Consider the following 272,819-nt stretch of genomic DNA (forward strand, 5'->3'; position numbering starts at 1 on the left):
CTGAATGTTTACTATGTAGTGTACTGGGCAATCACAGATGAGTGGCAGATATGGAAAGGTAAAAGTTACAGTCGTTAGAATAGTGGGTTGCAGAAGGACAGCATCGGGCTTTTAATTAATAAAAAGCAACAAGATTTGGTGATATAGGATAGTGAGATGAAAAGGGATATAGAAAGATGAGAAGTGGGTACTTTGCAGAAAAAAACAAGTGGTAATCCTAAGAAAGAAACTAGAGAACAAAGGATAAAACAAATTAGGGGGTAGATAATTTGCTGAACCAAAGGATAAAATGGATGAAACCATTATGAGCTGTGCTTGCTCTTCTGTTCTTTATGGATATTCACGTTCAGACCCCTTAGGGCCTTTTCCTCTGGACACCTACGGAACTGGTGTCTTCTGTATTTAAGGTATGATTCCCCAGAGATCTTTCTGCGAGGAAGTCTGGTCCTGCGAGAGTTCTTTCCACGAGGGGAGAGCGTTAGGTTCGAGCTCTCCAGTCCAGGTTTCTCCGACTTTATCTCTGTTTTAACCGGCTTGCCGGGTTTTCCAGCATTCCCAGAGCTACGACTCTAATCCGGGCTCCGTGTGATCGCGTATTCCGAGACCCAGGATTTGGCTCTTTCATCCAGGTTCCGGGTTTCCACGGCGCACTCCCGCTCCAGACTCCACAGCAGCCCGGAGTCCAGATCCGAGGGCCCGGTAGTCCAGTTTCCGGGTCTTCGGGGCGGCCCTGGTTGTCCCGGATCGCGGCGGCGGCGGCGGCGGTGGCGGCGGCTGAGGGACCCGCGGCCCCGGACACAGCGGCACCGGCCGGGCGGGGCGGAGCGGCGCGGGGAGGGGGCGGAGAGCCGGAGCTGAGGCGGGGTGGGGTGGGGGGGGGGGGCCGGGGGGACGGGTGGGGGGCGGGGTGAAGTTCAAAGCGTGGCCGGGGTCGGTTCAACCTCAGGGTAGGGGCGCCCAAGAGAGGATTAGGGTCAGACCAGGTTGTGGGGACAGGCCAGAGAGTTTCAGTGACGAGTCTGGGTATCTCGAGGGGGCCTAAGGCGGCTGGGGCTAGTCAGGGAGTTAGGGGGGTTCAGGGGTAAGGGTTGGGAGCAGGACGTGTGCGCGGCCCTGGGGTGGGGGGGGCAAGGTGGCCCGGAGTGTGCAGTAAGTAGGTTGTGGGTGTGTGCTCCTTCCAGTCTTCAGGTCACATTTACTCCTGTCCTTTCTTCAAGATGGAGGGATCCCTGGGCCTGGCCCTTAACTGCTCTCCTTGTACCCCCGGGAGGATTTGTGACCCTGTCCTGTTTGGAAAAACCCATGCTGCCCTCTTTTCCCTTTATGTGTAATTACGGTTGGATCATCTCTGTGCTTTGCTCAGATTCTCCTTCCTCCCTCTGGGGTTGAGGAGGAGGAGACACATCTGACCAATTAATGTGTGTTTGTGAAACAGGCAGCAGCAAACAGTCATTTCAGCTTCTAGGAATTAGGCTCACACAGGGTGGAGAGATCAGAGCCCTTCAGGGGGAATATTTCTGAACAAATCACAGATGATTAAATTCTCTAAGAAGCAGCTTCCTACCTAAATGAGAGTGGGAAAGATGGGGGAGAAAACCTGTCTGTTCTAGCCATGTGTCCAGAGCCCCAGGGGTTGAGGAGAGTCCCCAATCCCCCACAGGCCTCTCTTTTCTGTACTAGGCTTTGCTCTGCAGCCTTGAGTTAATTTCACCCCTGCTGCTTTGTCTTGGGGGAGGGAGTGCTGGTTTAGGCTGTTGTGAGGAGATGACTGTTCTGCTGCCACACACAATAGTCTGTGTCATTTTATCGGGAGTGCTACCCCAGGGCTGAGAACTGCTGCTGCAGAGATAAACCGGTCCCTCTCACCCGCCTATTGTGTACACAGTGAAGGTCATAGGTTCAAGTCTTGTCTGAGAGCTTTGGATATGCTCCATCTCCCAGGCTCCTCAGTGCCATTTTCTTCCTTTTCCAGACTGGGGCTTGCCATTGGAGGAGGCCAGACAGAAAGGCTCTTCTTTTTGAGTGAGGAACAATGCAGAGCTCATTGGCACACATTTTTCAGAAGAATAGGGAATGCCAGCCATGTTGTGCCTGCCTCTTTGGCTAGCCTGTACTAAGTTGTGGAGGAATCGTGTCTGGGAGACTCAATCCGATGTTTGTGTCAGACCTTTAAGGAAGAAGACTCCAAGGGGAGGTTTCCACTCATGTTTGAACCATCATATTTCTTTTTAAACAGATTGGATACTCAACAGTGATTTTTGTTTGTTTAGGAATACCAAGTACCTTTTTAATGGTGACTTCCTGGTCAGTAATAATTGCACAACAAAAAAGCCACAGAATTTGCCTATCTGGACAAGGGCTATGGAAACAAAACAACTTTCTTTTTAATCTTTATTTTAATTCTGATGAAAAGAGATGACTTACCATTGTGCATAAAGGCCATCTCTGCCTTTGTATTAGGGAGAAATTTGTCAAAGTGATGAACGTAAAAATCATTTGAGGTCTTGGGGTTTATTAATGAGAGAAGGATGAGAATAAGCTAGAAGAAATGCTATCCTTGTAAATATCTCATAGAAGTGTCCAGATAGTATTTAGGTACTATTACTTGGGTAAAAAATTATTTGGGATTAGAAATGAGGTTTCCATTTAGTGTATTAAGGAAAACTTTTAAGAAGAGATTAGAAATCAGACTCATTGTGAGAGGGCAATTGCACACAATGCACTGTGTACACAATAGCCAACCATAGCCTATAGGGTATTGTTGAATAGGAATTTTAGCCTTTGGTTTTGGTAGAGGTCTTGTTCTGAGGTGCTGAGTCTATGTGCCTCCCTCATCCCTTTATTTCAGTGAGTTTCTTAAAATGATGACTTGCTTAGGTGTTGGGCTTTGTTGGGAGGGAACATGTTCTTGATGACAGAACTATCTTAAAGTCTTTCTAGAAGTGTTGTCTGTCTTTAGAGTATTTCCAACTTACCTGTCCAAGGTCTCTGGGTGAAGCCTCACCTAAATTGAGTCCAAAGCATTTTGTCCTTGGGTTGTAGGCATTCATTCTGAATCCTGTCAGGTCACAACAAAGGCAAAAGCCTCCTATGAAGTTTGCCCTGATTAGAATTAGTGGTTTCAGAGTTGGGCCCTTGCCACAGGGAGTCTTCTGAGTCTTCTGATTATGACCATCTTTCAGAGAGCACTTTGGTTTTCTTGGTAGAAAATGTTTTCTTGTGAGAGGTCTAGATAGCTGGGCAGATTAGTGCTTATTTTGTGTGAGGATATAGGAGCATAATTTTGGCTCCTGGTAGTAATTATGTTGCAGTTAGCATATAGCAACTAAAGGACTGGAACAGGATAATTCGTTGAGGGATTTAGCATTGCTCTGGCGATTAGAAGGGCTGCTCCTTATTTATTTGACTCCGAACACTACTGCCATGGGCTCAACCATGGAGACTTCAGAAGTTCTTCCCCCCCCTCATTCCTGCCAGGTACCATAGCACTTTGCAACTGCCACTTTCTTCTGCTACATAGGTAGCTGAGCAATTGTTATTTTCCCTTGTGGAAAACCAGTCATGAATGGGAATACTGCCAGACAGATGGGGCCATTCTGAGATAAGGCAGCCTTATGTTGTGTGGCAAGTTTTCTTTTCAGCAGTTGAATTTTCACTTCTACTTGATTTTTAAAAATCCGTTTCCTTTAAAAAACAACAGCAACAAGAACAAACCCCACAAAATACAAAATCACATAGTGTGCTGAATATGCCATCACGATATCTCTCATAAAAGTTGGCTGTGACAGACAAAATGAAGATCGGTGATGCTGATTGGCAGGATCTGGGCCCACTAAGTGTCAGTGAAGGACTCTTTTCACTAGGGAACAGGTAATTCACCAAAGCACCTGCCTAGCTGGGCATGTGGAATTGGCAGCAGCTGTGCAGCTGAAGAGGGATTATTGAGCAGGTGGTTAAAGAATCACATGCCACAGTGACAAGAAAATACTGGGTCTTCCGTGGTTTAGGTTCAGTTTGTATGTGTGAAATTGCTCTTTGTTTCACATTTCCTGATGTCTGATACAGGTTTGTTAGTAAGATGATAATGGAGTAGAAAAAAGAGATTTTTCTTTCTCTGTGTTTCTTGTAGAATACTGAGCAACATGCCTTAGACGTAGTCCTAGCTGGCCTTATTGTAGTTCTGTGATTTCTGGCTTTATGCCCTATGAATGGGAAGGAAATGGTGGTAATTCAGTTTTCTAGTGCTTGTTTATTAGAGGGAAATGGGAAGGAGAAAATTCTTTGCTTTCAGTGTGGTGAAATAGATTTAACCCACTGGGAGACTACCCAGCAGGTTTTATGCAAAAGATATAATTGACTTTTTGTGTAGGTCTACCTGACATGCCTCCCTCAAGAAATTTGCATGTGTTTTTATTTTATGAATGTAAATCTCCATATGAAGTTTGCATCTCTTCAGATGTCCTGTTCCATTTTTAGTTTCTCCTAGCACCTTTATAACTCTTTTCTCTGGCATTGAGATTAACATCACTTGTTAGAATCAAATCATCTCAAGCCAAATCATGTTAAGAAAATAATACCTCAACTATATATTTATCTTAGAAACAAGTATACTCTTTCCTATAACTTGGAGGAGAACTTTCTATTTTTAGGTTTTTTGCAAATTCCCAGGTTTTTCTTGTAGGTTACCATCATCATCTTCTGTTAATATATTATTTTTCTTTCACGTGTTCATGCCACTATAGTAGGCAGTGCCATAGAGCCAAAAATGTATGAACAAGTAACTTGGGCGTTTATTTTCTGATTTTTTTTAGGGCCCTCTAGTCATTTTCTGTGTTAGGTCAACACAACAGGCTATGTGCTGCCCCCCTCATTGAATTCACTGGGTACTAATTAACAGTTGATTGAAGGGAAGTAAGTGATATTAACTGTTTAGAGTTCAGAAAACCCTTTTCCAAGTGGAGTGAAGGCTCTCTAAGGGATAGAGAGAGCTTTAGATACATAGATTGATTGATTGATTGATTGATTAGGGGAAAGGGAGGCAACGGTATAAGGCCAGGGCCAGTAGACCACTGCAAAGACAGGAACATTTGCAGTTATCTGCTTAAACCTGGTTCATAACCTAGCTTTAAGTGGGAGCCTCACAGTTATTTGTATAGTATTAACTTCTCGGAAAGAATATAACGTTCTTTATTTACCCATATGAAGCCATCATAGTTGTTTGTTTGTTTTAAACTGTTCACAAACCACAATATACTTTCCTAGCATTTTCAGTAGTTTGCTTCCTCATGCTTTTTCCCCTCCCCCATCTCTCATCCTAGTTCCCTGATCTGAAGACTTCTCCAGCAGCTTGGAAACACTCTAATTACTGTAGCTATTATAGTCACAACCCAGATCTTCCACCTCCTTCCCACTCACCCCTTTCTATCTTCCTTCCCCCTCCCCTTGCTCTAGCAGCAGGAGTTGAACTGCAGTCTCATGAGCACAGTCAGATCTATGAATGAGCTTTATATCTTGTCAAGGCAGAACTCCAGATCCAACAGGGCTGATTTTTCATGGTCCTCTTGCTGTTTGTTCTTGGATCAGAGTCCCAGAAATAAGAGATGGCAAATACCTATTAGGTCATATCTAGTCCATCACTCAGGAGCAAACCTCCAATCTTTCTCTTGTCTCTGTGAGAATTTTTTCCTTCTTTCTTTTGCAGGTGAAAGCTGTCTGATGCCAGGCAAGCTCTGAAACTGGCTTCTTTTTATTGTGCTCTCTGGTCATTAGTGTATGACCAACTTTGCTCTCTTGGATTTTTATTCTTAGACCGTTTTCATGATTACTTGCTCCCAGCAATATCTCTACCCCCTTCAAGTTCAGTCCTTTTTGATTATTGGCACCACATTTGTGGGTTCCTTTAGTACCGTCAGTTATCTATACCAGAAGTTATCATTTTTCAAACCTTTGCCACTAGGGTCATTGTGGCCTCATCTTAAGGAGATATATTTCACAAACACCCAGGACACACACCCTGGCATGTAGTAACTAATAAAATGGTTCAGAAAATATGTGCGAGGTTGTGCCCTTAAGAAACCCCTGGATTGGATATACAAATGCTGCTGCTTTCTGTTTAATTTGGAGTAACTTCCTGTTCTAACCCTTTGTTCTCCTTATGTGGATGGATTTTATTTTTGTGTGGCTTAGTTACAGTTACTGTTAAGTTATTGTTTGATTTAAGAGTATTTTCTTTGCTAATACAGCTTTTCAAAGAATAGAATAGGGTATCATAAAACCTCATCACTATTATGCTTCTGACCAGCTGTGTGACCTTGTGCTAGTCACTCCACTGTTTTCACTTTCCTTATTTGTAAAATGAGTACATTAAACAAAATCATCTCTCAAGGTTCCATTTAGTTGTGGAATTTTATGATGCTAAGATTGTGGTGGAAGAACAGGCAACTTATTGATAGAAGTTTTTTATTACTGAGTCAAAAATATAGTCAGTATACAGGAAGGCTAATGAGTAAAGCCTGGGTTCTCTGGGATTTGATCCTTACTCCTCTTTGATATGTTTGTAAAGCTTTTTACTGTGCATTTTCTACTAGGCCATCTTCTTTTAGAGGCTCTTATACCCTTATTGTGCAGGTTCACCAGCTTGTCAAATATATTTTTTTCTAGTCTGCTCAAGCCATAGAAGTGGGAATCAGAAAGCTGTAGAAAAAGCACCTCAGATTGTGAGAAGGAAATTGTACCTTGAAAGATTTGCCAGAAGCAAATTTGTGTGTTAAGTCAGCAATCTAAGATTTTTAAATCTCTTTTATCTGAAATCTTTGAGTCAAATGGGTCTGATCGTGGAGGTGGGTTAGGTACTTTTCCATTTTTGACCAATTATTAGAAAACTTGCTTTGAATTAACTTCTTGGGATTAAATATGATTGCCCACTCTGTTTTGCTTGGAAAGTAAAATTATGTGATTTAATGCCAAAAAATGCCAAATTGATGACATTTGGTAAAGTGTGACTAACAGGGAAGATCCCTGAAATGCCCTGTAAAGGGACTGAGGGATAGAAAGGTGGTAGGTGTTTGTAGAAACTGTGGAATTGACAATAATGTTAAGAAATCTTTGCTTTCAAGCAGTTTAAATGAATAAAATTACATAACCAGGTTAATTCCCCAAGTTAGGATTTTTTTTTTTTAAGATTTTATTTATTTATTTGACAGAGATCCCAAGTAGGCAGAGAGGCAGGCAGAGAGAGAGGAAAGGAAGCAGGCTCCCTACTGAGCAGAGAGCCTGATGCGGGGCTCGATCCCAGGACCCTGGGAACATGACCTGAGCCAAAGGCAGAGGCTTTAATCCACTGAGCCACCCAGGTGCCCTCAAGTTAGGATTTTTATCAGCATTTCCTAGTTAATTCTTGGAGTGGGGACTTCCAGTAGCCGCTATTTATTGATTGTTAAGATGGTGGTCTTTTGGGCGCCTGGGTGGCTCAGTGGGTTAAGCCGCTGCCTTCGGCTCAGGTCATGATCTCAGGGTCCTGGGATCGAGTCCCGCATCGGGCTCTCTGCTCAGCAGGGAGCCTGCTTCCCTCTCTCTCTCTCTGCCTGCCTCTCTGTCTACTTGTGATCTCTCTGTCGAATAAATAAATAAAATCTTAAAAAAAAAAAAAAAAAGATGGTGGTCTTTTAGTCTTTTTTTCTTTCTTTGTTAATATAGCAAAAATCACATGTTTAATCTACCTTTGAACATTGGAAGAAGCATTCACTGTTTTAAAATTTGCATTTATTTCTTTATTTTTTAAAAAAAGATTTATTTGTTTGTCAGAGAGAGAAGGAGTGCACAAGCAGGGGGAATGGCAGGCAGAGGGAGAAGCAGGCTCCCTGCAGAGCAAGGAGCCTGATATGGGACTCCATCCCAGGACCTTGGGATCATGACCTGAGCTGGAGGCAGACCCTTAACCGACTGAGCCACCCAGGATAAATTTCCATTTAAAACATCCATCAGTCTGTAATAGAAAAATCTGGTGGATGGAACTATTGTTTATTTTGGACTCATAAAAAGTCCTGAGCTTTTGTTTCCAGCCATCTTCAGCATATTACTAATTTTGGGGTAATCTAAAGGTTAGTTTGAGAAGTGCTCTACTTGAATATGACATTTTAGAAAGATTTACATTAGAAATACAAGTAGTTTTTATTTTTATTTTTAAATTATTTTTATTAACATACAATGCATTATTTGCCCCAGGGGTACAAGTCTGTGACAAGTAGTTTTTATAGATGGGTTTTGTTTTGTTTTTTTTAGGTGTCAAGTGATGCATAGGGTATTGAATTGGAAAGTGGCCAGAGTAGATGCCATGCAACTTTTGGAAATCAAACCATACCATGAATGAAATCCAGATCCTGGCAATTAGGTCACATTGCGTGCTTGGTACCATATTGCATACTTGTATCTGTAGTTTCTTAGGCTGTAGTTGAGTATTTGTTGGGGAATGCAGCAGTGTCTGCTCTATTATGTGTATAAAGTACAGCTAGTGGGCTTTTGGCATATTACCAGCAACGTTTCTAGCAATACTTCTAGGTGGACACTTTAGGTTTTGTTAGGATGAACTTTCATTTATGTGAGCAGAAGTGGATGTTCAAGAATGTACCTTCTAAATTTCAGTGACAGATTCTGAAGTTTGGTTTGATTTTTTTTTTTTTTTTTTTTTTTTTTTAGAAAGAGTGAGCAAGCATTCATACTAGAGGGTGGGAGTGGGGCGGCAAAGGGAGAGGTAGAGAGAGAATCCTAAGCAGGCTTCACGTGCAGCACAGAGCTCAATGCCAGGCTCGAGATCTCACGACCCGAGATCATGACCTAAGCCAAAATCACGAGTTAACGTTTAACCAACTGAGCCACCCAGGTGCCCCTTAAGATTTTTTTTAAAGTAATCTCTATATCCAATGTGGGGCTCTAACTCACAACCCACAGATCAACAGTTGCATGCTCTGCCGGCGAAGCCAACTAGGTGTCCCCCAGTATAGATTTTTAAAAATATAGTTCTTATCATTTCACTTCTTGCTGAAAAACCTTAAAGGGCTCCTTATTCCCTGCATAGGCCAGCACTCAACATCCTCTATAATCTGACCAACCTCGGCCCTCCTCAGCCCCCATTTCATTTCTTTCTCTCTTTTTGCAGCCCTTTCTTCAGCTTACCCTACATTTTTCATTCTCAACACCTTTTTTTTTTTCTTTTCTTTTCTGTTGGAATGGCCCTCCCTGCTCCAAAGCATTCATCTCCAAATCTTACCCTTCAGCCTAGCAAAAAATTTCATCTCCTTCCCAAAGCCTTTCTTAACCCTTTTCTTCCCACCCAGCTATCTCCAAAATTGATTTCATCTTCCTCTGTATCTCTCTTTGCTCTATTATAGCACTTTCTCACAAGTTGTCTTTAATTAATTATTTGTGAATATATTTTTTTCCTCCCTCATTTTGAACTGCCTGTGAGACATCTCTGTCTCCTCTGTTCCTCATGGCTTCTCGGCCAATGCCTTAAATATTACTTTATGCTTAATTAATATTTGCTGAATTGAATTAGAATTTGATTTTTGAAAACAGAAACTTGTAATTTTTTTTCAGGCCTCTTTTTTTTTTTAAGATTTTATTTATTTATTTGACAGAGAGATCACAAGTAGGTAGAGCAGCAGGCAGAGGTAGAGGGGGGAAGCAGGCTTCCTGCTGAGCAGAGAGCCCTATGTGGGCCTCAATCCCAGGACCCTGAGATCATGACCGGAGCCAAAGGCAGAGGCTCAACCCACTGAGCCAGCCAGGCACCCCTTCAGGCCTCCTTTTATGTTAAGGTAATTTCCATTCAACACATTTTATCCCAAACTGAATAACCTAGGACTATAAAAGTGTTCAGAAATCCTCCAGAATCAAGGACAAGCATTTGTTGCTTTTACTGCCTGCAGCAGTACTGTGGTACCATATATCCTAGCTGATGGAAGATTTTGGGGAGGGAGAGGAGTAGTACATGGAAAGTGGAGGCAATGTAGGTCAGACATGGGAACCAGACTGGTTCTGTTAGAGGAATATAGGCACTGTTGGGCCCTCTGGGTATTGTTGACCTCTGGGAGGTCTTTTTAGTTTTTCTTATTTACTTCTTTCATTCTATAAATATTTATTGCATTCCTGTTATTTGTGAGGCCCTAGTCTAGCTGCTTAAAATCTATCAGTGAACAAAATAGACCAAAAACAACCAACCAAACAAACAAAAAAATGAAAAAAAATCCCCCAACCTCATGAATCTTATCTTTAAACAGAAGGACATAGAAATAAGCATAATGAATAATTATGTATTATTGTGAGGCCAATAAATGGTGTGAGAAAAGTAGAACATTGTAAGGGGGATTAGGTGTGTGGAGGAGGTATAGGTGAGAGAGGTGGGAAGGCTGTAGCTTTAAATAAGATGGTCAGGGCACCTGGGTGGTGCAGTAGGTTAAGCATCCGACTCTTGGTTTAGGCTCAGGTCTGATCTCAGGGTCATGAGATTGAGCCCCATGTTGGGTCTTGGGCTGAGCTTGTAGCCTGCTTCAGATTCTCTCCTCCCCTCACTCCTCATCCTGCTGTGTCTGTCTGTCTCAAATAAATCTTTAAAAAAAATAAGACAGAGTTGGCATACTTGAGAAGCGTGTTACTGGTTGTTAGGCACTTTGCTGAGGTTATTGAATGCTGCCTAGCAGAGAGAAAGAGGCAGTGTCTACAGTTGTTCCAAAGAGTCCAGCTGACATAGAGGGGGAAACAGCTACTCCTTATGTTCTTTTCTCCTGGCTGCTCCTCTGGTTGGCATTCCTGGAAGTTAATCATGGTGAAAATTGCAGTCACTCATGTCTGGAAGACACCAGGGGTAGAACTGGAGGCCCTGTAGCCAGTTCCCTGAGGGGTGGGATTTACTCTTCTGTTACTGGGTCTTGGATACCTAGAGTAAAGGGTGAGGTAGGCCCCTGAGTTGTCTCATGACTCAAGGGGAAATGTTCAATATGACCTTCGTGGTGAGGCCTCACCAACTTTGGGGTAGCTCTTTAAAAATAAGCTTTGAAGGAGTACGCACTCTGCTCCCAGCTTAAAAATTGAATTTTCAGGTTTCTGGTATTTTACACATAGCTAGCTGTGTTCTGGAAGTCTCAGTACCTAATGTATTAGCCTGAGGATGAAGATGTCTCATGATGTTTGGATGCTCTCTTGCTCGACTTGTGTATTTTAAATTTTCTTACAATTTCCTTGCTTGCCCTTTCCTTACCCCCTCTATTTCTTCATTATTTTTCCTGGTCCTCATTCCTTTTTTGCTTACATGAAGCTGATAGGAAACAGAAATCCCTTAGGCCAGACTGCCACTTTGGTAATTGGCTGGAAGCTAAAATTCCTACCTAATATACAAGAAATGGCATGTCTTATTTCTGTCCTTGGGTTATATAGAATGCAGCTTGTGGACATCAAGCTCTCAGCTGGTTGTACGTTATGTTCTTCAAGGTAGCTGAGGTAGGTAGTACCTGAACACTATTTTTAGTTATTTATACATCAACTTGTGCATTTGCCTTGCATAAGGAGACCTATTTGCCATTCCATAAAAATATGCTGTTTTTGATATGTAATTTTATAATAAAGTTTCTTTCTTTCTTTCTTTCTTTCTTTCTTTCTTTCTTTCTTTCTTTCTTATCTTATCTTATCTTATCTTATCTTATCTTATTTATTTGACAGAGATACAGCAAGAGGGAACACACAAGCAGGGGGAGCCAGAGAGGGAGAAGCAGGCTTCCTGCTGAGCAGGGAGCCCGATGTGAGACTCTATCCCAGGACCCTGGGATGACCTGAGCCAAAGGCAGATGCTTAATGACTGAGCCACCCAGGTGTCCCTGTAATAAACGTTCTTAGGGGCACCTGGCTGTCTCAGTCCGTGGAGCTTGGGACTCATGATCTCAGGTGGCTTAAGAACAAAATCTTAAAAAAAAAAAAAAAAAAAGTCTTCAATTCTAGAATAAAGATTCTTTTTTTTTTTTTAAGATTTTATTTATTTATTTGGCAGAGATAGAGAAGGAACACAAGTGGGGGTGGGAGGAGCAGAGGAGGAGGGAGAAGCAGGCTTCCCACTGAGCAGGGAGCCCCACATCGGGCTCCATCCCAGGACCCTGGGATCACCACCCAAGCCAAAGGCAGACGCTTACCAACTGAGCCACCCAGGCTTCCCTAGAATAAAGGTTCTTAATGAACTCAGGTCCATGCTAAGAAGAATTTGTTTTATTTAGGCAGATGATTGTAATGTTAGGTGGGCTTCCAAGCAAATTTCACATGGCTTTTCTCTAAATTTGCCATATATCAAACTTGAAGTCATAGGTTCTCACTACATGTGCTTAACTGGTACAGTCATACATTACTGATACTGTGAACTTTTAAGGCCAGCAGCTGTTAATTTAAGCATATGTTGTTTTTTTATTTTAGTGGTTTGAAAGGATCTCCGTTTAATTGACCAAGGTGTATTGCTTTATTAGTAAAAATGCTTTGACATAGCTTAGTTTGCTAGTGAAAACTGTTTTTTCAGTAGTAATGTTTCTGTGGTTTGTATTAGTTGGCCCTTCCTGTCCTAGTGGAGCTGGAAATCTTGGCAATGTGGATTTCAGATGAGTTCCATAACACTGTTTGACAAAGAGAAAAGTGTAGGGCAGTGTTTGGCAATATTCTTTTTCTTGAGCCTTTATATAAGAAAGGAATTCAGTTTTGTTTTGTTTTGTTTTGTTTTTTTTGAAAGGAATTCAGTTTTAACAAGGTCACATTGGGGTAGGTGACATAATGGTGAAGTGACATTTTCTTCCAGCAACAGATATACGTTGTACCTGAATATGTGATCTGAGGTTTACTTAAGTTTTAGGTTTACTTAAAAGTGTCACTGACGTAAACATGATTAGTGCCATTTCTGTCCTCTTCTATGAACTTTTTTCCTTCTTTCTTGGTAGGCAAAATAATCCTATAATAATTTAATTCACATCTCGGGTGCTTGATGGAAGGAGACTAATCCTTGAAATGTGCTTGTAGACTATGCACCTGATAGGGATGATAGAGACAGCAAGGTATTACATTTTTATAAGGATTGAGACCCTTGTTTAAATAACAATGTCGCATTCTTAAAATAATATGACTGAGTTGGAGCTGTTAAAGGAGATTAAGGAAGCTGAAAAATAGGGGCGCCTGGGTGGCTGAGTGGGTTAAAGCCTCCGCCTTCGGCTCAGGTCATGATCTCAGGGTCCTGGGATCGAGGCCCTCATTGGGCTCTCTGCTCAGCGAGGAGCCTGCTTCCTCCTCCCTCTCTCTCTGCCTGCCTCTCTGCCCACTTGTGATCTCTGTCAAATAAATAAATAAAATCTTTAGGAAAAAAAAAAAAGGAAGCTGAAAAATAGGCCAGATAATAATAATATGCAGTTTATTTATACATGGATTGGCTAAATACTTCATTGGGAACAAATGTGAAGGTACAGTTTTGAGCAAAACAAACTGCTTCTTCAGTTGGCAGTTTTAGAACCTACAAAGCAAAGAAAGAAACTGCATTTTACTATTGATAAAATTTCTGTAGGTCAGCACTACTTGATAGTAATCATATCTTGGCTTTTTTCCTCCCAGCCAACCAGAAAGCCTCAAGAATTACTGTCCTAGCCATGGTGTACCAACCACCACTTCTGTGATGGGCTCTGTGCATGCATCTTACTGGGTCAAAAATTTAAATCATCTTATCTGATTCTCAACCTCTCAAAAAATAGTAATCATATATTGACTAAGGTAGCATTCTTCAGGGAGAGGAAGAACAAAATCTTTCACATGGGGATTCACTTTTAAGAAATGGAGCTATGGGGTGCCTGGGTGGCTCAGTGGGTTAAGCCGCTGCCTTCGGCTCAGGTCATGATCTCAGGTTCCTGGGATCGAGTCCCGCATCGGGCTCTCTGCTCAGCAGGGAGCCTGCTTCCCTCTCTCTCTCTCTCTCTCTCTGCCTGCCTCTCTGCCTACTTGTGAACTCTGTCTGTCAAATAAACAAATAAAATCTTAAAAAAAAAAAAAAACAAAAAACTTAAAAAAAAAAAAAAAAGAAATGGAGCTATGATCAAGTATGTACATTAGGAAAAGTAGAAGGATTTTAGAAAGCAAATAACCCACTGCAAACTTAAAGGCTTAAAAATCATTGTATTAGGGGCGGTTGGGTGGCTCGGTGGGTTAAAGCCTCCGCCTTAGGCTCAGGTCATGATCCCAGGGTCCTGGGATTAAGCCCCGCATCGGGCTCTCTGCTCGGCAGGAAGCCTTCTTTCCCCCCTCTCTCTCTCTGCCTGCCTCTCTGCCTGCTTGTGATCTCTGTCTGTCAAATAAATAAATAAAATCTAAAAAAAATTTTTAAAAAATCATTGTATTAGGAATCCATGTTAAAAGAAAGCTAGGGATCAAAAGGACTGTACAAAACAGATAGTTATTTGCCATAGTCTTAGAGGCTATGGAGAGAAGAAAGCTATCTTTAAAATACAGATATTTTCATTCAAGGACAAAGAAGCCCACAGAGTGATGATGGGTGAGTGCCACCTAGAAATTAGGTTAAAGAAAAAAACGGAATTCGATAAGCCTTTTTGTACAGGTGATGGTCAGAATTTCCTGTTTGTTTTTATTTTTTTAAGGGGACGTGTTAGAAATGGAAAGGCAGCTAGAAAATTGGTAAGACTACTTGATCATGGTGTGAAGGATCCATTTAGGAATGAAAGCATCAGAGAATTTCCACTTCTGTTTTTCCCCTCCTCCTAAGCAGATTAAAGTTTCTAGGTCAAATGATGATAGATGCTTAACTTTTTTTTTTTTTTCTGGTTAGAACATGAATTAATCTTTTTCAAAGCACAAAAAGTATAGAAAAATATAAAGAAGTCCCAGGAATTATCCCAGAGATATTAACATTTATTTAGTATTTCCAACACATTTTTCTCCCACATCATTAAATTTGATTAGATCAAGTACCTCTACCCAAGATTTTATTTTATTTTTTTTTAAAGATTTTATTTATTTATTTGACAGAGACAGATCACAAGTAGGCAGAGAGGCAGGCAGAGAGAGAGAGGGAAGCAGGCTCCCCGCTGAGCAGAGAGCCCGATGTGGGACTCGATCCCAGGACCCTGAGATCATGAACTGAGCCGAAGGCAGCGGCTTAACCCACTGAGCCACCCAGGTGCCCCACTACCCAAGATTTTAGAAGGAATTCAAGGGTAAACTGTAAATCTCTTAGTGAAAGTCTGTTACTTAAAGTTGTGAGTGGCATGATCACTACGCTAATGGACTGGGTAGATTTCAGATGTGATTCTCTCCATAAGAAGTGTCTGGAGATGGAGAGACAAAAAACTGTATTGGAAATTGATAAAAATACAAAGTAAAGATTGAGTTGACTTGGTACTGTTCATGTAACTTACTGGGGCTAAGGTGATAGGTTAGTTTACATAACAAGTCACATATGACAAATCATTAATAGTTGTGTGTGGACAAAGTTGTCACCAGTGGACATTGTTTACTTTGAGAGACTTTTGTAAAAGTCAGGCCAAGGCTATTTAAAAACTTTACTCATGGAATGGGAGAAAATGTTTTGTTGTATATTAGCAAACAGACTTTCTGGCAGCCCATAGTTTCTTCTCTGCAGTTCTAAAACTCAAATTGAAAACTGAGCTTTTGTAAGGTGGACACAAACCTGCTTGTGTCTGTTGAGGCTATTCACAGTCTTTTTATTGTTCTATTTCAAGTAAATATTCATCTTCCTTAGGAATATCAATGAGTTTAATGTTGGGGGGCTACCCCAGTTTCTACTGAGAGTATTATACTGTATAGAGTATATTAATTATCTCATGTTTTTACAGGTGAAGCAGCTGTAGCTCAAATAAGTGCAGTGACTTGCCTGAAATTGTTACGCATCTAAAAGAGAGTAAAGAATAGGATTGAGGTTTTCTGCCGCTTCCCTTGTTTTGTTTTGGCTTTTTGTGCGTTGTACTATGCTGGTTCCTTATAATATTATGTCCAGGAACCATCCTCATAAGTTGTTCTAGGTAGAAGAGCTTAAGTAAAAACACTCATCTTATTTGACCTTTTAATAAATGTTTTACAGAAGCTTTTTCAGGTAGTTAAGTTCCTGAATCATTTAGATTATAAACTTCAGGAATCTCATGGCTGTTGGAGGTGGGGAGAGATGAAAAATAGATGAGCTTAAATGTGGACAAGTGTTACATTTAAAAAGAGGTAGAAAGGGTACCTGGGTGGCTCAGTGGGTTAAGCCTCTGCCTTTGAATCAGGTCATGATCTCAGGGTCCTGGGATCGAGGCCCACAATGGGCTCTCTGCTCAGCAGGGAGCCTGTTTCCCCCTCTCTCTCTGCCTGCCTCTCTGCCTACTTGTGATCTTTCTCTGTCAAATAAATTATAAAAAAATCTTTAAAAAAGTTAGAAAGTCCAAACCACTTTCTTAGGATGAGTAAATTGTAGCTAACCCTTGTAAGCCCCCAAAGACTAGGAATCTTGGTAAGCCTATTCCTAGAAAAATTAGCTCAGTGTGCTGCCAAGGAAATGGTGAGCAACATTAGGAAGAGAATCAGAATTAAATAGAGATAAAAATAAACATCCCTCTGTAAAATCAAGGTTTGTTTATATTTGGGATAACTGTGTGTTCAGTTGATCCCCAAGAAACACATACCAGAGCCAGTGACCAAAGGAGGTAAAGGCTTTAGTGAAGACCTGTCAAAAAAATTCATCTTTTAAAGACAGAGAATATTATTGGGGTGCCTGCTGTGACTCACTTGATTAAGTGTCTGACTCTTGATCTCAGCTCATGTCTTGATCTCAGGGTTGTGAGTTCAAGCCCTGAGTTGAGCTCCATTCTGGGAGGGGCATAGGAACAGGGAGAAAAGAGAATCTCTAGCCAACTCCCCACTGAGCACGGAACCCAATGTGGGGCTCCCTGCCACTACCGTGAGATCATGACCTGAGCCAAAATCAAGTCAGACATTTAATTGACTGAGCTACCTAGATGCCCTTGTTTCAATGATTTTTAAAACTTTCAAATTTGAGATAATTGTAGAGTCTCATGCAGTTACAAGAATAATACAGAGATCCCTTGTAGCCTTTACCCGGGTTCCTCCAATAGTCATATCTTGCAAAACTACCATACAGTATCACAACCAGATATTGACGTTGATAAAATCTATCCATCTTGTTCAGATTTCTTCAGTTTTACTTGTACCCATTTGAGTGTATATATTTAGTTCTTTGCCGTTTTATTACCACCATAGTCAAGATACAAAGCAGTTTTATCACCACAAAGATCCCTCACGTTGCCCTTTTATAGCCTTACCTACCTCATTTCTGCTGTCCTTCCATCTCCCATAAGATTTATTTTATTTTATTTTATTTTATTTTATTTATTTGACAGAGAGAGAGAGATCACAAGTAGGCAGAGAGGCAGGCAGAGAGAGAGGGGGAAGCAGGCTCCCTGCTAAGCAGAGAGCCTGATGCGGGGCTCGATCCCAGGACCCTGGGACCATGACCCGAGCTGAAGGCAGAGGCTTTAACCCACTGAGCCACCCAGGCGCCCCTAAGATTTTTTTAAAAAGATTTTATTGATTTATTTGAGAGATGGTGAGAGAGAGGGAGCATTGAGTGGGGGTAAGGGGCAGAGAGAAGGGGAGAGCCAAATGTGGGGCTTGATCCCAGGACCCTGAGATCATGACCTGAGCCGGAGGCAGAGGCTTAACCCAGAGCCACCCAGGCGCCCCAATAACCTATTTTTTAAAAGATTTTATTATTTAAGAGAGAGTGAGAGAGAGAGAACACAAGGGTAGGGCCAGAGGGAGAGGGGGAAGCAGATTACCCCCTGAGCAGGGAGCTCGTTGCAGGGCTCGATCCCAGGACCCTGGGATCATAAACTGAGCCAAAGGCAGACACTTAACCAGATGAGCCACCGAGGTACCCCTTACGATAACCTATTAAGGAAATCCAGGGATGTTTGAGGGAGTATATCCTTTTTATGTAATTATTCTAAAACGTGTTTTATTTGTCAAATTAATATGTAGGCTTTTCTTTTTTGTCTTTCCGTGAACTTTATATTGAAAATCAAGTACTACTATGGCTTTTAATGAAAATCAGTAATCTACTTTTTATACCTTGGTAAGACACCTTGGTAAGACACCACCAAGTCTTACTCCCTATATGTAATAGCTTTATACTTCTTAGTCTTTCTTTTTTTTTTTTTTATTTTAAGATTTTATTTGTTTATTTGATAGGGAGAGAGAGATCACAAGTAGGCAGAGAGGCGGGGGGTGGGGTGGGGGGAAGCAGGCTCCCAGGGGAGCAGAGAGCCCAATATGAGGCTTGATCCCAGGACCCTGAGATCATGACCTGAGCCAAAGGCAGAGGCTTAACCCACTAAGCCACCCAGGCACTCCTTAGTCTTTTTCTTAGATTTACTCCTGTGTCAAAATGACGACATGCTTTCCGCTATCCTCTCCTTACTAAATCGTCTTAGTATAGTTGTGTCACATTTTTGGTTAAATATGTATTCATTATTGTGTTAAGTACATATTGTTCACTGTTGGGCCATTTAGTATACTGCTGTTAAGTTTTCTTGTACAATTTTTGTTTTTTCCATGATTTAATATCATTAATTACTTTATTTTGGCTTGTTACATCCTTATCACTAATTTTTTCAGATTCTTCCACAGATTTGTAAATCTCACAATATAGTCAAACATAGAATAATGCTTAATTAGTTAGCTTCTTCCTTTCCTTTTTTTTTCTTTTCCTTCTTATCATTCTGCCTTAATATCTTAGCCTGTGAAGATTGATGCCATGATTCCCTCTTACCATGATTGCATAAAATGCTGCTTTAGGACCAGGAACATGACCTAGTAATGCAGCTCTTTTGTTCATAGGTATTTACTGTGTTGCTTTTTAAAAAAAGATACAATGTGCATGTAATAAAGTACATTAAGTTCACTAATCTTAAGTGTACAACTCAATTCTTACATATTTGTACACCCACATAACCACCATCCAGTTCAAGATACAGAACATTTCCAGCCCCACAGGATTCCCTCATGCTTCTTCCCAGTCCTTAACCACCAACTCCACAGACATGACCATTTTTCTGACTTCTGTCATCTTTGATTTATAGATGTTTAAAATGTGAAAACTGAGTGATTAAAGTCTGATAGAATTTATCATACATTTAAGTATATACATGAGGGTTCTCAGGAGTCAGTTATGTCCAGAACACCTGATTTGTGTACTAGCCCTATTTCGGGGAGCATCTGCATTGTGTATGGATAAAACTATTTGAAGGTTAAGAGAATACTCAGGAGCACATAGGTATTTTAAGAAATGTGGAGGGGCGCCTGGGTGGCTCAGTTGTTAAGCGTCTGTCTTTGGCTCAGGTCATGATCCTGGGGTCCTGGGATCAAGCCCAGCTTTGGACTCTCTGCTCAGCCAGAAGCCTGCTTCTCCCTCTCCCACCTCCACTGCTTGTGCTCTCTCTCCCTCTCTCTCTCTCTGTCAAATAAATAAATAAAATCTTTCCAAAAAAAGAAAGAAATGTGGAGACTGTTTTGTTTCCTAACATTTCCCCTAGACTCCTCCTAGAGAGAGGAATCCATATTCTGTTTTAGTAAGTTTGAAGACTGTCAGGTAATTGAGACAGTTTGTAACTAGACACAAATGAAATTGAAGTAAGACTAGGGAGGAGAAAGGGCAGCCTAGACACCATTATGATTCTGCCTTTTGAGAAGAGAGCAGTGTTCACTCCCTCATTCATTCATTCATCCATCCATCCATCCATCCATTTATTCATATATATATTTTTAAAGATTTTATTTACTTTAGAGCACGAGAGGGAGGGGCCGAAGGGAGGGAGAGAGACTCTCGAGCAAACTCTGAGCTAAGCGCAGAGCCCAACGTGGGGCTCTGTCCCGTGACCCTGAGATTACAGCCCAAGCTGAAATCAAGAGTTGGTTGCCCAACCAGCTGTGCCACCCAGGCATCCATCCCTCCCTCATTTATTGACCAAAATATTTATTGAGGACTGACGGAAAACCAAACACTGTTATTAAGATACAGTGGTGAGCAAAAAGGAATAGTCCCTGCCCTCAGGGTGCTTGCATTCGAATGGAGGAAACAAATATTAATCAAGTCATCACACACATTGGGAGGTAGAAAGTGCACAGGGAATACCTTTCAGGTAAAAGCCATGAGGCAGTAAGGTAAGAGTGTGGTGCAGAGGACAGTGTGGCCATGAGCTAGGATTAAAGGAGTATTGGGTAGCCTTATGGGTGTATATGTGGATTCCACCATTTTTTAATGGCTAACAGTGTGAATAGTACCTTTTGATAGAGAGTTTTTCTTTGCTCTTTAGAGTTACTAAAGCATAGTAGCTCTTGTGTACAGTTTAGGAAGGGAGGTGAGGTCTATAAAAAGTGAAGGTAATTCCTTGTATTTCCTGAGAAATTCTTGGGTTATTTCCTTTCCCTCGTGCCCATGAACTTCTCCCACATTGTCACGTATTTTATAGATATGATGATTGACATAGAGAAAAGCTTTCACGCAACAGTTCTGTGTGGAGGGCTGATTTCTTAGATCTGATTCCTAGCCATCTCCACTATTCACTTTTTTCCTGAGAATTCGAGCACCTCTTTCTCTTTAGCATAGAAAGTTTACTTCTGGGGAGTAGAACTAAATTATAAAAGCTGTATAGTCCTCCAATTATTAGGGGAAAGGGGATTAGTGGAGCTTTATTATTTAGATGATCTTTGCCTTCTGCTTCTTGGCCTACTTACCCATAGGTCTTGATAAGAGTTCTCTGTGGACTGGTTCCACTGAATGAATCCCTGTAGAGCTGGGACTGAACTATTTACATATTTGGTATGCTGTTTAGCCTATTGTGAGGTGTATGCTGGCACAGAGCAGTATCAGCAAACACCAAGGCTCTAAGCCTGAGCCCTGTTGAATAGCTTTGTCCTGGTGGAAGTGTCAGTTGCTTCTGTGAAATGAAACAGGTCAAGCCTCATAATCTTTGTCTGAGAACAGCAGCCTGTGAGGACCATAAAACTGTTCATGAGATGTAGCATAAAACACTCAGGGACAGAGAGATGCTATACTTTTTACTCCTCTGTCCTTAGGTGATACATGGTCAGATGAGCCCTGTTGAATTGGATCCGTCTTCTCAAATTGGCATTGTTAGTCTGTTCTTTATCTGATCCCCCATTGGAGATATAAGCTTAGAGCTATGGTACTTGAGAAGATGACACAGTTCCTTTGTTACAGTAATTAATGTAATAAATTAAGGGAGAGGCCCAAAGGAAAGTTGATTGTTTCTCGTTAGAGCCTTAGGTGGAAATTCAGTTGATTAGTGAGCTCCTGTGAAGTGTGGCAGGTGGAGAGGGAGATGCCTGTTCTTCCAGCTGGGTAAAGCTCAGAGCCATGAGGGTGGTTTAAATGTTGTATTAGCCTCACCAGGGTCTGGCTAAGCACAAACTGATTTCAGGAAGGCCTCTGGAATTGAGGGAAGATGGTATAATACGGTTTTCTTGTAGCAACTCCCATTGGTTTATTGACCTTTCCCTGGGGCATCAGACCCATGAATCTCACACAATTTAGATTTGAAGTCCTGTCCTATCAGTGGAGTCAACAACCTAGTGGATTGGAACAGGTGATAAAAGAGAGTTTTGAGATGGGTACCTTCGCCCTAGGGGATTTTTGAAGGAAAACAGAGTTTGTCACTGTAGTGTAGGGTTTTGAGCCACACCTGAAGTTAAGGAGTATCCTAAAGAGAAAATTCAGACTGCTGAGTTAATGGAAGAAAAATGGATTGCCAGGGCATTGGGGTGGCTCAGTCATTTAAGCATCTGCCTTCAGCTCAGGTCATGCTCCCAGTGTCCTGGGATCAAGTTTTGCATTGGACCTCCTGCTCAGTGGGGAGCCTGCTTCTCTCTCTCCCTCTACCATTCTGTGCTCTCTGTCAAATAAATAAAATCTTAAAAAAAAAAAGCAACAAGAAAAACGGGTTGCCATTTTTCTTTCATAGAACTTAGGTTGATATCAGTACTATCTATAATTTTGTAAAAAATTTTTTAAACATTTTTCCTTTTTTTTTTAAAATACCGTGATACTCTATAAAATCTAATTGTGAAGCAGTTCAGACACTTTAAGTTCAGACACTAGAACAGTGTAAGAATATTTGGGTCATTTTATATTTTTGAGTTGTCTTACATTTTTCAAATTTGTATGCTTATAATATGCTTAGAATTCATGGAATGATTCTTGCTACATTTAATAAATGAGAATATTTAATGAAGCAACTTGGCTTAGGGTCAGTGAAAATTTGAGTCCAGAAATCACATCTTGCTCTCTCTCTCTTTTTTTTTCTTTATGTAAATTCTACACTCAACATGAGGCCCAAACTCATGACCCTGAGATCAAGAGTAGTAGCATGCTCTAGGGAGCGTCTGGGTGGCTCAGTCAGTTAAGCTTCCAACTTGATTTTGGGTGAGGTCAAGATCTAAGTCAGGGTGGTGAGGTCAAGCCCCACCTCTGGCTCTTTGCTCAGCAGGGAGTCTGCTTGACATTCCGATTTCCCTCTCCCTCCATCCCTCCCCGCCATGTGCTTGTGCTTCCTCTCTCTCTCTCTCTCTCAAAAGACTGATTTATTTTAGAGTTGCAGGGAAGGTGCAGAAGGAGAGAATCTCAAGCAGACTCCCCACCTACCATGGAGCTGACTGGGGGGTTGATCTTATGATCCATGAGATCACATGACCTGAGCCAAAATCAAGAGTTCATGTTAGGGGGCACCTGGGTGGCTCAGCGGGTTAAAGCCTCTGTCTTCAGCTCAGGTCATGATCCCAGGGTCCTGGGATCGAGCCCCGCATCGGGCTCTCTGCTCGGTGGGGAGCCTGCTTCCTCCTCTCGCTGCCTGCCTCTCTGCCTGCCTCTCTGCCTACTTGTGATCTCTGTCTGTCAACTAAATAAAATCTTTAAAAAAAAAAAAAAAGAGTTCATGTTAAAACCAGCTGAGCCACCATCCTTAAATCAGCTTAAAATTTAAGCCTTTAAATCAGACTTAAAAAAAAAAGGGGGGTTGCTTTGTGGTGTAGTTAAGCATTTGACTCTTGGTTTCAGGTCATGATCTCAGGATTGCGAGATTGAGCCTGAAGTCAGGCTCCATACTCAGTGTGGAGTCTGCTTAAGATGGCCCCCTCCTCACCTCCGCACACTCTCAAATAAATAAATAAATCTTTTTTTTTTGTTAAGATTTTATTTATTTGTTTGACAGAGAGAGATCACAAGTAGGCAGTGAGGCAGGCAGGGGGTGGGGGGAAGCAGACTCCCTGCTGAGCAGAGAGCCCCATGCAGGGCTCCATCCCAGAATCCTGGGATCATGACCTGAGCCAAAGGCAGAGGCTTAACCCACTGAGCCACCCAGGTGCCCCAATAAATAAATCTTAAAAAAAAAAAAAAAAAAAAAGTAGAGTCACATACTGTACTGCTGAGCCAACTAGGTGCCCCCAGAAATCACTCATTTTTTTAAAGTTTTTTTTTAATAATCTCTAAAAATATGGGGCAAACTCACAACCCCAAGATTGAGAGTTGCATGTTCTTCTGATTGAGCCAGCCACGTGCCCCAGAAATCATATCTTGATTCTAAGCTCAGTGCTTTTTTTCTACACCATGCTATCTTCTTAAAATTGGGTATAGCATTTTTTTCTTTCTTTCTTTCTTTCTTTCTTTCTTTCTTTCTTTCTTTCTTTCTTTCTTTCTTTCTTTTTTTTTTTTTGACCATACAGCTTTTGGAGGGAACTACCTAGCCAAACAGATCACTCTCATGTTTAAATGTGTATGACTTGTATGGTTCCAAGCAGATTATACGTACATACAGCTGTCTCTCACTCATGATAAAGCCTATAAGAAGATTGATCCAAAACCCATAAGAAGAGGGGTAGACAGATAAACTTACAGTACAACAGCGTTGGACTATTTGCTTCTTAGATCAGATTATCTGTGGGTAGTTGGCAGTTTAAAGAGATACTCTCTCTTTATAGTCCTCTAGGGAGAAGTACTGTCCTTACTATGTTTGAACATCAGTAGGGTCAGTCGCTGCTTATGTCCTCTGGGCAGGGGGGAGACCTCACATGAAGACTCTTATTCTCAGCCATCTTGAAGTTCTTGTACATTCCTGAGATAGGAAAGTAGCGTGATGTTTGGCATGTGCCTTAAAAAAGTAAACAAGGACCCAAAATATGTGATTGCAAACTAGTCTGTGGGCTGGGAGTTTGAGAGATGGAATTGGGTTCTAGAGAGGAAACTGGGATTTAAATTTTTGCTGTTATAGGTACAGGATATGGGGAATGATTATCATGGCGTATCTTAGTTCCTTAGCTATATTCGTGCAGAGAGGAGTTGTTGGTGATCAGGTGCTGGAACAAATAAAAGTAGAGTAATTCCAGAGTCTGGTGAAATGTGGTCCTAAATGAGGAAGTGCAGTACATTTAGGCAGAGGGAGAGAAGAGGGAGGAAAGTATTTACAGAAGCTCTCAAGTTGAAAGTGCCTTGTGGTCTCTCTAAGGTATTGGTTCTCCTTATTCTGCAGTTTCTCTGCCATGGAAGCAAGAGGTCAGTGCTTTTCATTTCCAGCAAGCATGTTAGTTGCCCTACCTCCTGGGGTTAAACATCTCTGCAATGACCTGTCAGAGAATTGATTATTAGCAGTCTAAAGCCAGGGAAGCTGTAGGGAGCAGACGGGAAGTGGTTTGGCTGCTGCAGTCAGGCTGATTAAAGAATCCTTGGCAATTTTACAGTTTATCTTTGGGAATATACCACCAGAGTTACTGTGAAGCCTGTGGGGTTTGGAAGACTGGATTTCTGAAAAGTCACCTGGTTAAAAGTAGTACTTATGAAAACTCTTAATACCCTCAAAAATAGGACAGTAATTCTCAAAAGAACATTGGGACTGCTAAAGATCAGTCCTCAGGATATGTTTTCTTTGTTTGTATCCTGGTCCAGAAATGCTGGGTGGTTTTCTAGGAAGGAAAGCACTTTTTGGTAGATACCTTAATAGAATTGTAGATTTGAAAAATCTGTCCAGACTACCCCCTACCACACATAGAAGAATTCTTAATGTTATTTGCTTGACAGATGATTATGCTTTTTCTGCTCACTATTTTCAGTGATAAAGATACGGCTTCATTAAGCATTGTGGGCTATTGTTGGAAATATCAGGTTACTGAATTTCTTCCTAAGTTAAAACATCTGTCTTTTTTTTTTAAGATTTTATTTATTTGTCAGAGAGAGAGCACGCACAAGCAGGGGGAGAGACAGGCAGAGGGAGAAGCAGGCTCCCCGCTGAGCCACGGAGCCTGGTGGTGGGACTTGATCCCAGGATCCTGGGATCATGACTTGAGCCAAAGGCAGGTGCTTAACGGACTGAGCCACCCAGGTGTCCCAAAAGATCTGTCATTCTGTAACTTCTGTTCACTTGTCCTGTTTTCTACCCTCAGCATCACAGGATAATTTCTCTCTCCCACATTTCAACCAGATATTTGAAGCTCACCAACCTGTCTCCCTTTGGTATTCTTCTTTCCAAACTAAGGAATATCTTAATCTTTGTATTTATAAGACCTTTGCTCTTATGAAAAACGGCTTTTTGATCTTTCAGTATACTCTTTTGGACATCTTTCTGTTTAATGAATATCACTTAAAATGTAGAACCTGGAAATGAGCACAGACTACCAGACGTTCAAATTTTCATCTCCAGCTCCCCTTTGAGAAGAATCACATTAAAAAAAAAAATAATAATGGCAGTATATCTTGTTTACTAGGAAAAAAAAAACCAATTTGCCAGGACATACAGAATTGGGACAAGAGGAATTTGAGGAAGTGTCTTTTCTTGCTAGTGTTAAGGCTGAACTTTGGGTTCTACATTATTATAGGCATTGATTTTATCTCAGATTTTTTCAGGAATAATTTTTAATATCTTCAGTTTACTCTTTAGATTACAAAATTCAGTTGGTATTTGTGTTTACAAGAATTATTAACATTCATGCTACTGAAATGATTTTAGGGCTTTAGATAGTTCTTTAACAAGACGGATATATACGTGTTTTACATAACTGAAAATCTGTTACCCTTTTTTTTAAGTATTTATTTGAGAGAGAGAGAGAAAGAGAGCACACACAAGAGCAGGGGACCAGGGGAGGAGCAGAGGGAGAGGGACAAACAGACTGTGTACTGAGCACCTGACACAGGCTCCATTCCACAACCCTGAGGTTATGACCAGGGCCAAAACCAAGAGCTGGACGACCAACTGACTGAGCTACCCAGGTGCCCCTATTACTTTTATACATGACAAACAACTTGACTTTGTGTAAGACTTGACTAACAACTTTTTTCTTCAAATTCTGTAGATTTTTCATTCTTTTTTAACATTTACTATTGTAGAGCAGCCTGAGGTTGGCCCAATTTTTGTCCTTATAATTAGAGAATTTTGCCAGAATGTGTGTAAGTTTGGTTTTTTAAATGGATTTTGCTGGGGCACCTGGGTGGCTGAGTGGGTTAAAGCCTCTGCCTTCAGCTCAGGTCATGATTCCAGGGTCCTGGGATTGAGTCCCGAATCGGGTTCTCTGCTCACTGGGGAGCGTGCTTCCCTTCCTCTCTCTCTGCCTGCCTCTCTGCCTACTTGTGATATCTCTCTCTTTCAAATAAATAAATAAAATCTTTTTTAAAAAATGGATTTTGCTGAAAGAGTAGTAATCCTTTTCATTCTGCATGCAGGATCTTTTTCAGATAAAGATACTATTCATTTATTATGTCTTAATGGGTTGCTTACCTCCCATTTGTTTTAGTTTCCTCAGTTTTCTTTTCACTGCTATTAAATGGTGTTATATCTCTCAAATTTTCTCTCATTTTCTTTTTGCTGTCCTTTTTCTTCATGTTCTAGGAAAATATCTCAAGTTTTCTTGTAGTTTACTAAATTGTTTCCCACAGTTTCAGTTCTGTGCTTTCTTGATATTTCTGTGAATTTTAATAGGTAGTGCATTTTTTGTTTCCTTTTCCTTTTTTAAAAAATGTCATATCCTCGGGCGCCTGGGTGCCTCAGTGGGTTAAGCCTCTGCCTTTGGCTCAGGTCATGATCTCAGGGTCCTGGGATTGAGTCCTGCTTGGGGCTCTCTGCTCAGCAGGGAGCTTACTTCCTCCTCTCTCTCTCTCTCTGCCTGCCTCTCTGCCTACTTGTGATCTCTTTCTTTCAGATAAATAAATAAAATCTTAAAAAAAAAAGTCATATCCTCATATCCTTTTGTCTTAAGTTCATATCCTTTCATTTCTGCCTGTTTTCTTCTTAATGCTGTCTTTTCCTTACTGGCATGCTTCATTTATCTTGCTCCATATGACAGGTCATCCAGTACAGTAAAGTGAGAACTGTCATAAGCTCTCTGAGTACTATCATTTTTATGTACTTTATATTCTTTCACCAGTAGTCTGTGTTCCATCATAGTCCTGTTTTCTAGAGGAAGGTTGTGTTCATTTGTTTTGTTTTTTAGAGGAAAATCTTGCAAGTTTTGTTTTTCCGAGGTTAAATGAACATAGGGTTATTTTTATTTATTTATTTATTTTATTTATTTGACAGAGATTACAAGTAGGCAGAGAGGCAGGCAGAGAGAAGGGGGGAAGCAGGCTCCCTGCTGAGCAGAGAGCCCAATACGGGGCTCGATCCCAGGACCCCGGGATCACGACCCCAGCCGAAGGCAGAGGCCTTAACCCACTGAGCCACCCAGGTGCCCCGAACATAGGGTTATTTTAATGGTTAAATTACATACTGATGATAGGGCAGCTTGGGAGGAAAGTGGCTGAGTTTTAGGTGAATGTGAATGTGTTACCTTCTAAGCCTTGCCACAGTTGCAAAGATTGCAGCGGTAATAAATTATGATGTTGGAAAGAACTATGCTTTAATGATGCACTATAGTGCAGATTCAGTTGGCATTCCCTTTTCTAGAAATACTCGTTGTCCTTCATAATAGAATTATTTCCAGTACCATTTTCCACTGCCTTACTCACTTATTCACTGCTGTATTCCTAGCACCTAGTTTAGAGCCTACCCCTAGTAGGTAGTAAATACAATTTTTTTTAAATGAACAAAGGTGTACTATACTAATATTTACTGGAAGCCAAGTCTTCTTAGGTGGTATTGAGAATTCCAAAAATTTCTTTAAAATTCCAGATATTTGGGGCACTTGGGTAGCTCAGTCGGTTAAGCATCTGCCTTCAGCTCAGATCGTGATCCCAGCGTCCTGGGATCGGGCCCTATGTCAGGTTCCCTGCTTAGCAGGGAGTCGGCTTCTCCCCCACTCCCCCCACTCATGCGCTCTCTGTCTCTTTCTTTCTTTCTTTCTTTCTTTTTTTTTTTTTTTTTTTTTTGGTCTGTCTCTTTCAAATAAAATAAATCTTTAAAAAAATAAATAAAATAAAATTCTAGATATTTTCAGAGGTATCATTTCTCTGACTCCAGGGATAATGTTTCCTTTACCTTGTGGGTGGCATTTTTTCATCGTTCCTACATCATGCTGCCCCCGCCCCACCCCCGACAGATTTGCTCTTTTTATGAAGTAGGATCTCTGTAGACTCAATGCCAGCAATAGTTGTTCCTAATGGTACTAAGCTCTCTACTTGTGTAAAGGATGTATTTTTTTCCCTCAGATCTACAGCTAAATGGCAAATTAACATGCACACCTTTCTCTCTTCAATCCCAGTTACTAGCAAGCATTCACTTGGGACAGCTCTGCTGTCTTGGGGTGATATCTTCTTTTGTTTTTGTTTGTTTTGTTTTGTTTTTTAATATTTATTTATTTGACAGCGAGAGAGCACAAGTTGGCAGAGCATTAGAGTGAAAGGGAGAAGCAGGTTCCCCACTGACTGGGGAGCCCGGTGCAGGACTTGATCCAGGACTCTGGGATCATGACCTGAGCCAAAGAGAGTCGCTTAACCAGCTGAGCCACCCAGGAGCTCTGATATCTTCTCTTGTAACTGCACCCTGGTTCTTTGACACTGTCTTGAGAGAGTAGGTGAAAAATTACAATTTGTCGTGTCTCTGTCCTATCTGTAGCATTTACTATTGGAAATCCACTTTGTAGGATTCATTGTGCCACTACTGGTTTGCTCTTTGCTCTCTTATCTTATGAGCATTCTTTTCTTTTTTTTTTTTTTTAAAGATTTTTTATTTATTTGACAGACAGAGATCACAAGTAGGCAGAGAGGCAGGCAGAGAGAGAGGAGGAAGCAGGCTCCCCGCTGAGCAGAGAGTCTGATGCGGGGCTCGATCCCAGGACCCTGGGATCATGACCTGAGCCGAAAGCAGAGGCTTTAACCCACTGAGCCGCCCAGGCGCCCCCAGCATTCTTTTCTAAATAGATATAGGAAGATGGTGGACAGGGGAGTGAGCAAGAACAGAACTCTTTCACTTTGTCATAAAGTAGTATCTGGATGGTTTTTCTTGACTGCCAGGTTTTCTAGATGATACACTCTCTAGGTCTCATGAGCTGGGAGACTGGAGGGTTACAAATTGTTCTGTTCCTGCTCTTTTTTAGCCAATCTGTTTCATGTGGTGAGACCTTGGTATTTATCAATACCATGCCCACAATTTTTTTTTTTTTAAGATTTTATTTATTTATTTGACAGAGAGAGAGAGACAGCAAGAGAGGGAACACAAGCAGGGGGAGTGGGAGAGGGAGAAGCAGGCTTCCCGCCGAGCAGGGAGCCTGATGCGGGGCTTGATCCCAGGACCCTGGATCATGGCCTGAGCCAAAGTCGCTTAATGGCTGAGCCATCCAGGTGCCCCACCATGCCACCAATCTTATATAAAAGTGTGAAGAGTTATTTCACACTCCGCTGTTAGGGGTTTTAGTAGTGTTTAGTCAGGGTACAATTTTTGTGTGTGTGTTTATGTGTGTGTTTGTCTTTGTAGATATTTTAGGGGGACATGGGAAAGGCTACAGTACATTATGCTGTTTGGACATAATTTGAAACCTTGAGTTGAATAAGGCTCATTTAACTGAAATTAAGCTGAGTAGTTGAGTCTTCTCTGATGATTGCCTCCTTTAGTTGCAATATTTGGCCTCTATCCTAATGTTATATTTTTTTCTAGTTCTGCTTGCTTTTTCTCTTTTGCTCTTATCCATAATAAGATTTTTTCCCCCCAAAACAGTAGAATGACAAGGAATCCTCATTATTTTTAGTAGGGACAGACTCTGTTAATAGAGGGCTTTTACAGCCTTTGCAAGTCCATGTTCTGGTCTCTGATAATTCAAGAAGAAGCAAGGAGGAAGGGGATATGAGTACAGTTGTGCTAGAGCTTGAATCTGTTATGTGCCAGGGCCTGTATTGATTGAGGGAGGATTGCCAGCTGGCGGTGGTAGTAGAATTAGTCTCTGGGGAATGGGAAACTAACTTTAGAGGACCCGTAGTTAAGACTTATACAGACTCTCCGGGCGATTGGAAATACTGTACTCTCCCCTGGGGAGATGGAGCGGGAATTAACTTTTCCCTGGTCCAATGTGACTTGGTTAGAAATACAATTGAACCTGTTTGTCTTGTCCATTGTGATGTGATAGCCCCCTAGGAATAGTCTGTTTTGTGTGGGAGTTTATTTCAGGCTGTCTCCTTGCCTGTATTGTTTCCTTTAACAGCTCTTTAAATTTTCTTTTTCCAGCAATGATGTTGTCCACTGGGCATGTACTGACCAATGTGGCAGGTCTGAGAACATAGCTGAAGCTGAAAATAGGAAAGCTGGGGGCAAGGAAGAGCCTTGAATCTTGAGGTGGGACGTTGACTCTAAGATGTCCTTGAGCAGTGGAGCCTCCGGAGGGAAAGGAGTGGATGCAAACCCGGTTGAGACATACGACAGTGGGGATGAATGGGACATTGGAGTAGGGAATCTCATCATTGACCTGGACGCCGATCTGGAAAAGGACCAGCAGAAACTGGAAATGTCAGGCTCAAAGGAGGTGGGGATACCAGCTCCCAATGCTGTGGCCACACTACCAGACAACATCAAGTTTGTGACCCCAGTGCCAGGTCCTCAAGGGAAGGAAGGCAAATCAAAATCCAAAAGGAATAAGAGTGGCAAAGACACTAGCAAACCCACTCCAGGGACTTCCCTGTTCACTCCAAGTGAGGGGGCAGCTAGCAAGAAAGAGGTGCAGGGACGCTCAGGAGATGGTGCCAATGCAGGAAGCCTGGTTGCTGCTATTGCTCCCAAGGGCTCAGAGAAGGCGGCTAAGGCATCCCGCAGTGTAGCCGGCTCCAAAAAGGAGAAGGAGAACAGCTCATCTAAGAGCAAGAAGGAGAGAAGCGAAGGAGTGGGGACTTGTTCAGAAAAGGATCCTGGGGTCCTCCAGCCAGTTCCCTTGGGAGGACGGGTTGGTCAGTATGATGGAAGTGCAGGGGTGGATACAGGAGCTGTGGAGCCACTTGGGAGTATAGCTATTGAGCCTGGGGCAGCGCTCAATCCTTTGGGAGCTAAACCGGAGCCAGAGGAAGGGGAGAATGAGTGTCGCCCGCTAAAGAAAGTCAAGTCTGAAAAGGTAAGAGGTGGCCAGATCTGGCTGCCTACTGCCAGTCAGAACTGCCCTGGACTAACCACCAAATGCTTTGTGCACTCTGTGGGAGGCTCATTAGTTTGTGGGTAATGACCAATTACAAGGTCAGAGCAGCTGGTAATGATAATGTGGTTTTGTTCCAAATTAGGGGATTCTCTACAGATTCATTAACAGCAGGCCTGGGCATTTTGGAGAATATCTATTGTTGGGGGCAGCTACTTGGTAGAATGAATTTTCTCTTTAAGTTAAGTACATAAGTTAAGAACCTGCCACCTTGTCCTTGTCCCACCCTCAGACACTTGTTCCTGGACATGGGCATCAACCTTTATGTGGCTGCCAGCTTGCTTGTATTTTATCCTCAGAGTCATCGATAAACTTTGTAAGTTGATGATAGGGTTTCGGTTGAGTGCTCGTCTTAATGGAATAAATGGTGCTGCTGGGTTTCTGGAAGAGAAATGGTTAAATAAGTCTCATGGAATGATATCTGCCAAGTGTTCTTTTGGTACCTACCAAAGAGCAAAGGGGCAGGTAAAGAAGGGAGCAAGAGGTACTGACTGTACTAAGAGGTACTTAATCAGGTCGTATGAGTTAGCGTTGTGGCTATGCATGTTTGGCCTTGAAAGAGATTGTTTGGCCACTAAAGGTATAGTTTTTGGCCAAGTATCTCCCTCAGCTATTGGTAATCAAAGTGTCCTGGTGGTTTAATAGCTGCCAAACAGCGTAATGATACCTTACCTTCTGCTTGAGTTGGAAGGACAGGTGCTAGCAGCCCCAGGAGGGGCTCTCCTCCTCTGGGAAGATGATCTTAGTTCATGTCTCAGGAAATAGAGCTTGCAGAGCTGGAGCAGAGTAGGTGTGAGTCTAGGGTCAGCTCAGGCTGCCTTAAACTTCAGCAGCTTACAATTTCCTGCCAAGCGGCTGGCCTGGTGATGAGCTCTTCATTGTCTCTTGATTTTTCCGCTCTGTGTTTGCTCACCCTGTGCTTTCAGCTGATCCCAGCAGATGCAGTATAAATTGGTTTCTCTGTAATTACATCAGCTGCAACAGGGAATACCTATTTCCATATGTAAGTGTTAATAAATAGAGGCTGCGTGTGTATGTTTGTGTGGTGGTGCCCTCTCCGTGCCTGGATTCCAGTGGTAGCTTGTGCTTTCTTTGCTGTAGGTATTTTGGTCTTTGCCTCCGGCACATCTGTAGCTCTTAGCAACATCTGGGCTTCCCTGGTAACAGGGCTGTGAATTTTCTTCCACTAATAACACAATGGTTCATTCCCTTTCACCGGAGGCAGCTGCCAGAGAAAAGCTGCCTGTGTTTAGGTGACAGATGCTGTAGTCCACCTTAGCAGCGTCAAGTTCCAGCTGGCTACTGGCATGGCTTGTCCTGTGCTGGCTGTGATTTACCATTTTCTCTGGGGTGCAGATGGATAATACTGTTTTAAAGAGGCCTAGGAGTACCAGTTCTTGCTTCTGTTCCAGGCCCATTAGACTGTTCCCTACATCTGGCTGCAATAAACTCCTGCCATATATCCATGTCCATAATCACTGTTATTCCTGTGCTGAAAAGTGGCCACTTTTTTTTTTAGGGTTAGTTTGTTTGTTTATTTATTTGACAGAGAGAGCGTGCACGCATGCATGCACAGGCAGGGGGAGCGGCAGGCAGAGGGAGAAGCAGGCTTACTGCCTAGCCGGGATCCTGATGTGGGGCTCTATCCCAGGACACTGGGATAGTGACCTGAGCCGAGGGCAGTTGCCCAACCCTGGAGTCACCCAGGAACCCCGAAAAGTGGCCACTTTGGAGAGTGAAAGGAACATGAAATCTCTCCTTTCTGTTTAGAATTCTTAATTTCATGTCCCAGTTTTGTAGGCCCAAAAGTCATCTGCAGGTGAAAGGATTAATGATGCTGAGCTTCGTGTTGGATTTAAGTCTAAATGTCTATGATAGTCTCCAATAGAGTAGCAAATGGAACTTGTTTTCTCTTGGAGGTCCAGTGACCAGGTGGGTGGCTGCCCTTCAGATCATAATTGGGCTGAAAGATGCAGTATATTCAGCTGGGAAAACACCTTGGTGCCAGGGAGTTTTGCCCCTTCATAATGGAGCTGTGATATATAAGCCTTGTCTCCCAAGGAGACTGACAGTGGGGCAATGGAATGAGAGAGAAAGGGGAGAGAGATTTCTTCACTTTTTGGAAGAAAGAAAATTGCTGGGAAATACTTTTAGAAGCAGAAAGTTGCTTTGCAGTTTGATGTTACTGTAAGCCAAAACAAGTTTCTCAGTTCCTTTCCCTATTTCCTCAACCTTTTTGAACAGTCTGTTTCTGGGGGTGCTTTTCCATAAAGCCTTTGATCATTGAAATAATTATTTAAGTAAATGTTAGGAAGTTGCTAGGAGATGAAAACACTGTGCAGGGAGAGAGTGTTTCTAGAATGGGAGGAGGGGAAGACTTAAGGGGAAAGAAGGCTAGGAATCTTAGAGCAGATCAGCTTTTGGGAAATATGGACTCCAGGGTTTAGAGTATAAGAGGGGCTCAGTGATGATTACTATTATAGCTTATATGCTAAGTCTTTGAAAACTTTAAGATTTTCTCTCTGAGATACGGGCTTGCCTATGCCTTAATTGGTTTGGAATGTTCCTTCTATGTGGGGATACCAACAGAACTAAAACAGCAAAACAGATGTTTTGATATAATCTGGGAACTGTATAATCTGAGCTGGGAGCTGTCATGAAGAAAACTCATAAAACTTGGGGAAGTGTCTTGATGGATGTCTCCCCCCAACCATGTCCGCCTGCCCCTTCCCTCCCCACTCCCACCTTGGAAACCGGAGAAAATAGTTTGTGGTGTAGGGTAGAATTGTCATATATCTACTACTAGCTAATGAGGGAGATTTGAGTATTCAAATTATCCACCTCAGGACCTTCTTTCTCATCTAGTTAAGTATCTTGGGCCGTGGCTGAGGGAATTTCCTATCGGCCAAGAATGTGGATTCCCCTTCATGGGATCCTGCTTAGGCTCCACCACACCTTTCTCTGGAAGGTTTCACTGTGCTGTTTCACAGAGTTCTAGGAGAGACCAGAAACGGCTCTTAGCAACTGCGGCTGCCCTGAATTGTTACTGAACACTCCTGCTCATACTTCCTGCCAGCTGAAGAGATGAGGGCGGGAATGTTGAGGAATAAACAAGACAGAGCCTTTCGGCTCCTGCCTGTTCCCTTGCCTTTGGTTTGATTGAAAGGTTGTTAAATTAGGGATGGAAGGGGAAGAAGGGTGCCTTGCCTGAATGTTCCAAGCTTAGAGCTTAGTGCTTGCATTGCCACTCTGACAGGCAAGAAAAAAAGAATGTACAAACCACAGAAGGCAGTGATGTATCTGTGCTGAGTCTGTCCTGCAGTACAGACTCTTGTCAGAATCAAGGGCTTAAACAAGGAATTTTAAGGTGAGACTGATTTTTTCAAATCGTATAAAGTAACCAGTAGGCTCTAGTGGCTAAAGGATCTACAGGTTTGCAACCAGAAGCTCCCCTGGTCTCTTTAGCTGCTGTTTTTGACCTTGCAAGGTAGAAACAGTCTGCACTCTGCTTTCCGTTTTTGGGGTCTCAGCTTCCGTTACTCTCAGACTGCTACATATATTACCACTTCCCCCCTTAGTTTAGGATACCAAAAAAACCCCATTAAGTGTGCTCTTTGCCCTTTCCCCTTCTGATCATGCTTGCTATCATATCCTGTGTTCTAAGAGCATCTTCCTCTGCCCTTGGTTTTGTTTTCCTGCCCTAGTTTATGCCTTCCAGCTAAGTTCTCTTGTGTTACAATTCCTCATTGCCCAATCAAGGTCAGGTCTCTTTTTTTTCCTTCTGATTCAAGGTTTTCTCTCTTAAAGCCTCCTCCTTCACTAGCTGTTTTTCTCAGCTATTGATGACATAGCAGTCAACCATGCTTGCTGAAGCCAGATGCCCTCCAGCATTTTCCTACATGGGAAAAATTGAAAGAAGTTGATATTTATGTGGGACAGAAATGCAACAGAGCCTGATCTTAATTTATTTTTTCTTCAGTAGCTCTGTTTTCCATCTGGGTGTTGTAATTCAAGGAGGGCCCACAGAAAAATTATCTTGTCCAATCTCCTCATTTTGTGGAAGAAGAAATTAAGACCAGGGAAGTCATGTGACTTGCCTAGGCTCTCACAGGTAGTCAGTTGCAAAGCCAGGCTTAGAAACCAGGTTTTTGGTGACCAAGTTCTTAGGGCATATTGTTACTCTGGGGTTATTAAAAAGTCTTCAGTTGTTATGAGGGATTCTCTGTTTTCCCATTCTAAAAGCTACCTTAGAAACATTGGATATAAATTCCCAGATACTCTTGAAACTATTTTCACTATTTTTCATACCAATTTTAACATTGTAAATGCTTAATAAACAAAAGATCCCTTGAGTTTAGGTTTCTTTGGTATGATGATGATGTTTGCAAAGAACTATTTACAGCTGGTGTTAAGCCTATCCTATTAATCTTGTTACATATAACAAAGGAAAGTTGCTTTTAAACTGTTGCTTTGAGCTTGGTTTGTGTGTATATGTGTGTTTTCTGAAATATTGCATTCCAAATTTCCATTGTAATCATTGAGGCATTGCCAGTTCCCACTTTTTTTGCAATTGCAGGTAAGAAAAAAACCCTATTGCTTCTTGGACATATCACTAGTAGGTAGACCTTAAATGTATTGTGATATTAACTGTTTTATAAAGACATGATATATACTGTTGAATACCATTTATTCAGGATATTAACTGAGTGCATTTTATTTTTATTAAAAATTTTTAATTGAGGTATAGTTGGCAATTGAGTGCATTTTAGATCTTAGGTATTATATTTGGTGCTCAGTATGTCCTAGTGAATGTAACAGAGAAGTTTCCTGCACTTTGGACTTTACGGTTTACCATCTACAATTGAGTCCCTAAGTGTTTCCCATGAAGCCGTGTGTATCACATCACCTGAGTGTCAAAATGCAGATTCTTGACCCTACCCCAGTTCTTCTAAGTAAGTTTCAGGAGTATGGGCCCAAAAACTTCCAGAAGTCTGTCCAGATAATTGCTCTCTACTTTATCATTTGAGAACCATTGTGAATTTTCTGTTTAAGGTGAGAACTGGGAGCCACTTCTGACATAAAACATTAACTTTCTTTCTAAACTTAAATTTCACATCAACTTTTATCTATAACTTAATGGTTAAGAGTATAAACTCTGGGAGTGCCAGGGTGGCTCAGTGGGTTAAGCCTCTGCCTTCAGCTCAGGTCATGATCTCAGGGTCCTGGGATCAAGCCCTGCATCAGGTCTCTGTTCAGTGGGGAGCCTGCTTCCCCCTCTCTCTGCCTGCCTCTCTGCCTATTTGTGATCTCTCTCTCTCTCTGTCAAATAAATAAATAAAATCTTTTTTTAAAAAAGAGTATAAACTCTGGAGCCAGACTACCTGGTTTGTTTCCCAGCTTTGCCACTTACTGAGTGATCTTGAGCAAGTTATTTAACTACTCTACCTCAGTTTTTTCAGCTGTGAAATGAGGAAAACAATAGTTCCTACATAGGGTTGTTATGAGATTAAATTAGTTAACGCATATATAACACTTTGAACAGTGTGCGGCATTTAGTAGGAAGCATTCAATAAATATTAGAAAGAGAGAAAAACACTATTTAAGTTAAAATATGTCTCAGTCTGTCATAGGCAATAATGAGCTGAAATATAACCACATTCCACCTCTACAGAAAGCCCAGTATAAATAGATAAACATGTTGGTTAAGATTTTGAGCACTGTACTCAGAAGAAGATCCAAACCTGGGTTGGGAAATTTTCATGCTGGTGATGGGTTCTCAAGGTCCTGATATTTATAGTGGGATTTGGAGAAGGGGGGAGACTGAAAATTGGCTTTAAAAAAATATTGAAGTAGCCTATTGAATTTCACATTTCATATAAATTAAGTTTCCTTTCTGGCCATATTCCTGTGGGGTTGGGTGTATTGGATGGATGCTGTTGTGGTTTTGCCAGCCTGTGCAATCTCGTGTATGCTGGGAGAGCACTAAATGCTTTTTGTTTCTACACAAGAGTGCATGGAAAAATCTAAGTCCCAGTTCTTAATCTTCCTCCCCCAATGCGAACTTGTATTTTTGCCATTTGGGTATAAGAGCTTTTACCAGCAGAGCTCATCCAGGGAGGCAGCAGGGCTTGGGCTTTCAGGCTGGAGGTGGCAGTAACATACACAGCTGAGATCCTGCCACTGCTGGCTGACTGAGCCCTCCTCTCTGTGGTTTTCACTCTTCAAGCCATGCTTGAGTAACCCGCCTCCAGAGCTGCTGACAGGGCCGTGTTCAGAGGCCTTGGAAATTACACTGTTCATTTCCTTATCATCCCCTGACCTGCAGTGCAGAGCCTTCTGGTGCAGGAACAAGGCAGAAAAAAATCCAGACGGCTCCCAGCCAGCATGTGTCAGGGGCTACAAAGAAGGAAATTGGACTTGCTCACTTCAAAACCGTGGGGTTAGACTTTGATTTTTGGTTCCTGCCGAGAGTTATTTGTGTGTGTGTGCACATGTTCTATCTCTGTGTATATGTATAGAATGAGTCTGTGCATGGCAGAGCTGTAGAGGAGGAGCATCTGAAAGTAGAAAGCAGAGGGAAGATTGCTTTTCTCCGGTTAATTTCCCAGTTGTGCCATTGGGATGGGCCTGGAAGGATTAGCATCAGGAAGGTGCCAAGCCATATTAATATTTTAAAATATATTTCTCTTGGTACAGTTTAGTCATGGCTGACAGCACCCACCCAAGTAAGAAGCTTCCCCAGCAGACTGAGGAGACATTTTTAACAAATCCTGTGCCTGAAGTCGTTCATCCTAGATGACATTGACGTAATCAATGTTTAAGCTACCTGAGAAAGGATAGACTTTGGGTCAGTCTTGCGTAAGACCAATGGCTCTTTTGAGATAGATGATAGTGTCACAAAAGAGAGACAGACGGAAGGAATTTATAGCATTTAGAGATTTTCTGTTCATAGGGCAAAATTCTATTATATTTTTAGAACTTGTCCTCGATTTTTTAGTATTACAAAACAATCTGCCTCCTTTTTCTTATGGTGTTTCTCTTGCCCTAGGATACCCAAAGGAAACACTTTTAGGCTGAAGAAGTAAAATGTGGATGGTGACAGGCCCTTGAACAGAATTTTACAGTCGTTCTGTTCTTAATTTTCCTTTTTTGGATTTACACTGTCTTTTTTTTTTTAAGATTTATTTATTTATTTGTTAGACAGAGATCACAAGTAGGCAGAGAAAGAGAGAGGAGGAAGCAGGCTCCCCGCAAAGCAGAGAGCCCGACACGGGGCTCGATCCCAGAACCCTGGGATCACGACCTGAGCTGAAGGCGAAGGCTTTAACCCACTGAGCCACTCAGGCACCCCAGGATTTCCACTGTCTTAATGTCATTGGTGATACTGGGGCCTTTGTGAAGTGGGGGAGAAAGTCTTTTAGCTTTCAGACCCTGGAGGTTTTTTTTAAGTCCTAAGTGTCTCTCTTATCGGAAGTACTCTGTAGAGAAGTGTTTCGCATGAGAAAATGATAGCTAAGGTGAGGGTATTACTTCTGTTTACCTTTTTATAAAGCAGTAGTTCCTGTACCAGCAGCAGCAGTATCTGTGAACAATTGTGTTGGGCCTTGTGTTTTAACATTAGCTCTTTCTTTGATTATGATACATACCAGAGTTGGAGATATGCTATCATAGAGCACCTTCCTTATTTGTTTATTTATTTAGAAAATTTTATTTGTCAGAGAGAGATCATGCACAAGCAAGGAGAACGGCAGGCAGAAGGAGAAGCAGACTCCCTGGTGAGCAAGGAGCCCAATGCAGGACTCGATCCCAGGACCCCGGGACCATGACTTGGGACAAAGGCAGACAATTAATCAACTGGGCCATCCAGGCTGCCACTAAGCTTCTTTTCTTATCTGTAATGTGGAAGTAAATAATAGTACTGACCTTATTGTGAGGATTAGATCAGATAAAGAACATTAAGCACTCAGTACAGTGCCTAGCATGTTGTAACTACTCAATAAATGTTAGCTATTGCTGATATTATAATGTTATTAGCTATGAGGTACAGGTCATTGTGAAATTAAGTTGAAAGATATCTTTAGAGACTTTAAAGAGTTAAGCCTTAACTTTTAAAGAGTTAAGCCAAAACCTGAAGCTTTTGGAAAAGAATGAGTTTATGATAGCTTATGTTTTAACACCTGGTTTCCAGGAAGGTTTGAGGAGAGAGAGATTTGAGTCAGAGCATTTGGAGCCGTTGAGGTTTGGAGTTATATTGTTTGATAGATTAGTTAGTTTGGAAGTATTTGTTGGATTCCTTTTGGTTCAGGGCTGATCTCAAGTTGAAGAACCTGGCTTTTGAGGCTCCTGAGTGGCTCATTTAGTTAAGTGTCTGCGTTCAGCTCTGGTCATGATCTCGGAGTCCTGGGATCAAGCCCCACATTGGGCTCCTTGCTCGGCGGGGAGTCTGCTTCTTCTCTCCCTCTGCCTCTCTTCCCACTGGTGCGCTCTCTCTCTCATGCTCACTCTCCCTCTTGCTTTCAAATAAATAAAATCTTAAATAAAAGAGAACCATGGCTCTTGCTTAGCTATTTCCCATTAAAGTCAGGTTTTTTGGTATATATTCAGGCCTTCTGAACTATTTTTCTAAGGATTGAAATGAATGTAACATGATTGCTTTAGAAAGGTTTTTCCCTTTTGTTAATCCTTAAGGAGTACAGACTTTAGCCTTTTGAAGGAATTAGAGCTCTAGGCTGAACAGTGAGGAGAAGAATGAGGATTAAGTTACTTCTTTTTGTGAACTTGTCACTAGCTGCAGGAAATAAAAAGGCAGTTCTTAGATTTTTGGTAGTGGTCAGTTTTCAATTTGAAATATTGTCCTTTGGGAGAGTATAATTTGACTGTGCCTGAAAAATACACTAATTGAATATTTTTAAATTTGAGACCATTGGATTCCAGCCCTACTAGCAAATACTATATTGTGTTTAGATGAGCCAAACCTGGCCATTAAATTTTTTCATGGTCTTTTTTTTTTTTTAATTAAGGAATAATTGACATAATATGTTTCACGTATACGTGATGATTCAATATTTGTATATATTGCAAAATGATCACCACAGTAAGTCCAGTTAACATCCATAACTACATATAGTTATAAAAGTCTTTTTCTTCTGATGAGAACTTTCAAGATTTATTTTCCTAGCTACTTTCAAGTATGCAATATAGTATTATTAACTATGGTCACCGTGCCATACATTAGTTACATCCCCATGGCTTGCTCATTTTATAACTGGAAATTAGCTCCTTTTGACCTTTTTCACCCATTTCATCCACTCCTCACCTCAGGCAACCATCAGTCTATTCTCTGTATCCATGAGCTTGGGTGTTTTTTGTTTTGTTTAAATTCCACATATAGGGGTACCTGGTGGCTCAGTCAGTTAAGTGTCTGACTCCTGGGTTCAGCTCAGGTCATGATCTCAGGGTCATGAGATTGAGCCCTGCATTTGGCTCTGCACTGGGCATGGAGCCTGCTTAAGAGGGTCTCTCTTCCTCCCAACACCCACACCCCCCCTTTCCTGCACGTTCATGTATGCATTCTCTCTCTCTCAAAAAAAAATACATTCCACATGTAAGTGAGCTCATATAGTATTTAACTTTTTCTGACTTATTTAGCGTAATGCCTTCAGGTTCCCTCTGCGTAGTTGCAAATGGCAAGATTTCATTTTTTTCTTTAATGAATGAAAAATATTCCATTTTATATACATATACACATGCCAGATTTTCTTTATCCATTTATCCATTGATGGACATTTAGGTTGTTTCCATGTCTTAGCTATTGTAAATAATGCTGCAGTGAACATGGGGGTGCATATATCTTTTCAAATTAGTGTTTTTGTTTTCTTTGAATAAATATCCACAAATGGAATTACTGCATCATATGGTAGTTCCATCTTTAGTTTTTTGAGGAAACTATTTTCCATAGTGACTGCACCAGTTTACATTCCCACCAGTAGTGCCCAAGGGCTTCTTATTCTCCACATTCTCACCGATACTAATTTCTTATCTTTTTAATAATAGCTTTTCTAGGGGCACCTGGGTGGCTCAGTGGGTCAAGCCTCTGCCTTCGGCTTAGGTCATGATCTCAGAGTTGTGGGATCGAGCCCCGCACCTGGCTTCCTGCTCAGCAGAGAGCCTGCTTCCCCTTTTCTCCCTCTGCCTGCCTCTCTGCCTACTTGTGATCTCTCTCTGTCAAATAAATAAATAAAATCTTAAAAAAAAAAATAGCTTTTCTAACCGGTGTAAAGTCATACCTTATTGAGGTTTTGATTTGCATTTCCCTGATGATTGCATTTCATGTGTCTGTTGGCCATCTGTATGTCTTCTGTTGGCCTCCATTTTTGTTAGTGGGCTCTTTCCATCATAAAAAGTTTTTATAAACTGATACCCAGCCCACTCAGAGTTGGTTTTTCCTATTAGATATACTTCTTCAGAAGTTAAATACGTAACTCTGCACTGAATTAATCCTTAGTGAAAGGTACAGAGTATTGTGGAAAGAAGGTGTACATACTCATCATACACCAGGCAAAGTAATGGGAGGTTAGAGAAATTAACATTCAAGTTGAATAGTCTCTTAGTGTGGAGGCTTCTAAACTGGAGATACATATTGGAATCATTTTGGAGCTTTTACAAAAGTAAAAGTGCCCTACTGAAGTCAGATCTTTAGTGCTGGGGACAGTAAGCACATACATATTTCTTTAAAACTTTTAACAGATGCTTATCATATACCTTTTGGTTAAAAACCACTATCATTGTGGAAGTTGTCCTTGTTTTTTTTGCTATTTCCAGATGGAGCTATGCACTACACTTTAGATATCATCTGATTCTCAAGTGTTTGTCAGCATGCTCAAGATTTTCCTCCAGCTCTCCTTTTTCATTTCTCAATCATTGTGTGGGGTCGGTCATTTCAGAATACAGCTATAATGAATCTGACTTCTCGTTACCCTCTCAATTAGGAGAACTAATTCCTGAATTTCTGATATAGTTGTTAAAGGAGGACATCCATATCAGTGTTACTGATTCAGTTTTAAATTATTGTTCAAGAATTTTTAAGGAAAATTTGAGCAAAATTCTTTCTTTTTAAAAATATTTTATTTATTTATTTGTTTGTTTATTTGAGAGAGTACGCACACGTGCAGGGGGAGGGGCAGAAGGAGAAGTAGATTCTCTGCTGACTGCGGAGTTGGATGTGGGGCTCCATCTCAGTACTCTGAGACCATAAACCTTGCTGAAGACAGATGCTGAACTGACTGAGCCATCCAGGTGCCCCAAATTTGTGCAAAATTCTTATGACTAGATATATTTGCCAGATAGGCAACTTGTGATATTTTTAAAAATATAAAGTAAAAGGGAGTAGAAGACAGGTTTAGATAATTTAAATTTATTGCTAATCCAAAAGTAGTCTATTTTCTAATCTATTTGTGAAAGTATTTCTGTGTTTGTTAGATCATACGTGTTCATAGTTTTCTGGAAATTCATGGCATCCCCAAATAAAATAGTATAGCTATCCAATAAAGACCTTATTCCTGAGCTGGACACATTCAAATTAAACATGCTGTTTTAGGAAGAGAGAACATCACCTGACATAAATAGTAAAGTCCCCTAAGTTCTTTGCTTTTTTTTTTTTTTTTTTTTTTTTTTAAAGATTTTATTTATTTACCTGACAGACAGAGATCACAAGTAGGCAGAGAGGCAGGCTGAGAGAGAGGAGGGGAAGCAGGCTCCCTGCTGAGCAGAGAGCCTGATGTGGGGCTCGATCCCAGGACCCTGAGATCATGACCTGAGCTGAAAGCAGAGGCTTTAACCCACTGAGCCACCCAGGCGCCCTGCTTTTTCTTTTAATAAACACATACTATTTCTTTGAAGTCAATAAGAGAATTAAATGTTTTTGAGTATAGTGTATTTCCTTGCTGGGATTTTAAGTCTCATACCTAAGGGAGGATAATTAACATGCTACCATTGTTATCGGAGATGAGCACATACTTGAATATGCTGCAAACTCAGTTAAGAAATATTATGGAATGACCTATTTTGGCCAAAGTTGTAATAACATAACTTTAAATTCTCATATAATAAAATTTAAAATATGGTTTTTAGTACTGGTACATGTATTACCTGTGCTCTCAGAATTTATATTGATCTGTAGTTTAGATAGCTCTCTTTAGGTTTTGGAGTCTTTCAAATATATATACCACTGAATAGGAAGAGAAAAAATGGCAAATGTGGAGAAGTCATCATACAATACAAATTACACATTTACATACATCATGTTAGACTAGGTCTTAAATCCGTCGGTATGCAGATTCCTAAACATCTGGTGGAGTGTCTGTTTTAGAAAAAATATGCCATAAGGCATTTTTCATTTTGCTTATACATATGTGCTTAGATTGAGAATGTGGAGACTTGAAGTAACAAGCTGAGTAACAGCTGATTGCTTATTACAATTTCAGAAAGAGGCTGAAAAATTTTTTTCATTTTTGTTTGTGTCCGCTATCTTTCCTCTCCTTTCCCATCCCTTACAAAGGATCAAGTACTAAAGTCAGGGTATGAAGCACTTGGTCAGAAAATACTCTTGAAAATTATTTAGGATGTCCCCATGTTGGAGATTGACATATTGGTTTCATAAATTCAACACAGTTTTTTCTCCAGCATTGAAACCATTGTTTTTTCAGTTTGAGGTCTCATGTAAAATGTAGCTTGTGCTTAAGGACTGTATTAATGAAAAATATGTATTTATACCCTAGAGTTCCCCTAACCCTGGCTAAATACTGGCACATGGGATTGGAAACCAGATTAAGTGAACAGACAGTTCAAGTCTCCTGTCTCTGGCTCTCTCCAGAGTGTATACTCAGTGAGTGGAATAACTGCGAGGCCCAAACCATTCAGATTGTTCTTTCTTTTCTTTTTATGGCCAGCTGCATATAGTTTATTTGATTTTGTTAAATGTATCTACATCCAGTTATCTATTTAGTATACAAAGGTATTTTATGATAGAGAAAATCTTGGGGAACGGGTTCTCTCTGTAACGGAAATTTACAGGTCTTGGATTGAACCCAGCTTAATATAATGAATACTCTTTGTAGCATTTAGTTTTCAAGTCCACCTTTAATGTTCCTTACAATAATCACAAATTCTTTCTCTCTTAGGCTCCCTTGGTCTTCTGTATGGTAGCCTCAGGTCTTACCCTTGAGTTAAACAAGGGTCATCCTATAGGCAAAGTGAAGAACAGAGCTATTCTCTTCTTACCAACATAAATATCCCTGAGCTTAGTGTCTCTCAGGCTTAGTGCTTTGGTAACTTCTCTGAGTTACTCTTCACTTTCTATCCTTTTCTGACTTTCAGCTAGATCTAAATCATGGGGTTTTTTTTGTTTTGTTTTTGTTTTTTAAGTCCTGTTGTTTTAATTATTTTTGTTATTTCTGATGCTCTTGCATTTGATATTGGTCCCATCTTAACCAAGTGGAATTATATTTAGTTACACAGGTTTAGAGAGGTCTTTTCTTCTTCATCCTTCCCTACTGAAAATAACCAGGAAAAGGTAACCATGTTTTATGTTCTACATGGGCATTCATTACTCTGGGCACAACATTGGTTTTATCAAGAAAACCACTGTACTATTGCAATGAGGTTTTACTCATCGTTTGAAATTCCTAATTAGCTACTACTTAGAGATGGCACTGCTGTGACTAGTGTACCTTATTCAAAAGCTTGGTGCCAGTGGTGTGCTTTTAGCTGTGTACTAGTGGCTGCTCTTAGAACATTGCACCTGCCCTATAGGACAGGATAAACAGAAGTTTTCATGTTGAAGAACTAAGTAAAAATGATTTTATTAAAAAAAAAAAAAAAGATTCTGAGTGGAGGCCTATAAACATCATTGAGGAAGAAAAGAAGTATAGTTTGCTTCTTCCTAGGAAGCAGTTTGGGCAGGACAAAACTCCCAGAAATAGACATTCTAAGCTTACTGACTTGGGAAGCTCTGGGTTTTTGCCCCTCAGCCTTTATGAAATGGAGCAGCTTTTCAGAAGTGGGGATAGGAATGTGACAGTCTTAAAGGCTTAAAATAATGCAACTTTCCAACCCTCTAATCACTCCCTTAGAACTAAATAGGAGGTGTCCTCAGATATCACAGAGAGGCAAAGATTGTTATTTAGGACCCAAGTTTTAGGGTTGTCCCTAGCTTATGCTGGATTAGTGACCTGAAGTGGCAGAGGAAAATGTGGGAAGATAGTTGGAAAATAATACAGTGACATTTTTGTATCCAAAATTTTCACGTTTTTCATTTGTTTTTATTCCCTAGTCACATTTCATCCTCCATTTCATATCTAATAACGAAAATCAGGAGAAAAGGGCAAGTCAAATCCACTTTAATCCTTCCCATTCCCTTGTCCCTATAGACAAAGGGAAAGCTTGTCCGAATGAACTGGTGACAGCCTGAGAAGTATTATTTGGAAGATAGTAGCAGTGAAGAGATAGTGGGGTTGGGCTTTGTGATGTGGGGAATGAGTGCTTGAATTTAAATTTTGATGGTTTGTTTTTACTTTTATTTTTATTTATTTTTCTAATTAAGGATTTTATTTATTTTAAAGAGAGGGAGAGAGTGCTAGCTGGGGAGAAGAGCAGAGGGAAAGAGAGTAGCAAAGAATCTCAAGCAGACTCTGTGCTGAGCGTGGAGCCCAACATGGGTCTCAGTCCCACAACCCTGAGATCATGACCTGAGACAAGATCAAGAGTCAGAGGCTCAAGCAGCTGAGCTACCCTGGCAACCCTGTTTTTATTTTTAGCAAAAACAGATTTATAGCACTTTACCATCTATTTACTTGCTATTGGTAAAACAATGGCAAATGACTGGTTTCATCTGGTTTTGACAAGGGATTTGAGATTAGGGTAGATTAGGAGTTGATAGCAAGTGATGCTGTCTTTGGTCTAAATAATACCTCCCAGGAAATAAACAGTACTATTTTTTTTTTTAATATTTCATTTATTTATTTGACAGAGCACAAACAGGGAGAGTGACAGGCAGAGGGAAAGGGAGAAGTAGGCCCCTGCTGAGCAGAGAGCCCGATGCGGGGCTTGATCCTGAGCAGAGAGCCCGATGTGGGGCTTGATCCCAGACCCCGAGATCATGACCTGAGCTGAAGGCAGAGGCTTAACCCACTGAACCACCCAGGTGGCCTACAAACAGTACTTTTGAAAGGAACTTAGATTTTAGTGTGGTGCTCATTTAATAAAAATTATTTTTTTTTTTTAAGATTTTTTTTCGGGGAGAGGGGCAGAGGGAGAGGGAAAGAATCTTTTTTTTTTTTTTAAAGATTTATTTATTTATTAGAGTGAAAGCGTGGGGTGGGGGCAGTGGAGAGCAGCCGAGGGAGAGACTCTCAAGCAGACTCCCCACTGAGTGTGGAGCCCAATGTAGGGCTTGATCCCACAACACAGATCATGACCTGAGCCAAAATCAAGAGTCAGAGGTTTAATTGACTGAGCCACCAGGTGCCTTGGAAGAGAAAGAATTTTAAGCAGTCTTCACCCCAGTGTGGAGCCCAATGTGGGGGTGCATTTCACGACCCTGAGATCATGACCTAAGCTGAAATCAGTAGTTGGATGCTTAATGACTGAGTCACCCAGATGCCCCTTTAAGATTTTATTTTTAACTAGTCTTTACATCTACTATGGGGCTTAAATTTACAACAACAAGGGTAAAAATCCTGTGCTCTAGTGACTGAGCCAGCCAGGCACCCCTAAAAATTATCTTTTCTTAAATATTCTTTTATTGATCTTATCTTAGGGATGGTTTCTTTTTTTTTTTTTTTTTTTAAGATTTTACTTATTTGAGAGAGAGTGAGAGAGAGCAGCAGAGGGAGAAGCACATCCCCTACCAGGCAGGGAGCCCAGCACAGGACTCGATCCCAGGACTCTGAGATCATGACCCAAGCTGAAGGCAGACGCTGAATCAACTTAGCAACCCAGGCGCCCCTATTCTGATTCTTTCTTTTTTTTCTTTTAAGATTTTATTTATTTATTAGAGATCATAAGTAGGCAGAGAGGCAGGCAGAGAAAGGAGGGAAGCAAGCTCCCCACCTAGCAGAGAGCCCGACGCGGGGCTCGATCCCAGGACCCTGAGATCATCACCTGAGCCGAAGGCCAGAGGCTTAACCCACTGAGCCATAGGTGCCCTTGTTCTTTTACCTTTCAAAACCATTTCCAAAGTTTGGAGCACCTGGCTGGCTCAGTCTGAGAAGTGTATGACTCTTGATCTTGGGTTCAAGCCCCATGTTGGGTATAGAGGCTACATAAAATCTTTTTTTTTTTTAAGATCTTATTTATTTTTATGAGAGAGAAAGAGCACAAGCAGGGGGAGTAGTAGGCAGAGGGAGAGGGAGAAATAGACTTCCCACTGAGCAGGGAGCCTAATGCAGGACTTGATCCAGAACCCTGGGCTCATGACCTGAGCCGAAGGTAGATGCTTAACCAACTGAGCTACCCAGGCACCTAAGAATACTTAAAATCTTAAAAAAAGGTTTTTTGTTTTTTTTTTCCCTAAAGTTCATCTTGCAAGCTACTATATAATAAGTCCAATGGGGGTATACAGTCTAGTAGGAGAGACAGAATGGACTCAAATAATCACATGCATAACAGGGTGAGTGTCAGAGAAAATAACCATGAAGAAGTTTAAGTAAATAGCTGAAGGATGAATAGTAGCTAATTTGGAGGAGAGAGTTAAATGAATGAACAACTAAGTCAAAAAGTCCCTTAACGTCATGAGAGAGAATTGGAAATATAGAACTGGAAAATGTAGAAGTTATTAATGTGAACCAGTGAATGGTAATTGATGCCATAGAACTGGATGAGGTTACCAGGGTAAACGTGTCTGTTGAATGAGATGAAAAAAAGGGGGCCCAGGATAGATCCTTGAGGATTTATCTAGTATAAATGACATAAGACATACTAAGAAGTGCTTTTCTGTGTAATGGAGAGTATATGAAACTACAACTGGGAACACATGTCTACAAAAACATGTAAAAGTCCTCTGAAGGGTTCCTGGGTGGCTCAGTCTGTTTAGCGGCTGCCTTTGACTCAGGTCATAATCCCAGGGTCTGGGGATCAAGTCCCACATCAGGTTCCTTGCACAATGGGAAGCCTGCTTTTCCCTCTGTCTGCTACTCCCCCTGCTTGTGCTCTTTATCTCTGTCAAATAAATAAATAAAATCTTAAAAAAAAAAAAAAAAAGATTTGGTTTACTGGATTGAGTTGCACTTTTTTCTTTTTTCTTTCTTTCTTTTTTTTTTTTTTAAAGATTGATTTATTTATTTAGAGAGGTTGAGTGAGTGACTGCAAGCCAAGGGGCAAGAGGCTCTACCTCTGAGCGCAGAACCTGACATAATAGTGATGGATCTCACAGCCCGGAGACCGTGACCTAAGCGGAAACCAAGAATCTACAAGAATCTGCCGCTTAACCAACTCTGCCACCCAGGCGCCCCTGGATTGAGTCATGCTTTAAGGGAAAGTTCCTTTCCCGTGCTACTTGTAAACAGGGAAAGAGTGATCTTTCTTACTTTAACCACTTCCCATATTTTTCCTGCTTTTTTGTGCCTTTTCCAAATTAGTCTCAACTTCCTTAATTCCATTTTTGCATGATTACAAAGCATAGACTTTGTAATTAGACCTGTGTTTGAATCTCAGCACTTTCACTTAATAGATGTGGAATCTTGCTAATGACCTTTGATTCTCATTTTCCTTAAATTTTGTATGGATTAAAAGTATTTAAATGTGTAATATAGGGGCGCCTGGGTGGCTCAGTGGGTTGAGGCCTTTGCCTTCGGCTCGGGTCATGGTCCCAGGGTCTTGGGATCGAGCCCCGCATTGGGCTCTCTGCTCGGCGGGGAGTCTGCTTCCTCCTCTCTCTCTGCCTGCTTCTCTGCCTACTTATGATATCTGTCTGTCAAATAAATAAATAAAATCTTTAAAAAAAAAAAAAATTTGTGGGACGCCTGGGTGGCTCAGTTGGTTGGACGACTGCCTTCGGCTCAGGTCGTGATCCCGGAGTGCCGGGATCGAGTCCCGCATCAGGCTCCCGGCTCCGCGGGGAGTCTGCTTCTCTCTCTGACCTTCTCCTCGCTCATGATCTCTCTCACTGTCTCTCTCTCTCAAATAAATAAATAGAATCTTTAAAAAAAAAAAAATTTGTAATATATGGTTGGTAGTTGTAGGCCAGCAACAAGTGTGTGTACTCTCTTTTCTTTCTTGGATCCTGTCCTATACTTCCAAGCAGGTGACTTTTTTTCATCTGATCAGGCCTGTCCCACCTCCCTATGACATCATATAATAGCAGCTTTTCTGCTAGAGCAAAGGAGTTTGACATTTCAAGTGGTAAAAGTCCTTTCTGGAGAGGAAGTACAAGGGAGTTTTGCATTGTTGTAATGTTGTTGAGTTTTTCAACAATAGCACCAGTGACATGTGGGACTGGGTAATTTGTTGTGGGGGCAGTTTTGTGTATTGTAGGATGTTTAGCAGCATCCGTGCCTTTGCTCACTTGATGCTAGTAGAATCTTTTTTAAGTTGAGGCAACCAAAAATGTCTCCAGACATTGCCAGATGTCCCCCAGAGAGCAGAGTCTCCATTCGAGAACTATTACTGATGTGAATGTTACTTACATGGCTGTGTATGTTTATGAACATTCAGCGAGTTGTATATATGATACATACAGTGTTCTGCTGTGAATGTTATGTTTCCATAAGAAGTTTTTAAAATAATTTTTTCACCAAAGGCAGTAGAGAACCAGGCTGTAACCCATTATGATATCTGAGTTTATCTAGATTTTCATTCTTTTCCCTCAGCCCCTAAAAGGTGAGGTTGAATTAAGGCAAGAAAGAGGTCCATGGTAGTATGGAAAGGCAGCAAAAAATAGTCTGAAACGTTAGCATCCAAGTATCTGTTTTCAGCTCCTAGCCAGTAGAGTATGGAATTCAACCTAGAAAAATTTCTTTTTTAATTTAATTTAATTTATTTATTTGACAGAGATCACAAGTAGGCAGAAAGAGAGGGGAAGCAGGCTCCCTGCTGAGCAGAGTGCCCCATATGGGGCTCAATCTCAGGACCCTGAGATTGTTGGGTCCCCCAATAATGGGTCCATGGTCAAAGGAGCGAGACTGATACAAAGCGAAGGTCAAGCAAAGCTTTATTTCGCGCCAAGCATCGAGAATCAAACTGACCGGCCAGGGCCGTCTCTTGCAAAGAGGTGACCTCTCTCTTCTTTACAGACTAGCTTTTAAGGGCAAAGGCCATGTGGTTGGGCCTGGCCACGCACAGGTGACCAATGAGATTGTAACACAGAGAAAGCTGCACAGTCCTGCTAGGTCACACGTAAGTGACCGATTGAATTACAATTTACTCTATAATAGTTATTTGAACTAGCCTATCACCTTAGTCAGAATTGGTGCCCAAAGGGCAGGGCCCATACTCCTTGGTAGCTAGGAGATAGTATGCGCCCCCACCGATTGGATACCTCTACCTGGCCTGACCCACCCTTGTATTTGGGCTTTGTTACCTGGGACTGGTTTCCAGGACTGGTTTTTAACTAAGTTCCCTGAAGGGGGGGCCAGGGGGGTAGGAGGGGTAGGAGGGGGTGGGGTGCAGGGTCAGGCTGGAGCTGTGGAGCTGCTCTGGCTAAATAGGCCCTTACAAGATCATGACCTGAGCTGAAGGCAGAGGCTTTAACCCCACTGAACCACCCAGGTGCCCCTCAATCTAGAAAAATTTCTATAACAAGATTTCAGAAATAAGCTCTAGGCATATGACAGAGTTGAATTATCGACAAAACAGGTATCTTACCTCCCATCCTCTCTGCTATTCTGTGACAGCAGAAGAAGGGATAACCTTGTTTTGGTCACTTCAACTCTTATGACCCTTTCTTGGTGGTCACTGAATTTACTTCTGAAAGTGTTTGCTTTTACCTTTAATATAAAATCTTTTGGATTTTGTCTTCGTGTGGATGGGTAGAATGTCCTTCCATACTGGGTGATATTGAGTGCTGCCTGAGAATACAGTCCCCAGAGAAGTCCTTGAACAGGACCCAAGCTGAAAGCAGTAGGTTAAGTAACCCATCTCATTGTCTTGAGAGGAGGCCAAGAAAAGATCCCGTTTTGAAGTTTGAAAGCTCCTATAAAGAGAGGGCAGGCCATGGGCCAAGCAGCCTTTGAGGTGGTAACCAGCTCATAAACAAGAACTGGCATGTGCCAACAGAGTCTCTCTCAACCTGGCTTCCAGAGCTGGCTGAGGAGAAAAAAAGCGTCGAAGTCTCTGTAAGTGGAAGGATTGTTCTTGGCTCTGGCTGTAGGGTAGCTGGAAATAGAGCAGGGACAGAGCTTTTACCTGGTCTTAGGGGTCTGGGCATTGCCCTGAGAGGAAGAGTTTTTTCCCTTCCTTTTCTTGTTGTGTTTTATTTTTCCCCCTTCATTCTTAGTATTAACATTTCAAGGTACAGGAAATAGTTGGATATTGAGTGTTTTACAGCTCTTCTAGAACAGCCTTTTAATATTCTGGTCTGCTAAAATGAAAGCCAGAAGGGATTTAACTAGGTAGAATCAGGCAGGACTCATAACTTTTATGAAAGTGCTGTAATCAAGGTACCCTCAGTTTATTTGGAAGTGTTTAAGTTTTACTAAAATCCCAGCACTGCCAGCATGGTTTTTTTGTTTTTGTTTTTGTTTTTAAGAGATGATGGGCAGCCATGGTGGGTAAACCAAGGAGACTAGTAAGACCTGAAGTTGGCAACAGAATGAAATATCTGAGAATAAAAGGAGAGCATTGGTATGGGAAAGAGGTACAACCCTGCCTCTGGACCCCTATCCCCTCATTATTCTTTACTGGTCCTAACAACTGCCAAAGCTTGCTCAATAGAGTTGTGGGCTGGGGATTGTTTCTTAATCCCTGTATGGGAGTACCAAACTTCAGCTGTGTTATCTAGGCTCTGAGCCTCGGGCACTTGGCTAACCCACTTGCTGAGGCATCTGGTGACTATATACAAAAGCCTATTTTGTCAGAGAGAAGATTGGGTTAAAGTACAAGCATTGTTATCTCTAATGCCCTCAGGGTAAACTGTCTGCTTGGCAAATGAGACTGTCTTGACTTTGTGAATTACAGCAACGTGTCCACTTGGTCTCATGTTTCTTTGAGATTATTTTCTACTAGTGACGCTTCAGCACTCAGGTGTTGAATGCTAGTCTTTGGAAAAAAACTATTAATTTTTTTTAAAGTTTTAAATGTCATAAAAGTAATAAATACTTTATTATAAAAGTTTTGGAAATGTGGAAATGTAAAGGGAGAACAGAAAAATCACATTTAGTTTTATCATATTTTCTTAGCAGAAGAATTTCTTTGACATTGTGGACCTAGCTAGATTATTGGTTCAGGACTGGCTTGGACATGACCTATACCTCATGAATCTCAACTCTCTTCCCTTAAGCATATTTAATTTTCCCATTTGGGAGCTAACCTGTTCTGGCTCTGCTTGGCTAGGTTTTATTACATTTGATGAAATCTCACCCTGGAGTATGAAACTCTATCGTCTATATTTAAGTTTTTATAACTTGTCTCAAAGCCAAGTTTTTATCTTTATCTGTGATTGTCTTTAATAAATGAATGTGTTGGAGTGCCTGTGTGGCTCAGTTGTTAAATGTCTTCCTTGGGCTCAAGTCATGATCCCAGAGCGAGCCCCACTTCAGGCTCCCTGCTCAGCGGGAAGCCTGCTTCTCCCTCACCCACTCGCCCTGCTCTTGTGTCCCTCTCTCCCTGAGTCTCTCTCTGCCAAATAAATAAATAAAATCTTAAAAAAAAAATGAATGTGTAGGGGGAAAGGTTTTAATATTTTTAAAGGCTGAATGTTAACTCACTTTCTTCTTTTGGGAAAGAGATATCTGTGGTGTCAACTAATAATGTGCTTTCTTTGATAAGCTTGGTCAAGGAAATCTTACGAGATTTCTTATTATATGAATAGAAAAGGGCTGTTTTTTGTGGAATCTTGAGACAAACCCAGGCACAGGGCCTTTTTCTTTTCCCTTAGGGTAACATTTGAGTTAAGGCAACTAAAGGGAAAGATTTTTTACTATACAATTTCCTACCTGGATTTATATTGTCTAAACTGGAGCTTCTGCTTACTAGATGTTTAGATTATTAACTCTTAGAGGTTTGTGGAAATCTTGGCTTAATAAGGAAATATATTTTGGACGTATTTATTACCTCTCCTTAACTTTAAAATGAGATGGAACTATAGGAGACTAATGTTTAAAAGTACTCTTTGGCAGTGGAGCTCCAAAAAAAGTACAAAAGTGGCTCCACTGCCAAAGAGTACTTTTAATGGCTATCAGGTGTAGCCATTCCCAAAAGAGACCTTCACTACTATACCCTTATGATCTTATAACAGGACAGAAATGAGGAGATATGCTAGCTGGGTACATTTTAATTTATGTTCTCTGAATCTATGTGTTGTATAATGATACGGTATTATCATAGATTTTCTTTTCATTTAACATGTATTCTCCATATAATGGGAGGGAGGGAGCGCCCAATGAAAATAATTACTCTAGGGGGCGCCTGGTGGTTCAGTGGGTTAAGCCTCTGCCTTGGGCTCAGGTCAGATCTCTGTCCTGGGATCCGGCCTGCATCCTGCATCAAGCTCTCTGCTCAGCAGGGAGCCTGCTGCTCCCCCCCCCCCCCCCAAATTGAGGAAATCCCAGGGTCCTGGGATGGAGCACTGCATCAGGCTCTCTGCTCAGCGGGGAGCCTGCTTCCCTTCCTCTCTCTCGGCGTGCCTCTCTGCCTACTTGTGATCTCTGTCAAATAAATAAATAAAATCTTTAAAAAAAAAAAAAAGAAATTGAGGAAATTCCATTTACAATATAAATACAAACCCAAATATAATCTAAAAGAACAAAATACTTAGACTAAATTTAACAAAAGAAGTGCAACACTTGTATTACTGAAAACTGTAAAAAGTCACTAAAAGAAATTAAAGAAGACCTAAATAAATGGAAAGAGATCCTGTGTTCATGGTTTGGAAAACATGTTAGGACTGCAGTACTCCAAATTGTGCCACAGATTCAACACAATCTCTGTCAAAACCCTCAGTAGCTTTTTTGCAGAAATCGACAAGTTGATTCTAAAACTCATATGGAGGGGCACCTAGGTGGCTCACTTTGGCCTCGGTGGTGATCTTGGGATCCTGGGATTGAGCCCCACATTGGGCTCTGTGCTCAGTGAGGAGTTTGCCTCCTGCTCTCTCCCTCTGCTCATATTCTAATTAATAAAATCTTAAAACAAAACAAAAACTTGTATGCCAATGTTGATAGCAACATTATTCATACAGCCAAATCGTCAAAAAAATCTAAATGTCTATCAGTGAAAAATGGATAAACAAATCTGGTATATCTACATAATGGAATATTATTCAACCATAAAAAGGAATGAAGTACCTGATGAACACTGAAAACATTATGCTAAGTGAAAGGAGCCAGATACAAAAAGTCACATACTGTGTGATTCTATTCATATGAAATGTCCAGACTGACATACCCATAGAGATATAAAATAGATCAGTGACTGGCAGGAGCTGAGGAAAAAGGAGAATGGTGTGTGTGTGTGTGTGTGTGTGTGTGTGTGTGTATGAAAAGAGGGGGAAGAGGAGACAGACACTGCTCATATGTACAAGGCTTCTTTCTGGAGTGATGAAAATATCCAGGAACTCAGTAATGGTGACAACTGTACAACTCTGAATATACCATAAAACTACTGAATTGTACACTTAAGGAAAGGTGAATACCTTAATTTTTAAAAACTTGTATTAGTAAAAAAAATTCCCCACATATTACCGGTTTAGCTCACTCATTCCTCATATTTTCCAACTACTTATCAGTCATTAATGAGTTCTGGAAACAGATTATTTTCTGCTTTTTGACAATAAATAAAGGTAGAAACATTAAAGCCATCTGATAAACATGCAAAAAGCAGAAATTCTGCCTAGAGGTAAGGCCACCAGACATGATTTCTCAACCTTCTATTCATATATAACTTATTCACATGGAAAGTTTTCAAAGAGTTTCCTTAAATTGCCTTAAATTGTCTCTCTCTTTTTTTCAGATTGCCTTACATTCTTAAGTCAAGCTGTTGGTCAAAACTTACCATTAGATAGTCAATCCTGATTTGATTTTTTTTCAAACCAAAGTGCTGATGAAGGTTCCAAAAGTTAGCCTCAGAGCTGCTAGAGTGATTTTTTTTAAGATTTTATTTATTTATTTGACAGAAATCACAAGTAGGCAGAGAGGCAGGGAGAGAGAGAGGAAGGTAAGCAGGCTCCCCGCTGAGCAGAGCCGGATGCGGGGCTAGATCCCAGGACCCTGGGATCATGACCTGAGCGGAAGGCAGAGGCTTTAACCCACTGAGCCACCCAGGCGCCCTGGAATTTCCTCAATTTCATATAGTTCTGTAGAAATACAGTTAATTTGTATTTCTTAGTCTCGTGTCTTGCATCCTTTCTGAACTTATCAGTTCTAACAGATTTTAATGTGTGTGTTCTTTAGGACTTTCTATCTATAAGGTCATGTCATTTGCAAATAGAGATACTTCTACTTCCTTTCCAATACGGATTTCTTTTTTCTTGCCTAATGGCACTGGCTATAACCTCCAGTACAATGTCAAATAGAAGCAAGAGCAGACATTCTTGGCTTGTTTCTGATTGCAAGGGAAAACATTTAGTCTTTCACTGTTAAGTGTGATGGTAATGGTGGGTTTTTCAGAGTTGCTCTCTGTTAATAAGGAGTTTCGAAGGGAACATTTATACCTGTTTGAGATTTAAGAGTATTTTTTTTTTCATGACGAAGACCTTGAAGTGCGCGCGCGCGCGTGTTTGTGTGTGTGTGTGTGTGTGTGTGTGTGTGGTGTGTTAGAGAAACCTGTGAAATGTAAAGCGTGCAGGCTTTAACCCACTGAGCTACCCAGGCACCCCGGATCCTAGCTTTTAATAGCTGTATGACCTTAAGCAAATTACTCAGCCTCTCTGAGCCTAAAGTTCCTTATCTTAAAGTAAAGCTAATAAGTGCTTCGTAGAGCAGAAGTGAAGATTGAATGCATTTATGAAAGTAATGATTATAGTAATCATGGCCACAATATATTGAACATTTATTACTTGCTAAACACTGAGCTGAGTACAATATTAGATACATATTGCTTGTAAGAAGTAATTTTTAGCTCAGTGCCTAAGGTACAGCAGACATTCAGTCAACTAAAGCTTGTATTTTCTTTTTTTTTTTTTTTTTTTAGGTTATTTATTTATTTATTTGACAGAGAGAGAGAGAGAGAGACCAAGAGAGAGAGGGAACACAAACAGGGGGAGTGGGAGAGGGAGAAGCAGGCTGCCCACTGAGCATGGAGCCCGACGTAGGGCTGGATCCCAGGACCCCGGGATCCTGACCTGAGCCGAAGGCAGACGCCTAACGACTGAGCCACCCCAGTGCCCTAAAGCTAGTATAGTCTATGTATAGTCTATGTTGTCTTTTCACTAGGCCGAGCATCTTAATGGCGAGAACCACATTCATCAATAAATAGTTGTTGAGTTTGAATTTATTTAGTGTGATTTGACATAATGCTAGGAGGTCTTCTTCGCAATAATATTGTATTGCCTACTAACTTGACTGTAGTTCCTTGGGGATTTGAAGGTTTTGGGTTTCCTATTAAAGTTACACATTCCCCTGGAGAGTTAATACCTTGTACTATTATCAAGAACTATTCTATGGGAATTAGTTGTTTATCAGCTGCTCTCTAATATGAGAAAGACCTTGCAGAATGAGACTGGGTGAGAAAGAAAGGGGAGACCTGGACATACAGTATCATGGGGAGTAAAATCACTATTTCCTATTTGCCTCAAAATTATTTATTCTTTTTACTAATTTGTAATGGACATCATGCTATCTAATATGTCATGGCAACATTTGGTAGCCTTGGCTGTGCTGTAGATCCATGGGATTAGATCATGTAAGAGTGAGTCATTTCTGTTACTTTGAGGTCTAAATTAGTTGGATTATTTAATACTTTGTGATATTAGAGGCACGACTGCAGAGTCCCTATCACAGTTAATAGCTTTATAATGAGTACTGAGAGAGAATATTCTAAACTTGGCCCCTAATTTTGGTCAGCTACCTGATAAATGAGTATCAGCTATTAGCTACCCTCTGAACTGCCCAGAGGAATATTGAGCACAGATGAGAAGATAAACCTGAAAGCGCTGGAAAGGCTTCACAAATGCAAAGTGGATTATTCCAGACTTGAACTTGGAACTTTGGAAAACTCACTTAGCTTCCTGGGCCTCAGTTTTCTTATCTCTAAAATGAAAGACTTGGAAAAATTATTTCCCAAGGTCCCTGTCGGTTCTAAATTTTGAGATTCCATCCTATCTCTTCTAACTGGTGTCTCCTGCTTTTTATGCAGTCCTAACACACCAGCCATAGTTATTGTTAAAATTTGTCCAGTCAGTATCACATCTTTCCTCAGAACCTTCCATCGGCCCTTAATTTCCTTCAGAGAAAAAACCCATGGTGTGTTAAGGCCCTATATACGTGATCTATGCTTCTCCCTGCCATATCTCTGTGGCATTTATCTCCTATTTTCCTCCTCTCTCTTTCTTCTCCAGCCATACCGGACTCCACTGCTCCTTGAGTATCTTGGGCATACTCCTCTTACTAGGGCTCCTACACTGAAAATTCCAGCTTCTAGAATTCTCTTTATTCGTAAACAGCAGTATTGACAACTCCCTCATTTCCTTCAAGTTTTTATAACTGTGTCACCCTATTTTAAATTTGCAGCTGCCTCTTCACTGCCCCTATACCCTGTTCCACTATTTTTTCTCAAAACAGTAATTACTAATTTACTAAGTGTATACTTAATTATTACATTTTTTGTTTATTATCTGACTCTATCTGCTAAAATGTAAGCTCTACCGGGGAAGAGATGTTTTTTGTTTGTTTCTTTTAGTTTGTTTACCCTTGTTTTCCAAGTGCCTTTAATACTACCTGGACTATTAAATATTTATTAAACATAAGAATGGGTTGTCCATTGTGGTGATACTAATTTCATTTTTAGCTGATGTGAGCCTCAGTTGACTCATTTATAAAATGCTGGTTTTGATCTTTATCTTTTATATTGGAGGCTTTCTCAGTATCTAGTAATTATTGGTTGTCTGTTCATGGTTTAAACATCTTTAAGTTGGGGCACTGAGGGGCCTTGGGTGGCTCAGTTGAGTGTCAGACTCTTGACTCAGCTCAGGTCATGATCTCAGGGTCTTGTGATCAAGCACTGTGTCAGGCTCTGTGCTCAGCCTGGGGTCTGCTAGTGCTTCTCCCTGTGCTCCTCCCCCTATCATGCTTTCTCTCTCTCCCTCTCATAGAAGTAAATAAATAAAATCTTAAAAACAAAAACAACAAACAAAAACCAGTTGGGGCACTGAAAGATTGATTGGAAGCTCTGAATGCCATTAGGAGGGTATTTTTATGGTGAACTTCACAGTGAGATAGCTGTTAAATTGGCAAACCCTACATGTCCATATCTTTAGGTCTTTCTTCATGGGTTTACCACTCCTTAGAAAAGCCTCTTCTGGTCTTCTCAAGGTAAGGACTAACTGCTAGCTTTCCTTTTGCCAAGTGAAAATAAAAGAGAGCTGGGGCCTCAACCTTCCACATTCACTATGTTTGTTTATTTATTTTTAAAATATTTTATTTACTTATTTGACAGAGAGACCATGCATAGCAGAAATATTGTCAGGCAGAGGCAGAGGGAGAAGCAGGCTCCCTGCTCAGCAAGGAGCCTGACAGCACAGACCTGGATCCCAGGACTCTGGGATCATGACATGAGAGGAAGGCAGACAGTGGGCTGAGCCACCCACACGCCCCCATTTACTATGTTTAAATCCACATTTAATCCCCTTATTTTAGGTATGATCCTCATATCCTCCCCTGTGCCTGGAGCAAGCACCCCAGTCCTGAGATCTTCTATTTGACCCTCTCCAGAGAATAAACCTCTGTCTGTCTCCAGCGTTGGGGTTGGGCAGGAGTATCTGAGTGAGAAAACGGATTAAGTTTGTAACTTGCTTAAACAGTTTTCAGTCAGTCTTACTCTTAATCACCAGTCCCGCACTCAGATTCCAGCCTGAATTACCTGCTGCTGACAGTTCCCGAGCTCTTGGGGCGGGGGTTGGGGGTGTTGATTGGTATAGTTGAAGTTCCTACTGCATTTAGCATTATGTGTATGCTTGTGTATGGTTTAGCATTCAGCATTCTTGTGTATGCTTAGTTGCCACTCTTTCATTTGCTTTCAAGATTCCAAAATGTTGCCTTTGTATCCTTTTCTTCTTTGTGGGTTTTTTTTTTTTTAAATAAAGATTTTATTTCTTTATTTGTGAGAAACAGAGAGAGGCATAGGGAGAAGCAGACATTCCACTGACCAGGGGATCTGATGCCGGACTCCACTCCAGGACCCTGGGAACATGATGTGAGCCAAAGGCACACGCTTAACCACCTGAGCCACCCAGGTGCCCAGGGTTTTTAAGTCTTTTGGAAAATCCTTTATTGTGGTTTTAGTGTGGTTTTGTCTACTATATTTATTGCAGCTATTTTCTTATCTGTCATTTGTCTTTTGTTTGTTTTTAATTGACATTTTTATTGAGATAATTGTAGAGTCACATGTAGCAGTAGGTTATAGTACAGAGATCCCTTGAACACTTTACCCATTTTCCCCCAGTAGTAACATTTCGCAAAACTATGGGATACTCTCAAACCTAGGATATTGAAATTGATACAATCCACCAATCTTATTCAGGATTTGACCAGTTTTACTTGTTCATGTGTGTGTATGTGTGGGTGGGTGTGTTTGGTTCAATATAGTCTTATCACACGTGTAGGTTTGTCTTTATACTACCACTGTTAACATTATGAACAGTTACATCACTGCGGGATCCCTGATATTGTCCTTTTATAACATAGCCACCTCCCTCTCTATATATACCGCCCACTTGGAGAATTCCAAGCAACCACTAATCTGTTCTCCATTTCTAAAATTTTGTCCTGTCAAAAGCGGATTTATTTATTTATTTATTTATTTATTTGACAGAGAGAGAGAGAGAGAGAGAGAGATCACAGGTAGGCAGAGAAGCAGGCAGAGGGGGAGGGGGAAACATGTTCCCTACTGAGCAGAGAACCCCGACGCTGGGCTGGATCCCAGGACCATGGGATCATGACCTGAGCGAAGGCAGAGGCTTAACCCACTGAGCAACACAGGCGCTCCTCAAAAGTTTTATATAAATGGAATCATCAGCATGTAACCTATTGGAATTGGCTTCTTTCTTCCTTTTTTTTTTTTTTTTTTTTTTTTGAATTGGGTTATTTTTCAGTCAGCATAATTCTCTGGAGATTAATTGAGGTGGTTACATTTTTCAGTAGTTCATTCCTTTTTATTGCTGAGCCACTGTGGTATATATGTGTGTATATTCCAGAGTTTGTTAAACCAATCACCTGTTGAAGGATATTTGGGCTGTTTCCAGTTTTTGGCATTATGAAAAAAAATAGCTGTGAACACTTATATACAGGTTTTGTGCAAACATAAATTTTCATTTCTCTGGGATAAATGCTCAAGAGTCCAATTGCTGGGTCATATGGTAATTGTGTGTTTAATGTTTTAAGAAACTTACAGATTATTTTCCAGAGGGGCTGTACCATTTTACATTCCTACCAACAGTACATGAGAGGTCCATTTTCTTTGCATTCTTACTGGTATTTGGTATGACTATTATTTTTTAAATTCGCCATTCTTTTTTTTTTTTTTTTTAAGATTTTATTTATTTATTTGACAGAGAGAGAGATCACAAGTAGGCAGAGAGGCAGGCAGAGAGAGAGGAGGAAGCAGGCTCCCCGCTGAGCAGAGAGCCCGATGTGGGGCTCGATCCCAGGACCCTGAGATATGACCTGAGCCGAAGGCAGAGGCTTTAACCCACTGAGCCACCCAGGCGCCCCTAAGTTCGCCATTCTGACAGGAGTGTAGTAGTATCTCATTGTAGTTTTAATTTGCATTTCCCTAATGACTAACAGTGTTAAGATCTTTTCATGTACTTGTTTGTTGTCTGTATTTCATCTTTTTTTTTTTTTAAGATTTTATTTATTTGAGAGAGAGAGCACACAAGCAGGGAGAACAGCAGGCAGAGGGAGAGGGAGAAGCAGACTCCCTGCTGAGCAAGGAGCCTGATGTGGGGCTTGATCCAAGGACCCTGGGATCATGAACTGAGACCAAGGCAGCTGCCCAACTGATGAGTCATCCAGGCGCCCTTGTTTAAAAAAAAATTTTTTTTTTTTTAATTCATTTATTTGAGAGAGAGGGAACAGGAGCAACGGGGAGGAATAGAGGAAGAAGGAGAAGCAACTCCCTACTGAGCAGAGAGCCCAACAGTGGGGCTCCATCTCAGGGCCCTCGGATCATGACCTGAGCCCAAGGCAGATGCTTACCTGACTAAGCCACCCAGGCGTCCTGTCTGTATATCCTCTCTAGTGAAATGTCTCTGAATGCCTTTTGCCCATTTTCTAATTGTTTTTTTTTTTACTTTTTTTTTTAGGTTTTTTATATATTCTAGATCCAGTCCTTTGTGCGATGTATGGTTGCAGATATTTTCTTCCAGTCTTTAGCTTATCTTTCTATCTTCTTTACATGAGCTTTCACAACGCAAATATTTTTAGTTTTGATGAGGCCTATTTATCAATTTTTCCTTTTTATAGATTGTGTTTTTGGTATCAAGTCCTGAGAACTCTTTGTCTAGTCCTAGATCCTGAAGATTTTCTCCATTTTCTTCTGAAACTTTTGTTAACTTTATGTTTTACACTTAAGTTTGTGATCCATTTTGAGTTAATTTTTATAGAAGGTGTGAGGTTCAGGTTGAGGTTCACTTTGTATATGTTAACCTATGGATATCCAGTTATTCCGGCACCATTTGTTGAAAGGGCTTTCTTCCATCAAATTGCTTTTACAACTTTATCAAAAATTATTTGAGCAAACTTGCACCTCTCTATTTCTGGGTTCTCTCATCTTTCCATTGATCTACGTGTCTTTCCCTCTCCCAGTACCGTATTGCCTTGATTACTATGGCTATTTAATAAGCTTCCTTATAATAAGCTTCCTCTCACTTTATTTTACTTTTTCAAGATTGTTTTGGATATTCTTAGGCTAATGCCTTTATTTTATTTTTTTTTAAAGATTTTACTTATTTATTTGAGAGAGAGAATGAAAGAGAGAGAGAGAGAGCATGAGAAGGGGAAGGTCAGAGGGAGAAGCAGACTCCCCACTGAGCAGGGAACCCAATGTGGGACTCGATCCCTGAACCCTGGGAACATGACCTGAACCAAAGGCAGTCACTTAAGCAACTGAATCACCCAGGTGCCCCAACTAATGCCTTTATATATAAAATTTATAATTGGTTTATCTCTCTATATAAAAAATCTTGCTAGAATTTTGATTAGTAATTGCCCTATGGAGAGAATAGACATCTATTTTTTTTTTTAAGATTTTATTTATTTATGACAGAGAGATATACCAAGAGAGGGAATACAAGCATGGGGGAGCTGGAGAGGGAAGAGCAGGCTCCCCGCTGAGCAGGGGCCCCAATATGTTTTGATGAGGCCTAGTTATCAGTTTTCCCAGGATGCTGGGATCATGACCTGAGCCGAAGGCAGACGCTTAATGACTAAGCCACCCAGGTGCCCCTAGACATCTGTCGTTTAAGTTTACTTATGTGTTTTGGTCTTATAAAAGTTTGTATTTAGGGGCCCTGGGTGGCTCAGTGGGTTAAAGCCTCTGCTTTCCTCTCTGGTCATGATCCCGGAGTCCTGGGATCGAGCCCCTCGTCGGGCTCTCTGCTCAGCGGGGAGCCTGCTTCCTTCTCTCTGACTGCCTCTCTGCCTGCTTGTGATCTCTGTTTGTCAAGTAAATAAATAAAATCTTAAAAAAAAAAAGTTTGTATTTAATGAAATCTATTGGTTTTCCTTTTTATGACTCCTGAATTTCATTTCTAATTTAAAAAGAACTTCCTCACCCCAAGATTATGAAAATATTAGCCTCTATTTTTTCTTTAAATATTTTGATTTTAAATTTCATTTTTTATTTTTTATTTTTTTAAAGATTTATTTATTTGAAAGAGAGAGAGGAGGGCAAGGGACAGATGGAGAGAAAGAGAGTCTTAAGCAGGCTCTACACCCAGTACAAACCCGAAAAAGGGCTCAATCTCACGACCCTGAGATCATGACCTGAGCTGAAATCTAGTTGGACACTTAACCAACTGAACCACCCTGGTGCCCCTTAAATTGAGTTTTTAAACCAGCTGATACTTACTTTGGTGTACTGTCAGAATAATATATATATATATTTTATATAAAATATATATATATATATTTAATGCTATTGGAGAGTCCATTGTCCTCTCTCATCATTTACTGAAATTTTGAACGTTATTCATAGTTTTTCATTGACTTGAGATGCCATCTTTATCATACTCTAAATTGTTATATATATATTTGGGTCTGTTTCTGGGCCAACTTGTCTGTCCAGTCATCTGTTGCATCATCATATCATACTTTCTAATGATCTGTTGTGGGTCTGTGAGACGTTATAGTGTCTAGGAGGAGGCATGGCATGATAGTTAAGAATCTGATTCCAGTTGCCTAGTTGAAGGCTGGCTCTATCGTTTACCAGCTAGATGACTTAGTGTGAGTTATTTACATTCTCTGGACTTCAGTATCATCTGCAAAATGAGAATTATAATATTATATAAATTCTAGGGTTATTGTGAGGATTAATGCGTTAATACATGTAAATCTCTTTAAATGCTATGTAAGGTAGTTAGTGCCATGTAAGAGTTAGGCTATTGTAATAGGGCAAAGTTGTCTTCATAGTCCTCCTTTCTAGACTAGCTTTAAAAATATTTTCTTATATTCTTTCCGAATCTAGTTCAGCTACTGATTGGCATTACATTGAATTTATAGTTTGGGAGGAGAAATGATCTTTATAATAATGTAATAAACCACTTAGTTCCCATTATATGATACTGGCTTACCACCTAAGAACATGGTGTATTTTTTCATTTCTAGAGCCTTGTGTCAGTTCTGGGCTTAACAGATGGAGATTGTTTTCTGTTCCCATCCACTCTAAAACACAAAAAGAAAGAAATAATTGGGACTTATATAAAGTTCACGAATGTGACATTGTTGGCTCACTTTTTCCCTAGAATAACAGTGGTATAAAAACATGATGCTGTAGACTACATCATTCGATGCTCTATAGGTGCTTGCATCTACGTTGATGGTTTAAACCAGTCTTTTCAGCACTGTCTCACATTTTTTCACCCAGAAGTGCATGAATATTTGAGTAAATAAAAAAGAAAAACTCGGAATGGTAACCTTTGGAACAGTAATAGTGAAATTCAGAATACATGTGAATATATGTGTATATATATATATATGAATAATGAGTGAATATATGTAAAGAAAATAATGCAAATGAAATTGGTTCTTTTGAATTCAAGCTTTGGGGTTTTCCTAAGGGAGACTCTTCCAAATCTCTGCTCTAGGAAAGATGCTTGTTATACTCCGTTTTTAAGATCACTGACCTCAGGAGTGCCTGGGTAGCTCAGTCAGTTGAGCACCTGACTCTCGGCTTTGGCTCAGGTCATGATCTCATGGGTCCTGGGATCAAACCCCACATCAGGCCCTCTACTCAGTGGGGGTCTGTTTGAATGTTCTCTCCCTCTGTCCCTCCCCCATTCACACACTGGCTTACTTGCTCTCTCTTTGTCTTAAATCTTTGAAAAAAACCCCCCAAATCACTGTCCTCTTTCCTCAGTTTTTCTTAACATCTGACTCCAAACTCTAGTTGGATGCTTTGCATTTTAGATTGTTCAGCTTGAAAGGAAAAACTACTTTTGATTATGTGTAAGTCAGCTGCCCCAAACCCAATCCCCAGCCTGCATATATCAGTTAATGGCTTCAAGGAAATAGCAAGTAGGACCAAAAGACTGTTTCCAGTGAGGGGGCGCCTGGGTGGCTCTCGTTAAGTGCCTGCCTTTGGCTCAGGTCATGAACCCAGGGTCCTGGGATAGAGCCCCGCATCGGGCTCCCTGCTCAGCTTGAAGCCTGCTTCTCCTTCTCCTTCTCCCCCTCCTTGTATTCCCTCTCTTGCTGTCTCTCTGTCAAATAAATAAATAAAATCTTTAAAAAAATAAAAATAGGGGCGCTTGGGTGGCTCAGTGGGTTGGCCTCTGCCTTCAGCTCAGGTCATGATCCCAGGGTCCTGGGATCGAGCCCCACATTGGGCTCTGCTTGGCGGGGAGCCTGCTTCCCCCCCTCTCTCTGCCTGCCTCTCTGCCTACTTGTGATCCCTCTCTGTCAAATAAATAAATAAAATCTTTAAAAATGTTAAAAAATTAAAAAATAATTAAGGCTGTTTCCAGTGAGGACCACAGGAGATGTCATATACAAATGCCCCTAAATCATGCTTGTTTTTGTTTTCCTGATTTTCTTCCCAGAGTTGTTTAGGTTTGATAAGTGCTTATATTTATTCTCGGAAGGGAGTAGGTTAGGGGTAAAAAACAAATCAGCTTTATATTTTGACTAAGAAGAAGTCTCGAGCTTAAACATCAGTAGAGGGGCACCTGGGTGGCTCAGTCAGTTAAGTGTCTGCCTTCAGCTTAGGTCATAATCCCAGGGTCCTGGGCTCTAACCCTGCTTCGGGTTCCCTGCTCAGCATGGAGTCTGCTTCTCCTTCTCCCTCTGTCCACCACTCCTCCTCCCCCCGGCTTGTCCTCTCTCTCACTCTCTATCTCAAATAAATAAAATCTTTAAAAAAAAAAAAAAAAAGTAGAGATGCTCATCAAAGTGCAGTAATATATACTATTCTGTTTTTCTCATATGTTAGAAGTTTTTAAATAATTTTGGGAGTGAAACAATATAAATAAATTGAAGTAAAAACTATCAACTATATTAAGTAATACATACTTTTTATTTAGAAGTTTCTTTTTTTAGTAATCTCTATACCCAATATGGGGCTCAAACTCCTGACCCTGAAGTCAAGAGTCGCATGCTCTTCTCACTGAGCCAGCTAGGCACCCCTTAAAAAAGGTTTTATTATACATACAGAAGTGCACTAGTCAGAAGCTTACAGCTCAGTGAATTTTCACAGTCTGAACACAGCCATGTAACCAGAACCCAGATCAAGAAACAGAACATAACTAGACTCTGGAAACTTTGCTGTGCTGCCTTCTAGTCATAAGCCCCCTAAGGCTAACCACTATGCTGACTTCTACCAGCATATGTGAGTTTTTTTCTTGTTTTTAATTTTTATATGAATGGAGAGTCACACACTGTGGAGCCTGTGAGAGTCATATACCTAATTGCATGTGGTGGTGGTTTGTTCACTCTAGTTGTTCTAAAGTAGTCCATCGTGAAAGAATATACCACAGTTTAACCATTCTACTGTAGATGAGTATTTGAGCATTTATAGTTTTCAGAGCACTTCTCCACCCTGTTTTTCTTAATATTGCAGGGGCTATGGACATTTTCTCAAATATACTGATGAGGAAATCTGACAATTTTTATCATCTCTACTTTAGAAATTTCATAATGGTGAACATATATCTTCTAATGTAGAAACTTAATCAAACCCATTACCTCAGTTAACTGTTGCTGTATACAAACACACCAGTTTATTGGCTTAACTTCCCTTTTGAATTTATTCTGAGGGTTAGCAGTTGAGGCTGGATTTTGCTAAATGCTTCTGGTGACCTGCACCAGATTCTGCTTACCTTGGTTGGGACTGCTGAACCACCTTCTCCATGTGGTTTTTCATTCTCTCACAGGCTATATAAGGCTTATTCACATGGTGGTTTCCCTCCTCAGGGGGAAATGTGAGATGTATGCCAGGCCTTTTGAAGCTAAGGCAGAAAACTGGCCCTGTTTTTTCTTCTTCCACTTTCTGTTGGCCAAAGCAAGTCACAGGGCCAGCACAGAATCAAGTGGTAAATAAGTCAAATTCTATCTCTTGATGAGAGAATTGCAAAGTGGTTGACTTCAGGGAAGGGAAGAATTTGTGACTTTTTTCTTTCAAACTGCCATAAACATATTTTGCGTTTGCTTTTTTTTTTTTTTTTTTAAGATTTTATTTATTTATTTGAGAAAGTGAGAGAGCACAAGTGGGGTAGGGGCAGAGGAGAAAGCTTATTCCTTGCTGAGCGGGGAGCCTCCTGTGGAGCTTGATCCTGGGACTCTGAAATCATGACCTGAGCCTAAGGCAGACCCTCAACTGACTGAGCCACCCAGGCACCCCACTATTTTTTTCTTTTTTTTTTTGAAGATTTATTTCAGAGAGAGGGAGCATGTATGGGAGGGGCAAAAGAGAGGGAGAGAAAATCTTAAGTGGACTCCCAAGCTGATATGGGGGGGCAGGGGATGGGGGCGCTCAGTCTCACAACCCTGAGATCATGACCTGAAAGGAAATCAAGAGTCTGAGGCTTTAACTGACTCTGCCACCCAGGTGCCCCAGCATTTGTTTTTAGGAAAATAAATCCCAGTGATCCAACATGAATCCTGTCTCCTTGTCTTGTTTGATATAGCATATCAGTGTTATATAAACTTTTATTATTTTCACCTCTGTTTTAAAACAGTGTTTGGAATGATAAATGGAGTAGAGCTGTCTTGTATGGGTGGTTTAATTTTATTTGTTCTTCTTCCTCCCCCTGCCCTTTTTTCTGTACTATTCATCTTACCATTCAAGAACACCTCTTCAACAAAGCCTTTTTGACTTTTTGTCATTGCACCCCAGCCCCACCCTGGCATCTTCCCTTTGAACCCCTCATAGTGATATTTAGCATCCAATAATATTTTATTACATTCAGTTGTTTTCATGTCTGCTTTCTGTTATTAGACTCTAAGCTTCTGTGTGTATTCCCAGTGTCTGATATGTACATCGTTTTGATGGATAAGGGGCGCTTGGGAGGCCTTCCAGGGTCCTGGGATCGAGCCCTACATCAGGTTTCCTGCTCAGCCAAGAGCCTGCTTCTCCCTCTCCCACTCCCCCTGCTTGTGTTCCCTCTCTTGTTCTCTCTGTCTGTCAAATAAATAAATAAAATCTTTTAAAAAAATGATGGATGAAAGAAAATATTGGATAAAATTGTGAGAGAGTTGCTAGTTTTTTCTTTACCAAATCGGTCTTCTCCATTTTATTTATTTTTTAATTTGTTTTTTAAAGATTTTATTTATTTATTTGACAGAGAGAAAGATCACAAGTAGACCGAGAGGCAGGCAGAGAGGGAGAAGCAGGCTCCCCACTGAACAGAGAGCCTGACACGGGGCTCGATCCCAGGACCCTGAGACCACGAACCGAGCTGAAGGCAGAGGCTTAACCCACTGAGGCACCCAGGTGCCCCGGTCTTCTCCATTTTAGCACAGGATCGTTTATCCCTCTGCTTCTATTCAGATATAATTTCTGCGGCTTTGACTACATGACAATATTTATATTTTTTAAAGATTTTATTTTTAAGTAATTTCTCCACCCATTGTGGGGCTTGAACTTATAACCCGGAGATGAAGAGTTGCATGCTTTATCAACTGAGCCAGCCAGGTATTTAGATTTATATTTAAGTTACTGAGAAAGGTCAGATATCTCTATCTATATATAACAATAATTGCTATTATTTCTTTTTGTATTACTTGTGTTATTTTGGCTAAATATAATTTTTTCTTCTAGGATACTGTGCTTTTATTTAGAATGTAGTATTTTACATAGACACACCTTTAATACTTTGGAAGATGGAATAATTCAACATGTGTAATGAACATATAATGTCTTTTTCTTTTTTCTTACCAGTTATCTGAGCTGCTGCCTTTTGGGGGAATTCCTTACCTTATGAGTTTAATGTCTACTATAAAATCAGAAAATGCCAGATGCTTACTTTACTACCTCTCTTAGCAATGAGTTTGAGACCTTGATCCAAGCTTCACTAACCACATATATCATCACTGATATTTTCATGTCTCTGATGCCAAGGGACAATGGAAAATTGTTTATAGTGGTTATGGTGATAGTACCGTCCAGTCTCCAGAGGCAACACTCTCCTGACTGATAATGTAGCATGATTTTTGTAAGTGGTTCTGGTTGTATAGTTTCTTTCTGTGCTCGCTTGCTTGTTTGTTTGTTTCTTTCTTTCTCCTTTAAAAGATTTTATTTATTTATTAGAGATCACAAATAGGCAGAGAGGCAGGCATAGTGAGAGAGGGGGAAGCAGGCTCCCTGCTGAGCAGAGAGCCCAGTGCAGGGCTTGATCCCAGGACCCTGGGATCATGACCTGAGCCAAAGGCATAACCCACTGAGCCACCCAGGCGCCCCTCTGTGCTTGCTTGTTTCTGAGCCTAATTCTCCAGACTTCCAGGGAGTTCTGTCAGTCACCCATTAACCTTTCATCTTTTGCTTAAATCTTTTGCTTAAATCAGCCAGAATTAGTTTCTGTAAGCAGCCATAAACCATGAATGATGTAGTTAGTAGTTGAATTTTAAGAATAAAAACACAGTACATATTAAAGAAGTATATATTTTATTGAAACAAAACTCATGAAATACTAAATCTGTAATACACAAAAATGTGATAGCTTATATAACACAGATTGTAAGTGATATAAAAAAGGAAAAATCTGTGGAAGAATGTTTGGAAACAAGTTTATAGAGAAAGTGGAACTTGTAGTGAGTATAGAATTTGAGTAGAAAGAAGAAATGTTTAGGAAGGTACAAGTCAATCAGGAAAATGTAACTGGTAATTACTTTCACTGAGAACTTTTTTCCTTTTTTTTTTTTTAAGATTTTATTTATTTGACAGAGATCACAAGTAGGCAGAGAGGCAGGCAGAGAGAGAGGAGGAAGCAGTCTCTCTCCTGAGTGGAGAGCCCAATTTGGGGCTCAATCCCAGGACCCTGGGATCATGACCTGAGCCAAAGGCAGAGGCTTTTTAACCCACTGAGCCACCCAGGTGCCCCCACTGAGAACTTTTGATAATATTTAGAAACCTCTGCTTCATATGGCCAAAAATAGGAAGAAAAAAAAAAAAAAGGAAGGGGAGATGTTTGGATTATATATTTAAGTAGGCCAGAAAAGTGTGTGCTTCCAGTATTTGTAATCTCATGACTGTGTATAACTGGGAGTATTATAAGTTAGCTTGTGGAAGAATAGGTAAGCATTTATTTTTGCAGAAGTTCTTTTTCAGAATCACTGAAGGCTATCGACACTTTTTTAAGGGGCAGGGAGATTTAGCTGTTCTCTCTCTTTTTTTAACTTAAAAAACTGTTTGATTTGTGATTACTTTTTTTTTCTAGAGAGAAAGTGAGCAAGTGAGTGTTGGGGGGAGGGTTAGGAGGAGAGGTAGAGAGAGAATCTAAAGCAGACTCCGTGCCCAGTACAGAGCCCAACCCTGAGTTAATGACCTGTGCCAAAATCAAGAGTTAGATGCTTAGCCAACTGAGCCACCCAGGTGCCCCTATACTTTGAGAATCATACTCCCTAAAATCTCTTGATAACCAATAATCTGTTTGTCCATCAGGTATCCTAGGCCTGATGAGTGGGAGAGGGAGAAGCAGGCTTCCCGGTGATCAGGGAGCCTGATACAGGACTCGATGTGGGGCTCAATCCCAATACCCTGGGGTCATGACCTAAGCGAAGGCAGACACGTAATGACTGAGCCACACAGGCGCCCCTCACTAGTTAGATTTTAGTTTAGATCAGTGATTCTCAGAATGTGATTCCCAGATCGGCGCATCAGCATCATATGGAAATCTGTTAAAAATACAAGTTCCATCACCATCTTAGACCTGCCCATCTCAGAAACTCTAGGAGTGAGGCCCAGCAATCTGTCTTAACAACCTGCCTCACCACCACTGCCAGTGATGATCCTGATCTGTTTTGGTTGAGTGAGTGTGCATGGTAGCCCATGTAACAGTTCTTACAGCATATTGACTATAAGTAACATTTGCTTTTCCTACAGTGCCTTGAAAAATCTTTTCTCTCTCTTTTTTTTATTATTATTATTTTTTAATCTTTTCTCTTTTAATCAGTGTTCATACTCTCCTTTAAGATCATAGTTGCGGGACGCCTGGGTGGCTCAGTTGGTTGGACGACTGCTTTCGGCTTAGGTCATGATCCTGAAGTCCCGGGATCGAGTCCCACATCTGGCTCCCAGCTCCACGGGGAGTCTGCTTCTCCCTCTGATCTTCTCCTCGCTCATGCTCTCTCTCACTGCCTCTCTTTCAAAAAAAAAAAAAAAATTTTTAAAAAAAAAAAAAAAAAGATCATAGTTGCTGAACTAATCTATTAAGGGTTGTCAAATCACAGACTGCAGGTCAAATCAGGGTCACCTCCATTTTTGTAGAGTCTGTGAGCTAAGAATGGTTTTAATCATTTTTTAAAAGCTGCTTTATTGAAATCCAATTGAAATACCATAAATTTCACCCATTTAAAGCATGCAATTCACTGGTTTTTAGTATATTCAGAGAGTTGAGTAGTTTACTTCTATCTAATTTTATCATTTTAACAAGACATCTTGTCAGCTCTCACTTTTCCCCTCACCACCAGCCCATGCTAACCACTAACCTACTTTCCTATTGTGGACTTTTTATTTAAATGGAATTATGCAACAAATATGTGGTCTTTTGTCTGTAGTTTCTTCCACTTAGCATTATGTTTTCAAGGGTCATTCTTCATTCCTTTTTATTGCCAAATAATATTCCACTATATGAGTATACATTTTATCTGTTTGTCCTTTGTTGGACATTTGGGTTGATTTTTTACATTTTTAGATGATTGAAAATATTAAAAGAAGAATAATTTTTATGATGTGAAAAGTATATGAAATTCAAGTTTTATTATTCATGAATATAGTTTTATTGAAACATAGCCATGCTGGTTTCTTTACATATCATCTGTGGCTATTTTCATGCTACGATTGCAGAGTTAGTGACTGACTGTATAGAATTCAGACCCCTAAAATATTTACTGTTTGACTCTTCGCAGAAAAGATTTGCCAACCCTCGATCTTGAACAGTTTTTCTCACTTTTTCTTCATTTTTGTTTCCTAAGGAGTTTTTTAAGACATTTTTTTCCCTAGTTGCCTTCCCATGAAATTTTATATCAATGTATACCTTATATCTGGAACACAAACTGATGATAGTATCTTTTTTTTTTTAACCCCTTAGGCACAATACTGTTCTTACAAAGAATGGATACTATAAAGTAGTGTTCTGATTAGGTTAATCTCCTTCCTTTGTTATATTAGGAGGGTAAAAAAATTTTCATATGGTTTAGATTTCCTTTAGAAATACTTCTAGTGTTGAGGTGTTCAAATAGTATATTGGGATCTACTGTTAGATCTCTAAGCTAAGAGACTTAGCTATCAGCATACAACACACGATACTACCATCTTAGCGTTTTAAAATTTTAGACATTTTGGTGACTTTTGATCAATATATTTGAGGCTTTTGCTTTAGTTCATAGATTGGTTTAAAATATCGTTTACTGGGGCACCTGGGTGGCTCAGTGGGTTAAGCCTCTGCCTTTGGCTCGGGTCATGATCTCAGGATCTGGGATCAAGCCCCACATTCGGCTCTCTGCTCGGCAGGGAGCCTCCCCCCCCACCCCACCACCTACTGGTGATCTCTGTGTCAAATAAATAATAAATAAAATCTTAAAAAAAATATATCGCTTACTAATAAATTAGTAAATTTGGCTGTAGGCAGTAGTCAGAGAGTTTAGTTTTTTAGAATTTTGTCTGTAAAGTGAGAATTTTTAATACCAGCTGATTTATTATGCTAGCTTTCTGCATCTGTCCTATGCCCTATAGTACAGTAGAAAAAAGATTCTTTTCTCCCATTTCTTCCCATCCTCATCTTCTCTTTCTTAAACATGTATTCCTGGAGAAGTAGGAGTAGGAAGGACTGTGAGGATTTGAAGGCTGGAGAGAAAAAGGTCTGCTCAGAAGAAGAGACTCTAATTTAAAGCATTGGGGGCACTAATACCTCTTTTCTTTGTGTCAGTTGTGTGGGGTTTTTTGTTGTTGTTGTTGTTTTTGTTTTTAGATTTGTTTGTTTTTAATTTGATAGAGATCACAAGTAGGCAGAGAGGTGGGGGGGTGAGGTGGGGGGAGGAGCAGACTCCCTGCTGAGCAGAGAGCTGGATGCAGGGCTTGATCCTCAGGACCCTGGGATCATGACCTGAGCCAAAGGCAGAGGCTTTAACCCACTGAACCACCCAGGTGCCCCTTTGTGTCAGTTGTTGATGACTGTGTTCAGTAATGCAGAATAGGCCATCAATCGTTACGAAAACATAGAGGTTTTAAATTTCTTTTATTTTTTATTTTTTAAAGAAACATTTTATTTATTCATTTGAGACAGAGATACAGAGAGAGAGCATGAGCAGGGGGAGAGGCAGAGGAAGAGGGAGAAGCAGACTTCCTGCTGGGCCGGGAGCCCTATGTGGGGCTTGATCCCAGGCCCTGGAGATCATGACTTGAGCCGAAGGCAGACACTTAACCATCTGAGCCACCCAGGTGCCACCCGTCTTTTATTTTTTATATTTTTGAAAGATCTTATTTATTTTGAGAGAGAGAGATTGAGATGGGGAGAGAGCACGAGTCGGGGGAAGGGGAGAGGGAGAAGCAGACACCCCACTGAGCAGGGAGCCCATGGGGCTCAATCCCAGGACCCCGAGATCATGACCTGAGCTTAAGACAGAGGCCTAATTGGCTGAGCCACCCAGGTGCCTGTGAAAACATACAGGTTTTTTAAATGTAGGTGAAAAACTGGAGTCTAGCAAGAAAACAAAATCCATTTGTTGTCCCGTTTCTCTTTTCCACCAAATAGAACATATGGAAAAATGGAAGGTGTTGCATTTCCCTAGAAGGAGAAAAACTGGCAGAGAGGAAAATGGCAAATGTGTTGCACTGGGACTATAAATGATTTAATGGAAAGGGAATTGTTATACAGGTGGAATCTCTCCTCTTTGCCCTTGTCTGTTAGGTCTTTCTTTCTTTCTTTCTTTCTTTTTTTTTTTTTTAAAGATTTTATTTATTTATTTGACAGACAGAGATCACAAGTCAGCAGAGAGGCTGGCAGAGAGAGAGGAGGAAGCAGGCTCCCCGGTGAGCAGAGAGCCTGATGTGGGGCTCTATCCCAGGACCCTGAGATCATGACCTGAGCGGAAGGCAGAGGCTTTAACCCACTGAGCCACCCAGGTGTCCCCTGTTAGGTCTTTCTATTTAGTGAACTGAGACTTCTCTTCAGTTTAAGTGAGTCCTTTTTGAGAAGGGTGAGCCCAGAACCTGCACCCCAGTATATGTTTTCTATGCTATGTGAGAGTCGGGAAGCTTAGAAAATGGTCTAAAACCAATCTTTCTCAAACTTCTATTATTATTTTAAGTAATCTCTACATCCAGCGTTGTAGAGTTCAAATTCACAATCCCAGGATCAAGAGTTGTATGCTCTACTAACAGAGCCAGCCAGGTGCCCTTCTTTCTCAAACTTTGAACTTGCCTTACAATATTTGTAGACCTCTTGGGCAGAGTTTAAAATATGACTTGCCTGAATTTATTAGACTTGTTTTGCAAGTAGTTATTGTGAGAGAGGAAGGCAGTAATGATAACATCTTCTCAGTTTAACTATGAGATTTAAACTTTTTTTTCCTGCAATTTCCTTTCTGACTAAAGATTTCTCTGTGTGTTATTTCTCCTGTCATCAAATGGATCTTTAGCTGTGTAATACTAAAATAAGATTTAAAGATTGTCGCCTTTCAAGGTTCTGTGCACTACAGACCAATACTCGTATTTTATTTATTTAAGATTTTATTTATTTGACAGACAGAGATCACAAGTAGGCAGAGAGGCAGGCAGAGAGAGAGGAGAAAGCAGGCTCCCTGCTGAGCAGAGATTCCCTATGCAGGGCTCCATCCCAGGACCCTGGGATCATGACCTGAGCCGAAGGTAGAGGCTTTAACCAAACACTGCGCCACCCAGCCGCCCCAAATACTCGTATTTTAATCAGCTTGTCTAAAATAGTTCTTTTCTTTCTACCTAAACCTGATGGTCTATTGATACTCCATGGCTTGGTGATGTTTAATTGGACCATTCACTCAGTTGCTGAAGGTGAAACAGAGAATTGTCCTAGACTCTTTTCACTTTTCCAGAAGTCATAAGCTCTGTGAATAATTACTCTTTAAAGTATCTTTTCTCCTGCTCTCTAACACCACTTCTCTGCTCTAAGTTGGACCTTATTACTTACTACCTGCATCGCTGCAGTTACTTCCCAGTCAGTCTTCCTGCTTCTGGGTTAGTAACTCTCCATACCATTCTCTACTTTGCCTGGTGGGTTATCTTTCCAAAATAAAATGACAGCATGACATCAGACTCCTATCATAAAATATTTTAATTATTTCCTGTAACATTCTAGATTAAATTTCATTTCCTTAGTTTTAAGAAACAAAGTCCTTCAGAAACCCATTCCAGTCTCCTTTTTCCTAGCTTCATCTACCACTCCTTTTTTTTTTTTCATCCATATAAAGTACTCATAGTTCCCTAGACATGCCATGGGGTTTTATACCTTCTGTTTCATATATCATTGTGCCTTTGTATATACTTTCTTCTCTGCCTAGAACACCTTTCTTTTCTGTTTTTGATCAATTAACTTCTACTGCAGGAATTCGAAGTTTTACTTTAGGAAGCTTTGTTTCTGAAGACCTCATATGTATTTGTGTCATAGCATTTATCACACCTTGCTACATAATCTAATTCTTACTCTTTTCCACCCAGACTATAAGATTTTCTGGAGGACAGTGTTGTGTCATCTTTATCTTAGGCTCCATGTTACTTAACACAGCACCTGGTTCCAAGTAGCTGCTCCATAAATGCTCATTGACTGAATGTCATTCATGTTAAAAAGAAAAAAATTTCAGCGGAACAGAAAGGTTTTCAACTTGAGCTCTGGACCCATTCATTCCAAGTAATGTTCATTAGACCCAAAGTCCAACAAAATCAAAGAATTTGAAAGGACTTTGGGGCCTGTTGGAATATAGTTTGATGTGCTTTGTACATTCACTGATTTTTGGTATCCAGATTCATGCAGAGTATTGATTATTATTGTCAGCCAAACAAATGTTGCTGAGGTTGGAAGTATTCTTTTCAGTCTGGTTTTGCTTACTGTTTTGAAATAGGAGGGAGCGTTCTTTTTTTTCTGTGATGAAGACCTTGTTTCTTCTACAGCTTCATTTAAAACCCCCTTTCCAGAAGGCCATGGGTTATTGTCATGCTTTGCTCAGAGTTTTCACAACAGCAGTTCCAGGACTAATCCCTTCTCATAAATCCTCTAATCTGTCAGCAAGCAAACCTCTTCTTACCAGTCTAGCATGAAAGCCATGAGCTGGGAATATAGGGCGGTACATTGGTTGTTAAAGGGCATTTGGTTTTCAGTCTCCAGACTGCCAGTCAGTGCTTTGTCCTCTGCTGTTGGCCCATCAAGTTGTAGGTGTTGGGTGGCATACTTCAAGGTTGCCCCCAGTTGTTAAACAGTTGCAAAAAGCTGTGATTTCCCTATTATGAGAGAACTGTGTGCTTGTGGTTTCTCCCATTCTGATTAGCAGGTAAAAGAGATTAAGACTGGCTACTTATCAGGATTAGTGAGAGTAGAAACCTGCTTTCTTCTGGAAGCTTTTGTATTTCTAGGAGGTACTTTCAGCCCTTTATTTTGCAACCAGATCTGCTTGATAAAAGCAGGGAGAGTAAAAAGGGTTGTTTGGTGAAAAGAGGATCCAGATAATCAGGATTTTTAAAAATCAGTTTATTGAGTATAATTTCCATATAATACAAAAATCACACATTTTAAATGTACAGATTGACAATTTTTCACAAATAAATGCACCTTTTTAAACATCACCCAAAATTGGGGCACCTGGGTGGCTCAGTGGGTTAGAGCCTCTGCCTTCGGCTCAGGTCATGATCCCAGGGCCCTGGGATGGAGCCCGGAATCGAGACCGGAAGCGGAAGCGGAAGCGGGCTCTCTGCTCAGCAGGGAGCCTGCTTCCTCCTCTCTCTCTCTGCCAACTTGTGATCTCTGTCTGTCAAATAAATAAATAATTTTTTTAAGATTTTATTTATTTATTTGACAGAGAGAGATCACAAGTAGGCAGAGAGGCAGGGGGAAGCAGGCTCTCCGCTGAGCAGAGAGCCCAATGTGGGGCTCGATCCCAGGACCCTGAGACCGTGACCCACTAAGCCACCCAGGCGCCCCAATAAATAAAAATATTTTTTTTTAAGATTTTTATTTATTTATCTGTCAGAGAGAGTGAGCACAGGCAGAGGCAGAGGGAGAAGCAGGCTCCCCGCTGAGCAAGGAGCCCTATGTGGGACTCGATCCCAGGATGCCAGGATCATGACCCGAGCCAAAGGCAGCTGCTTAACCAACTGAGCCACCCAGGTGTCCCCCCAATAAATAAAAATCTTAAAAAAAAAAAAAAATCACCCAAACCAAGATGTAAAATATTTTAATTTCCCCACAAAGTTCCTTTGTGTCCCTTTGCATTCAGCACCTCCCCATTGCAACCAACCACTAATCTGATTTTCAGCACTATAAATTAGTTTTACCTGTTCTAGGATTTTGCATAAAAAGAATCACACACTATGTATTTTTTTGTTTCCGACTACTTTTGCTCAGTATAACATCTTTGAAAATTGTCCATTGTTGCATGTAATAGTTATTTCTTTTTATTGTTGAGTACTGTTTTATTATACAGATATACCACAATTTATTTATTCACCAGTTGAAGGAAATTTGGGTTATTTGAGTGGAATTCTGGGTTATATAAGTATATGTTTAACTTTGTAGGAAACTGGAAAACTATTTTCCTAAGTGGTTGTACCATTTTACACTTCCACCAGAAATGTATAAGAGTTCTAGTTACTGCAAATCCTTGCCAAAAGTTGATATTATCTTTTTCATTGTAGCATCCTAGTGGGTGTGAGGTGTATCTCATTATGATTTTAATTTTTAACATTTTTTTTCACTTTTAAAAGACATTTATTTAAATAAACAAATATTTATTTATTTATTTATTTATTTATTAAAGTAGGCTCCATGCCCAACATAAGTCTTGAACTCATAACCCTGAAATCAAGAGCTGCATGTTCTACTAACTGAGCCAGCCAAGTGCCCTAATTTTTCATGTTTTTTTGAGGCTGTTGTAAATCATGTTTTTTAAAATTTCATTTTACATTATTTTGTTGCCTGTAGAAATGCAATTGAATATTGTATATGACCTTATATCAAAGTCATTTAGTTCTTTTCTCTAGCAGTCTTTTTTGTGTGTGTGTGTGTTTTGTTTTAGATTTCCTAGGATTTTGTACATAAACAGGTTGGTGTTGATATTGCACTTACCTTACTCAACTTTAGGCAGTAAGCATAGAATCCACATAATCTAGATTTTTGGCATGTGTAGTTTTCTGGATATTTGAAAGCCTTATCTTTATAGGCCTCTGTATGCATGTTAGGATGACATAATTGAAGTGTAAACCGTGAATATGAACTGGATGAACACAGTTGAAGTGATAATCATATGTAGAATTGGCATGGCAGATGGTAAACAAGGTTGTTTTGCCTTCTGGGTTTTTGAAAATTTAGAAAGAAGGTCCTGAGCTCTAAAGAACAATAAAATTTGGCTCTAATCCAAGAAAAGCACTTCATAAAACCAAGGTACAGCAGAGGATAATGGCATTACCCCTGGTTGTTTGTAAAGCCTCTCCTATAGTTCATTCATTGGACAAATATTTAGTGAGTGAGAGTGAGTGCTGACCAGGTACCAGCCACTGTTTTGGTACTGGGGATACACCAGTGAACAGTCAAAAATCCCTGTTTTGATTACATTCTAGTGGGAGGAGTAAGTATTAGGCATAAACATCTGTCTAGCTATTTATAGTGAACAGAGCTTTGGAGAAAAATTAGATAGAAAAGGTGGGTGGGGTGGGTGTGTTGGAAGTATGCTGTTTTAAGACCCCTATAGACGACTTGATTAAAGCTGGAAACTCGTCAGATTCACCTCACAAACCAAGTAGTAGGGAAAAAGGTTAATTAATAATTATTCAGTCAGTGATGATGAGGATTATCTCAAGTTTAGATAGGTATTCCCTAATGATTTTCTTCTCTAACCTAATTGTCTTATTCGCAAGGAAGAGTTTGCAGAAGAAACAATTCCAAGCAAACTACACTGATCCCTCACCACAAAACAGCCCATTTTCACAGGAAAAAATTTTGAATTTTTTTTATACTTTTTTTTTTTAAAGATTTTATTTATTTGTCAGAGTGTGTGCACAAGCAGGGCAAGTGACAGGCAGAGGGAGAAACAGGCTCCCTTCTGAGCAAGGAGCCCAATGTGGGACTTGATCCCAGGACCCTGGGATCATGACCTGAGCCAAAGGCAGACGCTTAACCAACTGAGCCACCAAAAAATTTGAATTTTTCAACATCTACAAACACAAAATAGGAAATTCTACACAGTTTTAGATTTTTCATTTTGCCATCTTGCTTAGAAATGGTCAGTATTGTGTTTGAGATCAACAAAGAAACAAAAAAAGGTGCCACTTTTGAATAATATTACTTTGGACATTGTAAAACAACAGATGCCATAGAAACAGCACTACACCAGATGGCTATTATTTCCATGCTTTTCATTGCAGATTGATGAATCAATAGACATTAGTAAATGTGCCTAGTAAATAGCACTGCTTAGAATATCTGAACAGAAATTCTTAGAACATTCTGCACATCTACTAAAGCAAAGTGAGATGAAATACCCAAAATTATAAATGAAATCTTTGAAAAAAATAAGATATGGAAATCTTTCCTCAGTTTGTGTAAGTGGTAGTGCTGCTTTATATCAGGAGTTCACCTGAAAACACCATATGAATTGTTTTATTCAGTTTTGCAAAGGAGAAACTCAATTTTGCCCATAAGCTTGAATTCCACATTAAATTATCTTTTCAAAATGGTGAATCAAATAATAATAACAAACACTTAAAAATAGTACTGTGTGCTAGAACTGTTGTAAGAAGTTTATATATATTCACTAATGTAATCATCACTGCAAATTGATGATGTAGGTAGTATTAATGTCATCCCATCTATAGCTGAGGAAATGAGGTAAAGAGCACTTAGGTAATTTACCCAAGGTCCTGTAGTCAGGAAGTGGTAAAGGCAGGATTCAAAGCCAGGTAACCTGGTACCAGAGTTTACTTTTTTTTTTTTTACTTTAAAAAAATGTGATAAAATAAATATGACATGAATCTTATCATCCTAACCATTTTTAAGTATACAAATCATTAGTGTTAAGTACATTCACATTGGTGTGCAACCAGTCTCCAGAACTGTTTTCATCGTGCAAAACTGAAACTGATATATCTATTAAACAATTCCCCAATCCCTTCTTCCCCTGCCCCTGTTAACTTCCATTCTACTTTCTGTCTCTATGAATTTGACCAATCTAGTTACCTCATGTATAAATGGAATCATACAACATTTGTCTTTTTGTAACTGGCTTTTTTCACTTAGCATAATGTCCTCAAGTTTCATTGACACCACAGCATGTGTCAGAATTTACTTTTAAGGCTATAATAATATATATTATCTTTAAGGCTATAATTATATAATATATATAATTATAATATATAATAATTATTTTTATAATAATTTTAAAAAATAATAATAAATATTTACCTTTTTAAGGTATAATATTTCATTATGGGTTTATACCACATTTTGTCTGTTCATCTTTTGATGAACACTTAGGTTGCTTCTACTTTTTGGCTGCTGTAAATAATGTTGTTATGAACATATGTGTGCAAATATTTGCTTAAGTTCCTGCTTTAAATTCTTTGGGATATATATCCAGACCCAGAAGTGGAACTACTGACTCATATGGTATTTCAGTGTTTAATTTTTTTGAGGGATTGTCATATTGTTTTCTATAGGAGCTGCATCATCTTTTATATTCCTATCAACACACAAAGGTTCTAATTTCTCCACATCCTCACCAACTTATGTTATTGTGTTTTTGTCTTCCTTTTTTTGTTTAATAATAGCAATCCTAGATCCTGATAAGTGTCAAATAAAACCCAATTGTGGTTTTGATTTACATTTCCCTAATGGCTAGTGATGTGGAGCATCTTTTCATGCCCTTATTGTCCTTCATTTATCTTCTTTGGAGATAGATTTATTCAAATCCTTTGCCCAGTTTTGAATTATGTTGGGTTTTTTGTTGTTGAATTATAGGAGTTTTTAGCATAATCAGGATATATTAATCACTTATTAAATCTATGGTCTGTAAGTATTTTCCCCTTTCTATAGGTTGTCTTTTTACCTCTTGTTGTGTAAAAGTTTCCTGCGTTTTTGGTGTCAGCCAAGAAGTCATTGCCAGATCCAGTGTCCCCTTTGTTTTATTCAGAGTGTTAATAGTTCTAGCTCTTATGTTTAGGACTTTGATCTATTTTGAATTAATTTTTGTATATGGTTAAGGTAAAGATCCAACTTTTATCCTGTGGCTTAATTTCTGACCTGTTGTCTTTATCACCTACCCTCAATTTAAAGATTTGGCATAATGGATATAGGAAATGTAAGTAGTAAGAAAGTGGCAGTAGCAAGTACAGATTACTTATTTAGAAATCTCAGTAGTTTAAAAAAAAAATCTCAGTAGTTAGAAGAGGGAGGGAAAGAAACAGGTTGCTTTTTTAAAGCCGAGAATATTTTTTCTTTATTAACGTGTTCATTGGAGAAAATTTGGAGAGGTTAAAAATAATAAGATCGGGGCACCTGAGTGGCTCAGTTGGTTAAGCAGCTGCCTTCGGCTCAAGTCAACCAAAGGATGGTTGCCAGGAATTTGTTGTTGGGCAAGATACCGCAATTACATGAATTTGCTAGCATTTCTCTGTAGCCAGGAGAAGAATAAAAGAATAAAAACAAAATAGAAGCAAAAAAATTGAATGATAGGTATTGGATTAAGGTTGTATTAGGAGTAATTGTGTTGTAAGGACAAGAAATCCACTCTAACAAACGTCAGTGGGGAGTTATTGTCAGGTTTCAGGAGACAATCATAAGGGCAACCAAAACCAGAAACACCGACCTCTCTTCAGTATGTTCATCTCTGGGATTTGTATCTTTCTTGAGTGCCCTACTTTGCACGTGGTTATACATGACTGACACAGTACTCCTTTGTATAAGTCCCCACACTCCTTATGAATTACAGATTTGACTCATTAGTGGGTTATAAAATCAATTAAGTTGGTTGCAAACAGCTTTTTAAAAAAGCAATTCAGTACAGTTAGTAAGGTTATTTTAAGCGGTGTGTGTTTGAATGCATATTTATTGCAACATAAAATTAATCACATTTATTGAGTGCCTGCTATGTGCCAAACAGGGATTCATTAGTAAATTAACCAGAATCCCTGCCCTTTGCTTCTTCCTGCCCAAGAACCTTTTAGAATACAGGTCAGAGTAGGCAGAGTTCAGTTGCCCCCTGGGGAGAGCAAGGGGTCAGTGCAAAGGGAGTAGGGACAGAAGGGTTGTAGGAAACCTGCCTGAGCTATATAGATCTTGCATAAGGTAGGAAACAGAGGTTGTGTGCCCTTGGGTAACTTCTGCACCTGAGGTTCAGGTGTACAAGACCTGCTTAAGGCCGCACCTGGAGCAAGAGAATCTTGTTCCCATCCCTAGTCTTTCCCCCAAGTAACAAGCAACATCAGTCTACCACTTGGGGTGGGGGCAAGAACATGAGGAAACACCTGCTCTTTGCACAGATAAATAAGACCTGCTAAGAGGTGCCTGGGTGACACAGTCACTTAAGTGGCTAACTTAATTTTGGCTCACGTCATGAGCTCAGGGTCCTGGGATCCAGCCCTGCCTCGGACTCCATGCTCAGTGGGGAGTCTACTTGAGGATTCTCTCTCGCCCTCTCCCTATTCATGTTCTCTCTCTCTCTCTCAAATAAATAAATCTTAAAAAAAAAAAGATCTACTAAAAACTCAGGATGAAGCAACAACTCTCAGAAAAATTCTCCAGTAATCCATTCCTCACACTAAAATACAAGGTATTGTCAGTTTAGCACTGGAAGAATTTGAAGGCTATAATGCACTGAAGCTAACAAAAACAACAGTAAAATCAAACCCAGCTTACCTATACACTAGATGGATTCAGATCCTTACCCTAATGTCCTGGCAGAAACAGATGTGCTTATTTCTAGGCATAAATATTATTTTCCTCAGTTTCCACTTTTAGACATAGTATCTAGTTCAATAAAAAATTAAGAGATACACAAAAGAAGCAACACAAATAGAACCAGACCTAGAGATTGTCTAGATGTTAAAACTATAACATAGGGATTTTAAGTAATTAATTAAAGAATCTAGAGGAAAAATTCCTGCCTTTATGGAATTTATAATCTAGTCGACAGAGACAGACAATAAGCAAAAATAAATATATAGTGTGTTAGATGGTGATGAGTGCTGTGGAGAAAAAGCAGAGAAGGATGTGTTGGCGATTTGGGAGGGAGTGGAAGGAGAAGGTGACATTTGATAAAGGACTTAAAGGAGATAAGGAAGCAAGTTAAGAGGGTATCTGGAGGGAAAATGTCCAGGGAAGGGCAGGGGTGGAGGGTAAATAACAGTGAGTGCAAAGGCACTGAGGTGAGAGTGCACCTACATATGCTTTGTGGTGACGTTTTCCTCTCTGGTGGTAGGAGCAGGCACTATTTCCTGTCCTATGTGAGATACAGGTATTTTTTTCCTCATTACTTTTGACAGTTTCTCTTCTCAGCCTTTGATTGTTCCTTCACACACATGTGCTGAACACTACTCAGCTGAAAACTTGAAGGGGACCTTTTGTAGATCTCTAGAATTTGTGCAGTGCTTTCCTTTGTTATACTTTGCCCTGTAAACTCTAGCTCTTTGACCCTCTCTAAACTTGCAGCTCTTTGTTCTCAATTCTCGGAGACTGCTGGTTCTGTTTGGGTTACTCCTCCTCACAGAACAGCCTAGAAATTCTTTCAGACAGTCAGCTGGGGCAGTTGTAGAGTTTAAATCATTTGTTTCTTATCTTTTGGGAATCACTATTTTCATTACTTAAAGATTTGTTTATTTATTTTAGAATTTGAAAAAGTGTGCAGTGGGGAGAAGCAGAGGGAGAGGAAGAGAGAATCGCAAGCATTTCTTTCCTTTTTTTTTTTAAAGATATGTATGTATGTATGTATTTGTCAGAGAGAGAGAGAGAGAGAGAGAAAGTGTGTGCGTATGTGCGTGCATAAGCAGGGGGACCGGTGGGGAGAGGGAGAAGCAGGCTCCCCGCTGAGCAAGGAGCCCTATGCGGAACTCGATCCCAAGATCCTGGCATCATGACCTGAGCCAAAGGCAGATGCTTAACCAACTGAGCCACCCAAATGTTCAGTCTCAAGCATTTCTTGAGGTCCATTATCTTGAAAAGCATTTCATATTTCTTTTTCTTTGTTTTAGGTTAGAGGGTACATCTCATCTCTGTTACTCAGTTTTGGCTGGAGGTGAAAGTCTCATCATTCAGTTTTTAACAGGATCCCTCTAGCTGCTGTGTTAAGAACAGATTGAAGGTTGTCAGGGGTGGAAACAGGGAGACCCATTTGGGAGAGAAATATAGTCAAGTGAGAGATGATGAAATAAAATGTAATTTTCACTGTATGTTATGGTCAAATAGATTGAGGACCATTGATCTCTCTCCATCTCTCCTTTCAAATTTTCAAATGTTTAACTTCAATGATTTAGAGGTCTCCTCTAAGTTAAGTTTTTAATGCCTCCCATCCGCTTACTCCCATATAGTCCATTCAGTTATTGTAAGTGGCCTTAGAGGAGGTTGATGTAGATAGGGGCAAATTTCTTTTTCCTTTCTTCTTTTTTTTAAGATTTTATTTATGTATTTGAGAGAGAGTGAGCAAGCACAAGCAGTGGGGAGGATCAGAGAGAGAGAAGCAGACTCCCCACCCAGCAGGGAGCGCAATGTCTGGTGCTGCATCCCAGGACTCTGGGATCATGACCTGAGCTGATGGCAGACGCTTAACCAACTGAGCCACCCAGGCACCCCTTCTTTGTTTGTTTTTCTTCTTTTTTCCTTCTGGGACTGTACTCTCCTTTAAGAATGACCTTCCTACTTTTGGTATTTAAATGTTCTTTTATGAAATTATGATGATGGATGATGGTTTTTTTTTTTTTTTTTTTTTTTTACTACCCTTTTTGACTTAATTTATATATATTTTTTCAGAACCAGTTTGTGGTCTATGAAATCCACCAGAGTGAGATCCTAATTTAAATGGTTGGTCTTGAAATCAGGCTGAGTGGCAAGGGAAGTATTGGGTGAACCTGGAATATGACTGAGAGATCAAAGTACTGGGGTCCTCTAATGTCTCCCAAGTAAGGGATCATGGGAGCCTGCAGGACCAAAAGCCTGGAGAGAGGGGATGGGATTATGATTAGAGAAATTTTGTCATTTAATATACTAAAGGTGAGGCATTTCAGAATGATGACAGAATCCATGGTGTAGCAATGTTTATAGAGATAAAAGGCATTGAGAAAAATTTTATGCCTTGATCATTTTTTCTTTATTTGATGAGGGATATGGACTGTTGGGGCTAAACCAAGTATGTTTAGTACATGGTTAAAACAAGAAAAACAAAAAAAGATCTCTTTCTTTCCTGCTGACTTTCCGTGCAAATCTTAACTTAGGATAGAGTATGTGTTTTCCCTCCACTACCATCGCATCCTTCCTAGCTGCTTGTTCTTCCTTGAAAAGATATTTTTATTGGAGGTGTGCTGCAAGTAAAAACTATCACTTGAGCTTACTGCCAGCCATACAGCTTACTGCCATTGACTTGGGGACAACTTTTTTTTTTTTTTTTTTTTTTTAATCTTAAAGAGGTGGTGCTGGGACGCCTGGGTGACTCAGTCAGTTAAGTATACGCCACTCCCCCTGTTCAGGCTCTCTCTCATCTCTCTCTCTCTCTCTCTTTCTCTCTCAAATAAATAATATCTTTTAAAAAATAAAGACATGGTGCCATACACCTTTGTAATAATAACTGTAGTAGGAATTACTATAGGAATTACTTAGTAGGACTTCTAATTATGTCTCCCGTTCTCTGCAGAGTAGAATCCTCAGATTCTTTTTTTCCCCCACCTTAAAATAAAATTTTTTCAAAGATTTAACTTTTTTTTTTTTTAAAGATTTTATTTATTTATTTGTCAGAGAGAGAGAGGGAGAGAGAGCGAGCACAGGCAGACAGAATGGCAGGCAGAGGCAGAGGGAGAAGCAGGTTCCCTGACGAGCAAGGAGCCCGATGTGGGACTCGATCCCAGGACGCTGGGATCTTAACCTGAGCCGAAGGCAGCTGCTTAACAACTGAGCCACCCAGGCGTCCCAGATTTAACTTTTTTGCTTGAGAGAGAGAGCACAGAGGAAGGGGGAAAAGCAGATTCCCTGCTGAGCAGTGAGCCCAAAGCAGTGCTCCATCCCAGGACCCTGAGAATCACAACCTGAGCTGAAGGTAGATGCTTAACCAACGGAGCCACCCAGGCATACCCCACCCCCTAATTTTTTTTAAGTCAGCTCCACATTTGGCGTGGAGCCCAACTTGGGGCTTAAGCTTATGACTCTGAGATTGAGACCTGAGCTAAAATCAAGAGTTGCCACTTAACCAACTGAGCCACCCCGACATCCCCACCTTAAAAATGTTTAATTTTTTATTGTTAAACTGACCTGTGCTTATATAGGTAACTTGTAAGACACAGAGAAGTATAGGGAACAAAAATTCATAATCCAACATGTAGTAATAACCATTTTTTTAAAAGATTTTATTTATTTAAGTAATCTCCACACCCAACATAGGTTTAAACTCACAACCCCCAGATCAAGAGTTACACACTCTTCTGTCTGAGCCAGCTGGGCACCTCTAGTAATAACCATAATGTCCCTTATTATATGCTTTTGCTATGTACCATTGACTTCCTGCTGCTTTCTTAACTTATCTTTTTTACCTCATTAAAAATTCCCTGTAAACATTTTTTGGTTAATGCTAAATATTCCAGAGTCAGGATGTATCATAAATTACCCATTCCTTAATTCCCTGCTATTAAACTTTTAGGGCTGTTCTAAACTTTTTTATTTGTAAATAAATTTTCTGGATTCTTCGAATAGGCAGTTTAATCTACATTTATTTGTTGTGGATACATTCTTAGATATAAATAATGTTAAAGTGGCCATGTTGATACATATATGTGTTTTCATTTATTTTCTTTCTTGAGTAGGCTTTTTGAAGTAGAATAATAGGGTTCAGTAATTTTTCAAATGCTTTATACCTGTTTATATTTTTGTGAATTCTGTTCTGATTTTTTTTTTTTTTTTTTTTTTTTGCGGGGGGACTTTGTGGATCTCTGTTTTAATAATTTATATGAGCCCTTTATTAGAACTTCTAATCTGTCAATAATGATAGTAGCACTTACTAAATGTCAAGTATTATTCTAAATGCTTCTTATACATTAACTTAACCATCAGATATTTTTTAACAGAAATGTTAAATAAATGTCAGTTTCCCATGGGGCACCTGGGTGGCTCAGTTAAGCATCTGTCTTTGGCTCAGGTCATGATTCTAAGGTACTGGGATGGAGTCCTTCGTCAGAGTCCCTGCCCAGCAGAGCCTGCTCCTCCCTTTCCTGCTGTCTGCCACTCTGCCTATTTGTGCTCTCTCTCTGTCGAATAAATAAATAAATCTTTAAAAAAAAAAAAGGTCAGTTTTCCAAACCTAACTAAAAGTTTAACATACAAATATTTTTTTAAGATTTGTTTATTTTAGGGGCGCCTGGGTGGCTCAGTGGGTTAAAGCCTCTGCCTTCGGCTCAGGTCATGATCTCGGGGTCCTGGGATCGAGCCCCACATCGGGCTCTCTGCTCAGCAGGGAGCCTGTTTCTTCCTCTCTCTCTCTCTGCCTGCCTCTCTGCCTGCTTGTGATTTCTCTCTGTGTGTCAAATAAATAAAATCTTTAAAAAAAAAAAAAAAAAAATTTTTTTATTTAAAAAAGAGATAGGTGGTGGGGGGGGGGGAGGGGCAGAGGGCAAATGGGAGAGAATCCTCAAACCGGCTCCCTGCTGAGCATGGAGCCCATGCTCCATTCCAGGATCCCGAGATCAGATCCCAGCTGAAACCAAGAGTCAGCCAGATGCCCCTTTAATATATAAATTTTATCCTTCCCTCCTAGCCACTAATACTGAATACTAATAATCTTTGGCATACTAATATATTTAATGTGTTTATAGCCTCATGACATAATGTTGACCAGTACTCAGATGTTACATACAGTATATTTAATGGTTGTAACATTACCTAGTTTCTATTAATTTTTTTCCTACTGACGATTTAATATGTATTTAAAGTTATTCACCACTTGTGAGAATTTTTAGTTATTTGTGTCCTGTTTGCTTAGAAAAAGGATTTTGTGCAATTTATAACAAATAAGACCTACAGTGGGACTATAAAGCATTAAAGATAAAAAACCTCAAAGAGGAAATAGGATAATTATACCTAAAATCTAGACCCATTCAGTAAACATAATTTAGTATTACATAGAGTTCTTCCTGACGTTTTTGGTAAAATGAAATTCTGGCTCTTGGTGATAGCTCAGATTCATTCTTTTGAAATTATGGCTTTTTTTTTCCCCGTCACCAACCATTCTCTTTTAGTCAGCAAGTCTTTCATGTGGACCCTCACCCTAGAATTTAAGGTTTTTCTGTTTCACCCTATTTTTGTCTCAGTCTGAAATCAGGCTGTTGTACTAAGTGACCTTTTTAGTATCTGAGGAAATTCATGTATTTGCAGTTAAATTCACCCCTTTGGCTTTGGCTATGAAGAAATTCCCAGAGAGGATAATTCCCATGGTGGGCCCTAACCTTATGAACTATTTTAATGTGGAGCTTCAAAGAGGTAGATTTTTTTTTCATTTTAGAGCAAGAAAGTGCTTGTTTTTCTGCCTTAATTGCAACGTCTCTTTGGAAAGACAAGATAGATTGGCTTAAGATGGAATCAAAATGCGATGCTAGTGAGACTTATATCCTGAAGATGAAAAACAGAGAGCCAAAATCTGACCTTGGTTAATCATCCAGGGATGGAGTGGGGGAGAACCTCAAAGATAAAATGGTGAGTAGCAGCAGTTAAAGGGAAAGGATGATTGGCTGAGGGCTTAGGGTCTGTAGCAAGAAGGAGAACACTGGTGCCCAAGTCAAGACCTTTAGAAGGGACCTTGTGACTCGGCACTAGAAAAGCCTTTGTGTAAAGTATTGCCAGTACTGATATTTATATGTCACCTGCCGTGTACTAGGTGCAGTGGTCATTGTTAGGGGGAATAAAAAAAAAGGGGTATGTCCTTATAGAGACTTTCACTATCTAGTAGGAAAGATGAACATGAATGAATAATTATATTAACAACTGCTAACATTTCCCATTGTCTCCAAGGATATAAACTCCATGAGAACACAGACCATGTCTACTTTTATGTTTGGCACATAGTAGTTGTTTAGTAAATATTAACAGAATAAATGCATTTGTTTAGACTTTCCCAGTTTACTGAGTACCTTCATAGATAGCTCATTTAGTATTCTACTTTTTTTTTTTTTTAAGATTTCATATATTTATTTAGTTGAGAGAGAGAGAGAGACAGTGAGAGCATGAGAGGGGAGAAGGTCAGAGGGAGAAGCAGACTGCCCGTGGAGCTGGGAGACTGATGTGGGACTCGATCCTAGGACTCCAGGATCATGACCTGAGCTGAAGGCAGTTGCTTAACCAACTGAGCCACCCAGGCACCCTAGTATTCTAGTTCTTGCTTCTGTTTATCCCCTCTGTGATGTAAGATAATAGCAATATCCACAAGAATAATAGTATAACATAAAGCAGAATAAATTCAATTAAATGGAAGTTCAAATATGAGATTATAAAGGAGGAAAAAATTAATTCTGGCTTGCTTAATTTACAGAAAGCCTCTCTCAGGACATGGCCTTTTAACCAGGTCATTTGAGGAGAATAAGGTTTTGATAAACAGTAGAGGAAACTAGGAGCTTTTGTAGCCATGAGTTGTTATACCTCTGTGCTGGATCTAGAGTAGCCACATACTTTCAATCCCCTTCCTCTTTACCTAGTGTTTTATTTTGTTTTATTTTTTTTTTTTAACGAAGGATCCTTTGGCTTTTCCACAACCCATCAGATGCTATTCCATCTCAGTAGAGTTTATTTATTCGTTGTTTATTTTCCTCTCTTACCCAGGGAACCCCTGATTTTCTATTTCTGGAAATAAAATACTTTTTCGTGCTCGTTATTTAGTTTCTAACACAGAAAACTCAGGGACCTCCCCTTTCTGACAGGCTTACCGGTTAAATTTTTTGCTCATCTCTGTGCAGGCATACACGTGTTTGAGAGAAGGTCGGGAAAAGAACAAGAGATGGTAAAGATTTTTAAAGTGTGATGTTTGGCAAAAGAAATAAATGACTTATGAAAGAGAAATTGGCAGGACTTCTTAAATAATTGGATTAGGGAAGCAAGGAATAGAAACGGTCAAAGATGACTAGAATCCATAGAATGGCTTTTTTTTTTTTAAGATTTTATTTATCTATTTTTTTTTTAAAGACTTTATTTATTTGTCAGAGAGAGAGAGAGAGAGAGAGAGAGTGAGCACAGGCAGACAGAGTGGCAGAGGGAGAAGCAGGCTCCCTACGGAACAAGGGGCCCGATGTGGGACTTGATCCCAGGACGCTGGGATCATGACCTGAGCCAAAGGCAGCTGCTTAATGGACTGAGCCACCCAGGTGTCCCTTATTTATCTATTTGACAGAGAAAGACATAGTAAGAGAGGAACACAAGCAGAGGGAGTGAGTGGGAGAGGGAGAAGCAGGCTTCCCACCGAGCAGGGAGCTTAATGCAGGTATGGATCCCAGGACCCTGGGATCATGACCTGTGCTAAAGGCAGACACTTAACTACTGAGCCACCCAGGTATCCCCATAGTATGTGCATTTTAAGTGCTAAAGTTCAGCACTTAATAGCCTCTCAACCTGGTTCCTCCTCCCTAATACCTGGCTTACTCCTTGTTCAGCCACCCGTTCTTCCATATTTATTTATCTAATTTAATTACCCATTTACTTTACTTACTTATCCAGTAATTCATAGTTTAACCCATTACCTTATTTTATTTGTGTAATACCGCTTGCCAGTTTTTCAAGCTGTCTCCTTGTTTGACAGCCTTTGTCTTCTAGAGAAATCTTTGTGAGTGTTGGTCCTTGTCCACTGATTGCTAAGTCCCATTGCCCAACCTTCTTACTGTATGTCTTAACATAGTAAACTGAAATAGGATAAATCTAAACTTGAAAAAAATAATAATGCTACTTAGTAAGATTGGATTGCTTAGAGACCTAACGTTTCTGTATCTAACTCCATTTTTAGGATGCAAAATGGATTCTTTCATAGTAGTTTTCATTCCTGGCTCTTCCTGAACTGGTATCTAATGACAAACTAATAACGTACGAAGGCCTTATAGCCAAAAACCTATCCTAGACAACTGATAATGTTAACATTGTCTTTTCTCTCCTCTTAGAACCAGGAACTAAACACTGATGTGTTTTGGTATTGTGAGGATGAAAATCATTAGATTATTTTTCAGAGGAGGCTTGTTGCATGCCATTCGTTTTGTTAAGCTGCCTTAACATCTGGAGTTCAGGTTTCAGTGAGATGAGGGTATACATCCTGCTGTGTGAAAAACTTGGTATTATGTTTATTAATGTACCATCTGACATCTGAATTATCCTTTTGAATTTTACACATTTCCAAATTTCTTGGAAACTCCTGAGAATACATCTCAGATCCTAGTGTGAAGTCTAATAATTTCAGTTCAGTCCTTTCATACTCCAAGATCCACTCTTCATTCTTAGTTTGGCATAATACCAAGGATATTGATAAATGTTGGTTGCCAAATAAATGTAAAAATTCTGTTCCCTGAAAGTCATTGTAATTAGTAATAGTAGCTGTCATTTATTTTGAGTGCTTTCAAAGGAGACTCTTCCAGGCAACAATTTATCTTGATAATCTCACAACAACCTTGACAAGAAGGTGGTGACTATTCTCATTTTACATTTGAAGAAACTGTGGCTTAGAAACATTTACTTCCCCAAGATCCCACAACTAGAAATGAATAGAAGTTGATTTATCACCTATGTCTGTGTGTGACTTCAAAGTTGGTCATTTTACCATAATGCTTGGCTGCCTCTATCATTTAATTTGATGGAGGCACTAATATGACACCCACATTGGGCTCATATATTACTAATAATCCCTCTGTATCACAGCCACACACATTCTTAGATTTCCTGGCTGAGATAACGCTGTATAATTCTGTTAAATTTCTCAAATTTAACTAATGGGGCTAGACAAATAGGAAGGGGATTTACAATCTTTGATTATTTGTAATAATCTAATTAAACAGTAACCTGAATTTGTAGTTCAGAACTTGAAGCCAGCAAAAATTTAATCTTAACTTGAGCAGCAACTTCGTGTGTGTGTGTGTGTGTGTGTGTGCCTAGAAAGAGCAATTACTAATTATCTAATTGGAAGAAAGGGATGACCTATACTTATTAAGAGGATTAAGATGACTAAGTATACCAAAAAGTCTATAAGCCAGATGAGTAATATTCACAATAATTCTCTCAGAGAAGAGAGAGCTGTTGTGGTCAGGGAAGCTGCAAGTAATGAAATCCACTATTAGCTCTAGATCACATAGGAGGAGCTATAAGCATGCTAAGTGTTGTTACTGCTTCTCTGGTCCTATATAAGTTGGGGGGCTTTGTAAAGAAGACGTTAACAATAAGAAGATGAGAGCAGGGGCGCCTGGGTGGCTCAGTGGGTTGAAGCCTCTGCCTACAGCTCAGGTCATGATCCCAGGGTCCTGGGATGGAGCCCCATTCCAGGCTCTCTGCTCACCGGGGAGCCTGCTTCCCTTCCTCTCTCTGCCTGCCTCTTTGCTGCCTCTCTGCCTACTTGTGGTCTCTTATCTGTCAAATAAATAAAAAAAATCTTAAAAAAAAAAATTAGAGCAAACAGTGAAGGTTTATTTTGGCTTTATTTTTGTTTTTTACAACACTTGGAATAAAATGCATTTTGTTTTGTTTTGTTTTGTTTTTTAGGCATAATGATATCCACCCCTCAGTGAGAATTGATTCTCTTTGGTATTTTGTCATATTCGCAAGGGAAACCAGGGTCTTTATGTTTTGTTGTAGAGCAAGTGAAGAGAACTGTACACATTTCAGTGTGGCTTCAATCTGTTGTATCCATTGAGTTAAATTAAACTGGCTGTATAAAAGAGCACTTGAAACTTAACCACTTCCCTTTGGTACATTTAGGTTGTAGGGAATAATAGTGTTGTCACTGATCCATTGCTGTGCGTACTGCTCACTAAACATATCTTTTTATCTAGTAGTTCCTTAATTTTTTAAGTGTTTGTCCCTTTACTAGGATAAAGTAAGTTCGTTACTGATAATTTATGAAACTATTTTATATTTACCCTAATGTCTGCTTTAGCTACTAAGAATGCACATTAAGTTACATAAACATTTTAGCAAATGAATTAAATGTCTTTAATTTTAGAAGTACTGAGTACAGAATGGAAAATGAGCAAAATTAGGTTTGGCAAGGGCATTTGAAGCAACGACTGTGGTTATTTTGATCATCTCTTAAGGGAACCAAGATATAAATGATAGTAGAATAATAACCCTTTATATTGAGCTAAGTTTCTTTTAGGATTGGGGAGACTTCTTAAAATTCTCCATGAGTTTTGGTTAAAGTAAGGAGGGCAAAAAGTGCTCGTTTGATGATGACCTATACATTAAATCAGGGACTTTTTTATTTCAGTAAGTAGCCATGAGTAGCCATGGAAAAAGAAGTAAGCATGACCGGTCTGTGGTTCTCACTTGAACTGTCTGAAAACCGGAGTTGGTTTTAATAGGAACTTCAAATGAGGCCCTATAGGTGGGTCCTTCAGAATATGTATATATGTAATGTATTTCAGAATAATGTGATTTGAAGAGACAGCTAAGAGCCAGAAATTCTAACCATTTTTTAAAAGGCCAGTTAGCTAAACATATTTAATTAATTAGAATTAATTTTTTTAAGGTTTATTTATTTATTTGACACAGAGAGATCACAAGCAGGTGGAGAGGCAGGCGGGGGGGGGGGGGGGGGGAAGCAGGCTCCCTGCCAAGCAGAGAGCCCGATGTGGGCCTTGATCACAGGACCCCGAGATCATCACCCGAGCCGAAGGCAGTGGCTTGACCCACTGAGCCACCCAGGCGCCCCTAGAATTAATTTATTTAGTTGACATAGAGTTTAAAATTAAATGTGAGTAAAGGAAACGGGGAAAGGTTTAGAATTGGAGGTTCCTAAACTGCCAGTGTAGGGAGTGGTGGAGACAGTACTACCTTCTTCCTAGTTTCACCTTGGGTGACCCTAATTACACTTCAATAATTCTGAGCTGGTTTTGAGAGCTAGTGAAGAGAGATTGTATTACAGCCTTGTAGTATGTAACTCGGTTTTGCTGGAGGTCACCATTCTCTTTAGTGTCATTCAGAGGTGAGGATTGTTTAATGGCAGGCAGCCTGAAGCTGCTGATAGCACAGAGGCCTTTAATGGTAAACTTTGGGAAATATGATTTCCAGAAAGAGTGAAATATCATAAACTCTGTAGAGGGTGTGAGTTTCACCTATTATACAGTTAAAAGGTAATAAAGGACTAAAAAGGATCTTGCTAAGTAGAATTGGGAGAAAATATAAACAGACTTTAAATATTTTTTAAAAATTTCAAAAGCAGTTTTTTATTTTATATTTTCAACTGGACTAGCAGTTGAAAATAGGTACCTTCTTTAAAGAGCTGGCATTTCATCTAAAAAAATTACCAAGACAGCTTTCTGATACATAATTGACTATATTGTGGCAAGATATTTTCCCTCCCTGAACCTTTTTTTTAATTAACAATTTGAATATACAGAAAAGTAAGAGAAGTAAAATGATCACCCACCACCTAGATTCAGTAATTGTTACAGTTTTGCCATATTTGCTTTGTTTACATGTGTATTTTATTTGTTTTGCTGAACAGTTTAGAAGCTTGAAACATTAAGATGTTTCTCTCCTAAACACTTGAAAATGCATTCCAAAAAATGTGGACATTTGCTTATATAACCAAAATACCACTGATATACTATACAATAATTCCTTAATATCATCTGTTATCCATGTGTAGCAAAATATTTTGTTTGTTTCTCCACACACCAATAACTCTACTCCTCCCAGGGTCTTATATTTCTTTATCACCTTGTAAACTTTGATCTAGTGTTAAAAGTTTAAAATTTCCCCAAATTGGAAATTTGTTTTGGACTGTATTAATCTCTTTCTTGGTTGCATTCCTATTAGAATTTTACAGTATTAGAACAGACTGAGGAGAGACTTCTTTATTTTATTTTAATTTAATTTAAAAATTTTAAAAAGATTTTTTTTTTAACTTGATAGGGAGAGAGAGATCACAAGTAGGCAGAGAGGAAGGCAGAGGTGGGGGGAGGCAGGCTCCCTGCTCAGCAGAGAGCCCAACGAAGGGCTCAATCCCAGGACCCTGAGATCATGACCTGAGCCAAAGGCAGAGGCTTAACCCACTGAGCCAGCCAGGCGCCCCTGATTTTACTTATTTGACAGAGACACAGCGAGAGAGGGAACATAAGCAGGGGCGGGTGGCAGAGGGAGAAACAGGCTTCCTGCTGAGCAGGGAGCTGGATGAAAGGCTGGATCCCAGAACCCCAGGATCATGACCTGAGCCGAAGGCAGCGCTTAACCAACTGAGCCACCCAGATGCCCCTGAGGAGAGACTTCTATGATGAACAAGTTCATTTCCCTTATTTTGCAGGTGGCCACTTTGAAATGTTGGTTCTCTGGAGGAATAAGGAAAGTGCTAGATTGGGAAATGAAAGATTTAGATTCTGGTTCCAGGTCTGTAATGAACTAACTATAAGTAAGTAACTAGGCAAGTCTGCAAAGAACTTACTTTCTCTGACTTTCATTTTATTCATGTGTAAAGTGAGAGATTAATTTGGATAACATCTAACATTCTGTGAATTAGTGAATCTAGGGATTTTTTGACTTGTAATTCCACACTACCTTACTACTTGTCTTCTACAGACTCTTGTCTGTGATTCATAAAGACAGTCCTATATCTTTTTCTTTTTGAAGGTCCATGCCATTGCCAGGAATGAAAGATCACTTTGCACAAAGTGAATGCTGAAGTTGATACGTATATTCCTTCCAGAGGCTGTTAATCGTAGAAGGGAATATAAGGAACTTTTGAACATAGAACCTTCAGTGGAGCAAAAAGTCAGGCAGAGGCTTAGATAGATACTTAAATTGAATTGCTCGTAATGCTGCCCTTGATGCGAATGAGAATGAGAATGACAGCAAACATTTATTTACTGTGCACTAAATACAGTGCTAAGCACTTTAAATATATTAATTGAATGGATTAAGTGGGTTAATGAATGCAGAACGCATAGAATAATGCCTACTACATGATGTAGCTTTATAAGTAATAGCTGTTATCGTTTTTATTATTATATTTTTGTGGTGGTGGTTGTAATTAATCCTCACTGCAACCCTATAAGGTAAGTGCTATTTTTATCCATTTTGCAGAATGGGAAACTATACACCAGAGGTTAAATCAAGAAATAGAATTCAAATCTGTAGTCTGTGTATAGTGAGTCTTCAGTTGGTTAAGAATGCTAGGTACATTGGGTAGCCAGGGAAGGCCCCTTTGAGGAGGTGACATTTAGGCTGAAATTGAAAGATAAAAAAGGAATGGATAAAAATGGGGGGGGGTATGGAGAGGTGTGCCAGAAGTAGTTCTAGGTAGAGAGTAAAGCAGGTGCAAAGGGCTGACAGGAAGAATGGATTTGCTAAGGTTCTCAACATAAATGTGACCTTCTCATTGAGTTCTTCTCTGAATACTCTAAAATTATACATCTATACACTTTTCCTTCTTCTCTTTTTTATTTTCTCCTTAACACTTATCATCGTCTCACATACTATATAATTTCTTTTGGTTCCTCTATTTCCCCACGAAATGGGAAATAAGCTCCATGAAGACAGGGATTTTTGTCTGATTTGTCACTGAACCTAGAGCCTCTCTTAGGCCATCTTAGGCCATCAGCCTTCTTCCAGCAAATTAGAAACAAGTCTCCTTCCCAAGAGACTGCAGCCCCATGCAAGGATCCTCAGCTTAGCTAGCAAAGCATGCTCTGGATTGCAGCCTCTTCCTACTTCCTTAGTTAGGAACCCTTACACAGCATGGAATTGAACAACCTTTACACGACAGACCTATATGCATCTGTAGTACATACAGCAGTGTTAGCATGTAGCAGTCACTGACTAAATATTTGTAAAATGATGGGCTAGTTTCGAGTGAGGAGGGGAGAGTGGTTATGAGATGAGAGGTAGGTGGAAACCAGATCTGGTAAGGACTTCTAAGGGTTTATTTTGTTTGTTTGTTTGCTTTTTCCCCGTAATAGCAGTCATCTGGGAGGTCCCTTGGAACACTTTTCTTTAAATCATGATTGTCTGTATTTTTAATAAGCAGTGCAAATAATTTTGTGGTAGAGAAAGACATAGGCCAGGTTAGTTTAAGTCCAGCTTTCAATAGTTTTGGACCTTGGCCTCAGAGATCTCTCTCCTGCCTACTTATCTCAACCTTGTCTGTTTGGCATTGCATTTTGCTTGGATATGTTGGATTACCATGTCCTGTCAAGATCTGTGCAAGAAGCTTTGGAATAAGCTGTATACAAAATGACCGTGTTTTCTTTGTAACCTCAAATCCAGACACAGTATGGTAGAATTTTTTAGTCAGGGTTGTGGAAAACCCAGAACCCGTGGTCCTTGTGACTGAATAGTGAGTGTGGGGGGAAACTAGGGTACCTGAACATCATTCTATTTAGGAATTTCCCAAATGAATTAGTTAAGACCATCTAATTTTTTCATCAGCTTCCACCCTTAACTCCCCAGAACACCAACCTTCACTGATGTTATTTAGGGTTCCCTCTTCACTGTGGGAATGACAGCTGGAATCTTGGCATTGAATGACTATTTGGGCTTTTGTTTCTCTTTCATGCTGATGCTTTTTTGGTACCTCAAGTCACATTTGAGAATTCAGTTTATCTCTGAGAGATTTTTGTTGGCAGTTTTTATCTTATTGCCTTTCTCTTCAATGATAGGATAACGATACAGCTTGAAAAAGAAGGAAACTGCAAAGGTTTATTGATGGAGTTCTGCGCCACCATGCCCTAGGCCTAGCATGTGCATGCTTCTGATGAATCACTGCTGTTAATATTTAGTATTTACTGATTCTCATATCCCAGTATTGTGCAAAGCATAGAATCTGCCCAGGGGACTTAATAGCTAAATCACCCACTTGATCTGTTGGCTTTCTCCCTCCCTCATCTTTGTTGGTGGCTACAAGGAGGAATATGGGAGATATAAAACTATAAGCAACAGGAAATCTAGACTATGTAACTTTACTGCTGCCTGGAAAGTGCCTGGGAGTTCAGATGCAAGGATTTGATGCTCTTTGCAGCTGCCATAAATAACCTGCTTTCATTGGAGTGAAGATGAAATATTTCCACATGGTTGCTCAAGTCTCTTTTCTCTTTGCCTTGATGCTCCCTCCTTCTTTCTCTCTTTCATTAATTGCTTTGCAGTTGCTGATGCAATTAAAACGAGATGTGTCTGCAGCCTCTGTGGTTTGCTGTCAGGGCCCTCTCTCTAAGGTCTTCATCTTGCTGCTAGGGATGGGTGAACATCTGATTTTGAAGCAAGAGGAGGGAGGGACCTGTGGCTGTAGTTAAATGCGTTTTTCTAAAAGCAGCAGCTTGCAGAGCTACATTTCTCCTGACACTCTAATCATTTTGCCAAGCCAAGCCCTAGTCCCTTGTGCTGTTCATTAATGGGGTTTATATTTGGCAGCACAGTGTATGGAAATGAATCCTGCTGAATTGCTTTTGTTGGTGATATAGAAAGCGCTTTTCATTTTTAAATAGGTGAGAACAAGATGGAAACAGCAGTCTGAAAGTGCAGAAGAGTCAAAACCAAATCCACAGGTTTCCATGGAAAATAAGAACCTGATGTTAAACAAACTGGACTGCAATACTTAGTCTGTTTTGGGTCACTGGGTAGACTATACACTACACCTTCTATTATGTATGTCTCCCTCCTGACTAGCATTTACGCTTGACTCTGACTTCTGTTCCCTTTTGCTTGTCTTTGAAATTGCTTCAAAAAGCTCAGAGGATCTAACTACTGTGTTTCTACTTAGTTTCTGGTAGAGGAGGGTTGACTGCTTGCTTTACTGGTGCTGCTTGGTAATCATATAGCAGGTAGGTTGCTGTGTGACATGAATCTTCATCTGCTTATCTGTCTTCCAGACCCTTGTATGCATTTGCCGCATATATAGAGGGATTACACTGTCTGCCACAGTGATACTCAAACTTAAATGTACATCGGAATCATGTGGAGAGCATGTTAAAAAAGATTTTTAGGCTCATCTCCAGAGATTCTGATTCACTAAATCTAGACTGAGGTCCATTTGTATTTTCAACAGGTCCCCAGGATGTGCTGATGCTCCCAATCTAGGGACAGTTAGAGTAGTACTGGCCTAGGGACAATGCCTTACCTTATGCATAGCTAAGACTCAATACTTCTTGATTTGATTTAGTTTTATCTATTTATTTTTTTTTAAAGATTTTTATTTATTTATTTGACAGACAGAGATCACAAGTAGGCAGAGAGGCAGGCGGGTGGGGGGTTACCACTAAGCAGAGAGTCTGACATGGGGCTTGATCCCAGGTCCCTGAGATCATGACCAGAGCGAAAGGCAGAGGCTTAAACCACTGAGCCACCCAGGTGCCCCGATTTGATTTAATTTTTTAGTGATTAGTTCTCTCTTAGAATGTGATAGATTCCAAAGATTTTTATCTGCTTTTACTTTCAAGCAAAGCTAATCTGTTAATTATATTATCTGAATTTTTTACTTTTAGCCACTCTGTCCCCACAGATCTCCTGTCAGATCATCCATGTTTATTGCTAGCTGTATATCTGTTGAGGTGTTTGATTCTGAGATGCAGAGATGTGGTTACCTTGAAATTTAAATGTCTTATACTTATGATGAGACAGCTGACCTGAAATTATGTACCTGGGTTAACAGGTTCTAAATTGTTTCCTAAAATAGGGGAAATGTGTTTATTTCTTTGTGAAGTCTAATTTACTGAATTCCTTCACTCACCCTGATTTGGTTAGGTCCCATTCTTTTTTAAAAGTTTTTTTTTTTTTTTAAAGATTTTATTTATTTATTAGAGAGAGAGAGCGAGAGAGCATGAGAAGTGGGAGGGTCAGAGGGAGAAGCAGACTCCCTGCCAAGCAGGGAGCCCGATGTGGGACTCCATCCCAGGACTCCAGGATCATGACCTGAGCCGAAGGCAGTCGCCCAACCAACTGAGCCACCCAGGTGTCCCTAAAAGTTATTTTTATTGACATATAATGTATTATTTGCCCCAGGGGTATAGGTCTGTGAATCATCAGGCTTACACGTTTCACAGCACTCACCATAGCACATACCCTCCCCAATGTCCATCACCCAGCCACCCTATCCCTACCCCCACACCCCCTAGCAACCCTTAGTTTGTTTGTGAGATTAAGAGTCTCTTATGGTTGGGGCGCCTGGGTGGCTCAGTGGGTTAAAGCCTCTGCCTTCGGCTCAGGTCATGATCTCAGAGTCCTGGGATCGAGCCCCACATCGGGCTCTCTGCTCAGCAGGGAGCCTGCTTCCTCCTCTCTCTTCTGCCTGCCTCTCTGCCTACTTGTAATCTCTGTCTGTCAAATAAATAAATAAATAATCTTAAAAAAAAAAAAGAGTGTCTTATGGTTTATCTCCCTCCTGATCCCATCTCTTTTCATATTTTCCTTCCCTACCCCCCCACAACCCCCTGCTCTGCCTCTCTCAGAGAGATCATATGATAATTGTCTTTCTCTGATTGACTTATTTCGCTCAGCATAATACCCTCTAGTTCCATCCCCGTCGTTGCAAATGGCAAGATTTCATTTCTTTTGATGGCTGTGTGGTATTCCATTGTATATATATATATATATATATATATATATATATATATATATACACACCTTCTTTTTCCATTCATCTGTTGATGGACATCTAGGTTCTTTCCATACTTTGGCTATTATGGACATTGCTGCTATAAACATTCAGGTACATGTGCCCCTTTGGATCACTACATTTGTATCTTTAGGGTAAATAGGTTAGATCCCACTGTGACTTGGCAGCAGGGACCAGTATTTTTTTTTTTTAATCGGCTTTATTTTTTTAGAATAGTTTTAGATTTATAGAAAAATTGAGAAGATAGTATAGCGAATTCCCATACACCTCATACCCATTTTTCTTATTATTAGTATGATACATTTGTTATAATTAATGAGCCAATATTAATATATTATAATTCTTATTATTAACAGAAGTCTTTATTTTATTAAGATTAACCTACTTTTCCCTTTTTTGTTCCAGAATCCCACTTAGAGTCCCACATTACGTTTAGTTGTTGACTCTCTTGAGGCACCTCTTGGTCGTGGCAGTTTATCAGACTTTCCTTGTTTTTGATGACCTTCACAGTTTTGAGGAATATTGGTCAGGTATTTTGTAGAATGCCCCACAAGAGGAATTTGTCTTATTGTTTTCTCATGATAAGACTGGGGTTATCAGTTATTGGGAAAGTACCCACAGAGGTAAAGTGCCATTTTCATCACATTATTTCAGCATACATATTATAAACATGATTTATGACTGTGGATGTTGACCATGATCACCTGGCTAAAGTAGTGTTTTGTCAGGTTCTTCACTATAAAGTTATTCCCCTTTTCTTCTCTTTCCATATTGTACCCTCTGGAGGGAAGTCACTGTATATAGTCCACAGCCTAAAGAGTGGGGAGTTTTGCTCTCCTTCCTTGCAGGTAGAGTATCCACATAAATTATTTGGAATTCTTCTGCATGGGAGATTTGTCTCTTCTCATTTATTCATTTACTTAGGCATTTATTTAGATACCACTCTGGACTCATGGATATTTGTTTTATATTTTGGGTTCCAATCCAGTACTACTTTATTTTTGCTCATATAGTTCTGGCTTCACCCATGAACTGACCCCTTTCAGTCAGTTCCCACATTACTTTGTTATATGATGTGTGTGTGTGTGTGTGTGTGTGTGTGTGTGTGTGTGTGTGTGTGTGTGTGTGTGTAATGGATGTGTGCATGTGTGCACCTATACAAATGTGCTTGTGTGCTTTATTTTTTAACACGTCCTCACTTTCTCGCACTGTAAGATGAGGTAGACTCATCTTGTATGCTTCTGGCCCTAATGCTTGAATCAGCCCATTTCTCCAAGGAGGCTTGATTCCTAATATTAGAGAATGACACTAGAAAAAAAAGATCTAGGCAGTAGGCATACTTCTTGCTACTGTAGTGGGGCCATTATTTTTAAACAAACATATTGTTCCCATTATTTTGTATTTAGTATTAATAAATAAAATTTTTGTTGCTATTAAATGTAAATATAGTTCTCACAGAGATTGAGGGTACATTATACATAATTTATATTAATCCTTCAAATACTTACTAATATTTTAGTACTGTTGTGTAGTTGTATGAAGTTAATCAAATTTCTCTTGGCCCTTAGTTTAAATCTCTCTTAGTCTGAGAGATTTTCCTAATACCAAGCCTTTACTATTGTGTTTGAGAATTCTGGATTGATTGTAAGCATTGATATGCAGTAAGACATCAGGGAACCAAGGGAAGGCTAGAATGCCTCCTACTTACACAGTTTTCACGATGTGGAAAAAGACAGAATTTCCTCTGAACACCAGTGGTTTGAATATTGACTCCTTCAAGGATGGGTGTGGGAAGGGGAAGAAAGAAGAGGAGAGAAACAGAATTGCCTGTAATCAAAAAAGGAGATTTGATTCATGCTTATGAAATTTTTGGCAATGTGAATCTTTTGGAGACAGAATAGGAATAATAACCATTGAGGAAATTATGTTGGTTCCTCAGGGAGGTTGACATCTTTGTTTTCTCTTGATAATGAATTCCCTTTTCTTATTCAGGGTTCTTGTGTGCTGTTAATTACATAAGTTACTGAGATCCTGGGCAGTATAAACCTCTGTGTGTTTACAAAAAGGTTTTGAGGTTTTAGCAAGGTAAACTTAATGACATAATTGTTTTGCCAGTATTTGGAGTTTAAAGTCAAACCAAGCAAGCTGGTTTTACCGAACAGAGAAAATATAAATACAAAAAACATTACTTGATATATTTGAGAAGTTAATAAAATTGGAGACTAATCAAGATCAGGCAACTTGAAAAGCCAAAACCACAGGTTTAGTTTTGGGTCAAAGTTATCTACTTCAGGGGCACCTGGGTGGCTCAGTGGGTTAGGCATCTGCCTTCAGCTCAGGTCACGATCCAGGGGCCTGGGATCAAGTCCTGTGTCAGGCTCCCTGCTCAGCGGGGAGCCTGCTTCTCCTTCTCCCCTTGCTCCTTCCCCCACTCATGCTCTCTCTCTCTGTATCAAATAAGTAAATAAAGTCTTTAAAAGAAAAAGTTATCTACTTCATTTATATCAGAACTCACAGATGTAAATATGATTTTGTTAATACCATTTATTCAGTGCCTACTTGCTGCTAATTTTATGAGGCTTTCTTTAGACATTAACACTAACTATAGGCTAGCTTAAATGTGTTTTAAGTGATTTTTTTTAAAAGATTTTATTTATTTATTTGACAGAGAGAGATCACAAGTAGGCAGAGAGGCAGGCAGAGAGAGAGGGGGAAGCAGGCTCCCCGCTGAGCAGAGAGCCCGATGTGGGGCTCGATCCCAGGACCATTCTGATACAGACTTCTGTAGTCAGGTGCTTCTCAGTTTCTGTGTTAATTCAGAAATCATCATCAAATTTTTGTTCGAAAAGTTAAAAAGAAAGTCAGTACACATCACCGTCTGATATTGTATCCAAAAATAGGCCTAGAGGTTTTTGTGTTTGTGTTGTTTTAAAGATTTATTTGTCAGAAAGAGAGCACAAGCAGGGGTAGCAGCCGATAGAGGGAGAAGCAGCTTCCCACTGAGAAGGGAGCCTGATGGGGGACTTGATCCCAGGACCCTGGGATCATGACTGAACCAAAGGCAAATGCTTAACCAACTGAGCCACCCAGGTGTCCCGTGTGTGTGTGTGTGTGTGTGTGTGTGTGTGTGTGTTTGTTTAATTCAGCCAAACTGTCAGTCTTGTATGAAAAGCTAGAATAAACTTGCCGTGTCTCAAAAAATGTACTTCCCATGCATCATTCTAGGAAGCTGGTGGAAGATGTTGGTTTAAACCAGGAAAGAGGAAGACATATGATGGAGGAAACAGGAAATCCAATCAACAAGAAAAGCTAGAAATAGACCCATAAATATAGGGAACAAACTGGTGGTTGCTATAGGGGTGGGGGAATGAGCAAACTGGGTGATGGGATTAAAATCTTAGGTACAGACCTCCAGTTACAAAGTAAATAAGCATGGGGATGAAAAATACAACATAAGGAATATTGTAATATACTTATTGTTGGTGATCATTTCATAATGTACAGAATTGTTGAATCATTGTACACTGGAAGCTAATATGTCTACTATACTCAAAAAAATTTTTAAAGGGCAAAAATTTTTTTAATAAAAGAAAGAAAGGAAAGGAAGGTAGGAAGGCTAGGGGATTCCTCTAGATAGTGAATGGATTTCAGATAAACAATAATTTACCAGCACTAATGGCCACCCAGCCTGGACTGGAGAAAGTTTGAAGGCTCCAGAAGAGAGACTTCTTTAGAAAAATGAAGTAGAATACTTGATGGGTCTGAATGTCTTGAGAGGAAATGTAAACAATTGACAAAATTTTTCTGGGTTGAAATAATGGTAAATACATGGAGATCTAAGCAAATGAATAAAAAAGATAATGCTTACATAGGAAAAGCAAAAAGTTGTGCTGGAAAGGAAAAGGAATCATGGTTTACTATAGGGCTTAAACATGAATAGGCTTACAAAGTCATTAAAATGTGTACTGAATAGTGAACTAATCAAAATTTTAACTTTATTATAAAGGATAGTTGGGTACAGGAAAAGAGAGATCTAAATCATCACCTTTCATAGTGAGAAATCAATAGATAATTCCCAAAACTGAAAAATTAAGAGGTAACAACAGGAGCATGTAATTTATAAACATGGAGATGAATTCTAGAATAATCACTTGAAAGTGATTGCAAGTGGTTTGCCTCTAGGGACTGGAAATGGGACAACAGAGGTGAGGGCTACTGTTTTCCCTTTTTTATTATTTATTTATTTATTTGCTTGAGAGAGAGAGAGTTAGAGCATGGAGGGGGTCAAAGGGAGAGGGAGAAGCAGACTCCCCACTGAGCAGGGAGCCCGAAGCAGGGCTCATCCCAGGGCCCCGGGATCCACAACTGGAGCTAAAGGCAGATGCCCAACAGACTCAGCCACTCAGGCGCCCCAGGCTACTGTTTTTCTTAACAAACTTTGTAGAACTCTGATTTCTTAAATTATGTGCATTTTAAACTTTGATCTCTTTTAAAAATAGGTGTATGCCTTAGAGGAAAATGTTAAAGGAGAAAATTTAAAGCACAACTGGAGATGGGGCGCCTGAATGGCTTGGTCATTAACCCTCTGCCTTGGGCTCAGGTGATGCATGATCCCAGGGTCCTGGGATTGAGCCCTGCATCAGGCTCTCTGCTCAGCTGTGGGAAGCCTGCTTCTCCCTCTCCCACAGCCCAGACTTGCGTTTTCTCTCTCTCTCTCTCTCTCTGTGTGTGTGTGTGTGTGTGTGTCTGTCAAATAAATAAAATCTAAAAAAAACAAAACCAAAAAAAACCGCAATTGGGGTGGCTCAGTGAGTTAAGCTTCCAACTCTTGGTTTTGGCTCAGGTCGTGATCTCAGGGTTGTGAGATCAAGCCCCATGTTGGGCTCTCCTGGGAATGGAGCCTGCTTAACATTCTCTCTCCCTCTCCCTCTAAAAAATAAAATAAAATAAAATAAAATAAGATAAGATAAGATAAAATAAAATAAAATAAAATAAAATAAAATAAAATAAAAATAAACATACCTACATAAATACACACACACAGCAGTTGGGATACCTGGCTGGCTGAGTTGGTAGAGCATGCAACTCTTGATATCAGGCTAATGAGTTGGAGCCCCACATTGGGTGTGGAGTCTACTTAAAATGAAACAAGGGACACCTGGGTGGCTCAGTGGGTTAAAGCCTCTGCCTTCGGCTCAGGTCGTGATCCCAGAATCCTGGGATCGAGCCCCGAATCGGGCTCTCTGCTCAGCAGGGAGCCTGCTTCCTCCTCTCTCTCTGCCTCTCTGCCTACTTGTGATTTCTGTCTGTCAAATAAATAAATAAAACCTTAAAAAAAAAGAAAAAAGCCTCTGCCTTCGGCTCAGGTCATGATCCCAGGGTCCTGGGATCGAGCCCCACATCGGGCTCTCTGCTCAGCAGGGAACCTGCTTCCCTTCCTCTCTCTCTGCCTACTTGTGATCTCTCTCTGTCAAATAAATAAATTAAATCTTTAAAAAAAAAAAAAGTTCTTTTTTAAAAACCCACACAAGGGGCGCCTTGGTGGCTCTGTGGGTTAAAGCCTCTGCCTTCAGTTCAGGTCATGATCCCATGGTCCTGGGATCGAGCCCCACATCGGGCTCCCTGGGTGGAGAGCCTGCCTCCCACCACCCCCACCTCTCTCTCTGCCTGCCTCTCTGCATGCTTGTGATCTCTGTCTGTCAAATAAATAAATATCTTTAAAACACACACACACACACACACACACACAATTAGTTACTGTCCAACAAATTTTACTGTGTTAAGAATCTTAGTTCACTACCTAGATCTTTGTCCACATTTCTGTTTTATCAGTTAGTTTGCTTTTAGCTGCAAGTAACAGAAACCCTTTTTTAGGAGTGCCTGCGTGGCTCAGTTGGTTAAGCATCTACCTTCAGCTCAGGTCATGATCCCAGAGTCCTGGTATTGAGCCCCACATTGGGCTCCCTGCTGAGCAGGGAGCCTGGGGAGCCTGCTTCTCTCTCTCTCTCTCTCTCTCTCTACTGTTACCCCTACTTGTGTTCTCAAGTGCTCTGTCAAATAAATAAAATCTTAAAAAAAAATCCACAAACCCTTTTTAAATTTTAAATAGCTTGATAAGGAAATTTTTTAATCAGTCAATCAATTTCAGAGGTAGGTCAGGTTTGGGATTTTTTGTTGTGGTTGTGGTTTGTTTGTTTTGGATAATGCAGTGGCTACAGCTTTAGAAATATTTCGTTCAAATACCACATGAAGTTAAGAAAGGAAATCTGCTTCTGTTTCTTAGGAGCAAGGAAACCTTTCCCAGAAGCTCCCAGCAGACTTTTATTTTCATATCTTTTTGACCATTAACTAGGTCATAAACCCTCTTTATACTAGGCACTGACTGTATTTGACTGATTGTCTCAGATGAAATGGATATTAGGAGTCAACCATAAGGTCTGCTGTGCCAGTCGTTGCCTATTAAGTACTTAGTGAGAACCCACTTCTCTTTCAAGAAGCTTTACTGCTTAGAAGAAGAAAATGGTGGGTAAAATGATCATGAGTATGAACAGTGCCGAGGTACTCAGTAAATACTTATTGAATGAATTAGATGAATGTAAGTATAACTTTTTGACATAGATAGAAATACTTTAGATTTTTAGATTTAGATGACTAGGGAAAAATACATGCATTTAAACTAGAACAGGAAGCTCCTTGAAGAAGGAAAACTTAAACTACTGTTTACTCATCAGCTAGTCATAGTGCTGTCCTATTAGAATAAATACACCTTTGTGTGCTGGTTTAACCAGCTTGGAGAAGGGGGCAGTTTTTGTTTGTGGTGTTTACCAGTTTCCACAGCATAAATAATCTTACCCTGGTCAATTTCAGTGTATCAACATGGAATCAGTTATCTTGCACGGTTACTTCTAACATCATGATTTTTATTTCTAACCTACTAAGATAACATACTGATAAAAGCAACATTTAGACTTTTTTAGCCTTGTAAATGTTGAATACTAAGACCTAGATTTTTAATATAAGGTAGTTGGTTTTGGTGTTTTGGACAGTGGCATGTTGGAGAAGATAATTTTAAGATTCTAGTAAATCCTGGTCTTTGAAGACTTTGAGAAATGAAAAAAGCCTTGCTGTTAGCTTTAGGTGCTAGATGAAATGTTACTAGTCCAGTTTTTATGGAGTGCCAGCTATGTGCTCAGTGCTATAAAAACAAAAATAGGGCACCTGGGTGGCTCAGTTATTAAGTGTCTGCCTTCGGCTCAGGTCATGATCCCAGGGTCCTGGGACTGATTGCTGCATTGGGCTCCATGCTCATCGGGAAGGCTGCTTCTCCTCTCACTTCCCCGGGTCGTGTTCCCTCTCTCATTGTGTCTCTCTCTGTCAAATAAATAAATAAAATCTTTATACACACACACATACACACACACACACACACACACACACACATATAAAATATATCTGTTGCTCATTTGTTTTTATTTAAGATTTTATTTATTAGAGAGAGTGCTCATAGGCAGGGGAATCAGCAGGCAGAGGGAAAAGCAGGCTCCCTCCTAACCAAGGAGCCCAATGTGGGGCTCGATCCCAGGACTCTAGAATCATGACCTGAGCCGAAGGCAGATGCTTAACCTACTGAGCCATCCAGGCATCCCCTTTACTCATTTTTCTATTGAATTGTTTATTTTTCTTAATGATTTGTAGGAATGATTTATATAAACGATAGATATGAATCCTTCATTTTAAGGTTTTTTAAAGACTATGATTCTAGTCTCTATGGGGGATGGATTGGAAAAAGGAGAGACCATTGTCAACTTGGCCATCTGGGAGATAATTGCAATAACCTATAGCCATAAACCAGAGATGATAGGGAGTTCAACTGTGGTAGTGGGGGAGGAGGGATACAGAGTAGAGATCAAACTCCTGCCATCCAATGACTTCGTAGTGGAATTTGGATTAGGTGTTAGTACTACTGCCTTTTAATTTAGTGTTCTTTCTAGCATATATCATTGTCTCCTTTACTCTCCTTTCCTTCTAATTCTGTGAAAGAAAAATAAGAGAGTTTTATACAGCAGAGTCTACAGTAAGGTTAAAGTGATATGAGGGCCTAATTTAAGAATCTTGGATATAAAAAGACGCTATAGATGAGTATTTTTTATCTGCTCTCTGGATTTGAATGACTTTTTTTTTTTTTTTTTTTTTAAGATTTTATTTACTTGAGAGAGAGTGAGCACGAGCAGGGGGAAGGGGTGGAGACAGAGGGAGAAGAAGACACCCTGCTGAGCAGGGAGCCTGATGCTAGAGTCAATCCCAGGACCCTGGGATCATGACCTGAGCCGAAGGCAGATGCTAACCAGCTGAGCTACCCAGACACCCTGTGAATGCCTTTCTAAGCCTGAATGTAAAAAGAAGAAACAAAGGAAAAGATTGATAGGTTTTACTAAATAAAAATTGCTAATTTCTTTGTGTCAAAAAAGATTATAAATATCCCCCAAAGGAGCCTGTTAGACTGTAGTCCTGTCAAGCAGTATCTGTTCTCTCTTTTGCATTCCTCATACCACTAAACCTAAAAGTGGGGTTGGTGTCCTCCTTTTTCTCATCACTTGCAGATCATTGTGTCTTTCTCTTCTAAAACCTCCTAGGTTTGTTAGTTTGTCATTTATCTATTTTAGTCATAGACTCTGGGGTTACTTCTTAACATTCCTTGATTGGGATGTTTAAATCATTTACAGTTGTAATTATTGATAAGATTTTTATCTGCCATTGTGCTGTTTATTTTCTATAAATCTTATCTTATTTTTGTTCCTCTGTTCCTCCACAACAGTCTTCTTTTATGTTAAAAAAGATATGTTCTGTTGTACCATTTTAATTCCCTTGTTTCTATTAATATTTTGAGTTATTATCTTAGTGGTTGCCCCAGGGATTACAGTTAACATCTTAATTTATAATAACCTAGTTTGGATTAATGCCAATTTAATTTCAGTAGTATGCAAAAATTTTGTTCCTATACAGCTCTTTTCCCTCCTCTCTCTTTTGCTGTTATTGTCATACAGATGACATCTTTAAATATTATGTGCCTATCACCACAATTTATAATTATTGCTTTGTGCAGTGTCTTTTATTTTTTATTTATTTTTTAAAAATGTTATTTATTTGATAGAGATAGAGAAATCACAAGCAGGCAGAGAGGCAGGCAGAGTGGCGGGGGGGGAGTAGGCTCCCCGCTGAGCAGAGAGCCCGATCCCAGGACCCTGAGACCATGACCTGAGCCGAAGGCAGAGGCTTAACCCACTGAGCCACCCAGGCGCCCCTGTGCAGTGTCTTTTAAATCAGATAAGAGAAACAAAAAGTTACAAGAAATACATTTATACTGTTTTTTGTATTTACCTACTGTGTTAGGCAGAGTAATGATCCCCTAAAAAACAATCTGTCATATTAATTCTCAGAACATGTGAATATGTTACATTACATAGCAAAAGGGATTTTATAGATGTGATTAAATTAAGGATTTAGAATGAGAGAGATTAGCCTGGATTAAATCAGTTAGGCTCAGGGTGCCTGGGTGGCTCAGTCCTTAAGCGGCTGCCTTCAGCTCAGGTCACGATCAAAGGGACCTGGGATGGAGGCCTACGTCGGACTCCCTGCTCTGCTGAGAAGCCTGCTTCTCCCTTTCCCACTCCCCTTGCTTATGTTCCCTCTCTCACTGTCTCTCTCTCTCCATCAAATAAAATCCTAAAACAAAAAAAACCACACAGGCTCAATGTAACCACAAGGATCTTTATAAGGGACGGAGAGAGACAGGAAAGTAAGAGAGACAGATTTAAAGGTGCTATACTGCTGGCTTTGCAGATGGAAGAAGAGGCCCTGAGCCAGGGAATGTAGGCACCCTCTAATGGAAAAAGCAAGAAAACAGATTTTCTCCCAGAGCCTCTACATAGAAATGCAGCCCTGCTGACATACTCATTTTATCCTAGTGAGAGCCATGTCAGACTTCCAACCTCCAGATGGCTAGTAAATTTTTGTTGTTTTAAGCCTCTAAGTTTGTGGTTTAATGTTGCAGCTATAGTAGAAAACTAATACAACTATGGAGTTAACTTCACTGGTGTTCTTTATTTCTTCCTATTGGTTTATGTTACTGCCTTGTGTCCTTTTTGTGTCAGCCTGAAGATTTCTCTTAGCATATCTTGTATGGGAGGTCTGCTAGCAATGAATTCTGGTTTTGTTTACCTAGGAATATCTTACTTTCTCCTAGTTTTTTGAAGACTAGTTTTGCTTCGTATAGAATTCAACACTCACGGCACCTGGGTGGCTCAGTGGGTTAAAGCCTCTGCCTTCGGCTTAGGTCATGATCCCAGGGTCCTGGGATCAAGTCCCGCATTGGGCTCTCTGCTCAGCGGGGAGCCTGCTTCCCCCTCTCTCTGCCTGCCTCTCTGCCTACTTGTGATCTCTGTCTGTCAAATAAATAAATAAAATCTTAAAAAAAAAAAAAAAAAGAATTCAGCACTCAGCCAGGCAATGACACTCTGGTTTATCCTTCACTTTCTGCTTGTGCAAAGACTCAAACTCAACCAAAGTGAGAATTTAGTGCCTTCTCAGACCATTTCTAAGCATGTGCTTAGCCCTGGGCATGCACACAGCCTTCTGTGCATGCATGTGGACATCTTGATTGCCAGGATCACATCAGAACTTTTCAAAGCCCTTGTGGACATCAACTTTCCTAGCTTTCTTTTTAAGCTCTTTGGGTAGTCTATTATTTGCCCTGAATGTTATCCACTGTCTTAGGCAGCCACAAAGTTAAACACGTGCCTGCAGATATTTTCAACAAATATTCCCACTACCAAGGAAAAACCTTTTCTTGATGAGCAAACTCTAAAATCTAGTCAAATACAGACAGACCTACAAGTTTGGCCATGTTACAAGAAAGGCCATGTCATGAGCATTCTTTGGAAATGAAGCTTGGAAGGAGCCTCAATCGTGTGCTGCCCCTTCAGTGGTTGTCAGGCTGCTGCTTTTCACTGCGATTGTAGGCTATTGATTTTTTTCAGCCCCAAGGATAGGAATAGGGCAAGTTAAGATGCCACAAAGCCCACTGTTCTTACTGAGATTCATGATCAGTTTGAATCTCAATATGTCTCCCATCCAAGTACTAACCAGGCCCGACCCTGCTTAGCTTCCGAGATCAGACAAGATCGGGCGCGTTCAGGGTGGTATGTCCGAATCTCAATATGTGATGTGAGCTGGTTTTTTAAAAAAATAAATGCTCTTCATTTGCTGCAAGTCTTTGGTTAATTTCCAGAATTCTGAAAAACTTGATTCTGACGACTTTTGCCAGTTTTCTTATTGCTTTTATGGAGGATGGAATTTTCAGAGAGATCCTTGCTCTGCCATTTTTGCTGATTTTTCCACCTTTGCCCCACCATTCTTTAAAGGTTTTAATTCCTGGCCCTCAGTCATTATCTTCAACGTTGTTCCTGGACTTAATTCTTGACGAATTCAGTGTCCTTATTAAAGATCTTGCCCATGCCTTTGCTTCTTATTTCCTTGACCACCTCTCTGCCGGTGATTTTGTCCTCCATCTTATCTCGTTACTGCTTCCATGTACCAGTGTCCCTGAGCCAAACTAGTTTTGTAAAGTTTTTTAAAATACAGCTTTGCTCCTTCATGTACTGTCTACAGCTTCTTTCATACTACAACAGCAGAGTTGGCTATTACAGTAGAGACCATTGGTCTTCAAAGCCTAAAATATTTATTCGCTTTAAAGAAAAAGCTTGCAGACTCCTGACTTAAAACGAGTCAGAGCTATATTTCTTCTATTTTCTTGATTTCAAGAATCCTATTCTCCAACTATCTTTCCCCCCCTTTTTTGCAGCTCCTTTCCTCTAGAGTCTCAACTGTATTAATTCCTTAACCTCACCACCTTTTACACTGTACATCTTACTTTTTTCAGATCTTTACTTCCCTCCTTACCATTACCTCTTCACATTATAATTTATTCCTTCTATACATATTTTTAAAAGATTTTATTTATTTATTTGACATATAGAGATCACAAGCAAGCAGAGAGCCAGGCAGAGAGAGAGGGGGGAAGCAGGCTCCCCGCCGAGCAGAGAGCTGGATGTGGGGCTTGATCCCAGGACCCTAAGACCATGATCTGAGCCGAAGGCAGAGGCTTAACCACTGAGCCACCCAGGCACCCCGCTTCTATACATTTTTAAATTACTCACTGACAGAAACCTGACCACGGTTAAATCTGACTTTTGGCTTCCTGCATGCTTGCATGTATGCATCTAAAGGTGGCTGGAGAAAACCACACAACTATTCTGCCTGTTCTCACTTTTTTTTTTTTTTTTAAGATTTTATTTATTTGACAGAGATCACAAGTAGGCAGAGAGGCAGGCAGAGAGAGAGAGGAGGAAGCAGGCTCCCTGCTGAGCAGAAAGCCCCATGTGGGGCTCAATCCCAGGACCCTGGGATCATGACCCGAGCTGAAGGCAGAGGCTTTAACCCACTGAGCCACATAGGCGCCCCCGTTCTCACTTTAAGTTCATGTTCTTAGCCTTAAATGGGCCTTTAATACTTAACAGCAATCCTACTACATTTCCTGACTATTCAGTTTTTCATACCTTCTCCTTTGCTCAAACTTGCTGCATCCCTCTCCCATCCTCACTTCCACTCTGCTTGCTGTTTCCCTGGTAAAACAGAAGTAAGGACTTCCTTCCATTCTATACACATCTTTCCATTTATTTTTACTCACATGTACCCATTTGTCTTTGCCCATGAGCTGCTTGTGTTCCTATCTAGAACTAGTCTCTCCTCTTATGCACAAAATGTTCCTCTTGTCTACTCAAGGACTTCACTCCAGCATTTCTCCTTTTCTTCAATTGCAGAATTACTTTTTTTTTTCCTGTGCATAGGATCACTCTCATCAGTAGCAAACATGCACCAGATTTCTCTAGTCTTTTAAAAACAACCTCTCTTGGGGTGCTGGGTGGCTCCGTCTTTAAGCATCGGCCTTCAGCTCAGGTCATGATCCCAGAGTCCTGGGACTGAGCCTTGCATCAGGCTCCCTGATCAGCGGGAAGCCTGCTTTTTCCTCTCTCATTCCCCCTGCTTGTGTTCCCTCTCTCACTGTGTCTCTCTCTGTCAAATAAATAAAATTCTTTAAAAATAAAAATAAAAATAGCCTCTCTTAATCACACATGTTCACCCAGAAATTGCCGTATTTCTCTGCTCCCTTTAGCTCAGCTTCTCAGAGAGCAGTCTATACACCATTTATAGACTCAGTGACGGTCTATACAACCATCTCATTCCTTTCCTCCCTTTTTCTCCTAAACCAGCTCTAATCTGGCTTTTGTCTCTGCCATTCTACAAAAACTGGCCTTGTCAAAGTCACCAGTGACTTCTCCATTGATAAATCCAATAATCAGTTCTCAATTTTTTTTTAATGTAATAACTTTCTTGAGATATAATTCATGTGCCATAAAATTCACCTTTTGAAAATAATAGGATTTGGAGGATTTTAGTGTATTTTAGTGTATTCACAGAATTATGCAGCCATTTACAGCCATTTATTGTCTAATTTTAAAACATTATTATCACCCCAAAAAGAAGCCCTGTACCTATCTGCAGTCACTCTACATTCCTTTGTTCCCTTAGCTTTTGGAAACCATTACTTTTCATGTCTGTGAATTTGCCTATTCTGGACATTTCATATAATGGTGTCACATAATGTATGGCCTTTGTGCCTGGCCTCTTTAACTTAGCATAACATTTTTAATGGTCATCCATTTTATAGCATGCATCTGTATTTTGTTCCTTTTTATGGCCAAATAATGTTCCATTGTATGGATACACATGCTACATTTTGTTTATCCATACACCAGTTGATGGATGTATTTGAGTTGTTTTTACTTTTTGGCTGTTTTGACTCATGTTACTGTGAACATTTAAGTACAAATTTTGTATGGACATGTATATTTTGTTCTCTTGGATATATACCTAGAAATGGAATTGCTGAGTCATACGGTAACTCTGTTTAACATTTTGAGGAACTCCAAACTTTTTCCCAAAGTGGCTGAACCAGTTTTTATAGTCCCACATGCAGTGTAGGAAGGTTCCAAGTTCTCTACACCCTCACCAACAGTTTTTTTTTTTTTTTTTAATTTTTTAAAGATTTTATTTATTTATTTGACGGACAGAGATCACAAGTAGGCAGAGAGGTAGGCAGAGAGGCAGGCAGAGAGAGAGAAGGGGAAACAGGCTCCCAGCTGAGCAGAGGGCCTGATGCAGGGCTCTATCCCAGGACCCTGGGATCATGACCCGAGCTGAAGGCAGAGGCTTAACCCACTGAGCCACTCAGGTGCCCCTCACCAACAGTTTTTAATGTCTTTTTTATTTTAGCCATCTTCAAGAGTATGAAGTAGTATCACATTGTGAGTTTAGTTTCCTAATGACTAATGATTCGGAGAATTTTTTTTTTTAAGATTTTATTTATTAGAGAGACCACAGAGAAAGCACAAGCAGAGGGGAAAGGGAGAAGCAGGCTCGCTGCTGAGCAGGGAGACTGATGTGGGACTCATTCCCATGACCCTGAGATCATGATCTGAGCCAGAGGTAGATACTTAACCAATTGAGCCACGCAGACGCCCTTTTGAGCATCTTTTCATGTGTTTTTTTGCCATTTATATATTTTCTTTGGAAAAATCAGTGAAGATTTTAGGAAAAGAGAATCAGTTCAGATCCTTTGCCCATTTTTAATTGGGTTGTCTTTTTATTGTTGTAAGAGTTTTAAAAATATATTCTTTTTTTTTTTCTTTTAAGATTCATTTATTCATCAGAGACAGAGAGTGCACACAAGCAGGGGGAGCAGCAGAGGGAGAGGGAGAAGCAGGCTCTCCGCTAAGCAGGGAGCCTGATGTAGGGCTCAATCCCAGGACCCCAGGATTGCGACCTGAGCTGAAGGCAGACACTTAACGGACTGAGCCACCCAGGCACCCCTAAAATATATTCTTTTTCTTTTTTTAAAAGGTTTTATTTATATATTTGACATACAGAGATCACAGTAGGCAGAGAGAGAGAGAGGGGGAAGCAGGCTCCCTGCCGAGCAGAGAACCCAATGTGGGGCTCGATCCCAGGACCCTGGGATCATGACCTGAGCCGAAGGCAGAGGCTTAACCCACTGAGCCACCTAGGCGTCCGGGGATACCACATTCTTCTGATTTTTTTTTTTCCTTACCTTACTGTGTGCTTCACCTTGGTCTCTTTTGCATCTTATTTTAATCTCTCCAACCTCTAAACATTGAAGTGCCCCTGGGCGCAGTTCTCAGACTATCACACCACTGTTATCTCCTTAGCTCTCATTTATATGCTGACAGTTTCAAAATTATTATCAGTCTCATATATTCATCTGCTTTCTTGACATTTTGACTTAGATATCTGATAGGCATTTCAAACTGATTTGTCTAAAACCAAACTCCTGATTTTTTTCTCTAAAACCTAATCCTCCCTCAGTCTTATTCACCTCAGCAAATAACAATCCCAGATTTCTAATTCTCTGGGCCAAGGAATCATTCTTGACTCCTCCTCCTGTCCGTCCCACATTTAGTCCACCAACAAATCCTACTGGCTTTATCTTTAATATATTTAGGATCCAACCTCTTCTTACTACCTTCACTGCTACCAGCTGGTCCAAACCACTGTTTAGCTTCTGGATTATTTTAATAGTTCTTAACTTGTCTCCTTGTCTTTAGTGCCCTATAATCTTTTCTCAATGTAGCAGTCAGAGTGATTCTTTTAGAACGTGTGAGATTATTTCACTCTTCTACTTAAAACTGTGTTGTGGCTTTCCATATCATTCAGAAAATCTCAAAGTTCTTCTAGTCACTGACATCATCTAGCCCCTATATTTAGTCTGACCTCCTTTATTCTCTTCTCTGCCTCTCTCGCTCATTTCCTGTCGAACTAACTTCCTTAATATACCTCAGATGCCCCAGGCACATTCCAACCTTTTGGTCTTTGTGGGTGCTCTTCCTTCTGCCTGCAATGCCCACTCTTCTGCATGGCTTCAAAGACTGTGCCATGCAGAACCATACTGGGGCCAGAAGCAAAAGGAAAAATCACTAATAACAATCCAGTCAGTCTTTATTTAAGTTTTGTTCATTGTGGGCTTTGCCTTAATTTTGAGCTTTAAAAAATATTGCATTAAGATATCATTTATCTTGGGGCGCCTGGGTGGCTCAGTGGGTTAAAGCCTCTGCCTTCGGCTCAGGTCATGATCCCAGGGTTCTGGGATCGAGCCCCGCATCGGGCTCTCTGCTCAGCGGGGAGCCTGCTTCCTCCTCTCTCTCTGCCTGCCTCTCTGCCTACTTGTGATCTCTGTCTGTCAAATAAATAAATAAAATATTAAAAAAAAGATATCATTTATCTTGATTACTGAGTTTTTTGGGTACTTCTTTAAATATTTGCACATGAGGTGAATACTTTTCTTCGTCCCTCCTTTACTTCATTTGCATCACTTTGCTCAAGAAAGTAGGCCTGGGGGGGGGGGTGGCACCTGGGTGGCTCAGTCGTTAAGCATCTGCCTTTGGCTCAGATCATGATTCCAGCCTCTTGAGATAGAGCCCCATATCGGGGTCCCTGCTCCCCTGTGTTGTGTTCCCTCTCTCGCTCTATCTCTCTGTCATAAATACATAAAATCTTTAAAAAAAGTTAGGAATAGAAGGAAATTTCTTCCTTATAGAGAGTATCTACAATAAACCTATAGCTAATATCATAGCTAATGGTGAAAAACTCAATGTTTTTGCCTTAGAATAAAGACCAAGATAAGGATGTTTCCTCTCACTACTTCTGTCCATCATTACACTGAAGGTTCTAGCTAGTCTGATAAGACCAGAGAAGTAAGTAAAATACATATACATTGGAAGGGAAGAAATAAAACTGTCTTTATAGATGATATGATCATCTATGTGGAAAATGAGAAGGAAGCTACAAAAAAAATGCTGTTATGTGAGTTTAGCAATATTGCAAGACAGAAATTCAATGTTTAAAAATCTATTGTATTTCTGTATACTGGCAATCACATTGAAATTTTAAAAATACCACTTATAATAGCATCAAAAGTGTTACATAGTTAGAAGTAAACCTGAGAAAAGATGTGTGAGACCTCTGTAGTAAAAACTACAAAACATTGCAGAAAGAAACAAAGTCCTAAATAAGTGGAGAGTTTTTTTATCATGTTCATGGATGGAGAGACTCAACAGTGTTACAGTGTCAATTATCCTCAAATTGATTGATAGACCAGTTAACCCTAATTCTTAGCAGACTTTTTAATAGAAAGTGACAAGCAGGTTTTAAAATTCATAAGGAAGTGCACTTATACTGCCTGACTTCAATTCTTATTTTAAATCTATAATGATTACAACCGTGTAGCATGGACATTGAGATAGCCAAATATGTGGATCAATGGAAAGGAGTCCAGGACTTGACCTATACATACATGGTCAGTTGATTTTCCTATAGAAGTGTAAAGGCAATTCCACAGAGAAAGGATAGATTTAACAAAGGGTACTGGAACTATTGGATATCTATGTTCCAAAAAGTGAAGTTCTATCTAAACCTCACAATATATACAAGACTTAATTCAAAGTGGATTTAGACAAATGTAAAATGTAGGAATATAAAAATTCTGGAGAAAATCATAATAGTAGAAAGCCTTCATGACCTTGGGTTAGTTCAAGATTCTTAGATACAACTTCAGGAATACAGTTTATAAAATGAAAAATTGGTAAACAGGACTTGATTCAAGTCTGGAAGTTTTGCTCTTTTGCACCATTAACAGAATGAAAAGGCAGGCTACCAATTTTGGGAGAAATAATTGGAAATTACATATCTGATAAAGGACTTGTTTCCAGAATATATAAAGAACTCTGGATATTCAATAATAAAAAAAAAAAAAAACCTGATAAAAAGATGTTCGTCAAATCTGAACAGATAACTTCACCAAAGATAAGTGCATGAATAGATTTCCAACATCTTTGGCCAATAAGGAAATGTAAGTTAAACCTACAATGACATACCACTAGTTTCCTTTATTAGAATATCTAGGATTAAAAAGACTTGACTACACCCCATGTCTTTGAGGAGCAACTGGAACTGTTTTACACTCTTTTTTTTTTAAGATTTTATTTATTTATTTGACAGAGCTCACAAGTAGACAGGCAGGCGGGGGGGGGGGGGGCAGGCTCCCTGCTGAGCAGAGAGCCTGATGTGGGGCTCGATCCTAGGACCCTGGGATCATGACCTGAGCTGAAAGCAGAGGCTTTAACCCACTGAGCTTCCCAGGCTCCCCTGTTTTACACTATTAATGGGAATATAAAATGATAGAAGCACTTCGAGAAACAGTTTCACAATTTTTTTTAAAGAAATTGGCACTTACAGGGCGCCTGGGTGACTCAGTGGGTTAAATATCAAACTCTTGATTTCTGCTCAGGTCATGATCTTGGTCCTGAGATTGAGCCCTGCCTGCGGCTCCACACTTGGCAGGGAGTGGAGTGTGCTTGGACTTCTTCTTTCCCTCTCCCTCTGCTCCTTCCTCCCTACTTGTGTATGTTTGCTCTGTCAAATAAATCAGTCTTCGAAAAGAAAAATCAGTCTTCCAAAAAAAAAAAGAAAGAAATTAAGCACTTACCTAACATAACCTGGTCATTCCATTACAAGGTATTTACTTTGTTCACATCATCTAATTATAAACATTTATAGAAGTTTTATTTGTAATAACCCCAAACTGGCAACAGCCCAAATGTCCATTAACTGGTTAATGGATAAGCACATTTTGGTGTACCTGTGCAATAAATTATTGCTCATCAACAAAAAGGAATCCTATATTGACACATGAATGAATCTCAAAATAATAATCCTGAGCAAAAGAAACTGTATAAAATAAAGAGTACATATTGTATGATTTTGTTTATATGAAATTCTAGAAGATGAAAATTGTAGTGACAGGAAGCAGGTCAGCATTTGGTTAGGAATGGGATGGGGAAGGCCAGGGAAGATCTGGAAAGACTGAAAAAGACCAGAATGGAGGGTTATAAGGAGGCATGAAGAAAGTTCAGTGTATGACAGATATATTTATTCTTTTGATTATGTTGATGATTTCACAGTATTAGACATGTCAGACTTATTTGTATAATTTTTAAAAAGGGTGTTTTTTTTTTTTTTTTTTGAGGGGTGCCTGGGTGGCTCAGTTGGTTGTGCATCTGCCTTCAGCTAAGGGTTATGGGATTGAGCCCTGTATCAGGCTCCTTGCTAAGCTGGGAGCCTGCTTCTCCCTCTCCCTCTGCCTGCTGCTCCCCCCTGTTTCTGTGCTCTCTCTCTGTCAAATAAATAAATAAAAATCTTAAAAAAAATTTTTTTTTTGAGGAAGAGAGAGAGAGAGAGAGGGGCGGGCAGAGGGAGAGGGAGAAGCAGACTCCCTGCTGAGCAGGGACCCTGATGTGGGACTCAATTCCAGGATCCTGGGATCATGACCTGAGCCAAAGACAGAGGTTTAACTGAATGATCCACCCAGGTGCCCCTAGATTGTATAATTTTAAGTTTGCATGGATTCATCCTATGTCCATTATATCTTAACAAAGTTCATGTAAAAAAGACAAAGACAAAACTAAACTAAATTGACCATTGTAATCAGGATATAAAGCATCTCATGTTCTCTTATTAGAAAAATTATTTGATACAACTTTGCTAGAAGACAGTTTAAGAATATGGGTTGGTTTTTTGTTTGTTTTTTTTTTTTTGCTGTTGTTGTTTTTAATATTTTATTTATTTGAGAGAGTGAGAGCCAGAGAGCACAAGTGGGATGAAGGGCAGAGGGAGAAGCAGGCTCTTCGCTGAATAGGGGGAGCCCAATGCAGGGCTTGTTCCGAGGACTCCAGGATCACGACCTGAAGGTAGTTGCTTAACTGACTGAGCCATGCAGGTGCCCCAAGAATATTTTTTTTTTTTTTATTCATTTGACAGACAGAGATCACAAGTAGGCAGAGAGACAGGCAGAGAGAGAGGAGGAAGCAGGCTCCCCGCTGAGCAGAGAGCCTGCTTCCCTTTCTCTCTCTGCCTGCCTCTCTGCCTGCTTGTGATATCTCTCTCTCTGTCAAATTAATAATAAATAAAATCTTTAAAAAATATTTTATTTATTATTTATTTGAGAGAGAGTGAGAGAGAGAGAACATGAGTAGGGGGAGGGTGAAAGAGAAACAGACTCCCTGCTGAACCAGGAGCCCCAGTGTTGGGAGTCCTAGAACCCTGAGATCATGACCTGAGCTAAAGGCAGAGACCCAACCCACTGAGCCACCCAGGCGCCCCCATCAACCAAGTTTTAAACATTCAAACTGTTAAATATATTTATATAGATCGTTAGATTAATTTGGTGTTTTATATGGGATCTCTTGATGTATAGTTTTGAAGTGATAAATTTAGATGGTTTCCAAAAAGATTAGGTTATTATAACTAAGGGCTTTTTTAAGGGTTATTTTCTAAGGGTTATTTAATGAGATTATATTTAATTTGGCATACCATTTCAAACTATAAATCTATTTATTAAAGCAGTATCTATATATAGTTTTAAAAGTTAAAAGTACAACTTGGTTTATAATAGAACAACAGTTCCATGCCATGTCCCTCCCTCCCATTAATTCATCCCAGAGGCAACGCTTTCAAGTCTTCTAGTTGTTTCTTCTGGTATTTACTTCCATAGTTCGGATAATTCAAATAATAAGCTTACTCTGCTATTTGTTTTAATATTTCTAATTTATTATCTAATGTTTATTATAATGAAAGATGAGTTATAGTTCTCTTGCCCCTCCCTAATTCATCACATGCATACTAGTTCTCTTTTTTTTTTTTTTTAATTTTATTTATTTATTAGGGAGAGCACGAGAGAGGAGAGGGTCAGAGGGAGAAGCACACTCCCTGCTGTGCAGGGAGCCGATACAGGACTTGATCCTGGGACTCTGGGATCATAACCTGAGCTGAAAGCAGTTGCTTGACAACTGAGCCACCCAGGCGCCCCCATACTACCTCTCATATGCTTCCTTACTTGCACAGTCTTTTGTTTCCTGGATTTCATTTTTGTTTTCTTCGAATTTTATGTATTCATCAGTAATTCATCTCCAGACTCTTCGATAGAAGTAAAAAATCTCTTCTTGATAGGTTATAAACATATTTTTTCAGTTTTTTTCACCTTCGAGACATTACTCCTTGAACATTCTTTCTCTAAATGTGGACTGGTGGCTTTCTAGGCCAGCTACATAGCTTTCATCTTAGGATTTATCCTTGGAATTTTCCTTCTATGTTGGATCGTCTCCTTTCTGGATGTCATGTCTTCCTCTTTCTCAGTTTATTTCCTTGCAGTGGAGCACATCTTCCAATAGTAGTTTTCTGAGAAAAGGGGGTATGGGAGGTAAAGATGGGGGGAACTTAGAGGTCCAGAAAGTTTGTCTAGATATTAAATTCAAGATTGGAAATAGTAGGTTGAGCTATAAGCAATTACTGTTAGCAATTTTTGGCCTACAAAAAAGGTAGTTTCATTCATTTGACCTAATAATTTTACCTTTTGAAGATATTATCTTTTTATTCTTTTTATTATGATGTCACTTGGTGTGGGTTTCTTTTCATCTGTCCCAGTAGAGAAGTTCTAGACAGCCCTTTTTATCGAAATTTATATCTGCACATTTTGTTGTTTTTATTTGACAGAGAGAGATCACAAGTAGGCAGAGAGGCAGGCAGAGAGGGGGAAGCAGGCTCCCCGCTGACCAGAGAGCCCGATGCGGGACTCGATCCCAGGACCTTGAGATCATGACCTGAGCTGAAGGCAGAGGCTTAACCCACTGAGCCACCCAGGTGCCCCATCCTTTTTTAAAAATAAATTTCCTGGGACGCCTGGGTGGCTCAGTTGGTTAAGCAGCTGCCTTCGGCTCAGGTCATGATCCCAGCGTCCTGGGATCGAGTCCCACATCGGGCTCCTTGCTCGTCAGGGAGCCTGCTTCTCCCTCTGCCTCTGCCTGCCATTCTGTCTGCCTGTGCTCGCTCTCTCTCCCTCTCTCTCTCTGACAAATAAATAAATAAAATCTTTTAAAAAAATAAATAAATAAATAAATTTCCTTTTCCTCTTTATTCTTAGTTTTACAACTCTAATTACTACAACTTCCTTATTATACTCAAATGCTTTTTCATAATCTCTTGTTCCATGGATAATATCTTATGTTTGATGTGATAGTTTTTTTTTTTTCCTGCTCCCTGCATTGTCTCTATTTGCTATGAGTTCATTCATTGTTTAGTTTTAACTCATATTGGAGGGTTTTTATCAACTGTCTTGTCCATCTTGGTTAACTACTTTATTTAAAAGTAGGATACTACAGGGGTGTCTGGGTGGCACAGTTGGTTAAGCATCTGACTGTTGGTTTTGGCTCAGGTCAGGATCTCGGGTCGTAAGATTGAGTTGCTTGTAGGGCTCTGTGATGAGAACCGAGTCTGCTTAAGACTTGTCTCTCCCTCTCCCTCTGCCCCTCCCTCCTGTTCTCCCTCCCTCTCTCTCACATAAATCAATCAATCAATCAATCAATCTTTAAAAAATAAATAACTAGGGGTGCCTGGGTAGCTCAGTAGGTTAAGCATCTGTCTTTAGCTCAAGTCATGATCCCAGGATCATGGGAATGACCCCTGCATCAGGCTCCCTGCTCAGCAGGGAATCTGTTTCTCCCTCTCCCTCTGCCTGCTGCACCCCCTGCTTGTGCTCGCTCTCTCTCTCTCTGTCAAATAAACAAATAAAATCTTAAAAAGATTTTTAAAAAATTTTAAATAATAAATCTTAGAAAAATAATAAAATTGAGACACTATAGTCCCTTTTAAATATTTTTTATTAACATATAATGTCTTATTTGTTTCAGGGGTGCAAGTCTGTGATTCATCAGTCTTACATAGTTCACAGCACTCACCCTAGCACATACCCTCCCCAGTGTCCATCACCCAGCCACCCCATTCCTCCCATTCCCCTCCACTCCAGTAACCCTCAGTTTATTTCCTGAGATTAAGTGTCTCTTATGGTAATCCTTTTTTAGAAGCTCTGTTTTCATTGGCGGGGTTTATCAGTTGCTGGGCTGTACTGTAGGGGCGATGGACCATTTATGTGGGGGTCATCCAACTGCCAGCATCTACAGGTCCTTTAGTCTTAGGCAAGTCATTTTTCCCTCAGAGGAATCAACTAATCTTTTGCCTGCTCTCAAAGAGCCCAGTGAAGGGAAAAGGGTTTTGTGTTTCACTGGTGCTGTCAGTATTGTACTTTATCCCTATTCAGTTGTGTTTGGTGTGGGTGAGTACAGAGCTTGGTTGTCCAACATATACAGAAAATAAGCCTTCAGACTTCAGCTAGGGTCCTGAGGGGTAGGGTAGGGAGATGAGAGGCTGCATTGGGTGGTAGAGATAGTCTAGAGGTCTGATTATATCTTTTAAAGACTATGAGCTGATCTTAGTCTTGAATTTTATCCTTTTTTTAGAAGTACCTGATGCTACTAAGCTTTTTCTGAGTTTTGAATGTCTGCTAGCATAGTTCTTTCACTTCCAGCTTATAGGCTTAGGTCTCTTACTGATTTAGGTTTTAGCTTCCATTGGTTTGCTAGGTTAACATTTGTTCATCTTGTTTTCTAGTTTCCAAAACGTTTTTGATATCTTACATCTGCTGTTCTTATCTCTTTTGCTCTCCTTGTCCTCAAGGCTTTACACCTATTTTTCTACTTAGGTGTTTTCATTTTAGTGAGCTTTTGGAAGAGAAAAGAGGGAAACATGTATGTGGGGCAGTCACCCTCAGTTGTACAGGGTGGCCTTCAGGAAGGTCCTCTCCTGAGGGAGGTTGAGTTAAGGGTTGAAATCCAGTCTGATTTCACCATACTTTAAACCTGGTTAGCACGGGAAGGCAAATTCTCCCTCATTCACCAAGGCCTTATGCTTGCTGGTGGTAACCCTGGGTGTATATTTGTTGCTGTTGTCTTTAGGTGATCACTTGAATGTAATAGAGAATTTTTTCAGTTCTGTAGCAAATGGTGAGTGCTTTTTACTGGGTTCAGTGTCCCAGTTCTTGGTAAATTGTGTATGTATGCCCTTTGAGTATAGTAATAAGTATGTTTTATTTCTAAATCTTAACTAGATTTTTGTGTAGCTATTTAGCACCTAACTGGGTGCTCAGTAACCTTAGTTTAACATTCTGAATGCTAAATTCTTGTCCTGTAAATAATGATTCATAGAGGAGGAGACTGGATCTAAGAGATTTTGAAATGCATGTATGCATATATATATGTACACATGCACACATATTTTTTAAGTAGGCTCCATACCCTGCGTGGAGCCCAATGCAGGGCTTGAACTCATGACCCTGAGATGACCTGAGCTGAGATCAGCAGTCAGACACTTAACCGACTGAGCCACCCAGGGGCCCCTGGCAGTGCATATTTTTAATTGAGATAATGTACAAATGGAAATATACCTTGTGAAGTCAAATTACTGACAACCTTGTTTAATTTTCAAGGAGAACTTGATTACCTAAGATGGTAGAAGCAGAGTTCATTTTTAGCAATACCAGTTATCCCCTTAATGTCCTCCCTAACCACAATTCCCCCATCATCTTTGATTTCTTAACTTTTAGGTTGGCTGGCTTATGGAGGAAGGGAGTCAGAAATAACTTGAGCTGATAATAAGTACCAGCAGCATTTTCTACCGTGGCCTTTAAAGGAATGCTGGATAGAATGATGACTGTATTGAAGCAGAACGAAAGGCAGCAAAAGTCTTGAGTTTAATGAAACAAAATAGTTCTCAAGTTTTTAGAACCACCATTTAATCCTTTTTCCTTAGTTCTCTCTAATTTTAACCTTTCCAATATTTTAGAGGCAGAGAGGCAGCTATAATGTGACAACTTCTGGCTCCTCTCTTTTATCTCTCTTTTATCTCCTGAAGATGTTCATCTTCAGGAAAAAATTTCTTTCCTTTATAGCTTTTTTTCCTATGAGTGATTGTCTCTGCCTGTTGTTTTCTAGAAGAGGTTCCAGAAGGACAGTGCTTTGGTGTTTATTCAATATTTTATGAGCAGCTACTCTGCAGAACAAAGAATGATCTAATTTAACTCACAAGGATGGCAAAGACTAAAGGAATTAGTTCATCGTTTAGAGCAGCTAAAGGAAATAGCAGCCCGTTGTTCTCCAAAGTGTGAATCTTTGCCACCCACCAGTTGTTGAAATCTCAGCTTTGTCTTTCTACACATTTCAATGTCTTAAGAGGTCTGTGGGGGTGACTGTCAGTGTGGAGTGACTATTACGCAGATAAATGAGACTATGTCAGTTCTGTCACTGCCATATTTTCAGCACTTACTGGAGGGCCTCAGTAAACTTAAATGCTGTTACATAAAGTTACATAAATGCTGAGTAACTACCAAGCTCTGGGACAGTGAAGGGGAATGAAACATCAAGTTGCTGGAAAACTGTAGTGTGTTTTCTTACATTTATGGAAAGACTATCAAAAGTTAACAAACTTAATTAGATTCTTCAATTCATCCATTTATCCATTTGTTCAAAAAGTAGTTATTGAGTACTTCTCATGATCAGGGATTGTACTCAGGCCCTAAGATAAAGCGTTGGAGGAGGGGAATCTATCTTTCACAGAATTTCTAGTTTATCATGGGAGGGAGACATTACAAAAAGTCATTTTGTGTGAGATAAGTGCTACAAAGGAAAATTATTACCTCTGAGGTGCTATGGAAGTTGACTCTAGCTTAATTTTTTAGAGAACTAATGTGGTTAGTAGAATCTCTTTACTACCTAAAGAGGTCATCAGGAAAGCTTGGCATTTTTCCTCATTGTAGCAATGTGTAAGCACTAGATAATAAGGAGTATTTTGCCTTTCGGTATTTCTTTCTTTCTTTTGGTTTTAAACTGTTTCATGAAGAACAATGAAAAGAACACCTGTACCTGTTACCCACCTTAAGAAGTAGAGCATTTCAGGGGCTCCTGGGTGGCTAGGTGGGTTAAAGCCTCTGCCTTCAGCTCAGGTCATGATTGCAGGGTCCTGGGATTGAGCCCCACATCGGGCTCTCTGCTCAGTAGGGAGCTTGCTTCCTCCTCTCTCTCTGCCTGCCTCTCTGCCTACTTGTGATCTCTGTCAAATAAATAAATAAAATCTTAAAAAAAAAAAAAAAAGTAGAGCACTTCAGGTTTAGAAGTTAAAGGAGGTGACCCTTTCCTAATGAGGTCCTTCCTCTTTACCTCCCACTGATATTTTATATTTTATATTAATCATTCAACTGCTTATCTTTGTATTTTTTCCCATTTGTCTGTATTACTGAGTAGTCTTTCTTAGTTTTTCCTGATTTTGTTCTTGATTTAAATGGGATCATTATGGGGGTGCTTAACTGGCTTTAGTCGGTAGACTATGCATGTCTCGATCTTAGGGTTGTAAGTTTGAGCCCCACGTAAGGTATAGAGATGACTTAAAAATAGTCTTTTAAAAAATAATAAATGGAACCAGTATGTCATGCATTTTTTCCCAGTGGAACCAGTATGTCATGTGTTTTTTTTTTCTTGTCCCATGTTGATATGTTCAGTATAATTAATTTATTTTCACTACTGTTAGTATTCCACTCTGTGAATATATGAAAATATATATCATCAGTCTGTTGAGGGACATTTGGGTTCCTTCCAGTATTTTTGCTATAGACATTGCTGCTGTGAACATTGTTGTTATGTCTCCTGTATTCCAAAAAGAAATATAGGGCTGGAAGTTTAAAAATTCTGAGTCCCTACCGCAAGGTTTATAAAGTACAAAGTTATCACTTCCTGATGCTATGAAACAAAGACAGTGTACTAAGATAACATCCTTCTAAATATATGTGAATATAGACTTTCCTTATGAATGGAAAATCTAGTCTTTTTAGGATGGTAACGAGATATCTTGTACTTTGCTGGGGTGCCTGGGTACTCAGTAGGTTAAGCATCCAACTCTTGATTTTGGCTTAGGTCGTGATCTCAGTGCTGTGGGATCAAGTCCAGCATGGAGTCTGCTTAAGATTCTCTCCCTCTCCCTTTGTATCCCTTCTCTCCTTCTCTTTAAAAAAAAAAGAAGAAGAAGAAGAAGAAGAAACTTGGTATATTGCCACATGGCTTAAAATACTGTATATGAGGGGATATGAGGGGTGCCTGGATGGCTCAGTGGGTTAAGCCTCTGCCTTTGGCTCAGGTCATGATCTCAAGGTCCTGGCATCGAGCCCTGCATCGGGCTCTACGCTCAGCGGGGAGCCTGCTTCTCCCCCCCACCTCCGCCTGCCTCTCTGCCTACTTGTAGATCTCTCTCTCTCTCTCTGTGAAATAAATAAATAAAACCTTTAAAAAATACTGTGTATGAAATAAGAACTTCTTAGAATGTGACTACTTTGTTTTCCTCTTTCTATAGGAAATTCTAAAAGAAATTCTTTGATTTGTTAAGTAAAACCTTAGGTTGAAGGAGAACAGAAAGTTTTGCTCTGGACCTGTTGGTGGTTATGCATAGAATGATGCCCACAGTGAACTTTTACTAGGAGCTTCTCTTTAGACTGGAATTAATTGAATGTTGATTTGAGGACATGAGATAAACAATGAAATTAAAAAGCATGTATTTCTGCCACATGTACTTGTTAAAAATAGTAAAGTAGTATTTCTCTTCTCTATCAGTCTCTTCCTTCCTCTTGACAGTTGTGATTTGGTTTATTTAGTTTCTTGCTAGTTCTTGCTTGTGTGTGCCTGCTCTCTCTCTAATCTTTTAGTCAATCAGATCAATCCAACTCTGAGGCTAGAAATCTATAGAACCTCTTCTGGCAACCCGAGCAAAACCTGTGAGGAGAAGAAAGGAAACGATAGTAGGCTCTGGAACACTAGAACATTCCAATGTAGTCCATTTTAATATTTCCTAGTTTGAAAGAAGATATATCATTGCCTGAGGGATAAATGAATGCATCTGAACTATTTCACTGTGTATTTTATTATTTTTTTATTTATTTTTTAAGGTTTTATTTATTTGACAGAGATCACAAGTAGGCAGAGAGGCAGGCAGAGAGAAAGAGAGAGGAGGAAGCAGGCTCCCTGCCGAGCAGAAGCCTTTTGCTTCTCCTTTACCCCTTTCTCCTTGCTCCGTGGGCTTTTTTTTTTTTTTTTTTTTAAATTTTATTTATTTGTCAGAGAGAGCGTGAGCACAGGCAGACAGAATGGCAGGCAGAGGCAGAGGGAGAAGCGGGCTCCCCGCCGAGCAAGGAGCCCGATGTGGGACTCGATCCCAGGACACTGGGAACATGACCTGAGCTAAAGTCAGCTGCTTAACCAACTGAGCCACCCAGGCATCCCGTTCCGTGGGCTTTTAAATGGTTTCTTTGTCCCTTCCCATCTATGACTTTTAGAATTTATTTATTTATTTTATTTATTTATTATTTATTTATCTACTTGACAGAGAGATCACAGGCAGGCAGAAAGGAGGAAGCAGGCTCCCCGCTGAGCAGAGAGCCTGATTCGGGGCCTGATCCCAGGACCCCAAGATCATGACCTGAGCCAAAGGCAGCGGCTTTAACCCACTGAGGCACCCAGGCGCCCCTGTGTATTTTATTTGAAATATATATATCTATATGGAGCTCAAAAAAAAAACTCTTCTAAAACCTGTCATGCTTGGACCCTAAGCCTCATGTCAGTCCAGAGTCATTGTGTATTAGGTGCTGCCTCTATCTCATTCAGATCATTTTGAAGAGATTCCTGGTTGGCAGTGTTTAACTTTTATACTGCAAATGCTTGTCTGAATATAGAGGTTTTCATTTTGATGAACGACCCTTGTAATAAAACTCAGGTTAATAGCAGTGCTGTTAAGGATAGCTGCCCCAAGACAATCATACCAGTTTGGATTTAGGCAACAACCGAATTTAGAAAGAGACTAAAAAAATCTAGCATTTTATTAATCTTGTAAGGAAACTGAGGCCAAGAGAGCTTAAGTGACTGCAGCAGCTAATGTGTAGAAATCTTTTTTTTTTTTTTATTTTAAAGATTTTATTTATTTATTCAACAGAGAGAGATCACAAGTAGGCAGAGAGGCAGGCAGAGAGAGAGAGGAGGAAGCAGGCTCCCCGTGAAGGAGAGAGCCTGATGTGGGTCTCGATCCTAGGACCCTGGGATCATGACCTGAGCTGAAGGCAGAGGCTTTAACCCTCTGAGCCACCCAGGCGCCCCTAATGTGTAGAAATCTTGAAGGTGCTAGACAACTAAGTGATAGGAGCCAGGATAGCTTTCTTTGCAAAACTAAGGTCTGCTTGTTAGAGAGGGCAGAAGAGGAACAGATTGAGGGAGAGGGAGACCTCCCTGATCTTTTTTATTTTTTTAAGACAGATGAAGTATTTGTGCTGTAGGCATTTTCACCTTATTCGAAACTGTCCCACCCATGTATTTTTTCAAAAGTTCCTTCTCAGGCAAGTGATTAGTTAAATGCCTCATTGAAGTGGAGATTAAGCGCTAACTCCTTAGAGGATTATAGGATTATTACCAACTTGTCACCTGCTGACCATTTTTATCTGCTTAGGTAAAGTGTGGGCTGGTGGGTTATGCAGTTTGTTCTACAAGAAGGACAAGGATATACAGACTACTGGAGATTATGGCAACTCAGACTATTAAGGCCCAGAAGGATAATGTTTCAGCTACTAATATAGAGCAAGTGGTTTACACATCAGAATATCATTTGGGGACTTTCTCTCCTGGGTTTGTTCCTGGCTTGTTCAGATGAACACTAGCAAGTTCCATTTTAACTCTTCTTATGGAACCCGGTAGTAGAGTAATACAAGAATTATGGAAGGTGCACTCACCTTATGTGCACATGTTCCAACCTGAAATAAGGATGGGCTTGAGAAGCTAAAAAGGAGACAAACTCATTTGACTTTTTGAATTAATGATTTAATAGCCAACTCTTGGCCTGCTCTTAGCCTGAAAAAAGCTCCTATCTGGCTTGTAAACTTTCTAATCTTTGTTCTGAGGTAAAGGTCAGTGGACAAAGGCCATTTGGAGGATCCCTAGGGCACACTTAATAAAAACTGAAACTGCAGCTGCAGCATTTAACATTTATCAGGCTGTGTGCCAGGAAACAATGCTAAATGCTTTTATATGATATTTCATTTAATTCTCACAGTAATTCTGTGAGATACGTAGTAGTATGATTTCTGTTTTACTAATGGAAAGACTCTGGCTTTAAGAAGTTAAATGACTTGCCTAAAATTGCAATAGCCAATATTGGAGGATCGGTTTGAACCTGTTTGGCTGTCTTCAAAGTCCATTTCCCTCCATTATCTCCTCCTACTTATCTTCACCCATTCCTTCTCTCTGAAGGAGTCTTTCTTCCCTTATCCATTCTTACACCAAAATCCTCCTCTACTACTTCCTAAAACAGTCCATATCTATGGACATTTTCAGTAATATTCTTTTATATGAGATTTTCTTTTTTACAAGGTTAAAATTATAAATAAAATGGTTAAGAAGTTTTATATAGTGGAAACAGACCCACTGTTTCCCAGACCACCCAGGCACCCCAAAAGGCTCTTAATGGAATTCACAATGAAAACTGAAACTGATAGATGCTGATAAAAAATTGATGTGGTGGAACGCCTGGGTGGTTCAGTGGGTTAAGCCTTTACCTTCGGCTCAGGTCCTGATCTCAGGGTCCTGGGATTGAGCCCCACATTGGGCTCTCTGCTTAGTGGGGAGCCTTCTTCCCCCCTTTCTCTCTGCCTGCCTCTCTGCCTACTTGTGATCTCTCTCTGTCAAATAAATAAAATCTTTTAAAAATATTTAAAAAATTTTAAAAATTGATGTGGTATGCTTGATCATACTGGTTATGGTAAAGGCTAAAACATTATTCAGGTTTATTAGGAAGTCAGAGAGCTGCCAGGAGAATTTGGAGAGAGGAAGAAAAAACACATACTGCACATGGCCCCATTTAATTTATGAACTTAAGTCTTCTGTCTGCTAGCTGTTTGCCGATTAGAAATCTCAACTCCCAACCTGTGCTCTAAGAAATCTAGCCTTTTATTGCTGTGGCCTACAAGGAACTCACACGCTTCCCAGTATTTAATCTCTTAGATCTGAATTATTTGAATCTTACCCAAGGTTAAATATAAGGTCATGCATATGGGAGTAGGGGGGCCATGAGATAAACCTCCCATATGTAGTATATATTGTATAAAATATTATATATTTTATATATTATGTATAATATATATCTGGGCTTTGAGTAGTCATTTGTAACCCAGTAAAGGAATCCAGAAATTATTGTAGACCTCCTTAAAATAAGAGCAGTGCTTTAAATGTCAATTTGCAGGGTTATAGTTAGGGAGACATTAAAAAAGAAAATGTTAGGGACACTTGGATGGTTTAGTCGGGTAATCGTCTGCCTTCCGCTCAGGACATCATCCCAGGATGCAGGGATTGAGTCCCTCATTGGGCTCCTGCTTCTCTCTCTGCCTGCCACTCTCCCTACTTGGGCTTGCGCTCTCTCTCTGACAGGGCAATAAAATCTTCATTAAAAAAAAAACAAAAAACAAAATGTTATCATCCTTTATGGATAAAGACAAAATAAGTTCAAGGTAGAACACTTTGAACACTCCTAGTAACGCCTAAAAACGTCCTGAGAGGGGTAAATTACATTATCCTGAAAAAGTAGGCAATACTATAGACTTTTTAAAAAAAAACTTAAACTACCTGAAAGTTTGATAGAATGGCGTGTATCAAAAGCCTTAAAATACACATACCCTTTTATGCAACTATTCTCATATGTAGGACTTTAGCCCTGTAAAAAATAGTGAAACCGGTGCAAAAGACTTATCCATTAAGGTATTTTTCTCGGGGCACCTAGATGGCTCAGTCATTAAGCATCTGCCTTGGCTCAGGTCATGATCCCAGAGTCCTGGGATTGAGCCCCGCATCAGGCTCTCTGCTCGGCGGGAAGCCTGCTTCTCCCTTTCCCACTCCCCCTGCCTGTGTTCCCTCTCTCGCTGTGTCTCTCTCTGTCAAATAAATAAATAAAATCTTAAAAAAAAAAAAAATATTTTTCTCAGCTTTTTTGAACAAGTGAAAATTCAGACCCTAAATATCCACCTATAAAAGGATTGGTCAGATAAACTATGGTTTGTTTGTTCAGAGGAGTTCCATTCAAACATTTAAAATTGTTTTAAATTAATAGCGAATTGATACAAAAATATTTATGATACAGTGAAATTCTGATAATATGGCCTATTGCAATCTGAAAAATTCCAGTTGGTCTTCAAGAAAGTACCCATATTCAAGAGTAATCTGGAATGTTCTGATGATCCAACCATAATTTATTCCTGTAGTAGAATTGGATGTGTTTGTTGCCTGGCCATAATACTGTTTTTGTGGTGGAACTCCTTGATGATCATTCAAGTATTTCGTTTGAGGAAGATGCAAAATTTAATACTTTTTTTTTTTTTTAATTTGTCAGAGAGAGAGAGCGAGCGAGTGAGCACAGGCAGACCAGAGAGGCAGGCAGAGTCAGAGGGAGAAGCAGGCTCCCTGCCGAGCAAGGGGCCCGATGTGGGACTCGATCCCAGGACGCTGGGATCATGACCAGAACCAAAGGCAGCTGCTTAACCAACTGAGCCATCCAGGCATCCCCAAAATTTAATACTTTTAAGAGCAGGAGAGGTACAAAGGGTTTTATATACCATCTAAAAAAATGAAATAAATATTCTGTCAGCAGCTTCTAATATTTTAAAAGAAATTAATGCTGAACCCACCCTAGAGCCAGGCAACTGGAGAGAGACTGTGATTGCCCATCTTACTAGTTTCTAGTAAGATGCCTGGGATAGGGTGGCTAGGTGATGGATATTGGGGAGGGTATGTGCTATGGTGAGTGCTGTGAAATGTGTAAGGCTGATGATTCACAGACCTGTACCCCTGGAGCAAATAATACATCATATGTTAATAAGAAAAAATTTAAAAATGGAAAAATCAGGAGGAAAAGAACTAACAACAACAACAACAAAAAAGATGCCTGAGAGGAGAGCAGTTTTCCTATAAGAAAGAGGGAAAGTAGGCAGAACCAAACTGCGTGTATAGAGTGGTTTTTAAAAATTAAAACCTGAGGGGCACCTGGGTGGCTCAATGGGTTAAGCCTCTGCCTTCAGCTCAGGTCATGATCTCAGGGTCCTGGGATGAAGTCCCACATCGGGCTGTCTGCTCGGCAGGGAGCCTGCTTCCCCACTCTCTCTGCCTGTCTCTCTGCCTAATTGTGATCTCTCTCTCTCTCTCTCTCTCTCTGTAAAATAAATAAAAAATCTAAAAAAAAAAAAAATTAAAACCTGAAAATGCAAAGACTTGGAATTTGCTCAGATATTTACAAAATATAAAGATCTTAAGGGACACTAGTTCTTTTTTAAAGATTTTATTTATTTATTTGACACAGAGAGATCACAAGTAGGCAGTGAGGCAGGCAGAGAGAGAGGAAGGGAAGCAGACTCCCCGGTGAGCAGAGAGCCCAACGCAGGGCTCGATCCCAGGACCCTGGGATCACAACCCAAGCCGAAGGCAGAGGCTTTAACCCACCGAGTCACCCAGGCGCCTCAGGGACACTGGTTCTTAAACTATAGTTGCTGATCTAATCAAACTGAATTATCAAGATTTTTTTTTTTTTTAAGATTTTATTTATTTATTTGACAGAGAGAAAGCACAAGCAGAGGGAAGGGGAAAACAGGGTTCCTGCTGAGCAAGGAGCCTGATTTGGGGCCCGGTCAGGACCTGAGTCAAAGGCAGACACAACCAACCAAGCCACTCAGACACCCCAGGATTTTTGTTAGAGTGGTTAAAAACACATCTTTCCATTGGGCTTGGAGTTAAGAGCTTGTAAAGCTTGAACTACTGTAGCTACCTTGTCACCAAGGAGGAAAGCCTTTCTAAAAATGAAGCTGGACCAGAGAAGGCAGCACTAAGAGAGGGAAGGATAGAAACTAGGCCTCCATGACATCATTTGAGCCCCTATATCAGGCAGTGCCTGATTTGGAATTTTTTAGTTACGTGAGAGCTCCTAAATTCCCTTTTTGTTTAAGCCAGTCAGGTTTGCTTTTCTGTTACCTGTGATCAAAAAAGTCAGCTATTTCATAAGGTTGGAGTTTGGAGAAGTGAAATGACTTGCCTAAAGTTATACAGTTTAATGGTGGAAACTCTGAACGAAACCTGTCCTGCCACCTCTTTTATAAGCTCATTACTCCAACATAAATCAGTTTAACTAGGTTTAGGGTAAAGTTTATGATGGGTTTATAGTAGATTTGGGATGCCATTTAAGATAAACTAATGTGTGGCCCTACACTCACACAGTGTGTATTTTGGAGAGACAGTGACTGCTGATGGTAGAGAACTGACTCCAATATTGTAGTGCTTATTTTTCTAAACTATTGGATAAGAGTTCTGTCCATAGACCATATCATTTCATGATTGATATCATAACTCAGTCATCTGTGAACTTAGTGGATAATATCTGTCTGGCTTTTCTAATATTGCCCGATACCTGGGCCTTCTAAGCTTCTAGAATTAGCAGACTCTTTTAAACATTTTTCTGGGTGTGTCTGGTAATATGAAATAAAATATGGGCCTCAAATATATGGAAAGTTTTTTCCTGCCTTTGGGGTTTGTATATGCTGTTTCCTCTGCCTTCATTGCTTATCCCCAGGTTCTCCATATCTTCTCATCTTTCAGGTCTCAGCTTAAATCCATCCTCTTTGAAGATTCCATCCTTGACTACCCTAGACAGCTCACATTGTTTCCTTATCACGTGCCCTGTCTAGTCCTTAGTAAGTTTCCAGTTCCTATTTATTTACCAGCCTCTTTTTTTTTTTTTTTTAAGATTTTATTTATTTATTTGACAGAGATCACAAGTAGGCAGAGAGACAGGCAGAGAGAGAGGAGGAAGCAGGCTCGCCACTGAGCAGAGAGCCGAATACGGGGCTTGATCCCAAAACCCTGGGATCATGACCTGAGCCGAAGGCAGAGGCTTAACCCACTGAGCCACCCAGGCGCCCCTACCAACCTCTTTTACCACTCCATACCCAGTGTCTAGCACAGGACCTACAGATGGAGGGTACTCAATAATTATTTGTTAAATGTTTGAAATTTTTGTATCTGTGACTTGAAGAAAAGCAATAAATAGCACTAGGTATTTGGGCCTTTCCCCTAGCCCTGTCCCAAGTACCTTAATGCTCTCATACCTCCACCCACTGAGCATATGGCATGAATCCTAAAGAGAGAGGAAACTGAAAGTGATACTTAACCATTATACTGATAATTATCTCTGGCATTTTTGAGTTGATATTTTATTACGTCCATTCTTCAGCCTGTCATGCCTAGTTTTTTCTTTTCTCTGTGACTTCTCACCTACCCACTTGATTCCAACTCAGATTCCTCACACTAAAAGGGTATATCAGAGAAGTGAGGTGGCCCTGAGGGCAGGGGAGGAAGGATGGAATGACAGGGGCTACCAGAAATCACTTTTAGGACTCTAATCACTGTAAGGTCACTGTTTAGAGTCTGAAATGAGAGGGACTTTGAATGTTTCTTTTTCTTGCTCAGTGTCCTCAACTTGAGTGCTGAGCTGGCAGGCGGGCACCTTTTCCTCCTCAGTTACTGTCAGAGCAACATGAAGGTCAGGCAGAGAGAGACAAATGAGAGCAGCTTAGGGAAAGGAGGTTACCACGGTAACAAGCAGGCGGGACTGCTATTTGGAAACCGGCCTAATCTTTCTCCTTCTCCCTCCTTCCCAGCACAAGAAGATGGGTATTGTTTAGCTGACCTGCATCCTTGGGGTGGGAACCATAATCCCTTTCTGACAGTTCCCAGTGACACTGGAGTGAGCTGCTTTGCATTTTGATTTGATAAACAGCAGCCACAGTTTTCTCAGAAGTGCTGGAGACATGGCTTTTTCTGGCCCTCTTCCAGATAGGATTCTGGTTGCCACAGAGAGGGTTTGGGATTGTCGTTTATTTCCCAACAAAGATTTTGCATATTTGCACATGCATGAAAGATGCCACTCAGTTCTCAACAGCTAGAATCAAATGAATACAGGTAGTTCCTAGGTTGTGAATATCTGTCTACGAAGGTCATAGAGATGTTTGTGTAGAACTGCCCATTTGCTCAGTGACCTCTGCGGTGAATGTACTGACTTAATAGCCTTACCTTTCTGGTTCCTCCTTCTATTTAGATGCCCCGCTGTTGCTGCTCTTTTCATCTACCTGCCCATTTCCTCATCAACTCCTTCCCTTTTTTTAATAAACCTTAACCTGGGGCACCTAGGTGGTTCAGTCAGTTGAGCATCCCACTCTTGGTTTCGGCTTGGGCTCGGGGTTGTGGAATCAAACTCCTCTCTGCTGGAGTCTTTCCCTTCCCCTCTGCCCCTCCCCTAGCTTGCACACACACTCTCTCTCTAAACAAATAAACCTAAACCTTGACATATGTAAATATCTCTCCCTTTCCCATAAAAAAATTAGTTTTTTAAAAAAAAACTATAAATTCTAAATATAATGAAAAATCAAATACTGAAAAATACAAAAGAGAAACTTAGAATCATCCAGATTCTTACTACTCAGAAATGACTGCAAGAACATCTTTCCAGATCTCAACTTCCATTTCTAATTTCTCATCTACAGGTTGTTTAAGAATCATATATACTTAGGGGCGCCTGGGTGGCTCAGTGGGTTGAGCCGCTGCCTTCGGCTCAGGTCATGATCTCAGGGTCCTGGGATCGAGTCCCGCATCGGGCTCTCTGCTCAGCGGGGAGCCTGCTTCCCTCTCTCTCTCTCTCTGCCTGCCTCTCTGTCTACTTGTGATCTCTGTCTGTCAAATAAATAAATAAAATCTTTAAAAAAAAAAAAATAAAAAAAAAGAATCATATATACTTAATGTAGGGCGCCTGGGTGGCTCAGTGGGTTAAGCCTCTGCCTTCGGCTCAGGTTATGATCCCAGGGTCCTGGGATCGAGCTCCACATCGGGCTCTCTGCTTCACGGGGAGCCTGCTTCCTCCTCTCTCTCTCTGCCTGCCTCTCTGCCTACTTGTGATCTCTGTCTGTCAAATAAATGAATAAAATCTTAAAAAAAAAAAAAAGAATCATATATACTTAATGTAGACATCAATTTAACATTAATGGGCTAATCTAATACATGCTGTGTTGTAACCTTTTGTTCAGTCAAAAATATGCTATGCATATCTGTCCTTGATAGAGAGCTATGCTGTGGTGGTCATTTACATGTTTCTGGGCCTTTTTTGTTTGGCTATTAAAAACAACACTGAGACAAACTCTATGTCATATATCTTTTTTTCTTTTTTTTTTTTTTAAGATTTTATTTATTTGAGAGAGACAGAGAATAAGCATGAGACCTATGGCTCTGTCCCAGGACCCTGAGATCATGACCCAAGCCGAAGACAGATGCTTAACTGACTGAGCCACCCAGGTGCCCTGTCATACATCTTTGTGTGCCTGTCCTGTTATCTTCTTTATATAAATTACAGAAATAGAATTTTGGGCCAAAAGAGCATGTGTAATTTATATTTTATACATAGTGTCAGAATGCCCTGCACCAAGTTTCTGCCAGTTTATATTCCCAGCAACTACAACAGAATGCCTGGTTTTTTCCCCTACCCTTGCCAACTTGAACAAAATTTGTTCAACTTTTTCATCTTTGCCAATCAGATAGGTGGAAAATTATATTGTTTTCCTTTGTATTTATATAGTATTCTGACGTCCCTCAGACTGTGCACTGAAGACCAACCTCCTTCTTTTCCTAGAGTACTGGCAACTGAGGAAAGTTTAAAAGAAAACCAAAAAACTAATCTCATTCATCTTTCTTCAGCCTCTCTCCAAATCAGAACTAAAACCTGTTTGTTTCTCCTCTTTTTTCTTTCTTTTTCAGGTATAGGATACCATCCACTTGCATTTAAGCTCCAGAGACTGGGATTTTAGTCTGTTTGGTTTATAGCATATCCTGAGCACTTAGAATAGTGCCTGGCATGTATTAAGTGTTCAGTAAATATTTGTGGAATGAATCCTCTCCCAACTCTCTGAATCTGAAATTCTAATCATGCCTGACTCCTTTACTGATTACCTACATGTCTAATATCTTATGAAGTCAGGTTGCTCATACATCCTGAATGTCTCTTGAATCCTTCATGTCATCCCCCTCCTTCTGACTTACTAGGTTTATTGCAGCAGGCATCTAGCTAGGAACCCTCTTTTTCAATCTCTTTTAGTCTACTCCCTTCCATTAATTTTACCTTTACATATACAAATCTCATAACATTGTTCCCTTGTTTTAATTCTTTAGTAGTATCTTAATACCTAGAAAGTTAAATCCAAATTTTACTCTTCCTGTATCTTTATTCCAAACAAATCTAGCAACTTGTAGTTCTTTGAATATATTGTATTTATTCCTGCCTATGCACCTTTGAGTGGTTGTTCCTTCTGTGTAGAGTGTGCCTTCTTCTTTTCTTGGGAAACTCTTATGCCTTAGGTCCACTCCAGTGTGAAGTCTTATCTTTTTCCTCTGACTGTCACTCCCTGGGCAGGGTACTTGTAACCCTTCGCTCATCTTTATTCTGATTACATTCTTACCAGTCTGTCCGCCCACCTAAAATGAAGTTTTGCAAGCAAGGACGTAAACTTTGTATTGACTCTACAAATCAGGATACATCTGTTTTTATGAGCCTTATAGAGTTTTGTGTTTCTCCATTTTATTACTTTGTTGAATGGGTTTGTGAGTTTTAGAATTAGGAGCATGTTTAGTAGTAAAGGCAGTAAAAATCACTAAATAGAATATAGTCTCTCTTATATTGTGCATTGGGTTTGACTAATGCACTACCTTAGTTAAAGAGATTTTTAAGGACAGAATTCTTTCCAATATTAGAGTACTCTGATATCTTTGTAAGTCATGTTATTTAAGAAGCTTTGTCCCTTGAAAGATGAATTGCCCCTCTCAATTTCCATAGGATTTTGTGAGCCCCATATGTTAAGCACGTTCTATAAAATTCTAAATTTCATATAGTGTTGTTAGTATTTGGGGTTTTGTTGGTCTTTTTTAGAAGAGCTGAGCTAAGGAGGAGTTGTTAAAAAATATAGTTTAGCAGGGCTTGAATGCGTTATGACAGATGTTTCAGTCTCACTTCAGAGGATATACTGAAAAATCAAATATATTATGCAACTTTAAGCAAAAATTGAAATATGAAACTAAGGATTTGCCAGAACTAGTGTAAAAACCCAAATCCAAAAATAAATTAAAAGTCTTGAACAATATTCTTTTTACAAAAGGTGAGTTTGCTTTACCAGAGGACTATGAAATAACAAGTATCCTTTTTCCTCTGTGACAGAGCATCTTGAGTTTTTAATCCAAATTAATCATATCGGAAAATACTGAAAAAATTTGCATGTGGAGCCAGAGATCCTATTGTTTAGGGAATCCTGGCAAATGGGAGAGAACTGGAAGAACATTGGACAGGCAAATACCCAAAATTTCAAAATTAGAGATCATTAAACTTACATTGATCTTTAGCAAAATCCTAGAACAAAACGTTATAGTAGATAAGAGTCCCTTGTACTCTCTTTCTTGGTCATGACTAAGCTTCTTTGGAATAGCATCATATAAAGGGGAAGAGTATAATTTTCAGGGTCAGACGTACCTTGATTCAACTCCTGGCCCTGCCACTTAATAATTGGGTAATTATGGACAAATCAGTTAACCTTCCCAGGGTTCTATTTGTTTTCTCTCAAACATAGCTATCATCTACTTCATAGGGGTATTAGATTTAATGAGATAATGTATGTAGAAATCCTGGCACACAGTAGACCCGTAATAAATTCTAATTATCTTCCCTTCACCACTTCCTACTTTTCCTTACCTAGTATAGTCAGTTTAGCTTCTTAGCTTCTGTACCCTACGCTTTCCTGCAATTTCTTTTTTTTTTTTTAATTTTTTTAATTTAATTTTTTTTTTTTTCAATTTCAGTTTCTTACTAAGATTAACACCGGCCCATTTTCTTCTTGAAACTCCCTTTTCCCTTGACTTCTTGTGACACCATTCAGTTTTGATTCTCACTTCTTTATTACTGCGTGGGTTCTAGAGCCGGACTGCCTGAGTTTGAATCCCAGTTTTATCACTAAGTAGCTGTATGACATTGGCCAAGTTACCTAATCTGTTTAGCCTTAGTACAGTCATCTTTAAAAGAAGATAGTATTAAAACCACAGTAAGATGCCGCTTTATACCTGTCAGAATAGCTAAACTTAAAAACACAAGAAACAACAAATGTTAGGCATGGATACCAGTAAGAAGCCTACTTAGTGAGGATGTGGGGAGAAAAGGAACCCCATGCGCTTTTGGTGAGAATGCAATCTGGAGTAGCCACTGGGGTAAATAGTATGGAGGTTCCTTGAAAAATTAAAAATAGTATTACTATATGATCAAGTAATCCCATTCCTGGGTGTTTACTGAAGGAAAATGAAAACATTAGTTCAGAAAGACATATATGCACCCCTATGTTAAGCATTATTTATAGTAGCCAAGATAGAGAAGCAACCCAGGTGTCCATCAATAAATGAATGGATAAAGAAAATGTGGATGCATATGTGTGTCTGGTTGTATATGCATACATACATTTACATACAATAGAATATTACTCGGCTATAAAAAGGGATGGAATCTTGCCATTTACAACAATATAGACCTAGAGGGTGTTATGCTAAGTGAAATTCATCAGAGAAACACAGATCCCATGTAATTTCACTCATGTGAGATTTAAGAAACAAAATCAACAACAACAACAAAAAAGAGACCAAAAAAACCAGACTTTTAAATATAGAGACCAAACTGATGGTTGCCAGAAGAGAGATGGGGGGGGGGATGAAATAGGTGAAGGGGATTAAGAGTATACTTATCTTGATGAGCACCAAAAAATGTGTGGAATTGTTGAATCGTATTGTCCAATCTAACACTTCATTAATTTTATTTGAATAAAAATAAATTTTCATTTAATTTTTTGAAAGGAGATACTAGGGGCGCCTGGGTGGCTCAGTGGGTTAAAGCCTCTGCCTTCAGCTCAGGTCATGATCCCAGGGTCCTGGGATCGAGCCCCACATCGGGCTCTCTGCTCAGCGGGGAGCCTGCTTCCTCCTCTCTCTCTGCCTGCCTCTCCGCCTACTTGTGATCTCTGTCAAATAAATAAAATCTTTAAAAAGAAAAAAAAAAAAGGAGATACTATATTACTATATTAATTACCACAGTGGGTGGTTTTGAGGAACACATATAAAATGCTTTTTTTTTTAATAATTTTTTTTAAGGTTTTTAAAAAATTTATTCATTTAACAGAGAGGGAGAGTACAAGCAGGGAGAGCAGCAGGCAGAGTAGGAGGGAGAAGCAAGCTCTCTCCTGAGCCAGGAGCCAGATGTGGGACTCAATCCCAGGACCCTGGGACCACAACCTGAGTCGAAGGCAGCCGCTTAACGAACTGAGCCACCCAGGCGTCCCGACATACAAAATGCTTTGAGGGACACCTTTGTGGCTCAATTGGTTAAGCATCTGACTTTGGCTCAGGTCATGATCTCAGGGTCCTGGAATCGAGCCCAGCATCTGCTTCTCCCTCTCTCTCTTACCCAACCCCCACAAGATTTATCACTTGCCATAATACCATCCTGACACCATGGTAATTATCTGTTATTTCTGAATGAAGAAAGGAATCCAGAAAACTTTTGGTTATTAGAAACCAAATGAAGTCCTTAAACCAGGTACTGTAAACTTTCTCCCTCTGTTTCCAATACAGTTGTTGAGTAGGTAGATTGGAGTACTTTGATTTCTTCAGGGTATTTGAAAAAGCCTTTTATGATGTTCTTGATGACATGTTGATGAAATGTGGACTGGATGGTGATACAGTTGGGTGACTTTATAGCTGGCTGAAGAGCTGTATTTGAAGAGTATTGATTACTAGGTGTTTGTCAGGTAGGATGGAGGTGGTGTATCACAAGACTGTCTTTGGTCTAGTCTTTTTCAACATTTTTATTATGACTTCCATGACTAAATATAAAATAGGTATATAAATTTGTGGGTGATACATAGTGGTCAGGACTTTTTCAGTTGTAATGGAAACCTTGCTCAAGCTAGTTTAAGCAAATAAGGAATTTATGTGTTCCCACAAATAGAGTTGATTAGGTTTCTGGCAGGGGCTCAAATAATGTCATCAGGATTCTGTCTCTGCTCATTTCCCTATTCTCCTTTCCTCTGAATTGGCTTTATTCTTAGTCAAGCCTTTGTCATGTGTTAGTAGAAATGAATATTGGCAGCTCCAGTTTTAATTTAGTCCTTACAGCTTAAGGTACCATAGGAAAAAAGAATTTCTATGGTCTGTGGAGAACTTACATCATGTATTTTGTGTAGAGTTCGGCCTGCTCCTGTAGTGGAATGAGGTTTGGGGAGTGGGTTTTTCATAAGAAAGAGAAATTCCTCTATGAGAAGAGGAAGGGAAAGCATGATGAAAAGTCAAAACTGTGCCATGACAAACCACTACAAATGGAGAGTTTAAGCACTGCATGTCTGAGTAGAAATTGACAATGTTACAAGAGACTGACAGACAAAATTACATTAACAAGATATTACTATCAGCAGCAGCAGCTAATATTTGTTGAACTTTTACTGTGTCTTGGGCACTGTATATTAAGCACTTTACATCCAGTTAAATGGTACAATGGCCATTTGAAATACAGGTACTCTTGATGTTTTTATTTTACAGAATAAAATAGAATCAGAAAGACTGCATAATGTGTCTGTGGTCACCCAGCTATTAAATAATAGAACTGAGAGGGGAGCCTGGGTGGCTCAGTTGGTTAAGTGTCTGCCTTCAGCTCAAGTCATGATCTCAGGGTCCTGGGATTGAGTCCCGCATTGGTCTCCTTGCTCACTGGAGAGTCTGCTTCTCCCTTTCCCCTCCCCGACTTGTGCGCTCTGTCTTGCTCTGCATACTCTCTCTGTCTCTCTCAAATAAAAAAAATAATAATCTTAAAAAAAAAATAGAGCTGTCTTTTAGGAAGATGAGCATTTAAAGTTTAAAAAAGTTTAAAATCATTACCTACATTTTTGTTACAATGTATAAAACAGTATATATAGTACAGTGCCATTTGTCTAAAAAGAATAAAGGGAAGGTACATATAAGCAAGCAAATACATATGCATTACGTTGGTTGCTTCTGGAAAAGGAAATAGGGGTCAGGGATGAAAGAGAATCCTTTCAAAGTTTGAGTAGAAAAGATCTCGGGAGTTCTAATGAATATGAAATTCAGGATGAGCTTCCAAGAGTGACGTGATTATTAGAATAACTAATAATAACTATCATTTGAGATTGCCAAAATACTCTACACCTGTTGCTAGGCACTTGAGCTATTAAAGAATTTAATCTTTTAGGGGTTCCTGGGTGGCTCAGTCAGTTAAGCATCTGCCTTCAGTTCAGGTCATGATCCCATGGTCCTGGGATGGAGCCCAGCATCAAGCTCCCTGCTCAGTAGGAAGCCTGCTTCCCCCTCTCCCTCTGCCTGCCGCTCCCCCTGCTTGTGCTCACACTCCCTCTCTTTCTCAAATAAATAAATAAAATCTTAAAAAAAAAAAGAATTTAATCTTTTAAACCACTACAGTAGAGTGAGGGTTATTTTCTCCTCCCACGTAGGTGGGGATGGCATTAGAACAAGGTTTTTATGACTACCTGTTATAGAAAATATTTCACCCTTCAGTGGTTAGTTAGACGATCTTTAAGATTCTTCCACATTATGATGCTATGATTTTTCTGTGCATATTCTTTTAGGAACATATACCTGATAGAAAATGAGATGCTCTGGTATAAACATGCTCTCTAGGAACCCAAATCAGTTTTGCTGTTCAAGGTGCTTTCTTTAGAATGAATGATGTCTCATTAGAATTACCCATTGTTATGTAAAATCACCTGCTATTCTGTGACCTTCTAGGACATTAAAATTACCTGGGAGACACTTTGGCAGTGAGGCCTGTCTAAGCAGATGTCCAGTTCCTGCTTGGTTTAACAGTGCTGAGGTGTCCATAATCAGGAGTTAATTTATAGTGCACAGGACCCTTCATACTACTTTGAGGTTTTATCTCTGTAATACCTTTAGTTTAAATAACATAGACAAGGAAGACTTATGTCGGAAATGAGGACTCTTGGTAATTGAAGATTCATTTTAAAATTTCTTTTAGGGGTGCTTGGGTGGCTCAGTCATTAAGCGTCTGCCTTTGGCTGAGGTCATGATCCCAGAGTCCTGGGATAGAGTCCCGCATTGGGCTCCCGCTCAGGGGGAAGCCTGCTTCTCCCTCTCCCACTCCCTCTGCTTGTGTTCCTTCTCTTGCTGTGTCTCTCTCTGGCAAAATCTCTAAAAAAAAAAAAATTATTTTAGATAATGCCATGTTTAACTTCTGAACTACTAAGCTATATTTTCAAAGAAGTCTTATCCTTGGCAATTTAAAAACAAATAGGCATTAGAGAGACTGATTTCCCCTCCTTCCACAATGGTAAGGTCCATTTTCTCTCTGATGACCACCAATCATTTGTCCATTTCCAAAACCATTAGCTGAGCTCTTCATTCTCCCACAGGTTTAAAATACTCGTTGCCTAACTGTTGAAATTTATTTTTACCTAACTTGTAAACATCCCCTACTTATAAAATCTATTGTCTGTGGATCTTAGAAGCTTGCTTTCCTGCTTCCCTCTTGCTAATAATGTTCCCTGCCTTTATGTCTTATTTTCCTTCACCATTACTTCCAAACTGCCCTGTTGTGGCAGACAGTCCTGTTTGCCCACTGAACAGGCAATCGCCCTTAACTTCCTGGCTACCAGATTCCCACTTTTCTTCAAGAATCAGATGGGCATATGGTTTTGGAGAAGCTGATCATTTCTTCGATCCCAGAACATGAAACCTGATTTGTTCTCAAAATATGATCCTCTGACCTGTAGATATTTCTGCGAGCTTTTCATCGGTTCTCTGGGTCAGGATTATTTTCATAATAGTAGTAAGACATTATTTATTCTTTTCACTGTGTTGATACTTGCCCTGATACGCACTGATAGTGCAAAAGCAATGGTGGGTAAAATGGCTAGTGTCTTGGCACAAATCAGGTAAATGGCACCAGATTGTACTACTAGCCATCACATCTTCACTGCTGTCCCTCACAGTAAAAGTAAAAATTTTGAAAGAGTTTGAGCATTGGTATTAATCTTCTTTGAATGCTTGGTAGTACTCACCAGTAAAGGCATACAGTCCCGGACTTTTGTTCATTAGGAGGTTTTTGATTATTGATTCAGTCTCCTTACTAGTAATTGGTCTATTCACACTTTTTACTTCATCATGATTCAGTCTTGATAAGGTGTGTGTCTAAGAATTTATCCATTTCTTCTAGGTTGTTTAGTTTTCTGGCATATAATTAGTCTTAGAAGTCTCTTATGACCTTTTGTATTTCTGTGAGATCAGTTGTAATATGTCCTCTTTCATTTCCATTTGTATTTGACTTCTCTCCCTTTCTTTGTCTCTCTGTCTGTGTGTGTGTGTCTCTCTCTCTTGTGAATCTAGCTAAAGTCTTGTCAATTTTATCTTTTCAAAGAACTACCTCTTCATTTCATAGGTCTTTTTAGTCTTTGTTTCATTTATTTGTGCTCTAATCTTTGTTATTTCCTTCCTCTACTAACTTTGTCCTTCATTTGCCCTTTTTCTAATTCCTTCTAGTTTCTAGTTTCTAGTTAAGTTGTTTAGTTAAGACTTTTATTTCTTAAGGTAGGTATTTTTATTACTATAAACTTCCCTCTTAAAAATGTTTTTGCTGAATCCCACAAATTCTGATATATTTACATTTTCATTTGTCTGAAGATATTTCTTATTTCTCTTTTCATTTTTTTTTAACCCATTTGTTGTTCATGTTGTTTAATCTCCACATATTTGTGAATTTTCTAGTTTCTAGTTTTATACCATTGTGGTTGGGATATGATTTTAGTCCTCTTAAATTTATTAAGACTTGTTTTGTGGTCTAACATATCTCTCCTAGAAAACGTTCCATATGCACTTGGAAAAAAATGTGTATTCTGTTGCTTTTGGATGGAATATTCTGTATGTATCTGTTAACTCCATCTGGTCTAAAGTGTTATTTAAGGTTGATGTTTCCTTATTGATTTTCTGTTGGAATGATCTATCCACCGATGTAAATGGGGTAGTAAACGCCTCTACTCTTACTGTCTTGCTATCTATTTCTCCCTTTAGGTCTGTTAATAATTGCCTTATATAGTTAGGTGCTTCTCTATTGGTATAAATATTTACAAGTATTATATCCTCTTGTTGGATTGACCTGTTTATCATGTAATGCCCATCTTTGTCTCTTTGTTCTAAACCTAAATGGATAAAAGACCTCAACATGAGGCAGGAATCTTATCAAAATCCTTGAGAACATAGGCAGTAACCTCTTCGCCATCGTCCACAGCAACTTCTTTCAAGACATGTCTCCAAAGGCAAAGGAAACAAAAGTGAAAATGAACTTTTTGGGACTTCATCAAGATAAAAATCTTCTGCACAGCAAAGGAAACATTCAACAAAATGAAGAGGCAACTCACAGAATGGGAGAAGATATTCGAAAATGACGTTACAGACAAAGGGCTGGTATTCAAGATCTTTAAGAACTCCTCAAACTCACCACTCAAAAAACAGATAATTGTGTCAAAAAATGGGCAGAAGACATGGACAGACATTTCTCCAAAGAAGACATACAAATGGCTAACAGACACATGAAAAAATGTTCATCATCATTAGCTATCAGGGAGATTCAAATCAAAACCATAGTGAGATACCACCTTACACCAGTTAGAATGGCCAAAATTAAGAAGACCGTAAACAACAAGTGTTGGAGAGGATGTGTAGAAAGGGCAACCCTCTTACACTGTTGGTGGGAGTGCAAGTTGGTGCAGCCACTTTGGAATACAGTGTGGGGATTCCTTAAGAAATTAAAAATTGAGCAGCCCTATGACCCTGCAATTGCACTATGGGTATTTACCCCAAAGATACAGGTGTAGTGAAAAGAAGGGCCATCTGTACCCCAATGTTTTGGGGTTTTTTAAGATTTTATTTATTTATTTGACAGAGAGATCACAAGTAGGCAGAGAGGCAGGCAGAGAGAGAGGAGGAAGCAGGCTCCCCACTGAGCAGAGAGTCCAATGCATTTAAAGGTTTTTTGTTTGTTTGTTTGTTTGTTTGTTTGTTTTGTACCCTAATGTTCATAGCAGCAATGGCCACAATCTCCGAACTGTGGAAAGAGTCAAGATGCCCTTCAACAGACAAATGGATAAAGAAGATGGTCCATATATACAATGGAATATTATGCCTTCATCAGAAAGGATGAATACCCAACTTTTGTATCAACATGGATAGGCCTGGAGATTTACTGAGTGAAATAAGTCAAGCAGAGAGAGTCAGTTATCATATGGGTTCACTTGTGGAGCATAAGGAATAACATGGTGGACATTAGGAGAAGGAAAGGAAAAGTGAATTGGGGGAAATCAGAGGGGGAGACAAGGCATGAGAGACTGTGGACTCTGAGAAACAAACTGAGGGTTTTGGAGGGGCTTGGGAGTGGGAGGTTGGGTGAGCCTGGTGGTGGGTGTTATGGAGGGCACTTATTGCATGGAGCATTGGGTGTGGTGCAGAAACAATGACTCTTGGAACACTGAAAAAATAAAATTTAAAAAGAATTGAAGTCTGTTTTGTCTGGGGGTGCTGTGACTCTTGATCTCGGGATTGTATACTCATGCCCCATGTTGGGCATAACTTTATTTAAGAGGAAAAAAAAAAGACTGTTGTCTGGTATTACTCTTATAGCCACTCCAGCTTTCATTTGTTTTCCATTTGCATAGAATATCTTTTCCATCCCTTTACTTTCAGTCTGTGTGTGTTCTTATATTTAAAGTGAATCTCTTGTAGGTAGCATATAGATAGGTCTTATTTTTTCATCCTAAGTGCTTCTGTATGTCTTTTGATTGGAAAAATTTAGTCTACTTACGTTTAAAGTAATTATTGATACTTCATAGTTAATACCATTGTGTGTCTTCACACACTTCAATACTTCAATTAAAAAAATAAAAATAAAATAATTATTGATAGGTACTTATTGCCATTTGTTATTTGTTTTGTGGCTGTTACTGTAGTTCCTCTCTGTTCCTTCTTTCCTTTTACTCTCTTCCTTTGCGGTTTGATGACTTTCTTTAGTGGTATACTTATATTGCTTTCTCTTTCTCTTTTGTGTATTTGCTGTAGGTTTTGTTTTTGCCGTGATTGTGAAGCCTACGTATATAACAACCTATGTCTGTAACAGTCTATTTTTTTATTTTTATTTATTTATTTATTTTTATTTATTTGACAGACAGAGATCACAAGCAGGCAGAGAGGCAGGCAGAGAGACAGGAGGAAGCAGGCTCCCCGCCGAGCAGAGAGCCCGATGTGGGACTCGATCCCAGGACTCTGAGACCATGACCTGAGCCGAAGGCAGCGGCTTAACCCACTGAGCCACCCAGGCGCCCCAACAGTCTATTTTTTTAAAAGATTTTATTTATTTATTTGACAGAGAGCACAAACAGGGGGAGCTGGAGCAGGAGAGGGAGAAGCAGACTCCGGGCTGAGCGGGAAGCCCGATGCAGGGCTTGATCTCATCATCCTGGTATCATGACTCAAGCCAAAGGCAGAAGCCCAACTAACTGACCTGCCCAGATGCCCCATAAGAGTCTCTTTTAAGCTGATCCCGTTCCAAAGCTTATTTTTTATTCTCCCCCTACCCAGGTTTTGTTGGCAATGTCACATTTTACATCTTTTTATTTTGGGTATCTCTTTACTAATTATGGTAATCACAGTTATTTTTCCTACCTTTGTCTTTTAGTCTTTATACTAGCTTTATAGATGATTAACCCACTACCTTTACTATTTTTAGAAGAGGAGGGAACTCTTTCACACTCATTTTAGGAGACCAGCATTATGTTGATGCAAAGGAGACAAGGATGCCACAGGAAAAGAAAATTATGGGCCATTATCCCTGATAAACACAGGTACTAAAGTCCTCAACAAAATATTAGCCAACTGAATTCAACAATTCAAATCCCACCATGATCAAGTGGGATTTATTCCAGGGATGCAAAGATATTTCAACATCCACAAGTCAGGGGCACCTGGGTGGCTCAGTTGGTTAAGAGACTACCTTCAGCTCAGGTCATGATTCCAGGGTCCTGGGATCAAGTCCTGCATCAGGCTCCTTGCTCAGGGGGGAGCCTGCTTCTCCCTCTCCCTCTGCCTACCACTCCCCCTACTTGTGTGCTCTCTCTTTCTCTCTCTGTTGAATAAATAAAATCTTCAAAAAAAAAAAAATCAGTGTTACACAACACATTAACAAAAAGAAGGGTAAAGATTATATGATCATCTCAATAGATGCAGGAAAAGCATATGACAAAATTCAATATCCGTTTATGATAAAAATTCTCAATAAAGTGGGTAGAGAGGGAACATACCTCAATAAAGACCATATATGCCAAGTCCTTAGCTAACATCATATTCAGTTGTGAAAATTCTTCTAAGATCAGGAATAAGACAGGAATGCCCACTCTTGCCTCTTTTATTCAACATAGTATTAGAAGTCCTAGCTGGAGAAGTTCTGTAAGAAAAAGAAGTAAAAGACATCCAAATTGTGAAGGAGGAAATTAAAAAAAAAAAAAAACTGTCACTATTTGCAAATTACATAATATATATGGAAAACCATAAAGACTCGTTAAAAAACTGTTGGAACTAATAAATGAATTCAGTAAAGTTGCAGGATACAAAATCAATTCAAAAGTCTGTTGCATTTCTATATACTAACAACAGAATACCAGAGAAATTTAAGAAAATAATCCCGTTTACAGTTGCATCAAAAAGCATAAAATAGCTAGGACTAAATTTAACCAAGGAGGCGAGAGACTTATGTGTTGAAAACTATAAGACATTAATGTAAAAAAATTAAAGACAACACAAATAAATGAAAAAATACTCCGTGCTCATGGTTTGGAAGACCGAGTATCATTAAAATGTCGATACTACCTAAAGCAGCCTACAAATTCAGTGTAATCACTAATTCCAATGGCATTTCTCATGGAACTAGAACAGTTGTAAACTTTGTGTGGAACCACAAGAGACCCCAAACAGCCAAAGCAATTCTGAGAAAGAAGAACAAAGCTGGAGACACCTGATTTCTGATTTCATGACTCCCTGATTTTAATACAGTAATTAAAACAGAATGGTATTGAACAGAATAGCCCAGAAATAAACCCAAACATATATGGTCAATTAATTTATGACAAAGGAGCCAAGAACATACAATGGGGAAAGAACTGTCTCTTCAATAAATGGTGTTGGGAAGATTAGACAACCACATGTAAAAGAATGAAACTTGAACACCATCTTACAACACATACAAAAATCAACCCCAAATGGATTTAAGGCTTGTACATAAAACCTGAAATCTTAAAACTCATAGATGACAACATAGGCAGTAAGTTCCTTGACATAGGTCTTGGCATTGATTTTTTTAATCTGACACCAAAAGCAAAAGCAATAGAAGGAAAAATAAACAAAACAACATAAAATAAAAAGCTTCTACACAGCAAACACAGCAAAGGAAACCATCAACAAAATGAAAGACAACCTGCTGAATGGGAGAAAGTGTTTGCTAAGCATATATATCTGATAAGAGGCTAATATCCAAAATATTAGAATTCATACAACTGAACACCAAAAAAAAAAAAAAAAAGAAGTCTGTTTAAAAACTGGGCAGAAGAGGGGTGCCTGGGTAGCTCAGTTGTTAAGTGTCTGCCTCTGGCTCAGGTCATGATCCCAGGATCCTGGGATTGAGCCCCACATCAGGCTCCCTGCTTGGTGGGAAGCCTGCTTCTCCCTCTCCGCCTTGTCTGCTTGTGTTCCCTCTTTCTCTGTCAAGTCAATCAATCTTAAAAAGGGGGGGTTGGGCAGAAGATCTAAAGAGATATTTTTCCAAAGAAGATATACAGATGGGCAACAGGTATATAAAAAGATGTTCAACACTATTAATCATCGGTTAATTACAAATCAAAACCACGAGGTATCACTTCATACCTGTTAGAATGGCTATTTACCAAAATAATAAGAAATAACAAATACTGGTTAGGATGTGGAAAAAAGTTCACTGTTGGTGAGAAAGTAAATTGGTGCAGCCACTATGAAAAACATATGGAGGGTCCTCAAAAAATAAAAATAGAACTACGATATGATCCAGCAATTTCAGTTCTAGGTATTTATCTGAAGAAAACAAAATCACTGAAAGATATAAGTACTGCCATGTTTATTGCAGCATTATTTACAGTGGCCAAGATACGGAAACAACCTAAGAGTCCATCAGTGGGGGAATGAATAAAGTAGACGTGATGTATATATACAATGGAATATTATTTGGCCACAAAAAAATTAAATCTTGCGTTTTCCTGTGTCAACTATACTTAAATAAAAAAAAAAAAAAATCAGCCATAAAAAAAGTGGGGGGAATTCTTGCCATTTATAATAACATGGTTGGACCTCAAGGGCATTGTGCTAAATAAGTCAGACAGAGAAAGACAAACACCACATGATCTCTCTTATCTTATATATAGAATCTTTTTTAAAAAGCTGGAAACAGAGAACAGATTAGCAGGGAGTAGGGGTGGGAGAAATGAGTGAAGGAGGTGAAAGGTTGAAAAAATATATCTTTAAAAGCCAGTTTATCTTTAAAATATCTTTATATATAAAATCTCACCTTGTAAGTACATGTCATTTTATATTCTATGTGACAAAAGGGGAAGTACATATAAAGTACTTCTGCTGCATGCCAAAATGTATTTTTCTCTAGGTAAAGCACTTTTGCAATTGAGTTGCAAGCTGACCTAGCCAGTTTTTCATGGGATGTCCTTTTTACTTGAAAGTACAACTAAAAGTATAGGTATTCAGAGCTGGGTATTTGCAGTCATTTTCTTAAAAGTCAATGAAATGAACCTATTAACTCCAAGGAAAACAATCAACACTATTTGTTATCAATGATAAAATATGAGCTTTCAAGCAAACATTGTATTTTTGGAACATTTATCTCCCTCCCTGCCGCCAGTAGTTTGACAGCCTACCAATACCTAAAGGATTTTCTGATGAACTCAGAGGCAATATCAGCGACTATGACTTTTTTGTATTAAATTTTGTATTAATGGAATATGTCGGTATATGAAAAAGTTGTATAACTCAGTGAACCAGTATTTTCCAAATGATTAATATATGATGTTAAAAATCATGCATGGGTAGAAGAAGCATTCAAAGTACTAGACAGACCAAAGGACTGTATTGTAAAGTACAAAAAGTTCATTGATATAGTCAGATTCCACATTGCCATTAACCTTTAAGAACTATCATTTGTTTGGTTTTGGTGTCGTATCAAAGAATAACCACAGTTACCTGAAAAGGATACATATATAAAATCTATGTGAGGCCAGTTTTCTTTATATAGTTCAACACATTTCACCAACAGATTAAATGTAGAAACAAACATGAGAATCGAGCAGTTGTCTATTAACCCAGCCATTGAAGAGATTTGCAAAATGTAAATCATTGTCACTATTCTTTTTTCCCTTTCTTTTGAAAAATTACAGCTTTTTTTTTTTTTTTTTAAGATTTTGTTTATTTGTTTGACAGAGAAATCACAAGTAGGCAGAAAGGCAGGCAGAGAGGGGGGAAGCAGGCTCTCTGCTGAGCAGAGAGCTTGATGCGAGCTCGATCCCAGGACCCTGAGATCATGACCCAAGCTGAAGGCAGAGGCTTAACCCACTGAACCACCCAGGCGCCCCTATTTTTATTTAAAATGTTACATATAAAAAAAAATAAAAATAAAATAAAATGTTACATATATTCCTATGTACTAAGTTTTTAAAAGTCATTTTAAACAAGTTAATTTAAGTCAAATTTTTTCTTTTTAAGTTCTAGTATGGTGAATATCAATAGACATAGTCCACATCAGAGCTCTTTGGGGTCTTCAATTTTTTGTTAATCTTTTTATTTTGGGATAATTAATAGTTTTAATAAATTATTCAGAAAGATCTCATGTTTCCTTTACCTAGTTTCCCCTAATGGTAACACTTTGCAGAGCTATAGTACAGTATTGCAAAGGGGATATTGACATTAATGCAGTCCACCTATCTTAAGATTTCCCCCATTTTGCTTGTGCTCACTTGTGTGTTTCTCTTGCTCTCTGTGTATGTTTGTATATTTAATTCTGTGCAGTTTGATCACATGTGTGGGCTTGGGTTATTTACCACATGGTCAAAATATAGAACATCTCCATTACTGTAAGAACTCTTTTGTTGACTTATCTAACCACTCAATTCTACTACCTCCCACCAACCCTTCCTCCTGGCAACTAATAATCTGTTCTATGTGTCTCTAATTTTGTCATTTCAAAATCATTAGTTTCATTTTTTAAAATATTTTATTTATTTGAGAGAGAGAGTGCACAAGCAGAGGGAGGAGGAAAGGGGAAAAAAGGGAAAAAAGAATCCCAAGCTGACTCCTACTGAGCTACCTCCTCTTTTTGAGGAGACCCTCAAAATCATTAGCTGTTTTAAGTACAAGTTAGAATCTTTCACTTTTAATTTCAAATATAGTAAATACTAACTGATAAAGCCTACATAAATAAAAGCTCTGTAAGGTTCTCTGTTTTTAAGACTATAAAAGATTTCCCAAGACCAAAATATTTAAAAACAGCTGGCTTGAGGCAGTGAGAATCATTCCCGTTTCTCCTTCCCAAGCTACTACAGAACAAGGTGTGGTTTGTGATGTCTCAATTTAGAATTCTCATAAGATCATCAATATGAGTGAATGATGATTAGGTTCTCTAGTATAATTTGCTCTATCCATGATATTGGTTAAATTGAGACTTTTCTACTGACATCTGTGATTCTGAATGATTCAGAAGAAAGACTTAAGCTTTCTGTTGTATTCACCTTACTTTGTGGGTTATCGTTTTTTCGTATAGTTTTATTTAAGATTTTATGTATTCGAGACAGAGAGCACGAGCAGTGGGGAGAGGTAGCAGGAGAGGGAGAAGTGGACTCTCGGCTGAGCAGAAACCCTGACGAGGGGCTTGATCCCAAGACCCAAAGGCAGACACTCAACATCTGAGCCACCCAGGCACCCCTTGTTTCTTATTTTCTTGTTTATATCCTATGGGGTTAGAGAATGGAGTAGAGATGACAAGTTCCAGTCCTGACTTTTTAGGAAATGAGTACGTGAAAGGAAGTAAGAATTGTTTAGGAAAGGAAGTAGTTGCTGCCAAAGAATGAATTTTTCTCATTCTTTATTCTTGAAAAGCTAATTCTAGTGCTTCCCTTGAAACAATACAGGAATGGGAGGGATTATCAGCCTTCTATGGAAAAAAAAAATAGTTTCAGAGGTAGTACTCAGGTCCCTATCATCACTCATCAGCTGCAAAGTTAATAGCTTTGCTGAAGGAAAATGTGGTGAATTTCAAGTAGGCAGGAGATTATGGATTGAGAAGAGTTAGAAGAGCAGAATAGATGCTTCTCTCAATAAAAAACCTTTGCCACAGTAATGAACACTGCCATGTAATTTGTGTTATACAGTGATTTTATTTGTGAGATTTTTCTTCCTTTGTTAAATTTCCAGCATAATATATCCATTCCCACACACTGGGAAGTTAAGACGGGCTTGAATTTTAGGGTCATATGATGTGCTATCTCCTCTTTACCAGAAGAGGTCTTTTGGGTTTGAGCCTGAGATTCTATAGGGATCATTGCAGGAGATCTCCCTATGGCTAGTCTTATAGTCTTCACATTATATGTTCACTTGCACTTGCATTTTCTAGTACAAACTGGAGCTGCCTTTACTCCTGACCTTGGCCAGGCTGATTGGTTAAAATTGAGTGCTAAAGTAAGTTGTCTGTGAATAACAGAATATGTGGCTTCAAAGAACTGTTTGATGGCTGGTTATGGTGCCAGCTACCGTGTCTTTCTTTTTCACTTTTTCCTCCTTGCCTTCTGCTACAAGATGTCTTGGAAATTAACCAGAGTTACAATCAAATTCTTTTTCAAAGCAAGCTTAAGGGGCGCCTGGGTGGCTCAGTGGGTTAGGCCACTGCCTTCGGCTCAGGTCATGATCTCAGAGTCCTGGGATCGAGCCCCGCATCGGGCTCTCTGCTCAGCGGGGAGCCTGCTTCCTCCTCTCTCTCTGCCTGCCTCTCTCCCTACTTGTGATCTCTCTGTCAAATAAATAAATAAAATCTTCAAAGCAAGCTTAAGTGAAATCTGGAACAACAGACCTGCAACCTATGTTTCTCCTTCCTTCTTCCATCTACCTTCCTTCCTTCCAGTAGTCAGGGTCAAAGAGTGTTTGAAAAGGTGATTTCCTCCTTCACTAGTACTTAAATGTTGTATTGTTTTGTGATTTACTTGGAATATTCTATTGTATTCTGTTAAGAGCTTTGTGGAAAGGAGGAATTCAGATTTCTTCTTCCATCCTCAGTTACTGTGATTTCTTACTGGCCAGGCTCTTGCAAACAAGCAATTACTGATGTTCCAGGATAAGCAAAGATAATCTGTAATTATTTAAAAAATACAATAAATTTATTTCAAGATCTCAGTCAACAGGAGGCAGTTCAAATAATTGAAGATTTTTTTTCCTGTGTTTTAATTTTAGAGACAATTAACATAATTGATAAATGGGGAATGCCTCGGTGGCTCAGCAGTTGAGCGTCTGACTCTTGATTTTGTCTCAGATCATGATCTTGCAGTCATGGGCTCGAGCGCCCCTCACTCCCCTGCCAGCACCCTCCCAGCCCCCCACCCCGCTCAGCATGAATTCTGCTTGGGATTCTCTCCCTCTGTCCCTTCCCTCCTCCCCTCAATACTCTCTCTCTCTCTAAAAAAAAATAAAATTGATAAATATAATTTTGAATAAATACCAGTTATTCTTTTTTTTTTTTTTTAATATTTTATTTATTTATTGACATAGAGAGAGAAGCAAGAGCGAGCACAGGCAGACAGAGTGGCAGGTAGAGGCAGAGGGAGAAGCAGGCTCCCTGCCAAGCAAGGAGCCCGATGTGGGACTCGATCCCAGGACACTGGGATCATGACCTGAGCCGAAGGCAGCCGCTCAACCAACTGAGCCACCCAGGCGTCCCATACCAGTTATTCTTTTTAATAACCCACCATAGGGGCGCCTGGGTGACTCAGTCGCTTAAACATTGGACTTTGGATTTCCACTTGATCATGATCTCAGGGTTGCGAGATCAAGCCCCACATCGGGCTCTGTGCTGGGTGTGGAGCCTGCTCAAGATGCTCTCTCTCCCTCTCCCCATCCCCCACATTTGCTTTCTTTCTCAAAAACAAAACTACAATAAAAATTTTGCAAACAGTCAAGTTTTATAGGGGAGTACTTTCATGTTTATTCATGAATCAGAAATCTATATTATTGTTAGTATTGCTGAAGCTGAGTCACTGTAAAATCTTGAAGGACCTTTGGAATTATCAAAGAAAGAGAATGTAGTATTTAGTATACTTGATGACATTCTACATTTCTATATAATCTTGTCCAATAATTCTGTATAAATCTGAACATTTACCTAACCATTATCTCCAATTATCTTTCATTCTTGGATAAAGGGAGTTTCTTAGAGTTACTGAAGGTATCAGTAGAGCCATCTTCCTCTCTGCCTTTTGACTATGAAGATGAAGGTATCAGACTCATATTTGTGAAGAGGAGAGGGAAATATCTGTCCCCAATATTTCTTTGCTGCATTTTCTACCCCCAAAATTATGTTGCAGCCTTAAATTTTTCTTCCATCAGTTCCTCTCATGTGGGAGGCAGCTGAAGTCAGTGTGTATTACTTCTTGAGGGGAGATTAATGGCTCTGGCCTTTCTTTATTCTCTCCAGTCCTCATTTCTGCATCACCTGCCTATCAGCACTTAGATCTCTAATAGGTGCTATTAAGAGTAATATCTAAAGGTGAATTGAAAAGAAGTATCATTAAAAGATAAAGGACATGCACTGGGGAAATTTAAGATATTTCCATCTTTAAATTCTCTTGTCTCTTTTTAGGTTTTTCTTTTGTTTTGTTGTTAATCTCCCCATTCAGTGAGTCCTGGGACCCCCCCCTGTGGCACTCTAGCATTTTAGAGACCAAGAATTGGCCTGAGTTTTACTGTTTTTATAGCTATTAAGGTATTTAATGACCTTAACTTTTTATGTTCCTGTTACTCAATTTTCCCTGCTGGCTCCAGTCTCCTGACGATTCCTTCTCTTGTGTCCTAGGTATATGGGAAAGGTGGCAACATTAGTCCTCTTCTGATTTTTATCCTCTCCTGGAGAGTGGTAAATGAAGCTGTGTTTGTTCCAGTGAATAGTAGACTATGAAATCCCATGAAGCCACCTAGGTTATTAGATGAATATCACAGAGCTGCTTATTATGCACTGTGGCTTAATGTAGATTATAGATGTGACCAAATGGTAATTAGCAGAGATAGAGCTGTAATTAAACATTATTGTGCTGCTCTGTGACTTCTCCTCCGATTTCTGTTGCAAAGTAAGGAACTGAAGAGTTCCAAACCCATAGGTGGATTTCTTTACTTCTCCCCCCGTCCAAAATCTCTTTTAATTAACTGACTAAATGAAGTCATCCTCACACAAACAGAGATCCTGAATTCTACTTACTACCGCTGATCAGTTAAGAGTAGTTTGGTGCAGGGGCGCCTGGGTGGCTCAGTGGGTTAAAGCCTCTGCCTTCAGCTCAGGTCATGATCCCAGGGTCCTGGGATGGAGCCCTGCATGGCGCTCTCTGCTCAGCAGGGAGCCTGCTTCCTCCTCTCTCTCTGCCTGCCCCTCTGCCTACTTGTGATCTCTGTCTGTCAAATAAATTGATAAAATATTAAAAAAAAAAAAAGTAGTTTGGTGCATATACATGTTAATTGGCTCTTTGTATAATACATTCTGTTTTTCTAACTGATTATTTCTGCTAAGTTCCTTCTCTGCATGTATTCTGTAGCAGGGTTTAACTTGGCAAACTGAATGCAGCAAGGGTGTTTCCTACTTAAATCTTAGATATTTTTTGGATCTGTCAGTACAGAACTGGGGGCTTGACTTTATTTACATTTTTAGTAGCTTCCTTCCCTTCTCATTGGTCTCCCAGAGGCAGTGAATGATCTACCGGGAAATGAAGCCACTTCTAGAAAACAGCTGCCCTTGATGGCTGAGAGAGAGAGAGTGTGTGTGTGTGTGTGTGTGTGTGCGCACACTCACATGTGCATGTGTGGGCACACGTATGTAGGTGACTCCCTGGGGACTTACCTCCTTCTGTGTTTTGGATTGCTGCCTCAGCAATGGAACGGATTAGCAACAGGACATGCTCAAACAAGGCAGTCACAAAGTTCAGAAGAGTGACTTAAAAGATTCAAGCTAATCTGTGTCCAAGAAGGAGGACCTTGCCGGAATTTCTCCTGATAGTAGAAGAATGATATAGAAAAGACAACAACCTCTTAAGCAAAGGAAATGTACATACTGATTGTGAAATTGTTTTTGTCTCAGTTCTTCTGCAGGAGAAAAAAATAGAAAAACAGAGGTGAGGCCAAGAGTAAAGATGATCTGTGTACTCTGTTGTAATTCTCGAGGTCCAGAGTGTTATGAGCTACCTTCTTGAAGCATTCCTGAAAGGGCTTGATGGTTAGACCCAGATTCCAGCCATATACAGGGGTAGCAGAGACTTGAGCTTACTTTTTCTGTGTTTTCACCTTCAGATCTGTGCATAGAAATTTTACAGGGCTTTCGGGGATCTGGCACATCCAAAGAAAGCAAAGATATCTTTTGGCCTTGACCATAATGCAGAAAATTCATTATACGGGCTTTGACTTTCTTTTCTTTTTATGAAAGAGGTGGAGTTAGGGAAGTATGGGGTTGGGGGTCAGGGGGAAGGTGGGTGCATGACAACAAGCAGATAATGATAATGTCTTGGCAGCCTCTCAGGGACCAGAATTCATCAGAATCTGTGTTCTAGCATTCAGTGGACTCAGTGATGATTCACAAATAGCAGTGACTTCTAAGCCAAGAAGTGAGAGCTGACTGTAGTAGAGGCTATACCCAGATCTCAGCTTCTAGAGTAGTATTTTAGGCCAGGAAGGGGTGTGTGTGTGTGTGTGTGTGTGTGTGTGAATATGTGAATGTGTGTGTTAAGAAAGGAAGGTACAATATAGGTTCAGCAGTGGTCATTCAGTAAAACCAGAGTTCTGTTGCAGAACTGTCCAGCAGCTTGGACTATGAATGCATATGTGGCTCTCTAAATGTAGGTCCATTGAAGGAGTATATTCAAATTGCACTAAAAAATCTTTGTGGGGCACTGGGTGTCTCAGTCAGTTGAGTGTCTGACTCTTAGTTTCTGCTTAGGTCATGCTCTTGGGGTTGTGAGATGGAGTCCTGCATCAGAGCCCCATGTAGGCTCTGGGCTTGGCAGGGAATCTACTTGAGAATTTTTCCCTCTGCACCTCCCCCGCCCATTTGTGCTTGCTCTCTCTCAAAATAAATAAATATTTTTAAAAAGTCTTTCACAAGGAGAAGAAAATCATAATCCTTGACTCTCATTTTCTAGGTCTTTTGATTGGTATCATACTTAATCTTCAGGGAAGATTAGTCAGTGTGTGAACTGAGTGCTTTTGCATGTGCAGGACACTGTTCAGTTAGGATTTGGGCACTGTAGACTCAGAGTATTTTCATGAGTCTGATAAATGTTAGGATTTAAAGAGTTAAGGGATTATTACCTTCTTTATTACAACTTTTAATTCTGGATACGTTGAATTTTTGGTTTCTAAGTGATTGCATTCTTGTGAGAGGTTCTAGTTTTAGAGTTAGGTTGCTGGTTCTTGAGTTCACCTATTTCTGTCTGTGTGTGCGTAATCAACTCATCTGCAGACTGCCATGAATTGGCTTCTGGATAGTAATAGCACCTGCTGTTCCTTAAAGTTAATTTGATGTTGGATTCATGCTCCAAAATGCCATTCGTATTAACCAGTCACTGTTGTAATCTCTAAGGGTTAGAACCCCCCATTGGGTTGCTCCTAGCCCTCCTATAACTTTTAAGTAGATGTCCTTCTAGTTAAAGATGAGTTAAAGCTCTAGTCTTCTTGAAGTGACATTTCTAGGCTCTGGATATTTTCTCCCCTTCTTTATCCCTTCCCGTATTCTTGGATTTTATACCTGATTAATGTAGTATTTGTCAAATGATAGATTGGTGGGAAACACAGTGGTGGCAGTAGAACATGCCTCATAAGTCTTTTCTTTCTCATCAATCTATGTGCTCTAAATACTGTTGAAATCTGGACCTGGTTCTCTATCACTAGAGGTTTTTAAATGAGACAGGATTTTTTTAGTACACTTTTAGCTAAGCACAGTTTACGAGGAAGATCATTAATAAGAAATACAGCTCCTCCTACCACAGGGTGCACTCATATAAATGACTAGATTTGTAGTGGTATCACAAGCTGGAACTTGAAAGGAAGGACCAAAATCTTATGTTTAGAGTCTTCTACGCTGGCAGGAAAGAATGTAGGACTAGATTAAATATAGAGAAGGTATTTCCTCTAAATGTTCTCTCTGCAACTCAGCTACTACTTTTCTTCCCTCACAGATGGAGTCTCCTGTCTCTACACCAGCGGTGCTGCCACTGCACCTTTTGGTACCAGTGGTCAGTAATGACATCTCATCCCCCTGTGAGCAGATCATGGTTCGTACCCGATCAGTTGGGGTCAACACATGTGATGTGGCTCTGGCTACAGAGCCTGAGTGCTTGGGTCCCTGTGAACCTGGGACAAGTGTCAACCTCGAGGGCATCGTGTGGCAGGAAACAGAAGATGGTAAGTGCTATGTGGGACTTTCCCATCCCTTCTCAACCTGCTTCTGCCGACACGGGCTTATCGTTGTAAATAACACCAAGTATTTATTAGGAGTCTCAAGTGCCATAGTCTGCTTATGATACCTATCCAGAAGATTGCAGCAAACTTCTTAGTAAGATCGTCCAGCTTCTCGAGATTGCCACTTTTTTAAAATTAATATCTTCCCTTCATATCAATCAACAGTATCGGCCCTCGTATTTAAGCAGTCATTTGATAAATGTTAGCCAGGTAATTCAACTGGGTCTATACTCTCCATACTCCTCTGTATCATTTTATATGGGAGAATTTGAAGGTAAATGAACTTTTGGGTCAGGCTTGAAGAGAATAAAGTAATAAAAGGACAGCTGTGGGAGTCAAGGAAATGGAAAACATTCACTCTTAAATTGACTTAGTGTTGGCTCATTGAATATGCAACTCTGGCCTTTTTTAACACCTGGAGGTGCAGCCAGCTCCTTCCCACTGGTTGCCTCATTGCCCAGCCACCCACGCCACTTCATGCATCTGTCACTTAGTACTGATTTTATAGGCCTAGGCAACAGGGAGATGTTTACATGGTCTTGTTTTCAGGCATCCACTAAGCAGTTGGCTCACTGTTGGGTGCTTCTGCCTGAGGCTACCATCCAGACTTCTTGTATGTTCCATTTGCCCCTGAGAACAGAATTTCTTCTATTTTGGAAATTCATAAACCTAAAATTTAGAGGTATAAAGGGAGTTAACCAAGTATTTCTGATCCCTTGGTACCGTCTGTGGCAATTTGATTTCAGCACATATATTCTTTTTTTTTTTTTTAAGATTTTATTTATTTATTTGACAGAGTGAGATCATAAGTAGGCAAAGAAGCAGGCAGAGAGAGAGAGGAGGAAGCAGGCTCCCCGCCAAGCAGAGAGCCAGATGCGGGACTCGATCCCAGGACCCTGAGATCATGACCTGAGCCGAAGGCAGAGGCTTAACCCACTGAGCCACCCAGGCACCCTAGCACATATATTCTTTTTATAAAGAATCCAAGTTCTTGGGACGCCTGGGTGGCTCAGTTGGTTAAGCAGCTGCCTTCGGCTCAGGTCGTGATCCTAGCGTCCTGGGATCGAGTCCCACATCGGGCTCCTTGCTCGGCGGGGAGCCTGCTTCTCCCTCTGCCTCTGCCTGCCATTCTGTCTGCCTGTGCTCGCTCGCTCTCTCTCCCTCTCTGACAAATAAATAAAATCTAAAAAAAAAATAAAAAAAAGAATCCAAGTTCTTGTTAAAGTATGTGTGGTTTATAGAGGCTGGGCCTCAGGGTCCCATCAGGTCTTGGCATCAGTAACCAGACTTTCAAAGCATCCCCACTCTGGAGTTTAGAGGCCCAGAGGAGCGCAGCTCATTATCTCTAATTATCATAAGCTATCTTGTCAGTTTGCCCATGGAAATTCAGGCGTTTCATTGTGGTCATTCAATCGAAGTCTGTTCCTCTGAATGTTTTATTGTGATTCGGTATTTATTTAAAGTCTACCATGCAGTAGGCATTGAGGTGATATAGGTTAAGAATTCTGTGTTTTTGGCTTTCTCATTGTTAAACAGCAGTATAGTAAAGCTTCAGCTTTCAGAATAACATTGCTGATGAGGTTTTATTATGTGCCCAAAACCATAATGCCAAAAAAAAAAAAAATAATAATTCTATTGTGTTAAAAATGGATGCAGAGACAGTGGAGACAGAAGTTGATCCTAGAGGTTGACTCTCAATGTGTGTATTCAGTATACAATCTGGAAATCACAAGTGGCTGTATCTCTAGTTTTAAAAATGTCATCTGCCTATGGCCAAATGTCTAAACAGCCACAATGTCTGTTGGAATGACAAACATGTCCAGACATTAGCTCTGTGACACCAGGCAACCTTCGGGGTCTGTTACCTCAATATATTGAAGATAGAAGACATAAATTTCCTGCCTATTTATTCTATCCATCTTTATGATGGTGACTTTTCTCCAAGGGCAAGATGTTTTTCATATGTGTGAACCTGATGAAAACTTTGCAGGAAAGTGAAGCTGAACCTTTCACTCTCCTGAGAACAATGGTTACTTTTTTTTTTTTTAATCCCAGGATCCCTGTTCTCCCTTCCTGCCAAGGCAATGTTAGCACACACAAAAAAAATTTTTAAATTATTTCCTCTGCAAAGCTCTGTGGTTGTACCTGGCAGCTTATTACCAAGTTTCCCTGTTACACATTTTGCATGCATCCTGCATCTTATTTCACAGTAGTTATCAGACTTTGTAATTTTATATAATTATATTTTTCCAGTAATATCTATCTCTTCCACTTCTTTTTTTTTTTTAAGATTTTATTTATTTATTTGACAGACAGAGATCACAAGTAGGCAGAGAGACAGGCAGAGAGAGGGAAGCAGGCTCCCCGCCAAGCAAAGAGCCCAATGTGGGGCTCGATCCCAGAACTCTGGGATCATGACCTGAGCCGAAGGCAGAGGCTTTAACCCACTGAGCCACCCAGGCGCCCCTCTTCCACTGTTTTAGAATTCTGTGAGCTCAGGGACTCTGTTTTGCTCATGATTGAATATCTAATATTTAACACCTGGCCTCTATAGTAGGCCCTCAAAAATATTTGAGTGAGTGAATGCTTACATCTAGTCATTGTCATTTCTAGATCTATGTTAACATGTATCTAACGGATATTATAATAATTGTCTGAACTTAGAAACCATATGAAATACTTTATAAAATTCTAAACCTTCTCTGAAACTCAGAATAATTACTGCTATCACCAGGTAGTGAGATCACTTTCATCTATTTGTATCTGTAAGATTTTTAGTTCTCCTTTTAATACCATATTTTCTCCCATTTACTATATTGTGTTTCAGGGCTTAGTACCTTTAGAGAACTGTTCTGCAATTAGATACTATACTCTGCTTTCTGGCCCTCCCAGAGGGCCTTCACCTGAACCATCAGTTGGCAAAGGTCTGAACTGGGATCAGAGTTGGTTTACATTCCTTTTCATCTTCAAGTGACAGAGATTTCCTGCAAAGATCATTCTCTGCAGATCTGTAAGATACGGTATACTGAGTCAGTCCTCAAGTTAATAATAAGAACTATATACAGATACTTTAGAAAAAAAGTCCTTCAGCCTTCTAGGATTTTTGTCTGCCACCTGACTCTTTGTACTTCTGTCTGTCTCTTTTCCCAGCAAACTACTATCTTCAAATAGAAAAATCCTTAGAGCTTAGAGAGAAGCTGTGAATGCTTGGCCTCTGAGGGAAATGGAGGATCATGAGGTCCTTGTAGAACTGAGCTACCTTGCTGAGAACAGGTGTAGGGGTCAGGAGCTCAGTTCTTCCTGGTTTCTTTGCCTACCTGTCCTGCAGTGTTGCTTCTTTCTTCCCTATCTCTCAGTGCAAACCTTGCCTTGGAGACATTTTTAAATTCCTGCAGATTCCATCTCTTTTTAGGCTGTTTATAATTCAGCCAGCACTGCAAAGATCGTCCTTGACCAGACTCAACTAAGACCCAAGTGTAACTTGGAATGTTTTCTTTGGCTTTTTTGAGACTTAGCACTTATGTGGAGGTCTGATTCCATCTGATTTCATTTTGTCTCACCTTACTTCAAATCAGAATAACAGAGGTGCCTGGGTGGCTCATTTGGTTAAGAGTCTAACTCTTCGTCTCAGCTTAGGTCTTGATCTCAGGATCGTGAGTTCAAACCCCATGTTCAAATGGGGTTCTATGCTGGGCATGGAGCCTACTTTTAAAAAATAATCGAAATAACAGGTTCCAAATCCATTCCTAGTTCACAAGGCTTACTTTAACCCAGGGTCCTAGAACAATGTATAATAATCCTTAAGGCAGACCATGTTCTTTTACTGAGGCAAAATTTCTTCCTGGCTTCTATGATGTTTTTAAGAAAGACAAGGCTGACTTTAAATAAGAATTCCAGGAGATGCTGTAGGTTTTCCTTTTTAAGCAGCCACACTAAGTGTAGCATTACTTTATCAAATGTGCTTTCTGGAAGAATTTGTGGTATAGTGGAAAGAGCACCGGAGTGAAGAATAGGTGAGCCGTATACTAGTTGACTATGGCATCTTAAATATTAATATCAATGATGAAATTTCACTATACACTTGTCATATAGAGTTGTTTTCTCAGAAAAATGAAACTACTCGCCTTGCCGGTCTCCCATTCAGAAGATCACCCACATTTTTCAACTCCTGATCCTAGTCTAACAAGTGGAAGAATTCACAAAACCCAGTTGCTTTTGGTGCAGGCATTTGCTAGGTGGTAGAAGCTGAGCTCACAGTACTGCTTAGCGATCCCTTCATTCACCTTTAGCACAGTACTGCTTTAGCAATCCTGTTGCATTCACCTTTCCCAATACTTACCTCATTCTTGATTCATTAGCACAGTTCATTCTCTCTTCATGCTCTTAAGCAACTAGAATCAAAGACACTTGCCTAAACCCTCCCGCTTCCCTCTTCTTTATTAAAATGTATTTTTATGTCCTATTATTTCTTTTTTTCCTTATTCTAAAGATTCTTTAAGACTTTATACCATGAATTTTATCTACTTTTCTTCATCTTCATTATTTCCCCTTCTATTTAAACTCCCCCTGCAACAGTTACTTAGAGTGAAAGTTTTTTCCTCATCTTTGCTACCCTTCTGAATTTCTCTCCTTTTCTTCAGTACTTGCTATTGCTCTTAACAGTCTCTTTTCACCTACTCAGTATCGTATACCATTTTGCCATCAGATTTCTTCTGCCACCATTTGACTGAAATCATCTCGTACCAATGATCATCTGTTTTCCCAAGGTCTTTTCTCAGTCCACCCTAGACTTTTATTTTTTTTTAAAGCTTTTATTTATTTGACAGAGAGAGATCACAAGTAGGCAGAGAGAGGAGGAGGAGGAAGCAGGCTCCCTGCCAAGCAGAGAGCCTGATGTGGGACTCGATCCCAGGACCCTGAGATCATGACCCGAGCCGAAGGCAGAGGCTTAACCCACTGAGCCACCCAGGCACCCCACCCTAGACTTTTAGAAGCTCTACTGTTTCTCTATTCTTGAAACTCTCCTCTCGTCATTATCATACCTCTCAATCTCATTTCTTGGGATCGGAGGGAGATAAACCATAAGTGACTCTTAATCTCACAAAACAAACTGAGGGTTGTTGGAGGGAGGGGTGTCGGGAGAGGGGGTTGGGATTATGGACATTGGGGAGGGTATGTGCTATGGTGAGTGCTATGAAGTGTGTAAACCTGGTGATTCACAGACCTGTACCCCTGGGGATAAAAATACATTATATGTTTATAAAAAAATAAAAAATTTTAATAAAAAAATCTCATTTCACTTTTTGACTGGTTATTCTCTTTATTTTGTGTCAGTCCCTCTTCCTCCTTGTATTTATTAAGTCAGAAGTTCCAGAAGGCTTTTAGGATGCTGAAATATTGGTCAGTTCTGTTCTGTTGGCCTTTAGGGAGGGCCTGTGGCAACTTGTGTCCCACTCCTTTCCCCCAGACAAGCAGCCTTATCCACAATATATTTTTTTCACATCCTGTGTATGCCATAGTGGAGAAAGTTGAGGAAACATTGACTTAAGAATGGGATTTGGCTGGGGCACCTGGGTGGCTCAGTGGGTTAAAGCCTCTGCCTTCGGCTCAGGTCATGATCCCAGGGTCCTGGGATCAAGCCCCGCATCTGGCTCCCTGCTCAGCGGGGAGCCTGCTTCCTCCTCTCTCTCTCTGCCTGCCTCTCTGCCTACTTGTGATCTCTGTCTGTCAAAAAAAAAAAAAAAAAAAAAAAAAGAATGGGATTTGGCTACAAGGAACGGAAGATGAAGTAATAGTGATTTAACAGAAGAAAATTCTGAAGGTAGGCAGTCCAGGGCCAGTATGATGACTTCTAATGTAATCAGTGTTCTAGGCTCCTTAAAGTTACTTCATTGCAAAATTGCTAATGTAGCTCTAAACATCACATTTACTTTCCAGGCTTGAAAATGAAGGAGAAGAGGGGTGCCTGGGTGGTTCATTGGGTTAAGCCTCTTTGGCTCAGGTAGGATCTCTGGGTCCTGGGATCAAGCCGCACATGGGGCTCTCTGCTCAGCGGGGAGTCTGCTTCCCCTTCTCTCGCAGCCTGCCTCTCTGCCTACTTGTGAGATCTCTCTGTCAAATAAATAAGTAAAATCTTATTTTTAAGATTTTTAAAAAGAAAGAAAATGAAGGAGAAGAGTAAAGTAGCTTTGGCTTCCCACCTAATCTGTTTACCTTTAACAAATTTTTCCAGAAGCCGGATCTAAGACTTATGCCTACATCTCATTGGCTACCCCTTCTGCAAAGGAGACAAGGAAATACTGTGTTTTAACTGGATACATTATTTACCCACACAAAATAGAGTCATATTAAGACAGATGGGAAGCAGCCTTCTCTGCCGTTCTTCTTTGCATAACCTTCATATGTCATAACTCCCACCAGAAGTCATCGGTTCAGTAGCTTTCTTTTAATAAGTGCAGTCTTTCATATTCATGGCTTCAGCTGTCTCCCTTGTATGAACAATCCCCATATCATTATCTCTAGACTTGACCTTTTGCCTAATCCCATTTCACATATCACCCGAAGCTGATTTCTTAAATTCAGAATGTCTAAAAAAGTATAATCTTTCTCCTGAAATTTTGATTCTCTTTCCCTCTTCTCTATTTCTCTTTATTATACCTACTTTCATTACCTATATTACCATCCTATCTGTTTACTAGGCTCAGACCTCCCTAGAATTATTTCTGACTCTTACTTCTTTACCTTTTTTTTTTTTTAAGTAGGCTCCACACCCAGCATGGAGGTCAGGGTTGGCCTTGAACTCACAACCCTGAGATCAAGACCTGAGCTGAGACTGAGTCGGACACTTAACCCACTGAGCCACCCAGGCACCTCTATTCTTCAACTTTTTTTTTTTTTTAAATAGCTTTTTAGTAGTTACTCTGGGGATTACAATATGTGTATTCAACTTTCCACAGTCTACTTAAAATTTGAATTTTTTTTGCCACCTCAAGTGGAATGTAGTATTTAAGATCCTTTACCTTCCCTTCTTTATGTTGTAATTGTCTTATGCTCATTACCAAAACAGGTAAAATCAAAATAAGAATGAGATCTGAAGTTTATATAAAATCCAGATTTTATTGTCCATACATAAAGTTTAATTGGAACCTAGGCACACTTCATGTATTTTCAGCCACTGTGCACTAGAGTGGCAAATCATATGGCCTGCAAAGTCAAAAATACTCACTGTCTGATCTTTTACTAAAAAGTTTGTAAACTCCTGGTCTTATGTATTACATCTAATACATTGAGAACCCCATCAGACAGTCCTTAAAAATTTTTCCCTTTCAGTTGTGTGTTACATACTTTAAAGACTCAAGAGAATGGTTTATTATATTTACCCATATACTTAACATTTCTGTGGCTCTTTCTTCATTCCTGGTGTTCCAGTTGTCTATTATTTTCCTTTTGTCTAAAGAATCTAATTCTTTTGGAGCAGGTTAATTGGCTATTAATTATCTAAGAATGTCTTTATTTCACCTTAATTCTAAAAGATATTTTTTCAGGGGGCACCTGTGTGGCTCAGTGGTTTAAAGCCTCTGCTTTCAGCTCAGGTCATGATCTCAGGGTCCCCGGGATCCAGCCCCGCATCAGGCTCTCTCCTCAGCAGGGAGCCTGCTTCCCCCCTCACCCTGCCCCACCCACGCCTGCCTCTCTGCCTACTTGTGATCTCTGTCAAATGAATAAATAAAATCTTTAAAAAAAAAGATATTTTTTCTGGATATAGACATCTAGGTTTACGTTTCTTTTTATAATTTAAGATTGCTCTATTTCTTTGTACAGCTTCCATTGTTCCTAAGAAATACACAGTCACTTAAGTCATTGTTCCCTGATAAGTAATGCGTCACTTTCCTCTATTTGCTTTCAAAGTTTTTCATTTTGATTATGATGTGTGATGTTGTCTGATGTGGATTTCTTTTGTGTTTATCCTGTTTGGGGGTTTACTTACTTAACTTCTTGAATCTGTAATTTTCTTTTTTCAAATTTTTAGAGTCTTCAGCCATTACTTGAAACATTTTTTTCCATTCCACTGTCTTTCTCCTGCCCTTTTAGGAGCACAATAACATAAATATAACCAGTCCTTATTAATTTCCACCTGAGATTCCTGTGTGCTTTTTCTCCTTTATTAGACTATAAGATAGCTGAAGTCAGGAATTGCATTTTATATATCATTTTATTTCCCCCAAGAACTAGTTCAGTCTTTTCACAAAAAGTAAAATAACCAGTAAATATTTGATTAATAAAATTGTGCCTTGTGCTTTTGTATTTCAGGTATGTACGTAAAAATCTAATTTTTTGGTAACTTCTCTTGGGTTCATTTGGTATATATTGAATAAAAATAATGAGGGATTTTGTAATCCTTACTTCCTTCCCTCTTCCTTCCCTCCTCCTTCCCTCCCTCCCTTCTCTCCTTCCTTCTTTTCTCCCTTTCTTCTACCTTCTTCCTCTCCTCCCCTCCCCTTTCATCCCACTCCCCTCCTCTTCCTTCTTTTCTCCTTTTCCTTCCTTTCCTTCCTTTCTTTCTTATGTCTTCTACCACCAATCTTTGGAAGTTTCAAAAATCAGAGATAGAACTTTAGGTATTTTGAAAGGAAATGGTTTGAGGTTATATTCTGAAGAACTTGAGCATGGAGAAGCAGTCATAAGAGGAATATGGGGTGCTGAGTGGGCAGACCCCAGTCTCTCCTTCTGCTGCCCCACCAGATACAACCCAGAATATTATACTTAGGGGTGATTTATATGTTAGGCTTCTTTGTGAAACTATATTTGAAGGGGATTCTGTTGCTAGAAAAAGTTTCTGTATCATTTATCTGGGTTCACCTTCCCGCTCCAAGAATATCACTCCACTCCACTCAAGAATATCAGAAAGACAGAAGTTACAGGGCTGTAAAACCATGTTTTTGAAGCTGAAGCAGGTACAACTCCCTTGTATGTCATGAAAAGCTGTATGTATGATAAGTTTGGTCTATCTTCCAAAGCTAAATTCTAGCTTAAAGATTTGGTGGGGAGGAGGGAGTTTCAATTTTTTTTTTAAAGATTTTATTTATTTATTTATTTATTCATTCATTCATTCATGAGAGACAGAGAGAGAGGCATAGGGAGAAACAGGCTCCCCAAGGAGCAGGGAGCCTGATATGGGACTCGATCCCAGGACCCCAGCATCATGAACTGAGCCAAAGGCAAATGCTTAACCACCTGAGCCACCCATAACGCCCAGTTTCAATTTTTATATCCATTAAAGGTTTGTCATATATATGCACAAGCAAACATAAAAAGTCTATGCATCCCCATCCCCACATTTTTATTCAGCAGCTAACTAAGAGTGTCAGGAACTGTTTGAAAGTAACTGTTTCATGGACTAATAGTGTCTTAAAGGCATAATAGTACAGAATAGATACCTGAACTAGTGTCAAGAGAGTTGGATTCCAGAGCAGATTGTACCATTAGCTAGGTTGTATCATCTTGGGTAAGTTTTCTTAACTTATCCTGGCCTTAGATTTCTAATTTATGGGGGTCTGGACTAGATCTGCACTGTTTAGTACAATGTTTTTGTTGGGAAAATGCTGTTCAAAGTGGTAGTCCAGTCACATGTGATACTGAGCACCCTAAAATGTGGCACATGATACTGAGGGTTATTAAATTTGTTTGTTTTAAAGATTTTTATTTATTTGACAGAGACACAGAGAGAGAGGGAACACAGGCAGGGGGAATGGGAGAGGGAGAAGCAGGCTTCCTGCTGAGCAGGGAGCCTCTTTGGGGCTCCATCCCAGGACCCTGGGATCATGATCTGAGTCGAAGGCAGAGGCTTAATGACTGAGCCACCCAGGCACCCTCAGGGTTATTAAATTTAAATGGTCACATGTTGCTAGTGGTTTACTCTATTGGGCAGCATAGGGGCTAGAAGAGCTTTACATTATATATACTCTAAAAGTGCAAATATATACTGTAAGAAAGAAGGGTAAGTATGTGGGAGGATGAAGAGGGTGGGTAAGTAGCTGACATTTGCACAGACCCAGGGTGACTTCTATGCCTCTGGCCCCTGTTACCTGGGAGAACATTTGGCCCTGCTTCAAGCTCAGTGGTTGAGCCTTGTGCTTGGTCTGTGGGTTGCAGTTTTCTCATTATCAGAGTAATAGGCAGTGGTTTTGCTTAGCAGGAAGTTAGTTTGCCTGTGGTAGCTCCACTGAAAACCTGCCTCAGCAGTTCTTTTTCCTCATCTGATTGCGGATCCCAGCTGCAGGTCTTTATCCTTCTTGCTAAAAAGAAGGGGCTGTCCATTCATCATATTTCATGGAACTGATAACCTTGGTATATTCTGTGTGATTCTGATGTAGGAAAGTATGTGTTTGAACCGTGAAGTACCTAATTTTATATATTTATACTGGAAAGTTACACTGGTTCTCAGCTTCTGTTTTTTCTTTTATCTTGGCTATAATTTACAGTCCTTCACCTTCAGTCTTGCCTCAGGCAGCACTTACCTTGAGAAAGAGATGGTACACAGTGACCAAGCTTTGTCCACTGCTTAGCTAGTTGCTTACTAGCCTGACTCCCGCAGAAAGAGCTCCACCAATAGCATAGTCATAAAGAGTCTAGCAGCCATTGTCTGGCACCACAAATCTTCATAGCAACAGACCACCACATGGCAACAGCAGTCACACAAAGGAAACATTAGGGAAATCAATACTTACTTTCTCCCACCCCTCCCCCACCCAAAACATCAGCCAGCACATTTTTCCCACCTAGCAGCTTATTCCCAGGTGATGCTTTAGGGCAGTTGCTTGTCTATATACCCTTGTGGATTATGTTATCTGTCCACTGTCATATACTTAAATCCTGAAGCCCTAAAGATCCTAAAGAATTTTGGTTACAGACTTTTTTGAGCTTCATTTTATGAATTGCAAAATAAACTAAGCAGGGGAGAGAGATGTCCTTTTGTGCACTGTCACCCCCCACCTCCCTCACCTCTGCAAAGCACAGTGGGGTGGTACAGTTGGCCAGACTGTGGAGTTGGCAGATAAGCAAGGTTGCTTCCAATGAGATTCTTTTGATATTTCAGTTGTTACTTTAAGATGGGTTCAGAGACAGACCTATTTTGTTATTAATGTCATCCTTTAACAAATAATTTAGTTCCTAATACTTATTTATGAAACCCAATAAGTGATACTTAGGCAATAAATACAGTCTGGTATAAACTGGAACTGATCACTAGCCCCAGTTAATTTAGCTTTGGCTTATGATTCCAAGAGGTAAAAGGGATAAGGTGGTTTAACTAGTCCGGGTCATAGTGTCCTCATTTGTAAAATTGGGAGGTTGGACTACATATCTCTGCACTCCTTCCAGCTGTGATATTTACAATTCTGTGATCATTTGTGTGGGACAGACAAGAGAACTGTCTTTGTTAATCACTGGTTATGGTGAGATCTGCTGGAAGATGTTGAACCCTCTGGTGTCAGCGCTTACACTGCTAAAAACGGGTCCTGGCCCTGCCCTGGTTGATAAAGCTGCTGTAACAATGATGGGCAGAAGCTATTAACAAACTTGGCAACCGGCCTTTTCTCCCACAGCAGTAGTTTTCAGACCGGTTCAGGCAGAGCTTTGCTCCCAGGTCGCTGCTGCTGCCTCTTAATGATACCAATAAGAACTCCCTCTTCCTCACTTCTCCCTCTCTGTCTCTGACTGCGTTATGAAACAAGAAGCTATTCTGCACCTCTTCTGATACTTCATTATCCTATCTCCCTCAGGCTTTACTAAACAAAGAAATCATAGGGCATCAACTTTATAATTTAGGCAGCCGGAGATCATTTCCCCAGGATAGGGGTGGGTAGGTAGCTCATTCCCCCTGGCATGAGGCAGCATTGCTAAATGGCCCGTGTTTTGTCTGCCAGGCTTAGGCTTTGTTAAGCCCATTCAGCATTCTCTGTATTTGAGTTAAATTATAGTGGCAAACCAAGCCCCTGTACTTTTAGGAGGGTAGGGGTTAGGGAAAAAATGGAAAGTGTGTCATTTATAGGCCCTGCTACTTGCTGATTGCTCAAGGAATTTTTGTTTAATCCACTGTCACTGTGCTTACTCCTGCCAGATCCTTTATTTCCCCTAGTTGCTGCCTTCATGGCCTTCTCCATAGCAACAAGCTCTGTGACAAAAAGGCTATGGTGAGGAATTGAGTAGTTCCCCCTCCCACAAGCTGTACTCTATTTTCTGTTTAGTATGTCTTTAAAAAGCCTAAAAGACTGTTATCGAATACTTCTCTACCCCCACTGAATTCAGTACCAAATGTAACTTTTTCACCCTGAACTGTTTGAGTGAACAACCTGCCTTCTTATTTGACTCAGACTATCCCCATCTTTTGAAAAATTTCTTGTATCATTCAGTACATGAAATACTGTGCATATTCCCATTTACCATGCTCCCCTCTGCTTTTCAGCTTTTAGCTTGCTCCTTAGAATCATTCTATTAAAAAAATCTAATAGAAATGGAGAAAGAATGGATGAAGAAGGTGGAAACCCTCCCTGACCATCCCTCAAGCACAGTTGCGTTAGATGCTAGGGTGGTCCGCTACGGCGTTTGGGCAGACTGCCCAAAGTAGAGAACTAGCTTGCTAGTATAGAACCAGCTGATCCTGCTACTGATGTACAGGAGTCACAAACCTAAGTGTTTTTGTTTTTAAGTTAATAGGTCTTATTGAACATTAATAGAAAAAGAAATATGTGCACAAGTCATAAGCATGCAGGTCATCACATTTTCAAGGTGAGCCCACTTCGTGGTATCAGTACCTAGATGAAGAAATGCATTATTACCACAACCTCAGAAACCCCTTCTTTCGTCCCTTCCAACAGCTAACCCCTTCAAAAAAAAATCAATTCTGCCAGCATCATAGATTAGTGTTCTCCATTTTGAACATTATATAAATAAAATCATTACAGTGTATACTTTTTTAGGTCTAACTGTTCAACATTATGCCAGTGAAATTTATCCGTGTTGTTACACGTAGTGGTACTTTGTTTATTCTCATTATTTTATAGTATTTCATTATGTGAATGTAACACTATTCAGTTGTTGATGAGCATTTGGATTGTTTGCAGTTTGGGGCTGTTATGCAAAACACTGCTAGAAAAATTGTTGTATATGTCTTCTGAGGAATATATATACACATTCCTATTTTGTATATACTTAGGAATGGAATTCCTGAGTCCTTAGGTGCACATATGGTCAGCTCCAGTGGATATTGCCAGTTTTCCAAAGTGTCTAAACCAATTTATACTCCTCCTTCTGATTAGAATCCTGGTTGCTTTGCATCCTTATCAACACTTGACCTTACTTGTCTTTTTCATTTTAGCCATCGTGTTTGGTGTATGTGTGATACTAATTTGCATTTCCATGAAGATCATGAAATCAAGCTCTTTTCATGTGCTTATTGGCCATTTGGAAATCTTTTATGAAGTGCATGTTCAAACCTTTTAACCACTTTGGGATTCAGTTGTGTTTTTTCTTACAAATTTATAGGAATTTTTTTTGTATATTCTATGAGCTCTTTATCAGATACATATGTATTATAAATGTCTTCTTATTTTGTATCTTGCCTTTTCTCTTAATGGTAACTTTTCATGAATGGAAGTTCTTCATTATTATAAAGTCTAGTTTTTCTTTTTTTCTTCTATAGTAAGTGCTTCCTGTCCTGTTTAAGGAAATTTTGCCTTTTCCAAGGTAATAAAGATATTCTTTTACGTGTTTTTCTGAGAATTTTATTTTTTTTTTAATTTTCATATATAGATTTACAGTCTATCTGAGATTGATTTTTGTTTAGGGTATGAGTTGGGAGTCAAGATTCTACTTTTTCCGTATGGTTACCTAATTGACCCAGCACCTTATTGAAAAGGCCATCCTTCCCCCCCACTATCCCCCCACCCCGCCGCACTGCAGTGTCACGTTTATTACGTCAAGTGACATAGGTGTGGGTTTATTTCAGGACCCTGTCTTCTGTTTCATTCATCCATTTGTCTAGCCTTATGTCAGTACTGCACTTTTTTTTTTTTTTTTACGATTTTATCCATTTATTTAACAGAGAGAGATCACAAGCAGGCAGAGAGGCAGGCAGAGAGAGAGAGAGAGGAGGAAGCAGGCTCCCCACTAAGCAGAGAGCCCGATGCGGGACTCGATCCTGAGATCATGAGATCATAACCTGAGCCGAAGGCAGAGGCTTAACCCACTGAGCCACCCAGGCACCCAGTACTACACTTTCTTAATAACTATAGCTTTATGAGGCTTGGTATCTAGTACTGTAAGTTCTCCAGCTTTATTGTACTACTTCAAGATTGCCTTGGGTATTCTTGGCCTTTTGCATTTTCATATAAATATTAGGATCAGTTTGTGAATTTTTATGACAAAAAACACCCTGCTGAGATTCTGATTGGGATTACACTAGATCTACAGATAAATTTGAGTAAGACCCAAAATTTTATCCTTTTATTTAAGCTAGTGTTACTCAGTTGGGGATGGCAGGGTGGTGCATGAGATCAGAGCAAGTCTGTGGTATCAGTTGGGGAGCTTGTTTAATTAGAAGATATGTTGACATCCCTTACTCCTAATGTTCTGAATTAGCAGGCTCAGTATAGAGCTTAGGTATTTATTATGAAATGGCTTCCCAAAGAATTATAATTTGCTGCCACCACCACTGTGTTCCACCCCCCCCCCCCCCCCCAATTGAGAGCCACTGACCTAGACTGTAATCTTGGCTAGCAGCAGTAATTCATTGAGGCTAACTGAGGTAAAATCTGACTGATTTAATCAATACAAGGTCTGCTTTGGGGGCTGTATTTCCTAAGGCTACTGTAAGAAAGTACCAAAAACTAGGTAGTTTAGAACAAATTTATTATCTCATAGTTGTGGAGACTAGATGTCAGAAATCAAGCAGCAGGACTACTCTCTCTGATACTTTAGGGAAGAATGCTTCCTTGCCTCTTCTAGCTTCTGGTGTTTGCCAGTAATCCTTGGCATTCCTTGGCTTGTACATGTCATCACTCCAGTCCCATGGCTGACTTCTCTCTGTGTGCCTTCACATCTTCTTCCCTCTGTGTGTCTGTTAGTGTGTCCAAATTTCCCCTTTTATTAGGACACCAGTCATATTGGATTAGAGCCCACTTAAATGACCTCATTTTAACTTGATTGCCTTTGTAAAGACCTTGTTTCCAAATAAGATCACATTCTGAGGTGTCAGGGGTTAGGACTTCAGTTCAACCAATTGAGGGGGACACAATTCAACCCAAAATAGAAGCCATTGAAAATTTCAAAATAATTATTGTCACAAGTTAGAGAGAGGAAGGAAATCCAGAAGTGTTTATAATCCTAAGAGACGCTGCTTCCCAAAGCCACTCTGGGCAGAAGATCATCCACTCTGATCTCAACCATTCCTCTCTCTACATCACTATCTCCTGTCTTTTTTGGCTCTGAGAACTACAATGTGGTTTGGTTCTGCTCTGTTAACAAAGCCTGAAAATGCCAAGTGGATGTTACCGAGAAAGAAAAAGAGGCTTCAGCAGTTAGCTATTTCTGTCAGCTTGTACCTGAAGAAGGCTGAAAGGAAAAGTGTCTCATGTAGACTAGCCCCCAGCCATGTTCTTATCCTGGTTCTTCCTGTTAGGCCATAAAGCAGTAAAACCATGGACAAGTGTGATTCCATCTCAGCCTCAGGCAAGTATTTCTTCAAAGCTGTCACACTGAGATGATACCATCCCCTCTTATTTCCAGTAGCTTTCAGACAAGTACTCCAGCTGGACAGCCGAGGGCGTGATGACCTCTGCTGAGCTGCCTCCCATTGTGGGTATAGTGTGTGGTTACCTCAGCCAGAAGAAAGGGAGGATGTGAGATTTCAGGGTGTGGTGAGCCAGGCTTTGTTGCACTTAGATGAAGTTTCCATGGTGTTGGAACTTAGAGATGGGAGGAGGTTTCATATTAGATCTTTACTGTTCCTCCCCAGCCACCCTGTCCCCATAGTCTGGGGGTAGAGTGGCCTACATTTGATAGATGTCCCACTTTGGCCTTATATCTCTACCCTATATCAGTTCTCTGCGTGTTTATCCTTTAGCAATAACAAATCTACCTAACCAACTCCCCAAATTGGTGCTTGCTTGACAATGGTTTCAGCTGGCCTTTTACTATACTTTTGCCTGAAATTCTGTGGAGAGAAAATACCATGGTCATGTAAAAAATTGTTCCAGGATGATGGGTGTTACCTTGTGCTTTCTTGGCTCATTCAGCCCCAAAGGATCCCAGAAATAAGGGCTTGGGATTTTTGTTTCCTGTCAGTCCCAGAACTGAAGGCAGAAGAAATTGAAGACACCATTTTCTACAGCAATGGTTCCCAGATTTTGCTGCACATTAGAATGTGGGGGCAGGGATTTAAAGACCTGATGCCCAGGTCTTGCCCAGTTAAATTAAATCACAGTGTATGCAGGTAGGAACCAGGTGTCAGTATTTTTTTTTAAAGATTTTATTTATTTATATAAAATCAAATAAATAAATAAATGACAGAGAAATAGAGCCCAAGCAGGTGGAGTGGCAGAGGGAGCGGGAGAAGCAGACTCTCTGCTGAGCAGGGAGCCCGACGTGGGGCTCAATCCCAGGATCCTGTGGTCATGACCTGAGGGGAAGGCAGACACTTAACTGACCGAGCCACCCAGACACCCAGGTGTCAGTATTTTTTTTTTTTTTTAAGATTTTATTTATTTGACACACAGAGAGATCACAAGTAGGTAGAGAGGCAGGCAGAAAGAGAGGGGGAAGCAGGCTCCCCGCTGAGCAGACAGCCCCATTAAGGGCTCCATCTCAGGACCCTGAGATCATGACCTAAGCTGAAGGCAGGGACTTAACCTACTGAGCAACCAGGTGCCCCTAGGTGTCAGTATTTTTAATCATCTGGGGTTGTATCCCATGTGCACCAAGTTGGGGAACCACTGTTCTATGAACTTCAAACATTTTGGCTGAAGACTTTATTCCAAATTGCTTTATATAACCTCAGAGATTTATACTTAAGAGTATTAATAAAGGGCTCCTAGGAAATATAGATCCTCTTTGGAAGTATATTCTCTAAGGGAATAATAACCACACTTCTGCCTTTGGGTTTCTAGTTTTGGAAGATTCATACATGATTTGATCCTTCCCTACAGTTGGATCCCTGACTTGCAGATGAATGGATTGCCAGGATAAGTGAGATTTAAAAAACAAAAAACAACAACAACAATGACAAAAACACCTGGAGATAATTGCTGTTAAGCTGATCTGAGGTTCTGCCTGCTTGAGATTTGGTAGGACATAAAAATTTATAGCATAGTAAAGCATTCTCTCCAATAATTTTCACAGCTGTAGACAAATTTGGGGCCAGAGTTTTAAAATATGACACTCTTAATCAAAGTTCCTGATATTACTACTGGTGAACCCATAAAAAAGAATAGTTTTCAGAATGAGCCGATTTAGGGAAAAAATCTTAGGTAGTAGATGAATTACAGATGGCCCTAATTTTCCTTAGTCTTTTCATTTCTTAAAATGACTTCCTTGCATGAATTTCTAATTATATTCACCCTTTTCCTACACCTCTGGTTTGAACTTTAGTCCTGGAATAAATAGTGCTCAAATTTTGCCTTATCTCTAATCACAGGACGAGTTTAAACATTAGACAGTACACCAGAGATCAGCTGTGAGAAATAAATGATTCCTATGTTCCGCCACTTAGGGTTTCCACTGATGTTGGAGTTTCAAACCAGCCTTCCTCATAAGCATATCCTTTTGAAACTCTCCTCTCAGTCCTCCCATTTTCCTATGGTGTACTGCTCCAGCCCAAGATGCCGCTATACTTATATCTTTCCAAAAACTGTGACTGACTAACTTCTGCTCCACACCTATCTCTATAGAGAACTAGAAAACCTGAAGTTTTCTGGGAGTCAAGACATTTGTTGCAGATGCATCCTCCTCCTTCTTGCCCCCATTCCCAATACCAGTTGACAAACATGTCTGTCATTCTCATTTAGAAAGAAATTAAACCTATGCAAAGCCATCTTAACAGGCCCTTGATCATTTAGTGGTGGCTAAAAAGACCTTTGGCCCATATAAGAAGTATGGGGAGTAATAAAGAGGGCTTTACCAGGAAAGCAAAGAGAAGAGCACAACTGAAGGCATATTTAATTTCCAGAGAACAGGACTACATTGTACCACACTTGGGCATCAGTGTAAAAAGTGTTAGCAATGACCGTTAGTGTTTCTTGTTAACCACTCCCATTAGCATTGGCCATTAGCTTAGCTCTTTTTGTTTCTCTAACCACACTAAGGAAATACAGCTTCCAAGGGAATCTTTTTTAAGGTGACAAGCTTTTTTAAAAAAAGAAGGAGAGGGGTTCCTCAGTGGCTCAGTCGTTAATACTCTGCCTTCCTGCCTTTGGCTCAGGTCGTGATCCCGGAGTCCTGGGATCGAGCCCCACATTGGGCTCCCTGCTTGGCGGGAAGCCTGCTTCTCCCTCTCCCACTCCCCCTGCTTGTGTTCCCTCTCTTGCTGTCTCTGCTTCCTGTCAAATAAATATATAAAATCTTTTTTTAAAAGGGGGGGAAGAAAAGGAAAAAAGGGTATTTTAGGGGTACCTGGGTGGCTCAGTCAGTTAAGTGTCTGCCTGTGGCTCAGGTCATGATCCTGGGGTCCTAGGATCAAACTCCGTGTTGGGCTCCCGTGCTCAGCAGGGAGCCTGCTTCTCCCTATCCTGCTCCCCCTGCTTGTACTCTTTCTCTCCCCCCATCAAATAAATAAAATTTTTATAAAAGAAAAATAAAAAAGGGTCTTTTAAAAATAACAGATGATAGAACTAATGTTTGCACATCCAGGAATAAATTCCTTTACCATAGCTTCTGCCTTGAGACATGAGTCTTAGGAGTCAGTTGTAAATTTCATAGAACATATGAAATGGTTTGGTACGAACAGGCCCTTGTTATAGGCCCTCTTGTTTTTAAACTGTGCAAGCAATCTGATATGTCATCTATAAATGGTGAGCAAAGTTGAGTTCTTGATCCAGTGGGTAACTTCGTTTTTGTTATAAAAGTTATTAAGCTGATGGGGCGCCTGGGTGGCTCAGTTGTTTAAGCGTTTGCCTTTGGCTCAGGTCGTAATCCCAGGGTCCTAGAATTGAGTCCCACATTGGGCTCCCTGTTCAGCTGGGAGTCTGCCTCTCCTCCCTGCTTGTGCTCTCTATCTTGCTTTCTCTCTCAAATAAATAAATAAAATCTTTTTTTTTTTTTTAGATTTTATTTATTTGACAGAGATCACAAATATGTAGAGAGGCAGGCAGAGAGAGAGAGGGGGAAGCAGGCTCCCCTCTGAGCAGAGAGCCAGACATGGGACTCGATCCCAGGACCCCTGAGATCATGACCTGAGCTGAAGGCAGAGGCTTAACCCACTGAGCCACCCAGGTGCCCCAATAAATAAAATCTTAAAAAAAAAAAAAAAAAAAGTTACTAAGTTGAAAGGTTGAAATAGAGAAACTTTTATATGTATCTTTAGACCAAGAGATCCTCTACTAAGTCACATCTAGTAAGAGGAGGCATGTGGATGCTTAAAAGTCTTCATTTTGAGCTTTTCTATACTGTACTTTGAATTCATGATGAGAGGTAGTAAGCTATAATTTCCTTCTGCATTTTCTAGCCCACTACTAGCAACTATTATTTGGTCTTTTTTTTTTTTTTTAATTACATTTTTTACTGAGTTAAAAATGCCTGGTTTCTTGGATAGGACACCAAAAGCATGGGCAATTAAAAAAAATAGTTAAATTTGATTCCATTGAAATAAAAAATTTTATTCATCAAAAGATACTGAGAGTTAAAAAGACAACCAACAGAATGAGAAAAAGTATTTGCAAATCATGTATCTGATAAGGGATTAATGTCCAGAATATATAAAGAACTCCTGCAACCCAACAGCAAAAATACCAAACAACCCAATTCAAAACAGAGCTGAGGAGGAGCACCTGGGTGGCTCAATTGGTTAAGCGTCTGCCTTTAGCTCAAGTCATGATCCTAGATTCCTAGGATTGAGCCCCAAGAGTCTGCAGAGTTCCCTCTTCAGCGGGGAGGCTGCTTCTCCCTCTCCCTCTGCCCTCCCCACCCCCTACACTTTCTCTCTTGCTCACTCTCTCTCCCAACTAAATAAATAAAAGTTAAAAAAAAAAAAAAAAAGTCAGAGGACTTGAATAGACATTTTGCCAAAGAAGATATACAGATGACTGGTAAGTGCACAAAAAGATGCTCCGCATTCTTAATCACAAGGGAAATGTAAATTAAAACCACAGTGAGATACTTCACACTTACTAGGAGGGCTGTTATCGCAAAAAGAAATAGAAAAAGACAATAGCAAGTGTTGGAGATGATGTGAAGAAGTTGGAACCCTTGTGGATTATAGATGGGAGCATAAAATGTCATAGCCATTGTGAGAAACATTGTGGTCATTCTTCAAAAAGTTAAACATAGAATTAACCTATGATCTAGCAATGCCATTCCTAGATAGAGACCCCAAATAATTGAAAACAGGTGTTCAAACAAAACTTGTACATGAATATGGACGGAAACAACCCAATGTCCACCAACAGATGAATAGATAAAATGTGTATACTTTCAATGGGATATTAATTAGGCAATGAAAAGGATTGAAGTATTGATACATGCTACAGTGTGAATAAACCATGAAGACATCATGCTAAATGAAATAAGCCAGACACAAAAGAACAAATAATATATGATTTCACTCAGATGAGGTATCTAGAATAGGCAAATTTAAGGAGACAGAAAATAGAATAGAGTTACTAGGAGCTAGGAGTCAGAGGGAACAGGGAGTTTTTGCTTAATGGTCACAGTTTCTGTTTGAGGTGATGAAGAACTTTGAAAATAGGTAGTAATTATAGTTCTCAAAAAAACTGGTAAAATTTTTTATAGACAATCTGGGAGAAATCATAAATCACAAAGAAGAGAGAACTACTGTTAGGATTTTATTGTATTACACATACATTTTTTTGTTTTAGTTTTAACAAATTGGGACCTGTCTCTGTGTATTTATATTTGTAATCTTTGTTTGGATTCATCTATGGATGAATATATAATGAGCATTTTCCGGTAACCTTTTTTTTAAAGATTTTATTTATTTATCTGAGAGGGGGAAGAGAAGGAGATCACAAGCAGGAGAAGGAGCAGAGGGAGAGGCAGAAGGAGACTCCCCACTGAGCAGGGAGCCTGATGCAGGGCCCCATCCCAGGACCCTGAGATCATGACCTGATCAGATGCTTAAGGCAGATTCTTAACCAACTGAGCCACTCAGGTGCCCCCTCTCCCATAACATTAAATTGTCTCCTGTAACGTTGTTAAAAAACCACACATTCTATATTAAAGGATGTATCATGGTTGATTTAATCAAATTACATTCCCTTCTCTTTTTTTTCATGACTTTAAAAAAGATACTTCTGAAAATTTTCAGCCCTTTAAGAACTTAGCTTTGTTTTTCATATCAATAAAATACTCACAAAGGGAAACACATTATGTGTCTCATAATAACCTTCCAGCTTTGCACTGTTGAATTTCTTCCTCTAGCTCTTTTTCCTGTTTCTGTCCTCTTGCTGCCTTTTACTTTGACATTTTCTTTTTTGCTTCTTGCCTCTTCTGCTCTTTGCCACCAGTATGCGGCTTTATTGCTGCTTCTATTTCTTTTCTGGCAGAGAGAGGTCAAACATAAAATCAATAACCTCCTTCTCAGCCAAAAATAAACCTACAAGTATTGATGTCTTTCACTCTAGTCCACAATTTTATTCTCAAGTGCAGTACACAGACCATTTAGTGTTTTACACCTGGAAATGTGGGCTGCTGAGAACCAAGAAAGCATATCCTCATCTTATGAGACAACATAGTTAAAAATACAAGCTTTAGAGTGAGACTGATTTTGATTCAGATCCTGGCTTTGTATCTTATTTAGCTGTGAAACACAGGAATAGATTGTCTAACCTTACATTTCTTCACCTGTGAGATGGGAATGATAATACTTTGGAGATTGCTGAGAGGATTAAATATGAGATAATATATGAAAGACTTGGGCGCCTGGGTGGGTCAGTTGGTTAAGCATCTGCCTTCAGCTCAGGTAATGATCCCAAGGTTCTGGGATCAGGCCCTGCATCAGACTGCCTGCTCAGCAGGAAGCCTGCTTCTCCCTCTCCCTCTGCCCCCACCACCCAACCTACTTGTACACTTTATCTCTCTCTGTCAAATAAATAAAAATCTTAATAGATATATGGAAGACTCTTCATAATAAATGGTAACTTTTTAATTAAAAGCAATGCTTTTTATTTTTTATTGAAGTATAGTTGACATGCAGTGTTAATGTTTCAGGTGTACAGTGTAGTGATTTGACAGTTCTGTACATTATGTTATGCTCATCATGATAAATGCAGTTACCATCTGTCATCATACATTATTACAATACTATTGACTGTATTCCCTATGCTGTACTTTTCATCCCAGTAAGTGGTAACTATTATCTTGAAAACCATCACTGTACACTCACATCCCACCACCTCCCCCCACCCCCGCCAAAAAAAAAGTCAGAAAAAGCAATAAGAGATTTAACAAGGGACTAAGCATCTTTTTCTATTACTAGACCTCAGAAACTTCTTCCACAACTTTAGTGGGATTTTATTAGTGCCTACATCTCAACTGAGTGAGCACACTCAATGTATGGTAACAGTTAAGTTCTAGGATGCTATTGATGGTTCATCTTATAAGTAGAAGAGGAAGATGGATGCTTATTGCAAATTCTGCAACAAATTTTGTCTGGCAGCAAGACATAAATAAAAGGCAAGAATTTGAATTGACTCCAGTTCAAACTTACTGTCAGACAAATTCAGACATTTGCTTTTAAATGTGAGCCCAGTGAAGTAAAATATGTATAGTGTGTTTGGTTTTTACAGTCAGTGTTAACCCTTAGATGAGTCTTGAAAAGGTAGAATTATTATAACATTAAACAAAGCATCAGAAATACAGGATTCAGTTTAGCTTATTTGTGGTTTCTTTAAAAATTCTAGATCTTTATACTACATTTTAGTAACATAAAGTCAGTATTGCTGAACTTCATTGAACCCCAGCACACATACACACAGCCTACCCATGCTGCTAGAAATTTGGTGAACCACACAGAGATGAGTGTCAAAAACTAACTGATTCTTTCAAAGATTTTTATTCTTTTAAAGAAGGAAGAGTAAGTAGTTGAGGAGTTCCTATTCTGCTGTCAGCTCATCAGCCAGAGATGAAATGTGGTTCCTATCTAAGCCCTCTGTGATGAGTTAAGCCTGTGTTGGGGTTATTCATTCTGTTCATTCGTTACTGAGTACCTGCTAAATATTTATATAGAGAAAAGAGAAAAATGTAGATGTTATCTCTTCTAATACAGCAGCATTGTGGGGGCAAGGGGGTTGGAGAGGGGTAGGTGCCACTTTTTATTGTTTACATGTATACATGAAATGGCACAACATTCAAAAGGTACAAAAAGGATAGACAATAGAAAGCCTTCCTCCCCTGTTCAGGAGCTCACCTACCTTGAGATGACAAGAGTTATAATTTCAAAGTGTAGTTATTAATATCATATTTTAAATCAGAACATTTATTTAGAAATAGAAATAATATAGCAGGCACAGGGATACATTTTGGGATATCAGATAAATTACAAAAAGTAAATCATTAATTTCTAAATCAAATAAGTTCAGGGGCACCTGGGTGGCTCAGTTGGTTAAGCGTCTGGCTTCAGCTCAGGTAATGATCCCAGGGTCCTGGGATGGAGCCCAGCATCTGGCTCCCTGCTCCATGGGGAGCCTGCTTCTCCCTCTGCCTGCCATTCCTCGTGCTTGTGCTCTCTCTCTGTCAAATAAGTAAATAAAATATTTTTTTAATTAAAAAAAATTTTTAATCAAATAAGTTCAATCACAATAGACAACATAAAATTTGTATCTGGAAGTCTTGGGATTTAGGGTCGAAGCTAGATTAAGTTTAGAGGAGGTATAGAAAATCCATAGGAAAAAAAATCTGTAAGCAAAAGTTACCTGTAGAATAGGACAACCATGTGTTAAAGGGAGAGAGATCCTCTCTACAAACTCCAATAAGTTGTCTTTAACATTTCAACCTCCTGAAAGTAGGAAGCTGAGGAGTAAAGAGAGAGAAACCATTACAGAGAACTTTGAAAAAGGAGACTATAAAACTTTGAGGAAAAACCTTTCAGGATTTACATCTTCACCTGATACTGAAAATAGCTAACATGATTAGATAGATGATAGAATACTCTTTTAGTGTCCAGTATGTGTATTGGGGTTGATAAGAGGGCAAATTTTTGCCATTTACTTAAAACTAATAAAAAACTAAAAATACTCTTTAATAATGGCCCAGTAGAACCAGTTTGGCTGTCTAGAAACAGACCCTTATTTATAAGCTAACCAATGGAAATGGGAAGGATCTTTTAGTATTAAGTATTGGGGAGATTCTCTGTGAAGGAAAAAAAATTGACTTAGAGACCCATATTTGTTTATCTACGTTTATACAAATATATACATATCTAAAATCATCACATTTTATACTTATAAATATATTACTATTTTATTTGTCAATTATACCTTAATTTTTTTTATTAACATATAATGAAACATAATTGTTTCAGGGGTACAGGCCTGTGATTCATCAGTCTTACACAATTCACAGCTCTCACCATAGCACATACCCTCCCCAGTGTCCATCACCTAGCCACCTCATCCTTCCCATATACCTTAATTTTTAAAAGATAAAGAAAATGTCCAAAATAGATAAGTATATATGTATGTATGTGTTTATACGTATAAACATGCACATACACATATATAAATTCAAGATTTATTAAAGAAATACACGTTTGATTTTTATAAAGCCACTTAATTAAAATAATACATAAATTCCAGATTCTAGATGAAAAGGCTAACCATAAAAGTAGTGGAAGAAATCACAAAGAAAAAAGATCTACTGATTTGGTTACATTAAAATGTAAACCTTTACTAAGTCAAAGAACATCTTGAACAACTTTGCCTAAAGCTAGTCCTGTATACTTCTAAATGGGGTGGAATAAAAAGAAATTTATACCCTGTCACATTTTTGCCATGTAATACCAAACAGGCAGCTTTGTTTTCTAAGATTTATGGAGTTGTTTCTTCACATTTGCTTTGTTTATGGGAGCTCCTTTTCAGGAAATCTTATAACTGAGTATTTTCAAGTAAATATAGGCAAGTAACTATACCACCAAATAGTGTGTATGAAGAGCCCTATTAATAATGCATTCAGCAGATGCCATACAATTGAGAACTAAAAGAGATCACTTTTGGCTAAATTATAGAGCTCAGTTTTCAGCTTTTCCCAAAAGGGTGACTCTGGATAAGGTGAGCAATTCACACCAGCTCTTTATTAGCTTAGTAGTTATTTTTTAGCTCAGAGACCAGGTAACTGAAATTGATGCCTAATTTTATGCTCTTATTAGTTAGGAGCAGTGAGCTATTGCTCAGCCTCTATTCAGTGGGGGCATTCCGAGCCCATTCATCACTAGCGTTGGAGGGCAAAGATTGTGACAGAGCTGTCAAGAGGACTATACAGGGAGAAAGCATCTTTGATGGAGCAAGGATATAAGATGACCTAAAGGTTTGTAAGCTGCCCCGGCAGTAGTAGCTGATGGAGGAGGCCCAGGTAGAAGTTTCTCATAGGTGTTCTCCAGATACCAACATTGGAGTTTTCTAGAGATGCTTTCCTCTTGAGGAGTAAGTAGAAGCTGTTTTGTTTCTATTCACAGATTATTTTTTAAAAGCAAACCAAAAAGGGGCACCCGAGTGGCTCAATTGGTTGAGTGCCCAACTCTTGATTTCGGCTCAGGTCATGATCTCAGGGTCATAGGATCAGGCCCCAGTCCAGCTCCTCACTCAGTGATGAGTCACTCGAGATTCTCTCCCTCTCTCTCAAATAAATATTTTTTTAAAAAACACAACACCTCCGGGTGCCTGGGTGGCTCAGTGGGTTAAGCCTCTGCCTTCGGCTCGGGTCATGATCCTAGGGTCCTGGGATTGAGCCCCGCATCAGGCTCTCTGCTCAGCGGGGAGCCTGCTTCCTCCTCTCTCTCTCTGCCTGCATCTCTTTCTACTTGTGATCTCTGCCTGTCAAGTAAATAAATAAATCTTTAAAAAAAAAAACACACAACACCTCATAACATGAAATCCTAGAGTTCAGTTCACATCTCTCTATCGCTGCGTCACATTACCTAAGATACTGAAAGTCTGTACAGAATGAACAGTATGGCTGTTCCTAACCAGGGATTCCATTTGGTCCAAATACCTAATAATATATAACAGAATTTAGGATGTCTGTTATATGGATGTCCAAAGATTTTAATTTAAGCCAATCTTTAAAAACTTCTTGCTAATCCCTAAACAGCCCCTTATTTCCTTAAACAGGTTAGAATATTCATTACCTACTCTATGCATTCCTGTTATGTGTTAGATTAGTAGTGGTAAATATTGCTGGTAATAATGTCTTCTGCTTTATATTAAGAGTTTTGCCTATTTTACTTAATTGTAGGTTACAAACTTCCTGGAAGCAGAGACTGAAAATTATTCAGTCCCATTCCTCTGCTTCCCAACAAACACCAATACCACATTGCTTTGAATTTATAGCTCTTTGTAGATTGGATGAGAAAACACTGGTGTTTGAGTTGTCTGTGGTTTTAATTTCTTAGCAATGTCCAGAATTTCTCACTGTCCAAGACTAGGAACGAAAGGGCAATAAAACTGGTAGAGGAGCTATTAGGTGCTAAGGAGTCATAAATTACCTCTTACCCTTTATATAATTTTGAAGGAAACTTCAGTTATATAAGATAATATGGTTGCTCTAGCACCATCTAGAGGAAAGTCTAAAAATGTTTAAAACTTTATTTTACAACTTCGTATCAGTTCATTTAAATCTAGATGCCACATCCTTCCTGTCTTTCCTCTTTTACTAAATATATCATGTTATGGCAAGGTATAGTTCAATCAGCTCTTCAACCAAACTTTACTCTGTCTTTATCCATTGTTACCTGACAGCATGTTATTTTTTTGTGTGTTTATCTGTTCCAGCTAGACTATAAGATACATTAGGCTAGGATAGGGACAATGGCTTCTACCATAGCCCCTAACTACTGATAGGAACTTATTACATATTGATTATTAAATGATAGGTATAAACATTACAAATAACCTTGTGGGTTATATATAACAATAGAGATTATTCTTTGTTTTTTTTAAAGATCTTATTTATTTGAGAGAGCACTAGCAGAGGGAGGGGCAGAGGGAGAGGAAGAAGCAGACTCCTGGCTGAGTAGGAAACCCGATGCAGCACTTGATCCCAGTACCCCAAGATCAGAACCTGAGCCAAAGGCAGCCACTTAACCAACTAAGCCAACCAGATGCCCCAATATAGATGATTCTTAACATAGTGCCAAGTTTAAAAAAACAAACAATGAAATCCGTAACATAATCCTATATATGTAAATTAAAATACATGAAATCAAAACAATATACATTTTGTATGAATATGTATAAACAAAAATGTGTACATAACATATAAAGAATGGCTATTGGGAAGAAGGGGCATGGGATTTGTGTAAAATGAGTCTAGGGATTATTAACAAAGAGGCTGAAAACCATAACCTTCATTCTTACCATATTTAGAAAATAGTAGATGAGTAACAGTTGTTGGGGGAGGGTAAATTAAGCAACCCAGCACAAACCAATCAAAAGTTTTTTCTTATTTCCTATCTGTAACAATGGATTAGTGCACCAAGCAAACAACTAACAAGTATTTATTTAGCATCAAGTATTAGACTGACTGACTTTATGGTCTTTTCTTAATCTCTAACACAGCCTCAGCTCATCATTACATGACTTCACTCTTCCATACATGTGCTATGCTCATCCCAGATCCTCTTAAGATTTACAAAATCCTACCTATTCTTCCTTCTTTGATCTACATACACTTCCTGGCTCTACCACAGTATGCAGCTTTTTAAAAAAAATTTTTTTTGAAGATTATTTATTTGACAGAGATCACAAGCAGGAGGTGGGGGGAGGGGGAAAGCGGGCTCCTTGCTGAGCAGAGAGCCTGCTGCGGGGCTCCATCCCAGGACCCTGGGACCAGGACCTGAGACGAAGGCAGAGGCTTTAACCCACTGAGCGACAAAGGCGCCCCAGCTTTTTTTTTTATTCAGCATTTTTTACTAATGATTTTATGTATATTCATTTTTCTTCCCCCGCCACCCCAAGAGAGTAAAACTGTCAATTCAGTAAAAATTTTGAATTTCCAATAGCACTTGGCACATTGATGGAGAATAATAAGTGATACATATTTGCTGGCTAATTGCATGAAAGCAGTATATGAAGTAGATTAATCTGATAGTGATTTACCAGCTGGATTGACAAAAAGAATTAAAACTTGGAGTTAGGGACACAAGTCAGAGGCTGTTGCAGTAGTCTACAGTTGAGTTAATAAGGACTTGGACTCTGATGGTTGTGGTGGGAATGGAGAGGAAGACATTGAATTCAAGGAGTTCTAAGCCAGAATGACAGGCCATAGTGACTGACTGTTATCCAGATGGCACCGAAAGCCAGCTCTGCTTCCTCCCCTTTCAGCCCATGATCCCTCCTAGTTATGTTGAAGGTCCCTGCTTCCTTTCCATTTCATCAGTTGCCTCTCTTCAGGTCCTGAATTCTCATAATTTAGGAGAATTCCAACTGGACAAGCTCATCTCCACAAGGCAAAACTGACAGCAGTGGTAGAACTGGCCAGTCCCCAACTTTCTGTCTCTGGGCATGAAGGTAGCAGCAGCTCTGTTAACATTTCTATAAAAAGGCAGAAATAGGGGTGCTTGGCTGCTTCAGTCTGTAGAACACGCGGCTCTTGATCTGAGGGCCATGATTTGAAGCCCCACAGTAGGCGTTGAGTTCATTTGAGGAAAAGAAAAAGGTTGGGGGCTCTGGGTGGCTTAGTCAGTTAAGCATCTGACTCTTGATTTCAGCTCAGGGTGGTGAGATCAAGTCGTGTGTGTGTGTGTGTGTGTGTGTGTGTGTGTGTGTGTGTGTGTCAAAAAAAAAGAAAATGGCATCAGTTCTTTTTTTTTTTTTTTTTTTTTTTTTTAGATTTTATTTGACAGACACAGCAGAGGGAGTGGGAGAAGGAGAAGCAGGCTTCTTCCACCCCTGGCAGAGCAGGGAGCCTGATGCGGGACTTGATCCCAGGATTCCGGAATCACCACCCGAGCCGAAGGCAGACACTTAACAACTGAGCCACCTAGGCGCCCCCTAATACGTGTTTTTTTAATTTAATTTTATTTATTTATTTGACAGAGATCACAGGTAGGCAGAGAAGCAGGCAGAGAGAGAGGAAGGGAAGCAGGCTCCCTGCTGAGCAGAGAGCCCGATGCGGTACTCGATCCAAGGATCCTGGGATCATGACCTGAGCTGAAGGCAGAGGCTTTAACCCACTGAGCCACCCAGGCGTCCCCTAATATGTTTTATACTCAATATTCCTTTCACTCTTAAAAATTATTAAGTGGGTGCCTGGCTGGCTCAGTTGGGAGAACATGTGACTCTTGATTTCAGGTTTATAAGTTTGAACCCCACGTTGGGAGTAGAGTAGAGATATCTGCTTGTGATTTCTGTCTGTCAAATAAATAAATAAATCTTTTTTTTTTTTTTTTAATTTTTAGTGAGAAAAATGCTTTGGGTTTTTTTTTTAAAGATTTTATTTATTTATTTGACAGAGATCACAAGTAGCAGAGAGGCAGACAGAGAGAGAGGAAGGGAAGCAGGCTCCCTGCTGAGCAGAGAGCCCAATGTGGGGCTCTATCCCAAGACCCTGGGATCGTGACCTGAGCCAAAGGCAGAGGCTTTAACCCACTGAGCCACCCAGGCACCCCAGTGAGAAAAATGTTTTAAATGTATTGACAAATAATTTAAATGTATGACCTAATAGAAGATAAGCTGGATTTTCATCTATACTTTGATTTGTCAAAATATCACGTTATACAGCCTCTGAAGAACTCTTATGCAGGAGAGAATGAAAATAATAAGATAAATTTGTTTTAATATTATAATGAAAATAGGTTTGATTTGCTGACCCCTTGAAACTGTCTTTGGGACTTCCCAGGGTCCCTGAACCACACTTGGAGAACCACTGCCTTAAACAATGCTTTTTAGTTTCTCTAAGAGAGACCTAAAGATGTATGTTTCATTTTGTAGCCATGCCTAGGCATTCTTGGCATCTATACTGAAACCCTCATTGCCCATTGGTAGAAATAACATACTTAATACAGGGATAAAAACAAGTCTTCAGTTTAAAAAAAATTATTGGATATTGACCACTTACACATGTATACTACATTCACATCTCGCTGACAAACTTAGTTGTAGGGAGTCACCAGAAATTATTTATCTGACTGATTCCTTTGTCTACCAGTAATAGAATTTTTCCCCATGAATTTTTTTTTTGTTATTTTTGTTTAGGGACACCTGGGTGGCTCAGTTGATTAAGCACCTGCCTTTGGCTCAAGTCATGATCCCAAGGTCCTGGGATTGAGTCACACAATGGGCTCCTTGCTCAGCAGGGAGCCTGCTTCTCCCTCTGCCTCTGCCTACCACTCCCCCTGCTTGTACACTCTCTCTCTCTGACAAATAAATAAAATCTTTAAAAAGATTTTTAAAAAAATTTTTTTTAGCAATCTCTATACCCAACTTGGGGCTTAAACTGACAACCCTTAGTTGAATGCTTTACCAGTTGAGCCAGCCAGGTGCCCCTCCCCGTGAACTTTGAATTCAAATATAATGGAGTCTTAAGAGAATCATGACATTAATGGATATAGAATGTATGTAGCCCAGAAGTCAGATAGGAGGACTCATAGGACTAATGATTGAGCTGAGTGTTGATTCCCGGATTTCCTCTAGAGTAGATTAAGAGAAAGAAGTTGGGTGAGATACAAAAGTTGGTGATAAGGGAAGGATTGCTACTGTGAAAGGTAGACAAATCAATGACAAAAAAAAGTTACTGCTAACAACCAGAAAGGAGACGGAAAAGCCAAACACAAAAAACCAACAGAGCAATTTGGTTACAATTAATAGAGGGTTATTAACTCTTAATACTCCAGTAACCTTTTTAAAAATAGGTCTGTTTTGTTTTGTTTTGTTTTTTAAGTAAACTCTACCCTCAGCATGGGGCTCAAACTCCTATAACCCCAAGATCATGCTCCACCCACTGAGCCAGCAAGGCACCAAACCTTTAAAGGGACATCTCTTTACTGCACCATAGATGATTATATGTGGTATAATACACTGGGTCATTAGCAAAAAGATTAAAATGTCTTCTGTATATGGAGAGCCCTCAGCTTATAAATGGCTTGTATTCCAGAGTTAATCTTCAAAACATTTTGCGGGGACTCAAACCATTTTTCTGTAGAAAGTTAAATGTTATTTTGGGTCCCAAACTGATTTTTTTTTTTTTTAAGATTTTATTTATTCATTTGACACAGAGAGAGAGAGAGATCACAAACAGACAGAGAAACAGGCAGAGAGAGGGGAAGCAGGCTCCCTGCTGAGCAAGAGAGCCTGATGCAGGCCTCGATCCCAGGACCCTGAGACCATGACCTGAGCCAAAGGCAGAGGCTTAACCCACTGAGCCATCCAGGCGCCCTACTTTTTTATTTTATCTGTTTAACAAACAAGTTCTGAGTGCCTAATACCAGTAAAATATCTCAGTTAGCTTTCACTTAGAGCTTTGTATCAGTGGAAGAATGCATGCTGAGGCCAAAGTCTGGGCATGTATACTGTCTCCCTCTGGCTTCCATCATTTCCCTGCATGGAGTTAGGCGTCAGGAAGCTATGGCCCCAGTGCCAAATCCAGTCTGCTGCCTGTTTCTGTCCCTCAACCCCTGATCTACTTGATCTGGCCTGCCTTCATGTCCCTGACTTCATCTCTTTCTCTAACTCCCCTGTATCCTCATATCCATGTTGCCGTTCTTCAGAACATGTGAGGCACATTCCCATTACAGGGCCTGCATTTTCCTCTGCCTGAAGTGTTCTCCATTCTAATATCCACACAGCTCACTCTCTCCCTCTGTCAAGTATCTCACCTTGAATGTCACCTTCTCAGTAAGGCTTTTCTTAATCTCCTTTACAAAATAGCAACATCCCCACCCCTCACATTCTCTTTTCATCTGCTTCTGTTTTCTTTTTCTCCATAGGGCTTACCACTGTAGAATATATACTCACTTGTTCATTTATTTATTGTCTTTCTCCCATTGTTTGAATATAAATTGTATAGAAGAGCAAGGACTGTATGTTTTGTGCATTGCTATATCCCGTCACTTCAGAACAGTGACTGGCCCAGAGTAGGTAGGTGTTCATTTGTTGAATAAATAAATAATGTGAAAGAGAGATACATCCATGCTAACCTGCCTTTTTCCAGGGGATAGTTGTCAGCATCAACCAGGACTGGAAATTGGGATTGAAATAAGATTTAAAAGTAGCATATAGGCGGGGCACCTGGGTGACTCAGTCGATTAAGTGTCTGACTCTGGCTCAGGTCATGATCCTGGGGTCCTGTACTAGAGCCCTGTGTCAAGCCTGCTTCTCCTTCTTTCCCCTGCTCGTGCTCTTTCTCTCTCTCTCTCTCTCTCAAGTAAATAAAATTTTTAAGAAGTTTTAAAAATGTAGCACATAGGCAAATGCTTATGTTTCCATTTGAAAACTCAAGCCTACTGGAGTAACTTGAGAGCTTTACACCCTGCCCTTTCACTTTATCAGTCCCTTATGTTGAGGACAGGCAGCTGGCCTTATTAACCTTTGTTCTTCAGTACCTTGTCCAGTGAATTCCACAGAGTAGGCTTTTAATAAATATTTAAGCCCAGGAATGAACCTCGGTATCTTTGTAGCTGTTTTTTGTTACTACAATACTTAGCATAATGCCTGGCAAATAATAGATGCTCAATAAATATTTGCTCCAGGAAGAAATAAGTTAAATGAATTCTTTGTCTATTCAGGGTAAGACACTGCTCTAGATTATCTATTATATAGTAACAAATTACCCCCAAAGCATAAATAAATATTATCTATAGTTTTCGTGGGTCAAGAGTTCAGGAGCGGCTTAGGTGGCTGGTTCTGTCTCAGGGTCTCTCGTGAGGTTGCAGTCAAGATGCTACCGGGCTTGGCCATCATCTGAAAGCCTATCTAAACTTGGAGGATCCTCTTCCAAGTTAGCTCACTCACATGGCTGTTAGTAGGAGGCCTCAGTTTCTAGTCTCATGGACCTCTCCATAGGGTGGCCTGCTGGAGTGTCCTCACATCACAGCAGCTGGCTTCCCCAAGAGAAAAACCAAGGAGGAGACCACAGTTCCTTTCATCACCTACTCTAGGTCACGCACATTGCTTCCACCACATTTTGTTTATTAGAAGCAAGTTGCTAGGTAACCCACATTCAAGGTGAGGAGAATTAGGTCTCACTTTTTTGAAGGAAGAATTATCAAAGAATTCATAGACATATTTTAGAACCGCCACAATCACTCCGATACTCTGAATTGAGTAAAGAGAGGTTGACCATTATAGAGGAAATGAGACAGGTTTTTTTCAGAGATAGTGTCTATCCTGCCACTTGTATGCCCTTTTCAAGTCCAGTATTGCCTGCACTTTTGCCTACAAGGAGTTTTGTTTTTTGTTTTTTTAAAGATTTTATTTATTTATTTGACAGAGCTCACAAGCAGGCAGAGAGGCAGGCAGAGAGAGAGGAGGAAACAGGCTCCCCGCGGAGCAGAGAGCCCGATGTGGGGCTCGACCCCAGGACCCTGGGATCATGACCTGAGCCGAAGGCAGAGGCTTAACCCACTGAGCCACCCAGGCGCCCCTACAAGGAGTTTTTTGTTGTTTGTTTGTGGGGTTTTTTTTGTTTGTTTGTTTTGTTTTTTAGAGAAGGAGTTGGTGCAGAGGGACTGAGGGAGATGGGGAGGGAAAATTGAGTGGGGCTGGATCTCACAACCCTGAGATCATGTCCTGAACTGAAATCAAGAGTTGGACATTTAACCAACTGAGCCACCCACACACCCTTAAAAGGGGAATTTTTAGAACATCTTTGAAATTCTACCAAATTAACTTTTTTTTTTAATACATAAGACATGCATGTGGGGAAAAATTCAAAGGTAAAATGAGTATACAATGAAAAGTTTCTCTTGCCTGAGTCCCAGCCACCCAGTTTCCCTCCCTGGACAAGACTGCTATTGCTAGTTTATTTATCCTTCCAGTGACCTTCTATGCACTTGTAAATACCTATTATATACTTTTTTTAAAACACAGATGGTAACATACTGTGGTTACTGTTCTGTACCTTGGTTCTTTTTCACTCACCTGTATATCTTAGAATTTGTCCCATAGCAGTTTATTTATAGTTGCTTCATTTTTTAACAGCTGCATAGTATTCCATTGTGTGGATGTACAGAAATGGATTTAACTGGTCTCTCATTGAAGGACTTTTAGTTTGGTTCCCATTTTTTGCTGTTAAACACTACTGCAGCAAATACTTCATTCATATTTTACACTGAGAATATTTATGAGTAAATACCACAGGAGGATTTGTTGGGTCAAAGAGCATGTACTTTTTGAAAGGTAATGTCAGGGGGCACCTGGGTGGCTGTCAGTTGAGCATCTGACTTCAGCTGAGGACATGATCTCGGAGTCCTGGGATCAGCTGCAATGGGCTCTGTGCTAAGTAGGGAGTCTGCCTGAGATTCTCTCCCTCTGACTTTCCCCTCTGCTCCTCCCCCTTGCTCTCTCTCTCTCAAATAAATGAAATCTTTTTAAGATTTTTTAAGATTTTTTTTTTTTAATTTATTTGACAGAGATCACAAATAGATGGAGAGGCAGGCGGGGGGGGGGGGAGCAGGCTCCCCGCTGAGCAAAGAGCCCCATGGGGGACTCGATCCCAGGACCCCGAGATCATGACCCGAACCGAAGGCAGCGGCTCAACCCACTGAGCCACCCAGGCGCCCCAAATGAAATCTTTTTAAAAATGTGTGTAAGGGGTGCCTGAGTGAAGCAGTCAGTTAAGCGTCTGCCTTCAGCTCAGGTCATGATCACAGGGTCCTGGGATCGAGCCCTGCATTGGGCTCCTTGCTCGATGGAGAGCCTGCTTCTCTCTCTCTCCCTCTGTCGGCCGCTCTGTCTACTTGTGCTCTCTGTCTCTCTGTTAAATAAATAAAATATTTAAAAAAAAATTAAAATGTGTGTAAAAAAAAAAAACACCCAAAAAACAAAAAGCAAAGAGAGTCACCTGAGCGTGGAGGTACTAGGTCCCTGAGAGAAACAAGGTGCTAGGAGAAGTGGTAAAAGTGAGGGCCCTGGAGATAAAATTTACTCTTTCCACTATTGTGCTTGGATCAATCTTGGCTGTGCAACTGTTTTGAGGCTTTGAATTATCCTCTGAAAGAAAATGTGCTGCTTTGGGATTGGTTTTTTTCTCAACACCACTCTTCCTAAGATGGGCAGAACCTGACTACTGCCTCATACTAAGTCATTTCCCCTTTACTTTGCTGCAGTATCTATCACCTGTAAGAAGAGAGAATACTCAGCACTTTAAAAATCAGTAATGTTTAATGAGATTATATCTGTAAGATCCTTGGAAAATAACCATCTAGAGAAACAAAGCACTATTTATTACTACTATTTTTAGCATTATTATCTTTAAATATGCCAAGCTTTTCCTTATTTATTAACACATTCAAAATAGGAAGCTTTCAGGGGTGCCTGGCTGGCTCAATCCATAGAGCATGCATGCGACTCTTGATTCGTGAGTTCAAGCCCTATGTTGAAGCCCTCTGTAGAGATGACTTAAAAAAACAAAAACAAAAAAAAATCTCAATAGAGTGCGGATCTAGTTTAAAACACACACACACACACACACACACACACACACACACACGTACACACGTGCGCGCGCTTTCTAAAATGGAAACCAATTTTTCTTTCTCTTCAGCCTACATGCTGCCCTAATAGAGAAACTAAGTCTGTTAAGTGTTATTTTCTGCTTTTTCCTTCCTGTCCTCTTATTCTTCCAGCTGTCTCAACTCGGAACCTTGTAGGAAGAGAGTTACACTTCAGAAAAATGTGTTTGGTTTGACATTTAAACAAGCCTCCATTTTGTGTTTCCACATTAGAATTTTTCCGCTTCCCCTCTTCCATTTCCAGCACTCTGTCTGACCTGTCTTCTTTTCAGCTCATTCATTATAGCTAGGGTTTGCCGCTTATACTAGAGGAAGAAGACAGATTTATAAACATGTGTTCCTGCCCAGCTGTTTCAAGAGTACGAGTAACATTCATCTTCAAATTGTATTGCTGCTTTCTATATACAGCTGTGCTCATCTGCCCTTATTAATGAGGTGCCTATCTCTAAGTCTTCATTGTCTAGAAATAAGTGGACTCTTTTCCTATTCAAATTCGTAATGCAGTAATCAGAGGAGCCCATCACTGGGAGGAGACATCCATTTGAATTCACTTTGCTAATGGCTATAGAGAATATAGCCTAATTGCTTTCTTAAGAGGTTTGCCATTTCCCTTAAGATGTCAGGGCCCTGGAAAGGGATAGGAATTCTGTCCTTTACCTCCTTGCAATCCTGTCCTTTTCCTCCCTGCAATCCTGTATGTGTCTTTCATCTAAGATGAAAATAAAGGGATATTTTAAGGAAATTATGTAAAGAATCCAGAATCCATTACAGATAACTGCACAGGCACAGATATCTTGACCACTAATAAATAATGAGGTCTTTGATAAATTACTTAACCTTTCTTGGCTCTCATTTCCTTGTTTGCAGAGTAGCTGTAACAATCACTGTATGACCAGGATTGTTGGAAGGACTGTGCTTTCTCTATATGGCCTGCCTTGTTCAAAAAGGTGAACAAGGCTGTGAATATTTGACAAGATAATGAGTATGAAAACACCTAGCACATAATAGATGTGCAGTAAATGTTTGAGTTAGAATCCGTTTGGCTAAACCAAAGTTCTTTTCTGCCCTGATTTCATTAGTGAGACTTTCTGGTAGGATAATCCTCCCCCAGCCCCAACTCCCTTGTTCGATCTGATTTTATGATCAAGTGTCCTAAGATTCGATTTGAAAGAAAACAGGGACTAAATAAGATTTAAAGCCCTGCTCAAGAGTTCAGGGTGCAAGTACTGATGTTCTTTGGTTTTGTCTAAAGCATTCTCTTTGACTTATAGAAAGGCTACCGTAGGCTAGTTACCTAATTTAACAAACCCATCATTTATTTCCATTTTAATCCTGGAGTATTGATTAAAAATCTGAGAGGCAGAGTGCCTGGGTGGCTCAGTCGTTAACACTTTGCCTTCCTGCCTTCAGCTCAGGTCATGATCCCAGAGTCCTGGGATCGAGCCCCACATCAGGTTCCCTGCTCAGCGGGAAGCCTGCCTCTCCCTCTTCCACTACCCCTGCTTGTGTTCCCTCTCTGTCTGTCTCTCTGTCAAATAAATAATAAATAATAAAAATAAAATATGTATTTTTTAAAATCTGAGAGGGGCGCCTGGGTGGCTCAGTGGGTTGAAGCCTCTGCCTTTGGCTCAGGTCATGGTCCCAGGGTCCTGGGATTAAGCCCCGCATCAGGCTCTCTCCTTAGTGGGGAGCCTGCTTCCCCCCAACCCTCTCTGCCAACTTGTGATCTCCGTCAGATAAATGAATAAAATCTTAAAAAAAAAAAAACTATTAAAAAAAATCTGAGAGGCATAGAGTTTAAGTGACTTGACCAAGGTTATACTATAAAAGAGTGAGATTTTGGACTAAGGTTTTCTAATTCCAAGTCCATTGATCTTTAGACAGTCACATTCCACATCAAAGAAGAAAATGAGTATAAGTGAATTACTACAGATATGCCCTGGGAGTGCTGGGTGAAATAGTATTTTATTAGTGTATGACCAAAGACAAAGTAAAGGCTAGTTCTAGAGTTCCCAGACTTACTCTATAAATAAATTACATAGAAAATGTGCTTTGGGTCTTCCAATCAAGATGATTTACTGTGTTCAAACTTTTGACACATACCCTGTGTTCCAGACACATAGCAAGAAATAAAATATATAAAGTAGAAATCAACATATTTGGGCTCAAGAACAAAATAACCACCTCCATGGACCAAAAATAGGAGAGATACAAGTCACTGGGTGAAGCTGAAACTGTGGGCCTGTTGGCCTCCAGTGAATAGAGAATGGTGCCTGAGAGATGAGTTTTTGAGCAGTAACTAGATACTAAAATGCCCCCAAAAGAGACAGAACTTGAAGCCAGGGGAGATGCCATCCCCCAACCAGCCTCATGAAAGGAGACTTCCAGAAGTTAATTGAATGGGGGAGGAGGGAAGCCTAAGGAGTTGTGAAGAGGTATGTCAATCTGCCTTCTGGTACAGTGATTAGAACTGTGATATCCTAAATTTACTCTACTGGCAGAGGCCATTAAAAGACCTGTTCAGGGAGCTCCTGGGTGGCTCAGTTGGTTAAGCATCTGACTTTAGCTCATGTCATGATCCCAGGTTCCCATATCAGGCTCCTTGCTACTCCTTGCTCCCTTTGCCCCTACCCCTGCTCATGTTCTCTCTCTCTCTCTGACAAATAAAATCTTTAAATAAATAATAAATAAATAAATAAATAAATAAAGATTGTGAAGGTGGGGGAGAGAAGGCAGACCATCTAGGGACCTCAAATCTTGTGGAACAACTGGGTTTTCTTTTTGCCTTGTATCCCCAACATGGAGCCAAACATTATACTTCATAATTAAAGACTGAATGTTTACCCCAATAAAAGCAGGAACAAAGCAAGGATGTCTGTTCTCACTACCCTTATCTAACATAGTGCTGGAAGTTGTAGCTAGTGCAACCAGACAAGAAAAGGAAATAAAAGGCACACAGATCGGAAAAGAAGAAATACAAGTGTACTTATCTGCACGTTCCATGGTTGTCTAAATAGAAAATCTCAGTGAGTATATAATAAACTCTTAGAACTAATGAGTAAGTTAACTAGGTTGTAGAATATAGGATAAATATATAAAAATAAATTCTACGTCTATTACATGCTAGCTATGAACAAATGGACATGGAAATTTAAAATATGATATCATTCACAATAGCTCAAAAAAGTAAAATCCTTGGAGCACCTGGGTGGCTCAGTTGGTTAAGCATCAAACTCTTGATTTTGACTCAGGTTATGATCTCAGGATCATGGATCAAGCCCCATGTCAGGCTCTGGACTGAGTGTGGAGTATGCTTATCCCTCTCCCTCTGTTTCTTCCCCTGTTTGTGCACTGCCTAGCTCTAAAATATTTAAATAAAATCTTTTTTTTTTTTTAATGAAATCCTTAGATGTAAATCTAACAAAATAGCTGTAAGATTTGTGTGCTGAAACTATACAAAGCTGATAAAAGAAATCAAAGAAGATCTAAATGAATGAGGAGTACATAGTAAAGATGTCAGATTTCCCCAAATTGATATTCAGGTTTAATGTTAATTCCTATAAAAATTCTAGCAAGATATTTTGTAGCTATGGACACGATTATTCTAAAATTTATATGGGAAGGCCAAAGGAACACAAATAGCTAAAACAGTTTTGAAAAAGAATAAAGTGGGAGGAATCAGACCCCTGATTTCAAGACTAATTTTATAGCCACACTAATCAAGGCTGTGATATTGGCAGATGGAAAGACACAGACCAGGGGAACAAAACAGAGAACCCAGAACAGACATATAAATACACCCAGCTGATTTTGGCAGAGGTGCAAAAGCAATTCTTGGGATGAAAGATAGCCTTTTCGAACAACTGGTGCTGGAACAAGTGCACATCGTGGGCCAAAACAAAGGAAAAAGAATCATACACAAAAAACTAACTGTGAATGGATCAAGGACCTAAATAGAAAACATAAAACACAAAGAAAATCTTTAGTAGGCAAAAAGTAGGGTTAGGCAAAGAGTTCTTAGACTTCACACCAAGAGCACAGTCATAAAAGGGCATATGGATAAATTGTATTTCATCAAAATTAAAAATGTTTGGTTTATGTAAGAACCTGTTAAGATGTAAAAAGTCAAGCTAGAGAATAGAAGAAAATGCCCAACAAAGGACTAGTATCCAGAATATATAAAGAGCTCTTAATAACTCAATAATAGAAAACAATCTAGCCAGAAAGTAGGCTAAAGACATGAACAGATATTTCACCAAAGAGGATATGCAGATGCCAAATAAGCATATAAAAAGATGTTCAACATCATTAGCCATTACAGAAATGCAAATTAAAACTACAATATGAGACATTACTACACACTGTTAGAATGGCTAAAATTAAAAGTTAGTGCCAAATACTGGCAAAAATGCAGTGAATCTGGAACTCTCATGCATTGCTGGTGGAATGTATAAGAGTACAGCTACTCTAGAAAAGAGTTTGGCAGTTTCTTAAAAAACTAAATATGCAACTATAATATGTTCAGTAATTGCACTCCTGGGTATTTATCTGAGAGAGATAAAAACTCAAGTTCACTGAAAGCCTGTACACAAATGTTTATAGCAGCTTTATTCATAATAGCCCCAAACTGGAAACAACCCAGATGTCCTTCACATTCAGCAGGTAAGTGGTAAAACAAACTGGTACAACCATACTAGGGAATACCACTCACCAACTAAAAAAGACTGAACCGCTGATACATGCAACAACTTGGATGAATCTCCAGATAATTATATGCTGTAAGGCAGGGATGGCAAGACAGTCCCAAAAGGTTATATGCTCTCTGATTCCATTTATATAACATTGTTAAAATGACAAAATTACAGAATTGGTTAACAGATTAGTAGTTGCCAGGAATGAAGGAAGGATGAGTGTGAGAGGGAAGTGAGTGAAGCTGTAAAAGGGCAACAGAAGGTATCCTTGTGTTGAGGAACATATTTTGTATCTTGATGTGTCATTGTTAGATTCCTGGTTGGGATATAATACTATAGTTTTGCAAGTTCTTGCCATTAGGGGAAACAGTAAAAGTACAGTGGGGTTTCTGTTATCTTACAACTGTATGTGAATCTATAATTTTCTTAATGTAAAAAGTAATTTTAAAAAATTTAACCACCAGGAATTGAATGAACACCTAGTGAAATTATTGCGTGGTACAAATAAAGACTGTAATAAGTCTAGGTCGCCTTTGTGGCTCAGTTGGTTAAGTGTCTGACATCAGGTCAGGTCATGATCCCAGCATCCTGGGATCAAGACCCACATGGAGCTCCCTATTCATCAGGGAGCCTGCTTCTCCCTCTGCCTGCCACTCCCCCTGCTTGTGCTCTCCTTCTCTTCTCTCTCTGTCAAATAAATAAGATCTTAAAAAAAAAAACAAAACAAAACTGTGAGCCAAAGAGCTAGAAATTAAATAATGTTATGTAGATATGAAAAATTAACCAGTTTAAAATTTTGTAAATGACAATCTTTGAAATATATATAATAGTAATTGAAAATTTTTTTTAATTCAATACCTTAGATAAATTCTAGGAACAAATTATAAATGGGAAAAATCAAACACAAAGAGAAAAAATACATGAGAAATCAACTTAAATAGAGAGATAATGGCTTGAGAGGCTCTGACACATATTAGATAGGAGTCCTAGGGAGATTGAAAGAATGGCAGAGAGACAGTAAATGAATATATAATAGGTAATAATTTTCCTGAATTAGGTTTTAATTAGAAACTGTCTAGATAGTTTGTACATTTGAAATATACCATATGGGCGCCTGGGTGGCTCAGTGAGTTGGGCCTCTGCCTTCAGCTCGGATCATGATCTCAGTGTCCTAGGGTCGAGCCTGGCTTCGGGCTCTCTGCTTAGCATCTGCTGTCTGCTCTCTGCTCTCTGCCTGCCTCTCTGCCTACTTGTGATCTCTCTCTCTCTCTCTGTCAAATAAATAAAATCTTAAAAAAAAAAAAATACCAGATAAATAAAGTAAATGCATTATTTTAGTTAAACATGATAGATTGAAAGTACATATTTACCTCCCAGTTTCTCCCTTTATAATTCAGTCAAATGTCAGTAAAGGGATTTTGTTTTTGAGGTATAAACTCACAGGTTTCTTTAAAAACAGATAAGACTGAGGCACCTGGGTGGCTCAGTCAGTTAAGTATCTGACTTAGGCTCCAGTCATAATCTCAGGGTCCTGGAATCAGAGCCCTCAGGGGAGCCTGCTGGAGATTCTCCCTCTCCCTCTAACCCTCCCCCCACTCGTGTGCATTCACTCATGTGCCCTCTATCTCTGTCTCTCTCTCAAATAAATAAATCTTTAAAAAAAAAAAAGAAGAAGAAGAAGAAGAAGACAAGGGATGCCTGCGTAGCTCAGTTGGTTAAGCATGTGCCCTTGGCTTAAGTCATGATCTCAGTGTTTTGGGATCGAGTCCCACATCAGACTCCTTGCTCAGTGGGAGCCTGCTTCTCCCTCTGCTCCCTCTGCCTGCCGCTCCCCCTGCTTGTGCTCTCTCTCTCTCTCTGGCAAACAAGTAAATAAAAATCTAGATTTAGATTTAGATTTTAAAAATCTAAAAAAAATTTTTAAGAAACAGACAAAACTACTGCAAACAAGAGTAAGCAATAGAACTTTGGAAACTAGAAAGCAAACATACAAGTACTGATTTAGGAGAACTGAAAACACAAAAGTTTGGTTTTTAGTTGTTATTTCTTTGTTTTTTATCTAAGGTTGGGAGAAAGAAGGGCCAAGAAATAAGGAGTATACTTAGAATGAGCCCTAGTAATGGTATATTATACACCTGAAACTAATATAACACAGTATGTTAATTATACTGGAATTTATTTTATTTTATTATTGAGAAAGAATGCACACGTGAGAGCAGGCAGGTGGAGGGAAAGGGACAAGCAGACTCTGCCAAGCATGGAGACTGACAAGAGGCTCCATCCCACAACACGAGATTAAGACCTGAGCCAAAACCAAGGGTCAGATGCTTAACTGAATAAGCCACCTAGGCTCCTTGGAATTTATTTTTAAAAATTAAAAAAAAAAATAAGAGAAAATACATTTACAATACTGTACTGTTTTTTTTTTTTAATTTATTTATTTGACAGAGAGAGAGAGATCACAAGTAGGCAGAGAGGCAGGCAGAGACAGAGAGGGAAGCAGGCTCCCCGCCGAGCAGAGAGACCGATGTAGGGCTCGATCCCAGGACCCTGAGATCATGACCTGAGCCGAAGGCAGAGGCTTAACCCAATGAGCCAACCAGGCGCCCCTGTACTGTATTTATTAAAAAAAAAAAAAAAAAATCTGCAGGCACCTTGGTGACTCAGTTAGTTAGTTAAACATCACATTCCTGGTTTTGTCCAACCCTTGGTTTCAGCTCAGGGCATCTGCTCAGCAGGGGGTCTGCCTAAGAGTTTCTCTGCTCCTTCCCACACTCGTAGGTGCTTGCACATACATGCTCTTTCTCAAATAAATGGATAAATCTTTAAAAAGAATAAATCCATGTATAAGGGAACCCATGCACTTTAAACCTTTGTTGTTCAAGGGTCAACTATAATTAAATATCTTTAGAGAAATAACATTATTGTATCTCTGAAACAACAGGATGCCTTTTTTAAACAATAGAGTAGTAAAAATGGAAATTTCAGAATATAATTTAGAACATGAAGGAAATCCCTTCGAATATAAAATACAGACAAAGGAGTGGAAAACAGGAGTAAGAGATAAAAAAGAGGATTAATCTAGAACATCCAGCTTCTAGAGGAACAGAAATTCCAGTAAGCAAAAAGAGGGGGCAAGTAATTGATAAGATGGGAGAAAATTAGTGGCCATATAGTAGATTTGAATAATATCATTCATTTATAGAAACCCTAAAACTATAGAGTACACACTTTAAGATACTACTTTCAGGTGTACATGGAACTTTCTTCAAGATAGATCATATTTCAGACCAGAAGTTCTCCAAATTTGAAAGGTTTGAAATCATATAGAGTATGTTCTCTGCCACAAATTGTATTAGAATCAAATTATATTGGAAATGAATAACAAAAAGATATTGGGAAAGTCCCTAGATAGTTGGAAATTTGACAACACTTTTCTAAATAACCCAGGATCAAAAAGGAAATCACCGGGGAAACTAGAAAATGTTTGGACCTGAATGATCATGAAAACATATCAAAGCTTGTGGAATGCAGCTAAAATAGGCTATGAGGGAAATTCATACATTTAAATGCTTATATTTGAAAGGAAAAAAGATCTAAAATGGGCTAGCAAACCTGTTCACAAAGGGCCAGGTAGTAAATATTTTAGGCTTTGCAGGCCACGCAGCCTCTCTGTTGCGTATGTAATTCTGCCTTGCGGCCTGAAATCAGGCATAGACAGTGCATAAATGAGTAAGTGTGGTTATGATTCCAATAAAACTTTATTTAGATCACATAACATATAATTTCACATAACATAAAATGTTATTCTCCTTTTCATTTTTTCTACCATTAAAAATGTAAAAACTATTTATAGCTTGTTAATAATAACTTTAAAGCGTCTCATGGTATAATGTTATTGACTTTGTGATAAAACATCAGAAGCATAAACCATAAAGGAGAAGCTCAATATATTTTTCACTAAAATGTGGAATTAACCAAAAATACTTAAGAGGATAAATAAGCCACAAAAACAAAATTAAAAAGTTGTTTTAGGGGTGCCTGGCTCAGTCAGTAGAGCATCTGACTCTTGATCTTCCGGTCATGAGTTTGAGCCCCATGTTGGTTATGGAGATTACTTTAAAAAAAAAAAAAGTTTTATACCAGATTGAATTTCAGATGGATCAAAGATTTAAAGATAAAAAAATCAAACTATACTGGGCGCCTGGGTGACTCAGTTGTTAAGCGTCTTGCCTTTGGCTCAGGTCATGATCCCAGGGTCCTGGGATGGAGCCCCGCATCAGGCTCCCTGCTAAGTGGGAGTCTGCTTCTCCCTCTCCCAATCCCTTACTCCCTCTGCTTGTGTTCTTCTCTTGCTGTCTCTCTGTCAAGTAAATAAATAAAATCTTTTTTTTTTTTAAGATTTTGTTTATTTATTTGACAGAGAGAGATCACAAGTAAGCAGAGAGGCAGGCAGAGAGAGAGAGAGATGGAAGCAGGCTCCCTGCTGAGCAGAGAGCCCGATGCAGGGCTCGATCCCAGGACCCTGGGATCACGACCTGAGCCGAAGGCAGAGGCTTTAACCCACTGAGCCACCCAGGTGCCCCAATAAATAAAATCTTAAAAAAAAAAAAAAAAATCAAACTATGAAAGTACTAAAAGAAACCATAAGAAAAAACTATTAACGAAGTAATAGAATAAGGAAAGCCTTTTGAAATAGGACAAAAAACTAAAGCTATAAAATAAAAGACTGATAAATGTAACAACATAAAAGTCAATAATTTCGGGGCACCTGGCTGGCTCAGTCAGTACAGCATATAACTCTTGACTTCAGGGTTATGAGTTTGAGCCCCACGTTGGGTATAGAGAGTACTTAAATAAACCTTCTTTAAAAAGGTAAATAGGGGTGCCTGGTTGGCTCAGTCAGTTAAGCATCTGCCTTCAGCTCAAAGGTCATGATTCCAGGAGCTGGGATTGAGCCTGCTTTGGGCTTTGTGCTCAGCAGGGAACCTGCTTCTCCCTTCTCCCTGCTCGTGTTCTCTGTCACTATATCTGTCGCTCTCAAATAAATCTTTTTTTTTTTTTAAGATTTTATTTATTTATTTGACAGAGATCACAAGTAGGCAGAGAGGTAGGCAGAGAAAGAGAGGGGGAAGCAGGCTCCCTGATGAGCAGAGAGCCCGATGCGGGGCTCGACCCCAGGACTCCGGGATCATGACCTAAGCCGAAGGCAGAGGCCCAGCCCTCTGAGCCACCCAGGTGCCCCCTTTTTTTTTTTTTAAAGGCAAATAATGTCTACAGAGCATTAACCACTATTAGTACATGACAAACCAGGGGGAAATACCTGATTTGTACAACAGACAATAGGCTTATTTTAGTATATTAAGAGTTACAAGTAAGTAAAAGACTACATATTTCAGTAGAAAAATGAGCAAAGGATTTGAACAGACAACTCAGGAAGGAAATACATCTCATAATGTCTTAAAATGATATGTACAGACTCATGATAAGAAACATTAAATTAAAACTACATAAAACACTCTTTTTCTCCTATCATGTTGCCAAAGATCAATAAGTTCGAGAACACCGTGTTGCCAAAGGAAAAGGACAGCTGGTGTTCTCATGCACTACTAATGGGTGTATAAATTAGTATATCTTCTTTGATGGCAATCTGGCAGTATTTAACAAGATCCAAATACAAGTGCTCTATGATTAACAGTTTTACTTACAGGAATTTACCTTACCGAAATACTCATATAACATTTGTACAAGATCATCCATTTAGCGTTATTTGTAATAGCAGAATAGTGACACAACCTAAATGTCCATCACCAGGGGACTGATTAAATAAATTGTGGTACACTTTGAAATCATTCAAATGCAGCCATTGAAATGAAGTAGTTCAATGTGTCCTGATATGGAATGATCCAAAATATATGTTTAGATGAAAAAAGTACAGAACATCGTATATTGCTACCATTTGAGAAGAATGTATATTTGTTTATATTTTATATATAAATGTATATTTGTTTATAAATGTATAAAATCTCTCTTGAGAATTATGTGGATCCATGGATGTTTCTGGGTAGAGGAACTAGAAGGCTGAAGAACAGAGACAGGAGGGGCACTTCATTTATATTGCAATTTGTTTGCTAGCTTTTGAATTTAGAAGTATAACTATATTATCCATCCAAAACCATTTTTAAATAATATGAACAAGACAGAGTGTTCACTGTGATATCATTTGAGTGCAATGCTCAAAATATCCTAAATATCCATCAGTAGGAGAACTTGAAAATTGTGGTCAAATCATACATACGTGAGCACATATATGCTCAGTCGTACGTGAGCACAGTTAAAATAAGTTAAGCTTTTCATGTCAGCATAGATAATCTCAGATTTGTAATGTTAATGAGAAAGGTAAGTTACACGTCAGCATGATCCCATCAATAGAAAGTTTGAGAAACAGCAAATAGCACTTTTTAACTGTGATGTTTTATTCTTTAAAAGAGAAATCTGATGTCAGTATGACACTCAATCTTATAAATCTATGGAGTTGACTAGGCAGTTCCCATAGTGATATTTTGGCCCAATCCTGTGTGTCTCATGGGGACCCAAAGCACCACCTAAACCCTCCTACAGGAGCCAGAATCCTCCTCAAATGATAAACACTCTAGCTCTTGTCTGTATCTGAATCTTCTTGTTTTCCAGGGATGTTGGTGGTAAATGTAACATGGAGGAACAAGACGTATGTGGGTACACTTCTTGACTGCACGCGGCATGATTGGGCACCCCCCAGGTAAGCATTTTACAGCTTTTTGGCGCATATTAGTCTTAGCCACCCTAATCAGTGATCCCTTATGCCTTCATCCTGTTAGAGCTGGATCGCTTTTAAGACACCCAGCTTTTAAAGAATATGATAGTGTCGGGTTGAGGAAAGGCACTCTCCTGCTCTGGCATTCAAGAAGAATAAGTGAATTACATGTTGATGGGTGGGATAGGCATTGGGGAGGAGATCCTGTTTAAGCCTTTGTCTGGAATTACCTTGAGACCAAGTCCACCGAGTCTGCCTGTAGGTAAACAATCATTGATCCTACTTTTTGATGGTAGCCGTCTCCAAGGAGTTTAAACTCAAGAACATTTTCATTTTTATGAACACTAGACAATGTGGGTTTCACAAGGACCCTTTCTGGTTGGCATTTCAGTAAATGGCACTTTACAGCTTGTTTGTACCCAGTTTGCCAGGATTTGGGGAACCCAGATGTTGGGGAATGATATACAGCTAACAAGCAGATAGCATCCTAGGAGCTCACCACTTAATGTAGTTCCCACGCTTTCAAAAGTTCCTTTAACAAATCATATTCATTGAAAATGATAGTTACCATCTGGACAGTTCTTCTGGAGGCAGCTGAACTGGTTTTAAGTTATTTTCTCTTCTTAATAATATCCTGTTGTGTTTGCCCTTTTGCCAAGGTTCTGCGACTCCCCCACCAGTGACTTGGAAATGCGCAATGGCCGGGGTAGAGGCAAACGCATGCGTCCCAACAGTAACACACCTGTCAATGAGACAGCCACGGCCTCCGACAGCAAAGGGACCAGCAGCAGCAGCAAAACCCGAGCAGGAGCCAATAGCAAAGGCCGTCGGGGCAGCCAAAATTCTTCAGAGCATCGCCCACCTGCCAGTAGCACCTCTGAAGATGTCAAGGCCAGCCCTTCCTCAGCTAATAAGCGGAAAAACAAACCGCTTTCAGACATGGAGCTGAATTCTAGCTCAGAGGACTCCAAAGGGAGCAAGCGCGTCCGTACAAATTCCATGGGCTCAGCCACTGGTCCCCTCCCTGGGACCAAGGTGGAACCCACTGTTCTAGACAGAAATTGTCCCTCCCCAGTCCTGATTGACTGCCCCCACCCAAACTGCAACAAAAAATATAAGCACATCAATGGACTTAAGTACCACCAAGCCCATGCCCACACAGATGATGACAGTAAGCCGGAAGCAGATGGAGACAGTGAGTACGGAGAGGAGCCCACCCTACATGCAGACCTTGGGAGCTGCAATGGTGCATCCGTCTCACAAAAAGGTTCCTTGTCCCCTGCCCGCTCAGCTACCCCCAAAGTTCGGCTCGTAGAGCCCCATAGCCCTTCTCCTTCAAGCAAATTCAGCACAAAAGGCCTCTGTAAGAAAAAGCTGAGTGGGGAAGGGGACACAGACCTCGGGGCCTTATCGAATGATGGCTCTGATGATGGACCCTCAGTAATGGATGAAACAAGCAATGATGCCTTTGATTCTTTGGAAAGGAAGTGTATGGAAAAAGAAAAATGTAAAAAACCCTCCAGTTTGAAGCCTGAAAAGATTCCTTCCAAAAGCTTAAAGTCAGCGAGGCCTATTGCCCCTGCCATCCCCCCACAGCAAATCTACACCTTCCAGACCGCCACCTTCACAGCAGCAAGCCCAGGCTCCTCCTCAGGCTTGACCACCACAGTGGTCCAAGCCATGCCCAACAGCCCCCAACTCAAACCTATTCAGCCCAAGCCCACTGTGATGGGAGAACCTTTCACAGTCAACCCTGCCTTGACTCCAGCCAAGGACAAGAAAAAGAAAGACAAAAAAAAGAAGGAGTCTTCAAAGGAACTTGAAAGTCCTCTGACCCCTGGGAAAGTGTGTCGAGCAGAAGAAGGCAAAAGCCCATTCAGGGAATCATCGGGAGATGGGATGAAGATGGAGGGGCTCCTGAATGGCTCCTCAGACCCCCACCAAAGCCGACTGGCTAGCATCAAGGCAGAAGCTGACAAGATCTACAGCTTCACAGACAATGCCCCCAGCCCTTCAATCGGAGGCAGTAGCCGCATAGATAGCACCACCCCTACCCAGCCCCTGACTCCCTTACATGTGGTGACCCAGAATGGAGCTGAAGCCAACTCAGTCAAAACCAACAGCCCTGCATACTCTGACATATCTGATGCTGGGGAGGATGGGGAGGGCAAAGTGGACAGTGTCAAATCAAAGGACCCTGAGCAGTTGGTTAAGGAAGGGGCTAAGAAGTCACTTTTCCCCCCTCAGCCGCAGAGCAAAGACTCACCGTATTACCAAGGCTTTGAGAGTTACTACTCTCCAAGTTATGCACAGTCCAGCCCCGGGGCGCTGAACCCCAACAGCCAGGCAGGAGTGGAGAGCCAGGCTCTGAAGACTAAAAAGGATGAAGAGCCTGAGAGCATAGAGGGGAAAGTGAAGAACGATATCTGTGAGGAAAAGAAACCAGAACTGAGTGGTTCCAGCCAGCAGCCTTCGGTCATCCAGCAGCGTCCCAACATGTACATGCAGTCCCTGTACTACAACCAGTACGCCTATGTGCCCCCATATGGCTACAGCGACCAGAGTTACCACACCCACCTCCTGAGCACCAACACGGCCTACCGACAGCAGTACGAGGAGCAGCAGAAGCGGCAAAGCCTAGAGCAGCAGCAGCGGGGGCTCGACAAGAAGGCCGAGATAGGCCTGAAGGAGCGCGAGGCCGCACTCAAGGAAGAATGGAAGCAAAAGCCATCGCTTCCACCGACTCTCACCAAGGCCCCCAGCCTGACGGACCTGGTCAAGTCGGGACCCGGGAAGGCCAAGGAGCCAGGGGCTGACCCTGCCAAGTCAGTCATCATCCCCAAGTTAGATGACTCCTCCAAACTCCCCAGCCAGGCCCCAGAAGGACTTAAAGTGAAGCTGAGTGAGGCCAGCCACCTAGGCAAGGAGGCCTCTGAGGCTAAGACAGGTGCTGAGTGTGGCCGGCAGGCAGAGGTGGATCCCATACTGTGGTACAGACAGGTAACTGTCCTGGGAGGAAACAGAGTATTTGATAGGCTTTCTCTCTTCCTCACAAATCAGGGCTCTCCTTAGGTGGTGGGTCAGCAGAATAGAGATTGGCAGGAGAAATCTGTAATTTAAAGGATTCTTTACTTTTGTAAATCACGTTCGTGTTTTTAAAAAGCATTTTAAAAAGTAAAAGGTGTTTTTCCCATTTGACAGGAGATGCCCAGGTAAGTTAGCTTGATCTGTCTGGGTCACTTGCAACTTCACTAGCAGAGCCAGGACTAGAACCCAGGTTATCTCAATTCCTAGTCCACTGTTTCTTCCCGTTTGGTTCCTATGGAGTAGGTTCATGGTGATCTCTCCATTTCCTAGAAGGAGTTACCATTCAGTCTGAGTTACTTCCTGGAAGATTTTATAGTGGGGACCCTGGCTAGTTCAGTCAGTGGAGCATGCAACTCTTGATCTCAGGGTTGTAAGTTCGAGCCCCACGTTGGATGTAGAGATTACATAAAAATAAAATCTTTTAAAAAATGGTTTTTTAATAGGTAGAGTTAGAACTAAGAACTTGGTCTTACATGATGTTCTACTCATGAGACTTAGAAAGTCTTCCCATGCTTCTTGGTATCACCACTAGACCTCCCTCCTCTGAGCTGGGCAGCACTCATGACTCTGCCCCTAAGCTTGCTCTTAAGAAGTGAAACCACCTAAAATTCCTTGGAAAGGGAGCAGCTTCTTTTATTCAAAGACTCCTTTCCCCAGAATGCATTTTCTCCTAAAGAAGACCCACTGGTGGATTTTCCTTTTCCTTCCCCACATCTTGTTTCCTCCTGGGCAGGGAGGGAGCAGGCTTTTTAAAAAGGAGGGACCAGAGTTCATTCTAAATGAAGATCAACAGAGGCCAAGATTTTACCCTGCACTCGTGTCTAGTATTAACCTGCACTGGTGTTTCTCCTGCGACCTTGAGCTTGAAATCTCGCTCTCATCTGTACAACACTCAGTGCTCGTTCTGTGATTTTTAGGAAACAGAGCCCCGGATGTGGACGTATGTCTATCCTGCCAAGTACTCGGACATTAAGTCAGAGGATGAGCGGTGGAAAGAGGAGCGGGACCGCAAATTGAAGGAAGAAAGGAGTCGGAGTAAGGACTCTGTCTCCAAGGAGGATGGGAAGGAAAGCACAAGTAGTGACTGCAAGCTATCCACATCAGAGGAATCCCGCCTGGGGAGCAAGGAGCCCCGACCGAGTGTCCATGTGCCTGTGTCCTCCCCGCTCACCCAGCACCAGTCCTACATCCCTTACATGCACGGCTACTCCTACAGCCAGTCCTATGACCCCAACCACCCCAGCTACCGGGGCATGCCTGCTGTGATGATGCAGAACTACCCAGGTATAGCCCCCACCTTCCCACTTGGTGCTCCACTAACTGGGAAGGGAAATGATACAAATTTCAGAGCCAGAGTTTTCTTGCAGACCCCTAAGGCTGACTGTGCCTGGGACAGTTGACTGCCCTGTTTTGAATCTGACATTCTGTGAGCTGGTCAGTCTAGCCCCAAGCTCCTTGAATAACCCCTGACCACAGTCTGAGGGACCATGTCTCCCTCCCTTGCTCCAGCTAAAGTTTTGCCTCTGTAGTCAGTTTTCCTGGATAACTGAAGGCAGAACTCCCTACCACTGCCATCTTCCCTCAGCTGGGATTTTTTTTAAACACATGCTTTACACTTTTGCAATGGGTAAGGTATCTTGGGGAATACAAAAGAAACAGAGAAGACTAGTTCCCTCTTAAGGAGCTTACAACTTAATTGTATCGGGAGAGACACATGGAACAAATAAAATTCAAACCAGGACAATGCATGTATTCATTTAGAAGATCATGTTCAGCCGGAAGGTTGGAAGACAGTGGGAGAGGGGAAGATCTGTTTGAAATCAGAGTGGGGGAAGTCCAGTAGAAAACATTCAGCTTGGGAAAGATAAGCTCTTGACACTGCCATCCCTGAATTCTTGGGGAGGGACACAAAGTAGGGACGTAAGTGGTTTTTAACTCGTTGCAGGACAGTGCTCCTATTCAACTGTACTCATTGCTTTCTGTTGTCCGAAGCGTCATGTGGGATGCTTCTGGGGGCAGAAGAGCATTCTTTTCACTCCCCAGAGCTCCCCCCTCCTTATGAGAGAACAGCCTAGTCTTGATATCCTGGTCGAACACTGTAAGGCAGGCTCTAAATAGCACAAGTAAACTTTTCAAACAGATAGGAAATTGTCTCAGCCTGTGGTGTTCCTTCCTCTCTGTTACTCCATCCATCCACATAAAAATAACACTTACCTTGGCAAGTGCCTGCTGTGGGTCAGACACTACTCAGTGACTTGTGTACACAATCTCATTTAATCTTCCCTCTGGATAGCATTAGTATCTTCCTGTTGATGGGAAAGAAACTGAAGCTCAGAAGGGTTGTTACTTTAGTTAAGGCTAACCAGCTGGTAAGTCTCTCGAGGTAGATTTGATCCCAAGGTCATCTGACTCCAAATCCTCTGACCTTTCCACTTCACCATAATTTAGCCTCTCCAAGGTGAATCTCTGAGGCTGAGGCTCTAGAGTAGTTGATTCCCCAGAAGCTGAGGCCCATGTTCGTAATATCCCTTAGCTAGTGTGCCTCTACAGCTCAGTAAAGAAAGGACACACTAATAGGTTCAGCCTGAAGACACCGTGGTTGGAACCACCTCCGCCTGTGCCTAGGAAAGCTGATGCCCGCCTAACCGCAGTCACTAAAACGAGTTTCATCTGCTTCTCGAATCTCTGACCATTTTACTTCTCCTTCCCCAGGTTCCTACCTACCTTCCAGCTACTCTTTCTCCCCATACGGCAGCAAGGTCTCAGGGGGTGAAGATGCCGACAAGGCACGAGCCAGCCCCAGTGTCAGTTGTAAATCCAGCTCGGAGTCCAAAGCTCTGGACATCTTGCAGCAGCATGCCAGTCACTACAAGAGCAAGTCTCCCACGGTAAGCGGCGCCGGCTGCTAACAAAACCCAGATCCAGGGTCTGGAAGAAGGTGGGCAGGCACGTTCAGGTCTTAACTGCAGTGCAGCCTAGCTGACTTGGCATTGGCTTTACCAGGCATCTCCACAATTCTCAGGTGCCCTGCGTTTGTAAGGAGTCCCAATGTGGACTCGGAGCATCTTGTGTGTGTGTGTGTGTGTGTGTCTCACAGTAGTGCTTTCGTGTCTGCTTTTTTTCCAGATAACTGATAAAACGTCTCAGGAGAGAGATCGGGGAGGTTGTGGGGTGGTTGGGGGTGGTGGCAGCTGTAGCAGCGTCGGGGGAGCAGGTGGGGCTGAAAGGAGTGTGGACCGGCCCCGCACCTCCCCTTCTCAGCGCCTGATGTCCACACACCACCACCACCACCATCTGGGCTACTCGTTGCTCCCAGCACAGTACAACTTACCCTACGCAGCAGGTAACCTCCTTCCCCTAACTCTTTTTTACTTCGTCCCAGGAGCCTAGTAGTAGTGCCCACATCAAGGGACCCCCAGCAAGAATCCTTTTCAATTTTTTCTTGTTGAGCTTCTAATCTGTCCAGATCTTAGCCCCCTGCAGGTAGTCATTAAAGCATCGGACATTTATTTCCTCTCCCGGAGCTTAGGGACTCTCAAACTCCTCTAGAAAATCGGCTTTGAAATTCAGAAGAATAAAGACCAGCTATTCCATAGCCAAAGAGAAACAAGCAGCTAAAAAATAGAGCCTTGCTATATATACTGTCCACAGCCACTATATCTGGCCAAGTACCAGATTTTTTCTTCTGTCAGCACCCCAAAACTTAGGGAAGCCAGGAATTTAAGGAGAAACTCCTGTTATCCACACCAAGCTGAGAAAGAAAAAGTGTTTAATCGGAGGGTTCTGGGAGTGTTACACTAAACATGTCCTCCTTCTCACTCAGGGCTTTCTTCTACAGCCATTGTTGCCAGCCAGCAAGGCTCAACTCCCTCACTCTACCCACCCCCTCGGAGGTGAGAACGGTAAGTCACTTTTTAATTTGGGACAACACGTAGAGCAGGAGGAGTTGATACCTGGATCACAGAACCCTTATGGAGACTAGGTGTGGGGGTCAGTGGTCTGGAAATGGTGGAACCTTGGCCAAGCCTCTTGTAGGGGTCTCCCAGTCTCTGGTTAAGCCGAGTACATCCAACAAGAGCTGCCCAACACCAGTGTCCCCAAAGGGCCAGGACTGGCCTCCCCTGCAGTTCGTTTTGTCGGAGCGCCACCTGGTGGTTATTATGCCAGCAGGCTGAGTGCCTGGTTACCTGTCCATGTTTCCCTTACAGAACACCAAGTGCCCGGATAAAGTCAGCTTCACGGGCCCGGACTGGCTCACCCAAGGAGGTGCCGGAGGTGCCATTCAGACATCAGTTAAATGGTGTTGATCATCCTGTTTGCCGTTCCTACCATGACCGAAGGCAGACCCTTGGCTATCTCACCTCCACCAGATCCCCGGACTCCCCGACCCTCCCTCTTCCTCAGGAGCTGGAGAGCTGGTACTTAGCAAAAATATTTATTCTCTCGGCCACGGTCGTGAATATTGTGGCCCATGTGGAGATGAAGGCACGGGGAGGAACCAGGGGAACATGGCCTCAGCCCAGAGAAGTCACTGCTCTGTTCCCCCAAGACCCTGGTCAGCTGCCGGAGCAGTGCCAACACCCTCACTCTCACCCCCAGGGAGGGACTCCCGAGCACTGGGTAAGGTCTGAAGACAGCACAGCAGCCATACCCCTCTCACCGTCATTACCACAATCACCAGATTCCTGCATCTCCCCAGCAGTTTGGGCCCTGGGAACTGGCAGCATGTGGAGGAATTAGAATCTCAGGAAAGAAATTGGGGGCTGTTTTCTCTGTACTTGTGAAAACAAGGTCTTCAAACATGAAGACTTCTGCCCTCTCACGTGAGCACATATAAATGCTCAGAGCCTAGCCTGGAAAGGAAGACCAAGGCGTTTGCCCCACCGTGGCCTTGGGCTGCCCGTCAGGCAGAGGGCCGGGGTCCCAACACCAGCACAGGGCTCCCCAGGCATACTGGGAGTAAGCTGGAGCTGGAGCATGAATGGAGTCTGTGAAACAGAACCTGCATCCCCACGAAGTCCTGCTGCTTCCTAGCCCCCAACTCCTTGCCCTTGTCTCTCTTTCCTCCTGACCCCTTGGTGCCTTTCCCAGGGGGATCCCCATGCTGATCGCTCCTTTTCTTTTCCAATGCTTGGCTCTTAAGACTCAGGCAGGTAAAATAGTATTCCCCCCAGCATGGGGAGCTTTGGAGTCTGCCAGGTCACCTTAGGGCAAGGCCCAGGAGGCAGGCCCTGGGAGCACCCAGCAGTTCTTAGAGATGTCCTGTCCATTCAGCCACCTGAGTATCCTCATTTAGGGCCCCAAATATATACAGCCCAATTGCTCTGTATACAAGTACACGACTTTTATGTAGCTCAGTCTATAACCCCATGTGTGCCAATATAAGCTGTTTCTTCGTAACACATGTTTTTGTTTTAGGGGCCACTGGCCGTGGGAACGTAGGTGTTCCTTACACCCTGGGATAACACATCCAAGCCATTACTCCTCAGAACCACAGAGTGTTCTGAGTGGAGAACTGTGCTATGTTCTGAGTGGAGCTGTGCTATGAGACAGCAGACATTTCTCTGCTCCCCTCAGAAGTGCAGTCTTCCAGTCCGGCTTTATGCTCTCTGCCCTGGAAAGGGACGAGGATGTGGCAGCTGTAGTGGAGTCACTTCTTCCCCAGCCTAGGGGAAGCTTTAGCTCTTATTTTGCTTTTGAGGTATCATCCCTTTGTTCCCCCTGGCTATCTTGCCTTGACCTTCTGGATTGAGAAAGACTGACACACACCAGCCTAGGCTTGAGAGGGGTATTTGTGACCAGAGTGCCAAAGCGACCCTTTAAGAGCAAGGACTTGGCTCTGACTCCATTTGGGGCAGGGAGGTAGAGGACAGTAAGCACAATGCCCAGCAGAGGCTGCTTGCCAAGAACCCCAGAGCCTTACTCTGAATGGCTTGGGGTCATTTGCTTAAGAGGAGCCCCTCTGACCTATAGACCTTTCCTCTGGGTTTTCATGTAATTGTTTTTATTCAGGTTGGGTTCTGAGCCCTCTCCCAAAACCCACTGTTTTAGACCACTTAGCAGGCCCCTAAGCAGCCTCCCTCGCCCCCATCATTCCCTCTGCCTCCTGCTCACCCGGAGGGCAGTGCTCCGGGCACTGGGGCACTAACTTCCCTTTTATCCATGGAAGTAGTTTCTTTGGACGCCTTCACCCCACCTAACCTGAGTCAACCCCACCAGGAGGATGACTCTGAATTTCAGCCTGATGCTGCCCTGCCAGGCTCCTGTGGGGTGGAGCCAAGTGCCCATCTCTGTTCCTGTTTGTTCTTAAATATTGTGTGTTTTGTATCTGTGGCGCTGGCTTACAGCGTGCTCTGTACATATTGTAAAGAAACTGTTGGGATTAATTTTCTTTCCCTTTGGGCAGGCCTGGCCCCACATTCCTGCCCTTTCTGCTTTGTTCTATAACAGAGAAGAGGAACTTCTGTATTAGCAGGGCAGTCTTGGGTTCTGCAGAAGGGGACAGCTTTTCCTTTTCCTTAAAAAACACTTTGGCTCTCTGATCCTTGTATCAAGCCTCTGGAGAAGAGTAGGAGCTGAGCTGCCCAGAAGAGCAGATGGGAGCAACAATGGCAGAATAGCACTGCCTTTTCCCCAGGCCCCTTTCCTCACCAGGTCCAGTCTTCCCTCCCTGAAACAACCCGAAGCAGCAGCAGAGGAAACAGACCCTTGACCAGTGCTGGGGAGGGACCTGCTATCTACCTCCAGCCGCTCTGTATGGGGAGGCGGCCCGTGGGTGGGGGTACCTGTGACCTGTTCAGAGATGAGACCCTCAGCAAGGATCCCCTGACCCCGCCCCATGAGCAAAGGCTGGCAAAGTGTGCTGTTAAGGGCCATGACACCCAGACCAAGGCTCACTGTGAGCCACCCCTGCCCAGGCCTTTTCCAAGACCTCGTTTGTCAGGGCTCCACCCGAGAAGCTAGAAAGCAGGAGCCTCACCCCCAGCTGGGACAGTCACCGCTTGGAGAGCTGCTCTTCAGGGCTCACATCTCCTTCCTCATTTAAGGTGTGCTGTTTCCTTCATCTCCCTTCCCTGCCTGTACATGTATGTATACATGTATGAAGCTCCTTTCTCTTACCTCATCCCTTCCACACGTCTCCAGGTCAAAAGACCACATGCAGAAGGGTTAAGAGGGCACCCCATGAAATGAAATGGTGATTCTTGAATCTTCTCTCCAGGCTCCAAGGCGAGGGTGAGAGGATGTGGCTTGGGGGTTGGGAGGGTGAGACTATAGAAGGGCTAGAGTTACTGTACGCGGGCTTTGAGGTCACCCATGTCGCTTATTATATTGTGTACTCTGTCACCATCCCAGTGTCTACTCTCCTGCCCCTGTGGTTCAACTGGGCAGCTAGTTGGCCCCATAATTCTGGGCCTTTGTCATTTGTTTTACTACTAGGGCATCCCAGGAAGCTATCCAATGATCCTCTGCCATGGGCCCCTCCTGGGATCAAGCCCCTCCCAGGCCCCGCCCCCAGCCCCTCTTGCCCCAGCCCACCCGCTTGCCTTGGTGCTCAGCCCCCCCAATTGGGAGCAGGTTGGGGCGAGCTGGAGGCCCGGGCTGGAGGGGCAGTGTTGCTGTTCATAGCTTTTGTTCCATTGGCGTTGCTCTGTTGGATTTAATTTCAGTCTTCCTGATTCTTCCCTTCTGTAAAGTGTACATTACCAAGTTCCTTGTTTTTTATATATATATATATATAAATATATATATATACAAACTGTACTCTTTTTGCCTTTGTACATTCAGGCAAGAAGAGAAAATAAATCTTTTTAAGAGACAATCACAAATCTGTGAGGGCTGCTGGTTATTTCTCCTGGAGTTTGCTGCTGAGCTGCTTCCTCCTTCCTCCCCACTCTTCTGTTTTCCCTCAGCTTTCCTGATCTTCCTGGTTCTGCTCCATATGCATCCTCAGCTCCACCTTCCCTGGCTGATGGCAAACTGTTGAATCCAGTGTCCAGACTACCTGCCCTGCAGCCCTCTCTTGCCCAGCAGTGTTTTCCGGCTCGGCCACTGGCTTAGCCAGGGGCTTTGCTCCTCTGCCCTGGTCTCTCCTGTCTTCCCCCTTCGATCCCATTCACCAAAGTGGCTTCGGACCCCTCGGTACCCTGGGCCCTGGCTCCCGAAGGCCCGGGCTTTGGACACTCACTTGTGAAACTATGCAGCTAGGAGCTCTCCGCTTAAGAGTTTGCACTACTTAAACCTGCCTGGGGGTAAGAACAGATGGTTTTTAGAAGTAAGCAAGCAACTGCCCCCTAACATTCCCCCTGCCGATTCCAGCCTCCGGAGTGCTCTGATCCAGAGCCCAGAGAATCATTCCTGGCTGGTAGACTCCTGTGGCTACCCTATCAGAACAAGGGCTAAGGGTTTAGGAGTCAAGAGCATTTAATCAGAATTTTAAAGGGTAGTACATTCTGACACACAGCCCAACCAAACCATTGTTCTGTCTCTTGAACTTTCTCTTTTTTCCTCTGATCTTCTCCCCCTTTTTTCCCCTTTCTCTACTTCCTTTTCTTAATTGGCTTTGGAATTGAAGTATATTTTTAAATTATTTGTTGTATTTATTAAATAAAGTTTTTAATGTCCCTGTTCTTAAATTTAGACTTAGTTGCCTTTCACATATCCTACTTATCCAATAACCCCTCAAAATATACCAAGTTACCTTTTTAATTGGAGTGCAACTTTTGGGTACCAGATTTCTTTCCTGCTGGTGGTCTTATCTGGCAAAATTTCTTTTTTCCAAAGGGAAATTTTTTTTTTTTTAAAGATTTTATTTATCCATTTGACAGAGATCACAAGTAGGCAGAGAGGCGGGCAAAGCAGGCTCTCTGGCTCCCGGCTGAGCAGAGAGCCCGACGCGGGGCTGGATCCCAGGACCCTGGGACCACAATCCGAGCAAAAGGCAGAGGCTTTAACCCACTGAGCCACCCAGGTGCCCCTCCAAAGGGAAATCTTTTTTTTTTTTTTTTTAAGATTTTATTTATTTATTTGACAGACAGAGAACACAAGCAGGCAGACAGAGAAGCAGGCAGAGAGGAAAGGAAGCAGGCTCCCCGCTGAGCAAAGAGCCCGATGCGGGGCTCGATCCCAGGGCCCTGGGATCGTGACCTGAGCCGAAGGCAGAGGCTTTAACCCACTGAGCCACCCAGGCGCCCCCCAAAGGGAAATCTTAACAGAGGACCTGGTTTTCCAATTCTGCCCTTCTACCTCTAGTTGTATTGAAGGGGATCTACCAGCAGGTGGCAGCAGAAACTCAGGCATGTTTCCTGTCCCCTCTGCTTATTTGAATGAAGGACTAATAAAGGGCTGCCTTTTGTCTTGGTTCTTTATCCCAGTCTTGTAGATTCTCTGGGCTTGATTTTACCATGATCCTATACTGTCTACATTAACTTGGCCATTGTCCACGTTCACGTGGACCTCTACTGTAGGTGTCTCACAGTAGTAACCGTTTTCCAGTCCCTGCCTTTATGCTGCCTGTAGGGATTATCTCCTCAGTGAAGGATTATCTTTGAGTCCTTCCTGTTCCAGCTGAATGTCTAGGTCCAGACCTTCTAATATTGTAGAAGGTGGAGGTATTACACTCACTTTTAGTAACATGGCCCAGTGTGAAAACACAAGCTCCACCCAGGATACTGTGAAAATGGACTAAAGACTCAGAAAAACTAAGGACAGCCACAGCTCAACCCGTGGATCATTCCAAAGCTGTAGAAGAACCACCTACCCAGCACTTGGGAAAACAGAAGCAAAAGGGAAAAATTGCCACTGTAAGCACCTAAGAAATTAAAAAGAATTTAAGGGACATCTGGCTAACCCAAGCATGACCCAACATGCAGTTCTTGATCTCAGGGTTTTGAGTTCAAGCCCCATGCTGGGTGTGGAGCCTAGTCTAAAAACAATAATAATCCTAGCTCCCTACAGGGCCACTGGAAGCTTATCAATCAGCCTGGTGGTATAAGAGGAATGACAGCCACACTGTCCTAGGGAAGGTGTGTGCTGTTTCCTTCAAACTCCTCCAGGAATGAGTGTCAGGCAGCTCCGTTTCAGGACCCAGCCTCTGCACTAAAGGAAACACTGCGAACAGCTTGGATCCTGGGGACAGCCTCTATTTTGGACGAAGCTGATGTGTACATACCTCTCTAGGGGTTACTGGCAGTTTGTCCCAGACTCCTAGCAACCATATTTTGCAGTGTAATGTGGCCCCAGAGGCTTCAGCCGGTTTGTCTGTCCTGACGCACCTCAGCTTTTGTCCTGAGAAGTGCATATCACACCCTGCTACCTTAGGCTCTAGACTCAAAAGAAGAGTGGTAGAAAGCCGGTCCTGGTACAGGAATGAAAAACAGACCAACCACAACTTTAAATCAGTTTATTGACACAGTAACACAACACACTTGCCTCCCTGACACCCCCACCCCCCTCTCACCCAGTCTAGATCTCTTCCCCTTCCTCCCCCCTTAGAACAAGCTGTTCAGTGAAAACAGAAAAGGGCAGGCCACTTCTACACCCTCATTCCCACCCCTAAGCCTTATGGGGCAGGGGCTCAGGCCCTACTCGGAACCTGTTGAGAGAGAGGAGGGGCAGTCCCCACTATACTCAGCCAGGCAGAGGCATCCAGTCCCTAAGAACAGATTCCCACACGACCCCCAGGCCCTGAGTTGCTATTCCTCTTCCTCTCTGCTCTTTGTGACCCTGGGAAGGAGACACCCTGGGGCCTGGGCCTGCAGCCAGGAACAAGAGCTGGCTGTGATTTGAGAACTGGGAGTTTGGCTAGTGTTTTTAAGGCCCAGGCACCCCTAAGAAAGCCCTGGTGGTGGGAGTGAACTTCAGTGCCCCCATTTAAAATGCACTGATAACATTAAACAGATTAAGCCAGCTTAACCAAATGCCAGAAAAACACTAAGCTGTAAAGAAGGAGGGGGTCAGACCTGGTTTCTCCAGGCCAGACACAAATGCACACAGAGGAGCCCAGGTGGAGTGTCGAAAAACAAGGACACCGTCCAGGGGCCGAAAAGCCTATACTCAGGAGTGTCTGGGTTGAGAGGAAGCAAGGAAAGAAAATACACAAGTCTTAAAAACCAAAAAAGAAAGCCCAACAGCAGGGGAACCTAAGCCTGACAGTGCTGCCCACCAGCCCTTCAGGCCCTGCCCCTGGACCCAGACAGCCCCCCCACCCCCACAGGCAATGTCCTCCCCTAGGCTGGATAGAGCACATCACACAGCGCAGTTTAAAAAGCTTCTAATGCCAGTTCATAAACATCTTCATTTACTATTGGTGATTACATGTGAATAATATGTTTATACTGTTCTTTATGGAAAACAATTTCAACGAGTAAACTCCGAGAACACAATAGGCAACCCTCACCCTGAGCCCCTCAGCGTCCTTCCCTAGATAGCAAGGAGCCCCCTCCTCTGTCCCAGGGCTGCCTAACTTCCCCTCTTCCCCCACTGTGGCTCTTGGGCAAAGCATCCTCTATGACCATTAGTCCTCATCAGACAAGTTCTGGTCCAGGGGGTAAACCATGAACATCACATCTGGCCGAGAGGGAACACAGGGATGGCCTGGACGCACAATCTCAAAGCCCAAGAAGCTGAAGGTCTTCAGGAGAGGAGCTGCAGAGGGTGTAAAAAGGATTCTGATAAGAAACACAAGAGCAGGTTCAAATCAAGGGAAAACAAAAAATAAAGATTGAGTAAGTAAGTACTACGCCTTTACTAAAGACCCTTCAGGCACTCCCACCCCTATGACTTCCCAGGGTTTATATGGCAAACTCAAGAGCCCTACTTCACTGAATAGGGGGCTCCTTTTCCCCTCACTACTTCCCCGCTGTCTGGGCAGTAGGTTTCAGGCTACTTTGATTCCTCACCTCTGTCTTCCCGGCCCTTCCTGAAGCAGATGAAGACGTAGTTCACTTTCATCTTCTCTTCAGCAAACTCTAGCAGTGCTAACAATCTGCCGGAAGCAAAGAAAACCACTCAGGCCCATTACCACCTCTCTAGACTTCCCTCCCACCCTCCGTCAAAAAAGCCTTCTCTGAGGCTTACAGCCAGCAGTATTAATAGGGAACCTCCAGGGAGAAGCTTCCCATTTCAAGAGCTCTGAGTTCAGAAAAAAGCCACAATCCCAAAGAAAAATGTTACTGAGCTCTCTCTTCCTGGAATAAGGGTTCTTCATCGGAAATTAATACAAACCAGCTCCACTAATGCGGTTCACAAGATCATATGGGGCCTGGGAAGAGAACGTGGTTCTTCAGGGGTCTTCCAAAATTGCCCAGTTTGATGACCACAGCCACTGGCACAGACTCTGGGCCCGGACACTGCCTTAAAGGATCTCCTCAGAAGAAAGGGGCAACTCAAGAGAACTCTGCTGCCTTGAGGACCATTCCTTACACACTTGGCTGCCTTGGAGGGCCTTGCCCAATCCAATGAAATCCCACTGTAGCTCAGAGCTTCCTGCCCTTCTGAACTGCATCATTGTATGGCAGCTCAAGGGGAATTTAATGTCTGCTGAGAAGAGTGAACCATGGCTTGATTAAATAACAAGGATTTGGTTAATGGGATATGATCTCCTTTAATTACAACCTACGGCAGGCCTGTTTTACTGGCTAAAAATAAACTGTCACAAATTGGTATCTGCTTGGGAAACCTAGAGCTAGGGAACAAGGCAGACACTGTTCATCTGTTGGCCCCAACAAGCATATGCCCTTCTCTGGAATGGGCCCTCCTTCCCCTTCCCCAGCACCTGCTCCTTACCCTTCTTTGCTCCCATCAGCTAATAATCCATCTGGGATTTCTACAAACAGGCTCTGGCTGGACAGGACTGCATCCCAGGAAGAGACTTTCACCTCGGTGACCTCATACTGGAAGTGGACAATGTGAGGTTTTCCATCATTCACAGGGAGGTCCTGGGTCACAGTGAGCTTCTCGTCCTGGGAAGAGATCAGGTCAGAGGACCAGGTCACTACTACTCTGGCCACATCACAGGCTCCCTAACCTAGGTGATCCTGGGAGTCCTCTGGGACCAGTCTCAGGGCAGTATGGGACAAAGGACACACTGAAAATGTAGAGCCGCATGCCGGCTAGATGAAGCCATCCGTCAGTCACCAGGCACAAAGACAAGCCGATGACGCCTACAAGTCAGCATGACGGGAAGGGAAGATTTACCAAGTGTCCACTAGATGCCGAGTACTGAGCAAGGTACTTTCCCACTTTTCAGTCACCACCAGAAGCACCTGAGGTAGTTACTAATACCCCCATTTGAAGTCTGAGGCACTAGGGGCCTAGAACAATTAAGCAACTGTCCCAAGGCTCCGTAGCTAGTAAATGGCAGAGCTGAGATTCAAACCAGGTCTCCCTGACTCTAAACCCGTGTGTGTCCCCCAACACCAAATTCTTTCCCTTCTCTCTCTGAAAGAGAAGCATTAGAAACAAATGAGGATGTATGTGAGGGCTTGGCTAGGGCCCAGCTCAACCAAAGCCTGCTTCCAGGCTAGACTACAGGTCCATGTTGTCTGTCTCCCCTGGGCACAACCTCAAGAGACCAAACCTCAGCCACCCTCCCACCCCTGGGTGGTACCCTGCTCCCCAATCTTGGGGAGAAGCTAAGCCAACTTCTGGGCCTCACAGGAGATTAAAGGGCAGCAAACCACTGGCTGCCCCAGCCCAGATCATTCCTAGGGCAGATGGCTGGCATTCTCCAAAGCTCTGGGACGTAGCCCATGCTGCCTGGATGACAGATGATGGAGATGCAAAGCCCCTTCTCCTGCCCCGCACCCTCACTACACTACCCAGCCTGCCCCCAACCGGGCCATTAAAGGATGGAAATCCGAATGTCTAACAGTCATGGAAAACTGCCCCCCCTGGCCCTTGGTACTTCTCAAGAGAAAATGAAGAGTCACACCAAAAAGTGTTCTTGCAACCCTCCCACTCATCATTCTCCTTCCCACTCAGGACCCTGAACCGGCACTGAAGTGCTGACCACCAAGCTAAGAAGATGGCAGCGTTCGCTTAATGCTGATCTCCTGTTCCCAGTACTCCTCAAAAGCCACAGAGCAGCCTCAGTTGAAAGAGTCCTTCCCGATTCCCCTACTGGCCTGGCCCAAGAGAAGATCAAGAAGGAAATTATTGCCCTTAAGCGGCTGCTGAGTGGACCCTCAGCTCTACTCCAGGGCTTCCACCCCACAGTCCTCCTTACCTTATATATTAGAGCTGAGAGAGAAGGATCCCTGCCGCCCCCTCGCCCACCGGGGATCTTCGACAGTGGGTGAGGGGCATCAGGAGCACCACAGAGGCCCCGGAACAATGTGCCTGCAGCACTGGAGCTGGGGACAGTTACTCAAAGGCAAAATACTACTGCAAAAGACAGAGAAGGTGAGACAGTAAACACCAAGACTTAAAAATTTCACACACACACACACACACAAAATTTAACACAACACCGCACTCCAACCTCTGCCCTGGCTCTCCCAAAACAAACACTCTAAAGCTACACCACTGCCCGCCCATCCTTTCGGCTTCAGCTTCCAGACCTACTTCGGTGCCCTTCAAGCACACCCACCACCCTGCAGAGAGCAGAGGGAGTCCAGCTGGACACGTCCAACCAGAGCAGCACCTGCTCGACCTCAAACAAATCTCTGTGACACTGGCAAACCCTGAGAGGAACTAGATCCTGGCTTGCCGTCAAGGCTTTAGCACCCTGTCCCCTAGTCCCCTCCTTATTCTAACGGTACTTCAACAAACTATGCAGCAATCTCAAAACCTACAGCTGGAGAGGCATATGGGCCTCAAGAGATCACATGGGCTGGGTACCATGTCCCTGAGGAACTCCCAAGGCCATTTTTCCAATCATGGCTTCCTCCCCAATCTAAAAAAAGACCTAGACAAGAAATCCGTAACCCAAATCTCTCCAGGGTCAAGAACTGAATTAAATCCTGGGATTTGGCTCTCAGAGAAGAGATACACTATGGAACAGAGTATTATGGTCTGAGTTTGTCCCTGGTATGCCAGCATATGTCAGGCTTCCTTGCCCTTCTTTGCTAGAATCTGACCTGGGCACGGGAGTTTAGGTAATACTGATGTGCTGAGAATAGACATCAGGGGCAGGTGTATCAGGGGGAAGGAATATTTGCTGGGAACTAAGTAAGAAAGCCAATAATCAGATGGATTACAGAAGGTGAAAAGCTCCTAAAGGAGCTCCCGTCACCTCTAGGTGTGTGCCCTTACTGCCACCATGATTTTCAGGTGGACCCAACAGGGCTCCAAATCTGCTCCACTGCCACCTCTGAATCTGACTGAGCTGTTCACTAGGCTGAGCTGTAGGCCGCCTCAGAGACCAGCAGCAAGTGAAGCAGGGAAAGAAGTAGGCGGTCTGTGCATGTACACCACGAGTCAGCAACAGGCCTGTCCCATGACCCCAACACCCCAGCCTCCAGGCAGCTGGAATGCAATGGATAACATATGGAAGGACAGTGCAGGGACGTGCTAGAGCCCGCTCCCACGACTCTGCCCTTATCTTCCCAACTGTGTGTTTAATGTCACATCGGTAGCTTAAATGGGCCATAGGAGAAATATTTACACCACAGAAATGAGCAAATGACATAAATCATGGCTTTTTTTTTTTTCCCTGAGAGCTAGCTGTAATACAACGCAAGGCACCATTCTTCACACTCCTTATGTGGCATGGCGTGCCAGGCTCGAGTTCTTCACTTGGGCTCAGAGTGATAAAACTGAACTCACACTTAACATGGCAATGGTACAATAACCAAAGGGGCATCCGGCTAAGATCCTCAGTACTAAGAGACCTGTGTCAGTGTTCCAGCTGAGACAGAAGTCCAAACCCATCACTGCTCTAGCTCGGATCCTCTTTCTCTCAAGGATTTCAACCAGGGGCCTGAAATTACACTTAGAAATTTCATTGCAGGGTGCCTAGGTCGCTCAGTCGGTTAAGCATCTGATTCTTGACTTCACCTTAGGTCATGATCTCAGGATCCTGAGCTCAAGCCCCACGTCAGGTTCCATACTCAGCAGACAGTCTGCCGAGACTCTCTCCCTCTACCCCTTCCCCAGCTCACGCTCATGCATACGCGCACGCACACACACACACACACACTCTCTCTCTCTCAAATAAATAAGTCCTTTAAAAAAAAAAAAAAAAAAAAAAAAAAAAAAAGTTTTTTTGGGGGAAGAGAATTTCCAGGGCAGCGTCAGAGGGCCTGGCTGCGCGCAACATCGATACTGGCGGCAATACACACGCACCACCTTCTGCCTCCTCTGGAAAGCCTCGGGCCATCCTCCTCTCCCCCACTCTAGCCTCACCAACACAAATCAGCAAAAGGGGCATGACTGAGGACTACGTTGTTTTTGTTTTCAAGGAGGGACTTATTTGCTACTAGGGACAATAACTATTATCATCCCCGTGTTCTAATGTGTTAAAGGACAGAATAATAGTGGCCGGGCCAGAAAAAATTAAGCAAAAGGGGTACTTCCCTAAGCAAAGGTATATACACCCCCCACAGACAGTGTAGTTCTGTTTCCATTCCCTAGTGAGCACTTTGGGCCTCTGTTGAGGTTCTTGCAGAAACACAGGAAGGCTGGGCCACTGAAGAAAGCTGGCTTGCAATGTATTGGTCAGTGGAGCTACCCAAGAACTGGGCAGACTTCTCCTCTGGGGTAGACAGATGAAATATAGCCTTGTATACCAAACTGCATGGGTTCCCAAAACAACCAGATCCCCAGGCTCCTGCAGTTCTAGAATTCTGGTGCTAACCTCAGACTCCTACTTCCAAGGAAATTATTCCTCCCTGGTCTTTGGATGAGAGAGCTACATTTAACCTGATGGGCATTCCAATCACCATCTTCACTCTGAGCTAATTTTTCCTTGCAAATAGCAAGCAATGAGGCCAAACTACTGGAAAGATAAGAGTAAGGTGGGTTTTGGGGGGTTTTTTTTGTTTTGTTTTGTTTTTAGATCCAGAATCCCCTTTGTCTTCCTAGAAATAATCTCTAGGGCCTGCCCTGTGTCCAGCACTAACTCATGTGCTCTCTCCTCTAGAAGTAAATTTAAGAAGTCTATTCCATGGTAACAAATCATTTGCTTTCCCACTCTTATTCACAAGGATCCTGGAAATTCTTCTTCCTCCCCAACAAAGTCTGCACAAGAGCAAGTGCATGACTGAGGCTGGAGGGTGTTTTGGGTCCCCACCCTGGGATCCACTTCCAGGTCCCTAAGCTAAGGTTTAGGATAAACTTAGTAGACTGGAGATCACAATCAACAATTATCTTCATCGTCCATCATAATGGATCTGCTTTTCATTATTTGCTGTGAATGGCAATTGCTTCTCTTTAAAAAAACCTGTCATTTCTGAAGTGGGTACAAACCGGGTGGTTAATGAAATTAAGGGGCATAAACAGTAATCAGGCAAGAAAAATACAAGGCACCTTGTCACTATTTGTAGATGACACGCTACTGTATATAGAAAACCTCAACAGCTCCACCAAAAACCTCTAAGAATAAATCAATTTAAGAAGGTTGTAGGATACAAAATCAACTTACAGAAATCTGTTGCATTTATATACACTAATAACAAACTACTAGAAAGAGAAATTAAGAAAACAATCCCATTTACAATTCCATTAAAAAAGAGAAAGAAAACACAGAGGACTACACTGAACCAAGGAAGTAAAAAAAAAAAAACACAAAAAAAAACCACAAAAAAACATGTACTCTGAAAACTGTAAGACATTGATGAAAGAAACTGAAGATACAAATGCAAAGATATACCATGACATGAACTGGAAGAATACTGTTATGTCCATACTACCCAAAGCAATCTAAAGACTCAGTGCAATCCCTACCAAAACACCAATGGCATTTTTCACAAAACTAGAACAAAGAATTCTAAAGTTTGTATGGTGCCACAAAAGACCCCAAATAGCCAAAGCAATCTTGAGAAACAACAACAAAGCTGAAGGTATCACACTCTCAGATTTTAACTGACTGAGCAACCCAGGTGTCCCTACAGATTTTAAAATCTACTACAAAGTTATAGTATTCACAACAGTACGGTATTGGCACAGACATATAGATCAATGGAATGTAACAGAGAACCCAGAAATAAACCCATACACCTATGTTCCATTAATCTACGACAAAGGAGGCAAGGAGGCAAGCATATAAAATGGAGAAAGACAGCTGCATGAAAAGACTGGACAGCTATATCCAAAGGAATAAAACTGAACCACTTCCTCATGCCATACACAAAACCAAATTCAAGATTAAAGACTTAAATGTATGGCACCTGGGTGGCTCAGTGGGTTAAGCCTCGCCCTTCGTTCCACTCGGATCATGATCTCAGGGTCCTGGGATCAAGTCCTGCATCAGGCTCTCTGCTCAGCGGGGAGCCTGCTTCTCTCCCATCTCTCTCTGCCTACTTGTGATCTCTGTCAAATAAATAAATAAAAATCTTTAAAAAAATTTTTTTAAAGACTTAAATGTAAAACCTGAAACCATAAGACACCTAGAAAACATAGCAGTAAGCACTTCATCAGTCTTAGCACTTTTTTTAGTCTTTCTCCTTAGGCAAGGAAAACAAAACCAAAAACAAACAAATGGGGCCATCAGAACTAAAAAGCTTGTAAAGGAAACTGAACAAAAAGGCAACCAAATGAATGGAAGAAGATATCTGCAAATGATATATCCAATAAGGGATTAATATCCACAATACATAAGAACTCATACAAGGGTGCCTGGCTGGCTCAGTCGACAGACCATGCAACTCTTGATCTCAGGGTCATTCAGTTTAAGCCCCACGGTGGGTGCAGAGATTAATTAAAAAAAAAAAAAATCTAAAAAACAAAAAATGAACAACTCATACAACTCAGTATCAAAAAACAATTTGATTAAAAAATGGGCAGAGGAGGGGCACCTGGGTGGCTCAGTTGGTTGAGCATCGGACTCCTGATTTCAGCTCAGGTCATCATCTCAGGGTCCTAGGAACAAGCCCTGCCCACACTGGCCTCTGCACTCAGCAGCAAGTCTACTTGAGGATTTCTCTCCCTTTCCCTCTGCTCCCACCCCCCTTTCATGCTCTCTAAAATAAATAAATCAATCTTTAAAAAAAAATGGGCAGAGGATCTCAACAGACATTTGTCATATATGTCAGAGAAGACATATAAATAGCCAACAGGCATGTGAAAAGATGCTCAACATCAATCATCAAGGAAATGCAAATCAAAACCACAGCGGTACATCACCTCATACCTGTCACAATGGTTAGTATCAAAATGACAAGAAATGACAAGTGTTGGTGGCTCAGTCGGTTGAGCAGCCAACTCTTGATTTCAGCTCACATCATGATCTCAGGGTCATGATGCTGGGTCCCAAAACACACTCTCCCTCCACCTTTCTCGCCGCCCCCCCACCCCGCCTTTAAAAAAAAGTGGGGGGGAGGAAAGAAATATGGAGTGTCGGTGAGGATGTGGGGAAAAAGGAACCCTTGTGCACTACTGGTGGGAACGCAAACTGGTGCAGCCACTGTGGGGAACAGTATAGAGGTTCCTCAAACAATTAAAAATGGAACTACCATACGCTCCAGCAATTCCACTTCTAGGTATTTATATGAAAACACTAATTCAAGAAAATATACACACCCTTATGTTCATCACAGCATTATTTATGGCAGCCAAGATACAGAAGCAACTTAACTGTCCATCAGTATAGAATGGATAAGGATGTGGTATATATACACAATGGTATACTACCTAGCCATTAAAAAAAAGAAATCTTGCCATTTGTGAGAACATGGATAAACCTAGAGGGCATTATGCTAAGTGAAATAAGTCAGAAAAAAACCAATACCTTATGATTTCATTTATGTGTAGAATCTAAAGGAACAAAACAAAACAGAAACAAACTTACAGATACAGAGAACAAACTGATGGTTGCCAGAGGATGAAATAGGTGAAGAGGATCAAGAGGTACGATCCTCCTTTCACAAAATAAATAAGACATGTAATGTGCGACACAGTCAATAATACTGTAACAACTTTGTATGGTGACACGTGGTACCATTTTGTAATGCATATAAATACCAAATCACACTATGTTGTATGCCTGAAACTAATGCAACATGTCCATTATTTTTTCAATTAAAAAAAGAAGAACGGGGGCACCTGGCGGGCTCAGTCGGTACAGGATGTGATTCTTGATCTCAGGGTCATGAGTTCCAGCCCCACACTGGCTGCAGAGATTACTTAAAAATAAGAAAAATAAATACATAAAAAAATAAAAAAAAAGAATAGCCTTCCGTTATTTTATTGACTTTAGTCTTCAAAATGGTATTGTGACAAAATACACCACCAATCTCAACAGAGAATCTTACAGGAACTTTTGCATAGTGAAAGTGGCTTCTAAACACAGGTCCTTCTGTCACAAGATCCAAACCAGATTAGGTTTCATATTCAGTTCAGTCATGTTTCTACTGGCTCCAATGCCTAGCTTTTTCCATTCCTTCCTCACATCGCACTCACTCCACTGGGGGGCAGGCACGGTTTAATCTTTAACCCCAAAAAGATGATTTAAGAAGCTTGATCTAGAGCATGAAAAGATCAGGCTCATTAAGAAGAATCAAATTTATCAGACTGAACCCAACATACACCTGGGCTGGTCTTGCTTTTGCAGAAGAAAAAAAATATACCATGCTGGAAACGAGGGTGTCAAATATCCCAGTCAGTTCAGAAGAGAGATGGGAGATTAGAGCCTATCTGTTAGCGCCTTTTATTTTCTCAGTTATCAGACATGCCCCTGGAAACACTCCTCAGGATACATATGAGTGCTACCGACAGATCACAACCGGCTGCCTCTAATTTAAGGCATTCTGTGAAACTGCTGCCTGTAACGTCCTTAGCAAGTTATAATTTCATACGCTGGCTACAGACAGTGTATGCAGCACATGTATTCCTGGGGAATGTTGCTGGTAAATAAAATTTTTATAATTCAAGTCCTATTTTTAAATCTCTAGGCTGCTTACTATTTAAAGGAAGTAGCTTTAAATCTCTTGATAAAGTAAAGGATCTCCTGTTAAAGAATCACTTTCAGTTGACTTTATATGTTTTGATTTTTAAATTTAGTGTGCTCAAAGCGGGGGACAGCCTGCTACGTAGAGATTTCATGTAATTCTGTGGCTAACTTCCATTCAGCTACATCTAACAAATATGTGAATTCATTTTCTCCTTGATATACTTTTGATCACCTTTCACTTGAATCCGTGGCCTGAGCTTGCACCCTTTCTCTCTGGTTTCCACTACCTGTCAGGGGAGGGTCAGATATGAGCCTTGGTATTACCTATGTTGTGGTATCAAGTGAAAAGACATAAAAACCACATTTCCAAGCATTCTACATGTATTTCCCTCTTTCAGTCTCTTCTGATCTATTCCCATCCCAGGCTCTATCTCAAAGAACACTCTCTAGGCCTGGACTTCCCTCAAACAGGACGCTTTTACTGAGACTAGAAAGGTCTCTGATGACTAATCCCTATGAACAGAGGAACCAATCCAGGGGTGCCATTACATTTAGCTAAGAAGGAATAGGAAGAAAGGTAGGAGGTGATGGCCACCTCCAGTCTAGTGGAATCTTGGAGGCTGATTTCCAGCTGCCAAGTCCCTTCCCATATGAGAAAGGGACCTGGTCAGATGCCAGGCATAAGTCATTTCACTAGGGCTGTTCTGTGTGCCAAAGGGAGTCTACTTGCTAAGCACAATTATAATGAAAATGACATCACCACTCTGAATCACAGACTGAAAGCAAAACTGGGTTTTAGTTGATTCTCCACAAGAAACACACTTGTGGTAGCAGCTAGAATATCTGCTTCTGACGTCTGCTTATCTTATTACACAACTGATATTGGTACATCTTCTGCCAAAGGTACGTGTAACCACATATGCTACAAAGAGGGGGGGAGAGCAAGGTACTCATGCTTTAAAATTAGACTTTAATTTCACATTTTAAGTACCTTGATCTAGCTTGCATAGTAAACTCATCACCCAGTGCCAGCCTCCTTTCCCAGGACAGAATGACTTCATTGTTAATAAAGTATCAGAGGCCTAGGAAATTTTAAGGCTTATCTTCTACACAGCATTTTATTCTGCTAACAGAAAACTACCTGTTTTGTTCACTTCAAGCGACAAAATTCTTGCTCACCAACTTAGCTATTTCTGGTAGCTTTCAATCAGGCTTCACAGCCTTCCAAGTCATGGCACCAACTTGAATCAACACTGCACACTCTTTCGAAAAGGGATGAATTACTTTTTTTTTTTTTCCAAGAAATGCACATATGTAACATCCTCTACCCCACTCCTCAGTCCCCCTTTTTATATTTCTGAGCAGCTCTGAAGCTAAATTTGGATTTCTTGGCAGAGTGAGGAATTACTATTATTAGTCCACACTGCTTTCTGAAGCATCCCTCCAATATGGGGGGATTCCCAACTATACCAAGAATCTGTCTCTCTCTGTGGAATGACCTTGAAGATCTATGGTAGGAAAACTTGCTCACCCTACTATCCCACACCCAACAAGCCATCATGCCAAAAAATAAGGAATAACCAAAACCATATCTTTGTGGGGAGAAAAAGAAACTCCATTACCAGGGAACCATTCTGTGAAGATACTCAGGGTAGCTCTGATGTGCTCGGGTGCTCCGTCCACCAAAAGGAAACACCTGTGGAACCAGATGCTTCTCAAAGCCCACCAAAGATTGGATTATAAGACAGATATAAAGCCAGGGCAAGCTCTTTGCCACATAAGGTACTGTCACAAGGTACTATAAGCTGGCCAGAGACAGAGACTGTCTTCCTGCCCCCATGAATCCAGGGAGAGAAAGTCCATGAAGTTTGATTTCCTTGGATTTTAGCCTCACGTTCAAAAACCATAATAAAAGTGTTTGCTCCTGTGTTGTCTTCCCTACCCCACTATCAAGAATTTTGACAATGTGGAGGTACTAATCAGAACAAAACTGGAAAGGAAGAGCTTTGTTTTCAAAACATACTACCAGCTCCTCTGCAACTATTTCTTCCAGGAAACCAAGCCTCCACCTCTTGGGTATTTCACTGGAGCCAGGGAAGCTAGAGAGCCCATCCCCCACCTAATGAGAGCTAAACTCCTAGCCTGCTCCCTCTCCCCTCTGCAGTTACAAACACCAAGCACACAGACTGGGAAGAACCACCGGCTCTTATCAGAATCCCTAGTTAGGGCTCTACCACCATCCTTTTAGAAAGTTAGGGGCAGGCCAGAGGAGGCTGGCAAACATGTTATGGAAACAGGATTGCCATAACGCAAAGAAACCAGACACCCTGCACACACCACCCCACCCCACCCCCAGGCCAAGGCCTTGCTCCTGCCCAGGCCCTGGCAGGCCAGCTGGCTCCTCCCTCCACCTGCCTTTCATATAGCCAAGCCCCTCAAATTACCAACACACTAAGAAAGGGCCCTGGAGACAAGCAAGCCTGTTTTGCCACTTAGGAAGCGGGAAGGAATCTTATATTAAGCGAACCCAACCCCCTCCTTTTTACATGGAAGCACACTAGCTAAGCCAGAACTAGAACTCAGGTCTCACAATCTCATAGTCAATGAAGACCCTTTACGTGTTGGTTCCAAGTACCTGTAAAGGACTTGGCACCAAACCACCTCAGTCCAGAGGACTCGACAATGCTTTCTGAGACCACCCCACCTTCCAAACCCCACTGTGGAGACAAAAACATTGAACAGAAAAGAAAATATCCCCTTTTTTGTGGATTTTCCTGTAGGTTCCTTTGCTTCCCTCCACCCCTGCACTTCACCCTGCCCTCTCATACCTGCTGTCTTCCCCTCATCACACACAGCTTTACCACAAGCAACACCCTGGGCATCCAGCACCATCCAAGTATATATCCACCTCCACCTCCTCAGCTCCAGAGGGGCTGGGCAGAGAAGATGTTAATAAAAGCAGGAACTGCAAAGGGACATGGACATTGACATTCTCAGAAAAGGAAAATAGAATGGGCTTTGTAGATGTAGAAATGTTGAAAAGTGGGGGTAATGGGTCAAATACAACCATAAAAAAAACAGAAAACAAGGAGTGAATTTGCTTTCTGTAAACAGGGAAGAAGAGAGGTGTGGGGGCTAGGTAAGAGTCTGAGAATGAAAATGGCTAATGGCTGAGAACAGAGTAACACATGGTAGGAGAACTTAAAGAGGCTGTTGTGGATACCCTGGATATTTCTGGACAGTACCTGAGAAAGAAAGGCGAAGAAATCCCTGAAGGAAACAAGGCCCTTTTTGGTAGAGAAAGAGCTGACACTAAAGAAATATGATGGGAAAGGTCTTGGTGGGGGTTAGGAGGGCAGGGGAAAGAAGGCACTGGTTCTTAGCCCTGACTGCACATTACAAAGAATTACCCAGAGAGGTTTAAAAATACATACTAATAACCAGGCCCCACCCTGGGCCAATTACTCCAGATCTTTCAAGGTGGGGTCCAGGTGATTGATTTTCCAAATGTGCAGCCAAGGTTGAGAAACACCGAGATATAAGAAAAGCTAAAAATCCAGCTGGAATATTTAAGGATGGTGCTGCTAAAGGACTGAGAAATGGCAATTAGAGACCAGCTTATGGAGAAGGAAGCCCAAGTTTGAGAGGAACCTTGTAGAACTCCATGGGGGAAAAAAAGCAATAAGGAAGGATATGTTTGTAAGAGGAACTACAGTCCAGCTTTGGACAGACCAGGACACAATTTAAGGAGGATCTGCAGGGAACAGATCTGCTTGCAGAACAATGAGGCCCAAGTGTGGAACAGTGGCCAGAAGGCCAAATCTGGGGACAAAGGGTCTGGTGTGGAGAACTAAATGAGCTTCAGGCTTATTTTGGAAGGGACAGCAACAAGTCGGGGGGAGGGAGGGTGCAGAATTAGGAAGAAAATTAGACCCAAATTGTAAATGGAAGCTATTCTGATGTAGAAAAAGCAACTAGGGTTAAAAATTGTGAGAAATCAGGATTATGGAACAGTTTCACAGAGTCTGGGGCAGAAATACCAGATACGTTTAAAGAGTGGCATGACAAGAGCTGCCTCGGGAAAAAGAAGAAAGGTACAGAGAGGAAAGCTAAGTGATCAATTTGCCTAGTTGGGACAGCAGGAAGTATGGAGGAGGCAAGTTTAGAAAACCAATGGTGCTGTTTCAGAAAGATGTGCAGCCTTTCTCTCCAATTATTGGGGAAGACCGGGGTCAGGTTTTGAGGAAGGAAACTTGCAAAGGCCCAGTATCCAGAATAGAGGGCCTGATTTTGAGGCACTGGGAAAGAGAGGGAAGTACAGGGAAAGACAATAGGCCTTCAGTAGAAGCAGAGTGAGCTCGGTTCTGGATCTAACGATCTAAAGATGGGATTCAATTAAGAAGGGAAAAATAAGAGTAAAGAGTAGTTACAGCTGAGAGAAAATGTTTAGAGGTTGGCCGTGTTCAAAAGAGTGTTGAGGGAACCCCACAAGGGGAACAGGATAGCGAATAGGAAATCAAGTCCAAAGTGTTTGAGAAATAAAAGAAGGTTGGGAGACAGAGAGAACGAGGCCTAACTGGGAAAGGGGTGTCGAGGGAGGAAAGATGGGAGAAGATGAAGCAGGAGACGGCTGGGCATCACGGTAAAAACTATTAGGCCTGAGTAAACGGGGGAAGGGAAGGGGGAAGGGTAATGAGTCCAGCTGAGAGCTGAAGGTTGGAGACTGACTGGGGGAGGGGTGGCAGTGATAAGAGAGGGGTTTGGTTGGAGGATGCAGTTTCAAGGAAAGAGATTCAAAGGGAAGGGTTAAGTGACTTAAAGGGGAGAGGAAGACAGACTCGGGGAAAATGGGAAATAATCTGGGGAACCTGGATGAGGGAAAAGCCCCGTTTGGGGAAAGGGGCACCGTCCGACGGGACTTAAAGGAAACGGCGACTTGATTGGAAGATTGGGTCCTGGTTTGAGCGGGGGCTTTGCGGGAGCAGGAGGCCCGGATGAGGGGGATGGGCCGGGCTGGAGGGAGGGGGCTAAAGGGCGGAAGGAGGCCCCGTTGCGGGGCTGGGGACTCGGACTGGGGTGGCTGAAGTGGGGAAGGGACCCAGTGGCGGGGGAGGATAGGCCCCCGCTGTGGGGGCTGGAGCCGGCGGGGGGTTAAGGAAGGCCCTCTGGAGCAGATGAGGAGAGGATGGGGGCGGGGAGCCTGGGCCGCGCCGTTACCTGTCCTGGGTGTTTATCATCCTCGGCGGCTCTGCTCAGGGTGGGAGGAGGCGGCGCAGGGAGTGGGTAGGTGGATGAGAGGGTGGGTGTGGGGTCGCGCGCGCGGGGCCGATCTCTGCGGGCTAAGTCCCTGTCAGGCCGCGGGCCCAGAGCCCTCCTCCTGCCTCAGCGAGCGCCTGCCTCCAACTGACCCTCCCCGGCCGCCGCCGACGCCGCCGACGCCGCCGCAACCGCCCCGCCCCCGGTACCTCATCTGCATAGCCCCACCCCAGCGCCGCACGGTGTCCTGGGAAACTGGGGCCCACAACAAAGGGCAAAGCCCAGCCCCGCCTCCGCGCAGGCGCACCAGGAGTTGTGGGGGGTGGGGCAGCGGTCTGGATGAGAATCGGCTTTTGCGGGTGGCTGTGGTCGTTGCGGTGGTTTTAAGTGCGCCGCACGAAGATGCGTTGTATTTCAAGTAGGGTTTTCTGAACATTGACCCAACCTAGTTGTCCCTACACATCTTTTGCATGGAGCCAAGCAGAGGTGTGTCATTTGTAGGCCCTGTGAGGATATTTTATTATACAAAACAAAATCAAATCTAAATCAAATCTAAGAGTAGTACACACATATTAGCGCCATTCCCAGACTGAGCCCAGGTTCACAGATCTCAGTTACCTCAGCTCATAATGCAGATCAATAATCTTCAGCTGCCAGCTGAGATCAACAGTTTCTGCACCTGAAAGGCATCTCAGCAAATGAACAAGGTCTGACCCTGGCTGGTGGTCATCTGAAGCCAAATCTCTGTGGGTCAGGATCACAGTCACCTGACAGCAATTGTGAAAGGCACCATGGCTAACTTGTTCACAGCCACTTGAGATCACAATCATGCAAGGTTCACAGTCACCTCCGTTCACTATCCCTGCTGGTCCTTATCACAGGTCCGTGACAACATGCAAGGTTCACAGTCACCTCCGTTCACTATCCCTGCTGGTCCTTATCACAGGTCCGTGACAACAGGTCACAGTCACTGTGCACAGACCTCTCAGATCGCAGTCATTGTACACCACAGACATAGGCACCTCAACACAATCTGTTCACAGTCAATCCGGACCGCAAACAAAAGAGGTCACATTATCTTAGCTCACAGTGGGGTGCCATCACCTCAAATCCCATTCATTCACTTATTCAACAAATTATTATTGAGCAGCTACTTACTATATGCTCCAGACACGTGCTAGAGTCCAGGAATATTCAATGATCACTTAGGCAAAATTCCTGCCTCAGATGTCACAATCTAGTCAGAGGGAGAGACACTAAGAGGCTGAGGGATGTAAATGTTCAATCTGAGATAGACCACAGAGATAATAACTAGGGAATTATGGATGGCTTCACAGAAAGGATGATCACAATCACTCCAAATCAGAGGTCACTATGACTCCTAACTCATTATAGCCCCAAATCACAAATGTCTCCCATTAGAATATAAGGACACCATTACTCTACTTCACAAAAAACATGTTTTTGGTTTTTAGGTGATGGGAATGCAGGGATGGAAGCAAGGTTGGAGCTATGAAATGCAGGCTTTTTCAGGAAAAATAAAAGTGGTAAATGATACCAGAGCTGCCCACATTATGGGGTGCCTGGGTGGTTCAGTGGGTTAAGTGTCTGCCTTCAGCTCAGGTCATGATCCTGGGGTCCTGCTCAGCAGAGAGTCTGCTTCTCTCTCTCCCTCTGTCCCCCAACCCCAACCACACACACTCAACACTCGCTCTCGCACTCTGTCTCTCAAAAAAACCAACAAAAACCTGCCCAGATGATGACTAGAGGCTCCAATAACATGGTTCACCTTAGATCCCCAAACTTGGCCCTTTGGCTATCCCTACCTACACTCCCAAGTTCAGGTCAGGAATGTTCTTACCCCAGTACATAGCAGAACTGAACAATCAAATTCATTCCTGACCTACCCCATCTTGTAATCCGAGAGACCTGGAACTCAAAGGAAACTAGGATGGCCCATGTCTGCCAACCCATCCCTGGACAAGCAACCTTTTGGTCAGAAGGACAGTTTTTGACGAATCAGCAAATATTAAGAACTCACTATGTCAATGACAGGGACTATTTATTGAATATAATGCTAAAGCACTAATTTTTGCCAACAGTTCTCACTCCCATTCCACAGCTGAAAGGAAACCTCAGGGCAATTCTGCCAACTAATATTTACTAAAGCCCTATACCTACCAAGCAAGTTAATTTATTTGTTCCAATTCAAAGCTGGTGCGTGGTAGAGTTAGAATTTGGACCCCAGGACGCCTGGATGGCTCAGTCGGTTAAGCATCTGCCTTCAGCTTAGGTCATGATCCCAGAGTCCTGGGATAGAGTCCCACATCAGACTCCTTCCTCCTGCTTCTCCATCTGCCTGCCACTCCCCCTGGTTGTCTCTTGCTTGTGCTCTCTCTCTCTGACAAATAAATAAATAAAATCTTAAAAAAAAAAAAAAAGAATTTGGACCCCAAGTTGCCTGATCCTGTGCTTTGTCTGGATTTGCACGATAGAAGGATAAGAAGGTCTCTGCTACACCTTGCTATTTGGCAGAGTGGAAATCCTGACGACCCCCTGACCAGCAAGTGAAAATGTCACAAAAATGGGAAGCCACCTTCTGCTATCCAATATGAGAGCCACTAGCCACATGTGGCTTTTTAAACTTGAATTAATTAGAATGATAAGGCTAAAAATTTAGCCTCTTGATCCCATTAACCACATTTCATGTGCATAAAAGCTACATGTGGCTAGTGTTTAGAGTGCAGATTTTCCATCAATACAGAAAGTTCTGGCCAGCATTGTAACCCGTCATTCCCCTATCCCTACTTACCTCAGCCATCACCACAGGTCTGAGTTCCTTCTCATTTAATATCACCTCCATCCTTGTGCTCTCACTGACGAGATGCTCCCAGATCCCTGCCCTCAGCCGCATCCTTCCTCCATGCCCTCCGCAACCTGTGAGCAGCAAATTCTTCCATATCCTCAGACTTTTCTCAGGATGCTGCCTTCAACTCCTTGCCTCACCTGAAACTTTGCCTCCCCCTAAGTACACTGAGTCTTCGGCAGCCCTCTTAAGTGAATGTTATTTTCCTCTTATTCTCCTGTACCTCAGAGTCAGCAAGTGGGTAAATACATTCCTTTCCAACCCCAAATGCCATTCCTAAACCAGTGCTTCCCCCACTCCTCCTACAAAACCCCTGTTCCTTTGAAGCTTCACCATCTGGACCACACCATCTTGGTTGATGGTATCAATGAACTTCCTGGCCGCTCACAGCCCATCATTTAGCTCTTGGACCTCTCTGTCCACCCTATATTTTGTTATATTTGGTGAACTCCACATCAATGTGAGATGGCCTCTCCAACACTTCCCTGACCACCTCATCCCCAGCAATATTTTTCATGCTCCACAGCAGCTGTCCACTCCTGTGGTCACACCCTCAACTTTGTCTTCACTAAAAGTCATTCCACTTCCAATATGGAGACTCTCCCGGGTGCCTGGGTGGCTCAGTGGGTTTAACCTCTGCCTTTGGCTCAGGTCATGATCTTAGGGTCCTGGGATTGAGTCCCACATCGGGCTCTCTGCTTGGCAGGGAGCCTGCTTCCCCCTCTCTCTCTGCCTGCCTCTCTACCTATTTGTGATCTCTCTCTGTCAAATAAATAAATAAAATCTTAAAAAAAAATATGGAGACTCTCCAGCCACAACCTTTTCCTTAGTTAAGTCTCCCTCGACAATTCTTTGACCTCACTAATGTCTCACTACTCATTAGACCCACTTTTCATGTTCCTTCTTTCTTACCTTCATTTCCATCATCCATTACTATAACCACTCTCTTGCCTTCTCTCCTCCACATGTGCTGGCCTGAAAAAACCCCTACTCTGGATCAATTTACCATCCGCTTTCCCAGTGCCTTTGCTAAAGCAAAACCCCATGTCCAGGCAGATTACCTTCATTTCATGTTCATGATCTTAACCTCAAACAGATTCTCAACACTGCCTGGGAATGCCTATGACACTTCTCCAGTAAGTTTGCTTTACAATTCTCCATAAAACCTCTCCCCTCTCGTCTTAGCTGATGACATAGGTTCTGAAGTGTTTTTTTTTTTCTCCCAGTTGTATTGAGATATAATGGATATTTAACACTGTATTCGTTTTGGCATACAACATGGTGATTTGATGGATAGCAATATATTGCCCTAGCCTCTCTTGTTGCTGAGGAAACAGAAGCAAAGAGGAGCTTCCTCTCATTCCTAATGACAACCTGCAAACCCATCTCCCTCTGCAACCTCCAGGATCTCTCCCTGCGTTGTACTCTGAGAAATGTCCCCTTCCTTACAAGCCCACCACAGGAGCCATGGGGCCCACCCTCTCTCCACTTTTTGAGAACCTGCCTCCCACAATCTCATCTTCCCCATCAGCACATAAACATGCTCTCCAATCCTTGAAAACTAATATCACAGCCATTCTGATAAATAATGTGGTGCTTTCTTAGAAAACTAACCAGGCAGGGACTCCTGGGTGGCTCAGTCAGTTGAGCCTCTAACTCTTGATTTCAACTCAGGCCATGATCTCAGCGTTGTGAGATCAAGCCCTGCGTCAGGCTCCATGCTCACTGCAGAGCCTGCTAGGGATTCTCTCTCTACTTTTCCCTCTGCCCCTCCCCCTGCTCCTGCACGCTCTTTCTCTCTCTCTCAAATACATAAAACCTTAAAAAGAGAAAAGCTAACTGCGCAACTATCAGATGACCCAGGAACTGGCACTCTTGGGCACTGGTTCCAGAGAAATGAAAACATCTTCACATAAAAACTTATAAATGTATGCTCAATGCAGCTTTATTCATTATTATGAAAAACAAGAATGAGCCCAGATGTCCTTCAGCAGGTGAATGATTAAAGACAATGTGGCACGTCCCCAGCCACCACAGACTACTAGTCAGCCCTAAAAAGGGCTGACCTGTTGACTGATAAATGCAACAACTTGGATGAATGTCTTGGGAAGTATGCTGACTGAAAAAGGTTCTATGCTGTAGGATTCCACTTATATAACATTTGAAAATAATTTATATAATATTTGAAATATGATATTTGAAATATGATATTTGAAATATGATATTTGAAATATGATATTTGAAATATGATATTTGAAATAATACTTTAGAAACAGAGTGACTGGCAGTGGTTTGGGATGGGGTGGGGGAGTGGGGCACGGTTATAAAAGGGCAACACTGAGGGATGCTGGTGGTGATGCTAGGGGTGGACCCCCCGAACCTATACACGTACTAATACTGTATAAAACCAAACACACACAGGCACACACACAGATAAGAACAAGAAAAACTGGCATAACCTGAATAAGATAGAGAGACCACTGTTCACATGCTGGTTGTGATGTTCTACTATGGTTAGTTTTGCAAAATGTTTCCACTGGAAAGAAACTGGACAAAGTGTAGGGGACGCCTGGGTGGCTCAGTCGGTTAAGCATCTGCCTTTGGCTCAGGTCATGATCCCAGGGTCCTGGGATCAAGACCCACGCTGGGCTCCTGACTCAGCAGGGAGTCTGCTTCTCTATCTGCCTCTGCCTGCCACTTACCCTGCTTGTGCTCACTCTCTCTGTCAAATAAAATCTTTAAAAAAAATAAAGAAAGAAACTGGACAAAGTGTATAAGGGATCTCTCTGTATTATTTCTTACAACTGCCTATGATTCTACAATTATCTCAATAAAATGTTCAATCTGAGAAGAATATACATAACGTGGTAAGTTGGCATTGAGATAAAATTATATATGTAAATATAATTTAAATGTATTAAACAAAAACAACAAAAAAGCTATGAGTGGGGCACCTGGCTGGCTCAGTATATAGCATGGGACTTTTGATCTCAGGGTTGTGTGTTCAAGGCCCATGTTGGACACAGAGCTTACTTTAAAAAAAGAAACTGGAAAAGAAAACCAAAAAACCACACCTATGAGTTAGGTTACAGGGCAGAGAAGTATTCTAGTCCCTAGGGACTGCTTTTACAAGTAAGACAGTGACAACCTCAAGAGAACAAAAACAGGTAAGTATGAGGATGTATGATAAGAGGTACGAAGGAGACTAGTGGACCCTATTTAGGGAACCAGTGTCTGTAGCTTCTCATTCAAAAGAGCTACATGGTGCCATGTGGTTCAGACGAATCTGACCTTGGCATCTGCCTGGCTGGATGACTTTAGACTAGTCACGTAGCTACGAAGGGCCTGTCTCTGCTCTGCGAAAAACAGCCTGCCCTCCAAGACTACCATGGGGATCAAATAAAATAATGTATGTAAAGGCACCTAGCCCAGTGTCTAGAAGATGTTCCAGAAATATAAATTCAGGCCCAATTCTCTCTGAATAAAAATCTACTCTCCAGAAAAAAATCTGATAAAATCTAATTTACAATGATAAAATTCATGAGTGCTTACTGATGTTTAAAAAGAAAGGGAAAAAGAACAGAAATTTTAAAAATAAAAATAAGTAAGAGGGGCACCTGGGTGGCTCAATTGGTTAAGTGTTTGTTTGCCTTTGGGTCAGATTGTGATCTCAGGGTCCTGCCTGGGATGGGGTCCTGGGATAGGGCCTCGCATACGGCTTCCTGCTAAGCGGGGAGTCTGCTTCTCCCTCTGCCTCTGCCCCTCACCCTGCTCATGCTCTCTCTCTCTCAAATAATAAAACAAACAGAAAGAAAGAGCAAAAGAAAGAGTGAGAGAGAGAAAAGAGAAATAAAAGAAAAAAATAACCTTCACTGATCACCTTTGGAGAATTCAAAGGAACCAACTCATTTTTCTGAAAATTGGTAAATAAAGAAGAGAATCAAGTCAAGCATTTAACTTGCCTTTCTTGTATGAATTGCATTCAGGTTAACAAAATCGCTGATGTGAGATAATTATTCTGAAAACTACTCAGAGTAAGAAATAAGCATTCAATCTGATTTTCATTACAAACATGCCTCAAGGTAACCAATTAGGTAATAGGAAAAGAAGAAAAAATAGAACATCACCACTTTGTAAACCCTCACTGAGATCAAGGTCACCAATATCTGTAATGTTACAAAGGAAAGACACCTGAAGGTTAGGGGCCTCCTGATGGAAGGGTGCAGCACTACCAATGAAGTATTCTTGAAAAAAGTTGAACCTGAATCAGAGCAAGCATTTTTATCTCTCTAGAGTTTGCAGAGAATGAAAGGAGACAGAGGAACTGGTTAAATGTCACCACAGGAATGCAATCAGCAAAATCCTGAATGTAGGGAATTTTTTTTCACTTGATCTTAGCCAAAAGGCTGAGAAGCAATAGGAAAATTTCTTTTAAAAAAAACATTTATTTTATAGACAGACAGAGTGTGTGAGTAGTGGGGGGAGGGGCAGAGGGAGTGGGAGAGAGACAATTTCAAGCAGACCCCCACTTGGCGCAGAGCCAACACAGGGCTTGACCCTGTGTCACCCTGTGGGATCATGACCTGAGTGGAAATCTTGAGTTGGAGACTTGACATACCCAGGCAGCCTGAATGTAGGGCATTTCTAAAGGACAAAAATCTCTCTGGGGCACCTGGGTGGCTCAGTTGGTTAAACGTCTGTCTGCAGCCCAGGTTGTGATCCTGGAGTCCTGGGATGGAGCCCCATATTGGGTTCCCTTCTCAGTGGGGAGTCTGCTTCTCCCTCTCCCTCTGTGCTCTCCCTCTCTCTCGCTCTCTCAAATAAATAAATAAAATCTTTTTAAAAATCCATTTTTTCACCAAAAAGGGGGTGATGAAGAAGTGAGGAGGGAAATAATAAATTTAAGCTTTGTCTACCAGATGTAACATGCAGCACTTTGGGGACAGCAATATATTGACCATTTGACACGATACATGGCAATCATGACAATCTAACATATCTACTAAATGTCTCTAACCTCACATGCCCAAACCCTTGATTACACCTGCCCCCTCAAACCTGGTCCTTCCCCAGGGCTGTCCATGTTACCCATCTTCACAAATGGTCCCACCACTATCTAAGTTGCTCAGGCAGCTACCTAGGTGTCATTACAATTCCTCTTTCCTTCACCACCCCCTTCTTGTTATCCAACCCATCATAACAAGTCCTGCCTCTTCTGTCTCTTCTGCCCTCATCCAGCCCACCACCATCATTTGCTCGGATCACTGCAGCCTTCAAATGACCTCCTGTCTTCTTCCTTGCCCTCTTCCAATCAATTCCCTCCAATCCAGCCAGGCTGATTAATATATTAAGTATTTTACAAATATAGGTAGGTGTAGGGGGGAATTAGATGAGGGTGATTAAAAGCACCAACTTCCAGTTACAAGATAAAGAAGTACTAGGGGTGTGACGTACAACATGATGGCTCTAGTCAACAATGCTGTGGGACGTATGGGAAGTTGTAGGAAGGAGAGGACATCCCAAGAGTTCTTGTCACAAAGAGAGAAAAAAAATTTATATATATATATATATATATATATATATATATATATATATATACATATACATGTGTATATATATATATACACACACACACACATATATATATATAGTTGTAATTTGTAATTTGTAATAATTTGTAATTATTTGGGGGGTTTTGTACATGATTTTTAAAATATCTCTATGAGATGATAGATTTGAACTCAATTTACTGTGACAACCATTTCACAATGTATGGAAGCCCCTTTTTACACCGTACACATTAAGCTAGTACAGTGCTGTGTGTCAGTTACATCACAGTAAACCCAGAAAACTGAACAAACAGAAATCATGAACCCTCTTACACTGCTGGTGGAAATGCAAGCTGGTACCAACCACTCTGGAAAACAGTATGGAGATTCCTCATGACGTTAAAAATAGAGCTACACTATGACCCAGCAATTGTACTACGAGTATTTACTCCAAAGATACAGACATAGTGAAAAGAAGGGCCACGTGCACCCCAATGTTCACAGCAGCAAGCTCCACAATAGCCAAACTGTGGAAGGAGTCGAGATCCCCTTCAGTGGATGAATGGATAAAGAAGACATGGTCCATATATACAATGGAGTATTACTCACCCATCAGAAAGGATGACTACCTACCTACCATTTGCATTGACATGGATGGGACTAGAGGAGATTATGATGAGAGAAATAAGTCAAGTGGAGAAAGACAGTTATCATATGGTTTCACTCATGCGTGGAGCATAAGGAATAGCGCAGAGGACCAGGGAAGGGAGGGGAAAATGGAAGGGGAAGAAATCAGAGAGGGAGACAAACCATGAGAGACTCTGGACTCTGGGAAACAAACGGAGGGTTGGAGAAGGGAGGGGGATGGGGGAAGGGGTAACCGGGTGATGGGTATCAAGGAGAGCAAGTGTGAGCACTGGGTGTTATACACAACTAATGAATCACTGAACGCTACAACAAAAACTTAGGATGTACCATCTGTTGGCTATCAGAACACAATAATAATAATAAAAAAGAAATCATGTTGAGCCCAAACACAAGTACCTATTGTGTGCCAGAAATGCGCTTACTCCTGCTGAGAGAAAAATAAACTAGCTATTTATTCCCTAAAAGATAGATTAATAGATAAAATCAGAATACAGATCATGTTGTTCCTGTACTTTAAACCCTCCAGTGGCTTCCTAACTCACTTGTAATAACATCTAAATTCCTTGCCTCACCTCCATACAAGACTCTACAGACCTCAGCCTTCAATCCCCTCCAGCTGCTTCCCACACCCTTCTCCTTCCTAGAGCAGCTCTGGCTCCCTTTCAGTCTCAAACATGAAGAGCTCAGGGCACTTATTCCCACTCTGCTTTTGGCCCAGACCACGTTTTCGCCAGATCTTCACAAGGCTGGCTTCCCCTCCTGGAGATCTCACCTGAAATGCCACCTCCTCAGCGAGCCCTGAGCATTCCCTTCACAGCAACCGTCACACCTGCCATCATTAGTCCGATGTTTCCTCACAGTGTCTTGTGCCCTTTAGACCGGATGCTCTTTAAGGGTGAGAAGCAAAGAGCTCGGGCTGTAGTAGGCACTTGATGGTTATTTTGTTACTGTGATAAAATTCGGTGAGTATTTTGTGAAGAGGGAAAGCCTGCAGCTGAGTTGGAGAGACAGGACTTAACATTTATGAAACAACTGGAAGCAAACGCAGCTGGCATAATTAGTGCAAAAGTGGGTTGCTCAGCCTCTGAGTGCAGGAGTTGAGAAGAATTAGCATCAGCTCTTTTGCTAAGAACAAAAGACAATTCAAATACCACTTTTTCAAGGTGAAAATAGAGCCTGAGGTATTAAAAAAGAAGACAAAAATAAGGGTTCTAAAAGGCTCAAGCAAGAAGATTAGGACACCAAGTGACTGACACTTTTTCTTCTGTTCCCCCCGCACGCCCCCCCCCCCATAGGGTTATGACAACACAGCCTTTGGAAACTAGAAAGTTACAGAAAGACATTGCCTAAGAGTCAGAAAACCTGAGAGTCCCAGTTCTCCCCCCTTTTACTGGTTGTTGATCTTGGGTAAGGCACCTGAGCTCTGTGCCTGAGCTTCTCAGCTATATTCTGAGTTTGGGAGTGGGCTTGTGAGCACTCTTTCCAGCTGTCAAGACTTTAGGCTTCCAAGCAGCCCCCTCGTATACGGCCAAGCTACACAGGGACAGAATCACTGAAGGGGGGAACAAATGTCAAGGGAAAGAGACTGGGATTGAAGACTTCTCTCACCCATGTCCTGGCACCACCTGGGGTGTGGCAGGAGAAAGCATCTGAGGATGGGCCTCTTGTCACTTATCCAGTGAGCTCCCTTCACAGACTCCAGCTTCCAACCCACACCCTACTCCCTGAATCCTGATCTGAGGAAGAGAGGGGAGACTGGCTTGGCTATTAGAGGTGGCAAAAATTTGTGAGGAACCCTGCCCCTTGGCTCCCAGGGCAGGAAATGCCTGGCGGAAGGTGAGGCCATTAGAAAGCACCAGAACCAAGAATGAGCAAGAGGCAGAACTGCCTGGGGCATGGGGTTCCGGATCCAAACAGAATAGGATTTTAGACCAACAGGAAAAACAAAAGTAGTGGTTCCCACCACCTTCCCAGCCGCAAGAAACTGGAAATGACTAGCGATTCCTTTCTGATCCTCTCAGAATGCCCCCCCACCTCCAGGCCTGTGAGCACATGCATCCCCTCCTGCCCCATTGAGATGGCTCTTTCTGGGAGACAGACTGAGAGCTCTGGGGGCTCTTGTTCCAGCACTCTCTCCATTCTCAGGACTTGCTATCACCTCTGGAGTTAAACTTCAGGAAAAATAACCCTTCCTTCCCGCCCAATCCCACTGGCCAAAATCTCCATCAAAGCCAAGCTTCTGGCCCTCATACTAGGAATCATACTTCAGTGGAAGTAGGGACATCACTGGCTACCCCACAATGGGGAAGGGGCAAGCCCAGGAAAGGGGCGAAAGGTCCTGTTAGCCATCTGAAGTTTCCTAGGGACGGTGAGAAGGTAGAGAAGAAGGTCTGAGGAAGGCAACCTTAGGCGACACTTAGGGAGAGGGAGGGGAGTGCAGTGGGAGTAGAGCAGCCAGAGCTTGGAGCCCAGGGCCCTTGGCCCAGTGCCCAGTCTCTGATCTGCTGCATTGTTCAGCTATTTCCTTCCGTGGAAGTAGTAAGCAGGGTGGAGGGAACCAGGATCGCAGGGCTGGGAGTAAATGGAGCAGGGTGGAGCTTCCATGGGGGGAGGGGACCTCGAGTCCGTTCCCACGACCAGCTGCCCTTCCGGCAGCCATGGGACTGCGTGGGAAAAGGTCTTGGGAGTGCTGGGGACAGAGAGAGAGAGATAGAGAGAGAGAGAGAGAGAGAGAGAGAGAGAGTGTGTGTGTGTGTGTGTGTGTGTGCGCGCGCACGCGCGCATTTTCATTTCTGAATGCTTTTTCATTTCTGTCTGACTGCCTTGCTTGGATTTAGTCACAGGACAAAACCTTTTGAGAAACAGTCACCAGTCTATATTCTCACTGGGCTCTGCCCTGGGAGAGGCACAAGAACCAGCCCCAACGCCTAAGAGGAGGACACTGGAGGCCTTAAGACCAACCCCCAGAAGGAGTCTTAACTTCTAGTGAATCTACCTTGGCTCACTTCCCTGGATTTATGAGGATGCTTCTGGAATCTTCTGCAGAGCTCCCAACTTCCCGGCAGAGCTCTATTACCAGCTAGATGTTGGACAGCAGGTGGGAACCAGACATCAGCAGTGAAGTCAACCATTCCCACAGCATCTCTCTAAGAAGCCTAGAGTCCCTCAGAACCACAGATCTTAGAGTCCGGCAGCATGCCAAGAGATAAGAGATCACATGATGGTCCAGTACTCTGTCTTTAGGCAAGAAGCCTTAAAACAAGGATCACAAACTAGCAGGCACAGGTCAAATGCATCCTGCAAACACATGCCTTGTTTGGCCAGCACAGCACTTAAGAAATTTTTAAACCAATACTGAGAGATTTCACACAAAAAAGTCCCAATTTCTACAGTCTCTTGAAGAAGATATGGCTAGCACTGATGCCATATTTCCTCCAGACAGCACTGAGTGGGTTGAGTAAGGACAGCTCCTGTCGAAAGAGCTTGGGCTGTCATCCATTTTGCCATAGTCCCTACCGTCCCCCAATGTCCTGAACATGGAAGCTCATCACACTTGTGTGATCATTCCATTGTTTTCCGAGCCCTTGTCTCTATGAAAAGTGGGGACGTAAACGAAACCATGAGGGCCACCTGTTTCTGGAGAGAATATTTCTACCCAGCCAGGTCTGTGAGCAAATAAAGGTGAGACCTGGTGTCCTCCCACCACCTCTTCTGTATCATCCCCTCCACTTCCCAGTGACATGATACTTAATGCCATCCTCTGACAATACTGTCACAGGCTTTGTGCCAAAACTAACCCCACTCCTTCCCTCACTCCCAAATCACAATTCTCCTTTTCCCAGTGAGCAAACTCCAGTCATCAGCCATAAAAAGTCATATACTGAAGCGATCACAGCCCATCCCCCGGCTGCTTCATCCTGTGATAAAGTTAAAATTCCTTCCCCTGCGTGTCCTCTCATGAAGCAACCTGTGCGTGTGAATGCATGGAAACCCACTGGAAGGAGGGAACACCAAACTGAAAGCCAAGGTCATCACTGGGGAGGTGGGGAAGGGACCAGAAATGGAGGTGATGGTCCCAAGCCTATCCCTAAAGCTTGACTATTTTACAAGGAGATTATAATCACACGTAACTTACATAATTAAAATTAAGAGGTAGAGATGCCTTAGCCTGGTAACCGTTAACCTCACCCCAACTTGCGTTTCATGCTTCTCTCCATGAACTATGCATTCTCTTGAAATTAAAAAAAATTTTTTTCAACTAGGTTTAAATACAGTTGACCCTTGAACAATGAGGGAGTTAGAGTGTCTAGTCCTGCAGTCAAAAACCCATGTATAACTTCTCGCTTCCCCAAACTTAACTACTAATAGCCTACTGTTGATTGGGCACTGTACCAATTAACATAGTCTAGTAACACATATTTCATATATTATACTTATTATATACTGTATTCTTACAATAAAGTAAGCAAGAGAAAAGAACATGTTACTAAAAAACCATAAGGAAGAGAAAATACATTTACAGTACTGTAATGTATTTATTAAAAAAAAAAAATCCAGGAATGCCTGGCTGGCTCAGCATCCAACTCTCGATCTTAGGGTTGTGAGTTTGAGCCCCATGTTGGGTGCAGAGATGACTTTAAAATCTTGGGGCACCTGGGTGGCCCAGTCAGTTAAGCATCTACCTTCAGCTCAGGTCATGATCTCGGGGTCCTGGGATTAAGCCCCATGGGCTCCATACTCAGCAAGGAGTCTGCTTCTCCCTCTCCCCTTCCCTCTGCTCATACTCTCTCTCGAATAAGTATTTTTTAAAAATAAAATAAAATTAGGGGTGCCTGGGTGGCTCAGTGGGTTAGAGCCTCTGCCTTCGGCTCGGGTCATGATCCCAGGGTCCTGGGATCGAGCCCCGTATCAGGCTCTCTGCTCGGCTCCCCCCCCGTCTCTGCCTGCCTCTCTGCCTGCTTGTGACCTCTGTATGTCAAATAAATAAATAAAATCTTTAAAAAAAATTAAATTAAATTAAAATAAAATCTTTAAAAAAATCCATGTATAAGTGGACCCCCACAATTCAAACCCGTGTTGTTTAAGGGTCAACTGCAGTTGCAAAGGATATGATTTCTGGCATAATGGACATACTGACATTTATATTTATTTATTTATTTTTAAGATTTTATTTATTTGACAGAGAAAGACACAGCGAGAGAGGGAACACAAGTGGGGAGACTGGGAGAGGGAGAAGCAGGCTTCCTACTGAGCAAGGAGCCCAATGTGGGGCTTGATCCCGGGACTCCAGGATCATGACCTGAGCCGAAGGCAGACACTTAATTGAGCCACCCCGGCATCCCCATACTGACATTTAAAAATTAAACTGGAATCACAGTGATTTGATACTCATCATCAACCATTTGCAAAATACATAAGTAAGCTCTTCTTTAAAAGAGGAAAATTTACATCACTGCATTTTCTCCTTGAATGCATTTTCTTTCTACTTCTCCCACATAATGCTATCCTAATGGAGTATATAGTTTATACTTGAAAATCTTTTATTGATCATCAAACAATACTTCTCTACCATAAATATATACATAATACATATGTATATTTATATATACATAATTAAAATTATATTCTATTTTTTGTGGCCATAAGGCTGCAGAGTTTAAATTTTTCTTCTGGACTGACTTATCATTATAGTTATAATTCGTTCGCTGTTTATCAAAATGACATGAATATATTCAAATGTTGATAGAGCATTATTAAATATAAGGAGTAAAAATATTTTTTAAGTAAGCTCTATCCCCAAAGTGGGGCTCGAACTCACGACCAAGCCCAAGAGATCAAGAGTTGCATGCTTTACCAACTGAGCCAGCCAGGTGCCCCAGGGAGTAAAATTTTATAAGAAATACAACTCATATTGAAATACTTATATACATGCTGGAATGCGACAGCAATCAACATCAATTTTATCCCTACATCCTATTTTTGTAAATGATAACACTGAGAAATCTCATTCACATAAACAAGTACCTGGGAACGGAAGAAGTTCAAGCAGAGTTACTCAATACCACCTAATCATCCAACCAGTAACAACTGAATTTGCTTCACCTCCCTCAATGGTTGAAAGCAAAATATTGGGAAATCTTTGATTTGCGAAATGATTTATTGCCCAGACATCCTGAGTCATTCGCTTTCTCAATATGGAAATCACTATTTTAAATTGTCTCCTTGGCACCCCAGAGACTTTTACACACCAAGGCAACACACCAAAATAAGAGTTAGGATGGGGAAGACAGGAGTCCTATATATAATAGCATAGGTTAAATTAGGCTAGTAACAAGCAACCTCAAAATCTCAATTGCTTTTAACCCACAAAGATTCTTCCCCCCAACTCACGATACGTGTCCGTTGCAGGTCAACTGGGAGTTCTGGTCCATGCCATCGTCACTCAGGGATCCCGATGCCACCGTCTGAAATGTCATCAGTCAGTCACCAGGGCAGAGAGAAGGTAAGAGGGAGAATCACACACGGGCTCCAAAATGCGTTCACCCAGAAGACCCATATTGGCCAAAGCAAGTCACATGGCCACACCTGACTTTTTTTTTTTTTTTTTTTTAAGATTTATTTATTTATTTTTAGAGAGCGAGAGAGGGCATAGAGCGGGAGGGGCAGAGGGAGAGGGAGAGCAAACTCAAACAGAAACTCCGCTCAATCCCAGGACCCTGAGATCATGACCTGGGCTGAAACCAAGAGTCAGAGGCCCAATTGACCATGCCACCCAGGCACCCCAAAACCTTACTTCTAAAAGGTGGGAAAGTACCTGGAGGAGAACAGGGACTATGGGTGAGCAGCACTGATGGTTAACACACTTTTCTTTCCTAAAATGCCAGGCAAGAAATTGTGGAAATGAAGGGAAGTGAGGCAAGGCGTTCAGAAGCGCAGACTAGTCTTCCTCGAAGATGGTGGGCTGGAAATTAATTCCCTTCAACACAACCCTGCCACTGACCCTTACAGAAGCCTCTGTGTACCTCTGGGATACACATACTCAAGTGTGGAGACCACTACGGCTTTGGCGAAGCCTTCCGTTTAGATCCAGGGCCCTCTCCAAGTTCCTGCTGGCATCATTGCCTGTACTAGCTGTCTGGAAGCTGGGGAGTTAGTTACATTTTTATACACGTGTTTCATGTTTTCCTAACAAGCTAGTTTCTTTAAGGACGGAAACCATATTTTAAGTTTTTATCTCCCCCACCATCTAGCAAGGACAGTTAGAAGTTATGAAGTCTACCTGACGGCTGAATTGGTCATTTTTCTCCATGTGCTTCCACCTCCTCGTCTCTGCAGTCATAACAGCAAAGCTTGCCCCCAGGATCACACTTAAGATGTCTTAAGTCAAAGCTCCTCCCATCCCACCCCTTTCACTTAACAGGGACCAGCGGCTTGCCACTACCCTTCTGAAAAGCTGTGTGTAATGATGAGCCATTGAAGGCTCTCGAAAGTTCTGTGGGAAATGCGTTTAGGCGGATCCACCTGACATCAGGGAATGCTGGGTGGTTACAGGACCTGCAAGGCGGGCGGTGGGTCGGGGACAGGGAGTCCAGGTAGAAATTTGCACTCCAGAAGTGATGCAGGGAAATGGCAAGCCACACTGAACCCTCAGGGACCGACCCCAGATGCCTTCCTGAACTCCAAAAACCTGGATTCAGGGCTGAAATCGGCAACAATGGCAAAGGATAATTACAAACCTCACGATTCCGCTCCTCAAAACCAAATGTTCTCTGCACCCGACCCTGCCCCCTAGTGGCCTCTCGAGGCATTGCCGATACAGCTTCCCGTCACCAGGAAGCCGAGTTCTCACCGGGGAGATCTGGGATTGACGTAGGTGATGATGAGAGGATGGCCAAAATTGCTTCTGTAGAAAAGGAAAGGAACAAAGGAGGCAGAGAAGGGGCCATACACATGGGTTGAGTGCAACTGAGCACTTGGGGGGGATTTTTGCACAAAGTGAAAACTAGAAAAAATCTTTGAGTTGCCAACCAACAACACATGGGCATGGTTTAGTACATGCAAGTTTTTAAAATTGAGGGTTAGTTGCCAACAACCAAAGTCATGAATCCAATTTGCCCATTAAAATCTGAATGTCCGATTTCTCTTGAAAGATCAAAACATCAAGCCATGCGAGGCCACCATCCTACTGAGCTGCCACTGGCTGGGGCCCAGAAGCACTGTCCCTTTCAGCAGGCCTAAGCTTTCCGGCCCCCAAGACACCCAGGCCACCTCCCTCAGTGCCACCCCTTACCCTGCAGGCTGGGAGTCTGCAACTCCTGACTAAGGTGGATATTTCATGATGGAGAGCAGGATCAAAAAATACCAGGATGGGGCCAACCAGTCATCCAGTTTGTAACTTGCTACAAGAATATCCCCACATTGGGGTGCCTGGGTGGCTCAGTGGTTGAAGCCTCTGCCTTCGGCTCGGGTCGTGATCTCGGGGTCCTGGGATCAAGTCCCGCATTCGGGCTCTCTGCTCAGCGGGGAGCCTGCCTCCTCCTCTCTCTCTCTCTCTCTCTCTCTCTCTGCCTGCCTCTCTGCCTGCTTGTGATCTGTCAAATAAATTTTAAAAAAAATCTTTAAAAAAAAGAATATCTCCACTAAGCAGCATCTAGCTTATATCTAAAGACCTTTGGGGACAAGAAAATCATTGCCTATGAAGGCAGCCCACTGCACCGTCCCACAGCTCCAACTGCTTTCACAGAGCGGGAATGGTCTGTTGAAGTAGCATTCTCTTGAGGACACGTGAACAAAGAGACATGCAGATATTGCCTGCAATATCGTCTCAGAAGTGAAGTAGCCACTTAGCAGACATGTGTTAGGCACCAGGAGGTGCCCTAGACTATGCTGGTGAGTGATGATGGCTTGACCTGTGCCCTAAAGAAACTTCCAGCATGGGCAGAGACCAGTCAGGTTTACACAGATGATATCAACACCTGGCAGTGCTAACTGATACAGAGACATTTGGGAATAGTGCTCTGAGAAGAAGCTGTCCAAATCTGAGCATTCCCAGACATGAGAAATTAAACACGTAAACTCTGAAAATATCAGTGGTAGTTAGAAAGCTCAGTGCCATTCCTGACACATTACTATGGACATCTAGGAGTTTAATCCATCAACCAGAAGGGCTTACAGGTAACTGACTTGATCTTTTGTGAAACAGTGAGTCAGCACACCTGTGTTATGTCATTTTACATAACTGAGTGAATTGGGGCACATCTCTTTGCCTCTTAGACTCAATGCTTCTCCGTCTGTGAACGCAAGCAAGGGACTGGATCCAATTTCTCAGGGCCTAATATTTACTTTCATATCCCCAATTCCAACACAGCAACTGGCTACCTACAATACAAACTATGTACAAATCTAGTAGGTGCTCCCTAAATGTATTTTTTTAATTTAAAATTTTTGAAGATTTTATTTATTTATTAGAGAGAGACAGTGAGAGAGGGAACACAAGCAGGGGGAGTAGGAGAGGGAGAAGCAGGCTCCCTGCTGAGGAGGGAGCCCCTCAGGGGCTTGATCTCAACCTGAGCCAAAGGCAGACGTTAACGACTGAGCCACCCAGGGGCCCCTTATTATTATTATTTTTTTTTTTTTTAAGTAAACTCTCTTCCCAACATGATCAAGAGTCCCTAGGTCTGTGTACTGAGCCAGCCAGGTGGCCCAATGTTAACAATGTTCCCTAAATATTTGTGATTGCCTGCTGACTCTAACTTTGAGGGCATTAGCCAGAACAGAGGCAACCCAGAACAAATGGATCCGGAAGTAGCCCCAGGCAGAGTTCCTCTTGGGATACAAAAAAGATATCTGGGTGAGGCTTGTGGACATTTTTGACCACAAGAGAGCGCCAGAGCCTCACTCCACCCACCAGGCCCCTGAGAAGAGGGAGGCCTCATCAGAGGTCACCTGCGTATCAGGCTGTGTTGGGTGAGCAGAAACGTCGCCTCAGGAACCACTGGGCCAAGACAAGACGCCTGAGATGTAAACACAAGCGGTCATAGGACAAGGGGGCAATGGAGGATGTGGAGGAGGGAGGACAGGAAAAGAGCCAAAGACCGAGAAAGAGACTCACTGGGGTCCCAGAACATGCCGAGAGATACATCAGGAAATGAGACCTAGAGTGAGGTCACACTGAGCCCCCAAGTTACCTCAATTTCAGAGGGAAAAACTTCTCTCTTTGAGTATCTCAGCGCCTGCACAGTGGTCACAAATGTCTTGACTTGAATGCACAGTAAAGAAAGGGCCAGAAGCCGGACTGAGATGGGTCCTGAATTGCCTGCCTGAGTTTTGACAATCAGCCCATAGGCTCTAGAGAATCATGAAAGAAAGTCCTTTGAAACTGTGAAAGTAGTATTGGGCATCTGTGGCTGTGGACAGGAGAGATCTCTTTTTTTAAGATTTTATTTATTTGACAGAGAGATAGGTCACAAGCAGGCAGAGTGGCAGGGAGAGGGAGAGGGTGATTCATCTTGAGTGATAAAAACTACTCATTCAGGCGGCATTGCGAAGATGCGATTGCTTATACAACGTTAACAAGATCATCCAAGTCGGGTATGAGGAGTTGCTACAGATACACATATGACCCCGCTCTAGCCAAATCAGGAAACACGTCTACCTTCAGACTTCTGAGTTCTGATCACCCTTACCCAGGGGTTTTTCCCTCACACATACGATAATGGCTGGAGCCTTTGCTTTGTGTTTGTTTGGTTAGCCTCTTAACCAGGTAACTAGAAAGGTGTGGGTAACTGCTGGTTGTTCTTCATGCCCAAGTGGGCTCTTCCGGTTTCCATGAGATTCTCCCAGTCTCCCAGGAGCCCTGGCCGTTTTGAGACCCTGCAGCCCAGAATTACAGGGAAACTTTTAACTTCGGACAGATGTGTCAGAAAACCGGGTCTTGAGCCTTTTGCTTTCTGTGGGTCCCCCTTTTTTCTTTAGATTTGAGAGAGAGAAAGCAGGGAGAGGGGTAGAATGAGAGGGAGAGAAGCAGACCCCTCACTAGGCACGGAACCCCGATGTTGGGCTCGATCCCAGGACCCTGAGATCATGCCCTGAGCCAAAATCAAGAGTCAGATGCTCAACCAGCTGAGCCACCCAGGCGCCCCTCTGTGGGGCCCTTCTAACTTCCATTTCCATAGCTGCAAAAAGTAGATAATAATGCCTTTCTTGCTTTTCTCACAGGGCTTTTCTGAGGATCACCAGAGAGGCTGTGTGTGAACATGTTTGTTAGCTATAAAGGAGTAAGTGACTATCACTGTCAGTATAACCACTGCTATCGTTGGACTCTCAGATCCTACAAGCCAGCTTTGGAGGCTTCCAGATGTCCTCTGGGATTCCTAAGCCTCTGCCCTCTCCTTCCTCCACCACTCCTCCAGGTAGAACGTGTGGTTCAAAACCTTTTGAGAACCCTTGATCCACTGGGAAAATAACCAAGGAATGCATAAATTAGAATCACTTCAGGGATGCCTGGGTGGCTCAGCCAGTTCAGCGTCTGCTTTCGGCTCAGGTCATAATCCCAGGGTCCTGGGATCGAGCCCCACACTGGGCCCCCTGCTCGCGGGGAGCCTGCTTCTCCCTCTGCCTGCCTCTCCCCCGCTTGCACTCTCTCTCTGACAAATAAATAAAACCTATAAAAAAATCCCCTCAGTTTCACTACTTGTTCAGGACGAGAGAAAGAAAACAGGGGTTTTTCTTTTTTTTCCTTTTTTTCAAAGATTTTATTTATTTATTTATAAAGAGATCTAAAGAGAGAGATCACAAGTAGGCAGAGAGAGAGGGGGAAGCAGGCTCCCCACTGAGCAGAGAGCCCGATGTGGGGCTTGACCCCAGGACCCTGAGTCCACAACCTGAGCCGAAGTCAGAGGCTCAACCCACTGAGCCACAGAGGTGCCCCAGAACAGGTGTTTTTCTAAAGATAATCAGAGCCAAGTGTCACTGAGTACCTCCTAGGCATTAGGCACATTCCTCTGTAAACATCAACACTCCTAATACTGAGAGAAGGGCAATGGGTTTTCACGGAATGATACAACCACCGTTCCTATCTGAGACTCATCTTACTAAACTTGTGTTAAATGGAAAATTCACCACCTTGGTTCTTGCATAAGCCAGAAGCCAGAGGAGTCCTACAGACCCAACAACCTTACCCCTTAGGTTAAAAGAGAGACAGCACAGGGCTGGGCTGAAGGTAGATGGGTCTCTGTGTCCCTTAATCTGGGAGCAGCATCCAGTATCCTAGAAAGAAATCAGGCCATACCAAGACCAAGTCACCTGGGCAGAAAGCGGAGTGTGGCATGACAGGAAACCTGAGCTCTAGTCCTGGCCTCTGGAACTGCTGGGATAGACTTCTAAGCCCATGGCCATCCTGGGGCTGCTGCTTCTCTGCTGCTAAAGGATGTGTGTGTGTGTGTGTGTGTGTGTGTGTGTGTGTGTGTGTGTGTGTATGCGCACACGCGTGCGCGCATGTTTCTGGAATGGCCACATGGGTGGTGGAAGGAGCTGGGCTGGGAGTCAGGAGATAGGAGTGAAACATGCCTTAGCTGTTGTTTTTATAACCTTAAGAGAAAACCACTTCATCTCTCATGCTTCAGTTTCCTCGTCTATAAAACGGGAGACTGGACTAAATACTCTCTGTGCTAATATTCTGATTCTGATGGTCAAGGACCCCCTCAGAAAACCAGGCAATGTGGTTTGCTCTAAGGTCGTGAAGACCATGGCTAAGGGGCACCTGACCCCCCTCCCAATGCCAGCAGGGGCTCCCACTCACCCAACCTATTCAGGGGCCAGAGAATGGGGGAGCCTGTGGATGTTGTCTGCCCTGAGCAGAGTGTGGGTGGGCTGGGTGATGGTCAAGGAGACCCAGGGGAAAGGCTTCAGGAGCTTAGGCCCCTTTCCTGTCAGCTCTGGAACACTGCCAGGACAGCGATCTGCCCAGCCTCTCCCCCCTCACAGGGGCGGGCCCTCAGCTCCTACATCCCCTCCTCTGTTCCTGAAGGAAAACATCAGGGAACAGTGCCTGCTTTCCTGGAGGTGGCCCATGACTGCGGGTGGGGGGAGGCCTTGCGTGGAAGGAAAGGTAGGCGGGGTAGAGAAATAGGTAGCTGGGTGGAGACATTTTTTCTTCTTCCTTCTGACACTTTGTAGGAAAGTCTTTCTTCCTCCATGTTTACTTCTCCCTTCCAGGGTTCCCTTCTGGTACTTTCCCTAATCCTATTCTGAGGGGCTTTGCCCTATTTTTCAGGGACATTTGCATTCAGACAGAGAGTTCCTCAAGATCAAAAAGCTTTATTCCAGACCTCGAAAAATGGAGTTGGCCAGGCACATGCACGACAGGCCAGGCAGGGTGGGAAGGGCAAGGAACCGGTGAGTCCCCTTCCCTCCTGAGACTTCCAGGACCCCATAGAGCCTAATAAGCCTTCATCCTGTGCTAATTCTCAAAGCAGCTCAATGTCAGGCCACACAGTCTAGAAGTTCCAAAGGTGGTCCAAGGAACCTGCTCTCCTACAAAGGCTCCAAATTAAGACACATCCCTAAAAAGGCTGTTTAGGCAGCAATGCCAAAGAATGGCCAAGTACCATCTTTTTTCCCAGGAAATCCAGAGCTAGCTTCAGGCCAGGCATGGCGGGTAGCCCGGGCTCCCAAGTGCCTGGACAAGCATCCATTTACACAGGCCTCCCTCGTGTGTGAAGGGGAGCAGGAGGTGTGTGCCCTTATGAAGAGGCCTCCTCTGCCACGGACATGATCGCGATGCTGCTGGGAAGGAGCAAAAGAACCCTGGCTGTTCCCAGATGCCTAAAATCCTTTCGGAAAGGAAAGAAGACTTTTGCCTGTAAAAGATCAGGATTAAACCCCTCTGGGAAGGAATAAGGTGCTTTTTGGAAGAAGCCCAGAATGGGTGGCAGGTCTGCTGCTTCTGACCCATCTTACTGTCCTTGCCAGAAAGATTTTAACTTCACAGCTTCATAGTTCAGTCCAGACATGACTTTCTGCAAAGGCTTCTCACCCTGAGGAAAGGCCCCAGTCCAGCTGGAGAGCTCCTCTGGGATGGCCTCGGGGGCCCCTCTCTTTCCTGGCTCCTCCTCTCAGACCCAGGCCTGGGCCCTGCTCAGCAAGGCGTGAAGGAGGCCCCCCAGGGAAGCCAGAGGAGCAGGGGCCTTTAAATTATGGAGCAGCTTTCCTAGCCCCTCTCAGAAAGGCCCAGCGCCCCAGCTAAATAATTCACCACCTCAGGAAGACCCAGTGGTTCCTGACACAGCGGAAGTAGGTCAGGCATCAGCGTGGCCCTGGAGGTGGGGGGCGGGGGTCTGGAGCAGCTCCCCGCCAGCACTAGGGGATGCTTTGGGCTGGGAAGCGATGCCTCGCTGGTCCAGATACCGCAGGGAGGTGAGGGGTACACGCAGGAAAGCATCCACCCCTCCTCAGGCTGCCATGCTGGTGTGGACACAGACCTCCCTCTGGGGTCCCTGTCACCCTGCCAGGCTCCTCCTCCTCCCACACAACACCTGGGGGCGTGTTCTCCCCTCATGTGCAGATACCCCATAGCCTCTAACAGCTGATACACTCATCAGAACACCTTAGACCCAAATCCCCCAGTGCAGGGCTGGGATTCAGAAAAGGTGAGGCAGGGAGGAGAGAGGGAGACCAGGGCAGCCACAGCAGCTCCCGTTTTGCTCAGAACAAGACTGGAATGAAACCCTACAGCTGGAGCCTCTGGGGCTGCTTCTGTCGTCCCTTTCTAGGCACAGCTTGGAGCCAAGCTATGAAGGTTATGGGGTGGGGGGCGGGGCGTAGACCGAAAAGACAAACAGCAAAGCCATGAGGACATTGCGCCAACCCTCCAGCTCCAAGAGCTGGAAAGGATTCCAAACCACCACTTCACAGATGAAACTGAGGCTCCAAATCACAAAACTGGGGCCGCTGCAGGCGTTCTGACTGGGTTCGAAGCAGTCTGGGGTCTCAGCTCTACACGGTTTCCCTGACCTTCATACCCACGTACTCCAGCTTCCAGCAAAACCTCCCCTCAGGAATCAGCCACCACAGAGCTCACGGGGAGCCTACAAGAGTGCAGGAGCGTTGCCCTTTCTGGGCCAGACTCCTGGGTTCCCCTTCCCTCCAGCATAGCCTCACACCAAAGACACTGCCTAGAGAAGCCCACCCTCCCAAAGCATAGTCCTTTTCTTCTAGAGGGCCTGGAAAGGCTGCAGGCCAGGAAGGTCAGGCCAACTAGAGCACAGCACCCAGAGAAAACAAAGGTCCCATCTGGGTGTTTTCTCTGGGTGCAGAGACTCTCCACCCATGTGCTCAGAACTGGGATGAGGACAAAGTGAATGAATCAAAAGCAGGGTGGGCTGGCAGATATTCCCCCGCCGTGGGGTCCTTGGCAAGTCCCTTTTCCTCCAGGACTTAAGTTAGACAACAAAGGAAGGAAGGAGAGGCTACGTGAGCCCCAGGGCCCGGGCCCACTTCACCTTTCTCCCCACAGCTCACAACGTCTACCCTTCAGTTGTGCCCTCCCAGTGGCCATCTGGGTCCCGTGGAAGCAAAGGCCAGAGAACGGTTACTTTGGATGACTTTTTATTTTGCATTTCATATATTATCCAGCTTCACATTCTCACAGGATCAGCAATTACAACAGCCACCTTGTCTCCCAAGTCTGAAAAAGTCAAGACAGCCACAGCTGTGGCCAAAGGCAAAAGCACTGATGTGCTCACGAAACAAACAAAAAAATTGCACAATTTTTTTCCCTTCATTTTTCTGAAACTAACGCCTGACGCAAAGGCTCACTGCTGGAGAATGGAAACCCTTTTCTTCTTCATGCCTCAAACTAAACATTAAACTTATCTGACAAGGCGAACAAGGTCTCTTTAATAATTAATTGCACACACACACGAAAAATCCTTTATGATGTATAAATATTTTGTTACACAGGGTACAAAAATACTTTCACTTTTTGGTTGGTTTCAAAGTTCGGAAAGAATGAGGAGCATGGGCAGGGATGGGGTGCACTGTGGAGAGGTAAGCAAACCAGGCAGAGAAAGGATTTTCTTAGCAGATGCTGGCCCCTCTAGGAGGAGGAAGTGGAGGACCCGGATTTGAAATGAAAAAGAAAACACTACCTCTGTTAGGTGGTCGTTGCTGTTCGGCCGGGAAGCACGGGGGGGGGGGGGGGGTGTGGTCCCCAGCCGCTGGGCGGAGTGAGCTGCGGGGCTCGGTCCTCACTGAAGCAAGGGGCTTTGGGGAGGGTGTGGAGAGAGGGACCGGGAATGATGAACCAATGGTGGCCAGGACCTGTTGCTATGGTGACACAATGTGAGAACAAACTGTACACTCACATATACACAAGTTTAAGTGTCTTAATTCATGCCAGAAAACATGCAAAATTAAATGCCCCGTTTCTCTGAGGTGGAGCTATGGAAGCAAGTCTGGACCAGAGGTCAGGCCTTGCTCAGTCCCAGTGAGGCCTCCGGGCTGGGTCTGGGTATCCCAGCAAGAAGGCCCCCCCAGTCCTCCCGGGAGGTCTCGGTGCGGGGGCTTTGGGGGAGGAAAAGGGCAGAGGGAGAGGAGGAAGGAAATGGGAAACAGTCCACTGAGTCAGGCTTAAAATTCACAGTCTTTGGAAGGAAGCAGCAGCTCTCCACAGGCCGCCTGGGGGCAGTGGAAGCTCAGAGTGGCTTCCTCCCCAGCGGGGCAGGGGCTTCAAGCTGCAGTGACAAGACCTGGAGGGAGGGGAGAGAGGTGGCCATGAGCAGAGGGGTGGGACCAGACCTGAACCCAGGCCTGGCCCTCATGACAGGCTGCAAGATGGGTGACAGGGGGTGACAGTGGGAGAAAGGGAGAGACCAGCCAGAGTGCCTAGCGCGCAAGCTCAGGGGACGCCTAGCACCGGGGAGCTGCCGGGCTCAGGCAGTGGGAGCAACCGTGGCCCCCGCAGGAAGCCAGGCTCTCAGACACTCTTCCTCCTGGGCCTCTGGGCCAGCACTTACTGAAGAACTAACAGAACTGACGATATTTCCATCCTTGCTGGGTGGTATCAGAGGAAGGGTACCAGCGCACCTGTAAGAGAAGCCAATGTCAGGAGCTAGCTGGGCAGTCCCTTCTCTTGACTGGAAAGCCATCACCGTGCCTGCTGGAGCCCTGCTTCTGTCACTGATTGGCCGACACCGGGCCAGTTACTCACCTCTAGGCATCGGTTTCTTCATCCTGAAAATGGGAGAGGGCCGCCTGACCCGCCTCCTCCGCAGGGTAGAGGTTCAAGTGAACCGTGCTGTGCACTCCACTAGGCCTGATGTGAAGGCACCAGCTTGTGCCAGGTGGTCTCGGCAGTGGGGGCACTGATGCCCGCGACCTGCCCCTCCCCCCAAACTGGGAGCGTGCGGAATGCCCGACGTCAGGAGAATGAACCTCCTATAGTTTTGCTCGGCTTCTTTCTGTCTCCGTGCCCTCATCCCCGCATAGGACAGAGATGACTGAGCTGATCCTCAAGGGCGTCCGTGAAGATTAGGGGAGACACGACATACAGACACCTGGGAAACCAGAGGTGCCGTGGTCTCCCAGAGGCACGACTCCCAGACACTGGCCCTGTCCTTGTAGGATTTGCCAAGGAAGCCAGGGCTGAGACCCAGGGGATGCCTCCATCCCTTTCCATACCTCCGTTCCCTCCTTTCTCAGCCTCCCAAGTCTCAGAGATTTGTAACCTGCCAGCCGAGCCCTCCAGTGGGGGCCTGGCAGCTACTTCAACCCCCAGGCCCTACGGAGCAGTAACCCCAGAGCAGGATTCCCAGAGCCAAGTCAGGACATGATGTACCCTCCCCTTCTAAGTACAGCCTCCCCACAGGCATAGCATCTGGGCGCTGAGCTACACCGGGTGCCAAGCCAGGACTGCCCCAGGTACACACAGCACCGCCTGCCCCGGCCTCCCCGCGGCTGCCGCAGACTGCTGGGGAAACAAGGCATCCCAAGACAAGTCAGGGGCAAGGGGCAGAGTGCCCAGAGAAGGGGGCCCGGGGTCCACTCAGGAAAAGGAAGGGATGGGACGCAAGAACCAGTGTAGAAAACAAGTTGCAGCTGGCCTCACAGATCCCCCGCTCGGCGCTGCAGCGGTGGCCTCAGTTTCCCACTCGGCTGCCCGGAATCCCACCTCTAAGTAAGAAGATCACGGGCAATGCCAGGTCACCTGGGGGCCAGTGGATGCTTCCTAAGAACTTCTGCATCTCCTTCAAGTTACAGGTATTTTGCACACCCCAAGACCCTGGTCACCACATGCTCCCTAGCACAAGCTGGTTACCCTAAAATGCCAGGACACTTGGCACATAGCAGAAGCAGATCCTAGGTCACCTGACCAATACCAGGACCTTCCCTGGGCTCCGGGGATGAGACACTGCTCTCACCAGCTGACCCCGTGCCACAGGAACCACCTTGACTAAGAACTATACAGCACAGAAAAGGGTCAAGTGCCTCTTCTTACCTCTGAGCTGTTCAGCCTCAGAGGCCACTATCTTCTCCCCTGCCTCTACAACATCTGGAAGCAGTTCCCTCCCCTGCTGGCTGACAGCCAAGTGGGGGGATGCTTCTCCTCCCCTCGGGTGAGCTGTGGATTATACTCTATGCTGGAACGGTGACTGGGCACGGAGCTCATCCCACAAGACAGGGACACGGAAGAAACCAGCATGGTGACTACCAGCCAAGCCTGTGAAACACCCCCGGGGGGGCCTGGACCACCACCCCTCACCCGGCCTCCGGCTGCTGCAGCCCTGTGGCAAGAAGTCTGGCCAGGCTGGGAGCCTTGCAGGGCTGGACAAGGGACAAATGTCGATTAATGAGGACTCAGAGGCCTCTGACTCTCTCTTGTAACAAGGGAAGAAGCCAAGGCATCCTGCAGCTGCGTAAGCGGCTCCATTGGCAAGACCTGCCTCATGGGGTCCCCCTCGCCCCACTAGGTGCTGCGACTCAGCCTCCAAAGCAGCAGCTCTCCCCCCAGCCTGAGACGGGCCACCACCTCCTTGGGGAGGAAGTAGAAGCCAACCCCCATTTCTGAGTTTGGGAGGGAAGCACCATCCAAGTGGACAGAACATCCTTGAGGGGCTGCCTTTCCAAGACACCCGGACAGGCTGGCAGTCGGGGCTCTAGAGAAGCACCGTCCCTTCCTGTCCCTGCTTAGAACTCGAGACCCGTAAGGCACAGCGATCAGGGCCAGCACCTCAGGGAGTGAGTGCTCGGCCCACTCCCAGGGCCTCTGGTTGTTCACAGGGATTCTGTGGGTCCTAAGAAGCCACCCCACATGGACAGGCCCGTGGGCATCTAGAAGGACCCGGCTCCAAGAGGGGCAGCATCAAAACGAAGGGGGAAAATGGCACACGGAGGGGGCACATGAACTCAGTCGTCTCTCAGATCTTGGGACGGACTGAGAAGATACAACCAGGAGGTAGACAGAGGACTCAATCCACATGAGAAGAAACAGGAACAGCCAAGAAATACGGGCGCCTCAAAATATATGTTTATAAAAAAATAAAAAAAAAAAAAAAAAAGAAAGAAATACGGGCGCCTCACTCATCAGAAAGCCAATTAAAGGAGCACTCAGGCTGGCATGCCTACACTTTGACCTTGTCATAGTTCTAGCAGTTTACAATAAGGATACCAGCAGGACAGGCGCACGGGGTAGACAAGGGTGTCTGCCGCAGCACGGCCCGTCAGCACAGAAAACTGAGTGAACAGCCTCATGTTCCATCGATGGGGAGCTGGACACACTTCTATGACGGTGGGTTTGCCAGATAGCCGGGATGTAGATCTACATTTACCGACAGGAAGCAAGGGCCTCATACTTAAGCTTTAAAAGATTAAATGTGTAACTTTCATTAAAAAAAAAAAAAAGACCCACAGCTATAGTCTTATACATGTGCACCCAACCAGCTACCAATCCTAAGGACTCAAAGTAGCCATTTTGGGGGAAGCAGGATAGTAAGCAAAGGGAAAAGAGAACCTTATCATGCCCATTACACAGATCAGAAAATAGAGGCAAGGGAGTTCATTTAACGTTAAGGTCACCAGTAAGCAGTGAGCCAGTGTAAGAGCCATGGTCAAAGACCCCCACATCCTCAGGCGGAAGTAGAAAATGAAGCCCAGTCTGAGAGGACCCTGGGACACAAGGGGACACAGAGAACCCCTGCTTTCAGGCTTGTGCCAGACCCCGGTGTGCCCCCGCCACCCATACCTCTTGGATGCCTCACCCTCTTAAAGGGGAAGATTCTATTAAGAGAACCAGAGGGTCGAACAAAATGGCCTCATGCCAAGGCAGAGTGCAACTGAACCCTCCCCAAGCCCCTTCCTGCAGGTCTGGGCCCCGTGGCCATAAACGGATGCCTCAGCCAAGGCTGGGCTAGTGGCAGAAGGCGTGCAGTTGGGATGTACATGCTGGGATAGGGCAAGGAAGGACTGCTTTTCATCCCCTTTTGCTACTACCTTCTTTCCAAGTCCCCTCCTTGCCCACAAGCACAGAAAGTCAGTTGTTATTCCTCCAGGTTCAGAATAATGCCCTCAGATCAACAGCGTCCACTTTCCTTATTGAGGATTTACGGCCCCCATGTCTGGGCCGCACTGTCAGGGAACGAGGGAACTCTTGGAAGGTAAAAGCACAAATGCTTCTACTTGGAAAATACTCTCATTTTTATGACTGCGTTTGGTCCAGACATGGTGGTTTCCTGCTCTGGAGACTGACTTCCAGAGAAGTCGAGTAGCAGGGACAGAACAAGTCACTCCCTGGTCTGATTTCTTGTTGTTAGCCTTCCTCCTGAAAAAATGCCATTATCCTTTGAGGTGGCCTTTATTCCCTTCCGGGGGAGGCCAGAGACAGGAACCGACAACCACTTAGGCCTCCAGCCTCAGGGAGGACCCAAGGGGCGTGAGACAGTAATGACAGCAAATAGTAATAACTGTGATAACTGGCCCTTCTCTAGCTCTCCCTCTACACTAACATGCGAAAAACAAACACTGATAAAGTAGGCATGATTATCACCATTCCAAAGAAATGGAGACACAGAGAGGTTAAGTAACTTGCCCAAGGTCATACAGGGGTTGAAAGAGCCAGGATTTGGACTGAGGCAGTCAAACCAGTTGGACAGCCCCTGGGCATGGATAGGGTGGGAGGAAGCTGGAAAAGAAGACGACTGGAGCGCACAGAGCCCTGCGGTATGGCGTTTAAGGACAGGTTGTCACGTGCCACTCCCAGCCAGCCGGGGAGCCGCCCAAAGAAAGGGCAGAGGCGTCTCCCTGTATTAACCTGACACACTGTCTTGCTCCCAGCCGCTGCCTTACCACTGTCATGGCGGAGCATCTCAGAGCAGAAGGGGGAGAACCTCTCCACCTGATCTGGTCTTGCCCTCTCATTTTACAGATGAGGACACACACAGAGGCCCAGAGGTAAAGTCACTTGCAAAAGATCATGGAGCTAAATGGTGGCAAAGCTGGGATCGCAGGCAAGGAGGCCAGCAAGGCCTCGCAGGGCTGCTGCAGTGAGAGTCCCTTCTTGGCCAGGAGCACTCCGGCCCACCTTCCCCACTCTGCCAGGTCACAGAGGACAAGGACTGTCTTCCGGGCTCAAAATTCTTTGCTCGCCGCAATACCTGGCTTGTGATAAATACCCAAACATTTCCCTTGAGGGAAGGATCTTTACCACCTTCCCATCCCCTGATCAATTTTCCCACTGTCTGTGGTACTCAGCTGGGGAACAGTGCCAAGTTTAACCACGCTTCTGTCCTCAGTATGATCTAAAGCAGCCACGGCCAAGAATACCCCGGCTGAAGGAAACAGCCTGTGAAGGTAGCAGCCGGGAAGTCCATACCTTCTACCTTGGGACTGGGTGGACCCAGATGTCACGGAGCCCTTCAGACGACTGGAGACAGACACGCACTCAGCCGTCCCTTGTGCAGAGCACCCAACCTCTCCCACCTCAGCTTCTGGTTCCTGTGAACTCCCTTGTCCTGCCTTCTCATGTCCTGCTCCTCCTCCTGCCCTCCTGTACTGGCTGGGCTACCTCCGTCAGCAGCAGAATGGGCCTGGCCCAGTTGCTCTTCCCACAGTCTACCGACCGCAGGCCATAGTGGGCTTGCTGTTGCTCCTCAACCTCACTGTGCCGCTGGTGGCACCCAGTCGCTACAGCCGGCAGTGTGTCCTGCCACCACCGCCTCAGGAAGGCTCAGGCCAGGATGGACGGCGGGTCACTGGCCTCTCAGGTACCCACTATGGGACGGCACTCGGGAGCACAGAGTCCCACGGTGCCCAGGGCCCTCCTCAGCCCTCCCTGAGAGGGGCTCATCCCCGGCTTCCCACCCCAGCACAGGGCCACCAAGCAGAGTGTCCAGGCTTCGTGAAAACCAGCGCACACGCAGCCCTCGGGACGCTCCCGCTGCCGCGCTAGCTTATGTGCTATTACCATGAAACTCTCGCAACAGCCCTGAGGTAGAAAATACTGTTCTCATTCTGCCCAACAGTAAAAAAGCCAAGACACAGAAATCTTGAAAAGCTTTCTGAAGTTTATGAAGACGGGAGAGGCAGAGGCAGGCGGCCTGGCTCCGGAGGCCACACTCAGGCTGGGATTGGCACTGGCGCTCTGTCACCACAGGCAAAACACAGTACGGAGCCTGCCTGAGGGGTTCAGGGGGTGGTAGGACCACGCTCGGTCTCTCTCAGCTCACATATTCGGCCACAGATCCTCGATGTGGCCTCTCGGCTAATCCTCTCCCTCCCCTCTGCCTGATCCCAAACCCTAAAGAGAAGATCATGGAAGAAAGCAGTCCTGCTGTGGCTCTGGCAGCATGAGTGGCCCAGGGGCCACCCAGGAACAAAGTCTGGCTAGCTCGGAGCTTCCTCCATCTCCTACTGCCCCTCCCCCAGAAGGGCTTACCTGAGCGTGGATGGCGGCGGCGGCAGTGGCAGCTGGGTAGGTGAATGCAGCAGGTGAGATGGCGGGGGTCAGCTCTGTGGTGTACAGAGGGTAGGGAGCCCAGGCCTCTGGGGACGCAGGGATCAGAGCAGCCCCCATAAGGTCATCTGCAACAGAAGAAAAACAGACCCCACGGTCAGAGCATGGGTCTCCCCTTCCACTACCCCATTCCAAACAGAGAATGGTTGAAGTGTAAAGTGCCCACTGAGGCCAGACTTCCCTCAAGGACCCCAAGACCAGGGAAACAAGCCCTGTCAGCTTGACCTGGCATGGCGAGCATTCTCGCTGCTTCAAGAAGCCCTAAGATGGGCCCCTGCCCTAGGGGAACCCTCCTACGCTGTTGGTGGGAATGCAAGCTGGTGCAACCACCCTGGAAAACAGCATGGAGGTTCCTCAAAATGTTGAAAATAGAACTACCCTATGACCCAGCAATTGCACTGCTGGGTATTTACCCTAAAGATACAAACGTAGTGATCCGAAGGGGCACGAGTACCCGAATGTTTATAGCAGCAATGTCTACAATAGCCAAACTATGGAAAGAACCTAGATGTCCATCAACAGACGAATGGAAAAA

At 41.7% G+C, this 272,819-nt stretch overlaps 3 protein-coding genes across 4 annotated transcripts in view; 1 reads left to right on the forward strand and 2 right to left on the reverse strand.

Annotated features, from left to right (window-relative positions):
• Window positions 1-30,738: 30,738 nt before the first annotated feature.
• Window positions 30,739-222,547, forward strand: LOC111153266 (zinc finger protein 609). 2 transcript variants are annotated; one of them, XM_022512177.1, is made up of 9 exons: window positions 30,739-31,614; window positions 162,955-163,180; window positions 210,725-210,812; window positions 211,487-213,827; window positions 214,832-215,198; window positions 216,627-216,802; window positions 217,041-217,257; window positions 217,738-217,816; window positions 218,123-222,547. In XM_022512177.1, the coding sequence occupies exons 1-8, from the start codon at window positions 30,868-30,870 to the stop codon at window positions 217,809-217,811; spliced, it is 4,236 nt and encodes a 1,411-aa protein (XP_022367885.1). In that variant the 5' UTR covers window positions 30,739-30,867; the 3' UTR covers window positions 217,812-217,816; window positions 218,123-222,547. The 2 variants fall into 2 exon arrangements, with proteins under 2 accessions (XP_022367885.1, XP_022367886.1); XM_022512178.1 differs by having other exon boundaries at window positions 217,753-217,816.
• Window positions 222,548-224,298: 1,751 nt separating this feature from the next.
• Window positions 224,299-240,339, reverse strand: LOC111153241 (ornithine decarboxylase antizyme 2). The gene is given in 6 exon segments (XM_022512145.1): window positions 224,299-225,557; window positions 225,812-225,897; window positions 226,698-226,873; window positions 228,139-228,219; window positions 228,221-228,296; window positions 240,178-240,339. Coding segments are annotated over 6 exon segments (570 nt in total). The 5' UTR covers window positions 240,198-240,339; the 3' UTR covers window positions 224,299-225,426.
• Window positions 240,340-265,317: 24,978 nt separating this feature from the next.
• The window catches only part of LOC111153302 (RNA binding protein with multiple splicing 2), a 26,566-nt gene continuing 19,064 nt past the window's right edge, over window positions 265,318-272,819 (reverse strand). Inside the window, exons 6-8 of the mRNA XM_022512239.1 lie at window positions 272,207-272,352; window positions 266,295-266,364; window positions 265,318-266,027 (exon numbers count right to left, since the gene is read on the reverse strand). Of these exons, the coding sequence (XP_022367947.1) occupies window positions 266,302-266,364; window positions 272,207-272,352 (209 nt within the window). The 3' untranslated portion in view covers window positions 265,318-266,027; window positions 266,295-266,301. The remainder of the gene's footprint in view (window positions 266,028-266,294; window positions 266,365-272,206; window positions 272,353-272,819) is intronic.

Source organism: Enhydra lutris, unplaced genomic scaffold (assembly GCF_002288905.1).
Source record: "Enhydra lutris kenyoni isolate GAN:26980312 unplaced genomic scaffold, ASM228890v2 scaffoldscaffold31, whole genome shotgun sequence".
Lineage (NCBI taxonomy): Eukaryota > Metazoa > Chordata > Mammalia > Carnivora > Mustelidae > Enhydra > Enhydra lutris.

Coding starts and splice junctions, on each gene's coding strand:
- LOC111153266 (XM_022512177.1), top strand. CDS start 30,868: ATGTCCTTGAGCAGTGGAGCCTCCGGAGGGAAAGGAGTGGATGCAAAC. Junction 213,828..214,831: donor CCATACTGTGGTACAGACAG/GTAACTGTCCTG, acceptor TGTGATTTTTAG/GAAACAGAGCCCCGGATGTG. Junction 216,803..217,040: donor ACAAGAGCAAGTCTCCCACG/GTAAGCGGCGCC, acceptor CTTTTTTTCCAG/ATAACTGATAAAACGTCTCA.